The sequence below is a fragment of the Thermobia domestica genome, chromosome 5 (genome assembly GCF_964235325.1).
Source record: "Thermobia domestica chromosome 5, izTheDome1.hap1.1, whole genome shotgun sequence".
NCBI lineage: Eukaryota > Metazoa > Arthropoda > Insecta > Zygentoma > Lepismatidae > Thermobia > Thermobia domestica.
Window position 1 is genome coordinate 112304159 of NC_137458.1, and position 288358 is coordinate 112592516.

Here is a 288358-nt window from a genome sequence, read left to right on the forward strand (position 1 = left end):
AAGTTGTTGGTGCATCAGTCGGAGGAACATTTGGTGCAAATGATACTATAAAACTTGTAGATAACTTCTTACCATTCTTCTTTTCTCAAATTGAGGTTAGAAAGCATGGTGTTGTTATAGATAAGATCGAGCTACCTGGAATAACATCTACAGCTGTCGGAACATTAAAGATTTCCAAGCCAGAAGTTGAATATTTAAAACAAGCAGGATTTGAAACAGATGATAAACTTGGTCTAAGAAAGGACTTTAGTGTTTTGTATCCATTAAGATTAATTCCAGGCTTCTTAAGTGATTATAAAGAGGTTATGTGGAAAGGTGGATTGAGAATAACATTTACAAAAGCTAACAACAATAACGATGTTTTGTACAAATGGGCTGGATCAGGAGCAGCTCCTCATGATGGAAAAATAACAATAAAAAGTATGGAGATAAGAATGCCTATTGTTGAATACGAATCTAATTGTGAAAACAAGTTAAAGTTGAGTATTCTTAAAGAACCAAAAATCATGTTTTCATTCCATACTTATCAATGTGTTCAGAAGACTGTTGTAGGTTCTTTCTTGGAGTTTGATGTTACTACTCAATTAATTCTAGACAATTTGATATGCCTGATTTCGTAGTTGTAATGTTCCAAACTGATAGAAGTGGTAAACAAACAGTAGATGCAAGTAAGTTTGATCATTGTAAGGTAAAGAATATCTATCTTAAGAATGGGAGGTATGAGGTATTTCCAAAAGAATCAAGAAACTTAGATATTGCTAACAAGGATTATTTTATGTACGAAGATTATACTGCATTTAAGAGAATAACATGTGGCAACACCGAAATGTACTATGACCCTAAAGAGTTTATAGATAACAGGCCAATGTATGTGATTAATTGTAGTAAGAGGAAGAATGTATCGGTAAATGAGAGAACAAACATAAAGATTGTTGTAGACTTTGCAGAAGCTGTGGCTGCTGATACTATATGCTATGCGATTTTAATTGGGCGAAAGAACTTTACATATGATCCTAAGAATGAGAAAGTAGTAGAAGAGTTTTAGATAGTTAACAAAATATCAAAAACAATTCAAAAATCTAAGGTCCACCAGCACTGGACCTTTATCAGTTGGTCACCCTCAAACTGTTTTCATCAACGATTGTTTTATGGAAGTTTTTCCATCAAACGAAATTGACAAAAATGATTAAATATTTTTGGGTGAAGATAAAAATTGAAGAGTGTTCATTGATTTTTATATAATAAATACGATGGCAAAACACGTTGATTTTTTAAACAAGCTTGGAAGTCTTAAGCAGAAACAAGTTGTTGGATTAAGAGAATTAGAATTAAATACAGAATATAAGATTTTGAAAATGGAAAAGATTAAAACTAAGTTTGGAAAGAGCATTTTGGTTGAGTGTGAGTTGTTTAAGGTTTTTCTTCCACCTAGATTTACAAAACACTTAACAGATAAAATGATTGATGAGATCGTTAAAGATGGAATAAAAATCAAATACACTGGTCTAAAAGAAAACTACCCAACTGTTGAGTTCTGTATGTAAATCCAAAAAATGAACGAAAATGAACAAAAATATGTTGTCATAAGTAAAAATGGAGTGTTTAGAAATGGATCCTCAAAAAAAGTTCATTCTTACTAATAACTTTAATGTAATTGTGAAAAATGTGCAAACCGAAATTCAAGTAGTTTTTGATATTAACGGCTGTCTATTCAGCTTGAATTATGATCAGTGGACAGAGTTTAAGAAGTCATTGTTTCCTATAGAGAAGGAGGTTAACAGAAGATTCCATTATCAGTATCCGAACTTGTAATTTTAAGTATGTTCTAAGTGTTTTATGGTTATAAAGCCATAAAACTGAGATCTTTAAACATACACAATGCATAAGGAGAAGCAGTACTTTTGAATGTCATTTAAATTTTAAAGATACATGTATAAATAAGAGATTTATTTGAGTTTTGTGTAATTATATCCTTAGAGTTATGCAATTTATAAGACATTAGATAGATAGGAAATTTATTTGTTTATTGATTGCCGTTTGAATTTTGAAAATCGATTAATATTTGACGAAGTTACAGCAAGTTCAAAATTTCGGGAATTTTTTACGGGTTTATTTTTGAGTTTTCGGGAAAATGTTATTCTTTAAAAAAGTCTTAGAATTTTGTGAAGATTATGCTAGTATTTTTTATTTTTCAAATATCTGAATTTTTATTTTTGCAGTGTATACCAACTCATATTTTTTTTAGAAATTTGCCAACTTTTTTATTTGATGAGTTAGCACATTATAACTATGGGGACGTAAGACTACTCTATTAAAAATATTTTGGGTAAACACTATAATATTGGGCAAGTGAGTTGGCAACACTAAAATTTTTTTCTTTTGTTGAACATTGATGTTTTAGCTATATTTGCTAGCTAGGTGGACATTCTAAGAAGTTACTCAGTTACTCAGTAGATAGTGCTGTATATCGTGTAGTTTATCACTTTGCTAATAGATGGCGTTGCTTGTTGAAGTATTTGTTCATATATAAGGACTAATTTTCACTTGATTTCTTTGAGTACATGTTAGCCGAGTGTGCTCGCTCATGGTCTGGCCAGCTATGAGTCGTTATCGGCGTGGCCGTCGCAGGTTCGAGTCGCCTCCAAGTCAGAAGAAGGATTTTCACTCTCTCATCTATAAGCCAAGCAAATCAGATTGAGTTGACGTGAATGGAGACTAGCGCTAGTCGGGAAAAGAAAACGAAGGCACAAGAGAAGCAGCAGCAGAAAGAGAAACGGAGGCACAACAGAAGCAGCAACAGCAGAAGCAGCAGCAGAAAGAGAAACAAACAGAAAAAGGAGCCTGAGAGGCAGCCAAAAGCAAACCAAACAAACAAATAAGAGAAAGGCGTAAGTCCTCTCAGGTCCACCTGTGCACAGGTTTTGCTGCTTTTTACTTTGAAAATTTATTTATGATTTTAAATGTCATAAAAGCCTATGCGACATACTAAACTTTATCTTCTTATAATTCAGCTATTTCTGAACCAATTTCGATCAAACAAAAACTATTTTTTCAATCAAAGACAGACCTATAAGTTATAAGTTTTAGATGTAAGTTTTTATGATTTAAATGTCATAAAAGCATATTCAGTCTCACTTTAACATTGTAATTATGGGAATACTTTGCGCCATGTGACTTTGTTAAAGTACTATGGTCAGTGGCGGCTTCATAATTTTTTGGCAGTTAGGGGGCAGAGGGGGAATTGCGCTCGTAGTGAGCATAACAACCTACTAAAGTTCCACTACGATTCACAAGTTTTCACAGTTCGGAGTGCTCTAGTACAGGGTCCATAATTTCTAAGTCCTCTCCCGGACTCTCTCACTGATCATCAGCCACGGTGGGTCCCTTCTTCCTTGTATATCGGATAAAACAGAGTTTGCAACCGCATATATGACAAATGAAAGAATTTGCTTGGATAAGAACTTACGAACTCATTCCCCTTGTACGATGTACATTTTTATCACATAACAGTGAAAAAAATTGAATTCATGATTTCAACGGATTTATACGTTTCGTGACCCACAGAAGAAATTATTTGTGAATATCTGTCTGTACGTTCGTCCATATGTGTGTATACTCGTCCAAAAATCATACCGAACAAGGTATTTGCCCAACATTTTAAACTTAAGTTTTTTTCCCCTAGAGGAAGATCAATATTTTATTCTCAAAATAATATTTGTATTTTTTCGTAAAATGAATTAACAGTTCAATTCTATTAATCCATGATTGATTATGCAATAGGCAGAGAATAACTTCGATTTGAAGCAATCACTTGTAGCAAGAACATTTGTCATCAACATTTACCCATAAATCGATCAGAAGTTTTCGATTTTTACGTTAAATTTATTGGCTAATTCTTAACATGAATGCATATGTGGCAGTTTGGATAGTTCGAGTGATCTTAAAATCATGTCATTTTTCTTATTTACCGAAAGTACTAATGATAATAATATAAATTTAAACATAATAGTATTGAACAAAACAATAACAATCTAAATTCGGGAACAGGTCGAATGGCGGGTGTAATCTGTGTGCACAGTAAAACGTCGCGACCTGTCCTTTCTCACTGCTGCCTATCATCGTAATTCTTCAGCAGATCATACAGAGTGGAGTTCAATCGTTGTGATTATTTTAAATTATTCCAGGAATTTGACGTGGAATATTAGAATTATTTTCGTTAAGGATGAATGTATAACGCAAACATTTTCGCTATATTGTCGTTAGAGTATGTACTTATTTAAAAGCGGTGCCAAGCAGAAAAGCGCCGATTTCGATCATGGTGATCGCTCCCTTGCCACACCTCTGAAGCTAGTCGTTGAGAAAGTTTACGAATAATTCACAAAATTGCGAGCGAGGGGAAAATTTGGTGTTGGGTTGTCGTCAACCAATCCAAGTTCCGGCTGTGCTCACGCGCAATTCGAAGGACGTGTCTTCATTTTCATTTACCTTTCAACTCATTATAAAAAAATAAAAATAGCATTAGGAACATATCAAAGCTTTTCTTAGTTTCCAAGATTATCAATTCCTTATGACATTTCAAAGCATACGTTTAACAAATCAGCAATCACTTAAGTTTATACATTTAAAAAAAATCATAGATGCAAATTAATACAATAGCGGTCTGGGATGTAAAAAGCCGAGTCAGCGATTAATCATAGTTGATTAAACATTCATAGTTGAATAAACAAGCCTAATTCCCTTTTTGAAATATATTTATTAACATTAAAAACACAATAAAAAATTTAACTCTTCCTTAGGGAACACTTATATTCTATTAGCAATAAATAAATAATATCATGCTTCAACCCTTCTCTCTCCTTACATTCATATATCAAGATAAGTGATAAATCAAAGAAGTTATCAATTATACAATTACATATGGCTTCCAGCACTTCGTTTGTTTTTCTACCTATCAAGATATCTAAAGGTATGCTGCATGGATTTCCGTAATTATTATTACAAAGAATTAAAATTCTGCAATTACTAGCAGGTCACTTGCAGCAGCTGAAAAGCTTCCATGCTCCACGGTCCTTCGCTAACCTCTTCGTCTTCCCGTATGACCTTTCTGTTTTTAAATCATCCATTAATTGTAATCTCCTTCGCCCCGTCCCTCTCTTTTCCGCCACTATACCCTGTGCCGACGTCTTGCAATAATTTAGACGCCGTTGGTGCAGGGTATTAAACCCACACAAATTATTTAAAAAAACTGTCATTATAATGGAATTTGGGTGAGTGCGTTAGAAATACAAAAAGCGTGGTGACGATAGTGATTTCAAACTTTTAATGTATTTTACACAAATATCACTAAATCCATTAGCACACAAATACGTAGAATGAGTATATTCAAAATCTCTCTAGACTATAAATAAATGTAGTAACCCATACAGTAAATTCTCGTTATATAATCCATCGATGAATTACGCCAAATACTGTTAAATGTTCCCTTGAATCACTCGTAGTAATATCTTTTGCCACAGAATAAAAGTTATTTCTGGTAACTCTTTTGGAAATATTAAATAAAAGCTTCACAATCACTGATATAATTATTTAGTCTGTCAAACGTAGCCAGAGAAATTGCAAACTTCATTCCTAGATAATTTTTAACACAAAAATAGCTCATATAAGTATTCAATTTTGGCACCTATTCAACTCCATTTGAATATGTTAGTCACTTTCAAGAAAATATCATAAATACTTATCCAGGCTATATTAAAATATCAGAATTCACTAAATTACAAAACGTAATATGACAGAGTCTCGGAACTTTCCATGATATTGCACCATTTACGATTAGATAACAGGAGCATGTGCTCTCGTCGTTACATTCAATTTCCAATGACCAGAAGGTGGTCAGTTAACTACCTCCAGAAATAGTAGTTCCTATTTTAGCCACTCATTACAAGTGGCGCTAGTTTTAAATGATCTCTTTTTTTTGTTTTTTTTATAATAATCTTACAACATGCTACAACATCCCACCCTCTGGAAAAAAATTGATATAATCAATTTTTTTAATATTAAGAGATATATTAATGTAAACAACACTAAACTTCCACTCGATTCAAACTTACTAAACTTAAAATTAAAAATTAAACGAAAAGAAAAAAATATCCCCCATAATGACATTCATACAACTTTCACGCTAATCACTCTACCATTCAAGTATTGTATACACCATTTAGTATTAAATGCATATATCTCAAAACATCTCAAACCATGCAATTAATTAATTACAGTTATTTCTTAGTTTTTATGTATATTAGAGGTAAAGATCTTATTTTCCTTCTCTTGTAGCATATTATAGATATCTCTTAGTCCATGCGAATTACAGTTATCTCTTTTCCTTTAACAATTACAGGTATTTATTTCCTTTTTTTTTTGCAATTACAGGCCTGTAATTTTTATGAATGACAATTTAAGTATTTCTTTTTTCTCTATACGGTTTGGTTAAACTCACATGAGTTTTTCTAATGTCTTTAGGATCATCAAGATTTTCTACCAATATTGTATTGACTGTTAAGATACGTATTACCCAGAAAGGACCATGCCATACATTTGATAAGCTCTTATTTATCTGACCTGATAAAGATGATTGAATCTGTGACTTAATCAAAATTGTATCACCTACTTGATAATTTGTTTCGGTCCTGTTTTTATCATATTTCTTTTTCCTTTTCAACCATGCACCTTCCATATTCTTTAATGCTGTTACCCATATATCTGTTCTTTTACTTTTAATATCTGTTTCATCTATTCTCCAACAAATATCTAGGGGATCATTAACATTATAGTTAAAAACTAACTCCATAGGTGTAAACCCATGTTCGGAGTGTACAGAAGAGTTTAATGAAAACTCAATTTCATGTATAAATTTATCCCACAAATGTTGTTTATCATTTATATATATTCTCAAAGCCTGCTTAAAGCTTAAAATGTATCGTTCAGCCGCGTTACTTGCACAATGGTAGGGTGAAATACATATATCCTTTATTCCTAAGCTATACAAGAAGTCTTTAAATACAGATGATCTAAATATACTGGCATTATCGTGTGCTATACTTGCCACGAACCCTCTTCGACACATTCATTTGAAAAGTTTATTAACTATGATCTGACTATTCAAATTAATTAACGGTTCCAAAAACACGTATTTAGAAAAAGCATCTACTATTATCAAACAGTATCTACCAGATCTCGAACGTGTAACAGGTCCTATTACATCTACATATATCCTAGAATTAACTCCTCGTATTAATTCTGATACCAATTGACCTATCTTCTTTCTATTATTATTTTTTGCCAGTTGACATTCCCTACAAGATCTCACGTATTCCTTAATCTCAGGTATAACACCCTCCCAGGTGAATCTAGAACACACTTTTCCTATACATTTATTAATCCCACAATGTGCTCCTGGCAAGGCTGGCTTATGATAGTATTCTATAATAGATTTTGTCAAAGCCTTAGGTAAATAAATTTTATAAGGATTGTGAACAGACCGAGTTTTCTTACACAATATTCCATTAACCATTTTATATTCTGGTACATCTTCCTTTTTCTTAATCCTATCAATAATACTTTTCATTTCCTGATCTGCATTTTGAAATTCTTTTATAGATTGTCTCGCAAAAGGCATACTCCAAATATTCACAAATAGCTTATTAATTATTTCTTCATTTAAAGTAGGATCCTCTATGAACTCTTCAAAATCATTTTTATTGTGTAATCTAGAAATAAAATCACTCGGAATATTCAAAACGCTAGGTGTATGTTTCACTGTAAAACTAAATTGAAACAAACGTTACAATAAACTACCATATGGCTTTAATCTTTTCAAATTACGCAACGCATAACTTAACCCCATGTTATCTACTTTTAATTCAAAAGGTGCATGAGAGAGAAAAGTTTTAAATCGTTCCATAGTTTCCACTACAGCCATTAATTCAAGCAGGAATATGGGTTTATTTACGTCATGTTTCCTCAAACGTCGACTATAAAACCCTACAGGAACTTCTTCCCCTTTTTCGTTTAATTGTGAGATCATTCCTCCCACTGAAGTTAATGAGGCATCACTTGACAGGAAAAATTTCTTATTGAGGTCTGGTAATTTAAGTATTACGTGACTTTGAAACATCATTTTAATATTACTCAAGGCAGCTTCCTGCTCATCTCCCCATCTAAATTCGACCTTCGGGCTCCTCAACTTATTCAAAGGGTCCATAAGATCTTGAAAATTAGGAATAAACTTGGCAAAATACTGGAGAAATGAACATAAGCTAATTAGAGCTTTCCTATTCCTCGGAGAAGGTAATTTTTTAATTACTTCTATTCTAGATGGATCCATGTAAATATGGCCATTTTCTATTATATGCCCCAAATAAGAAATCTTTCTTTGAAAAAGGGTGCATATATTGAAAGACAATGTAATGTTATTTTCTTTAAAAATCGTATAAACTTCACTAAGGAGCTTTTTATGACTTTCAATATCTGCTGTGTGAATCACTAAATCATCTGCATACCAGGTAACACCTTTATCCTTAAGATTATACAACAATGTTGTGATTAATTTACTTAAAGCGAACGATCCGCTTGCTATACCGAAAGGGACATACCTATATTCGTATAACCCACGATGACTAAGAAATGCGGTATATTTAATTGAGTCCTCATGTAACTTTATCACGTGATATGCATGATGAATATCTAATTTAGAAAAGTATTTACTATTGGATAGCTCACTCATGATATCCTCCATTCTCGGGGTATACTGAGAATTTAGTAACATTTTTTATTAATTTTTTGATAATTAACAATTAATCTCTTACTGCCATCTTTATTCCCCACCAAGAAACAGGGAGAGGCATATGCACTATCACTTTCTCGAATAATATTCTGTTTCAATAGGTTATCTAATATTTTATCCATTTCCTTTTGTGGAACCCTGCTTAGTGGATAAGCTTTTTCTCTTACTGGCTGGTCATCATTTAATATGATTTGATGACAAAAATTAGGCACCTCCCCTACATGTTCTTCAAATATATCTTTAAATTGATTCACTAACTCATCTACATAATGTTGTAACCCACTATCTAACTCTAGTACTTCGGGGTCAACTAACTTCTGCCTAGTTCTTAACGAATCGCTACCCTTAAGTTTAGATTCCATACTGACATTTAAAATAGAATCAGGGGACAAATGGTCAATTTCGTTTTCATTAAATAACCCTTCATGTGTTTCTCCTCTCTCAACTATTTGTAACCTTAGCCTCTCTTTATGCTTTCCTTTTTTCCCTTTATCCATACCCTTCAAATGGTACTTTTCTCCTACATTCTCATTCCCCTTTTCTTCGGATGGAATGAACAACTTATTATGAAAACAATCAATGGGACCAAAAGACATTAACGCATCTTCTTTTCTAATATCTGAGTTTGCTTGACTCAATTGATCAAATAAACGAATGGTCCTGTTTTCTTCCAAACCTAATACTAACCTATTACTTCCTAAATTAATAGTAACCTTCATTTGTTTTAACTCATTAACCCCTAATATAAACATTGGGTTTAGATGTTCTGCTAAATAAAATTTTATTCTATATACCCTATTCAGCAATTTCAGGGGCAGAGCAACAGATTCTTTCAACGTGACATTTTTATTATCTACACCCTTACCAATAAACAAATCATCATTCACTTTGAATTTATTATTTAATGTGTTATTCCATTCTCTAAAAGCCCCAGCATTTACCAGGCTGATAGTTGAGCAAGTGTCTACACACCCTCTTAATCTTTTTCCCAATACAAAAGCCTCTACGAAGGTAGCAACACTGCCTTCCTTAGTAACCTGTCCATTGCTATGTACTCTTACACTCATGGTGTCATTCACAGTTTTACTTTTTCTATCATTATCTCTAGTATTTCCCCCTTTTCTTGACTATATCTTCCTTTACTCTTACTTCCTCCTCCAACATTCGCATTCCTCTTATCTACTAATTGTAAACTATGCAACTTTCTAGATAAATTCAATGCTCTTTTCAAATTACACTTGCTAGCATAATGTTGTCCTCCACATTCAAAACATGAGTTTTTCAATCCTTTCTTTTTAACATTTTCCTCACTTTCAGAAAATTTATTAATTGCCTTGTAAATACTTATAATCTTTAAATGAGTCACATGTGAAAATAAGTCCCTTTCAATTTCCTGTAAAGTATCTGGAACTCGAACCCCGTAAATATCTCTTACGAGTCGTGGATCTGCGCCGCTCAATATAATTTCTTTCACATGAACCTCATTTAAGTTACCATGCAGTATTATGTAACTATCTTTTACTTTTTCTACAAAATGAATGGGATCTTGACCTACAGATTGTATCTTTTCAACATAATTACGTGATACAACTCTTCTTCCTAAGGAAGAACTTAAATTTTTAAACACTTTGTGAGCAAGCATCAACCAATTATCACATTGCCTCATATATTCTAAGATCTTAGTACGCAAAATGCCTTTACTTTTATTTAAGGCAGCTATTACTATTGATTCATATGGATAAACATTACCCTTATTTAAACCCTGTACTTCCAGTAGAAATTCAAACAACAGCAAGTCATCGCTTCCGTCACAATAATTGATTTCTTGACTTAAATTACAAAAAGAATTATTAGCAACACCTATCGTAATTTTCTCTAAATTAGTACTAAAAGGTCTAAATATATTTCCCACGTTTTGATTATTCGTAACAACTTGTTTATTCAATTTTGGAAGTCTTAAATCCTGAAAGCAGTGTAGTTCATTTCTTTGCGGTAATTCTTTGTATTCGTCAAATAATTCAGCTGGTTCTCTATCGCAATGCAAAGTATTAAACATCTGATTTTCACATTCATTTAAGTCGAGTCTGTTTATATCAATATCAGGAGTAACTGACCTTGCGCACCTGTCCACTTATGGTTCACGTTGTCTCCCTGATAACAAGTTAGGTTCGTTGAAGCAAAGAGCGCCTCTAGGCATAATAAATGAATCACCTACCTCGTTATCCGGCACATGTCCTTGTCTTTCCGAATAGCTGTCCACTGACCTTCTGAAGATTCCTGTGTCTCCATTCGAAAAATTAATTTAATACTAACTGTGGAACACGTTCCATATCTTCTTCACTATAATACATATTCACTTCACTAATTATTATTATTGACCATAAACTTTATATAATCACTTTTCTTTTCTTCCACACAATCCAACCAGGTAATCACAGCCATTCACACACAGCACACTGTCGTAATAGCTCTCCTCTTCTCCCACTCCAAGAGCCAGACAAAACGAACCAATGACCAACTTATCTTCTCTTCCAAGGTGTAGCAAACTCCGACTGAAAGTTTTATGCCTAGTGTTTTTTTGCCTTTTCTTTTCCAACGAAAACACTTGTTCACTATTCTTCAACCAAGCACAGTTTAGACACTCCCAATTAAATTCCATTTATAATTAGGCGAATTTGGAAATTGAACTTTTGTGCCGACGTCTTGCAATAATTTAGACGCCGTTGGTGCAGGGTATTAAACCCACACAAATTATTAAAAAAAACTGTCATTATAATGGAATTTGGGTGAGTGCGTTAGAAATACCAAAAGCGTGGTGACGATAGTGATTTCAAACTTTTAATGTATTTTGCACAAATATCACTAAATCCATTAGCACACAAATACGTAGAATGATTATATTCAAAATCTCTCTAGACTATAAATAAATGTAGTAACCCATACAGTAAATTCTCGTTATATAATCCATCGATGAATTACGCCAAATACTGTTAAATGTTCCCTTGAATCACTCGTAGTAATATCTTTTGCCACAGAATAAAAGTTATTTCTGGTAACTCTTTTGGAAATATTAAATAAAAGCTTCACAATCACTGATATAATTACTTAGTCTGTCAAACGTAGCCAGAGAAATTGCAAACTTCATTCCTAGATAATTTTTAACACAAAAATAGCTCATATAAGTATTCAATTTTGGCACCTATTCAACTCCATTTGAATACGTTAGTCACTTTCAAGAAAATATCATAAATACTTATCCAGGCTATATTAAAATATCAGAATTCACTAAATTACAAAACGTAATATGACAGAGTCTCGGAACTTTCCATGATATTGCACCATTTACGACTAGATAACAGGAGCATGTGCTCTCGTCGTTACATTCAATTTCCAATGACCAGAAGGTGGTCAGTTAACTACCTCCAGAAATAGTAGTTCCTATTTTAGCCACTCATTACAAGTGGCGCTAGTTTTAAATGATCTCTTTTTTTGTTTTTTTATAATAATCTTACAACATGCTACAACCCTCTAGGACATCTTCATGATACAATCTCTTCTTAGGCAATATCCCAACCAGTTTTTCTTGCTCTTGTTAACAGTATCTAAAATTGTTCTTTTCTCCCCCACCATTTCTAACACCCACTCATTTGTTTTCCGCTCGACCCAACTAATTCTTTCCCTTCTTCTCCACATCCACATTGCGAAGGCTTCCAGTCGTTTTTCACTACTTTTACGTAATATCCACGTTTCCGACCCATACAGTACAATACTCCACACAAGGCATTTTATGAGTCTTTTTCTCAACTCTTTATTCAAGGTCCCACAAAACAGACTTTTCTTCCTCCTAAAGGCTTCTTTCTCCATTCCTATCCTTGCTTTTATATCACGTTCGCACTTCATATCATTTCTAAGACTACTACCCAGATATCGAAAACTATTCATTTGTTCTATTTTCTCCCCTCACACTTTTATATTTGACACAGACCTCTTCGTTCCAATCACCACGATTTTGGTTTTTGTCTTTCTAACATTTATTTTCATCCCATGATCTTCAAAGCCTATCCTCAAGGTTTCTGACATTTTATTGATTTCCTTTTTAGATTCTGCAACAAGTGCCATATCGTCTGCAAATCTTATGCATCTAATCATTCTATCTCCTACCGAAATGCCATCATCATCATGTAGGCCCTAAACTCTTTTTCACTATCTCTTCTACATAGACATTAAATAGTGTTGGACATTAAACAGAATTCAGACAATTCCGGAATTGAGAAAAATCCCGGACTTTTTCCGATTTTCTGATTTTCCGAAATCTATTTTTTTTAATTCCGGGTTTTTCCGTATTCCGGAATGTTTCTGAAATACTTAAGTTTCCCTAATTATGGAATTTTTCTGAAATCTGGAATTTTTTCGGTTTTACTTTCCTGATTCCCGAAAGTAAATATTCCGGAATTGGCCACCTTTAATTAATATAAGTGCATGTTTTGCATACTATTACTTACTTCTTAACATATTTCTTGACTTCTCTCGAACTTGTTACTGGATCCTTGCACAAAATAATAGAAGGGTATCTGAACTTCCATTCATGCCGGTTTCTCTGAATAGTTATTACTGTTGGATTGTCTTGATATTTTGCCCAAGACTCTAAGATAATTACCAGTGTTGCTCCTATGCACGATGCTACACAAACTATCCAGAACAACCTGAAAAATTAGGCTGTGTTACAACATTTTTCTTATGTTGAATTATTCCTTATGAAATACCAATGAGAATAGAAAGAAATCTTCAGGATGAGTAAAAAGGTTACACCACCAAATATAAAATGAAAAGGACTTAAGCTTGCCACTAGTTGTTATGATAAGAACTAGTGATGCTGAGACAGAAATTACTTGACGTGGTTTGAGAAGTAAGCCAACGGTAGTATAGTAATGTTTTGAGAGGCATTTTTTCAAAATTGTATGAAACACTTCTAAAAGTTCAAAAATCATTCAATTATTATAACAGTGAAAATAAAAGTACTGAAAAATGAATTTTTTAAAAGATTTTGAAAATTGAAAATCGAACGAACTTCAAGTCTTCTTATATTATATAGTTTGTTTTTGATTAAATAGATAATATCTGTAATTATTAAATTTAAGGCGGTAGATGTTAGCTTATTTTATTTCTTTGCACACACTTTTAATTTTCACATCAGTTCTAAATGAATACTTTTTAGATATAAAGTCAACAGATTCTTTAATACGTTTATTATTACACTTAACTTTTAATAAGTCTACCACTTTTTTTTATTAACTTTTGGGATATATAATAGAAAGTCATCCGGATGGTCACTTGTGTCTAACCACTTTATATTTTCTTTCATATCTTCATAAAAGTCTTCAGTTGCTACATATACGATGAAGGAATAAACGTCAGTTTGCAGTAGTTTTTCTTTATCACCACTTCGTTTTAAGACAACTAAGGTAAGATTTATACATGAGTAATTACATACATGAGTACATACCCTTACTGTCATAAAAAAAAAACAAATCAGCCTCGTCTTGATCTTTGATTTGCTCATTCGACATTTCTTCGGCCAAGGAGATAACGGAGTGTGCCCCTCTTCGCTTTGTCGCTTTGTTTCAGGATCGTACTCAAATATCCAGGATTCATCACCTGTGACCACGCAATTGAAGAATTCTTGGTCGTTGGCCACCCTCTCGTGAAAATCAACGCACACGGTTTTTTGAATGTCCTTCTGTTCAGTTGTGAGGTTTTCGGCACCATTTTGGCACAAATCTTTCGCATGTTCAAATCGTCTGTCAAAATTTGATGTACAGTGAATGTGTTTAAATTTAACTGTTCATTCATCACCCTCATTGTTAAACGACAATCTGATCTCACAAGAGCCCTCACACGTTCATCGTTTTCGTCAGTTTTTGAAGTCGAAGGTCTCCCTAAGCGAGGTTCATCTTCAACGTGTTCTTGGCCTTCCAAATATTATTTGTGTCAGCGGAAATCTTGTGCTCTTGATAAGCAATGCTCCCATTAGGCCTGTTTCAACTTTTCAAAAGTCACACTCACGGATTCACCAGTTTAACACAAAACTTTGTTGCACAACGTTGCTCTAAATTCCGATGCTCCATTTCCGTAAAATACAACAGAAACACAACTTCACTGATGGCGCTGTCAAAAATAATGTGTTAGCTGTACGGAGTTGTAACTCGGACAGTGGAAGTGGAGGGGATAAATAAACCAGTCTAGCACAGGCCAGTAGACAACGTTGCCAGTCTCATTACTTTTCTCACACACCTTGCACAGTCGAATAGAGGTAGCAAATATATTTTATTAGCCTATTGACGCAGTATACCAAATGGGAGGCAATTTGCAAGTTGTAAGAATTCATTATCCTTCACCTCCTCTCCAATAAGTGTTTTTATCTTTGCAACATGCTACGTTTCGATCGTACCACTGTGTTGAGTACTCCCCCCCCCCCCTCCTATAACAAAAAATAAGCGTCTATCTCAAGAAAAGGTTATTTCAAACTTTCTTCAAAATCTGTTCAATTTTGAACTTTTAACGCATATAATTGTCTTTTATTAAACATCAGTACCCTGATACTAGAAATACATTTTGATCATCCCTAAATTTTGGAATTGTTAAAAATAAATAAAATTTAGTAATTATTCTCTGTCTAGTAAATTGGGATGATCTAATTTGTCTTTTCATTGATAAAAAAAAATTGATAAAATTCAAATTTGATTATGTTGACCCAATACATCTTCTTATCACTATGAAGTTTAGGGAAAACTTAGAGATCTAAGATTACTGGTATAAATGTTAAGATCTTGAAACCTAATAGATAATTATTGAAATCAATTGATATGAAAAACTAATACTTTCACACTTTAGTTACAACTCACAGTATAAGGTCATTTCTCGCAGAAAAGAAAAAAGTTACAATAAAAATAGGGAACAATATGTATTAATTATTCTAAAAATGGAGAAGCCTTACTTAAGAAATTTCAAAAGACTTCACTAATAAAACATTATAAACCAAAATTACCTCCTTCATATTTTGGACCCTTTGAAGTAATAAGTAAATCTACTTTAAATATATTCTGATTGAGAAGATGTGATCAACCTAATATTATAATAGAAAGTAACGTTAATCACATGAAACCCTGTATTGAAAATGGTAATTGAAGTTATGCTTAATTGGGAGAAATTGTATGTTATTTCCTTCTTTTGTTGGATTAGAAGTTGGCTGTGTCTTATATTTTTTCTTTGCAGTGGTAAGTGAAGATGTAAAGTGTTATTAAAGATAATCGGAGGTTCTATAAGTAGGATCTTTGTTAGTATGGTCAACAATATATGGCCATTTACTATGGGCTATTACTTGTGTACGGTTTAAAATTTCAAACAGAGAAAATCTTACGTAACATATAAGCCCCAATAAATGGAAGAAGATCGTGTTTCATAATATCAATTTTGAACAAGCTTGATTAATTACATCCGGGAAGAGAGAGAGAGAGAGAGAGAAATCTCATTATGTGTTTTGAGCGGTACTGCCCTTTATTGATAATGGAAGGAATTATGCGCAATGTTGATCGAGCCGTTCCGAATGTAAATTAGTCTGAAGCTTGCACGTAAGAGGTAGGTTAAGAGATATAATTTATCTTATAAGGGCCCTTAATATATATATATATATATATATATATACATACATATATATATATATATATATATATATATATATATATATATATATATATATATATATATATATATATATATATATATATATATATATATATAACTGAATGTCTTAATATTTTGTAAAATTGTAAAGGAATGTTTCCGTTACCACCCGGTACAAAAAAGGGATAATTTCCTTCATAATTTGTTTAATGAAAAGTTTAACCTGGAAAATTTACTTTACCAGGAGGTGCTCTTCGTTTCTAAATAAGACAGCTCAAATATAAATGTTGAAAAATGCTTCAATTTTACTAATATATGGTATCTGTAATACAGAAGAATCAAAAGTATTAACATTAAAATTTATTACCGACTAAAAGGAATCTGTGCTATTTTGCTATAAACTTGTTAGTTGAAAGGAATCTTGTTCAAATATTAAAGAAAAATGTGTCGTATATTTCATGTTTAAATTTGGTGTGTTGTGTTTGTAAAGAAATATATATATCAGTCCAAGGGAACATTTATCATTTTTCATTTTATCATAATTCAAAACGTTTAAGATACCTGTCAATGTACTCCTCCCACATAGACTCCTCTCAAATTTTAAAGGGTTACAATAATGGGGTAAGAACCCCGTATATGAGACCCTAAGAGTTACGATGCTATATACTGGTTAATTAGAGCATAAACAAATACTGTAGTTACTTTAACATATTCTGTGGAGTGTCTAATTTGCGATACAAACTATTGAAATACTTCAAAATATAATACTAAAAGAATATATTGAAAAACGTGACCAAAATTGCTATACTGCCATTTTTATGACGGGTAGACGGGTAACCCCGGGTTTTGTGTAATATTAAAAGAGTTTGTTTATTGTTTCACCATTTAACACTGTCTTAAAGCCAAATCCTGTGATGGTACAAACAATTAAAACGTTATATTTTCAATCTCCCTCATTTTCTTCAATTTTAGAATATACGCACTGTAAAAAAATTACACTTTTTGTACGCATAAACTGCAACAACTCTTGAACACTTCTTTTAATGTGTAAATTTGTACCAAATCAGTAAGAAATGTGTCCAAAATGACAGCACAATCCCAAAATATAATTATTGGCTCTAAGCGCAGGACTGTCACTTCTTGTAGGTAAAGATATAATAGAATGATTTTGTCATATCATTTGCATCAACAGAAAGAAAAAATAACTTCCACCATTGGATTCTAATTAGTAATATGTCTATGCATTTAGTTACGATTTATGAGCAACTAGAAACAATTTTTGAAAATGCATGCGTCCTACAAAATATGAATATTCTCCCAACAACTGAAATTGTTTTTCCTTTTTTGACACATAAAAAGCTCCCCACATTTTTTGTATTTTGTTACATACAACAGAAAGTAATGATAAATGACCTTTTAATGTATACTCATGTCCAAAATGATTGTCGCATATCTATAACTATTTTCTTGTAAGAATATAATTTGATAATGATGTTGCAGGACACTTCTAATACTGATACTATGTGTATAATCGGGAAATGTATATTTGTGTTAAATTTCATAGGAAAAGAATTATAAATACGAAAATTAGAATAAGTAAAACAAAATCTTGCTAAATGGACAAGAAAGTTTTATTTTCGTTTTATTGTTCTTATTTACTGCTCTTTTGACATGAAATTTTCCACATACATGTCTTTGCCGATTATACGCATACTAACATTATAAGAAATGCCGGGCGATTTCGTTATCAAATTATATTCCTAGAACAACATATTTATAGACATGCGACAATAAATTTGGACATGAGTGTTCAACGTAACTGTCACAATAGAGAACCAACAATGAACATCAAAGTCAAATATTAGACAGGGAATACTTGGGGAATATAAAAATGTCAATACAAATGAGCTCCTAATATAAGACCTAATATTACTACACGGGTCATATTATGAGACCGGTCTCATATGATGAACCCGTTAAGGGTCCCATAATAAGACATTCGACAGATCAAAAATGATTAACGCCATCTCAAATGTAATTTTAAGAAAATTGGTAATTTATTACATATTACATTACGCATACTCACTAGTATAAAAGAAAGCAAAGATAGAAGGAATATCAACTTCCCTTCCTCATTTTCAGGGCCTGATGTGTGCACTTTAAGAAAACTTTGTAGAGACACAATTGCTTCCAGCCTCCACTACACTAATAACTCTTCACACAACAAGCTCACGAGACTTCCGGCGCTGTGGTGGGCTACTTCCTTCTGTTTTAGCCTGCTTTCACTAGATTGTAGCTCTTGCTTCACAAGATAGATAGGGGTCTCAGTTTAGAATGAAATGAAATGAAGTTTTACGTCCCACGGTTATGCCGGTTAGGCTAAAGGAGACGGTGATGATGAGAGACGAGTGAAATGGTGGAATGAATAAAGTGGGAGGAAACGGGATAACCCCGAGAGAACCCACGAGCACGGTGTTTGTCCACCACAAAGTCCACACGGCGCGAGCTGGGATCGAACCAGGGACCCCAAGCACCGAAGGTGAATGCTCTACCACTGAGCCACCGCGCCCCCTGGTCTCAGTTTAGATGACTACCCTCATATATGGGGTTCTTACCATATACTCATGTCCATGGACACCACTATACTCATTCATAACTCATTAAAGTTCATTAAAGTACACTTATTAAAGGGGATGATTCATGTTGTCAATATCCTTTCAAATTTATATCTTTGGCAATTTTTAAGCAGAAACGGGTACTTGATGAAACTCAAACTTATGGGGGTACATACTATGGTCCCATACCAGCATATCAAATTTGAAAAATTTAGGAATTTCCAAAATTACAGAAGTGTTCTTATACCCAGCTCCCAAAATTACAAAGGTATTAATGTACTTATGTTGTACAAAAGACAATGGAACCCTATATTCACTCATAACATAATAATTCTTCCTTAAAGAGGTTACATGAGGCCAAAAACCTTACAACTTCTTGACAATTTCATACACATTGAAAGGGAACGAGGTGGATTACTCAAACTTACATACTATAGTCTTATACCACCATACCGAAGTTTTGTGATCCCGTGTAGCGTAGTCCTAGCGCTCTCGTCTTCGGTGTTAGCGGTCCCGGGTTCGATCCCCGGTGGAAGCACTCGGTCGAAAAGTGTAAAACGTCTTTTCAGGTCAGCCACCCTGAATGAGGTTTTTCTGGGTTTTCCTCATTCACACCAGGCAAAGCCGGGTTGGTACCTAACTTATAGTCCCAGGCCGCTTCCTTCCTTCTCCAATCCTTTCCCTTTCCCCGGATAGTGTGCTCGCCGAGGGACATCATCCCCAAAACGTGACAGGCTCAATGGCCTTAGATGCAAAAACCCCAGAAATCTAAATCCTAAATCCCATACCAATGTTTTAAAATTTAAAATCTCCAAAATTTAAGGGCGAGCCTACATATCACCCCTCCAAATTTTAGAGCTTTGCATTAATATATTCCATACCCTGCACCGCTATACCCATCATAAGGTAAATAATTATTAAAGAGGAAGATCCATGAGGTCAATAACTTTCCAAATTTTTATTCGGCAATTTTTACCAATGAAAGTAAGAGTTGGACCACCAAACTTACAGAGTTACCTTTTATTACTATACCAAATTTAAAAATTTGGGAATTTCCGAAATTTAACAATCGGACCGATACACTCCCGGAATTTTAGAGGGATGCGTTAATGTATACCATGTCCTATAGAAGACAATGAAGCACTATTCTCATCTATAACGTAATAAACCGTCATTAAAGAGAATCCTTGAGGTAAAAGCAGTATTTCAAATTTGAATTTTTTAAAAAACATTATACGCATAAAAGGGACAAAGATGAATCACAATATATATACTGTAGGCCTATAATACCACAACAAATTTTCAAATTTGGTAATTCCCAAAAGTTTAGGGTGAGTCCATACATTTTCTCCAAAACTTTTAAAGGAGAAGGCTTTAATGTACATCTGTCGTTGATTCCTATACTCATCAATAACGAAATAAATTAACATTAAAGAGGAGGACCCTTGAGGTCAAAAACTTTCCATTTTGGCAAATGTATACTCATGAAAGGGAACGAGAGGAATCATGAGGTACATACCATTGTCCTATACTACCATATTAAATTTGAAAATATAGCAATTTCTAATTTTAAGAATGTATCTATAAATTCCCCTCCCGTAATTTTAAAGGAAGGGAGTTAATGTACTACTGTTTTGGATCCCTGTACTCAATCATATAACCAGTTAAAATAATTTTTAAAAATTCTCAAAGAGGATATAATAGGCCAAAACTTCCAAAATTTACAGTTTTGGCAATTTTACACTAATAAAAGGTAAAAATATATACTTCCAAACCTCTAGAGGACCTATAAGGCCCTTCTGGGATGGACCAAGGTACCCTATGCTCCTATGGACCATAGCATCTGGCTCAGGGACCCAGGAGAACAGAAGTGAGGGTAAGTTACACCAATACTACTACTGTGGACTAATTCATTTTGGACTATAAAATTAAAAGATGCAAAATAATTTTATTTCACTAACCTCTCCCAAATAGAACGTCCTTTCTTCACTATTTCTGGAACTCCGTGAATTGCAGTTTCATTAAATATCTTTTTGGTAAATACAAACATGATCTTAGGACGGAGATAGAGTTTTATTTAAACAATTAATCCCTCCTTGTATGTATATTCACACTACAAAGAAAGAAAAGTTATAATTAAACATCATTTCGCTCTTTATTTAAGAGTTGATATATTTTAATTACTAATAAGTCTTCTTGTAAAATAAATGAATGAAATTACTATTTTGCAGAAATAGAGCAATGTAAGTCGTGAACAGGTCGTTTACCGTAGAATTCGAATCAAAATTCTCACAAAGAAATTGAAACCAGATTTTGTATGCTAAGAACTAACAGCTCAAGCTCGACGTTTGGGCCGATGTAGTTTTAGAGTGTTCTCTCTTTCCCTTGGTTCTATAGTTACGTCCTATATCGATGCTCTCATTGGTGAGCAGATTTAAACCAGGAGAACTGCAATAAAATTCATTCAGGTATTCCTTTTCTGAGAAATTTGTAGGCATCTTCGTGTAGTATTTCCATGAATGAGGTGTCTGTGTATCGCACATTCTCATTTAAGACTTCCCTATTGCGGGCAATTAGCTATTTATGTTGTGAGGGATAAATCGCCTTGCTTAGTGATTGTCGTATATCACAGAACTAGCAGCGTTCACCCCGCTTCGCTGCGGTCACCCCGGAACGCAATAAACTTTGTTACTTAGATAATTTTTACTTTTTCGCTTTCAAGTGATATGATAAAAACCATAGAAGATTGCAGTAAATGTTAACATTATATCGCCTGTCATTTATGTTAACCCGCCCCGCTTCGCTGCGGTCACCCCCGAACGCAATAAACTTTGTTACTTAGATAATTTTTACTTTTTCGCTTTCAAGTGATATGATAAAAACCATTATAACGCCTGTCATTTATGTTAACCCGCCGAGTGACACGGTCATGCGGGTTGCATATACATACGTTTATTTTTATACCTATGATGAACTAACAAAGGATTTGTACGTAATGGACACCTGAATGGTCAATTATCTCAAGACACTGGTAATTGAAAATTAAAGTGATATGATAAAAACCATCTAGGGTCCAAATCCTAATAACCCCCCAAAAATAAAAGAAATTGGTTCAGCCGTATTAGCGTGATGAGCGGACAAAGGATTTGTACGTTCTCTTTTATATATATAGATAGATAAGCATAATTTTCAGATATCAGATAACGTTTATTCCTTCCTAATGATCTTACTGGAATTTAGGTGGACGTCGCTACTTGAATACTCCTACGCGCGCCGGAACATAAAATGTTCAACATTCTTTGAGTCTTGCGTTTTTTTATGTTGTATCTAACGCTTATTACTCTTTCCCTCTCCATATTTATTATTTATTTTTCGCTCTAACAAGAGGGGTTCAGGGTTCGATTCCCTTTGGGGACATCGGTCAAAATGTATAACAGCTTTTTCAGACCAGAAATCCTGAGTTTTTTCCTTGATTTTCCTCATTCATACCAGGCAAATGCGACTATGATACGAACACACATATCCCAGACCGCTTCCTTCCTTCCCCATTTTTTCTTTCCCCTTTCCCCGAATACTGTGCTCACCGAGGAATATCATTCCTCATACATGACAGGTTTAAGGTCATCAATGTTGCTAACGACAACAGATATGTATAAATAAATAAATAACTATTTCCACCTTGCATGTCACTATAAGATTATATCAGCTATTGTGATTGATTATATTTTTTGTGTTGACGAAAGATTTTAATGTAATTTTTGTAGGAGACTTTAAGACGGGAGAGAGAAATTCAATCTCAGGTAACGTATTAACTAGTAATTATTATACGGAGAAAAAGTAGAAGAAATATTTGAGTTGAGTTGATTATGAGTTTAACGTCCCGTTCAGCAGCGAGGCTATATGAGACGTGGACCTACTGATTAACGTGGAATCCGAACCATATGAGCTCCCGCCTGGAATCGAACCCGGGTCTCCCGAAGAAATATTTGAATTAAGCACTATCTGAACTAAGGAAAATTTTTAATTTAGACAAGGAAAACAGCTCTTATGTCCAAAATAACCAGCGGACAAAGTATTAGATTTTTTACTACTAAATATAGAGAACATTTTAATGCATTTTAACATTCCATCGTTGACCAAAGTTGATAGTGTTCTTCCCCATTTATTTTTGAATGGAATATCATAAACAAAATCAACGTTTACAATTTGAAACTTTCGTGTAGTTTCAAACAGGTGAATTCCTTAGGCATATATTATCAAATGAATGTAATAATTGGTTGCTGTAATAGAGTCAATTCATTGTATTTTGTACCATACAAACGTGTAACTGAAGATGTTAATAAACAAGAAATCTAAATAATTTGTCAAGGCTAAAAGAACAAATAATATTGTGTGGAATCAGAGATATTCAAATTTACGAAAAGTTGTTAGGAAGAAGTATATCGAAGCAATAACGAATTAATAATAACAGCTTATAATTTTTGAAATATTTTTTAAACTGTCGATAAATAAGTCCAACGCCAAATCAACTATCAATACTAGCTAAGGGCACAAATGAAATTATTGAAGTAATTAAGGAAGGGTTTTCTGAAAGTTTTAACTTATATTTTGGTCAACACGTCCTAGTATTGTTAGCAATAAAATACTAATTAAAATTCTCAACATTATCGAATTAGATGTAACCGAAGTCATTAAAACAATTAAGCCCAATACAACCCTAGAGCTAGACAACATTCTATACTACATAATAAAACTTGTACAAATAAACTAGAAGCTAGTTTAGCAAATATACATATAATATCTCAATTTCTACTGGATTAATTCCTTCAATATGGAAGCAGGTCGATACATAAGTGAGGTGGGAAAAACGTATTCTAATATTCCTGGCCAATCACTTTGGTTAATGGATTTTTAAATAAGTTTGAATATATTATATTGCAGCACTTATATTTTAATGCAAGAAGTATTTTAAGTGAGTATTACAGTGGTATCTATAATTGTAAGTCAATTGTAATTATAAAGGTAACCAAGAAAGTTCTGTCGTTTTTCCCCCATCACCTTCGAACATCGATATGTCACCTAAGACGTACCTGGAAGATCAAAAACAGTCTCCAGAAACATCGACAGCTTTCTGCCAACGTTTTGAAAGGCCATGGATTCTATCGCGGTAAAACTTGGGAGGCCGTCAAGCGGAAAAGCTATCAAGTATATTTTGCATCTCTACTAGGAATTTGAACTGACGTCTTCTAAGGTGATTGTCCAAGAAATAGAACAGGTAATAATCGGGTGGTGCTATGTCCGGGAAGTATAAAAGATACAATAGTGTTTTCGATTCAGGGCTTAGAATGGTGTTCGGGGTCATCCTAGCCACGTGCGACTTGGCGTTTTCCTGTAACAGGAGTCCTCCTCTGCGATTCAGAAGTGCTGGCTCCAGAGTTTTGAATTTTTTTTTAACACGGCTCAACTGCTGACAGTACATAGTTTAATTGATGTTCTGACCAGAGTTGCCAGACTCACAGCTCGGAATTATTCCAAAACCTTATCGAAATTGTGCTAGATTTGGTCAAATTATGCTAGATCCTCATAATTACTAATTCAGGAGTTTTAAAAGAAAAAAACGAAGTTGAGTTACGATAACGTAACTTAAAATACGCAGAGCGCAAGAATGCGTGGATAGAACTCAATACTTCACGCACCAAAGCTTTAACTCAACTAAACTAGTGCAGTCATTGCCAGACTCAAAGGCATATATATCGTACAGTAAATGACTGCAAAGTGTTTGTTTACATATTTTGAAAGAAAATTACCTCGCAGCATAAGGTAAGCAGGAGTTAGGAATTGTCTGCTGGGGGGCAGATTTTTGGTCGGTCTCGGACCTTTCATTTCAGGAATAAAGAAGGTCATGAAGTCAGAAATAAATATGGTGAAGTTGTCAAAAAGTTGGGGTGAGAATGGCCCCCATAGCTCCGCCTATGCCTCACAGTTAGAGGATTAGAAAACCCTGAATTGAGCCACAAAAAAAAAAGGACAAAGCCGTTTCTAACTTCGGAAAAGGAGACTGTCTGTATGATTTACCGACTGTATGAATCAATGTGAGGGGATACATTTTTGTCGTTCTTTTTCTTCCCACGACCAACTTCTTTCTCATCTCCAGATTATGTGGCTTTTTGATAAACTTGCTGAAATTATGCTAGATTTGGGCAAGATGCTAGATGCTAAAGACATGCAAATTATGCTAAATCTAGCAGCGTTCACCCCGCTTCGCTGCGGTCACCCCGGAACGCAATAAACTTTGTTACTTAGATAATTTTTACTTTTTCGCTTTCAAGTGATTTATAGCGCCTGTTAGTTATGTTAACCCGCCGAGTCACAGGGTCATGCGGGTTGCATATAAATACGTTTATTTTTATACCTATGATGAACTAATAACAAAGGATTTCTACGTATGGACACCTGAATGGTCAATTATCTCAAGACACTGGTAATTGAAAATTAAAGTGATATGATAAAAACCATCTAGGGTCCACATCCTAACAACCCCCCAAAAATGAAAGAAATCGGTTCAGCCGTATTAGCGTGATGAGCGTACAAAGGATTTTTTGTACGTATTGACACCTGATTGGTCAATTATCTCAAGACACTGGTAATTGAAAATTAAAGTGATATGATAAAAACCATCTAGGGTCCAAATCCTAACAACCCCCCAAAAATGAAAGAAATCGGTTCAGCCGTATTAGCGTGATGAGCGGACAAAGGATTTTGTGCGTTCTCTTTTATATATATAGATAGATCTAGCATCATTATGCTAGATCTGGCAACGCTGGTTCAGACCAGCTGGTAGTAGTTCCCGATTCACGATGCCGCGAGCAGTCCACCAAACACACAGGAGGGCCTTCTTCTGGTGCACTGCTGGTTTCGACTTTTTTGGAACCGGTTCATGGGATGCTGGCCAATGATGACGGCACCGTGGAGCTTCGTACAGGACCCACTTCTCACTACATGTCAACACCCTCTCCAGAAATTGCTCCTTCCTTAGACGATACAGCAAAGAAGCACAAGTGTCTGTTCGCGCTGCCTTCTGGCCGGAGTCAAATCATGTGGGATCCATTGACCCAACTTGCAGTGCCCCAAGTTGATGGAGGTGCTGCCGAATGGTTTCTATACACACACTGAATTTTAGCCTAAGTTTCTCACATGTCTGGCCACTGCCCGCCTCAATTGCTGCCTGAAGATCTTCATTTTGTACATGTGTTGGTCTTCTAGCATGTGATGCGTCTTCGAGTGTTTTGAGACCGTCCTTAAACTTGTTAAACCAGCACTCCACTGTCCCCGTAGTCACGACACCATCACCAAAGGCCTGGCATATCTTCCGTCTCGCTGCAGCGGCGCTTGACCCCAGTTTGAACGCGTACAGCATACACGCTCTTATGACGCTCTGTGGAGCACTCTCTCCTTACGCAAGATCATGGTGTAACAGAACTGCCACAACCAGATAGTATGTTGAATATAACCACACCAATAACTGACCTTTGACTTATCTCCATTCGTATTCAACTCACGATGTGAGTGCCAATTGAATACATACCTCCAAAAAAACGAACCTTCCTCGGTTACAGTAAGAGTACGATTACTTTGCACCAGATTTAAGAAATTGTAAAGAAAATCGTATGTAACTTACAAAAGTAATGATTTACAACACCATATTTTAAACATATAATAACTATATATATATTAGGGTGGTCCTTAATTTTTTATTTCCTAATTTCTTTGGACTCACCCCCTAAAATGGTTCCATATGGGACTAAATTAAGGAAGGAGAAAAATTAACTTCATTGAATAATATTAAATGGTGCCCCAAGCGACCTAAAATTTTGAATCCGATTACAGTACATAATATATGGGAAAAATCTGGAATGAAATCTTGTAATTTAGAAACGGCTTAAGGGAACGCAAAAATACCCTGGATAATGGAACTAGAGGAAGAAACACATCTAATTTTGTATAGTATTGTCACAGCGACCATCTTGGATTCAGATCAAAATTTTCAAATAGGAAGAGGATCACGTGACATATCTTTTTGAGGTGGCGTTTCACCAGAAACACAAATCTGGCACTATTTTAAAGATAGCCTTAGTCGTCTAAGAATTATTACCTGTGAAAATATTTCTCTTTTTCACAAGTAATAACTCTTACAGAACTAACTGTAAAGACATGAGTTTGGCTCGAAAAGAACAAGAGGGATATGCGCGGCTTCATTAGAAAGAGGAACGCAAAAGAAAAATGCACTTCTGAAAATAATTTGTATGAATTTTACACCAAAATACACGGAGGTAAGCATTTCAAGAAATGAAGAGGAAAACCCAGTTGAGTATGTAAGATAAAATGTAAATATGTGCCTGTGTGCGCCTGGACCCTGCAAGAGATGTAAAAGGGGAAAAACTAATTTTAAAACTCCAAGACAGGTTGCTGCTCTTGATCGATACAAGTCCACTGATAGAACGAGAATACATATTCTGACAGCGACGGCAGAAACATTGGGCCATAATGTAAAGGAACTAGTAATAAATATGCATCCATGCTGAGAGAAAATCCGTAGCGAAGTTGCATAAGACCACAAAAACAATTTTGGAGTGCATCAAGTGCGTTAGTTGTGCAATGAGAGGAAAACTACTGCCGAATTTGCCTGGTAGAGAGACTATCGACGGGTTATCAATATTTATTACAGGAGATGCTCATGAGAGGCTAATTGGTGTTCTCAGTTTGTCATCATGAAGAGGAGAACGAACATATTATTTCTACTACAGTTCATTAGCTTGAAGAATGGAACTTGGTAAAGTTCGTGCAGGCAGTTTGTTGTCACACTATTCCCTACAATATGTATCATGTGAACGGTGCTTTCATTCTGCTAGAGTATATGCTTCAAAATGATCTTCTATACCTTCCTTGTAGACACTACATTTATGAATTGGTTTTAAAATGTGTATTTGACAAGTGTTGTGTTTCGTTTGCATCTGGACCGGACGTTCCCCTATTTAAGCATTTTCAGAACGATTGGTCTAAAATAGATTGTACTAACTTTATTCCAGAATTGATGATGATAATGACGTAAGGAACAACATTTCAGATGTAAGAAATGAAGTATTGAATTTTGCTATCAAACTTGTAGAAGCAGGACACCGCGGAGAAGATTACAGTAAATTTTTAGAACTGACATTCTTGGATGGCATTCCTCCTCGAAGAGTTTTCTTTCGTTTGCCTGGAGCAATTCACCATGCAAGGTAGATGGGAAAAGCAATGTACTGTTTAAAAATATTTCTCTTTCGCCAACATTTTCGTTTAACGAAGCAAATAGAAACGGGTCTTCGGAGAGCATGAATTTTTCTGATACGACTATATGTCCAAGCTTGATTTAAATGTGATCAAGTATCCCATTCATCATTACAAGATCTGCAATTTTTGAAAGCTTTGTACAGTTATAGGCAAATAGATAATGAATTATCTGAAGTGGCTCTTTCTAAATTTTCTCGGCATCTCTGGTACTTGAAGGAGGAATACGTAGCATTGGAGTTTTTTGATGATGAAGTTAACATAGTGGAAATACAAAAATTGGTTGAAAGAATTAAAACTGTAAGAAAAAACCGTGAAGCAGCAAAGAGGCTTGACGCAAGGATAATACCATAAAAATTCTTGCGAAAAGAGAAATCAGTGATTTTGATAGAACAAACAATTTCTTCTCGTGAGATTTAAAATACCCAAAGGGTTTCTTGAGTGTGATCCGATTTCATGGTCAGATAACAATGACTATCTTCAAGGAAAGACAATAGTTAAATTCATCTCCGTAATAAACGATGCAGCAGAAAGGGGAGTGAAACTAACACAAGATTACAACATCGTTTTTACGAAAAATGAGTATCAGAAACAGTTTATTTTGCACATAGTGAATTCTCATAAATAATCTTTTCCTAGATGTGACAAAAGTGAACTGTGTAGTATATAAGATTGAAAACCTATTGAAAACTTACCCCAAAGCTACAGTACTACATAAATAAGGGATATTTCAATTTCTTCCATGTTATATTTTTTTCTTTTTCCTCATAATGGTCTATGAATCATCTTGATGGAAAAACTTATTGGTAGTTCATAGGGAAACAAAGATTTAACTTTCTCTAGCAGTTTGTTTCCAGTTTATGTAAAATACTTCCAAAATTCTTACAAATCTGTGGTCTATAACTACAATAAAATAACATTACATCGAAGCATTTCGTTTTTCACACGTAATTACTCTTACAAGATTATTGGTAGCTTGAAAATAAAATACGAGATTTGTGCTTCTGGGAAAACGCCACCTCAAAGTGATATGTAACATGACCCTCTTCCTATTTGAAAATTTTGGCCTGAATTCAAGATGGCGGACTTCAAGATGGCCGCCATAATAATGCTATACAAAATTAGGTAGTTCATTTCCTCTAGTTCCATTATCCAAGATATCTTTCCATTCCCTTAAGCCGTTTGTAAATTACAAAAGTTTATTCCAGCTTTTCCCCATATACTATGTATTGTAAACGCATTCAAAATTTTAGGTCGTTTGGGGCACCATTTAAAATTATTCAATGGATCTAATTTTTCTCCTGGCTTAATTTTGTCCCATATGGAACTATTTTAGGGGGTGAGTCCAAGGAAATTCCTAAATTTATTTTTCCCCATATAAATAAGGACCACCCTAATATATATATAAGAAAAACATTCATGCAAGTGCATTAGTAAACATTCAGTATTTCCATAGTTATTAGAACATAAACTTTGGAGCAAAGTAACCCCATAGGAGGGGATACTTTGCACAACATACAAAAATGTATGTTCAATATACGAACATAATGTTTCTGTCCAATGTTTTCCCTTCAGTATTTATATATTTCACTTCCTATTAAAATTTCATATTTTCTAGAAATATTGATGTTGGAATGATAGTACCGGTATCAGTACTTAGTATGAATTATCTATATGTAAAGAAAATTATGTACTTTCTGGTACCGCCACAGGAATCACATTCTGATATTTTAGCATATGCCTCACAAAAATGCCAACTCAAGAACAGAAAAGCAATTGCCTTCGTTGCTCTTTATGTACAAGAATATCATCTTAAATGTAATCAGTGGACTATTTGGGGCTTTCAGCTTCAAGCCCACCCAAATTGCATGTTTTCTTTTAATCTAATGTTATTCATTCTTATGCGTATAAGCTTCAAGCTCCCCCCCCCCACAAAAGTCTACTGATTTCAAAAAAAGACTAAGCTTTTCTGAGTGAAGCCCCTCTCAACGTACATTGAGAAAAAATCGTACGTGGCTTACGTAAAATCGTATATTACATTTGTAAATCCTGTAGTTTTTGGACTTAACGTATAACTAAAAACGCGTGTTTTATAATATTTTATGTATAAGTGTTCTATCTATACGTACTTTCCGTATGAAACAATATAGGCGGCAAAGATCTCACATGCAAATGAACGTATATATCATATAGCTGACGAAGGTAACATACACTGTTAAAAATGGTTTCTTAAATTCGAGAAAACAATCCTCGTATTTCTGAGCTTGCAAATGCTTTCTCAAATTTAAGATAACATGTATTTTTCTTAAAATTGAGAAAGGAACATATGAGGAAGTAAGACATATAGCCCCAATTTTGAGAAACAAATTTCTCAAAAAATTGAGAAATATCTTTCTCAAAAGCGAGAAACGGTGCACAGGGTTCTCAAATAGGAGAAGGTGACGGGAAATGATATAAACAAAATATAAACATGCAAAAAAAAATCAAAATATTAATAAATACACAATTTATATTAAATAAACATCTACAGTTGTATTGTTTAAAATATAATACAATTAAACCTTCATTTCCACGCAAGAAAACTACATTGTTTAATAACGAAACCTTTGTTTTACAATAACCATAAAAAGAAATCTATCATTTACCTTTACTATATTCCGAGGACGTCCATTATCTGTCGCTGTCAATTGGACTGCCTGAGCCAGTGATGTACGCAAAAGGTAAGGCATCAGAGTTTCAACTTACCCCTTAGGCAAGTTATTACGAACAATAAACTGCATTAGGATATCAGGTGCGGGTCATGAGGCAAGTCACGTCTGAACAAATTAAAGGATAACTGATTCAAACTAACGAATAATGTTACGTAATGTTCTAATTCTAGTATACAACAATTAGAGCATTAGGAAACTTTTCTTGAAACTTTTCTTAAAGCATTAATTTTTACCAGTATGACTTTTCTCACAAGCTGTCTTTAAGATATATAGGGTGATTGAGTAGGAATGTCAAAGTTCTTGAGGTGATTCTACATGTGAAAACAAACCGAAAAAGTACTATGAACGTGTGTGCGATTTTCGACCGTTAAGGAACTGGAGTGGGTTGAGACTACACACATCCTTGAATGATTATGAAGACAAGTGTGAATATTACCGAAATGCTGTGTATTAAAATCTGTAAAATTGCTCTTAAAATTAGATAAAATTTATACAAAAGTAGCGATTTCGTGGAAGGTCTGGAGACCCAGGACTCACACGCAACTTCCACCTCCTTCCACTGCTAAAGACACAATTCTGATAGAAAAGAAGGACACAAGCCCGTATTCATGTAGAGACGTCGGCCCACATTTTCATTACATCGTTATTATCCATCCCTATCACTGTGTCCCTTAGCCTTGCAGCACAATCTTGGGACGTTAAATTAAAAACACATACACAAAAAAAATGAAAACTTTGAGTGGGGTAGGCTAAAGAAGACGATGACGATGAGAATGAATAAGATATTGGAATGAAGAAAGTGGGAAAAAGGGGGAGAACCGCGAGAAAACTCACGCACACTGTGTTTATACACCAGAAATCCCACTTGCTGCGAGCTGGGATCGAATCATGGGTCTCAGGTCTCTCACTGAGCTACAGCGGTCCCTATGTTAAATTAAGAACAAATGTGTGCAACACTATATCCAGTGTGCGAATTGACAGGGGAGGATGTCCGGGATTTCCGTCTCTGAGAAAAATTTATCGTCCCTGGAAAAGAAAATTTTCATCCCTGGCAGTTTAACTTTTCAAATTATCTCTATATATAGTATACGTGTGTGATGACTGGATGCCTATATAGATGAAATTCATCTCTTACACTGGGAAAAAATTCGGTACAGATTGATTATACATATCCACGTATTTGTAAAATTTACAGACGAAAATCGTAATATTTTAATGGACTAGTGTCAAGGTAAAAAGAATGGTATGTTCTTTACCGGTGAGATGCGTGTTTACGTGAAAATATATTAATGAGAGTCAAACCTGGTATGCACGTATTCGACCAAAAGGTAAGTAGTAGTAGATGAATAAGGACAATATGGCTAGCGACGAATATAACGAGCAAATGAGTTAACAAAAAGATATCTTTGTATCGTGAAAGCAGTTGTTTTCCAGAATCCTTGTTTACGAGTATACCCACTATTCTTGAAGCGTCTACTCGCTACGCATGCACCCATGCGCGGCACTCTGCTGAGCTCGTGCCCTGAGTCGGTTAGATAGCATTTGTGCGTTTTAATGGCCACCTAGTAGAGGTGGTTGGTGTTTTGTACAAAATCTCTATCACTGAATTTGCACCGGAAACTGAATCTGTAAGTGCACACCTCAAAAAATAGTTGGTAAAACTACAGAAAGTGAAATCAGAAAGAAATATATATTTCATGAATTTCTGTTTGGACCATATATGATAATCAATCTCTACGAAATATTCAATTCGCACACCGACAATATGCAAATAACCTGGAAACGTATGTCATTAAAACGATTACCGGTGAGCAAAAAAGGCGACGGCAATCTATGCTAAGTATCAGTACAAACTACCTCTGCATTACAGTCACAATGCATCACACTTTTTTCAGCGCTGTTTCTAACTACACAAACGACTTACAGTGAAAGTCATAAGTATTCGTACACCGATTGCAAACTATGAATAAATGCCTGTAGCTCTGATTTCCTTAGAGATAGAGCATTGAAACAAACGGCATTACATTCTGCATTAAGATCTTTAGTATTTACAAAAGAAACATTCCGTGAATGTGCAAACATAGATAAATAATAGCAAAAGAAACAAAGGTGGACATAGTTTTGATGTGTCAAAAGTATTCGTACACATACGAAACGTCCAAAAAGAAAATGATTGTGCATGATTCAATACTTGGGTGGGTACCCTTTGGCCCTAATTACAGTTAGAAGGAGCTTCGGTATCGATTGCGCCAAATGTCGAGAATCTTCCACTGTTATAGAAACTCATTCCTCTTCAAGTGCAGTTTGTAAAGAACGTTTATTCGTAATACTGCGATTGCGGAGTTTCTTTTCGAGTCAGTACCATAACACTCAATCGGATTGAGGTCAGGCGATTGATGAGGAGTGGCCAGTTGCTTTGGCATATTGTATAGTACCCAAAGCCTTGTATTGTGTGCTGTATATTTGGAATCATTATCCTGTTGAAATATAAAGTGGTCGTGCAGGCCCATTTGATCAGCACTAGTACGTAGATTTTTCTTCAAAATATCAGTATACTTATGCTTGTATATAATACCGTCGATAATTGTCAGTTTTCATACTCCCGAAGCACGCATGTGCCCCCAAACTAGCACTTCTCCACCTCAATGCTTGACGATTTGCTGCAGATATTTCGGGTTCATCTCTGTATTTGGCTCCCGCCACATTATTTTTCTACCTTCGGAGCCAAACACACTAAATTTACTATCATCTGAGAATATCACTTTTTCCCAGAAAGCTACATCTTTCTTCACGTAAGCTTTCGCAAACCGGAGCCGCTTCTTCCTATTCATCTCGGAAGCAAAAAATTTCTTTCAAGCAACGCGCCCATTATATCCTTGTTTGTTTCACGCACGACGCACAGTACTTTCCGAAACTAACGTACCTGATTTGGCTGCCTCTGCCAGCATCTGTGGAGCACTGATTCTTGGGTTCTTAATTTCATTCGGCAGTATGCGCTCACATCGTCCAAAGATCTTCCGTGTACGTCCACTTCGCGGCATGTTTTTGACTGTGTTTGTTTCGCAGAAGCTATCTATGATTGACTGCACGGTCGAATGTGGTCGTCCGATAACATCTTATATCTCCCGTAAGAATTTGCAGTCAATGGTAGATTGTTATGAAGCCTCATAACTATTTTACTTTATGCATCTGTTGTCTCCGTCCCTTTTTGACCCATTACGTCTTCCGTCTTGAATAACTCTTTGAATTTGTATGATATTTCGCTTGCCTGTAGTTGTATTTAGCTTTGCAAACCTCCAGAGAGCGTTCTATGTCAACAACAGCTCGAACAGCTGGACGTTTTTGTCTTTAATTTCAGTACGAATACTTTTGACAAATCAAAACCATGTTCATTTTCGTTTCTTCTGCCATTATTTGTCTATGTTTTCGCACTCACGGAACGTTAGTTTTGTAAATAATAAAGAACTTAATGGAGAATGCAGTACCGTTTGTTCTAACGCTCTATCTCCAACAAAGTCGGAGCTACAGGTATTTATTCATAGCTTGCAGCCGGTGTACGAATACTTATGACTTTCACTTTTTTCATACATACACTATTTTGAGCCTTCCAACGACTGTGAAAGGGTGTAAGACATTGACATACCTCCCCATTCCATTTATTGTTACATAACAAAAAGGGTGTTTACAGTAATTGATCCATTTGTTCTTTACCTATGCTCTTACTATAAACTCGGTTGAATTACTACAAGAGTGTTCCAACAATAAACTACATGAACTTACATCACAATATTAATCTTAATACAAAACAGCTGGAACTTCCATGTCTTGTCTCATCAAACCTATGTTTATTTCACATCCTATTGACTTCCTCGACTCTCGTAATGGTATGATGTATCCATACGCCAAATCAGGCTCATCACCAAACTGCGTACTTATACCCATTCTCACTCTGCTACAACTGAAATCTTGTATCTCGTTTCCTGTATAGTGATTAAGCTCTAGCAATATTACACCCTGATAAAACATAGTGTAGTAATATTATTTCGGTAAGATTGTTACCGTTATCGCGGTGGCTCAGTGTAGAGCGTTCACCTCCGGTTCTTGGGGTACCTGGTTCGATCCCAGCTCGCGTCGTGTGGACTTTGTGATGGACAAACATCGTGCTCGTGGGTTTTCTCGGGGTTCTCCCGTTTCCGCCCACTTTCTTCACTCCAACATTTCACTCATCTCTCATTATCGCCGTCTCCTTTAGCCTGACCGGCATAACCGTGGGACGTAAAACTTAAAGATTTCATTTCTTTTCTTTTCTATAATCATGTATTATATTAAAAATCACACACTATTCAATTCTCATTTTTAAGAAATAAGAAAATCTCATAAATGGGAACCTGAAAATTTGTCTTGAGTTCTCAAATGAAAGCACATTTGAAAATAATAAGATATTTTGTCTCAAATATGAGTAAAAATTACTTATTTTATTTTGAACAAGCATTTTTCTCATTTCTGAGCAAGGAATTTTTTAAGGGTGTACATACATGTATGTAATATAAGGAAAACTGTTAGATATCAGACATCCTGTAAATGCATGATATATCACCTAAGGGCAGGCTGAGATAATGATGAGAGCGGTGGACAAGTCTACTAAAAGGGCGCCCATACAAACAGGTATATATATATATATATATATATATATATATATATATATATATATATATAGAGAGAGAGAGAGAGAGAGAGAGAGAGAGAGAGAGAGAGAGAGAGTTTGAAAGGAAGGTCATTTTATATCAAAATCATCATCAAATTTGTTTCAGTATTAACATAAATAGCTAATTTGTGGAAAAATCTAATCGAAATCATGTTTAGTAGAGAAATACTTTTTTAGTTCCTGTAATAACATCTCTGTCAAATAAAGAGAAGCTAAATATATCAACAAATTAATATAGCTGTGTGGCCTATGGACACAGGAGGTTCAGTGCCGGGTTTACAAAAGCTCACCATTAATTTCTGTCTTTAGCCAACTGAACCAAGTTTCTACTTTATATTCCAATCTCTGCGAGAACCATTTTAATATTGTCCTCCCATCTGTGCCTTGGTATTCCTAATGGTCGTTGTCCTATTTAGATTTCCAGTTAGAAATTTGACTGCCCATTTCAGCCTCATAGACTTGATAACCCTAACAATGTTTGGTAAACGTATAAATTATGCACTTCCTCGATATGACGTTGACGCCATTCCACATTCCCGTTCCTTTTGGAGTCCGAATATTGGTCTAAGAATCTTGTTTTCAAATACTTTCAGTCTGCGATTTTCCAACAGAGTTTTCGCAACCATACAGCACAACAGGCTTGATTATCGTTTTATATTTTAAGCTACAAACTCTTCAACAGAATTCGCGACAACAAAAGATTTTTAACTGAATAATAACACGAAATCCCTGCTTTCAGTTGACATCAAATTTCTTACTGATTATAGTTTTCGTCTGTTAATAATGATCCTAGATATTTGAAGGTATTCATTTTCTCGAAAGTAAGTAATCCGGAAATTTTGGATTGACTACTGGCCTGGTTCTTCCCCTTCTGTAGCTAGGTCGAAACAGCCGAGCAGCGCCAGACAGGCTTGCCCTGCCGCGATACTCCGAACCCCCTATCGGCCTATGCTTATGCATCGCAGAATATGGTGTTCTAATACATCATCGCTAGCCATGTGCTTAGTTTTCAGCAATTGGAATGTCGATTATGGGGAAATATTGGTCAAACTCCAGGAAATATTTTAAGATATTAAACGAGAAAATAGACCGAAAAATTTAAAGAAGAAAAAATGGTTCGCGAGAATGTGTGCTCAAAGTTGTGAACCAGGTGACTTTTATTCTCGAGAAAACCGCTGTTTGCATACATCTCTAGCCGATTGTTTGTTTTTTGGTCACATTTCTCACGAAATACGGTAAAATATTGTATGAAGTTTGGCCACTATTTTCAAACAATCGCCATTAAAATCCGTTGAAAATTTTAAAAAATGGCTAGCGATGAAATATTGAAACACCGTCTTTCACAATGGATACAATCATGTCCATGGGTTTACTCGGATTACTCCAGTTTCCTCCCTTCTTCTCATTCCATCAATTCTTCCATCATCATTCACTTGCCTTAATCATCGTCTTCCTTAGCCTAAAGGGTATAATCATCGGATGTTAAACTGAAATATTTCATTTTTTCCACAATGCACAGAGGCCGGCTGGGTTGGGAGTCGCGTTGGAGTTAGTCCCGCGTTTCGGAGACAAATGTCATTATTTAATGTTTAGGTGGCCACACAGAACGTGACATTTGAATGACAATATAGTTGGTTTCAAATAAATTTTATTAGCCTATTTATCCGGTGTGCCAAATAGAATGCAATTTGCAAGTTGTAAGACGCCATTATCCTTCAACCATTCCCCAATAAGTTCCCTTATCTTGCAAAATGCGTACATTTTGACCTCACCATTCCGTCGAGTACCCAAGAAAACACTCCAGTACCAAAAATGAAGCGTGTATCTCAAAAAATGGTTTCTTCCAACTTTTTCAAAATCTGTTCAATTTTGAAATTTTAACGCCCATAATTCGAACAAGCTTACGATCGAGGATTTCTCCGGTTGCCTAATTGTTTCATATGTAAAAAGGAGTCGACTGAGCATAGTATCAATATGAAGTCAGAGTAACACCACACGACCTTCCCTAGTAAGTGGAATTAATTACTATTTTCCACTAACGCGTTTAGGCAACTATTCGTGTATGTATGAAAGCTCAAAAACATATATAGATTATTCTCAAGAAGATATAATATTTTTAACTAAGCAAATTAAGTTTCAGCAAAAATATAGAAAGAAAAAAAGAAAGGAAAGAAGAAAAGAAAGAACACATATTAGGCTACATATTTAACGTTCAAAATGATCGTCAAAATAAACTATCTTTGTATTACGTGGAAACAAACAGTTAAAAATTGAAAAGCGCTTAGCCGTTTTTTCAATTTATTCTCCCTTTCTCTTTGCTTCCTTTGGCTCTTCGATCTTTTACTTAGAGTTGAATTCTTCTTTATATATATATATATGATTCCTTCCGTTTCCCCATTTTCCACTTTTATTAACTATAATAGTTTTATCACAATTCACAGGTTTCGCCTCTGGACTTCAAACGCTAACAAGGAATTGCCCTACTACTGTGACTGCAACAGTACACATGTAAGTTTGGCAACGAAGCACTATGGCGTCCTGCGTAAGCATGAGATTCAGCCGCTAAAACTATTTCCGTAAACATAGAATAATATTTTTATAAAATGTAAAACATACACGAAAAATGGTAATATAATATCCATATTCCGTAATGAGACAACTACTTGTAAAATAATTTATGCTTGTAAGTACAAATTTCATAAACTGAGCACAGGAGTAGTAAAATCTAACAGCAAGCGCCATCTTGCGTACTCATCTTAAAACTGATCAGATTTTCCTCTTACATGTTACTTTTTTAGCTAACAGAATACATAAGCACAGAAAATAGTATCTCATGTTGTAGCTGACGCATAACTCTATTTTATAGTGTAATAATTATAATATGTCCCATTTCTTTATGCGTTGGTTAAGGCAAAGAACTAATGCTTATACTGACTTCCGGGTAGTGATCCACCGTAACGCATCCATACAATACAGTACTATTACGATCTCAACAAACTTCCATGTATTTAGTTTTCTCTGCATTTACTTCTAACCCCATCTCCCTGCAAGCGTTAATTAAGATTTCTGCATTCCTTTCTATTGTTCTATCATCTCCTATTAAATTTACATCATCAGCGTACGCCATAACCTGGTAAATACAATTCAGCTCTAGGACCTGATTGTTGTCTTTGATTTTCCATATAGTGTTCTTTAGAACAAAGTTAAATAATAATGGCGACAACTCATCTCCTTGTTTCAGGCCATTTTCGACGTGAAAGCTCGTGGACATAAATTTTCCTACCCGGACTTTACTTTGGGATTCATTTAAACATATATGAAATAATCTACCTTTTTTCGGTATTCCAAATTCTGTAAGCATGTACAATATTTGCCTCCTATCCGAGTCTAAAGTCAATAATTGATATGCCAGGATATTGCATTCCCATTTCTTTTCAAGTATTAGTCGAATGGTAAATATCTGGCCCATAGTTGATCGATTTTACCTAAATCCGCTCTAATAATCTCTAATAATTTCATCTGTGTATGGAGTCAATCTTGCTCATAGAATGTTTAAGAGGATTTATTGGATGTTGACAAAATAGAAATGTCTCAATAATTAGTACAATCAGTTTTGTTGCTTTTCTTTTCAACTGGGACAATGATTCTTTTCACTCTTGTGGTAATTCCTCCTTGTTTCAGATAAGGAGAATGAGTTAGTGTGTCTTGCTCTATAATTTTTCCTCTCCAGCTAAAATTAATTCAGCCAAAATTTCGCGTACACCCGGAGATGTGTGTTCCTTTAATTTTTAAATAGCGATTTCTGTCTGATTAGAGTCTGGAATATACGGTTATGCTGTGTGCATTTCACTTTCTCCATGAACGTTAGTTATTGGCTATGTGTTAAGTAAACCGTCAAAGAAATCTTTCCATCTATTTAAGATGCTATCCTGATCAGTGAGAACTGTTCCGTTCGCTTTATTTAATGTATAAGAACGATGCTGATAGTCTTTCTTAAGTTCATTGATGCATTTATACATGTCCCAAATGTTTTTTTTGTTTTTACTATTATCTTCAAGTTAATTAATTTTAGCTTTCAAAACTCGCGTTTCTTTGTTCTAAAAGTTTTGGAAGTTTTCCGCCAGACGACAATGAAATTTTTATGTGGTTATTTCGTTCGGATTTTGTAGCCAATGCTGTTTCTTCTGTTTTCTCTTCTATGCTACTTTAGTGCATTCCTGGTTGAACCATGGTTTTGTGTGCCTCAATATTTCTTTTGCTGAAATTTTAATTGTATCTCTAATTTCAACAAAGTATCCTGAACACTAGTGCACTCCGAACCTTCTAAAACCGAGAATCTATTCGACAATTCAATCTGGCTCCACTCTCACCTTACTCTCCTCTAATTTATTTAAATTAATCCGCTCCGTTTTCAGATATGGAATATTTCCTTTATTCAACAATAGTCTCTCTCGTATTTTTGCTGCTACCAGGTGGTAATTAGTATCACAATCAGCTCCTCCGAAAGACCGAATACCAGTTGTGCTAAATTGTTTTCTTCTGTCTACTAAAACGTGATCAGTTTGACTATGTGTTTTTCCATCTGATGAAGTCCAAGTATATTTATGAATGTCGAGATGTGGAAATTTTGTAATCTTCACCATAAGGTTTCTGGATGCTGCAAAGTTCACGAGTCTAACGCCGTTGTCACAACCTTTCTTATGCATACATTTATTCCCTATAATCGGTTTGAGAATACCCTCTCGTGCTAGCTTCACATTGAAATCGCCTAACAGAATTTTCATATGGTATTGCCGGAGATGATCAAATACCCGTTCTATTCTTTCGTAAAAACTGTCTTTTTTAATCGTAATCCTTATTTTCTGTTGGGGTATGTGCATTTAAAACAATAATATTATATCACCGACCCTTAAGAGAAGTAAAAGAAAATCTATCATTAACAAATTCAACCCATGCAATTGCTGATATTATTCGTTTGTGAACGAAAAGCCCAGCTCCTAGTTGGTAACTTTTAATTCGTTCCCCGTAAAAGAACGTAAAATTTCCCGATTTGATTCCTCTATTTCCTTCTCGTCTAACTTCCTGATATCCCACTAGGTCCACCCTCTATTTCTAAACTCATTCGTTACAAATTTTAACCCGCCTGCGCTATAGAGACTTCTTATATTCCATGTTCCAAATCTCATGTCGATTTTACTTCGCTGAGTTCGTGCCAAGTTAGCAGTTCCGAGGATTCTGCGAATATATCTAAACAACCCTCTTTTTGCAGGATGAGGTTGTTAGCCCCACACCAAATCCCCAAGCTGGAAAATCACCCCTTGTCGTCTGTCCGCGACTGCTTATTCAATATATTCGCAGATAAGTTCTAGAGGCCTTCTCCTTGATCCACAACCTGAGGACGCGCCATGCCGTAGTGAGAGAAAGACCACATTTCACGGAAATTAATATAGCTATATTTTAGAAATACAATAGGTACTGATTATCTGAACACTCTTTAAAACACATAGGAACAATCAATATGCTCGGATATATAGATGCATATTAAGACTGTGAAGGCTTCGATGCCGTGAAAATCGTAAATTAGAGACTAGTGTCAATGTAGTATTTCATGAATACATCGTACGTTTGACTATCCGAAATATTCTTGATGTATCACATTGTTTCGTTTTATAACTATATAACTTTATAATATTTTTTTAAGTGATTACACTCTTTACCTGTTCTCTGCCAATAGCAACTGTATGAATTTATAATATAAAACTGAAATACGGAAGAATATTTTTGTAAAAAAAAATATAATGTGATATTTCGCAAGGTATATTATGTAAATGGCGCCTTGTATTCTTCACAGATTCTTTATAACAGTCACTATTTGAATTTATTATTATACAAAGCTGGTATACAGGATAACTAAAACCACTTATCTATAATGTGATATTTCGTAGGGCGCCTTATGTAAAGGGTGCACCTTATCTTAAATAAAATCGTTCATCTTTGATGTGGTTTCGCAAGGGTGCCTAATGTAAAGGGCGCGCTGCACCTTTAACGGGTTCTTTACCAATAAAATTGTAAGAATTTATTACTAAAACTTGTACCTTTATTTACATCGTGATGTTTCGGAGGGCGCACCGGGACGTGTCCCGGTGGGCTAGCACGGGCCTGTCTAAGGGCAATGCATATGTAGCATATTGATTTCTGTAGTAAACAGGAAGAGGATCCCGTATATTTGTACAATATACCTTTGTCCGGAGAACGGATTTTTCTCAGTGTATTTTTCAGATCCGCCACTGTTCGTAATTTATTTTCCAACAAGAAATCATTCCGGCATCTACCTAAATAGGAAATTTACCTAAAATTAGAAGGCAGCAGGTACCAGCACTAGTAATTTTCTATCTAAGGGGTTATTTGGACCGGTGCAAAACAACATCGATTAGAGGCTGTAACCGACTTCTTGCAGTTTTATTTCTTTATGACTTTAAAACTTTTCACACTTCAATTTCAACTGTTGCTTCAAAGCCCCACTCACTATACAGAGTAGTATTCCATGAAACTGACTTAACTTTGACGGAGATTCTTATAGGTGATATCTTTCAAACTTTGTCGGCCTTTACAGTGGCTGCTTTCCATATCTCTACAACAAACTCTCACCAGGGAAGGGTTCGAATGGGGAGCTCGAGTTGCCGAACGACATGTATCAGATATGAAAGAGGGTGTGAAACTATGTACACATGCGAATTTATAGTGGCTGAGGGCAACATGGAAAAGCAGTAGAGTCGGAAGAAATATGGCCGATCGTAGGGCCTAGCAACACAGAAAGCTAAACAATCACTCGTTCTGCGCGTGAATGATCACAGAAATGAAGGTCAAATGTTTAGTAGTAGATGCATGATACGATCTGCTGTATGTAATGAACATCATGACTACCATATTGAATAGCCATCATGAATTCGGATTCACAATGTGAAAGACGAAGTCGGTCATGTGGCATATGAAATAACACTGAAATTTTACCAGAAATTCATTGGTGTTAACCTTTCTGCAGGAACTCTATTGTGAGTCGAAAAGTAACCTGCAAGAAATTCGTGAGGGGATATTTGAACAAACGTCGGAATAACCTGTTGAAATAATGTTGCAACAGGATGCACATCTAAAAAAAAAAAAATACAAAGAATATTTGCATATGCAAAGAGCTGGTAATATTGCAGCAATAAAGATGGATAATTGTTACGTTAAAACACCTGAAACAAAGGAAGGCTGGTGATTACAGGTACAATTATGAAGTAATATCTCAAAGTAAATAACATATATAATCACATAAGTAAGTATACTAATAAAGGTACTCACCAATCTATGAAGAACAGTTGATGTGAATTGTATCTACAAGAGTGTGATGAAAGCACAAGAGCTGTTCAGAGTGTCCACACCTGACGAAACAGGCATTATTCCAATGATGCTGCTGACAATCCGATTATGTTTCATAACAAAAGGATATTTCAGTCTGGAATTTTCCCGGATTCTCTTCAAGATACCCGGCCATATAGAAGACATGTTGAATGAAATTGGTGAAAAGAGGAGCACTAAACTGAAAGTGTAAAACGCTTGGAGACAGATGAAGTTGTCACGATGTCGTACATGAAACCCATCAATATTTAATGCAGCATCCTTGATAAACCTCACGTATTGTTTGAACGTGCGAAAGAATCCGACGTCGAGAGGTTGAATACGTCCAGTTCATTTCGGAGGTATCAGTTCCTTGTGAAACTCAATACTATCCGGAGCAGTGGAATGCATCGGTGTATCATCTTTGTTACAAGACCACGAATCAATCAACAGCAAGATGGGATTGTCGTGCACATGTGGCCAAAATACTTCCTGAAGAAAAAACTTCAAATCATCCTTGCACATACTTGCTGATTTTCTAGCAAATGCCTTGATATTGAAGGGATGTCAGGCATCTTTGCAGGAAATTAACCCATAGGTTCAGCGGATTTAAAAAATAATGGTTTAAACAGTTTCCCATTCTTTGATATAATGCACGTTGTCATATACCAGTGCGAAACTGCTGTCGTTGATCCTATGCTACAATACACTTGTTTGACACTTTTTTTGCCAGTGCCTTGTCTGAATGCATTTCTTTCTGTTAAAAACTTGCCTTAAATTGAGGTTTTCTTTTAAAATCATCGACTTTGTTCCAGCAAGGAACTTTTCTACAGTTTGATGTAACTCTTGCTCTTCTATGGTTATTTTGAACACAGAATAAGTAATTTTGCGTGACACAATATTGTTACATTTTTATTTTTTTTATCCAAGACCAAGATGCTTGTAACTGCAGTGCCAGTTGGATCCATGTCCTCTTTTATATGCATCAAACACATTTTAATTGCCCGATCATACGGCAATTATGAAACTATTCCATTCATGGCCCCTGTTCTTTTAAAACATAGTAATATCTCATCGTTTATTTTTTTCATAGACACTTAGTTTCGGTTTCGTTCAAAGTTACGAAGGGCAGAAACGTGTAGCGTGAAAACACAGATGACACTTTGCTTCATTACCGAAAGATTACTAGTACTAGAGTACCTGAACTATAGATTACTAGTACTATAGTTATTTCCAAGCTATTTTACTTTCAGCATCACTTTCATACCAGCAAGCTGATAACAACAGTAATGCCCTAGGCTAGATATAGAGTGTCACATGTAAACAGTCCCGGTTGGCTGAGGAAAAATAGAGAGAAAGTAATCATGTATAATCACTTCAAAACCCATACAAACCAGAGTTCTCATTTAAAAGTCGTCTTAAGTGAAATAATATGAGACTCCCTAAATACCACAAACTCACACTGTGTAATTTCTATCACATGTTTCAATTTATAGTGGAGCTCCTAAAAACAAAGTCATTAATCATCGAAACCACCCACAACACGACAACCCTCATAACAATTGGTACTAAGCTGCCGGGCACAAACCGGAGGACTGCAGCACTTCTATACATATAACAATATTTTCAAAAGAATACATTAACACACTGCATATATATATTTGAGATTAGACTTGGTGTGGCAATTTATCCGAAATCCAGTTTTTTTAAGCCCTAACTTTTCCGAAATCTGGGAATTATACGGAATCACATTTTTTTTTCTGATTATAGTTTCCGGATTCCGGATATATATATATATATATATATATATATATATATATATATAGATAGATAGATAGATAGATAGATAGATAGATAGATAGATAGATAGATAGATAGATAGATAGATAGATAGATAGATAGATAGATAGATAGATAGATAGATTGATTGAGAGAGAGAGAGAGGAATAGTCATCAGGAGCATAATAATTTTCATTTTGGGAGTGTGGTTTCAGGATGGAATTCAACTCAGAAATCTGATCTGATTATAAGTGTGAATGTTCCTCATTTTAGCGTCTTCGTATATAAATTATGGATATGGTGTATAAGTGGGACGGAGCTTTGAAATATAGTTGGTTTTGTGTTAGAGACAGCTGCAACTACCAAGGATTGATTCCGTGACGACATAACCTTCAACATAATTGTGGTCTGTGAATAACTGCCTCCGAAAATGCATTGGGTAGGCCCGCATAGTTTACTAAAGTAAATACTTAGACGTAACTTATATGAATTTATCTACAGGATACATAGTATCTTCTACCAATCTAATTTAGTCACAATTATTATTATCTCAGAGGTTTTTCGATTAAGATTCTGTGTTCTCTGCATGTAATACCTCCCATACAATCAGCATGTTTATCATTAAGATTCGTTCGAGATTGAGTATACGTTAACAAATTCCATGATATAAATTTCTCGAAAACTTCCATAGAAATGTTATTTTCTAAAGTATAATGAATATGCTTCCGGTGTGTGAGGTCTCGGATTCAATACTCGTAGAATTTTGAAGAAGTTTCCTTTAATTGAAAAAAAGAACATACCTCAATGAGACTCGAACTTCTGGCCTTTGATTCAAAATTTTCAACAGCATTATTAAACCCGCTTGACCATGGAGGCAACTTATGATAGAATACGTTGTAATACTGCTAATAGAATCGCAGTATTTATATTCTTCATATTTAGAGTTTTAAATAACCATTTTCTGTCTTTTTCAGTAATTTCAACTGAAGATATTGATTCATTTTGAATATTGGAACTATGCATTTATTGTGAATTGTATGCTCATCGCAGAAATATTAGTTTTCTCTACTTTAAACTTCACATCTTTAAGTGCCCTAAATTTAATACCTATGCATTGTGTCGAGTCAGTTTCCCCCTAATTTTCCCCGGAATATTCTTTGTGTAATGATTTGACCGACTAGGGTTTCATAAAAATATTTATTTTTGCTTATAACTTTCTAATTTTCATTTATTTTTCCCAAAAATCATACACAATTATTAATTACTACATTGCTGACAACAAAAGAGGGCTTTTCAGATAGAAGAGAGGGAGGGCAGGTTTTGTTAAATAAGACCGTACATCTGTTTGAACTACATGCAACTTGTGCTTACGGGCTGAACTCAGTCCTCTGAAGCCAATCGACAAATGATTATGTATTACAGACATAAAGATAACACTAGGCTTCCAAGTTTTAAAATTATATTGTGTATAAAAACAGATAGCAGGATTAATTCTTTGTCACCTGACACCTAGAGTCTGAAAGAAATTCAGAGGGAGTTCAAGGGGAATTTCTGTACTCATAAATAAAAATTGTGAGTTTATTATGTGTTGAAGCAATGATACTTACGTTTACATTACCTATATGTTTTATCAATACTTTTATTCCACATTTACCAAAAGGCTGGATTACGATAATAATCCTAAAAGAAAGATGCACTATAATCAGATTTTACAAGTCAATCCGGAAAGGCAAGCTATTCAATCCTATACCCTCTAAAAAATAAAGGCAAAATTTCTTCTTTATCTCTTTTTTGTCCAAAAGGTTCACATTCATCGAAAAAATGAAATGAAATTTCTTTAGTTTAACGTCCCATGATTATGCTCTTTATGCTAGAGGAGACAGATGATTAATGAAAGTGAAAGATTGTAAAATTAATTTTTGAGCTTTCACTGGGTTTTCAACCCAGAACCACGTACAACAAAGGCACATGCGATAGCCAATAGACCAAAGGAGAGGACTTCCACAGCTCTCGAATGGAAACGTATCGGTATTATTCCTTGGCTAAAACTCGAGAAAATAATTCATTTGCCAACCGATAAACATATACTTAAAACAAACACGAGTGTCCCGAGTCTCACTTTGATTTAAACTTACAATTACAAGGTATTGCGCAAGTCTCTAAGCTATCAACCTTTAATTAATCTTTTAGTCATTGGCATCGTTATTCCTGCATTTTAGATGTTGATCCTGGTTTATAGTGAAGTCAAAGAAAACGAAATCAATTTTTATACAATCTGCTTAATACATGGTAGAAACTATCTTGTGTTGTTCTTAAATTGTTAATTCCCATGCATATGTAATTATCCACAATATATCTGCATTACTGCAGAAATAACCATTCCTGAATTCAATAACAACTATATAATTTAAGCAAAACAGATTAGGCTACTTATAACATGTAAATTGTAACTTCTAGAAGTCGTTGGATACACTACAGAGTGACGCTCTCCGCTCCCCTGTCCCGTCGTGCTTGCCAAGCAGTGAAGCCATATCTAGCATCTTGGTGCTAGATCTAGCATAATACACAAGCATTTAGCATCTAGCATCTTGACTTTAGCATCCTGGCCAAATCTAGCATAATTTCATTTTACCCTTTGTTAAACAGAAATAGAACGAAAATTTAGATGGTTCAAAGACCGTCGGGAATTATTCTTTTAAGTTGAAGCGATGGCTGGAGCAATGAAACCAGTCAGTATTCCTGCGGTTGTAATTTTTTGTTGAATTCAGAGCAAACGCAAATGTTCAAAAGTAGCAAACGTGACTGCAAAACATATTTACTTACCCATAGTTTTATTACTACCAACTGACACCTGAATGTGTGGTTATCTGGGATGTTTCTGTTCCTTTCAATTTACAACTTGAGAGGGGAGGGATTTGAGCGCCAGGGGACGACTAGTAATACACTAAAAGAAATGTTTCAGGGCTGTGTCGGAACCGGCATGTTGTATATATATTTGTTAAAATGTTATCCATTCATAAAATATGAATTCGACCATCCTCCTCTATAACGTGCCATTTATCATCATTCCTAACAGCGTCATATTAAATTTGTACATGAATACAGTTAATACACTTCATTAAAATAATGAAGGTAAGTAGGGGCGTGTCTTTAAAATTAGTTAGGGAAGAGGGAATTTGAAAATCTGGCATAATTTACAAAAATCTAGCATAATTCAGACCCGTGTTTGGTATAATCGCGAGTCTCGAGTGTGGCAACCCTGTTGCCAAGAAACTGATGTAAACACAACAACAGCGCCCTCCCCGAAAAACCGCACTAATATCCTGGTCAGGTAATACCGTTATCCGAAAAAAAAAAAAAAACCGCATACACTGCTGTAACGTCTACATTTTCATTTATAACTCAATCTTCTTCGCCTATGATTGCTTCGTTTTTGCTTTCCTTAAGACATATGAAATTCAAAGACAAAGGCAATAATCTTTAAAGAGCTGTATTTTTATTTCAAGTCTAATGTAAGTATTAAAATGTGCTAAGCTTGGTTGCAAGAGGTTGGGTAGCTTTTCTATTTAGGTACCTAACATTGGCACTCATCTTCTTTTTCATTAATTGATGTAAGAAGCGACCGCGTGATTTCCGGCCAATTGTTTCATCACCGGCATATCTTTGAGCAATGAGATAACAGTGGAAGATAATCTCCATTCTTCAAACTTGATGATTTGAAAAACTTATACAAATGGTTTTGTTATTTATCTATTCACTCTAATCAGTTTCAGAACTAGCATTAATTTTATAATAACATAATTCCTGAAAATGTACTTTCTATTTCTTTTTTAATACGCACTTTATTTATTTATTGGTATTTCACTGGAATTCAATTCCTTGGAAGAATAATGTACCTTCAATTGTCAGGTACCCAACTTTAAACTTTAATCGTTCTCCTATCGCCCCCAATGTGGCAATGGGTATATTTCTTTTAAATAAAGTTTTCAAAATATGGCAGAAATACTGGATTTTTAAAATTACCAAATCATGCTAAATAATGACAAGTTAGACACCAGAGAAAGTTATCTTTATCTACCATCTCAATCTGTGGCGGATCCAAGTCTCCTTCGGAGGCGGTTAGGAGTGGGGCGGTGAAAGATTTTCAGTTTCTCTCTGACCGGACTTTTGCAGCACATCCGAAAATGATCTCAATGCAAAAGAATTTTGTTACTCAAGACACTGCCCAATCGATTGGAGATCACATGGTCCAACTTGGTCGCAATTTCGAAGATGTCTTCTCTCAAAATTAGACAACAGAACTTCCTTTAAACAATGAAAGCGCTGCTGCCAAAGTGTAACTTTGATTCACAAAGATGAACATCAAGGTTTTGTTAATAGGAGGAGTAGGAATTCCTTACACTCGAATGCTACGAAGTTCTTTATGCAGCATTGAGGTTAGTTTATTCGCAAGTTTTTGCCAAATTAATATGGAGGGTGTATGTACTTTTTTTTTGCAGTCCTTTAAATTTTCTGGAAATAACTAAAACAACTTTTGAAACTGTGTTTGTCTTAACTTAAACGTATCCGTGAAGGGGTTTATTACCAACACGACAAAAAGAACTGTGATAGATTAATTACAAGTAATCCAGTTAGAAACACTGTTGTTTGTATTTTAGTTGCAAAACCGGCCGCACGCACCTGTTCGCTGGTCAGGTCAGGGCTGCAGAGACAGAAATTTTTTTTAAAAAAAAAAGCAACGAAAAACTGTCTTGTAACAAAATAAATAACAACTTTTAAAAGTATGTTAGAAAACAAGCCAACCAAGTGAATGCCATCATGAAAATCATTTGCAGTCCCGGCCAATATTGAATATCTTAATATCTAAATACATACCGTATTTTTGTAGTGCATGGATGTCGTCACTAAGACACAAGGCCAAATACAGTACATTTTGTGTGTTCATAATTAATTAATTGAGGGTAACGGGTCACTTTTCAGCATCGATGCTATGTGAAACAAGATCTTCAAGCTGAAATAGAATTCAAAGCATTACTTGGTTTCATAACTCAGCACATACCCTCATCGAGGATTGAACCCGAGACCTCACACATCGGAAGCATATTCCTTATACTTTAGAAAAGAACATTGCTTTCGATGTTTTCGAGAAATTTATGGTATGGAATTCGTTAACGTATACTCAATCTCGAAGATAGAGAAAGTAACAGAAGTGATGAACATACAGGTTGTATGGGAGGTAAATGCAGAGAACACAGAATCTTAATTGAAAAACCTCTGAGATAATAACAATTGTAACTAAATTAGATTGGTAGAAGATACTATGTATCATGTAGATAAATTCATATAAGTTATGTCTAAGTATTCAAGGCAGTAAACTATGCGAGTCTACCCGATGCATTTTCGGAGAATAGGGTAGGACATATGAAAGATCTCCAGCAGTTATTCACAGATCACAATTATGTTGAAGGTTATGTCGTCACGGAATCAATCCTTGCTGGCTATATCTGCCTCTAACACAAACCCAACTAAAAATTTAAATTCTAGTTGAAGCAGTTGGCAGTGGCGAAGAGTACTATGAGGCTCTGAGGCCGGGCCTACCCTGTTTTCTACAATATATTTTCTATATCTTTGGTTTCTTATAAAATAAAGTCAATACTTGAACATTTCGTTTTCTTTTCAGTAACAAAATAGTAGGTTGGAAACACTTGGAGACACTTTGGTCTGAGCCTCACCAGCTCACTAGACAGGCTTACGGGCTATGAAGCTCACGGAGCGAAGCTATTATCGCTGGTGATTGCACGCATTGTTGAGAAGGTGTGAAGGCTCGCCTCTGGGAGTTTAGTTTTAGCGTTGAAGGCATCTTTCAATGCTAATATGTTATAACATGATTTCCTTAACACAGAGTAAGAAGTTTCTGTCTACAATTAGGGTATATATATTTCTATTAGTGATAGTTTGTTTAATTTATGTATATAGTCTCAGGAGTTATTCAGAGTAGCTGTGTTTTTTCCCTTACGTGGGGCATGGACCATAATAACTTGTAGAATGTAAGTATGATACATTAAACATATGCATAAATTTACCAAACGCTACCGAACAGGATAAAATAATAGGCCTAATATTTCTGTGTAATTTTAGTTTTTTTCCTTTTCATAGAATCAGTGGGGTATTTACGATTTTGTTTCGGGGAACTTTGTTAACTTTATTCCTGGAAATGTGAAAATTCTGCAATATGGTGCCTATATATAAATTTTATATATTATATTATAAAACAATCAAAAGTTGTGATAAAATTTATGTGAGCGCTTAACCCCGGAAGCCAACCCCTTAGATATATCACTGCATAGAATACAATATTTAATATCTTGCGTTGATTCAAATTAAGTTCCTTCTGAGCATTAACATTTCTGGTGAAGACATTATCACGTGATGCATTAATTAAATGCAGGGGCCGCAGTGGCTCAGTGGTACAGCGTTCACCTCTTGTGCTTGGAGTTCCGGGTTCGATCCCAGCCCCCGCCAAGTGAACATTGTGATGGACAAACACCGTCTGCGTGAGTTTCCTCGGGGTTCTTCCGTTTTCTCCCACTCTTTTTCATTCCACCATTTCATTCATTTCTCATAATCACTGTCTTCTTTAGCCTAGCCGGCAATCTGTGGGACGTAAAACTTAAAGAATTAATTTCATTCTTTTTTTGCATTAATGAAATACAGTATTGTATTTATTTAAAGTGGGAGATGCAAGTAACAAACGCTTATGCAAGAAATTTGATAGTTAACCTAAGAATGTACTTACTTTTTCTCTCCCTCCATTTTCAAATATGTAAGAAATGAAAACAGCAAGTAAGGAGGAAATTTCCCTCATCCACCCTGCAAATTCCAGACGGAATAAAGTATGAACTGCACTTCAAAATATTTGTAGTGGAGCTGAATGGAAATATTCCATTAATACACAGTGCATATTTTCCACCATGTAAATATTTGTTTAATAATAATAATAATAATAATAATAATAATAATAATAATAATAATAATAATAATAATAATAATAATAATAATAATAATAATAATAATAATAGACTTCTTTCTGTCTACTTTTGCTTATATAAATATTCTTTCTTTCTTGTTAAACAACAACAACAAAATCACTATGTATACATGCACATAAATTTAACGAAACAGTGTTAGAAATACAGCTAAGAATGTTCTTTAAAATAAATAGATTTGGTAGCTTCTTTTATTTAACTCAATAAGAGAAAAGAATCCTGACTACAGTTTTAAACATTTTATGGTACATGTTATTTGTGTTATTAGTTTATCGGGTCTACCCTATCTATGGGATTACGCTTCGCCACTGGCAGTAGGTGCTCCCTCAATTAACCTCAACACTTAAAAAATACGTTAAATTTCAATGAATATGTCAATCGAAACCAGGCGGAATGTAGTGAAAACATTAATACAGTACAAGGAAAGATGAATGAAACAAATGGTGAAAGATAACACTTTTTATAATCTTTAGAATACCTGTGAATTTCTAACTAAATTTGCTTGCGATAGAGACCTCGTGCACTATTGATCACTACTATATAGCAGAAACCATCATCGCAGCAACACAAATGGTTCTAAGTTGTAACAGTAACACACAAATGTCTAATATGCGGGATGATTTCTACTGCTATTTCCTTTAAAAATATAATTCCAGAGCAGTTTACTCAACAAATATAGACCGCATTATAGTTGGACCTTTTGACGACATATAATCCCTATCAATATCTAGGTACTATAACAAAGGCAAATGCATTAAAGAAACATGAAATATACATTAAAAGTAATCCACTTCCTCTCATGTAATAAAAATTGAAATATTTGACTCGAAATTGGAGCATTTGCATTCAACGTATTTATGATACTAGATGGTAATCGCCACCATTCAACTTTACTGTGCTAATGGACGATAATGGATCGAATAAGTGGAATAAATTTCTTGCTCAGAAATATAAAAGCTATTTCACAATTTATTTCATAATCAAGTATAATCTGCAGCTGTCAATTTACTGAATGACTTGGGTAATACTCGTGGATGAAAAATAAAATAATCTCATACGAATAAATATACTTGATGTTACATACCAGCGCCATTATTTAGTCTTTAAGTTGATAATATTGTTTTCACTTCTTCTGATTTCAGTTGTAATTATAATCTGAAAAAAAATCACTATGTTCGATGCGTCTTCGAGAAGGGTATTAACTACTTTAAAAATAATGTTTGTATATATTTTGTAAAACTTATTTATTTAGTAATAACTTATGTAAGTTATTACAAAATAAATACAATTATTATTTAAAAAGCAGTTAACAAGACGATAACATGGTAAGTCATCAATTACCGTTGAGTTCATTTCTCTAGTCGCTGCCTTAACCTAGATTTTAGGGTAATTCATATTTTGGCCTCACTGTAATTTCTATGGATGACAACACTGGTTATTCTTCCGATTCATGTTTTGGGATCTACAATAAAATTATGTATTATTGTGGTAAGTTATTATACATTTCATTAGCTCTTTCCGCTTACGAAAAACGGAAAACGAAAAACGGAATTTTTTTTGTCCCGGCAAAACTATACCGTATGTTCTCTTATGGAACAAAACCCCCCCTTTTACGGACACTCTCAGATACGGACGCGGATAGGCCTCCCCCCCCAAACATTTCAATAACCTGTTCATAACGGACAGGAATTGAGGACCGTTTTTTCAAAACTCGATAGAGCAAATTTTGAGAAACGGAGGTATGCTTTTCATGCTATCAATCGAGCTGTGGAATCAGAATTGACAAATCTCGAAATGTGTAGAATACTAAATCGTGAACGTTTTGTCAGAACTTGAGAGAGTTTATGTACAATAAGAACAAAACTGCAATTCTTGTTAAAAAAAAAAAAAAAAAAAGTTTTGTGCTCTATCGAGTTTTGAAAAAGCGTTCTTCAATTATTCTGGGTTCTGTGATATATTACAGTAGACAGAAAAGTCTTTTCCCCCCAGAGTGTATCTATCATAAGTCTAGACCGGTGAACCATCAAACAGAACAGCTTCAAGCTGAACTTGAAACTCTTCTTTCTCTTCTGCCCGCAATAAACTGCTTTCTAGTGGAAATCCTAAAAAAAAAAAAAAAAAAAAAAAAAAAAACTCTCAATAAGCAATAACACTTATGCAGGGTCAGTCATTTGGCCAAGAATTCTATGCGAAAGATCTTCCCTTCCCTAACAAATTTAGTCCTTTCTCCTCTGGGCTTTTCATATTTCCCGACAATTTCAAAGATAACAAAACAAACATTTCCCATGCAGGAAAATATCCAAACATCTTTGGCATATTATTCTTCATCAGTTGATGCAGTGTAAAATAGAAAATTCTGTATTATTTAACAGAAATGAGTTTCATTCCTCCCAGTAATTCAAATATGTACAAAATAGAGTATTTTCATATTGAATTTTACGTATTTACGCTCATACGTAATGCATTTACTGTACATTACTGCATACAATTACCGTTGTGAAAAATTAAATTTCTGTAACCTCTCCGTAACGGACACCTCTCAGTAACGGACAAAAATTCATGTCCCATTGGTATCCGTTATTCAGAGGTTTCACTGTATGTATATATTTATATTACGCTCTCCCTGTTGCTCTAATGGTTGTAGCGTGCGGTGTGGTTTACATAGTCTTTACCCAATTTCCGATGGAAGAGCACACAAAATTTAATTTCATAATCACTCCCTTTCATTAATCATTCATCTCCTAAGAACAAAATCCTGAGAAGTCAAATAGAAAAATATATATATTTTCATTTCATTTCAAAAGTTTAATAGAGACTTTGCAGCTCAGAATTGATGGCAATCAAAATGTGCGCTTTAATAGTGCGTGAAAGTGAATAGACTTAACATATATAAGGTACATTTCAATATAAAATTATATATACTGTATGTAAATCTACAACTAGCAATATTAGTATATCATATCTGAGAAAAACATACAGTGAAACCTGTCTTCAGCGGAATCGAGCGGGACTCGCAAAAATTTCCGTTAAAGACAGGTTTCCGCTTAATGGAGATAGACCTTTCCATTTAAAAAAAATATATATGCTTATAACGGACATAATGAGAAAATATATTGATGTACACAACTTGTTCAATTACAGTACTTTTTCCTTCTACGGATTAATACCCAAAAAAAAACTTAAAATAAACACAAAATATGCTGTGCACACTTTCCTTTATTTTTCCCAATAGTCAAGCAGGATTTTTTGCATATATTGCTACTACTTGGCTGCGGTATACTTCAGGACACAGAAAAGCTTTCTCTGGAATTTTGAAAGTCTTCTGAACTCTTTCCTCCTTGTTTTCACGACACGTGATGGAGATATATAACTTCTGCTTTACCTCAATTCCTTTTTTCCAGAACTTTGTTTTGTCAGTTTTCTTCTCATTTTTGTTGGCTGTCGCTAGTTGCTACACAAGCGGAACAGAAGTACGCCTACAAAGAAGACTGACAGCTGACATGCTACGTAGGACTAGCGAAAAATTGTGGAAGCTGAATATGAGTAGTGGTTGACGAAGGTCAACACTGCCCATAAAGATTTAACAAAAGAACGAAGTATTTATCGCAGACAGTATGTTTACCCTCTCACAGGATGTTTAAAAATTTTCTAAACGATGTAGTCTGAAACTCAGAATTTTCCGTTAAGGAGATATTTCCAAAAAAATATAATAAAATAATAAAAATATAAGCAAAAAAAATTATGTTCGGTTTTGTGTATACTGGCAATAATGTTTTCGAGGCTGATGTTAAATTACTGTTCTAGTGTTTCTGTTTGTGTGTTTCTTTTTAGAGTATTGACTCTCTCTCTCTCTCTCTCTCTCTCTCTCTCTCTCTCTCTCTCTCTCTCTCTCTCTCTCTCTCTCTCTCTCTCTTTCTCTCTTTTCTTTTGTTTCATATCCACAAGTGCAACAAATGCAAAGTCTATGTAAGAAATAAAGAATGCTTTCGTTAAACAAATTAAATTTTACAGTTCTATTTGTGAGGAACAGGAATGCTTCCAAAATATGCCATGGATATTAACTATAAGCATACCGAATTATACAGTAGCGTGAGAAACTGATAATAAAATGATTGTAAGCTTTTTTTCCCTAGCGTGACAACACATTAAACATAACAAATTAAATTTTTGGGATTACAAGTTATCACATTACGTGTCGGTGTAGGCCTATTCGTTTTCACATTTGAGCGACGAAAGAAGAAAGTGTGGTGATAGTTATAAAAACCGAATACCATATTTCAATGAATTCAAGTTACATGGCTCCTACATATCGAAAATTTTCGATGTCTGTCCATCTATTCGTCTCTCGGTTCGTCACGCATTTACACCCACTCAAATAGAGGCCATGCTGTTCAACGTATCTGGACCGAATTCTAGACAACGTTTTCATAACATACTATCTTTCGAATTTTACATCCTTCGACTCCTAAAAGTAAGGGTAGTTTATTGAAGGATAAAAATTTAAAATAATTCAATTTTCTAAAAAAAAAAAAAAAAAAAAAAAAAAAAAAAAAAAAACCAGCTGTAACGATTTAATTTATTTTTTATAAATATATGTTTTATTAACAACTCTCCACCATAGTATGAATCATTTTTCTGAAAAAATACATAGGGTGAAATTTATTGTATATGGTTTGCGTTCTTTTTGAACAATTTTCTCAGCCACATTTCATAAATAAATGTATCATTAATAACCTAACAATATGACAACTCGTTCAAAGGAGTAGTTTACTCTTAGGGTGAGCTTTCCCCCGATGGTTTCCCCATTAACGCATCAGGCAATTTTGTTCATATTTCGTAAAGAAATGTTTCATAATAAACTAACATAAAGCATAAATTGTTTATTCCGATAACATATAGAAGAAGTGGTTTTCTCAAGGGTTGAATTTTTTTGGACAATTTTCTCAGTAATGACTAAGACAAATTTGTTCTAATTTCAGTAAAAATATTTTCTGTAGTAATCTTACAAAAGAAAAATCCAAAAGAGATAGTTTACTTTGACAGTGAATTTTTTCCCGACGATTTGCTTAAAAATTACTCGATATACTGTCAAAATTACAGATAGAAGAGTTTATCTTTGGGGGTAAGCTTTTCCCGATTACCTTCCTAAAAACAACTCAGGAGATGTTTGTTGTTCATATTTTATAAATATATGTTACATAAATAACTTAGCTATAATTCTCTCATCCGGAAAATCTAGAAGTAGTATATTACTTTTGACAGTAAGTTTTACCCTGCGATTTTCTCAAGAACGACTCAGGCGATTGTCTTCGTATTTCATAAATAAATATATAATGAAAACACTAGCAATATAGCATAGCTCGTTTGTCCTGAAAAGATCCACAAAGGATAGTTTATTCTTGGGGGTGACTTTTTTACATGATTTTCTCATAAATTACTCAGACGCTTTTGCTTACAGTTCACATACAATTATATCCTTAATAATTCTAATATATGGATCAAGTTATTTCTAACGGAAATATGACCAATGGGTACTTTACTTTTGGGCCTGAAGTTTCTTCTAGCAAAGTTTTCCAAAACATTATTTTATTCGCAATTCCCGAAATAAATGTTTCAATAATAGTTGCAGCCTAACGTAAGTCAGTATAAAAAATTCGAGCGAGAAAGTACAGTGCGTTTCCTCCGTACCCTTTCTTAAATATATTTTAAATGTTACACCTAATCACAATTTTCCGAACAAAATCGAAACTTTTTAAATGTGCTTTGTTGTAATCAAATAGTTCAAGTGCATTGGTTTTGGATTTGATTTCCAGTGAGAGCTAGTGTATTTTCATCCAAGAGATGTGACACGTCGCGTCGGTGCAAAGAAAAAAGTGTTTAAATAATCCTAACCAAGCTAATCAACAAAGAAATAAAACAATGTTACGAAATTATCGTAGAAACGTTGTTAATATTAGGTAGGTGCGACTGAAATGTCCAAACGATGATTGTCAATTCCAAAGGTAAAAAATTGAAAAATGCAATGCCAGGTTAATCAGTGGCCTCTAGATAAAGCTATCCTACTAACATAAGAAGTGATGAGATACCAAAAATGTTGTAATCGCTGGAAGACATGTAAGGAGAATACAGAGGGTGAGAGAGTTTAATACTGCAAATCATGGATAGTCTGCACCTTCGTTTGAGGGCGAATATTGAAGTACGTAGGCCTACATAGGCTTGAATTGAAATGAACATTAGAACACAATATCTGTTTAATATTGATAGGGGCTTGCTGACAGATTTGCAGTGGTGTATCCTCGAAAACTCCTGAGCCTTCCTCACTGTACACTGTAAGTTAAATTCGTGCTTAAGTGAAACTATATTTGTTTAAATTTAAAACTGTTGACCGTTATCACCTGTGCATCACGGACAGCAATCCGCCAGTAACTCTTTGTTTTCATCCGGCGGGAGCTCATGTGGTTCGGATTCCACGTTAATCAGTAGGTCCACGTCTCATATAGCCTCGCTGCTGAAAGGGGCGATAAACTCAAAATCACATCACACATCTTTGTTTTCGCCTTTGTTTTAGCCCACAAATGTTTCTGTTCATGAGCTCATTAGTGGCTAAGCGGTTAGCGTACGCGCCTTTGGCGTGGAAGACCCGGCTTCGATTCCCGGCGAGAGCTCACGTGGTTCGGAGTCCACGTTAATCAGTAGGCCGACGTCTCATATAGTTTCGTTGCTGAACAAGACAAACTCAAACTCAATGTCTTTGTTCATAAATTTCTTTGTGCATGGTTTAGCATATACGTGGCATGGACATTAAATTTTGATTTCTACACCATATGTATCTAATTACATACACTCCTATAGAACGAACACAACAAACTTGGAATATCTACATTGTTAGCGCATGGAAAATCATCACGCTCTGCTGCACAGGAATTCCATACACATGGCAATCAACGAATTAAGAAATGTATAATAATAAGAATTATTATTATTATTATTAATAATAATAATAATAATAATAATAATAATAATAATAATAATAATAAACAGAAAACGATACGATCACTTACATAATTTATAAATATAAGTTAACATTTAATAAGCATATAACTGCAATAAAATTAAGTTATTTCTCTCTCTCCCTGAACGCAACAGCCCTTATTGTGCTAAGGCGTAGAAGAGAACGCGCGCTCACGATTTGGGGCGGTGTGTGGTCAGAACATCGGATTCCTTTGTTGTTAGTCCTAGCTTTCTAGGCGGATGCAGTTATTCTCGGTAGAATATACAAGCAAATAGACTTTTGTATTACTATTAAAGTAAATAATTATACTCATTCCCTCAATGTGATACTTGTGGTTGCTTAACCGTATACAGACAGCTGATCCATGGAAGAATCGTTGATAATAATAATAATAATAATAATAATAATAATAATAATAATAATAATAATAATAATAATAATAATAATAATAATAAATAACCGAAACTCGACAAATATTCTTGCAAATAATAGGAAAAAGTTTGCGTCACACTGTTCACTTTGCTGGACACACCAGTGTGCCGCGTTATACTGATTGTGGCACACTGGAATATAGGGTATGGCTTTTTAATTTTTTCCAACTATTCCAACTACTTCAGTTGAAATGGATCTATAATAATAAGAGAGTGAATTTAGTCTTCTTACCCTTCGATTTAGAAATAAGGTTAAAACAATAATATACTCAGAATTGTATATAGTAGTTTGTTTTATTCGAAATTACATACTTCCTGCAACTGTTTTTTGATTGAAATGATTTGAAATGAAATCTTTAAGTTTTACGTCCCACGTTTATGCCGGCTAGGCTAAAGGAGACAGTGATGATAAGAAATGAATGAAATGGTCGAATGAAGAAATTGCGATAAAACGGGAGAACCCCGAGAAAACCCACGCACACAGTGTTTGTCCAGCACAAGGTTCACTTGGCGCGAGCATAGATCGAACCAAGGACTCCATGCACCATAGGTGAACGCTCTACCACTGAAACACCGTGGCCTCTGAAATTACTTATAATAGAAAGGGGCTACTTTATGAAAACTTGATGACGATACCAGCTTTTCGTGAAATATTGCCTATAGACAGGGACAGATTATGGCTTTTGGGGACCTAGAGCCGACTATTTTTAAGGGGGCCCTATGTTAAGAATAGTTCCAGTGCATAAATTTTCTTTGCTGCCTTCCACAGCCTCATAGGCTTATGGAACTACCGAGAACTATGCTGTAATATTTGAATGTGTTCCAAGTTTACAATAATTAGTTTAGTTAAATTCATTATTAACAATTAAATAATTGCATTTATTATTAACAGTTAAATGCTGCTGATGGAAAGACTTAAATCTAGCGATACCGCGAGCGTAAGAAGCTTATAATATAAGTTGATTACTATATTTTAGTATTAAACAGAGGGATTTTAAAAGGGCCCCCTGAGCTTGGGGCCCAGAAGCCTGGGCTCCATTGGCTCCGCCCTTAATCCGCTAACGCCTATAGATTATAAATTAAAGGGGATGCGCCGGGTCCGTTCTAAAAATTCCGGCCCGTGCAGACCTCTAGCCCCTGTGTATATGCTATCTTTGGAAATACAATAGAGTTTCGCTTATCCGACATAAAACAGGCAGGCAGAACGCCAGATAATATGGATGTGTTAACGAAAGACCTATTAAAAGTCAAACTATGATATAATTTTACATATTACGCATCTAATAATCATGTTTTGCAAGAAGCAAATATAATGCATTGACTCAGGGACGTATCCAGCGTGAGGTCCTGAAAGCCGTCTCTTTCCAAACCTCAAGCACTTTTTAATAAACCTACTTTTCTCCTTTTCAGATTCTTTTATATCAGATTACTTTGAGTAAGTGTCCAAACTGTGGGTAATGCGTTGTTGTTATAATTCTAACAAGTAACACTTCCCAAGTGTAACACTCCGATTTTGATAAAATTTGGCAGGTAGATACTACACATAAAATAAACAAATAAGTGCTTTTTTATTTTTTGCGGAAAAACGGTTTTAGGGGGCAAAAACCCTACCCAAAATTTTGAAAGTTGACGCCCGAAAGGCAAAAACAAGTGGACCAAAGTGAACGAAAATGTGCACAGATATTGTAGACGTAAAATTAGGGAATACGTGTTTTGTATTTTCCTGGAAAAGACGGTTAGGTGGGGCATAGACGCCCCCAAACCTTTGATCATGACATATCAAAAGTGTTAGTAACAACATGTCAGATGTGTGTAAAGGACATGAAGAATTGCAACGACACTTTGTGTATGAACAATACGCATAAAATAAACGAATATGGTTTTTGTTTATTTTCTGCGGAAAAACGGTTCCAGGGGACAAAAGCCCCAACATAAAATTTTGAAAGTTGACACCTGAAAGGCAAGAAAAAGTGAACCGAAGTGAATGAAATTGTGCATAGATATTGTAAACGAAAAATGAGGGGATACGGGTTTCGTATTTTCCTGGGAGAAGCGGTTAGGTGGGGCACGGACTCCTTCAAACCTTTGATCATGAAATATCAAAAGTGCTAATAACAGTATGTCAGAAGTGCCTAAATTTACATGAAGAATTAAAACAAAACTTTGTGTTAGGACAATAAGCAAAAAAATAAAAAATACGGCTTTATTATTTCCTGCGAGAAAACGGTTTTAGGGGCAAAAGGTCCCACCCAGAATTTTGAAATTTGACGCCCGAAAGGCAAGAAGAAATGGACCGAACTGAATGAAATTGTTCACAAATGTTGTAAAGGTAAGATGACGGAATACGTGTTTCGTATTTTCCTGAAAAGAAAAAAAACTGTTGAATGGACCGAGGCGTTGAGTGTCGGAAGGAGTGGAACGAAGCGAATGAAATTGTCTATAGATATTGGATATGAAAAATAAAACCTCTCGTGTTTCACAAGTGTCTCCATCAGATTTCTTCAAATTTGGCAGATCAACAACAAGCATAAACAGTATAGCGTATTTTATAGTATTTCACGAGGCAACTTCAACCCTTACAATGTTTTGCCGTATAAACAAAAACACGTGCCGATTAATTTCCTGTTTGTTGTTGATGTGCCAAAATTGATAGGGACATCTTTAAAACACGAAAGTCCTTATTGTACATACAATCTATACAATATCTACACACAATTCCATTTGCTTCGGTCCACTTCTTCCTGCACTTTTACGGTAATATTTACTATTTTTTCGGAGGGGCTCTAGGCCCCAACACTTTTTCCGTACAAATTAAAACACATTTCATTTATTGTTTTGCAAATTGTCCCTATACGAAGTTTCGTTGCAATTCTCCATACTCTTTAGGAACTTCTGACGTATATTTATTTGCACTTTTGATATTTCGTAATCACCAGCTTAGAAGGTCCGTGCTCCACTCAACCGCTTTTTTTCAGGAAAATACGAAACACAATTACCTCAATTTACGTCTAGAATATCTGTGCACGATTTCATTCAACTCGGTGCACTTATTCTTGCCTTTTTGGCCTCAAATTTCAAAATTTTTAGTGGGGAATTCTGCCTTCCAAAACCAGTTTTTCGCAGAAAATAAACGCGTCTTCGTTTGTTTTTGGCGTATTGTCCCTTCACAATGTGTCGTTCCAATTCTTCATGTCTTTTGGGTGACATTCAGAAGTCCTAAACGGCAGAAGTCCTAAAAATATAGGTAGTAGTCCTAAATTTTAGGACTTCTGGCGTTTAGGACTTCTGCCTTTTACGACTTGTGCCTTTTTCATTCATTTGCTTTAGTTCTGAAATTCGCCACCACCACACGAAATTGGGACGATGCAGCAACTAGTTGGCAAATGTTACGAACGTAGCTAATTCCAACAGTAACAGCTATATTTGTACTACTAAAATTATTATTATCACTATCTGTTCTGCACTTATACACGAGTTACATAATACAACCTATTTCATTCTAAGAATTAATTACATAATTAGTTTCTTTCGAATGGAGATACGAGAATCCCAAGACAAATTCCTAAAACAAAAATAAATAAATAAATAAAATGTTTAAAAAGCATATTTTACCAGACTTCTGAAACCAAGCAAACATTCAGAATTGCAATATATACTATGCGGAGCGTATTTTATTAAGAGTAGGACAAAAATCCACCAAAGTTTACTTAATTAGGACAAAAGCTCACTAGACATTTCACGAGTGAACATTAAATACCAACTGTATACATAAAGAACGCAGTAAATTTAAAATTGAGCAAAGAACATTTATTATGCAATACAGTGGGTGACATTCATAAGTCCTAAATGGCACAAGTCCTAAAAATATAGGCACTAGACCTAAATTTTAGGTTTTGTGCCATTTTTGCAGAAATTACTACATGGTCATTTAGGGGTGTGGCCTGCAAATTTTTCTAGGGGAGCAGGCTTTTTATATATTAAAAGCAAATCAAAAGTTTATTTCCAGATTACGAAAGCTTCAATAAGACAATAAATTTATACACATTACACCTGTACATAAATACATAATATTATTATATTTCCAGTTAGTTCCTTTTTGAAACCTGGACCTTGACAGAGCGTAAATTTAAAACCACAGCTTGCGGGAAATGTATGAATAAGTTAGTTATAAGAAATTGGAAACTGTTCATGGAAGTCCATTTGTTTGACTGTATTTATCTTCTGTACTCTATATAAAAGAGTAAAGATGAGAGATTTTTTGGGCATATTACTACAAGTAGAGTCGTTAAATTTTAATTATAAAATATAATTTTCTTATGAAAGCAGGACATAAGAAAGAATTTTTGGAAATAAGTATCGTAAAAATGGTGGGGAGAGAGAATTTTTAAAGGGTAGTGTATCTCGCAAGTTTCTGAAGCTAGTAAAATGAAACTTGGCATATAAACTTTCCTGTTAAAAAAAAAACTGAAAATTGAACACATAAAAGGGAAAATGCAAAGGGAGTACTTTTTTATGTTCGAATTCCCCATTACTTACTCAGAAAATATGAAAATAAATTAAGGAAAGATTGCTTAAGGTAGATGCGTGAAACTCGGTATTTGAACTTTTAACTAAATGTAATAAAATACTATATGTTTCAGCACATTTGAAAAGCCAGGAGACCAAATATCCCTAAAAATCATTTTTAGTATAAGAAATGTAGGAGAAGTATCCGGTATAATGTAAAAAGCAAAACATCACAATTACGTTGAGTAAAATGATTACACAATTTATTATAGCTAATTACTTCCAAATATCTACAAAGGAAACTTTAGAAGAACAAAATTTGCTCTAGAATAACAAATTAAAATATCGGAAAGGAAATACAGTTTTAACTTCTTAAAGTCACATATATATCTTTTCAATTTGGGAGAGAACAAAACTTCGAAACTTCGAAACTTCGAAACCCACACACAACCTTCATTGTTATAAATGTAAACTGTAAGCTACAGCGTCTACATAGGAAATCAAATCAAATTGACCCGACTCTAATCTACTTTGCAAGAACTTGACTCTGTGCTGAATACGCATATATTTTAGTTTCTGTTCTCTTGGTTTCTTCCCAACTTCTAGAAGCATCATTGATCTTTCATTTTCGTTCTGCTCTTGCTGTAAAATCTGGACAAGGTTAAACATATTCGGATGTTCCTTTGTCAGCCTTGTATTAAACTTCGAACGCCAGCCCTCCACTATATTGGTTGTCCTTTCTTCTCCGTTGTCATAATGGTTCCATAGTTCACTAGAAAACATTTAAGAGAGCATTAGTATTGAAAAACACTAAGCAAACAAATTATAACGTTTACGAATAGATAATGGTCTGAAATATCTGTTGAAGTTTCAACGAAAAGCGCATCAAGTTTCCTGCCAAAATGTATGAAATTTAGTGTGCAGTAAACAGACTGAAGGTTCTAACGCAGGGTAGAAAATCGCAACAGTCAAAATGGAAGGAGACAGAAGTACAAAAAAATCTCTTCACACTGAAATGTATCGACATAGGGAGCTCAGCTATTTGAATATCCGTAATTATTACACTTACACAGCTAACCATTACTTCAGCCATTAATAACATACGCAATGTACTAAATTACATATGAATTACTGTAATTAATTTGCGGGCTTTTGACATTGTGTCAGTGTCACTTTATTCAGTGACAATCAGAGCCATTTTCGGAAACTATATGTCGAAAGAAACACTGGAATTGATCAACATAAGCAAATATTTTTGTCTCTCTTTTTTATTACAATTTTGGACCAATATACTAAACCCAAATCGGTAATGAGGAAAAAATATTGCAATATTAAATTACATGTTTTATATAATTCGTAAGAAAAAGTAAACCTAACTATACAGTACTTACGGTGTGAACTTGGCGTCTGCATCGTCCAAGACGTTTCAACCAAATAATCGTGATAACCGTCTCGATTCGGCGCTTCTGGTGCATCTTCTTGTATATGTAAGTACATATCGCCCATTTTATCAATGGGTACAAGTGGTAAAGCACTAGCTCGTCGTATCTACCTTCTAACTTGCATATCTTAACGGTACAATGAAGATAAATCCAGTGACTGGACTTTTCTCCAGATGCACTGAGTATAGTGGAGGAAACAACCACGAATAGTAGCATTAGGGAAAGATCTAAATAGAGCATTGATAGCAGCCCTTTTAAAGTCCACAACAACTTCGGCAGGATTCAAGGTGAAACCATTATTAACAGCCTTCTCCTTAATTAAGCACAGCATTCTGTAATAATCGTCCTCTTTTTTGCTTGGCAGTAGACAAAATAGAAATGGAAAGACCTGCCCCAAATATTTTCCGTGTAAGGTATAAAGTTGATGAAATAAACGTGGAGCAGCTTTAAATGTACCATCCATAAATAATGTGTCCCCGCTTACAAGCTTCTGTAAATTTTCTGTAAATTCTTCCCTATGTCGATACATTTCAGTGTGAAGAGATTTTTTTGTACTTCTGTCTCCTTCCATTTTGACTGTTGCGATTTTCTACCCTGTGTTAGAACCTTCAGTCTGTTTACTGCACACTGAATTTCATACATTTTGGCAGGAAACTTGATGCGCTTTTCGTTGAAACTTCAACAGATATTTCAGACCATTATCTATTCGTAAACGTTATAATTTGTTTGCTTAGTGTTTTTCAATACTAATGCTCTCTTAAATGTTTTCTAATGAACTGTGGAACCATTATGACAACGGAGAAGAAAGGACAACCAATATAGTGGAGGGCTGGCGTTCGAAGTTTAATACAAGGCTGACAAAGGAACATCCGAATATGTTTAACCTTGTCCAGATTTTACAGCAAGAGCAGAACGAAAATGAAAGATCAATGATGCTTCTAGAAGTTGGGAAGAAACCAAGAGAACAGAAACTAAAATATATGCGTATTCAGCACAGAGTCAAGTTCTTGCAAAGTAGATTAGAGTCGGGTCAATTTGATTTGATTTCCTATGTAGACGCTGTAGCTTACAGTTTACATTTATAACAATGAAGGTTGTGTGTGGGTTTCGAAGTTTCGAAGTTTTGTTCTCTCCCAAATTGAAAAGATATATATGTGACTTTAAGAAGTTAAAACTGTATTTCCTTTCCGATATTTTAATTTGTTATTCTAGAGCAAACTTTGTTCTTCTAAAGTTTCCTTTGTAGATATTTGGAAGTAATTAGCTATAATAAATTGTGTAATCATTTTACTCAACGTAATTGTGATGTTTTGCTTTTTACATTATACCGGATACTTCTCCTACATTTCTTATACTAAAAATGATTTTTAGGGATATTTGGTCACATGAAACAATTCGTTCTACTCGCGTGTTCAATCTAACTAACTAACCCTCACTCGTGCCTTGAAGTTTTATTAAAGAGTTCTTGAATGATATTTGAAAATCAATGGGAAATAGGTACTAATAAATTTCCCTCAAATCTAAATATCCCTTTTCGTGTGAATTAGGCAGAACAGGAGCTAGGCAGAACAGGAATTCCTGTTGTGCCTAAAGATAAGATTAAATCAAAAATGCGTTACAAAATGCTGGAGGGTCTTTAGGCAGAACAGGAAGACACCACATACAACGTATTTCGCTAGCAGGAAAAATAGTTAAAGCAACATCTTTTAATTTTACTTTTTAGTTTTCTGATGTAAATACCTCTCTATTATTATTATATTTTTCGAAGAACTCAAAAAGAGAGAGGATTTTCTTTACATATACACACATACACCGCATAAGTGCGTACATTTGAGCAGCGACAAATATATTAAAGAATTTAACATGTGAAACTTCCGTTCGTTATTCTTAAAGACTAGAATAATAGCCGTTCTTCATACGGGGAGAATAGTTTCATTTTCGGTATAAGGAGCATCAAAACTGTCACCAGTGAACTTAGGGACCCCAAAACTATGAGTTTGACACTACTATCAGTCATTTTCACTTACTATTACATGTCATCCTCTCCCTTTAGGAGTAATAATGGGGGCTGAATTTGGATTTAAACGGCATCGGAAGTGTCACTGTTCATCTCAGCCACCCAGAAAAGTATGGATTCGACACTGATATCGACCATTTTCGACCATTTTTATATACCCACATCTTCTTCCCCCACAAGTTGCGGTGCTGAATTTGGATTGAAATGTAATCGGAAGTGTTACTGTTCATCTCAGGACACCAAAAACCCTGAATTCAACCCTAGTATCGGTCATTTTGGATCATATATATTAACTAACTAACTAACTAACTCTATGGCCTATGGAACCCTGAGGTTCAATGCCGCGTTCACAAAAGCTCTCCACTGACTTCTATCCTTAGCTAACTGCATCCAGTTTCTACTCTGTATTCCAATCTCTGCGAGATCCATCTTAATATTGTCCTCCCATCTGCGCCCAGGTCTTCCTAATGGTCGTTTTCCGATTGGTCTTCCAGTCAAGACTTTGAAAGCGTCTCTACTTTCTTCCATTCTAGCTACATGACCCGCCCATCTAAGCCTCCTAGACTTGACGACCCTAACAATGTTGGGTAAACCATATAAATTATGTAGTTCCTCGTTATGAAGTTTCCGCCATTCCCCATTCCCGTTCCTCTTGGGTCCGAATATTCGTCTCAGGATCTTGTTCTCAAATACTTTCAGTCTATGTTCTTCCCTCAGAGTAAGTGACCATGTTTCGCAGCCATACAGAACTACAAGCATGATTATCGTTTTGTATATTTTAAGTTTCAAATTCCTCGACAGAATTCGCGACGACAAGAGATTTTGAACCGAATAGTAACACGAATTCCCTGCTTTTAGTCGACATTTAATTTCTCCGTGAATATGATTTTCCTCTGTTAATATTGATCCTAGATATTTGAAAGTATCCACTTTATCAAAAGTATTATTTAGTATTTTAACGTATCCATAATTTGCTGTATTCCGGTCCCGACGCACTTCCGTGTATTTAGTATTCTCTGCATTTACTTCTAAACCCATGTCCCTGCAAGCGTTTAATAAGATCTCTGCATTTCTTTCTATTGTTCTCCTATCATCTCCTATTAAATTTACATCATCAGCATATGCCATAACCTGGTGAATACCGTTCAACTGTAAGCCCTGGTTGCTATCTTTGATTTTCCTTATAGCGTATTCCAAAACGAAGTTAAATAATAATGGCGACAACGCATCTCCTTGTTTCAGGCCATTTTCGACGTGAAAGCTCGTGGACAAAAATTTTCCTACCCGGACTTTACTTTGGGATTCATTTAAACATATCTTAATTAATCTAATTAGCTTTCTCGGTATTCCAAGTTCTGCAAGAACGTTGTATAATGTTTCCCTCCTAACCGAGTCGTACGCCTTTCTAAAATCAATAAATAGTTGATGTACCGGGGTATTGTATTCCCACTTTTTTTCGAGTATTTGGCGAATGGTAAATATTTGGTCGATAGTTGATCGATTTCGTCTAAATCCGCACTGATAATCTCCAATAATTTCATCTGCGTATGCGGTCAGCCTTGCTAACGGAATATTTGAAAGGATTTTATAGGATGTTGACAGAAGAGAAATGCCTCGATAATTATTACAGTCAGTTTTGTCGCCTTTCTTGTGGATTGGAACAATGATTGATTCTTTCCACTCTTCTGGCAATTCTTCCTTGTTCCAGATAAGGAGAATGAGTTTGTGTATCTTGTTCCACAATTTTTCGCCTCCAGCTAAAATTAACTCAGCCGGAATTTCATCTACACCCGGAGATTTGTGTTTCTTTAATTTCTTTATAGCGGTTTCTACTTCTATTCGGTTGGGTTCTGGAATATACGGTTCTGCGGTGTGTATCTCCTTTTCTCCACGAACACTAGTTTTTGGTTGCTTGTTAAACAAATCGTCAAAGAAATCTTTCCATCTATTTAAGATGCTATCCGTGTCAGTGAGAACTGTGCCGTCAGATTTCTTTAATATATAAGCACGAGGTTGATAGCCTTTCTTAAATTCGTTGATTCCCTTATACATGTCCCGAATGTTTTTATTTTTACTATTATCTTCAAGTTCCTTAATTTTAGCTTTCAGAAAATCGCGTTTCTTTGTTCTAAAAGTTTTGGAAGTTTCCCGCCTGATATCTGCGAAATTTTGTGTAGTCATTTCATTCGGATTTTGTAGCCAGCGTAATTTTGCCTGTTTTCTCTTCTCTGCTAGTTTTATGCATTCCTGGTCGAACCATGGTTTGTTCCTACGTATTTCCGCGTGTCCCAATTTTTCTTTTGCTGAAATTTTAATGCTATCTCTAATTTCAATCCAGGTATCCTCAACACTAGTGCATTCCGAATCTTCTAAAGCCGAAAATCTATTCGAAACTTCAAACTGGTATTCCTCTCTTGCCTGGCTCTCTTCTAATTTCTTTAAATTGAATTTCTCCGTTTTCGGACAATGAATATTACCCTTATTCAACGATAACCTCTCTCGTATTATCACTGCTACGAGGTAGTGGTCAGTGTCACAATCAGCCCCTCTAAACGACCGGACATCAATTATGCTAGATTGCCTTCTTCTATCTACTAAAACGTGATCAATTTGATTATGTGTTTTCCCGTCTGGTGATGTCCAAGTGTATTTATGAACGTCGCGATGTGGGAATTTTGTACTCTTCACGATTAGGTTTTTGGATGTTGCAAAGTTCACGAGTCTAACACCGTTGTCATTACTTTCCTTATGCAGACTTTCGTTCCCTATAATCGGTTTGAAAATATCCTCTCGTCCTACCTTTGCATTGAAATCCCCTAATAGAATTTTCATATGGTATCGCGGGAGTTGGTCAAATATCCGTTCCACTTCTTCGTAAAAACTGTCTTTTATATCGTCATCCTTATCTTCCGTTGGGGCATGTACATTTAAAACAATAATATCACACCACCGTCCCTTAAGAGTAATAAAAGAAAGTCTGTCAGTAACAAATTCAACCCGTTTAATTGCTGGTAATATACGTTTATGAACGAAAAACCCTGTTCCTAACTGGTGATTTTTATTTCCTTCCCCATAAAAGAACGTAAAATTTCCGGAATTCTCAGATCCATTTCCTTCCCACCTAACTTCCTGAACTCCTACTACGTCCGTCCTGTATTTCTCTAACTCCCTCGTTACGGATTTTAACGTGCCTGCCCTATAAAGACTCCTAATATTCCATGTTCCAAATCTCATGTCCATTTTCTTTTGCTGAGGTCGTGCCAAGTTATCAGTCCTTGTCCGAGGCTTTTGTGAATATTTCTGAACAAGTGCTTTTTTTTTACAGCCCTACCCAAACCCGCAAGCTGGAGAACCACTCCTAGTCGTCTGTCCGCGACTGCTTATTCAGTATATTCGCAGCTAACCTCTATATCTAGAGGCCTTCTCCTCGATCCGCAACCTGAGGACGCGCCATGCCGTGGTGATAGGAACCCACGTTACACGGGGATCATATATATATATATATATATATATATATATATATATATATATATATATATATATATATATATATATATATATCCGCCTCCAAGTTGCGGAGATGAATTTGGATTTAAACTGCATCAGAAATGTCACTGCTCATCTCAGCGACCCCGAAAACTATTGATTTGACACTAATATCGGCCATTTCCAGCCATTTTTATATATCTCTTCCTACCCAAGTTGCGGGCCTGAATTTGGATGTAAACGGTATCGGAAGTGTTACTGTTCATCAAAGCAACCCCAAAAACGATGTATTCGACTATAGTGTCGGTCATATATACTCCCTAAAGTTTCGGCGTTGAATTTGGATTTAAACTGCATCGGAAATGTTACTGTTCATCTCAGTGGCCCTGAAAACTATGGATTCGCTCTGATATCGATTATTTTGCATCATTTTAATATACCTCCCCTCCTTCAATTTGCGGGGATAAATTTAATTTTTTAAAACGGCATCGAAAGTGTCACTGTTCACATTAGCGACCTCGAAAACTATGGATCCACACTAATATCGATTATTTTTCATCATTTTTATATACCTTCCTCAATTTGCGGGAGTAAATTTGAATTTAAACGGCATCGAAAGTGTCACTGTTCACGTCGGCGACCCCAAAAACTATGGATTCACACTAATATCAATTATTTTGCCCACTAGCGTCTTTGGCATGTAAAATTGGGGGGGGGGGCATCAAAGAAAGTGATTTAAATGGTAGTACCAAGCCCAACCTGTTTATTAACTTCGATTCTATTTGTTACCTTTCTGCTTACCTTCACGGACCCCCTAAGGTATATCAAGAACTCAATTCCAATCGTTTCACAGCCTTAATATTATATTGCAAATAAATATAATAATTATTATTTATATGATATTCTGTCGTTAGTAAATAAATTAAATTAGAATAAAATATTGAATATCTTGTACTTCAAAATATTGGAGGGTACGCGTCCCCCTCGTCTCCCCCACCAGAGACGCCCGTGATTTTGCATCATTTTTATGTACCTTCCTAAATTTGCGGGATTAAATTTGAATTTAAACGGCATCGAAAGTTTAACTGTTCACCTCAGCGACCGCAAAAACTATGGATTCGACACTTATAGCGGTCATTTTCGATCATTTTATACATCTTCCTCTCCTTCCCCCAAGTTGCAGTGCTGAATTAGAATTGAAGCTTCATCGGAAATGTCAGTGTTCATCTCAGCAACTCCGAAAACTATGGGTTCGACACTGACATCGATAATTTTTAATATATATCCGCACTTCTTTCCTTCAAGTTGCACCTTCAAAGTGAAATGATAAAGCCATTTCAGGCCCGAACCTCATTTATGTTGAAAGTTTTTGTCGAGATCAGTCTGGCGGTTTAAGTGTTGTTAAGTTACAAATATAGTTACTTTCTTTCATTTCTAGTCTAGTTAGTTACATTCTAGCAATGGCGTATTTACAATTTTGTTTCGGGGGGGGGCTTTGCCTGGAAATGTGAAAATTCTGCAAGATATTGCATTTACTTTACTATACTAAGTAAGATTTCGGGGGGGGGGCTTAAGCCCGGAAGCCACCCCCCAAATACGCCACTGCATTCTAGTATACTTTCATTTTTATATATTTATAAAAAACTCAGCTATTGGTTCTGTATTATTTCAATGGTTAGTTCTTTAATACATCCCTTCCTCAACAATGGTTGCGGAATTGATTAAACGTAATGTTCTTGTATTAAATAAATTTATTTTAAATATATCTTTCTCATTAATTTCAATTAAGTTGCTTTTCAAAGATCCTCTAAAATTTCAATGACGCACTATGGGCTATAAGCCATTAACTTCTATGGCCACCCTGCTACAAACTACAGACTTAAATATTCGACAAAGCATTTCAGTAGTAAGTAGTTGCACAATACCAATATGAACGTATTTAATTCCAACGGTAACAACTATGTTAGTAACACTAAAATTATTATTAATAATGATAACGAGTAAGAGTAGTTAATCACGAGTATGACAAATATTTGCTACAGAAAGACTTCTGTACAAGAAATATATACTCGTATGTAAAAATAATTTACTTCAAAACAACACAAGGAAAACAAAATTTATGACGTGCATAACTAATACACAATATTATGTTACTAATATGACGTCAATGGAGTGGAAATAGAGAAAAACAGACATTATGAAAGATCTGGGAATCACATTTGGTAGGAAGTTAAAATTTTGTCAACATAGAAATATATCATGGAAAGAGCAAAAAAGGACAATAGGCTTCATTTATTTACTTATTTATTATTTCAGAACGATAGAATATGTATTTATACAAATAACTTGTAAGAACTAAGGTTCTGTAATTTGTAACAGTATATCTAAAACTTTGACTAACAGATTGACAGTATTCTTCTTACGGACGCGATGGTAGCGCCACAAGAGATTTTAAGGACTTCTGCCTTTTAGGACTTCTGCCGTTTAGGACTTGTGCCGCGAAATGATTTTTAGGACTTCTGCCTTTTAGGACTTGTGCCGCGAAATAATTTTTAGGACTTGTGCATTTTAGGTCTAATGCCGTTTAGGTCTTGTGCCTTTTAGGACTTCTGCCGCGTCCACTGTCCTTTAAGCACTTCTGACATACTGTTATTAGCACTTTTGATATTTCACGATCAAAGTTTTGGAGGAGTCTGTGTCCCACCCAAACTTTTTTTTTTTTTTAAGGAAAATACGAAACCCGTATTTCATTTTTCGTCTACAATATCTGTACACAATTTCATTCATTTCGGTTCACTTCTTCTTGCCTTTCGGGCGTCAACTTTCAAAATTTTGGATGGGGGCTTTTGCCCCCTGAAACCATTTTTCCGCAGAAAAACAAAAACCGTATTCGTTTTTTTTTTTGTTTTTTTTTTTTTGCGTATTGTTCGTACACAAAGTGTCGTTGCAATTCTTCGTCCTTCACACACATCTGACATATTGTTACTAGCACTTTTGATATTTCATGATCAAAGGCTTGGAGGGGCTGTGCCCCACCTAACCGTTTTTTCCAGGAAAATACAAAACATGTATTCCTTCATTTTACGTCTGCCATATCTGTGCACAATTTCGTTCACTTTGGTCCACTTGTTTTTGCCTTTCGGGCGTCAACTTTCAAAATTTTGGGTGGGGGCATTTGCCCCCTAAAACCGTTTTTCCGCAGAAAATAAAAAATACATTTATTCGTTTATTTTATGTGTAGTATCTGCCTTTCAAATTTTATCAAAATCGGAGTGTTACACTTGGGAAGTGTTACTTGTAAGAATATACCGTAATGCCATTGATACCAGGTGGAATTAAAGAACACTTTTAAATGGGATTACAATTTCGTTTCCGTTCTGTTTATAACATTACTGTATCAGAACGATGCACTCATTACCATTTGCTATTATTGATATGTGATATACGTAGCAGTTTTCCTTACATGTCTCTAGAAAATATTTTTTGATTTCGTTTGTGTTACAATGTAGTTTGACCGGTTCATAAATTAAAAGTAAGAAACGTTTAAGAGAAATAAAGAACTGTTGCATTGTTGTTATTATTATTACTATTATTATTATTACTATTATTATTATTATTATTATTATTATTATTATTATTATTATTATTATTATTATTATTATTATTATTATTATTATTATTTAGTGATATTTTTGAAACATTAGAATTACGTGCTTACGAGGATTCGTGTTGGGCCTCCTCCGAAAAAAAAAAAGCTGGATACGTGCCTGCACTGAATGATAGACGTGAGTCAAGGTACAGACGGGCGTGCTAGGCGATCGAGTCCGGAGCATCAAAAACAGACTAAGACCACAACTTGCAGTTCTTCTTGCCGATTGATGCTGCTTTTTACCTGCTATGATATATCAGATAATAATGTGGAATAAACGAAGGTCGAGACCATGGCGTATTAGTGTTTCATGCACCTAAACCAGTAAAATATTTGTGCAGAAAACATCTTTCACTCACTAGCTAAATTTGTGGGTATGATCGCACATCTTGCCTTATAAAGTATAGTCTTATAAAGATAGCATGCTAAAACCCTAAAGACCAAATTCAATAATTTTTTATAGTTTTCTTTTTTAATAACGGGAAACTTGTTTATTTCATCACGATAAATCACGTTTGATACTAAGATGTCTATTTCTGTCTGTATATATTTTTCATACTTTATTGGAGACAATTTTTTTTTTTTTTTTTTTTAAGAAAAGAGAATGAGAAAAGAAGCTATACAACAGCATAAACTGAAAGCAATCGCTATTAATAATAGTACACTAATTCTAAATAAATACGTCATCAGAGGAAACAAAAAGTTATTTCCTTATTATATTGTTTCAGTTCTTATTAACATTAAAATTATACAATTCTATAATGTTTTGTAAAAAATGAACGGAATCTCATCCGATCTGGTGTCAAAACAGCATAAGGATTACTAGTCCAGCACTCTACCCACTTGACCACCCAGATTATCTTTTGTTGTCTGTCTTTTTCTTAACCCTATATTGCGCAATTTATTTATTTTTTCAAGAAAAAAATATTTAGATGTTTTTCTTAGTGGATTCGCGTATCTAAAACGAACTAATAACAAATTTTGACTCACACATTTACCATATGACGTCAGGAGGATTGTGCATTTGAATTCACATTGCGCAGTTATGAACCTTATTTGTTTAATTTTTCATTGATATACAATACAGAATTTCTTTTAGACTTAGAAACTTTCTTAACACATATAGTATTGTGCAGATTTTCATAACATGATTTAGTAAACAATATGTATTTTAAGGCATGCTGAAACACAGTACATTTAATCTGAAATTACTAACATATCTCTCATAGATACAGTGTATTGAATGACATTGTGTATGGAATGACAGGAAACAATTTTTCCTTGAAGTGAAACACAATGCCGTAAGACATGTTATCACCAATTTGGGGAGTTCTACAGGAAGAACTTCAATACAATATTGTTCTTGGTATACTAATAATGGACATGAACGTTAAGGTTCCTATAAATATTTCTTACTTAGTTAGTTCCAAAGGTTTATTGGAGTCCTTCTGGTTAACATATGCACTGCTTTGACGAACAATTAACTCCAGAGTATCAGCACTAGAAACATTAGAAAATATTCAATTGGAGATTTGACTTCATTTGGAGAAGACAAACGCGATTTCCATTGAGGTGCTTGAAGAGGTGGACCATCTCTAGTTATTCTTTTCTATCGAGGCTGACGACTGGCAGCAGTTATAGCCTGACTGGAATTGGTAATTACTGTCTCATCTGTAAAAAAAAAAAAAAAAAAAAAAAAAAAAAAAAAAAAAGCAAACAATTCAATCAAGTCACTAATCTGAAAGTATCGATTTCAATGAAATAAAGCAAAATACTCTAGTACAATAGTTTTGAACATATATTCTGATCCACTTGAAGTTTCAGAATTAGGACGCAATTCTTCGTTATCTGAATCTAGAACTTCTGAATCACATCGCTTGCCTGGAGCTGCTCATCCTCACTGTCATCAGATATTGGGTATGGCTGAACGGGTCGCTTTTCCGAAAATATGTTCTTGCTCATCTGTAAAAGTAATATAAAGTTTTTACAGCCTTCAAGAATCTTTATCAGGCAATAAATTAGTAAATAATACAAAAGAGTAACAGAAAGGAAAGAGGGAGAAAGACTGAGAGAGGTTTCCAAAATAACACAAAGTCGAAATCAGTAGAGAATGATGTCGAAAATAACGTCGTTACGTGTAGTAAATTTTTTCGTGTTCAACTTCGGATTACTTTCATTCATAAGTTGGCAAGCTTGAAAGTACACTACACGCAACAATGCTTTCCATGAGCCAACAATGAATTTTCAGATTTAAGATAACAAAATTGAAAGAAGGTAAGAAACAAACATTTCAAACTTTCCATTAGACGTCCGTCAAGCTGGCCCGCACAAATTTCATATTCAAACTAAAACAGTACCAAAAATTTGTACCCAATATGTACCAATTTGTACCACTAAAATTAGAATTTGTACCCCCACCAATTTCGAAAAAATTGAACTTTTAATGGCGGGCCAGCTTGACGTCAAGCTGGCCCGCACAATTTATTTTTCTTTCCAATTCGAACAAAAACGGTACCAAAAATTAGTACCCAATATGTACCAATTTGTACCACTAAAATTAGAATTTGTACCCCCACCAATTTCGAAAAAATTGAAATTTTGATGGCGGGCCAGCTTGACGTCAAGCTGGCCCGCACAATTTATTTTTCTTTCCAATTCGAACAAAAACGGTACCAAAAATTAGTACCCAATATGTACCAATTTGTACCACTAAAATTAGAATTTGTACCCCCACCAATTTCGAAAAAATTGAATTTTTAATGGCTAGTTCCAATTGTTGATGCCATGCAAGATTTTTCATGATTGGGGTAACTTTAGCCCAGTTGTCAAAATGACTAATTAATACATGAAAGTATTATTGTAGCACTGTATTTAAGAAGCAGAAGAGAAGAACCGGGTATTATATACGCATTTGTGAAATTATCAATGTTTTTACTCAATTTCAATAGAACGAGAAATATAATCTGATGAAAATATTTGTATTCTAGTTGGGTGAATACGAAACATCTATAAAAGAGCGCTACAAATTTCTGAATACTTAACTTAAAATACCGATATTACAAACATAGGATGAAATCACTTTGTTCAGTTTAGAGGAAAACAAAAAATATCGTTCAATGAAAATCTCTCTAAGTGGATGAATACTTAACGTCCGAAAATAAGAGCACCATATTCTTCATTGCGGTAGAGTACTTTATTGGTACCATATTGCACAGTTTTAGGAAGAATATTCTTGCAGTTCAGGCACTGTATAATATCCTCTTTTAGAAGCTAGTGGGTGGTTAATCTTAATTATTAGGCCTACATTGCACCATTTGTACACCATTTCATCTTTAATATTGGGCCATTACCAACACAGAAAATATGGGCCAATGTTACCCCCACGCAATTAAACGCTTAATAGTTTGTGTGTGATTGAACAAACGTTTAAGGATTTAACTTAACATTCGCTAATGAACATGTTTTTATATTCTACTTACTTGTGCATTTAGTATTTGTCACTTTAATGCAATGAACAAAAGTTGTGGAACTTGAAATATGATAAATGTTTACTTGCTAACAATTGCTAGCATTTTGCTTCCCACGTTCTGGAAACAAATCCCTAGCGCGAATATTCATGTGTTCGCAATGTCGTAATACTTCGATCCACAATTTTTCTTACTGATAGAAACCATAATAACCATGTAGAAAGAAATCATATCTTTCTCTTCCTTTGAGCCAAAGTTGCCTTTAAAGGGCCAAAGTATACCACAGTACTAGCATCACTAGCAAGTTCAAGATGTATGGCTGTAGTATTCAAACAGATAGAGAGTATAACATAACATTTATAAGCTCTCTGGCCTCTAAGCTTAACAGATTTAACTAACATGAGTAATAGGTAAAAAAAAAAAAAAAAAAGTAACTCTAGCCAACGGTAAATTACCTATCAACTGTGTAGTCGTGTTCTTTTCAAATCGATGACATTTTACACAACCTTTTATTATACGTCTTACAACATCTCTGCCTCGTAGGACTAAAAATCTTTGGCGTAAATTGGTTAATACCTGCTCTGCACTCCATGCAATGTTTGTAAATGTTCAAATTGTGCTAACAACTCAGTGAAATGATGGCTACTGGAAGCACTATTGGAAATTTCTGATCTTCCGAAATTTGAGCATACGTAGTCTACCTCCTACACGCAGAATTCCCTCCTCATCTTTTAAAAAATATATTCAAATTCAACAATCTGCTTTCATTGCTGGGTTCTTCTTTTGTTCCCTAAATTGATAATTTATGTTTGAAAACTTGAGAGTTGCACTACTTTTACTAATTCAATCAAGGCCTAACTTAATTCATTACTGCTCAAAGTTCCCTTCAACTTACTTGCCTACAGTTGCGAATAAGCTTTAGACACCAAGCTATTGTTCTTAGTACCCTAGAAAATGATGAAAATCTTTCTATGATTTCCGTACGTTTTACCGAATGCTTAACTACTACCTATCTTTTCTGTTCACTGACATCAGGATGAAACACATGTCTTGCAGATTGGCAACACTGTTTGTTTCAGGAATTTCGGACTATGCTACCAAAATTCATTAATGTGAATTTCAATACGACCTGCTGCAAACTCCCTACGCTACTTGCGGATGTTACTCATATCCAAACGGCTGGCCATGCGCTTCCGTCAATTGGCGATGAATTTCAAACAATTTAATGCCTTTTGCGTTCATAAAACTAATAACTGCGTGAACTTCGCACTTGACGGTACCAGCAAGAGAGAGCTCCATTACAAACGGCTGTCAAACCAAGGATGAGCGTCCGAGTAATGTGGGCGCAGGTTTATTTAAAAGTGGAGGAAACAACAAATATAATAGCGTTGCCAACAGTTGCACGAAGTTTCCCTGCGTCCCCAGCGCTTCGGGATTACCCTCGTAGATCTATCTTATCTGCACGATATTTAATGACCTGAATCCAAAACCTCTGCTTGATCTTCATTCTGCAGTCAGTGTTTACAGCGAGTAAGTGTTCACTGACTTGGGAATATAGATCAAACGAAAGGACAATAGTCTCCTGCATGAGTTGATGGTTAAAACAATAATAAACAGAACTTTTTGTCAGATGTGCATTTTGACTTGTCTCATCTTCTGCTGATAGTGGCATTCTCAGACAAAGAAAGTACTTGAAGAAAACCAAAAGCTTGTGGTCGAAAATATTGATATAGTAGAACTGAAGCATTATGTATGGAAAAAATTGGCGTTGTATTTTTTTGTGAAGTATAAATGAATACAAGAAGAGGAAAAACGGAGAATGCAAGCCCTCGACATGTGATGCTATAGAAGAATGTTAAAAAGTCAGGTGGGTGGATAAGGTATCAAATGAAAGTGTTGGAAATGGTAAAATAAATAAATAAATAAGTATACTGAAACTATTTGAAAAAAGAAGAGACCATGCGAGATACATAAATAAAGAAATAAACTTTCAGAGAAGACCAAGCTTGAAATACAGGATCAACTCATACATGTGCGAAAGAAAACTATAAAGAAACGGAAACTGGTTTTAGAATAGAAAACTGCATCGAACTAATCGAGAGATTGGTGATCCAAGAAGGAAGTATTAAATAATTACAATTTACAGAATAACAAGAATTTTAGGAATGATCAAAAAATGGACTAAAAGATTGCAATCTTGGCCAAGAATTTTAGGAATGACTAAAAAATGCATCAAAAGATTGCGATCTTGGCCAATAATTAATTTTTGGATCAAGGGCCAGAAAATTTTTGAATGGCCCCTAAATTGAGTTTTCGTATTTTTTTACGGAATAAGGACATCATACTGAGTTAAGTGATAGTTTGGGTCTGGCTACACTATATGTAGTTCTCCAGATATAAGGGCTACAAGAAAATTTTTGACTGAAATATATTGGATCAGAAGGCCACAAAATGTTTAAATGGCACCTAAATCGAGTTTTCATTTTTATTATTATTATTATTATTAAATAAAGACATTATACTGAGTTGAGTGATATTCTGGGTTGGCTACACTACATGTAGTTCTCCAGATATATATAAGGCCTACAAGAAATTTTTTGCCTGAAATACAATGGATCTTCTGATCCAAAAATAAATACAATAGTCAGAAACTATGAACATTTAGGCAGAAAATTTGATAGAACAATGCTTATCTGGATTATAACAATTTTTTGCTTTTAGTTTTTTTTTTTTTTCTAATCTTATTTTCTGAACATGCCTGAAATATTTAAGGAATTACATCTGCTCATACACAGAGAGTACAGTGAAATAATACTACACAATGTTTGAAGGGTGAATGATACTGCGGGTATTTAAATTAAATTATATTTTTTTCTTTCTGATTATTGAATTGATGATTCCAGGACTACATAAATCACTCACTTCCATATTTTGAATGTTAAAATGTATATTGGTTGGGGCCTTTTGTTGCACAAAGGTGCATATAACCGTCGAAGCCTGTTTAATCTTTGATTTCTAAAAATGTTACTCACATTTTTCTAATCATCGATTTACTTGTGAATAAAACTGTATGCGTTTCACCATACAGGAATCTTTCTTTGTGGTTTTGCATACAACTAAAATCTTCTCTTTTATAGGCAAAAATGTTTACTTCACGTTAGCAAAAGTCAATTTATGTGAAAATACATTTAAAAAGGGTATTAATACAAGCATTACCATGATATTCGTAGATATTTCTTCGTGTTATAAGAGAACACAGAATTTCCTTCGTATTGTAGAGTAATATTAAACACTACTAAACAATTTTTTGGACACAATTACCATGCATATGATACAAACGTGATGCCTATATCTAACAGTTTTTCTGCTTCGCAGTTTTATAAATGCGTGTACATTGCATTATAAACCTCCAAATTTATTAGAAGCTAAAATTATCAGCTTAGCCATAATGTACACCTTAAGCAACAAACTGTTAGGTATTCAATACACTGCATGATTCGCACTCAACAGCAAAATTGCTCTTGAACCACCACTGCACAGTGATGAAAATTACAATTACTTGAACGAAAATTTAAAGTAAGAAAATCATCTTAGAAATAATAATATATACAGTACCCTAATATCCCAAACATTTTTGTAAATTAACATACAAGAAAGTTACGAAGAAAAAAAATTCTGTCTTTGCTGCCCCCTTTTAGAGAAAACTATTGCAGCATATTACGTATTCCAAGCTAAAACACAATACCAATTTACATAAACAAAATATTCTATCTTCTAGCATTTAAAAAATATTTTCATCTTCGAGGTGTAATTTATTTCTCTCCTTTTCTTAAAATATAAAAATTCCTCCTTCCCTAGTTTTCAGAAGAGGTTTTAACATATAGAGGGAAACTTTATTGTAATACAATTTGAGGTAGTTAATTATGTAGACTAAGCAAATAATAATAATAATAATAATAATAATAATAATAATAATAATAATAATAATAATAATAATAATAATAATAAAATTTACAAAAACCTTTACACCAAACAAAAGCTATTTGAACAATGGATATACACTGTTCCATGCCCAGTTGTGAGAGGTAAAAGTGAAATTGAACACGCTTCTTTTTGAAATTAAGGAATGGGAAATACACAAGAACGAAACTTTCAGGTGCGCATTGAGCAGAGAAAGAAGGCCACACAATCTAAAATGTTGTTGGCCAATCCTCTGCTCACTTGAATCTCTCGAAGATTATAAGCAACGAAATAAAGGAAGCCAGACGGATCAAATTGGTGAGGACACGGTACCCTATATATTCACACAGACTGGGGAAGGAATCAAGGAAATCACGTGTAGATTAGTTATGAGAAAGGCCTAGAAAAACTTCTAAGAGGGCTTTGGAAGATATTTCCAAGAGAAAGAGTGAAGACTGACACAGTGTAGGAGCAAGTGACGAACTCTCTGAAACACCTCGACACCCATGTGGTTAAAAAGGGATTGGAATACCTAAGTTTTGATACATTTAAACCATGAATACATCTATGTATTTATATATGCTACTTGAATTAGTTATCATCAGCAAATTATGTTTTGTTTCTGAGGATTATGTCACAGAAGCTTTCAATAGATAGATAAAACATAACGTACTTCCAGCATCATTTAATTCCGTTGGATTCCACAAACGTGTTCTATACAATCGTTATGTTTCGCGTTTGTTCTATAAATATGATAATGAAATACAGAACTCCAATTTTTACTTAAATTTATGAAAGAAAGAACTGTAAACAATAAATTGATCAAAAACAAGAAGAGCAAGGAAACATATCTTCTTGAAAACAAAGTGAAAGACACGCTAGTTTGTGCTAGTTTGTGCTTTCTTTGTCTACATGACATACTATTTGGAACCAAAAATGTGGCCTTTAGCGCTCTTTTACTTTGGTTGAGAGCGGAAGTGACAGAATTACTTGACTCATGTACGACGTGGGCGTACGATACTAAGAGGTTCTGGAGATCGATCCTTTTCCTCCCCTTGCCCAGAAATACTTGAGGACTTTTCCTTAAAAAAGGAATTAATATTTTAATACAATAAACCACGTTAACTACTTGCTTTTCATGTTAACGACATGTTTATTATTCATCATCATATATTTCAACAAAATATACACAACGTATTTACATATGTATATTTTTGTATTCAATTACAAAACAGCACACAGCTTATTATTGTATGAAGTTCAAATTTCGTATTTTGGAATTATAGACATTACATTTATGAAATTTTTGATTGTGTATAATTGCATTAATGTACTACAGAAATAATTACTTCTGAAAATTCAGAACATATTTCACAAAAGATTTAAACTATGAACCTCAATATCAATTAGTTGACACGGAGAGAAATCTCGTTCGCTGTGCTTTTGATACGGAAAATTCAGCAAACAATTAATAAATTTCAACTTTTGCCATCTTACTCACTAAATTTATTATTATTTTAGGCGTTTTTAGATTAATGGGTGACAAATGATTAGCGTTCTTCAATATTTTAGCCATTATTTTTTCATTCTTTCTTATTTAATATTTTAATCTTCATCATAGTCTTCTTTTATCCATCACCATGAGGAACATCAGTAATACTATTCTAAATCTATGAATTTATAAGCTTAGGTATTCCATTACAATACGACAATCAGGAGTTGCACTGGACCACGTCAAATAAAGCCAACAACGAATTCATACTTTTTTACGAACATGAAAGGCGTTAAAATAAGAAAATTATATTTTCATTGAAGTCATCTCTAATCAGTAAATTAATTCATAAATTACTCTAACTCATTGTAGGTATCGTAAACCAGTCATGTACATAATTCATTCGGTCCAGTAATTGTACTGTTTTACACATCATACCAGAAAGCAATTACATAAGTCATGAAATATCTTAGGCATCCTTTTATTTGGCCTTATGTAATATTTCTGAAATTATTGAGAAAAGCTGGCAAACGTTTTCTTACATCTGTACTTTTTTCTTTTTGTGTACATTTTTAAACTAAAAATTATTTACATTTACAACAACTTGCAGGTATATAGTCTCACTGAAATGATATATTTACTTATTTTCAATAATTATATTTTAACTATTTACAGTTAAGTCGTTATGTCCATATACTCAATAAAAATCACGCGCACTGGACGCAAAAATAACGCCAGATAATTATACAGACATTAAAATAATCAAAAATATTCCAATATATCTTCTACACGTTAATTATATCAGGTCTTTTCACATTAAATAATGACATAACACATATACATATGTAACCAAGATCAACAACAATTATAAAGTGGTCTCCATATTTCGCGATCCTTTGGTTGCCTACAGGAACTTCTTGAGCTCTAAAATGCCTTAAACATTGTAGAAAACTGACGCCAATGGATATCGTATCATAAATGCAATCACACTGCAGGATATCTGAAAAGAAGAAAGCACTAATGTCACAAACACTGAATCGTTTCTCGTTTTATATATAAATATGGGAAAAGGCGAAACTGATTACATAATAAAGTACGGAAAATCTCTGGCTTAAAAGGTAAAATAGACTACCACACATTTTAGCCTTGGAACTTCCTGTATACAATAAAAGACAAATTCTGACCACAGCATATATTAACTAATAAATAATAACGTTGCAGTTTCGGCAAATTATCTTTGCCTTCGTCAGACACAATCTCTAAGACTACAGCTTATATTCTTCTTAAAATGACAGGAGGTCATATCTATGAACCAATACGATTCGTCCTTTCATTTTTAACATTTTTTAATTAATTACACATTTTGCAACTTATATGTAATTAATATGTAATGTGTAATTAATAGGTAATTAAAAATGCTAAAAATGAAAGAACGAATCTCACTGATTCATAGATACGACCTCCTCTCATTTTAAGAAATATATAAACTGTAATCTTAGAAATTGTATTTCATAATGTGTTTGATGAAGACAAAGATAATTTGCCGAAACTGTAACGCTATTATTTATTAGTTAATATACGCTTTAGTCAGAATTTGTCTTTTATTATACATAAAATAAACAGTGGCTTTAAATGATTACGGTTCACGCTTTCGAAAGCATGTAAGATGTTACGAGATATAGGACTACTTTGGAATTACAAAGTTCTCTTTTTCAAGTAATCGTAAACTTAATATATTTCTTAGGCTAAGGAATTTATGGTTTCTATTTTAATATGACTTTCTAGTGTACAAGCAATAGATTTTCACCAAGAAACACTGTACTTATAGTGATTATCTTATTGTGCGCAGAAAGTAAGTTTATAAAGAAGTGACGCAAATGTAAATCGCCAAGTACAAATTAGTTTCATATATTCAGACTGCGGGAGAAACAGTGTAAGTCAGAAATTGGCCAAAATGAGATAAGTCAAAATTGGAAATCTATGTGTCATGCTCCACCTGATATAAGTCAATTCTAAACGTGAGTTGAATAATCGCGTCTTGGTACTGTTAGTATACGTGGTTCATAATTATGCTTGGTAAAATACAAAATCGCCTTTAAAAAAAAAAAAAAAAAAACTTATACTGTTTCTCCCATGCAGTCTAGATATATGATCGTTCGAAGTAACTAATTTCAACTGAAACATTACACAATTTTTGTATGCTTAAATTGAACCTACACCAAATATTTATTCGATTAACATTAACTACCAGCCTCGAAATAGTCGGTAACCTATTAGTATCCGCTTGCAGAATGCATGCACGGAAATCCATATCCAAAGTGATCACATGCCTGTCTTATCCGCTACCAACACCGTGAACGGTCACCTTTCACCTAACCCTTGTCTAAAAACAAAGGAGAACTTGCTAATAAAATACATGTACATAAATTTTAAACTGTATTCTAAATGTGAGGTTACCTGAGAATACCTAAGATGTGCATGAATGAACACACTATAAATCGCAACATAGTTCATCAAACTATCTTTACTACATTGTGAAAGAGATACTATATAAGATTAGTATAGTTTGTTTTGCAGCAGCGAAACTATATGAGACGTAAAACTACAGTTTCACTTTGGATCAGAACCACATAAACTTTAACCGAGAAGCAAACTTGGGTCTCCTGTAGCGAAGGCGGCGTACGAGATGGAATTAGTGTGCCAAATTTCAGATATATTAGTCGCAGCAAATCAGGTCTAACGTCATTTGAAAGCTGGCAGTCCAAATTAGTAGGTGCCCAAAATCTGTTGGAATTCTTATAATCAAACGTTAAGGTATTGGGCTGAAAAGATGAGTCAATTTTGCGTAAAACTGTATTACATTTCATTATTTAGTTTCGATAAAGGTACAAATGCTGCGCGAGCTCGTGAAGAAATTAATGCTGTTTATGGGCAAGGTACGTTATCAAAAGCAAGAGCTAAAAAATGGTTCAGTTACTTTTGTTCTGGGAATTTCGATGTCGAAGATGCTCTTCGTAGTGGGCGACCAATCATAGCAAAAGTTGAGCAAGACCGGCATGTAAGCAGTCATGACATCGCCATCACCATCAGTATTAAACCATTTGAAGAATACTGGCTACAAAAAGAAGCTCGACGTTTCGGTACCACATGATCTGACTCAGAAACACTCCATCCAAATTAAAAATGGACAACCTACGACAATATGCGAAAATATCGTGATCGAAGCGAGTAAAAGCTTCACAGTTTGTCCCAAAGTCCACACTGACGCCCAGGAAGGTTATGTTATGCGTTTGATGGCCTTGCAAGGGCATCGTGCATCACCAGCTGCTCCCGCCGGGCAGAACGACAGATTCGAACTTCTACTGTGGACAATTAGCAAAGAAACGGTAAAGAACAGGTCAACAAAAAGGGTATCGTATACCACACTGACACCAGACAGCCACACATCTCTAATGACCCGTCAGAAATTGAGAGAGGTTCTAATGCATTAACCGTGTAACCCGGACAAGGCATCATCTGGCTACATTTACGTTTCAGTTTCTGCAGAACTCTCTGAATGGTATTAAATTAATGTAAAAAAAAGCCTGTGAAAACGACGTGTCCCAATTTTTTCATTAGAAACTACGGTAGTTCTATAGTGACTGGATCATGGTGTTGCCAAAAATAACTGAAAGTCTTCAAAAACTTACGCAAACGTGTGGTTTCATAATCTTATTTTCTAATTGCAATAAATGTATTCTCAATTTTTCAATAAATAATGTATAACATAATAAATTACAACAAATGTACTCTAAAGGCTTAACACTTTTTACACAGCCTGATATTTATATCACAAAGGCAATATGAGAAACAAGGAAATCAACCTTACACCATATCTTCTAACCTGTACGCTTAAAATATAAGATGATGCGACGACCCTTATAAAAATGAAAAGTAAAACTCTGTAAGTATGGTCGCTGTCTTAAGTCAATTTGGAATGACACAGTACTTCTACTGTCTTTTTGCGGATTAATAAAAAGGGATCGCGAACGATTTTAAAAAACTAGTAGCTCAGTGGGAAATTTTACCTTTAGGAAACGTTTCCTAATAGATAAGTTAGCAAAGGGTCACTCGAACTTCAAGTACATCAAGTAGTGAGTACGATACTAACGCTATTCTCTTCTGATTAGCAGGTCATTGAAGAAAAAAAGTACAAAATGTAATGCTACACCTTTCGTCATTTGTTTAAAGAGGTATCAAAAATAGCACAAAATTAACGTTAAATTTGCTTTAAAAATTGTATAGCTGTTTAAGCTCTAAAAGAATGCATAGGCACTGTGTTGATCAAGCAGGCCCTGTACATAAATGAAAACCAAGATACAATAAAGCACACATTACTATCATTTTCGTCACTATTGTCGATTTAAAACAGATTGTCAATATGAACACTCTGACCTAACACCATTAAGAAGATGGCAACCACTGACTTCGATTCACTGTGCAGTAGTGTTTGGCTAGTCTGTAGAATCGAAAGTTCGGTTTATCGATTTGAAGCTGGCAAAACATTCCTAGAAGATGGTTCCCGTAACGGACGCCCAACCATAGCTCTAAACGACGTTAACGTCGTTGTTGTGGAGACCTTCTTACAAGAAAACGAATAACTATTCACGCAGTTAGTATGAACTTAGTTATATATGACAGGCGAATATAGCTATATATGGCAGGTTAATGACCTTCTGCATAATCAGTTGGCAGTCAGCAAGGTACAGCTCCGTAAGTATTCCGACTGCTGAAACCGAAGCAGAAACTATACGGCTCAGATACTTCCTATCAACCCAAGCCAATTACCTCATTCTTATTCTGACAACGAAATTAACAGCTAATGATATATGGATTCCATTTACCCAAAAAAGTAAGTATTACGGGTGGAAGAATTGAAAAGCTGAATTACCTATAACGGGGTCTGTTTCTTCTGTTGAAAGGTGATTACTTTATTCTGAGAGTATAATGACATAGCTCTGGTCAATTACCTATCAAAAAGAATGACTATTAATAAAGGATATTATAACAACCTTTTATCTGGTTCACTGCAGTAAGCACTTTTCAAACGCGCACCATGAAAGCTGCTCCAAAATTGCAAGACTACCTATTTCTCGTCCAATGCCAGAATTATTCCCACATTCACCTTATTCGTCAGGTCTAACTCGCAACGACTACCTACGAAATCTCTAAATACAATTTCAGAGCATACAAAAGACATAAAATGTGTTGTATTCCTGTAGATAAAGAAACACCAAAAACATTGAGGATAAGCTGCAAAGTTTAGTTAGAACTGGAAGAAGAGATTACTGCTAAATGGAAGATATATATTGTAAAGTTACATTAATACAGATGAATCTTAATAGAGTAAGAATTTAAAACGACGTCCCTCGAAATTTGCAAACATACATCGTATGAATTCAGTTCTGTTGAAATATACAATACTAAGCTTTCCATCTGGTCCAGTAATAGGTACCTTTCAGGAATAAGAAAAGAATAATAATTAGAAAGAAATTAAATTTGAAAGAAAAGAACTTGTCCAATACAGCGCATCGAATAAACATTCCTTATCACCTTCCCCCTCCTGAAATGTTGTATGAAGTAGGACTGTAAGTTACCAGGGCTTGAAAAATCGAAAGTACGTTCATGCACATATTTCTTTCTAGAAATTCAGTTACGAAGTCGTTTAAAGCTTGGCACACGTGCATACTCATTCTATAATACAAATAATGTTTCTTTTTACATATTACCCCCATGGACAAGGAGAAATATTTTCATGTAATATACTGAGACCGCTCTGAATCAGATTTTTTTTTTTTTTTTTTTTTTTTAAGTGCTGCACAAAACTGAAGAAAAGCACGAAGAACCGGTATCCGAACAAGGGTCTTCGGCTTAGGTTTCAACCATTACGTTACCCAGTCCGCTTCCTAAAGTACCACTAATTTCCATATTCTTGACGTCGGTGCCTAGCCATTCAGATCACATGAACTATACAATATCTGTTGTCTTGGTCCACCCATAACTTGGTGAGAAACAAAACCGGTTATTCCATCGACTTATTAGTACAATATATATTCAATCGCCGGAGGTGTTTTGTAATGTAAACATTGAGTTTTCCAAGCACAGTAGGAGTTGTGGTACAGTCTATGTGGTCTCAGCGACTAAGAACCGATATTATGTATGGGAGAATGTATTGCTGTTTAGAACAGAATAGAGTAGCATAGTGGTTAACGCATTGGCACAGTAATCCAGACCCGAATTCGCATCTCAGTTCAGTCGTCCGTTTGTTTCGCTCTTTATATATCATTAAATTCGTACTTATAGAGGAATTGGCGTATCATAAAATTGTATATTTCTTTAGTTTATTAAATATAATAGAAACTGCTGTTACTTTGTTATTTTAAAAGAAATAAAAAGACTAGTAAACAATTCACATGAAGAAAATATAACTTATACTAAGTATTTAGCGTATTTGAAAGAAATAAATTACCTGAACACCTATCAATATAGATGTTAAAGTCTCTTCATGTGTAGGACCTTTGCATTTTAAAATGAAGTTAATTAATGTCAAATTATTGCACTCAATATACTCTCCATTTTCTCCTACGTTTTCCTTTAAATCAATCAAACGAAAGGTATTAAACACTACAAGGAACAATCTACCAAGGAGATTTACATCTGATTGCTTGAACTTTGTTGTACTCATTTCCAACAATCCTGTTTCTTTATTATATCTGAAATGGAAGAAAATAACGAACTTATTAGTATTACATATAGGTACATAAAATGTTATTTTTAAGCATGATTTTATTCTTTTTATCTTTATACAGTATTAAAAATAACTGAAGCATACTACATAGCTTCAAATCGTTATTATTGGTTATTTGAACTGGTAACTCAGGTATTTTGACCAATAGCTCTTACGATCTTTCCATCTTTATCTACAAAATTGCAATACTTTACGTTCTTAAAAATCTTACATCGATTACATTAAAATTCACTCTTTTGATTCAACGTAACCACAAACTAAGCAGATGCCTTGAAGTTATTAAGTGATAAAAGTAACAACTGTTTCCCTTTTAGGCGATTACTCACAGGGCAGTTTGACGAAGCCCTTGATGTACTTATACGCAAAATTATTGCGTTATAGATTTTTCAGTACTACATGTAACTATTGTTTCCTTCTAAAGCTTATGCCTCCCATGAAAAATCTGGAACATATTAATTTTCCGTCAGTCTAAGAATCAAGAAGTTAATCATTTTCGTCTGTACATAATGTATCAAGGATTCAATTATTTTATTTGTATATGCTATTCAATTACCTCTTAATCAGCTTTAGACTTAAATTTGCATTGAGGAAATCGAAGGTTCTTCGACGAAACCGTTTATAGCCTTCTACAATGTTCAAGATGGCCATGAGTCAAATTTTGCATTTAATATTAAAACTACGTTCAGTTACTTAATTCAAAATACAATACGAAGTATTCGAAACAGAACACACGAAAACGCAGTACGAAAACTTACAATTAGTTTTGAGAATTGGCTATGGAAACAATTAAATCTCTTTTGAGAACTCTCTTTAGAGATATAATACCATTCTCCTAGTATTACTTAGAGAAACAATGAGGTATCTCACTCGCTCCTCAACCTAAGCAGAAATCGAAAACAATACACATACCAATCATAAAACTGGGAAGAAGCGAGATAGTGTCACAAATATTCATGGAAGATCCAAACTCACTCACATCTCTCGTAAAACTCCTTTTGTAAATATTATTATAATGAATGTCCGTTGCAGTACCCTATTTCAAGATTTAAAGAAAATTTCTTTTCCTTTCGTTCATGCAGATAACAGGAAAGACACATAACCCACATTTCAATACATGCAGTTTATTTGTTGACTATTTGAAGCGTCTCTTTGTCTACATAGTATGTGTTCCACGTTTTCCGCCGAGTTAACAACCCTACAACTTGCTCTGAAGCATGCAGTAAATATTTCGTTGTGCCATGCACTTCTGTGCGTTCAGTTGCAAAGCGTCTATCTAAGCACTTCTGTGAATTGTGTTTTAACTAATGCCCTGATGTAAGATATCCTAGTAGATGCCATTACGATTGCCTTGTTGTTGAATGCCAATTGCCCGGTCATGTCGGTATTCAAAGAAACGAACGTACCAACATAGTAATCTTACATATTTTTAGCAAGCTTGTTACCGATCTCCGAGCTTTCTTGCAATTTCCTCATTAGTAAGCGAATTGGAACCAGTTGGACGACAACGAGATTTTGTGTAGCAAGTTCTGGGTAACTGGCAGATGTCATTCCAACGTAGCTGTAGAAATGAGGTACTAGCGCCATTGTGCATTGGCCACTTTCATCTGATAAATTTCGTTCTTACTGCGTGGAGGTGACTATTCATCTATGGCGAATGTATTATTCCTCCAAGTACTCGGCATAGGTAATGTATCCAAATACTTAGATACTAGACACTTTTTGAAATGCAAAACAATTTCAGTCAGATCTTAAAGACTCGTTGCCGCTCATCTTCATTACCACTATCCTATCTTTTCCCTTTTGAACGTTCTCGGGTTTTCTAGATTTATTATTATTTGTAATATTTGATTATTTGTTTTAATATTTCTTAATTTAATCTTACGAATTCTACTTCGTTTTGTTTCATCGCTATTTATTTAATTCATCTTTTATCTATACATTTATTTTTTATCTCTTTTTTTCTTTTCCACTTTATCAAAGTATTTCTCCTCTTTCTTTTTGTCTTGTTATTTAACTTCATGCCTTGCCAGTCCATCTTGTGTCATTGTTCTGGCCACTGACCTATATCATGACGGATGCATGTAGCCTCGCTGCTGATACTCTACTAAACCTCAATCAATAAAAAAATTGACAATTCGGTGTGATAAATCAAAACTGTCTAAAACACATACAAATCTCTGGTTCGTAATTTGGAATCTCACTGACGTGAACTCAAATTCGAGCTACCTCGTGGCTAAGTGGTTAGCGTACATGCCTTTGGTGTGGGAGACCTCGGTTCGATTCCCGGCGGGAACTCATGTGATTCGGACTTCACATTAAGCTGTAGGTCCACGTCTTATATATCCTTGCTGATGAAATGAACGCTATACTCGAAATCAAATGTGTTTGAACTCAAATTCATTGAATTTCTGGACATCCCTTGTGCCAACACACAGAACATAGGGTATAATATATATATATATATATATATATATATATATATATATACAGTATAGCGCTAAATTCGTTGTACAAAAGCAGAAGAGTGATCCCTGGGAGTAAAACAAAAAAAAGTTCCAATAAATATAGGGCGAAAACCCCATGGTTTACGTGTTATAGGCTGCCGAAATCATGAAAAAATGAATTTTAAAGGTTTATAGCTCCAAAACTATGGGACCTACTGTAGTCGGGTAAAGACTTCACTTAGGAACTACTAGTGTCCTATCCAAAAATGCGTGCTTCAGAATCCTGAGATGCTTCCACAACGATTTTTATAGAGGGAGTTTGACTACGGGCCTATGATATAAAGTACTCTCCAACTTCCTCCATAAAAATTGTTGCGTGAGTACCTTAGGATATATATATAGTGTCTAACAAAAAGGTCGGGGACAGTGGAATATCTCGAGAAATACACTTGAGATTCAAAAACCGCGAAACCTGACGGGGGGAGGGGGCAACTTGAAAATTTCAAATAGAAACCCCCTATTTTTTGCAGATTCGGATTCTGCGACCAAAAATAAGCAACTTTTGCTGGAAGTACTTTTTAGTTATCTTTCTAGATGGCGCTGTAATCGCAAAAAAATGAATATCATCGTATAGTCCAGTAAAAATAGGTAACAAGCTGAAAATTGGTATGGAAGTAGGGGAACGTGTCAGGAATAGCATACTAAAAGTCCCCTAAAATCCCACGGTAGCTTTTCCCGAATTTTTAAAAAAATGTCCGCCATCTTTAGACGACGACTGGGAATTTATGGAAATCGTCACCCTTTATGTTTATTCCTCTAGCCACCCTTCTAATTATCACAAAACCATGAATCATATATGGTTGTAAAGCTTGAAAGACAGAAAATCTAAGTAAATAACATATATGCCTATCGTGCTAAATTTCTAGAAAAAGAGGAAGAATAAAACAGCTTTTTTTTATTTAAAAACTATGTATTTTCAGAAATCATGAGAAATTTGCAACACTGACAGTTATTTCACATCAACGAAACAACACCAACAGATGTCCTTGATATTTATCTCAATCATAGCCAACAATGACACAAATCGGTGCAATACAAGCCGAGAAAAAATATAACTAATGCAACTTTCTGACTTCTTTGTACAAAAGTGCATAGGATGACATTCACTTTTACGTTTCTAGTCACCTTCTTTTATCACATAGGACCAAGAGTTATATATCATTGGAAATCATAAGAAACGTAAATTCGAACGAGGTAACACTTATACTAATCAAGCCCAATCTATGGAAGAAGCGCAAAACCCAAAATTTCGGGACAAAACGTGATTTTCGCATAAATTCTTTAAACCTTGCAACACTGCCAATTATCGTATGTTAACAAAACTGAGCCACCGTTATCATTATCATCATTATTAATTTACTTTTAAAATGGCGTACGTTTTTCCCAATAGAGTATGCTTTTATGACACATAGTTTTACATCACTTAAATATAGCACAAAAATTATTTATTGGCAACATTAGAAAGTAGCAGAAATTGGTGATCTCCTTTTCATGGGAAAATCGTAATTCATACACTTAAAATCACTCTCAACTACAACAGCCATTTGAATGTAATTTTTTTTAAAATGTCTTGTTTATAACTAGAATGCAATTTTCCTGCTAGTATTATTCAAATCAACTTAATACTTACATTAGACGTTAGTATGCACTTTAAGAACATTTTTGTAACTTGTCATTTCGGACTTATTTTATTAGAAATCAATGAGGTTATCATTATCTCGTTTATCTCCATGGTCTTCATCATTTGGTTTTGCATTCATACATCCAATTCCTCGACACTGACATAAATTAGAGCACACAATTCCTGCTTTCCGACAACCGTACATACGTTCACAGCCCTTTTTGCAATCAGGATATTACACGGAGTATGTTCCTTGGTCATTCTTGCTGGTACGAAAATACCTCCTAATGTTGTCCATTCGTTATTCAGTCGCTTGCATATCATTGAGCAATACCTGGGCTCAAAGAACATAAACTGTCAAAGAATGAATGGAATATACCACTTTTAACGTACACACGCAAAGGTAATGCAAACTTAAATCCGCCTTCTGTACGATGTAACATGGATAATTCTCAAGTGGTTGAAGACACCAACTTGCCCGAATTGGAATAAATTTATGCAGCTGGTGACAAGCAACAACCATAAGTACCAAATATATCAAGTAGTAATTCTACATTTCATCAATCTTCAGCCAATAAGCATGGATGCTATATACTCGGCGCTTATGTTTGCCAGCAAAGAATGTGCAGGAAATAAGCAAACAAGTGTGCTTAGTCACGTTGGATCAACCTTTCTACTCCAAAGCATGTAACATTGTAACAGCATGTAGAAATTCTGGTGAATTACCGTCAGTGATTGTTAGACTTGGGGGTTTCCACACTATAATGCCATTTATGGAAACAGTTGCATATATAATGAAAGATAGTGGCATTGAAGAAGTTTGGTCTTGTGTGTATGCTAGTAACTCCATGCCACAGATGAAGAAAGGCCATTCCTATTGCTCGTGCTTTGCGAGCACATTTTTTAAATGTTTTTTTAAACACAGTTAGCAATTGCAATATATATATATTTAATGAATTAGACGCCACTGAGGAGTTTGTGCGTCAATTGCGAGATGTTTGTATTCCTCTGATGACTGAAGAAGATATCAATACTGATGTAGTTGTTCAACATTCAAACATAATCAATCAAGATTGCAAATGACCTGAAGTTATTCATGGACGCTGCTGCAGAAACAAGCCGTATCTCTAAGTTATTCATTCGCTCTGTACTTTCAGCTTGTAGAAATTATGCGTCTTTTAATTCGAAAGAACTGGAGACTTGAATCTTCATCTTCACTGCATGTGAGAAATGTTACCATACTTCTATGCAGCTGGGCATCTTTTGTATGCCAAATAGGCACTGCGGTTGTGGAATGAAATGGATCCTCATGAGTTCCAGCCAGCTATTTACAGGAGACGGTTACTTCACTATTCGCAGAAAAGATATATTTTTTTGTGATACATGGTCTGATATGACGATTGAGGAGGTTTTAGTGAGAGCAATGAAGAGCAGCGGTGGACTGACCTATGGGAGAGACATGACTGAAAAGATGATATCTAGGTGTGTGTCAAGTATGCCAGCAGCGTGCCACTTACGAGAATGTCTTGAAAAATTATTAAACAAAGATAGGCATGAACTTCACACTGGTCGGCATGTGGACCTTGTAGCAAAGCAGTCAATCGAGTGATATATAGCATCTAAAGAAATTCTTGCGTTGGTTTTGCCAGCATTCTCCATTCCCTTCATATCTGGAGCTCGCGTCCCTAAGCACTAACATGGTAGGTAATGAAATGGTCAACTGATAAATCTAAGAAAATCGGATTGGCTGCTATGGAAGGAATGTTTGGACAGACTTTTGGGATTATGAAACTTAAACAAAAAGATAAAGTCATCCCGTACTGCGAAATGTAGTGCGTATCCGTGATGAGCTACTGGCTATAAATAATATACTTCAACTGAATCATATGCGTAGTGAAGTCCGAAAAAGAACTCCAGCAGTGTTTTGCTTACGAGCTTGCACCCTATTCACTTTCTCTCTTCACAGAAACGTCCATGAGAAAAACGAAAAAGTCCGCTTTGTACGACATGTTTGAATATCGGACAGATTTTAAAACTCAAATTGAAAACACTGTTTACTTTATAGATGGAGGCTGGCTTCTACATCATGTTGTTTGGTCACAACATGAAACATACCTTGACGTGCACAACTCGTATGTGTCCTATGTACTCACAAACTTAGGAACGAAAGCAACAGTTAATTTTACGAGTATTGCACTGAAAACTGTACAAAAGCCGCTGAGCGGGAGCAACGTGAGTCAAAGGTTCGATCAGTTTTGGTGTTATTCACAAATGAAACCGTATTATCAACAAAAACAGATAAATTTTTAGGTAATTTCAAAAATAAGAATTGTTTCGCCCGTGAGTTGATGGTTCATTTGACACAAGCTGGAATTCAAAGCCAGCAGGCAAGAAGTGATGCTGACGCACTTATAGATAAAACTGCTGTAGCAAAGTCTTTAAATCCTTGTAGGCACGTCGTAATAATTGGCGAGGATGTTGACATTTTAATCATTTTGCTTGAACAAGGTAATAATCAGTACGACATCACATTTCGAAAGTTTGGACGTGGACAAGACTTGAGTAAAGAATTTAGTACTAAGAAGTTGTAAGATATACAGACAAATATGCTAACCGTTTTGCTCAGTTACCATGCTTTAACTGGATGCAACACATCATGTGGTTTGTATCTACAGGGAAAGAAAAAGCCATTACGATTATTTCAAAAATGGGAAGATTTATGCCGATTACTTGAAGTTTTGGACCATGATAATGCTAGTGTACAATCTATGAAGCTGGCACATTATTTCTACGAACACACTACGATTCTCCAGCAACAGTAACCTTACTGGATGAATTCCAGTATCATTCATAAATCCATGCAGTACGTCACTCCCCATCCAGAACGAAATACAATTGGCAAAATTGCCACCCACCAGTGATGCTGCGAAACAACATATAATCAGGTTCAATTGTACCGTGGAAATGATTTGCGAACGACTGAATATGGATGGACAACATTAGGAGGCATTCTCGTACCAGCAAGAATGACCAAGGAACCTACTCTGTGTAATATTCTGACTGTAAAAAGGGCATTGATCTTATGTACGGTTGTCGAAAAGCAGGAATTGTGTGCTCTAATTTATGTCAGTGTCGAGGAATTGGATGTATGAATGCAAAACCAAATGATGAAGACCATGGAGATGAATGAGATAATGATAACCTCATTGATTTCTAATAAAATAAGTCCAAAATGACAAGTTACAAAAATGTTCTTAAAGTGCATACTAACGTCTAATGTAAATATTAAGTTGATTTGAATAATACTAGCAGGAAAATTGCATTCTAGTTATAAACAAGACATTTTAAAAAAAAATTACATTCAAATGGCTGTTGTAGTTGAGAGTGATTTTAAGTGTGTGAATTACGAATTTTCCCATGAAAAGGAGATCGCCAATTTCTGCTACTTTCTAATGTTGCCAATAAATAATTTTTGTGCTATATTTAAGTGATGTAAAACTATGTGTCATAAAAGCATACTCTATTGGGAAAAACGTACGCCATTTTAAAAGTAAATTAATAATGATGATAATGAAAACGGTGGCTCAGTTTTGTTAACATACGATAATTGGCAGTGTTGCAAAGTTTAAAGAATTTATGCAAAAATCACGTTTTGTCCCGAAATTTTGGGTTTTGCGCTTCTTCCATAGATTGGGCTTGATTAGTATAAGTGTTACCTCGTTCGAATTTACGTTTCTTATGATTTCCAATGATATATAACTCTTGGTCCTACGTGATAAAAGAAGGTGACTAGAACCGTAAAAGTGAATGTCATCCTATGCACTTTTGTACAAAGAGGTCAGAAAGTAACATTAGTTATATTTTTTCTCGGCTTGTATTGCACCGATTTGTGTCATTGTTGGCTATGATTGAGATAAATATCAAGGACATCTGATCTGTTGGTGTTGTTTTGTTGATGTGAAATAACTCTCAGTGTCGCAAACTTCTCATAATTTCTGAAAATACATAGTTTTTAAATAAAAAAGCTGATTTATTCTTCCTCTTCTTCTAGAAATTTAGCACGATAGGCATATATGTTATTTACTTAGATTTTCTGTCTTTCAAGCTTTACAACCATATATGATTCATGGTTTTGTGATAATTAGAAGGGTGGCTAGAGGAATAAACGTAAAGGGTGACAATGTCCATAAATTCCCAGTCGTTGTCTAAAGTTGGCGACATTTTTCAAAATTGCGGGAAAAGCTACAGTGGGATTTTAGGGGACCTTTAGTATGTTATTCCTGACACATTCCCTTACTTCCATACCAATTTTCAGCTTGTTACTAATTTGTTCCTTTCTTGGCAGAAAAATGGGCTATCTTTACTGGACTAGTACCTACGTCCCCTCACTTTGCAATCTGAAATATTTCTGAAATGACAAAAAAATGTCTCAAATCTGGTTACGCAAGAAGGTACCCATGTCAGGGGCTTATAAAATTCTCTGGACAGCAAGTGCCCCGGGGGTCCTATCATAAGGCTCCAGGGGCCAATTTAATAATTTCAAATGGAAACCCACTATTTTTATTGCAGAATCTGATTCTGGGTCTAATACTAAGCAACTTTTACTTGAAGCACATTTTCATTATTCTACTAGATGGCGATGAAATCACAAAAAAAGAGTATCATCGTACCGACGCGACGTCTCCTAACTTTGAGACCTAAAACATTTCCGAAATGACAAAAATTTAACAAATCTAGTGACGCAAGAATGTACCCATGTCAGAAGCCTATAAAATTCTGTGAACAATTGTCCCCAGCGGTCCCATCATAGGGCTCAGGGGTCAACTTGTAAATTGCAGATGGAAACCCGCTATTTGTATTGAAGATTTTGATTTTGCGACCGAAAATACGCAAATTTTATTCAAAGTACTTTTCGTTATCTACCTAGGTGGAATTGTAATCACAAAAAAGAAATATTATCTACTTTACCTGGGATTGATGATAACCTAAATATTTCTAGAAATTCACGTGCAATTAAAAAGCACGGAATACGTTATCAATATTTTAAAAAGGCTTAGCATAAAACAAAATTGCTTTTATTCACATTTCAATGCGGCCGTTGTAAACCATTACGATATAGAAAGGACAATGTTTATGCTTTACAACAAGACACATCTTCCCTTGAATTGTAAAAATCAAGTAGACCAATATGTTCGTTAAATATCACCTGACATGGACAGAATAAATAAAATCATTTCTTTCACACTAGTACGAAAAAGTACAAAAATGACGGAGATTTCACAGCAGAACAAATTTACAAAACGTTGATAAAGCACAAAGAAAATTAATTGATATACAGGGGTATGTCAGAATCAGTAGATCCACCTGCTTTTTACAGTAAATGCGTTCTCAAAGTTCAGTTAAATTCTTAGGGAGGTGTGACTGATACACTTGGATTTAACATAACCCTAACTTCGTTGAACACTAACTACATTCCGTTTCACATGAAATTCGAAAGTAGAGAACGTTGTCCTGTCTTCGTTTCCTGCTATCTTAATTTACTGTTAGGTTAGCTGCGGAATGCGTAACTATACATCAGCTTTACCAGCCACGTACTGTCTTCCGAAGAACTTGATTATCTCGAAGAACTTGATTATCGTGAGTCCCCTTGCCTCTCACGACTTGGTTGTATAAAATTTGCAGATGAACAAAATGTAACTGATATTTCACAGCAGTGCTCAAATTGCGCACCTTTCTTGGTCTGACAGTGAGCAATTCGATGGTAAAAGATAAATATTGCATTCCTGATAACGTCCAGTTCAATAAGTGCAACTTCATGAATAACCCTTTGACGAAGATTATCCACACTGGTTGGCATTGTTTGGTATCTCGGACTTTTAGAAAACCCCAGAAAAAGTGTTCTAGTGACGATAAATCAGGGTAACAGAACGAGCGGGTCACTCGACCTCGCCTCTTCTGCCAATGTTATTTAGGAAATTCAGTGTTAAGAAATTGCCGCATATTTATAATGTAGTTGGGTCTTGCACCATCTTGCTGGAACCATCTGTGGACAAAACTGAGAGTGTCTCTCATTGATGGAACTACTTGATTTCGAAGCATCTCCTCACACAGTTCAAAAATCAAATTGACATTGCTAAAAAGGAGGACAGTTATTGTATTATTTAGCACTGCTTCTCAGATATTCAAATTTTCAGGATTTAGAGTGAGTTTGCAAAGGACCAATGAGATTGCTGTCAAATCGAAACCTGCAATTATATCTGTTAATGTAACCAGTTAAGTGGAACGTGGCTTCATCAGAAAATACAATTGTGGTGGTGGATCATCATTGATTTGTTTCATCATATTTTCAGAAAATTCTACACGATGATCACAGACATCTTCATTCACCTGATATATCAGATGAATTTTGTATGGGCGGAACTTTATTTTCTTCAACATTCTTTTCGCAGACATGTGACTAATCTCATGTTGTTCAGCAGCTATATGAATGCTAATAAATGAGAGCTGTTTATCGCCCATTTCGGTCGATTAGGAATGTTACACTCTTTTATAGTTACCGTTTTCCCGACGCGTCTTACGATGCATTCGACAGTAGATCTCGAAATGGGATTGTTTGGAACGCGAATTTTTTTTCGTTAACTATTACCCTTACTTCTCCACATGACCTTTCGCGATTGCCCCATCCTCGCATCATCGAGAGCGTTACAACTTCACTTTGAGAGTTCTAATACAAACCAGTTGAAATACAGTTGAAATACATCTTGAATGTTCAGAGATTTTCTGTAACAATGATTACTGCTACCAATATTTAATAGCTTCTATGTTACTGGACCGTAATTTACGACCAACGATAAGTATTTACAGAACATGCCATAGGAATGACACATGCGTATGTCTTGTGATCAAATGTTATTTGTTACACTAATTTTATAAAAGCACATTTGCTCTCTTTTCTAATGACTATTTGATCCATAGATTAACTTTACATGTTCACATTTACTTTCACTTCTCAGATGGAATTGCATGTAGTTTCAAATCAAATCATAACTATGCACATCTACATAACCATAACAACAAACTGATGATTTCATTTTAAACTTTAATAGATTCACCGATCAACATTACGTGTTCACTTTCACTTTTACCTCTCAGGTAAAATCACATGGTTTATATTCAAATCAAATCATTATAATATCTACATAAACATTACGAAAATGAATAACTTAATTGTTTTTTGACACTATGTCCGATTATTAATTGAAACTTCATGTCCCAACGGAGAGCTGGCGTTAATCAACTTTCATAGTGTCCACAATCTTACAGAAAAATCTGTTCTTGAAGAATATTATTACAAACATGTTCATAACTATTTGTTTGCAAGTCTTAGCAACAACACACTGCATGTCCACTTCTTGAACCAGCTTTTCATTTATCAGCCTCAGGTGACGTACAACAACGATATTATTAAATTATTATTATTATTATTATTATTATTATTATTATTATTATTATTATTATTATTATTTTTAATCGATTTATGTACTATCTAGGAGGATAACGAAAAATTCTTAAAGTAAAAGTAGCATATTTTTGGTCGCAGAATCCGAATCAGCCTTAAGGTAGAGGGTTTATATTTGAAATTTTGGGGAGATAAAGGCAACTTTATTTTATGATAGTTGAATATATATTTAAAAATATTGGACAAGTGTTAAAATTGCAAAGTATTTCTCGAGGTATCACCAGCCTCAGGTGACGTATGTGCGTACGATGATATTCAATTTTTGCGATTGCAGAGCCATCTAGCAGAATAACGAAAAATTGCTTCAAGTAAAAGTTGCTTATTTTCTATCGCAGAATTACACTGTAAAAAATCGTTGTGTTATTTCAATGACATGGCTACGTGTTAAGACAATTGTGTTAAAATATAACACAAACAGGTGGTTAGAACAACTCACTCTCCATTTGGAGTTGGTGTGTCAAACGCCAGTAGTTGAAATGACACACAGCCTGTGTGTTAAATTAACCCAAGTGTAGAATCTTCGGTGTTGTTTCCTGTGTGATTGCCAAATATGTTGGGCATCTAATTATAAAGGCTTATGAATTGAAACTACAAACAAACACAGAAACACAGTAGAAATACTTAAAGAAATCCAGGTATTAACAAAATTCCAACATGCAAACCACGCGACGATGCGTTTTCAATTGTTTTACATAATGTTTCTGAAGAAACATGTCAACAGCGAGAAACAACATCGTATTACTGTGTCACTTCTACACTGCACTCATCAGTCAACACCGGGGACTTTGCTTCAAAAATGGCGGAAAACAAGTAGAATCACGATTAAGAGGCAAACAAACTATTATAAGGATATAGGTAAGAGTTTCCTATCATATTTGAACAAGATGTTGGTGAAGGTTGTGTTTCGCACCATCAAGAAATACTTCACACTAATCTTGGGGAGGACGACAAAAATTCTTATGAAGGTTTTTCATATGAAGTGTTCTGTAGTTTACTATTCTTATTTTAAAATTAGAATCTTCGGTAAGTGTTAGCATGCACACCGCATGGTTTTCTAACAGAAAAATGGTTACATCAACACCACACGCGGAGTTATTTCAACACCGAAATAGGTGTCGTAGTAACACAGAAGTGGAGTCGAACTAACATAAAAAATGGTGTTAATCTGGTGGTCTGAACCTTGAATTTTAACACAGGGAGTGTTGAATTAACACCAAAACGATGTTATTTACACGGCTTTGACTTTGAATTATGACAGATAGTGTGTTGAAAAACGATGTTGAAGTAACACAGAGACTGTGTTATATTGATACTTGACATGGTGTAATATTAACACAAAATAATTAACACACTACACACTGTGTTACTTTCTTCGTGTTGGTGCAACACCACCACAAATAACACTCAACACTATTCTCCACACTACCGACCCTGACATGTCGAATCAACACCGAAAATACTAACACAGATCCGAATTTAACACCGCTCAACACCGGTTGTGTTAAAGTCCTAACACACCCCATGTGTTAAACATCAACACCGCGGGGGCTGTGTTGAACTAACACCGCATAGTAGTACTCACGCTGGAACCACTGCACTGTGTTAAAATTGAGTTGAATTAACACAACCATTTTTTACTGTGTAGAATCTCCAATTAAAAAACGCGGTTTCCATTTGAAATTTTCAAGCTGGGCCCTGAAGCTCTATGATGAGACCCCTAGAGCACTTGTTCACACAATTTTATAGCCCCCTGATATGAGTACTTTCTTGCATAACTACATTTGTCACACTTTTTGTCATTTCGGTAATATTACAGGTCGCAAAGTAAGGGGACGTCGGTATGATGATGTCCATTTTTTGCGATTACAGCGCCATCTAGAAAGATAACGAAAAAGTACTTCCAGGAAAAGTTGCTTATTTTGATCGCAGAATCCGAATCTGCAATAAAAATAGGGAGTTTCTACTTGAAATTTTCAAGTTGCCCTCCTCCCCCCGTTAGGGAGGGGGAGGGGGACTTCATTTCATGTTAGTTAAATAGATCTTTTTAAAATATTGGATACGTGATTTTTGAATCTCAAGTGCATTTCTCGAGATATTCCACTTTCCCGACCTTTTTGAACACACTGTATATATATATATATATATATATATATATATATATATATATATATATATATGTATAGGGGGTAGACAAAAAAATCTAAAGACACTTCATACAGAACACTAACTTTGGCCCTCCACTGTACAACACGTGTTGCGGTTGCCGATCATTTTGTTTGTTTGTTTGTTTTCAATGTGTCATGTCGACCTTCCTCTACCGTCAGCAGTAACCAGTTTACCTGTGAGTGTTGTGGTGTGAAAGTGGTGCGGTAAAATGGGCGATCTGACAGACTTCCAAAGAGGCATGATCGTTAGTGCCCGTTTGGTTGAGCTTCAGTGGCAGCAGTGGCGAACATTGTGCGGGTATCGAAAGGCACGGTGTCCAATGTCACGAGGACATACACAATTCATGGGCAAACGACGTCTACAAAGCACAACAGTGGTCGTAAGACAATCTTCTCAGATAGGGACCGGAGGGCATTAAAACGAATTGTAGCAGCTAAAAAGAAGACCACTGCAATAAAAATTACGTCTGAACTCAATTCCGGCCTACAGAACCCGGTTTCTTCGAAGACAGTGCGACGGGAACTTCATAAAATGAAAATTCATGGCATGGCCGCTATCGCCAAACCCCTGGTCACAGCATTAAATGCGAAGTGGCGTATCCAGTGGTGCAAGGACCACAAGGTGTGGACTCGTGAGCAGTGGAAAATAATAGCATGTAATGTGGTCCGATGAATCGACCTTCACCTTGTTTCCAACAAACGGTCGTGTTTACATATGGAGAACACCGTCGCAGGCCTATGATACAGACTGTCTGCCCCCAACTGTAAAGCATGGGAGTGGTTCTGTTAGTATGGGCAGTGATATCGTGGTTTTCTGCAGGTCCCATCATAGCTCTGCATGGAATGATGAATGCTAAGGTGTATGAGGCCATTTTGGGGAACCAGGTTCTACCCATGGTCCAAATATTGTTCCCTGATGATGATGGCATATACCAAGATGATTTGGCACCCTGTCACGCTACAAAAACGGTGAAATCATGGTTTGAGGAGCATGACCAGGAGCTATCACACCACCCCTGGGTCCCACAATACAAGATCTGAACATCATTAAGCCATTGTGGTCTGAGTTAGAAAGGTGTGTTCGGTCTCATCTGATTTCCCTCCACCAGCATCCCTTAAGGAACTGGGGCATGTTTTGGAGGAACAATGGTACAAAATTCCACACACCACGATTCAGGAGGTGTATGCGTCCATTCCACGTCGGATCCAAGCTGTTTTGGACGCAAAAGGAGGCCCCACACCATACTAGGTATGATTTTCACACTTTCGCAAACGTTTTAGTAGATTTTTTTTTGTCCAACCTCTGTATATAGTATTTTTGAAATATTCTTTCATTGAAACTTCTGCATGTATTTTTCGCATTCACTCCATTTATAAAAATAATTAGGTAACAGGAAAAATTAAACAGAAAGAAAATATCATTCAAATTCATTAGAAGAACATTAAAATACGAACGGATTATGGTGGTTCGAATTCCATTTTAAATTGTCGGTCCACGCCTCATATAGTTTCGGTGCTGAAAAGCATTAACGTGCAAGAAATAACAAAAATGTAAAAAAAACAGTTACCTAGCTCCTTTTAACATAAGTTATGCATTTGAATTAATTAATTCTCTTTTCGGCTTCTTGGTTGAAGAGTTATCACTGGTAATAAATTATTCCACTAATGAAATCGGTGAACCTATTTTCTGTGTATGTGTACGTACGAAAACATAACTATGGACAAGGCAGCCTGTACATCAATTACCAATCTAGTATGAACGAAAAATGTATCAAACTTTTAATTTGAAGTGTATAAAACTGCTAACAATTTTTGGATGTCACAAATAACAACTAGAATTAAATACTCTATTTTTAAAAAGTAAAGTTTCGACCATATTTCAAAATATAGCTTCTACGTACCTTGGAATACGATGCCGTGGACATGGCACAAAATGAAACAACTGAGGCACCGAATAGAGGAAATTAATTACTTGAGGAATGAAGAAGAGAAGCATGGTTTTACTAAAATGTCCCAGGATTCCAACAACTGCAAATGTCATCCCTGAGAAATAACAGAAAGTATCTCCTACGAACACTCTCGATGGAAACCTATAAAAGAAACAATGCATAAATTACTTGAAAGAAATACATCTATTTCATCATTGCATTTAGATAGCAGATATATATTTGTGACCAGCAGTGGCGTATTTACGATTTTCTTTCGGGGGGGGGGGCTTTGCTAACTTTCGGGGAGGGCTTTGCCTGAAAATGTGAAAATTCTACAAGATATTTCATATACTTTACTATAGTAAGTAAGATTTCGGGGGGGCTTAAGCCCGGAAGCCCCCCCCTAAATACGCCACTGGTGACCAGTAAAAAGTATACAAAGCACGATTTATACGAAAATTATTATTCATGATACTCTTTTTAAGTGTATAGGATTGTTGCAAAGTAGTGAATAAAAAGCAAATATTTAGTTTAAGGTCATTTGATTAGGCCCTTTAAACAAAACGAGGATAAGACATAAAATGCATAAGAATTGGTGGAATGAGAAAGTAGTGGGTCAGAACAACACCGAGAAAATTCACAAACGCGAAGCTGTACACAGACACAGACTTGAATCAAACCAAAGATCCCGCTCACTAGGAGTAGAATTCTACCACTAGGCTATCGTGTTTTTCAGGGATTGTTACAGAATAGGCTAATGTCTACATTTTATACTAGGGTTGACAACGCGACGAGAATTGATGCTTTCTCGTCAATAAAAGCCATCGTGAAAGTAACATCACGTCTCGGATAGTGTATCTGTTTATCGTCTCGTATCTCGTCTCGTCTAGTGCGTAGCTCTATTGGTATCTAAATAAGAATATAATCAATTACTAAATTAAAATAGTACTTGTAAAAAATGTTCAAGTTCTAAGGTCTATTTCTTTTTCAGGTTCTGTGAGCCGATGGAATGATGTAGTTTATCGTAAAATACGCTGAAGCTCAATGTGAATTTGTGATATAGAAGACCATGCAGCGCTCGACGTTCCTGCAGCCACCGTTAAGAGCGAGAGGCGTTTTGCAACTACAAACAGCAATACTCAACATACAAGAACAGTACGTGATCATAGGCACAAACTTCCTGAGCACCCCCTCCCAATAACGTTGCTGAAGGGACTGAGCCAGTGATGAAAATTTTCTGATTCATAAAAACATACTCCACTTATTCCTACATCGTTGTATAGCCGTGATGTGAGGTGGAAATTTTTCTTCTATATTTTTCCGGAAAATTTTCCGTTCTTAACAAATATTAGTGATCAAGTAACAATTCCTCAGCATTCATAAAATTGATTGAATTTATGTATAGAAATGTTAAAAATTGAAAGATCGTTTAAAGAATCTGAAAATTATCATGGCTCAGACAATTTTCAGTACTATGTAGGAACATGTGAAACAATTTTTCATGAATCGAAGAATTGTCTGTCCTGCACAGCGATGAAAATTTTCCGGAAAATTTTGAAACGGAAAATTTTCCGATTCATAAAAACATACTCCACGTATTCCTATATCGTTGTTTAGCCGTGATGTGAGGTGGAAAATTTTCTTCTATATTTTTCCGGAAAATTTTCCGTTCTTAACAAATATCAGTGATCAAGTAACAGTTCCTCAGTATTCATCAAATTGATTGAAAACATGCATAAAAATGTTAAAAAGTGAAAGATCGTTTAAAGAATCTGAAAATTTTAATGGCTCACAATTTTCAGTACTATGTAGGAAAAAGTGAAACAATGTTTCATAAATCGAAATATTTTGTGTCTTGTATGGAAAAATTGAAGAACTTTTTTATGAGTCGGAAATTTTTTATCATTTTGAAGCAAAAACAAAAAGTAAAACAACTTTTTGTGAATCGGAAAGTTTTATTGCTCTGTAGAAACAAATGTAAGGAATTTTCATGAATCGGAAAATTTTCATCACGATGTAGAAACAAGTGAAAACACTTTTCATAATCCGGACAGTTTTGGATATTATGTATAGTGATATTAGGTGGAAAATTGTCCACTATATTTAACTGCACATTGAGATAGAGGAAAATTAGACAGCAACAAATTATAATTTTCCAATTAGATTTCGGGAACCAGAAAATTTTCTAATATTTCAAGTTGGGAAGTAAAAATTTACATAGTGTTTCTCTCTCTCTCTCTCTCTCTCTCTCTCTCTCTATTATATCTAGGGGAGACCGGGTATGGTTGTAACACTTTTTACATTTTTATCCATAACTAGACTCCAATTGAAGAAAAATACGAATTTTTGCACGTGATCGGAAGTTTGGACATCCTTATCTCAAAATACCTAGCAAATATCAGATAATGTAAAGTATTTGCTGAGATATAGTGAAAAAACCAAGACTATCCAAATGTTACAACCAACCCCGACGTTGAGGTTGGTTGTAACAGTGATTGGGGTTCGTTGTAACGCATTGTATCTTTGGTAAGTGGATACATTGCTATTACATATATTACAATATTAACACAATATTAGATTATAAGATCGATATTTAATATGTTCCTCTGTTACAGGTTCAGAGAGTGACATAGAATACGTTAGAGAACTGTATGACTAATGAAAGTACTGTGCTTTTTTACATGTATATATATAACTCTCTCTCTTCACATTGGAAATATATCTTAGCAGCAAATGGATAGCTAGGTCTACAGTTTACAATATACATACAATAATATAACTAATACTTTGATGAATAAACAGAATTGTATGATATATTTAGGTTTATTTTGTCTTTTACATATCAGGTTTACCTAAAGAAATGTAACCAGAACTAACCTTGACATATTTCTTTTAACTTAAAAATGTCAAGAGATCATTTGTTAGAAAGTAGATGATCATTTGTTAGAAACATAGTACTAGACCCTATGCACATTTCGACATCTAATGCACTTCGACACTCAAATTTACACTTTCAGCTACCTAGTCTACTTTTACTTTTACCTACATTGAATCATTTGAATCACAGTTGTGACATTTGTATTCACACCGTCACCATGGTGCAGACAACATGAGCCCATCCATGACAAAAATTACATTGAATCCATTTTTCTCTTGGCGCACTTTTGGAAAATAATTCACAACAAACTAGGCAAATAGCGTCATCACTGTCTTCGTCAGATGACAAGATAAATCATACATTTCACTATTACAGATTAAAATTACATCTGCTTCAATAGAAAGGTAAAACCAGTATCCTTTATAGCAGCGGATACCTAGCAAACATTACGCTGTTGTGTGTCGTTAAGTACCTACATAACTTTTATAAGAGAATTGAAATACTTTTCAAAGAACGAGAGAGAGAGAGTGGGGGGGAAACAATGTTCATGTAACAGAATCACTATTTAAGTAAACAATTTTCAAGTAAATAATACAAATTTAATTACATATGCATTGTTTTACTCTGTGGGGGCTGGTTGTAACAGCGTTACAACCAGACCCATTTTTTTTGTTACAACCAACCTCATACTGCGGTAGCCATCTTTGCCAGAGTACTTGCAAAATTGTGTTGATTCTGTATTTGGTTTCAGTACGTAAACAAATACTCATTAGTATCCTTTTTAATATTTTACTCAAATTATCTAAATGTTTCGCACACATATTGTAATATTACATATTTTCAGGGATATAGAAAATTTACTTAAGTGCCCAAAAAACACCAAAACCGCGATAACTTCAAGACGAACACGCGTTACCTCACACAAAAACAGTGACTGAACGTGCATGAAGGGCTTGTGTTTTGACCGGAACATGAACCACATCTAGTGACTAGAGTAGAAACTACTCGCTTTGTTACAACCAAAACGTGTTACAACCATACCCGGTCTCCCCTACTTATTTATAAATGTTGCAGAATGTAAATCTATAAAAGTAGTAAAGCTATGAGAAAACCGTCTTATGCGTATTAAACTGACGAAATCTAATATTGTAAGTTCAAAGATCGCATGGTGGGAAGAGATTATGCAGCCCTGAAGAAGCTGTAGTGGCTTACGGGAATGAACTTTCAACACGAAGAAAAAGACTGGCAACACTGCTTCCAAAAGTGGTTTTCGAATATGCAAAAGTGTGTACAGTGTAATGGTGAATACTTTGAGAAAATGTAAGTGTTAAATTGATTTTAAGTAAGTTATTTCACATCTCAAAACTTTCGTAGTGACCCTCGTATGTAGGAACACAATCTGTTCTTCCATGTTTTTTTTTTTTTTCTGTTTTTCCCTCTTCCAACTTCAAATGCTTACTAGTGAATAATGTCGATTTATTAATACCTAAATTATAACAGTTTGGTTGTCTCTCGCTCCGAATAACTATCTTCAAGATTTCTTGTCGTTCCGGCGTTTTGGATATAAATTAAATAGCCTTGCAAGAAGAGTGTTATTGTGATAAATCTGTTGCTGCTTCGATTTCTGCAAGAGGATTAAAGATCTTATTTTTAGTTATCCTGATAACGAAAAAAAAAGGCGAGTGAATTTTTGTCATTGTTGCAACCCCATCACGACAATCTGTCAATGTTTATTGTTAAACACGCAAGACGAAGGAACGGAAACATACAAACACCGGGGAGAACGAGTGGAAGAACAGTTAAGGAATGGAGAAATAAGCAGAGCAAAGTAGGGGATTATTGTTTCCAGGAGAGGTGGGCTCAAGTTAAAAATTTTCTAAGGCAGCAAGACGTCTAAATCCATCGGTAATTACGATTAGTTGGTTTTCAATTAGCCTACCGGGCATGTAATAATTCTCGTATTTCGATTTACAAGAACTAATATTCATAGACTTGAAGGTGTGGCTTTGTTAGCTGCAAATTAATTAAATAATAGAACTAGCATGAGTAATTAATTCACTTAACTCGAATCAGAAATAATCTTCGGAATTCAATAGTGGAATAAATCAATCGTGTATCATTTCAATTCAAACATTTATTTATTATTCGTTACTACACGAGCCTCTTTGCTCAAAGTTTTCATACAGAACGTGAATCTTAGAGATCAGCAGATTTAAATAGGTAACTTTCCTAGTTACAACCACTGAATCGCGCAATTACAAAAACACTGTGGCAGATTTTCATTTCCTCAACACTCTCCCTAGCCGTGGCGTATTTTGTCGGCTACCGGGCCTACCGGCGGTAGCCCTAGGATATTACAAAATAAAGTTATTATAATATAATATATACAGTAAAACCTGTCTTCAACGGACCCTTTATTAAACGGAAAACTGTATTAAACGGAAATATTTCACGGTCCCATGAATTTTGGAGAACAAAACGTGTAAAACTCCCTTCATTAAGCGGAAACTGTGTTACGCGGACAACGGAAAGAAAAATAAACATTAAACGGAAAATTCTGAGTTCCGGACTACAGCGCTTAGAAGAAGTTTAGACATTCTGTGAGACATACACATTACACTGTCTGCGATAAAATGTTCGTTCTTTTGTTAAATATTTCTGGACAGTGTTGACCTTCCCCAACCACTACTCATATTCACCCCCACAAATCGTCCTTAATCCCCGCAACTTAATCAAGTATCATACGAAATGTCGGAAAGAAGAAAACGAGATAGAGGAAGAAGAGGAATACGATACCGAGTTCCAAGAACAGTGTAGAATAAATATATATCAAGATTCTCAGAAGTTTAAAGGAACTGCAAAAATCTGCCTTACGAAAAAATGATTCTGATTCACTTAGTATAATTTCTCAGGCTGAAGTGTATGCGGAAAGTCAAGCAGCAATGTACACAGAAAACCCTGCTTGGCTATTAGAAAAATAAAGAAAACGTGTGCATAGCATATTTTGTATTCATTTTAATTTTTTGTGTATTTATTCGTAGAAGAAAGAAGTACTGTAATCGAACAATGTACGTACAGCAATATATTTTCTCAGTATGCCCCTTTATAAGCATGCATTTTTTTAAAGAAAGGAAAAGTCTACCTCCACTAAGCGGAAACCTGACTTTAACGGAAATTTTTGCAAGTCCCGCTCGATTCCGCTAAAGACACGTTTCACTGTATAAAGTTATTATAATTATATTGATAATTTTACACTTCTGTATCTTCTTTCAATGATACAAGTTTCTAAAAACTATGTGTGTTTAGAAAGATCCACTAACATCTTTCCTCGCAGCTGTCTCGTTATCTTAAGAGGTCTTCGATATGACAACGCAGCAGGAAACCGATCTCTAGCTATTTACTATAACACAAATTATATCAGCGCATTCCCCTTCGCTCCTCCACCGACCACATCGTACGAACGGGCTGCCAAGTAACAGTTGCCTCTAGAGAAATCGGTTTCTTGAATGTGAACGAGAAGTAAAATTATACGAGTAATAATAAGGCATTTTGGGCAGATTGTCTTGGACAGATTGAGCCTCGTTCCGTAGCAGTTTGCGTGCGTCAATGCAAAGAAAATTTTATGTTATAGTATTTTGCGATAGTTGGCATAGCTGTTATAAATACTTGTTTCATTATTTGCGTTTCGTTGCCAAGGCTCTTACATAGACATAGTGCATCTAATAAAGGATATGACAATATGTAGGGTATATATGTGCAAAGTTATAGCGGCAAAGCGCCATAAGAAATAGAGAGGGAGGGGGTCAAAGTTAGTAGAAGGACTATGCTATGATATTGAAATACATCAAATAAACTGTTGGGTCATGGAAAGACAATACAAATGGTGGTAGTTTCACATATTGATAAAAGAGGAACGGGCGGAGTAGATCACGAACCTCCGCCGCCATCTTGAAATCCACCATTTTGAAATATGTTATATTTTTTTAACAGAAAGGTAGTCGTGTGATATATCAATTAGGGTCAGCATGTTCTCAAAAAGTCCGTTATGAACTTCAGTGATCGCTATATGTACTTCTTTGGAAGATTTAGAATCATCTTTACACTTATTTACGAAAATCTAGCACACTGATACTCATATGCTGAAGGTTTGGACTATCATGAAAACGCATTCGACTGCAGTAGTCCACTTTTCATCCAGATATCATTTTATGCTCATTCCAAACTGCTATTGCTTACGAAGGTGGATAAAGAAAGTCGAGTGAAAAATATAGCAAGTGGTGAAAAAAAATAGTGGTCTATTCACAGTACGTAATAATTGCATTCCAATCCATTAGATTTTATTGTGTTGTGATCTATATTTGTGAGTATGTCATTCAACGAAACGTAACTATAAAAACTTCACATTGTTTTCGACCAAAAGTGAAAAAAAGAGGAAACGATTCTTCCAGACCGGAAATGTTCTCTTCGGCACTATATGAAGCAAACGGGAAGTAATATCAAAAATAATAATGTACTGTAACCAGCCAATTATAAACTTTTTATTTGTGTTATACTTTAATTTCAAATTTAATTCTTAAAAATAAAAAAAAATCCTTTACATAAATTTAAATCAAAAATCTATAATAAAATATTAAAAATTATTATATTACTTGTCTGCAAATTCGTTTTATATACTAAAAACAGTTTAACTTACATAATAAACTTCCTCATTATGTAAATCTTACATTAACAAATTTCATCATCTAAACCACATTCCAACTTATACATAAACCCAATTTTCTAAATCATAACGTGGTTCTACATTACTTTAAATAACAACCTCAACAACAACAAAATAATATATAATCTCACAATATTTCCGAAATAAAAAATGTATAACCCAACATTATATTATTAACAGTCTCAATATAACTAAAATATTAAAAACATATTTTATCTTCAAACTCCAAACATCACAATCTTCATCAAATAAAATTTTAAAATATTACTGTTTTTATCAATACCAGCCAAATTAAAAACTTATGCTAAAATTAAACCTCAAATGATCATAAAACAATATCTTCAACCAAAAAAAACCTCAAGTATATGCTTAAAACTCTGTCAACTGCCAAAAATATCTCTACACATAAACCAATTCACAAGCACCACATAACTAATCTAAAACATTAAAATCAGTCACAGATTTAAAACTTATATCTTTTATTCACACTTAAAATGACCTACTTAACACATTTTATATTATATCTATATATATATTCTATCAAAAATATAAAAAAAATAATTATATTTAAAATACAAAACCTCTCACAATATACACCAATTAAAATAAACCTTAAACATAACCACAGTACTAATATACAACTTGAATATCAAATTTTCACCATTAGTTTTCTTGGCTTGTAGATATGTTTAACTTATATTTCTTTTCATGATAATCCAAACTTTCAACATACTAACATCAGTCTCCTAGATTTTCGTAAATAACTATAAAGATGATTCTAAATCGTACAAATAAGTACAGATAATGATCACTAAAGTTCATAATTGACCTTTTGAGAACATGCTGACCCTAATTGATATATCACATGAAAATGTCACATATTTCAAAATGGGGGATTTCAAGATGTCGGTGGAGGTTCGTGATCTACTCTGCTCCTTGTTTTACCAATATGTGAAACTACCACCATTCACATTGTCTTTCACTATTTTTACGATTCTACAGTTTATTTGGTTTATTTCTATAACATAGCATAGCCTTTCTCCCACCAATTTTGATCCACCTCCGTTTCTTATGGCGCTCAGCCGCTATAATTTTGCACACACATATTTTCACATTCTTTCTATCAGGCGCACTATGTCTCATTCCGCAACTCTATTCATTCATTTGGACCCTTTACTTGTGAGGCTCCTTGGTTGGGTAATCACCTATTTCAGTGTTTTTTATTACTTGGATAGCTTTCATTTACTCTGTTGAGTAGGGTTACCACCTATCCAAAGCAAAATGTAGGGATACTTCATGGAGAAAATGAAGATAGACATGTACGATCGTTTTTCCGTAATACTAATAGGAAAAGTCTTGCTAGTGAAGAGAAAATCTTTATCTACTTGATAAAAGGACAGTGTGTTGTTAGGTTTTTATTATTTTGAAGACTGTATAATAACGTGGAAACTAAACTCCAATAATAATAATAATAATAATAATAATAATAATAATAATAATAATAATAATAATAATAATAATAATAATAATAATATGTTATAAAGGTTAGAGGTAGCCCAAGCCATCAAACCAGTACACGCCGCTGCTCCTCAGTCTGTTAATATGAAGAAAAGTCATTTCTTCTTCTTCTTCTAAACAAACTTCTTCAACAACTTATAACGCTCCATTAGTATAGTAATGCCTGTACTTCCTGTCAGTGATGAAAATTTTCCGGAAAATTTTCCAGAAAATTTTCAGTGATCAAATAACAATTCCTCAGTATTCATAAATTGATTAAATTCATGTACAGAAATGTTAAAAGTTGAAAGATTGTTTAAAGAATCGGAAAATTTTCATTGCTTAGAAAATTTTCAGTACTATGTAGGAACATGTGAAACAATTTTTCATGAATCGAAGAATTGTCTGTCCTGTACAGCGATGAAAATTTTCCGGAAAATTTTGAAACGGAAAATCTTCCGATTCATAAAAACATACTCCACGTATTCCTATATCGTTGTTTAGCCGTGATGTGAGGTGGAAAATTTTCTATATTTTTCCGGAAAATTTTCCGTTCTTAACAAATATCAGTGATTAAGTAACAGTTCCTCAGTATTCATAAAATTGATTTAAAATGTTAAAAAGTGAGAAATCGTTTAAAGAATCTGAAAATTTTCATGGCTCACACAATTTTCAGTACTATGTAGGAACAAGTGAAACAATGTTTCATAAATCGAAATATTTTGTGTCTTGTATGGAAAAATTGAAGAACTTTTTATGAGTCGGAAAATTTTCATCATTTTCAAGCAAAAAGTAAAAGAACTTTTGTGAATCGGAAAATTTTCATCATTTTCAAGCAAAAAGTAAAAGAACTTTTGTGAATCGGAAAGTTTTATTGCTCTGTAGAAACAAGTGAAAGGAATTTTCATAGATCGGAAAATTTTCATCACGATGTAGAAACAAGTAAAAACACTTTTCATAATCCGGACAGTTTTGGATATTATGTATAGTGATATTAGGTGGAAAATTTTCCACTATATTTAACTGCACATTGAGATAGAGGAAAATTAGACAGCAACAAATTATTATTTTCCAATTAGATTTCGGGAACCAGAAAATTTTCTAACATTTCAAGCTGGGAAGTAAATATTTACATAGTGTTTGTTTGTTTCTCTCTCTCTCTCTCTCTCTCTCTCTCTCTCTACTTATTTATAAATGTTGCAGAATGTAAATCTATAAAAGTAGTAAAGCTATGAGAAAACCGTCTTATGCGTATTAAACTGAAGAAATCTAATATTGTAAGTTCAAAGGTAGATTCTGAGTGAAGAACGCATTGAAGTTTTTGAAACATACTTGAAATGAAGAATCATTAGATTTTCACTTCATGAAACTTTTTAAGACAATATTTATTACCAATAAATTTTATGGCTAAACAACGATGTAGGAATAAGTGGAGTATGTTTTTATGAATCGGAAAACATTCATGACTTTTAATAAATTGAAATTTTAAATAATAGAATCGGATATTTGTACTCTACGAACTTATGTTTTCTGCACTTTGCAAACAAACAAACAAACACACACACACACACATATATATATATATATATATATATATATATATATATACAGAGAGAGAGAGAGAGAAAGAGAGAGAGGAGAGCTGAATTGAGTTGATTTTGAAATGAAAAATGAAATGAAATCTTTGAGTTTTACGTCCCACGGTTATGCCGGTTAGGCTAAAGGAGACGGTGATGATGAGTAATGAATGAAATGGTGGAATGAAGAAACTAGGAGGAAACGGGAGAACCCCGAGAAAACCCACGCACACGGTGTTTGTCCACCACAAAGTTCACTTGGCGGGGGGCGGGGATCGAACCCGGAACCCCAAGCTCCAGAGGTGAACGCTCTACCACTGAGCCACCGCGGCCCCCTGAGTTGATTTTGAGTTTAACGTCCCTTTCAGCAGCGAGACTATATAAGACGGGACCAATTGATTAACGTGAAATCCGAACTACATGAGCTCACGCTGGGAATCGAAGCCAGGTCTTCGAAGCCAAAGGCGCGTATGCTAACCGCTTAGTAACGAAGGAGCTCGTAGATGAAGAGAGAGAAAGAAACTGTGTAAAATTTACTTCCCAACTTGAAATATTAGAAAATTTTCCGGTTCCCGAAAGCTAATTGGAAAATTATAATTTGTTGGTAACTAACTTTCCTCTACAGAAATTCAATTTTGTAGCTGAATGTGCAGTTAAATATAGTGGAAAATTTTCCACCTAACATCACTATACATAATATCCAAAATTGTCCGGCTTATGAAAAGTTTCTTCCACTTGTTTCTACATCGTGATGAAAATTTTCCGATCTATGAAAATTCCTTTCACTTGTTTCTACAGAGCAATAAAACTTTCCGATTCACAAAAAGTTGTTTTACTTTTTGCTTGAAAATGATGAAAATTTTCCGACTCATAAAAAGTTCTTCAATTTTTCCATATAAGACAGAAAATATTTCGATTCATGGGAAATTGTTTAACTTGTTCCTACATAAGTTTTACTACTGAAAATTGTCTCAGCCATGAAAATTTTCAGATTCTTTAAACGATCTTTCACTTTTTTACATTTCTGTACATGAATTCAACCAATTTTATGATTGCTGAGGAATTGTTACTTGATTACTGATATTTTTTTAGAACGGAAAATTTTCCACCTCACATCAGTACTTCCTGTAGCAACTGCTTCGTTGTTTCATCCCTCTATTGTTTCTACGCGCCTTTGGCGTGGGAGACCCTGTTCGATTCGAGGCGGTAGCTCACGTGGTTCGGATTCCACGTTAATCAGTTAATATAGCCTCGCTGCTAAACGGGACGTTAAAATCAACTCACCTTTATTGTTTCTGCTGCTTTCTACCTCGTTTCACACTCCTTCATCCATTTCCGTCTCCTGTTTTTATTTTCCGATTCCCCCTGTCATTTTTCCCCTCATACTCCTTGCCCTCCTATTACTTCTATGTTCCCTCTCTTCTTCTTTTACTGCTGGCTAATTCTTTTCTTCCTTCTTCTTTACTGTTATTAGAAACCATCTACAACTTGTAGTCCTTCTACTCTTCTTTTCAGCTTTGTCAATGTCCAGTGCCTTCAATTTGTTGATATCCGCACCCCGTAACCCTTCTTACTGTACTATCGTACCATTCTCTGCGTGACTAATGTCAGGTTATGACCTGTTTGAACATCCCTGAAGATACACATGGAGTACTTCATACATGTGACGTATTTAATACTCATCCTTCTCCGATATGAATTCAATCGAAATTAATTTTATTAAGTTAAACGTATCTTGGACTTCTTGAATTCTCATGGCGTTCTTTGCAGATTCCCTACCTAACTCCGTCACTGTCTATATGTTTGATGTTCCTATGATTTTGTTACGCTCTTAAGCAAAATGGTTTTATGCTGAATAGCAGAAGCACCGCTTGCCTCAGGTTCGACACTTAAACTTCGACATGGAACTTTTCTCTTACATGTCCAAGTGGGTAGTGTCAGTTGTAACTGGAGGGGTCAACATGAGAGGCAAGCTGTTCTGGGTGCAAAAACAATTAAAAATTGCCACAGAAAATTAATGACTACCTGAAGTGTCATAGACATTAAGAGATTATGTAGGCCCTCAACTTCGGTATCAGAAGAAAAGGTGGCCCTAATGAGGGAGATGTTCGAGTGATGCCCTTCAAAATCAACAAGCCAGGCTGCAAGAGAAAGTGGCATTATACGCTATTCTGTGCGTGCAATTCTCCACAAAGAGTTACATTATAGGCCGTGGAAGCTTCATTATGCCCAAAAGTTGTAGTCAGATGATTGCAATAGGCGTCTTGAACTTTGTGAAATGATCTCGCATGACATGAAGATCATCCACACCTATTTGAAAAAGTTCTGGAGTGATTAAGCACTGTTTCATATAGGTGTGTGTATGGTGTGGATTAACTTCTTCCCGTGTTATTGCACCCTATAAACGATTAAGAATGCCTGGAAATGTTAGAAAATTTTCAATGGTCTACAATTTCTGAATGGGACGATTCACATGAACTGTTATTTATACAAGATGGAGCTTCCCTCATTACGCCTTGCCTGTAAGACAATGACTTGAACGCTTCGCACAACGCTGGATAGATCGACAGGACCCACAGAATGGCCAGCGCGTAGTCCAAATCTCACCGCATGCGATTTATTTTTATCGGGGTGGGCTAAGGAAGAAAAGTATCGCAGGTAACCACAAACTCTTGGCGAACTTGAGAGTAAGATCTGCGAGATCATAAATGGTGTTCCTGCTGAGGTCTTGAGGAAGGTCGTAGCAAACGTACCTGTTCGTTTAAGATAGTGTCTAGAAAATACTGGAGCACACATTGAGTTGTAACTTTTGGAAAGATAATGGCATATAATAAATCACACGTGCAAAATACTGGACCTTCTGCAGAGTTGTTTTGATGTATGATTAGCGACATACTAAAGGCCTGACTACTGCAGGAAACTATTATTAGTCGAAGTCTTTAGAATGGCACTAATCACGCGTCAGAAAGATTCTGCATAAGGCCTACTGAGTTTACACCTACAATATTTTAGGAGGGAAAATTTAAAAATAGGGAGCTATTTTCCGCTCACCCTGTAGTTTCTTAGTGTATAAATGCTATTATCGAATACGATTTTCGTTAATGAGTCACGCAGAAACAAAAGCATTGGACAATTAGCACTGTGTCATAACAGCTCCAGAAAACTGGAAATTGATTACAAAATGAATCCATAATTCTTTCAAGTTAATATAACATCTGCCTGTAGAAGACAAAATTATTTGGAACTTTCGTTGCTTTTGACAGAACACCTGAATTTTTGAAAACAACAAATTATTAAATTAAATCCATTCCCTTTTACCGTTGCAAGAAATCGTTGTCGGCACTGAAGTAAGTGCAGGAGGCTGCCGCTGCCACAAGTTTTCAACCTAGTACCGAAGAAGTGCTCGCTAGCCACTAGACCAGCGAGGAGGTCTAATGCATATTAATTTATCAAATAAAGGATCTGACTCTCTATGCCAAATATGATATTTAATCAAATATTTCTAGTTCTTAAAATTATGAGCATAATTAGTCTCTCACCTAACACTACTCTGGAAGCATGAACGTTATCAGGGGCGGCTTTAGGGTTTCAATTTTGGGTAGACCCGCTCCATCGCTTACGGATACATATACACATTTGATTGATTAATGCCAGTAGGAAATTACTTTTACAGTTATGGTTGATACTTTTGTTAACTAATTATCTAGCATTAATATAAATAGGGGAAATATATTTCCTCTTTATTTTATCTTCTAGCGTTTATATATTTTTCAAAATTTTGGGGAAGGTCCGTGCCTACCCACTAAAGCCGCCATTGAACGTTATGAGAGAAATATGAGGTTTAATCTATATTTGATTTGATTTTGAGTGTAATGTCCCTTTCAGTGGCGAGGCTATTTAAGACGGGATCTACTGATTTACGTGGAATTCGAACCCGTGAGCCCTCCGAAAATCGAACCCGGGTCTCCCACGCCAAAGGCGCGTACGCTAACCGCTTAGCCACGAAGGAGTTCTTAAGCCTATACTTACAGCCTATAAAATTCGATATTTGCTTTACTATACAAATACACAAAATCGTAGAAACTCGGTTAACTGAAACTCTACAAATGGATTTTATTATTATTATTATTATTATTATTATTATTATTATTATTATTATTATTATTATTATATTAAGCAAAATCGTAGTCCTATGTGTTAAATCTTAGTTGTGTGTTTCGCCGTGTCTGAAAGTTTCAAAGACTATATATATTTTTTATTATTATTAGTAGTAGTAGTAGTAGTACGGAGGAATTGCCCTTAAATATGTTGTTCCTTTGTCGTTTACGGGCTATATAGGCTTAGGCCTGTAAATTTGCTTCTGTCTGAGGCATTCACCAATCTGTGTTGAGAAATAATTGTAAATATATTTGGAAGTAAACAAAATTATTGCATCCGATTAATCAAAATTAAAACATAAAAGCAATACTGCAAACATTAAAGCTTTTTTTTCGCGTTAATTAATGATTTGATCTACGTGAGCATTTGCAAAATTGTTGCAAAATATTTGACATTGAAACCAACAAAAAAAAAAGTTTTGTTTACACTGTTTGCAGCAGCTGATCGATCACAGATTCACAAAGCCGGAAAGAGGAACGTTTCTCACCACGCCCTGCTCTTCCAGACGAAACTAGTTTTGCGTGCGCAATATCCTCAGCATTGCCAACTGGGTTACACAGAATTCCACTGGAAGCGATTGGAAGCAACAAGAGATACGGATTGGAGACCCATTCTTCGCAATGAAAGAAAATGTTGAAAGATGTCTTCTATCTACGGACAAAGCCACATCAGCTCAGTAATATTTATTTCAAATGATCTCATATACTACTAGTTATGATGTCAAAGCAACTTCACTTGAGCTGCCCTTCTAGGATTACTCTTGTTTTTCACTCAATTTCATCGTTAACTTTTCTTTAGTAGAAAGAACATCACGAGCATACGTACACGGAGCTTCGAATCCAAAATGGTGAGAGTGAAGTTTACAACTTTTGCTTGTATAATAGACTGAATGAGGGGGAAAAAAAGTTATGCCTTGGTTTGACATGATGTCTCAAGAATTAAAAAAAAAAAAAAAAAAAAAAAAAAGACAAATGGATGAATTTGCCATATCATGAACGCACTCAACAGACTACTCTCTGTCTGCCTCAATGAAATACCTATATCCTATCACTTTTTTTATTTTTTCTTAAAACTAGAAATTTCCTAAAAACCCATGCGAAGAAACCTAATCGTCTTAAATCTAATTCTTCAACATATATTTGCTACCAGAAAAAAAAATACTACAGCGACTTATTTCTGCGGCGCTGAATCTTCGAATTTCTTCGGAGAGTTACTGTTAGTTGAACGTCCTATGTTTTATGCCTTGTTGGCTAAAGGAGATAGATAGTTAATAGAAATTAATGAATATGAAAGAATGGTGGACTGAGGATGTGGGAGAAAATATAAAAACGCACGAAAAGCCACAGTCACGATGTTGTCCACCACAAACTCGCGTTCCTTCGTGGCTAAGCGGTTAGCGTACGCGCCTTTGGCGTGGGATTCCCGACTTAGATTCCCGGCAGGAGCTCATGTGGTTCGGATTCCACATTAATCAGTATGTCCACGTCTCATATAGCGTTGCTGCTGAAAAGGACATTAAACTCACTCAAAATCAGCCAGCAAGCTCGCACCATAGGTGAGCGTTCAAGCATTGATTCATTCTGTTCCTTTGGGGAACTATTGTTTTTAAAATATCATTAATTTCGTAAATTACTCAAACTTTTTGATATGATGACAAAGATCTACAAAAAAGTTTCTCTTACAGCAGGAACGCTATTGCCAGACGGAGATACCCTTGGATTTTAATGTTGTCAAAAGTATTATAGGTTCTTGCGCGTAACAATAAGTAATAGCCTAATACCTTATTGTTCTTTTTAGTTTAGGTTTAGCGTCCCTTTTCAGCTCCGAGGCTATATGAGACGCGAACATACACGTATAGTTTAAGGAGGAATGAACCACCTAATACATTCAAATTTCAAGGTCCCCACCTGGAATTGAACTCAGGATCCTGTGTATTAAAGTTGCACGTGCTACTCATTACACCAACAGGAAGGATTACTAATATCTTTTTGTCGCCATGGCATTAGCACTTACAACTTACATATAGTTACAATTTTATTATGCATTTACTACTAAAAACAAGAATCAGTGTTATTAATGATTTGAACTAATGGCTGGCGCAATAAAAGACTCAAATCAGATACAGAAGAAAACCACTATACTTGATGCAATTATTGGATACTGGACGTAATTTAATCGCAACATAACTAATAATGAGAAACATAATAAATGTTGCCATTCTTTTCTCAAAAACCTTCTTGAATCTATGAAAGTGTAAATTGCGTGACTCACTTATCATATCTCTGAATGACAATCATACTTGATGGCAGTGGCGGCGATTGGACGTTAAAAGTGGGGGGAAGACATGATCTCAATATATCAATGTTAGTTTTTGTGGTTGTTTCTCGACGAATGGTTGTATAACTAATAGGATAATATTTTTTCAGTAGTAATACCGTATATCGTATTTTATTGACAAGAGTAACGCAAGTAGGTTCTAGCCTTTTGTACTCTTAAATAACTAACGAGATTTGATTCCTTGTTCATGAAAAATTCTGTCTGGAAAATGGTATGATCAGATTATTTAATAACAAATTTGGAAAACTAATAAAAAGGATAATATTAATCATAGTAATGAATTAAGAGGCTCGTTTTGTAGAAGTTATGTTGAAACTGGGGACTAATGAACAACTTATATTTTTAATTCCACACATGCCATTAAATGTATATTATTACTCTTAGAAAATGAAAGATAGTAAATACCATAAGCATATTCTACGACATTTAAAGAAATGCGAAACTGCAATATTAATCGCTTTGAATTGCACTTAAAACGCAATTCCTGTAGCTTTCTTAAATCCACGGGAAGACAAAAACCAATACGTACTCACACAACCGTATTATATAAGGCACCATCTTTTTCTATGGACCAGTAATACCAGTAGTACAAAAACTACATTTTCAAATGAAACTATATACATTAAGAGGTCACTTCAGAAAATTGGGGGGCAACTGTCCCCTCTTGCCTTCTAATCGCCGCCCCTGATTTATGGATATGATGGGCAAAACCAAAAAGAGACCCCTAAGGGGTGTACAACGAGAGTTTAAATTTTTGTAGCTGTTATGATGAAAGAAGAAGTCTGTTTTGTCGATCTTTCAACAAAAATAAAGAGTTAAGAAAAATTCAAACTGTTTCGTATCGACTATCATTGTAGCTTCTCTGTGAAACATGAATACTATACAAAAGCAACGAAAAAACACTAAAGGTTTTCGAAATATGGGTGCGGAGAAAAATGAAATGAAATCTTTCAGTTTTACGTCCCACGATTGTGCCCGCTAAGCTAAAGGAGACGGTGATGATGAGAAATGAATGGAATTGTGGAATGAATAAAGTTGGAGGAAACGGGAGAATCCTGAGAACTTCGCTTCACTTGGTGCGAGCTGGGATCGAACCAAGGACCCCATCTACAGAGGTGAATTCTCTACCACTGAGCCACCGCGGCCCAGGGTTCAGAGAAGAATGGAGAGAATTAGAGTGTCCAACAGAAAACGAATGAGGAAATGTTAGGAATATTAGAGGAGAAAACAATTTTAGATGTAAATAAAAAAGAAAAATACAAACTGAGCACTGACTAACAAAGCTCTGCACGCTGAAGGATGACAAAAGCTAAGGTGGAAGGAAAAAAACCAGGGAGCGAAAGAAGTCACAACTTACTGACGACGTTAACCTTTGGACGATCGCGTTTAATGACGTTATATCAGTACCACTTTCACCGCCGTTAGGTTTTTAGCAATTATTGCAACTGAATATTCAGTATCACAATAACGATGGAACAAGTGTTGTATTAACAATTAATTAGAGAAAACTTTACTGTCCTCCCAAACCAATCCAGTGTATTGGGATCAGGCGTGTATTTTTCGGAGAATGGGGTGAGAAATCCGCCCACGCGAGCGCCCTTAGGTTAAAACAGAAAATCCATACATGAAAGCAAGGTAGTCAGCTGAAGACCACGGTGTACGGAAGTTTGCGCCAAGTAACCTGCCAATAGCAGCATAATGCCCCGATTTATTTTGTTTCTACACTCCTTTAAAGCCTAGATAATCCGTAACACAGGGTTTTGAGAAACTTAACTATTACCCAACCGAACTTAATCATTAAAAAGCCCCCTTTAAGCTCCTTCGTGGCTAAGCGGTTAGTGTACGTGCCTTTGGCGTGGGAGACCTGGGTTCGATTCCTGGGGAAGCTCATGTGGTTCTAATTCCATGTTAATCAGTGAGTCCACGTCTCATATAGCCTCGCTGCTGAAAGGGACGTTAAACACAAAATCAACAAAACAAAAAGCCCTCCCCGCTGATCTAGTGACAAGCTTTGGTGCACGGGATCAGAGTTTCGATTCCTATTACGAGAGCCTTGAAATTTGAATGCATAGTAGTGATTTGGATTCTATCTTAAACTGTAGGTGTATGTGTCATATAATGTTGGTATTGAAAAAAATTGCAAAACTTTTTTTTTTTTTTTTAATATCGTGTGTTGACGATCGTTGTTCGCATGCAGATAGAGATTCGGCTTTAGCGTAAAAGGACGGAGTTGGCAACACTTAATGTCGTACGAATTCGTCTACACCCGATGTCTGCAAACACTCGAGCAAATGATACATCGCGCTCGTCTTCCATCGAGTCTAAAGAGCAGAAAGCAAACGTCGGTTGAGTCCTTCATTAGTGTATTGTATAGTTCTTACATATAGGTGAGTAAAAGCAACAAAATATATTGAGGGGCTTTCTATTTTCTCTATTTCACACATGAAATGAGTCAGTTATTATGTAATATATTAGGTATTTCTTTGCTCTTTTGGAATAGCTCTACAAGCTTCAGCTTTTGATTCATACATATGACATGAAGTAAACATCCGTGCACATACACATAAAAGGTAAACAACGCAGTGTGTATATATATTTATGTGATTCAATTGCCTCACATGACGACGTATGAGAGTTTCCAACTGTGTATTTATTTTGAACCATAAGTGATCTACACATGTTATCGGAAAAGGCTATCACATTTGTGTAGGTGTGCTCGAGTCTTATTTTAAGTAACAGTAACATCATGGCACTTTCGGTAGGTCATTTGTGACTAACATGAGGCGATTAACAACAAATGCGAACGAATTCTTCTGACACATGGACGTGTTCCTCAGTCTGAAATAATAGGTTCCCTTTATTCGACACCCTACATACCGCTACACTTTGATGCAGATATTTCAATATCCTCCTAAGAATTACAACAAATGAAATTCTAGGCTATTTGCTTTTTTATTATTATTATTTTTACAAAAACTACTTTTTAGTCTGTTACTTCGATTCAGATGAATTGATTTTTTTCATTCAAATAATGCTATTTCGTCTAATTTTCTTTCTCTTTTTTCCATTATATTAATTTCTCAAAATCTTAAACGTAATGCGTCAACTAGAATTCGAACTCTGGCCTTTCTGGTGTGTGACTACTGTATCAATTTTACTCAAACAATTTACGTGAGATATCAGGGCTGGAATTGGGTTCTATTTTTCATAGTGTGTCACAATTATAAGCATATTTCACATTAATTAAGGAGCGTATTGGTGACAAAAAAGAAATAATTCCAAATTTTGTAACATTAAAGGATTTGATTCACAAATTACTAGCTGTTTAACTTAATCGTGTATTTCCATATTCCTTTCAAAGAGTGCCATTTCTGACATGAAAATTTTCTTTAACATTCCCCAGCTTTGCTCTGTATCTTAATAGCTACTATCCATTAATAATATGATCGTCTAATAAAAATCGAACCGAAAATCTTTCTCAACGAAGATATACATGCCTTTTTTTTTTCGCTTGTTACTTGTTTTTCGCTTGTTCTCGTTGCAAATTAAGTCTTCCAACCTTTGAAGCGGAAGATTGCCTATAGAAGCTCATATTTGAAATCCATGTTTCATATACGGTTTCAATTATGAATAGGGATGTTAAACCCAGAACAAGCCAACGAAAACAATGCACAGAAGTCACGACAAGCTGAATGGCTAATAAGCCTGACTAACGTGTGGATGGTTCGAAGTTCGATCCCCAGTAGAATTACATGTGAACTGGATCCCACGAGTACTTACTTATGTGCCGTGAACTTCATACAGCGTTGAAATAATTGCATTGCATAAAGAATTTCACATTTAATCTATGGATTTTTTGGGATTTTTACTTAAACGGGCATTGGATTTATATATGAGACGATTATAAGCATTGTATAATAGCACCTAATTCGTAAATATCACATTTACCAACGACTGTATATATGTCCCCGCCATGCATTCTAAATCTTTCACGTGACTTGAGAAGACAACTCCCACTGCTACAATGAATACGAATGGGTGTGGCAGATCAATAATGTGTTCTTGCATTCCGTACTAATGAACACACACGACTCAATTGATTTCTACCGATACACTTAATACTTTTTTTTCTTTCTTTCCTCTTTGCTTAGTAACAACGATAAAAGTATTGCTCCTTGCTATGTTCATTTTCGTGTTTTCCAGTATTCGAAGTAAACAAACAAACAAACAAAAACTAGCCAAACGAAATGCAGAGGTCAATGATTGGAGAGAAAACAGCTGATCGAACTTCGAGCGGCGGCACCAAGTGATAGGAGGCGCGTGCCCGCTATCTGCAGCTGGAATCTCTACAAACGTTAAATGTTGAACTAATCTCTGAGCAAATCAAGTTTTATTATAAGTAGTATTAATATATGAGTAGTATTATTTGTAAGTTTTATTATAAAATTAATATCTTGTGACAGTTTTGCCAACTAAATACTTGGCTATATCAGGCACTATGACTTACATGAGAATTAACAGCAGACAACTTACATAAGAATTAGGACTTTTTACGTCGCACGATATGCCGGCTAGGCTAAAGAAGACGGTGATGAGAAATAAATGAAATGGTGGAGTGTAGAAAGTGGGAGGAAACGGAATAAACCCGAGAAAATCCACGCACAAGCTGTTTGTCCACCACAAAGTTCACTTGGCGAAAGCTGGGATCGAACCAGGTACTCCATGCACCATAGGCGAACGCTCTACCATTAAGCCACCGCGGCTCCTAATTGAGAATTAATTGGAATGAGGTAAAAATGCTAGGAAACACTAGGATTATCAGGAGATAGAAAGGGCCCAGATTCATTAACATCGAAAATGATAATGTGATGACCAATGGAATAAGTTATTAAGAAGCCTTCAGAGATAAACAATTATTTGTTAGTTTTTTTTTTCTTTAATTCAATACGGTATAGTCGATGATTAAAAAAAAAAATAAATAGTGGGTAGCCTCAGCAGGCGGGAAAGGAATTTAGCAGGTTTTGTACCCGTTTTGGTGCTGTAGGGTGATTGGCTGTCAGCTACCAATCAGACTACAGGAAGGCTTTAGTTGATTCGTATTGATAGTATTTAATCTGCTCTTAATTCTTATGTAAGTTATAGCGTCTGATGAAACCAAATGTTTAGTTAGCGAAACTATCACAAGATATTAAAAATGAAATGAATTGAAATCTTTTTAAGTTTTACGTCCGACGGGTATGCCGATTAGACTAAAGGAGGCGGCGATGATGAGAAATGAATGAATTAGTGGAATGAAAAAAATGGGAGTAAACGGAATAAACCCGAGAAAACCCATGCACACGGTGTTTGTCCATCAGAAAGTTCACTTGGCGCGAGCTGGGATCGAACCAGGGACCCGAAGAAGCAGCAAAGGTGAACGCTCAACTACTGAGCCACCGCGACCCTCACAAGATGTTTTATATTTTATATAGGATGGACCATTTATCTTGATATGCCCTTGTAACTCAAATTAATAAATACAGAACGCTGAAAATTCGTATCATGCACACATTGACAGGGGCACATTGTCTGACATACGCTGATACCATCAGATTAACAGTGTTGCTAACCCAACATAGTTATTTTTTAATAGCACTACCTCAGGTTATTATATATTTCAAATCTACATGTAGAACGATTAACTTACAATTTCACACTTACGGTACTATGCATTGTTGCAAACTAAGATCACTATAGTATCACAAAACTTCAAAAAAAACTACCAATTTTGGAGAGTTCTACACCAGTAATTGCGCTTGTGACATGAACGACATAATGCAAACTCAAAGAACCTTAATGTCGAATACTACGGTCATCATTTCGAATAAGTAGAAACGAATTTACAAGAAATTGAAAATTTGACTTTTTCTAAGGACTTCATAGAAGTCCTTAGATAAATATGATATCCAATTACGAAGATAGTTTTCAATAGACACAAGCAGCATAGTGTCGTTTACAGAAATTTGATATCTCAAACCGTTCCGGAGATAAGAAAATTATTAAATTTGATATATTGCTTGATCCTATTTGCGGAAACTCTTTAAAACACTTTTTAATTGACTTCGCTTCTATAGCACTACTACAATACCTTTTGGTAGGTGTAATTAGACCCTACAACAAGCTCTCGGAATTGCATAATTTTAAGCAGTGTTGCAAGCTTTACCAGCGCTTACCATATCTCCAGAATGATTTGAGATATAAAATTGCCGTAAATGGCATTATGATCTTCACACGTATTGAAAGCCATCTATGCAATTGTATTAGGTACTTTTTTAAGCAATCTTTCGAAATGAAGACTTTTGGAAAGAGTCAAATGTTCAATCCCTTGTATCATTGTTCCTATTCATTTGAAATTCGTCAACAACCATAGTATTAAACACTGAGGTTCTTTGGATGTGCGTTGTCGCGTCTACCTCACTTCCGTTGTTACTACTATAGAGGCATCAAAATTTGGATGTTTGTGACTCTGTAGCATCTGTAGTTGGCAACACTGAATAACAAATCTCATATTGTAAGTTTTCGTTTTGAAACAAGCAAAACTCTGACGGAATGCTATTTGAAAAAGATAACTTTATACTGGGTTGGCAACATTGTTTACTTAATTTTATCAAAGAGTATGTCAAACAATGTTCCTCCCCCTCCCTTTGATATTTGTACGGAACAAACTTTCAGCGTTTTGTACAAGTTACAATGGCATATCAAGATAAACGATCCACCTATATATATAAGGGTTTATCCTAAAACGCCATTATACCTGTAACATTTAAATATCGATAGGAAGAAAATAACCTAGACTGCAATACCGCCGGATTAACAGCGTTGCCAACCTAACAAAGTTGTATTTTTTTAAATAGCACTACGTTAGATTCTTACATTTCAAATGTACGAAAATTACACCACATTTATTTTTCAGTGATACAAACTATGGATGCTATAGAGTCACAAATATCCAAATATTGAAACAATAAAGCTGTTCTGTTGTTGCATGATTAAAGAGGTGGATGCTTTCGAGTTTCATATTTTGATACTTCTGGATGCAATTCTCGTGGAAATCTTTGATTTGCATTCCTCTAAATTGTCTGTCTTTCTTATTCACATAAAGCGAACAATATTACCCGAAGTTAGTTAACTGACCATTAGTTATTCAACAGGAATGTATGTTGTTTCCTTTTCACTATGCCCAGAACACATACATACACAGAGACAATCAACTTTTAGCAGCTTCCACTGCATTTACCAGACTACGTTCTTCGGTCGTAAATAAATAGCTACGGTTCTCGCTTTAAAAGTGGAAGACTCAACTTGAACTCAAGGCTTGGGGGCACAATGGTTCAGTGCTAGAACGCTTACCTCTGATACGTGAGGTCCTGGTTCGATCCTCGACCAAGCATGTTTGTGGTGGACAACGTCGTGTTCGTGGGTTTTCTCGGGTACTTCCGTTTCTCCCACATTTTCCTTCCACCAATTCTGCCATCACCATTAACTTGCTTTAATCATGTCTCCCTTAGGTTTAGAAGTAGTGTTGCCACGAGACGAGACGAGACTTCACAGCCTCGTCTCGTGCAAAGCATGTCTGTCTCATCTCGCTTACGAAACGAGACGAGACACGGGAAATGTCTCGTCTTGTGGCAACACTAGAGCGGCTGAGGCCCACAGAAAAAGAGCTGTTATATCAAGTGGTAAACAAAGTTTGGTTTGGTTAATAGAGCACAACACACAACACGACTACAATCTTCCAACAACGACTGCTTAGTTTCGACTGAACCACTAATGAATTACCACGACAGGAATATTTCTCAATACGGTCAGTACAGTCGAAAGGCAAGCCTTCCCCAGTTATTCTGAAATACATTTTTCAGAACCTCTGGCGCTACTTCAACAAATAGAGAGGCCTATGTGACTTTCTGATTTCAAAAATGGCTTAGGTTCGAAAACTAAATTTTACTGTCGAAGTAGTATCCTTTCAAAACTCCAGTACCGAAAAGGTTAATACGGTCTTTGTTCAGAACGAGAATGACCATGAAACAATGTTTAGTTATTGATAAAGCCGCCATTAAGAGAAATTGTACTTCTATAACAGGATGCGTCCCATGCACGTTCAATCGGGTTTAAGTCAGGAGATTGCGCTGGACACTCTCAATACGTTGGGTGTGTTCCGTCTTTAGATATTCTTCCACCAGTTTGGCTCGATGGGGGCGGGCATTGTCATCCATGAGCAGAAACTGTGGGCCAAGTGCGCCCCTAAAAAGCCGCTCATGGACATGCAGAACTTCGTCTCTGTACCTCTGGCCGTTGATGGGTCCAGCCTCGAAGATGTACAGTTCAGTACGACCACTCATCATAATGCCTGCCCAGACCATTACATCACTACCACCATACCGATGCCCTTCCACGATGTTCCTGGGATGTAAGAGAGTTCCCTGTTCTTGCCACATCAGAGCGCGATGGGAATCGCTCTGGGAACTGAATCGGCACACACTCATGAACAGTACGCGGCCCTATTCGATGGGGGCCCACTGTTGATGTTTTCGACATTACTGAAAAGGGCTCTTTTGTGTGTCTGGAACGCATGTAGCTCGTAGTTGGTCATACAGACTACTGGCACTCAGTCTCCAGTACACAGTATGGCGTGACACTCTCAACCCTGAGGCGGCTGCAAGCTCCGCTGACAGTTGTCTTGCAGGCATGGTCCGTTCCGACGCGCAGTTACGGATAAGTATTGGTCCTGTTGAGTTGTCACTCGTGGATGTCTTCCACTGGGCCTACGGCTGATATCTCCAGTGTCGATAAACTGTTTCCACAACCCAAACAGACACTTTGTGGCACATTGATGGCTCGTATTACGCTGTCTGTGTCACCTTTTTCCAAGCACCCGATAATCTGGGTTTTTGTAAACGCATCCAAATGACGTCTTTATGTCATATTCCATAAATCTATTACCCGATTTAACTCAGCAGTACCCTCCGCTCACTGCACACACGGAATGCCTCTATTTCGAATCCAAGCACTAATGGATTCCCATACGATGTAGGGCATGGTTAACAAAATCACAAATCACCTTCACTTCTTCAGGGTTATATGAACCGTATCTCACACGTGGCAAGCAGCAACGGGCTGTCACTCTTGATGAAACGTGAGTCTACTTCGACGATACCAATAACCCGAGAACTATTTGTTAAGGCTAGGGATGCATTCGAGTCGAGTCGAGTCGAGATTTAAGCCTCTCTCGACTCGTCTCGAGAAAATGTTGTCTCGACTCGTGTCTCGACTCGAAAATATGTTTCTGTCTCGACTCGTGTCTCGACTCGACAGTCTCTGTCTCGACTCGACTCGAATTCGAGTCGAGACGTCTCGAAATTCGAGTCGAGACAAAATGTACGAGTTAAAATATACGCACACATCAGCCAGACCATCATGACTACCTACCTAATTGTCAGTATGTCGACTTTTAGCATGGATAAAAACGGCGACACGTCTTGGCATACACGCAATGCTCCTTGATAGGTCGCTGGAGAGAGCTGGCACCACATGTGCTCACTCAGGTCACCTAATTCCCGTAAATTCGGGGAAGGGGGGCGATGTGTTCTGACGTCACGTTCAATCACATCCCACAAGGGACATCACTCAAATGTTCGGCTACAATTTCAATGAAACTTTTTTTGCTGATAGAAGGCATGTATGCATCATTACTTGTGATGACAAATTTTTGCCATGGTGCATGTTTTCTATTTTTTTAAAATAACTTTTAAGAGTTGTGATGTGGTTATTAGAGATTACTACAGAAGTCCCTTACTACCCTTTGTAAACGGAGCGTTAATGAAGAAAAGAGAAGAAAACACGCATGTGGATACATATAAGTCCTGGGGGGAAGTCGTATGGTAGATATGACCTTGATGGCAGCCATCTTGAAATCCGCCATTTTGAATTAAGGTCAAGTTTTCAAAATGGGAATAGGGTAATATGATACATAATTTCGGGCTAGAATTTAATTAGAAAAATAATGGTAAGGTTAGTTTTAAGATACACCCATTTGGGGGAAAGTTACAGGCATATTAATTGTTTTTATTTACTGTGTGCGTAAGTCCCTTCTTACTTTCGTCTCAAGACCTGTAAATCGATCGCAACGGCAGAGCCCGGTTTCGCACTAGTGTTTAGTAATCTTTAAACTCACTTGAGGCAATATTTGTGAATTATTGTATTGTATTTTGCCTTTAATTAAATTTGAACCCACTTCATGATCTTGTGTAAAGTATCACTAAAAGAGAATTTCTGTTCTTATGGAGAACGTAAGCATGGCAATTATAAAAGGTGAGTAAGGTGCGTATGTATTTATAAGAAAGTTTATTTTACGAGTCTTTTGTGGTTCCGCCAACCTATTCTTTAGTTGTTTTGTTTTTCAAAATACTCATATCTCATAAATAAAAGAGCTATTATAAAATCTCTTACCACTATTCTTTAATACTTATAAAATTTTATTTATTGTAAAAGCACTGGCGAGATATTTCTTATCGCCCACTAAAATTATGGTGGAGCTCCTTCGTGGCTAAGGGTTAGCATACTTGCCTTTGGCGTGGGAAACCTGGGCTTGATTCCCGGTGGGAGTTCATGTGGTTCGGATTCCACGTTAATCAGTAGGTCCACGTCTCACATAGCCTCGTTGCTGAACGGGACGTTAAACTCAGAATCAAATTATGGTTATGACTTGATTATGATGTCATTAGTTTAAACGCCCAACTGTCCAGTAATTATAAACATTGACTACATTATAAAATTGTAATTTGTGACGACTAAAATATCAGAAATTAAAGATTATTCTTTGGGTTTTGGAACATTTTGAAAAACGTGAAAAACTGGTACTGCACCGATACAACACACCTTTTGGATTTGTCATAACATGTCTTACATAGCTTTGGTTCGATTCTCAACACGGACTGCAACTTCCCGTTAAATTGTGCATCCGAAAGGCACTCTTTGTTAAACCTCGCTTATCACCGTCATCTTAATAATATATATAACTTCACCGCGAAGCAAATGTTGCATTTCTCTCTTTCATCCTAACACAAAACAAAACTAACCACAGCTGTGACACGAAGGAGCTATTTCGAAAAGAAACAAGCTGTGCTTCATAGAGATGTGTACCAAATGATAGAAGTATAAAGTATTGTTTTCTTTCCTGTTTATTGATATCAGTTGGTGTTCTTAATGAGTTTACTCATTAGTTTAGAAAGAGTATATATGGAATTTGGACATATGTTGTACGTATTCTCCTGAGAAATTGATGAGACCAGAAAAGTTATAAGGACAGATGGAATAGGTTTAAGCGCATCTACGTGACTTTATCAAATATTTATTCTCCATAATGGTACCACGCGGAAAACTTGGTATAGGCCTACTTTTATCTTTGCCTCCCTCTGTTAGCTGTTTCGTATCATATATATCGGATGCTTTTGATATTTCTTCTGATCATTAAAACAACAATTGTACCTGAGTGCGTGCAGAAATGCAAACGCACAAGGTAACTTCCTATTTGTTTTGGAAACAACAAACCCATTTCACGTGTGTACTTTGGGTAAATAGGCACATTCTAGTGATTTTTTTGCATTTTTTTTCTGATGCAGACAAATGAGAAGGAAATGGTTCTTAAAATAAAAGGAAGAAGTATATTGCAGTTCAAAACAAATGTAGAAACCTTAAATTATTTTTTCTTTTCCCTCTGACTGAATGAAACCCCTGCTGTGTAACGACCTTAGGTAAACAACGGCTATCTTTGGTCCGCTACCTCCTTTTGTTAGCCGACATGAGATGGGTTACTTTTTTTTTCTGGAAGAAGATGAAGAAATAATTATCCAGTACATTTACGTTTTGTCAGGCACACAGGCGCAGTCTGTACTTGTTTCCTAACGAATTTTAGCAACATAACATAAATGAAACATATGTACCAGAAAATAGAGGCAGTACAAATGGAAATTTTCATCTGTGATACATTTGATGAGAAATATAGTTAGATGTCACGTGCAAGCACTCTAAACATGTCCTATCCTGTAATTCTATTCGTATGTTTATGTAGGTGAGACTGAGAAATCAAGAAACAATAATAACTGGTTTTCTTCCAGGGGAAAACTCTAAATGTGAAGGGGAGTTACACTGGGACTTTAATTGCGTCCTTTGTACAAGATTAACAAGTAAAAGCAATTTTTTAATTTATTTTAGTTCTTGGGGAGAGGAAGATGGAAGCGAACCCTCGTAAGGACCTCTGCAAGGAAACATGAATACTATCCGCCACTGTTTGTTACATTACACAAAATAGTTTTATATATATATATTGAGTTTTAGTCAGGGTTTTCATTCTGCAGGAGAGGGGGGGATAGTAATACCTGACGAACATTTTCTATTCTCAGAGTGTTGCAATGATAGCATTTCCTCCATTATAACTTGGCCAAGCTAGTTGCATTATATGTAAGGATTAAGTTAGCCTAAAAAGCTTAAATTTCTATGGCTGTTTTACTCTGTACCCATGTTTCTCATTTTCGGTCTACGGGACTCTGTGTCCGGAAATTTTCGATGGCTTCCAAGTCAAAAAATAAGTGTATCAAAGGCATATATATTATATCTATGGTTATATGAGGCATGGATCTACAGTTTAAAGTGGGATACCGGTAACAACTTCATGAGCTTCCACCGTAAATCGAACCAGAGTCTCCCGCGATCAAGGCGTGTGTGTTAACCATACAGCCACGAGGAAATTCACATAAGCACAGCACACATATATATTGTTGAGTTGATTTTGACTTTACCGTCTCTTTCAGCAGCGAGGATATATGAAATGTAGACCTACTGATTAACGTGGAATCCGAACTACATGAGCTCGCGCCGGGAATTGAACCCGAGTCTTCCACGGCAAAGACGCGTACACTAGCCGCAGAGTTCACACACACACACAGAATCAGAGTCCTCACACACCAAGGGTGAGAGCTGTGCCACTGAGTCACAGCGGTCACGGGGCTAGGTCGAGTCCACTTTACGTTCATAGTTTCTTAGTACATAAATGTTACGATTATGAAATAGATTTTCCTTAATGAGCTGCATAAAAACAAAAGCTTTCGAAATGCATTAAACAATTAGCTCGATTTGAGTGTGAACTTAAAGTTTTATCAGAGTGTAAATACGGATACGCACCAAAGCTCGAAAACTTAATACACTATTTCTCCTATATAGTCAGCATGTATCAAGCAATCGTTCAGCTTTCATTTGAGAGGATGGAAATCGAAGGCCCCTGAACAACTATGTTACTAATGTGCGGAATGTATTTATCTTACAGTGAACTGCTTTGATGCCAAGTGGCCTAACTCCAAAATTGAAATTTTCCAGGAGTGAAAGTTGAAGTTCAATATCTCATCAACAATCCATATTTCTTTTATGTTGGGAACCAAAACCATAACTACTGTATGTAGTTCATTGTTTTATAACTTAGTGTTTACAAAAATCCTTTTAAAAAAAAATACCTATTCATAGAAGTGAATGGTACTTATCTGTACTAGTTCTTGGCATCCAAGCAGTCCATTTATTGTAATACTAGCTTAATATACCCATTCTTCGCATGGGGGCTGTATTTGGAAGTCAACACCTGTGGAAGTATCACCATTCATTTCAGTGACCGCGAAAACTATGGATTTGACACTAGTATCAATCAATATGGGCTATTTATACATGTCTCGGTATTCCTCACCCGCTGACACCCGGCCCGCATACAGTAGTAGCTGAATTTGCAAGTCATCGCTGATGGAAGTGTCACCATTGATCTCAGCGACCGTGAAAACTATGGATTTGACACTAATGTCGATCAATTTGGATTACTTTTACTACATGTCTCGCTAAACGCCACTCTGAGACCCCCTGGTTCCAATTTTGACAAAAACGCTTCGCCTTAGACTGGGACCTGGACCAAGGTATCCGTGACCAAAATTTGGTAACTCTCGGTCAACTTGTCTGGTTCCCAGGTCGGTCCCAGTAAACGTCCCCCCCGAGACCCCCTGGTTCAAAATTAAAAGAAAAACGCTTCGTCTTGATCTGGGGCCTGGACTAAGGTACCCGTGACCAAATTTTGGCAACTCTCGGTCCACTCGTCTGATCCCCAGGTCGCACACAGACAGACAGAAAAACACACAAACAAACTCTTTATTTTATTTATATTAGATAAGATATACTATGTAAAATAGTCTCGTATCATAATATGTGATGTACAACAAATGTTACATTATATATTATCCGTAGCTCGTGATATGCTGCAGCATAGTAAAGCCTCAGAATAGTTGGGCAAGCGAATAATCCAGAAGTTACGTAACCCTATTGCGTTCATGGGAACGAAAACACAATAATTATAACTATGCTAAATTACTATAGACTACCAACTGCTCATTCAGAGAATTTATGAAGTTCACTTTATCGCAATAGTTTTATACAAACTAGATTTAGACTACGGATAATAGTTTTATACAAACTAGATAATCAATTATTATTATTATTATTATCATTATATTTGCAGTACAACCAAATACAACGACATTAACTATTAGTTCTATTAACTGAATTGAGCTGAAAATTAAATCTTGATCTTTAAAGATTGTGACAAGATGGATTGGCTTGGATTTTTAAACCAACCCTCGTATTATTCCAACATCAATTCTCGGAAATGAACTGCGACTAATCAACAGTTGGAGGAGAACAATGCTTAAGAATTTCTCACCCAAAAGGTACCTCACTCTTCCAGACAGTCTCGCTTCCTCTCGTCAGTCCATATATGGTTGAGGTATTTAGCTACCCTCGAAAGAAACGCCCACGCAGTGAACTCTCATGATGATGATAGAATTTTACGTGACAATGTAGGAATTACCAAAAATCATTAATTCCATAACTAATTGGAACTATCAGTGTTTTCAATGTGATTTCTGTTATCCTATGAACCATTCATTATATATTATTAACGTTATAATAATGCAAAAACTTAATGTTCTCTACGAACTATATTTTAGTTTGTCAGTGTATTCTAGCGCCGCTGACTGGCAACTATGCGTGATAGGATAGGAACTGCAAGAGAAAACTCTCATTCTCTTTTCCTCGATATGTAAAGCCGCAAGTGTATATACTCTCAAAAGAGAGAGTATAATTTTTCAATATGTAAAGTTGGAATATTTTATAATGTTACGATAGTGCAACATACTATAAGTTATACTTTCAAATATTAAGCTGTATCGAGTAGAAGTGCAACCAACAGGAAGAATGCAATAAATTCACACTACGTAAATCCTGATGGTCAAATGTTCAAACGGTAGTTTTCACGCCGCCTAATGAAAACAAACATGTTTTGTGAACTTTCTACAGCGATCGAAGTGAAGTTTCTGTAGTGGACTGCACAGCTACTAACCAATTCATTATCCTCGTCCGGTTGAAAACTTCGCGTATTATCCCGGTATCGTTCGGTCGGTATACCACAGTGATTGGGCCACCATTCTTTTGTTTAAGTAAAATATTATCCATAATTTGTGCATATTCTTATTGTTGAATCATATGTAATTCGTACAGTGAAAGTGATAATATAGTGCTAAGGTGAAATTCTTGTTATCATTTCTATAAATGACGATAGTGTTAACCAAAGGTGTTTAATAAGTCACATTTTCTTTTAGCACTTCAATGTGTATAAGTTAAAGTGTATGCGGCATAAAGTGTTTATCAGAAGGTAAGGTACCCATCAACAGAGAAGTTCAAACATTACTTTCGCCTCTCACTATCCATCTGGCGTAGATCATGCATTGCTGTCCCACTTTGTATTCTCTTACAGGCAGCGAGCAGCATATCTTGGAGCTGACGCAACAGCGATGGTGGGTAAACGGCTTATGCCTCTGATGTTTAACGCTCGAATCCTAGGACCGTAGGAGTGAGAATATTTGTTTACTTACCAGTTCCTTATTGGATCTATCAGTCTTTGACAAATGAATGATGTTAACGAAGACTTCAAGAGAGATCCAAGGTTCGAATCCCAATATTATTATATCTGGCTTTTGTTACGTAAACAAACTCCTTTCATAAATGGCTTTCCCGAACAGGAACAGGTAATGAACGAACCCCAATACTTTCATAAATGTCGCCCTATATCACAGGGACAATACTAGGAGTCGAACCTAGGAACGGCAATACCTTCATAAGATTAACTATTAATTTTATGCGTTCTGTACCTTTCTGAAGGAATAAAAGCTGGAATTGGTTTCAAGGCTGTTTCTGAGTGAATACTTTCTTCAAAATAATATTAAAAATTATAGAAAGATTTTCGAGACATTCGAGTCGAGTCGAGATTTTTAAGAGCCGTCTCGTCTCGACTCGAAAATTCGAGTCGAGAAATACGTTTGTCTCGACTCGTCTCGATTTTTACAAAGTGTATCTCGACTCGAATTCGAGTCGAGTCGAGTCGAGATTCGAGACATGTCTCGACTCGAGCGCATCCCTAGTTAAGGCACTGCTGATGCAAAGATCCGCTCCAACTCGAAGGTGATTTTATTTGGGAATGTTGAGAAAATTTCTCAAATGTTTCATGATGCTGAGAGGTTTTCGTGACCGTTTCCATTAGTCCATTCTAAGTTCAAAGTAAATCCAGGCTATTTTCAGATGGAAATCATACTACCTTTATACGCCACTCACATCCCGCAAGTGTATGTCAATGATACTCAACAAAAATGAATCCATCCGAAGTTCAGTGGCATTCTTTTGACGAATGACGACTGATACTGGTGTTTCTGTTATCATTGTTTTTCCATCCATGTAAAGTCCTCAGATGCCTCCTCAATTGACTTCTGTGTCTTTAGTTTGCTGAAATAAGGACTCACACGAAAACGTCCTACCACACTAGCGAGTCTCTGAAAAGTGTCGTTTGGGAAGGCCACAAGCAAATTAAGCCATGAGATTAGTATATGAACTCCTGGAATGGAGTATACTTGAATGGAATAGCATACCAGTTCCATCTGTGATATGTTGGTATAAGACAGCAAAGTTTTTGCCGTATGACTTGATGTTTTGTTCTGGTGAGTCGCACACGATGGGTGTCGTCGCATATAATGCTATTTCATGTGTAAACTGGGCAACAAAGAGAAATTTTTCGAAACTTGAGCTTCTCACTGTGGCGAAAGCAAGTAAAAATTATACAACCTTTCGAAAAATACTACCTTGATCAAAAAAAATCCCGGAATCACCACCGTGTAGCGCTCTCAGTCACCTGATTTGACTTTTTCTTTCTCTGTGGGTTGACACACCTATCAGCGATATTCCCTCCCAATTTCAACATTCTAGTTTGCCATTTGTGAAAGTGACGTAGTGTTGAATACATCTGTTTGGGTGCATGTTTTGATTTTTGCAATGAAGCTAATTTTGCAACAACGAGTGTGTATTAAATTTTGCGTTAAAAACGGATTCAATGGTACAAAGACCTTGGAAATGTTGGAAAAGTGTTTCGGCAATGATGCTCTGCCAAGACAAAAAAAAAAAAAAAAAAAAAAAAAAACTTCGTTTTCAGTCGAAAAAGAAAGTGATGCTCACGGTTTTCATGGATTACAACAGTGTTGTACACTCATGTCCAAAATGATTGTCGCATATCTATAACTGTCTTCTTGTAAGAATATAATTTGATAATGATTTTGCAGGGCACTTTTAGTACTGAGTTCAAAAACCCATTGGTCAATTCATTTACCAATTATTACTCCTCCAAACTATGCTATGCACAAGTGTCAGAAGCCTTAGAGAATAGTTATGTCCGTCTGTCTCTCAACAGGTATCAGAGTAAATACGGTAAGAGATATCGGAAAGTAGCATTTCAGAATCTATTCAGTGTCCCAAGAACAGGTTTCATCTTCTCCACTAACCATCTATTGAAACCGGAAGTGATAGAAATCAATCGTTTTCGCCTTCAACGCCATACAACAAAACGGTAAGAAACAGCGACAAGGGTTTTTCTGAAATCAAGAAAATATACCATCTACAGCCGTATTACTCTACTAAAATCGATGGGGGCCGCGGTGGCTCAGTGGTAGAGCGTTCACCTCTGGTACATGGGATCCTTGGTTCGATCCCAGCTCGTCCAAATGAGCTTTGTGGTGGACAAACAACGTGTGCGTAGGTTTTCTCGGGGTTCTCCCACTTCCTTCATTTCACCATTTCATTAATTGCTCATCATCTCCATCTCCTTTAGCCTAGCCGGCACAACCATAGGACGTAAAACAAACGATTTCATTTCATTTCATTTTTTCTACTAAAATCGGAAATTAATAAAACTTTACTTGTACTTCCGGTATCAATATTGATCTCTACTGAGCATAAAATGTAATAGTTGTACAGAAACCGTTTCTTCGAATAGATTCAGCGTTCAACGAATAGGTTTCTTCTCCGTTAACCCTTTATTCAAACAGAAAGTGGCAGGAATCAGCCATTTCTGGTTTCAACCTTTATCGCCATATAAACAAAAACGGCAACTGATAGCGACACAGTGTTTTCTGCAATTGATTCAGCGTCTTAAGAAATGACTTCCATCTTATCTCTCTGCTAAGACCGAAAGTCCTAAAAATAAAATAATATAAATACTGCTAAAGGAGTTTCTTCTCTTACTATCCCTCTATTACAGTCGAAAGTTATAGATCTGTTGCAATATTGAATTCATATAGTTTGGAAGTCTACCGTAGTTTCGCAACTGTGAAACGAAACTCATTTGCATTTAGAATAAACTAGTTGTTGCACCAAAGCCTTCAGCCAAGGTACACTCTAGGTTCAAATAGTGCTTAATTAAGGTTCAACCTGCAACTAAATCATTTAAATCGGCGAATTTCTTGCACTCTAGCGACATCTATTGGTGTCAAGCAAGCAGCCTGCCACTATTTACTATATTAGCGTGACGCACTAGTATATTTGTCTTTTATAAATACTCATTACAAGAATGTCGTGTAATCATTTTCCTGTAGTCACAATATTCTCGTTGCGTTTTGCGGACGCCATTCAGAGTGCACATTTGGAATTCACCAAACACAACTTGGTTACGTGCATACAGCGATTGTTTTTACCTTACTCCGGAAGCCTCGCCATTCTGTCCGAGAGTTCTAGATTCAATAAAGAAACATCTAAGACACACAGCAGAAAGAAGCGTATCAATAGAGATGCAATGTAGAAACGGCAGATTTCAGTTCTGTAATATAGTTTCTCCCACAATTTTGTTTTTGTACTATCTGTTGGTCAATGGTAGCCACTGCAGCAATATCTTTTGTCAAATCTCTCTTGTATTCACTAACAGTAGGTATATCAAATTTTGTCTATAGCTGTTCTTGTTTCACTTTACTTTGTTGCATAAACTAACACGGTTATAAACTGACTTCTGACAAATTCAGACACTCAAAATGCCATTTCTTTACCTATGCACGCTATAATAACCAAAAACTACTCTTAGCGTATTATCTCTTTGCTTCATGCAGATCCTTGTTAAAGTATTGAACAGACTAAATGTGAATATTCTGAGTACAAAAGAATAGTGTGTCCACTTAAGTAAGATCAAATTACATGACGAAAAGTATTGTGTTTCGGAACATATTTATCATTCTTTACCTTCTCTAATTAACTATATGTATATATATTTAATTAGAATGGTAAATGATGGAACAAGGTGTGAATTGCTCTATTACGTACATACTACATACATAGCATTGTCAAATTAATACATAATTTAAAATACACATTTAACACGTTAATATTATATTTATAGAAGATTTCTTTCTTTCCAGATGTTTAGTGGAAGCACAACGCATTCAATGATACTTCCTACCAGGTAGGTTCAAAACTTACTTTATTTTACAACCAAGTCACGGTACATAAATTATTTCCTACTAATAGTACCTGTAATCAAATTTATTGTCAGAAAGTCCCTGCTTTGATAGTACCTCAAACTACTAACCATGAAATTCGAACGGAAGTCCTGGACTACTATATTGATAACAACATACCTTGCTGCTATTTTTTCAAGTCCTTTCATAACTGCATTTACTAGTGAATTTCGGAGAAAAATTAAGTATAGCTTCTGCATGTATTATGTACTTCAATCACTTATCACTATTGTGTACTAGTACTTCTGTTTCATTCTACGGGATGTTTTGTCATCCATGTGTGTAAATGATTGCAGTTCCTAGGTTTGTATATCAGAGTTAAATCACTTTTTGAACTTTTCAATTCACACCCACGGCAGACTTCGGGGCAAAAATTTTGTCTTGTTGGTGAAATATCTTTCCGACTGAATTCAAATGTTTTTTTTATAGAATAAATATTTTCCTATCATTAATGGATTGCTATATTACCTATGACAGACAGTTAAAAATGTTGACATTATTTAAAATGTTGAAGAAATGTCAGGAATTTTACAGATGATTGCACCATAAAACATTTACACATTTACAGACTACTATAGACGGGAATATAAGGTTTCGCAATATAACAGCTAATTTTTAAACATATTTGCGCTGCAACACATTTACAAATATATGATTCAAATTTATAAATGCAAATAATAATAAAATACTAACACAAGTGCCCGTTCTGTGCATGAGAAGAATAAGGTTTAACAAATAAAAATCTGAATATTGTGGAAATTGCCCCCAACAATTATTGATGTGCTATCTTACAAACTGAACCTAAAAATTACTTCATCAAGTTTAGTAAACAATCTAGGTAGGCACAATATAGAATATCTTGATTTTATTATAAAACTGAATATTTGTACAGATCACCCAATATACCATACAGTATATTACCAGTTATTGAAGATAATTGCGTTTCGGCAGACACATTCTATATAATTGGAGACTTTAATTGTGACCACAGAGAAACCTGAAACTGCCTAATTGAGATCAATAACAAATGCTCTAAATCTTATCCAGTTAATAAATGAACCCACAAATACCCGAATTAAGCGAATCATTACTGAATCTCATTATTGCTGACAGCGTAGAAACGGTATCTTTATACAGAATTAGTGCTCCCATTGGACCTTCTGACCATAATGTCACGTATGTAATATTTAATATCAATGACCCTCCAATCTCTCTAGTTGATTAGTTATCAGGACTATAGTTCTCTCAATGAAGACAATTTTTACTCCTATGCGAAACTCATTAATTGGGTAGAGATTGAATAGTTTGAAACGATATATAACAAAGTTGATTTAATTTACAACTCACCACTATTTTATATTTAATATTCATGCCCCTACTAAAAAAGTTACGATTACAAGATCTGAATGCCTTTCATTTCAAAACACAGAGTTATTAATGAAAGTAAGTGATCGAGCATGCAGAAAATTTAAATGAACCCGTTCTCAACAAGACTGAGAAGAATATAAAAGACTACGAAATTTTCCAACAACAGTAATTCATCAACAAAAATTCTCCCTTAGCCTAGCCGGAATAACTGTGGGACATAATTCATCAAGAAAAAAATTGCATACTTCTCTCACCCAGCAAAATAATTAGAAATTACCACCGGAATTTCACATTGTTAACAGAAAAACACTTTTAAAAATTCCTCCCCAACTGAATGACCCATAAAAAATCATTTTGTCAATGTATCGGGACTACTCTTGACAAATTCAGAAAAAGTTAACCACCAAGTTACTCGATTTACATCTAAAATACACACAAATGCAAATAAACCTTTCCAATCGCATCCAGTAAGCGAAGCAGACATAAGGAAAGCACTATACAGTATGAAGTCTAGTGCAGCAGGACTTGATGAAACAATTACAAAAATGCCCACTGCCATTTTTATTACCTCCTTAACTCATATTATACATTTTCCTTAGTAAGTGTCTGCTTTCTCAGCGCTTAGATAACGTGAAAAGTACTATCCTGCCTAAGGAGTTTCAAATAAAAGCTGCAAATGATTTTCGTCCAGAAAGTAATTTACCGGTATAGTGTTTCAGCAACTGTCGGAATATGTTAGTAATATAATTCCTATTGTTCAGACTGAATTTCATAAACATCACAGCACTGCTAGTGCATTGGTTGAAGTTACCGAGAGATATCCCATGCTTTGATAGTTCTCAGTAACAATTTTGGTCTTGTTATACCTAACTAAGGCTTTTGATGTAAATCATAAGTTGTTGGTTCAGTTATAATGGTCTCAGATATTATAACTTACCTGATACTACTGTTAAATGGTTTCAATCTTATTTATCGTGTAGACAGCAACAACTGTATTTAAGAACATTGCAGTGTTCTATATCTGAGCCCCTTAGTGCTAACAAGAGAGTACCTCAGAGATCTATTTTAGGTCCATGACCTTATAACTGCAATTAAATACTGCTCTACCCATTGCTATTCGATGAAACACAGTTTTTATTGCTTCATCGCCATACAACATTACGCAAATAGTTGAGCTTCTAAACAGAGACATAGTATCTATATATCAATGGTATAATGATAACGATCTAATTATTAACCCCTGCACATGTTCATATAATACCCTAGGAACTCCAAAACAATTGAATACAATCAATGTACCAGGTATAAGGATAAATATACTGGATTCGTGCATTTCCCGTTCTACTCATGTGAATTAAATTGGAATAAGCACATTTCTAATCAGTGTAATAAAGCAAGCTTGCAGTGTATATTTATGCCTGTATTGCTGTATTGCAATCTTTACAAAGTAAACCATTACCTAATCCTTTCTGTAAATCTGTACCTAACAAAAGTACGTATTCTATCTTTGTTAGGATGTTAGGACGCAGTATATGGATAATCTCTTTTGGCTTACAAATCTAGAACTACACAAAAAAATTCGTAACTCGTACATTCGATTTGGTTTTAATATAAAAAGAAAAGACCACATTTTACCCATGCTGAATACTAATAATCTGACAATATCAAGACGAAGGTACCTGCATTATGGCTTGTTTCATTCACAAAATCTTGACAATAAAATGACCTCAATACCTACACTGTAAGCTTATACATCGGTCAGATATTCATTCTTATCATATATGACTTGTAATAGTAAAATATTTGACATGTCAAGGCACAGATAAAACAGAGGGATGTTCCTCTATATTAGGGATTTTAAAACACTTCAAAAGAATACTTATTCAATAAGTAGCGATTATCCTCTAGCACTTACGATGTGCATAATTTAGTGAGACTTTACACAGCGTTTTTTTTTTTTTTTTTTTTTTTTTTTATATCCTTGTAATGAATTTCGTATTTCACATACTTGAAATCTATCGTAGATTTAGGATACTTTTATTTATTTTATTTATTTATTTTATTTTTTGAACTTGTATTTACTTTGAAATCCTTTTTTATCTATCTTATTTTTAATGTGACTTTTTTCTTGATGACAAAAGTTAGGTGTTAGAGCAATCTTGGCTGAATCTCGCCCTCTTTAATAAAGGCATTTGAATACCAAATTTCACATCGTACAACTTAAGGGAATCCACACGTTGGGCACTTTGTGAATAAACAAAATTGCCTCCTCTTTCCTTCCTTAAAAACGAAATCTCAAAATCACTGAAACATGTTTTCAGATATTTTTAATGAGGAGTTTATACACGAATTTCATCTCTTTACTGTAGGGATTCGTATAAAAAGAATTAAAAAAAAAAATTAGTCCCTTTTAGGACACATATTTCATAAAATCCTTTCATATGCCTTACTTTCGTGACAAAGGGAGTGTTCTATCCAAAAGTCACGTTTCTAATTATAGTGCTGTAGTTTGACGTAAGTGTTAATAAATGCGTCACTTCTACTTTTTTATACAACAATATACATTATGATAGTCAGGAACATAATGTTTTCCATATAGCCAACAAAACTGCATGTCAAGAGATCGTAAGAACAAGATACACAGTATTCAAAGTTCATTTTTATAGATCACTAATAAGTTAGACCCATTATCATTCAATATCTATTTAAAGGAAGTAGTACGAAAGGGAAGGCTGTATTTCGCCAGATAGTACGAGAATTAAGAGTTTTCGGTTTGCATATGATGTAGCTTTTATAGCAGATTCTCTAACGAAATTTAACTGAATGTTAGAAACTTCGAAGAAAAAGCTGTGAAGAATATGGGAGACGAGAAAAATCGAAAAAAATAATGGTGGAAATTGAAGGAGAAAAAGTAGAACACGTAACTATTTCAGGTAATTTAATAGCATTATTAGTAAATATCTGAAATACGAAGTAAAAAGTAGGATAAAAAATTTCTAGGAAGCCGTCTCACTGCGGCGTATAAAGCTGAACATCTTCAATGACTTCAAGAACTCCGATACTGAACTGTACGAAGCTACATTTTAACTACAGCATGTGCGTATGGAGGGTATGATTCTGCGACGATGAGAGGGCGTTTTTCGTCGTGAATTGGGCCCAGCCATATAGGTGAATGTGAAAATAAACCATTATGTTTATTTTACCATCCTTAGTGACCGAGCGTTGGCACTCTCCAACATCATAATGAATATGAAATGGACAATTATGACAAGTGTCGACTTGGGGTCAAAGGGCTCAAAGTGTTTGTACATGGTGTGAGAAACACTCAGGCATTCTGTCGTACCTGGTCTAGTCTCAAAGTCGCCAGATTTAAATCTAACTGAAAATCTGTGAGACTATTTCAAACTGTGGGTAAAACGTAAGAACCCACAATGAATGCTTTAGTGTGCAACATCCCCACAATGAATGTTAAATTTCGTCTTGTTAGTTATTTTATTAATTTCTTGCACGTTATTACATCTATCCTGTTTATATATTAGTTGTTTAATTATTCATTATTTCACGTTTTGTGTCGACATATTTGTAGCATTATTAACATATTTATTTTGTTTCTGCAATCAATAATTTATGAGTTCTACAGAAATCATGTCATCTTGTAGAGATATTACGGCTCAGAGGTGATTCGTTGTACGAAAAAAATAACACTAGTTTAATCTACAAATTAATGAACGTCAGAAGCAACACTATCCGAAAATAACAATTTGTGTAACATTTAGAATTTTTATAGATCCAATAGTTTATTTAAAACGTTGCGTTTGCTGAATTAATTGAAGTGTGGCATGGAAAGGCAATCGGGTTACATAATATGGCGATCGAATTCATTAAGGATATGGGAGATAAGGCCAAGAAAGAATTGTTCCGACTCCGCAATGAAATGTATGAAATAGGAGAGTAGCCAAACTATTTCCGGAAAATAGTTATGGTACCGATGGCTAGGAATCGAACCCAGAAAGATGCTTCGAATACTGAACAAAAGGTTGAATAGAAGAAGAAATGAAAAGTTGATGAGGAACAGCTAGAGTTCAGGAGTGATAAGAGCACAAAAGATGCCATTGGATTATTAAGAGTAATCAGTGAAAGGTTTATAGAAAAAGAAAATGAGGTGTATGTTGCATTTATTGATCTAAAAAAGGCTTTGACAGCTTGAATTGGGAAGTGTTGGGAGTTCTAAAGAAGGTTGGGTTGAAATGGAAAGATCAAAGACTCATACGAAAATTATATATAAAACAAGTATATGTTCTAGTAGAGGAGAAAATGACAGAGGAGTGTGCAATTTGAAGGGAAGTTAGACAGGAATGCTGTCTCTCTCCAACATCATTACTTATAATTATCCAGAAGAGATAGTGAAAACGAGCCTACATAATGAAGACTGTATTGAAATGATTAGATGTATACCGTTTGCAGACGTATGGAGCTTGCCGTGAAAGCTGAAAAGAAAATCAGTAAGATGTTAGAAAATTTGAGGAAGGGTTATGAAGAATATAGGATAAAAATAAATGTTAAAAAGACAAAAGCAATGGTGACTGGAACGAACTGGTTGGCGTCAAATATAGAGGTAGGGAGATAAAATAGAACAAGTTACTAGTTTTCGATACCTGGGTAGCAGTATTATTAGTGATGAATATGAAGTGCGAACGTGAAACAAAAGCAAGAATAGGAAAGGAGGAAGACACCTTTAGGACGAAAAAAAGTATTTTGTGGATCCTTGAATAGAGTTGAGAACGAAATTCAAAAAATTCTTCGTGTGGAGTATTGTACTGTGTGAGGCAGAAACAAGTACATTACACAGAAGTGATTAAAACCAACTGGAAGTTTTGGAAATGCAGCTATGGAGAAGAATGAGGAAAGTAAGTTGGGTCGAGCGAGAAACGAATGATAGAAGGGTTAGAAATGATGGGAAAAAGAAGAACAATTTTAGTTATTGAAAAACGGAAGAGAAACTGGTTGGAACATTGGGTGAGAAGAAACTGTATTATGAGGGACGTGGTAGAGACTATGGTAGCAGGAAAAAGGAAGGGGCGAAATAGGCTACAATTGATGAATGGTATCAAAAAAGAAAGATCGTACGTAAAGACGATCGCGTACGAAGTTCGCTGAAGACCGTGGAGCATGGAAGTTTCCAATTGCAAAAAGTGACCTGCTAATAATGCCAGAATACCTCTTATTATAATGATGATTATCAACAAATTGTCTATTGAATAATGATTAAAATTTCGTTTGTTTAATATGTTGTTTATGTTGGTTGCCACGTGGTTTTCAAAGCTTAACATCCCAAACGAATCATTCCCTTTTCTCTCTAATTCTAGCTATAATGTATTTCCCCTCACCGTAATTAAAGATGGAATGCGAAATTACTACGGATTTTACTCAAATTTTAAATTTATCATATATAGTTGGCGTACGTTATAGTCACACCTAAGTTCTAGTACTGCTCTTATAAGACTGTGATAAGATTATAAATATAACACTAATGAATGTAATTGACTATTAATTAAAATAATATACGAAGTTTCGAATGAAATAAGCGACGACAAATAATAATGATAAAAAGAAAATATTATACAATTATTAATGTACTGAGATAAATTTTTAATGTACACTATATGATATAATGATTTCGTTTATATAATTCCTTATCTCTTTTATATCACATCACGTGAAGAGTTGTTCAAGTCATGAAGAATTTTAAATAGACTGCCTTAATACGTTATTTTCTCATCGTATTTGATTATATTTCTACTCGCCAACTTTGCGAAGATCTACTTGAATGTTGTTTTAATTTGTCATACTGCGTGTGCTAAACATATAATATACTTGCTGCTACCTGATGAACATTGAAAGTAGTATGGATACGGTAACTGAAAGACCACTAAATCACCTATTCCATAATATGAATTATTGCTTCTCTTTGCATTTTATGTCATGTACTGCTTAAACGTTCACTGTTAATGGTTGTCTTACTCTCTCAGGACCTGAATTTCTGCCAGTCCACTTAAGTGTATCCGTTTGCGAAATTAGTTATTACGGTGTTCTCTGGGCTAAATTAATTTATTAACTGAACAGAAGATAATAATCGGTTGACGAGTACCTTTCATAATACAAAACACGATAGGAATACGATGACGTCACAACTGGAACTACGGGATCTACTGATGAATGAGCAAATTTATGTCAATGTACCCTGCACATCTCGTGGAGTTACTTCCAAATAGAATCTAGCGCGTTTTTCATGCCAAAGGCAATATTAATCCAGCATTAGATTAAGTTCTACGTCTTTCTTTTCTTCTTTCAGTGTGCTTATCTGCCTATATGCATACAAGTATCGAAAGTGTCAGAAGTACCAAATATTTATTCCTACTTTTGCTCTTTCGAAGCCTCAAATGAGTAAAGTTTCTACAGTTGTATTTTACGTAACCAAACTACAGTTTCTATGAGAAACACGTAAAAAGAAAAAAAGATCTATTAAAGACACCACCACCGCATGCTTAGAATCCAGAGTATATCTTGTCTTCCTCAAGTCTTCTCCCCGAAGGCAGACTCTAACCTACATACCTAAAGAAGTTGGTCACCACCATTACGAGAACACAACAGGGGTGAAGTGTAAAGTTTCTTTCAATTGTACTTTACAAAAATGTTGAATTAATTCAAATTTGAAATTTAAGGATCTAGGGTAAAGGGATGGTTAAAAATTACGATTAGAGATACTACATACACAAAAATTGAATAACTATGGCCTGTTACAGATATTCGTTTTCACCCATAAGTTAACTTTTTTCGATTTAAGATATTTTTGATTTTTAATAGTGTCAAGAAGCCAGATCATTGCAGGGATAAATATTAAAAGATATTGCTTTTTTTTACTTTTTTATTTATCTTTTTTATCTTCCCCTTTTTTTCTACCAAACGCACTCATCTATATTCATGGATATCCATTGAACAAACATAACATGCTATTAAATACATTGTATTTTTATAGTTTACTTTCGCCATATGTTGTAATTAATATCAGTTCTATCATCCGTTTAATAAATGCATTTCAGGACACACACGGGACTAATCTAATGCTTTGCTGGTTCCGCTTATAGCAACACCTTACTTAGATATGTAAGGATGGAGAAGATCTATAATAGTTTCAAAATTTATTTTCTAATTTAATTTAATGTTCAAATTATGACCATGCTGCTGAAGTACAGTAGCGTCACTGTCAAAAGAAAAACATAACCAAATTTCCTGGTAGGGTAAAAATCCTCATATGAAACATTACGTATTAGGATGGGTCGAAAAAAAAAACGATTTCTTTCAAATCGAATTCTAATAGTGCGGAAAAGTTGGACCATCTATCGAAAGTTTTTTTTTTAATTGCGCAATATTTTCAGTTCGCGCATCCAGGTTAAAGTTTTACCAAATTTTCAAAATCGTCCTTTTTTTGGAACACCCTGTATAGAACAGGTTGCTTCTGATAGTTGTAATAGAGCGCTAATTCTCAAGTAGGCATGTAACAATACACAGAAGATAAGAAAATCAATATCGGATAATATCTTCAGTTTTTGCTCTGTCAAAATCTCATGAAATCGTAAAAAAAAAAATATGAACACAAATATGCGATTTACAGAAACACCATAAACAGCGTAACACAAATTAATGTACAGAAACACGCACACATGTGAAGACAAAAAAGTAATACCACCCCCAATCAGATTGCTTGTGAAATCGTCGTTTTTTAAAGGTCAAACTTTGTTTGGAGTTTGTCCTTTTGTAGGTGGCTGCCGGAAGATCTCTAAACATCCAGCAGTAGTCTACCATCATCGTAACACTCCAGTTCCCCAGATACCGTCGTTCCATTTCTTTAATATCTTGATGGAAATGCTCCCCCTGCTTTTTACTCACTGCTCCCACATTGTCAGGAAAGTAGTCAAAGTGAGAGTTGAGAAAATTGACTTTTAAGCTAATGGAGCAACCAAGCTTTCGGAACGCGTGCAACATTTTTTCGTTTTATGAACAGATTTATTGTTTTTCGTTTTTCTTTGTAATCTTGTACTCTCATTCATAACACATTACGATATGTGTCAGTGGTCCCCATCCGGACCAATATACATGTATTTTCATGTTTTGGAGCACAAACACATTTAATCTTCCATGTTCATTTTTATTTTCGTGCGATGCATTTGCATCCAGCTACCTGTTTGACCACGTTACGTTTCGATTGTGCAAAAGTTTGACGTCCCAGGAAGAAACGGGGGTCATTTTCGACTTCGGTGCGACCAGAAGCGTAAAAATCAGCTAAACTTATGCAAACAGCTTTTTGGTTGCAGACCTGTGTTATTATTTGAAACTTTTTGTACAATATGTTCTTCCGAATCAATGAAAATTTTGAAAAAGTAAATAGGAAACAAATCTAAACTATGTGAAGTTCAAGTAAGCAAAATGCAGCCTCAGTACAAAATTTATAATAAAGTGACAAGCCCATATCCGAAAATTCCGCTCACTGTACTCAAAACTAGCGTTAATAATCTTAACTACACAGAGAATCGAATAATGAGGCCACAAAATATGCAATACAGTCCAGAGCGTAGCTAGGATTTCTTAAAGCAGGAGCCGTCGTTTGACAAAAATAGCTTGAGTCCAAAACACACAAATAAATAATATATATATATATATATTAATTTTTTAAAATTACTTTAAACTTTTAACATAAAGACACTCTACCTTTCCAAACTTGTTTTATGGTTTAAAGAACTCAGTTAAGTTTAATTCTTATGAATTACCTAGTTTTTTTTATTCGCGCAACGTTTTAGAAAAGGCTGAAATTTTACAATTTTTGGGAATTACCACTGTCCAACTCTTCGCTCGTTTTTCTAAAACAAAACGACCTAGAACTTACCACGTGGAAATGGCTGTACGTCGAATTCCACCCACACCCTACCAAACCAATCATCCAATTGTTGGGTATGCTATTTAGATTATATTTACAACTATTTACATTTTACAATATTTACAATGTAAAAATATTTTTCATACAGTAGAAGTTTTGACTTACTGTATATTTACTCTTTTTTTTATATCTACACACACTGAAAGTCTGAGAGAAATGAGGCATGACTGATCTAGACTTTAGTGTTGCTAGGATATAGCCATCTCTAGCTGAATGTAAACATACTTTATTCGAGGCCTCTCTCATATGTTTGGCACACCTTTCCACAGCTTGGGTGTGACATGGAAACTTTTGTATATCGCTGATGGGTATAGTGTCAGATTTGAATGATTTTGTATCCTCTTTAATTAGGTTGCGCAGAATTGGAAGCGGCTTTGGTGGTACAAAATTTCGAACAGTCATCTTTTTCGGGGCAGTTTGTTTTGCTTTTAAGATCCTTCTATAACCAAGCTTCCGAATATGTTCTCTGTGATCAACTAGCATTTCCAACAAAATATTCTCTAGGTGTACAAAGAACGCATTTCGTTTTACTACTGGGTCGATAATTTGAAGTAATTCGTCAGAGAAATATCATGTTGTCTGGATTACTTCAAAGACATGTTTCGGGCCGTCAGTAAAATATGGGTTCTTTTTTCATGGCAAACCAGACAGGCAAGTATGATTTCAAAATAAACCTAACTATTTCTTGCAAGTTTTCAGATGGATTTGGCGAGCTTACATATAATCTAAAGACTCGGCTTGCTGTAGTTAGCCATCTGGAATGGGGCAAATGAGCAGGGTCCCGTTTTGTCAAGTCTTCTGGACAATATCCCAAGTAATTACTTTTGAAATGTTCAACAGATTTTGTTGGTCTTTGCTCAACAAATTCCTGTCTATATCAGGAATCGAACAAGCTATGGGTTCATAATTGACCACAGGGAGTTTTTCACAGCAAGAGAGGTGCTGTCCTATTGGCCCAGTAGAAGATTTAGGCCCTGTAGTTTGACCATCAATATATAGAAAAATGCGGCGAAAACGAAGCTCATTAAAATACAGGAGGCATATGCTCCACTGTAGCGGGTCCTACATGATTTTCTAGTTGGTGGATGACACCGTTCTTCCATTCAGTGTTAGTTACAGTACCATCACACCCTCCTACTTCTAGTTTTTCAATTGATATTGTTAGTTCAAGCAAGCAAAAAATTATGCTTTGAGTTGTATCATTTGACGAACTCGAGAAAGGAGATACATGTCTAATATAAGTTGATCCAGGTTCCTGAATAAGAGAATTGTGTTCTTCTTGCACAATTTTATGAAACTGCTTAGCATTTAATTTTTCAATGACCAAAGTATTATCTTTTCGTCCATCAAAGAAGAGACCCAACTTTCCTCGAGAGGTCTAAATTCACTTTTCAAATTAATTCTAATACGACTCTTTTCTCTTCTTATTTTATACTTATCAAATACATAGGAATAATTTGTATCACTTATCATCCCAATATCTTATAGAAAATTTGACGCTATGACACCTGTTGCCCGATCAGAGACTCAAAACCGATTACTGTTTAGTGCTGTTGCACTAAGTTGAATTCTCATCTGCTATTGGGGCTTTCCAGTCGATGTCTTTGGTTTGTGTTCACCTTCCTCACACTCCGAGACCTCAGAGGTAGAACTATGTCTGTATTCATCAATTTTTGAGGAACCGCCCATTTAGGAACCTCTTCTCCACTCAGTGCTAGCTGAAATTTGCGAGCTTTCCGCTGGGCCTTCAAATTTATCTTCTTTGTAACTGTTTTGTCAATAGATTAAATCCACGTATGACGCTATCCAGTTCAAATCAGCTCTATCAATGTCAAGCGAATTCAAAGGAATTTATAATTTTTCCAGTATGTGGATCAAAATTCCAGTTTATTTTCAGTATTTGCAGTATCAACATTAAATTCCAGTATTTCAAGTTATTTCCAGTATCACACGTACTTTATACAATTTACAAGATTTTGATTCACTCCTGTATTTCTAAATGATTAGTTAATTCGGTGGGTGAGTTTTAATCAATCACCTACTAGTTAATCACACTATAACTAGAATTTACATACCGAGCAATTAAGTGTATCACTATCCTATTTTGGGAAATAATCTTAAAATAGGAAGCACAATATTTAACTCAAAATCAAGGAACTCTAGATTTGACTACTAGAGCCAACAGCTGTCATCAAAAAGATTTACAAGAAAACACTTCCACTGAACATTTAAGTTGCTTCTTTCTTCACATTATATCTTTTAGATTTTACGTGTTTTATTCAATGTCAAGTTAGCGCATAGAAATCTTCAGTATAACTAATTTTTCAATAACTTCTTCTTTTTTTTTTCCTCATTATTTTAAAGTTGACCTGCCATATGCTTACAGGAAATTTTATCATAATTCAATGCCCATTTGTAAAGTTTCTTACAATTGTCATTTGTAGCTCTCTCCGTTGGTCTAGTGGATAGCGTGGATAGCGCATCTGATGGACGGGTCCTGGGTTCGATTCCCGGTGGGAAAGCATTCAAATCTGAATTCATCATGGAGGTTCCGATTCCACCTTAAATTGTAAGTCTACACCTCATATAAACTTGGTGCTGAAAAGGGTTGCTAAACCTCAACAAAGAACAACACCTGCCATTTGTAAAGGTTGTTATAAATAAATATTCTTATGTTCATAAATTAATGAACAGAGAAACATATATTAACACAAAATGTGGTACAAATTACAAAGCAAAGATGCTCCAAAGCAGCCATTTTCTAGCTTACCTTGAATATTAACGAATGTTCATGAGAGTCGTAATATACTTAACAATTAAATCATCCTTCCTTAAATCTTAAAAAGAAAGTAAGCCATCTAAGGTTACAATTATAGTTTGTATCCACTCTCTCATCTCAAAATTGATAGGTTTTATGTTAATCCTATTCAGCAGAAAGGCTATAAGGATAGAATCTCCTACTTACAGTGAGTTTGATATACTACGCTGAATATATACCGGGAATGAAACTAACACCACACTTCGCTTAATAGCTACTTGGGCTTTGGAAGCTCCGACCGAGCACTCTGTACTATTTAAATGAATGTGTAAAAAAAAAAAAAAAAAAAGTTATCACATTCAGATGAGGAAATTCGTTAACTTCATTCCCATTTCTTCCCAAAACTAGAATAAGCAATAGTAATATAAACGATACTCTACTTATGAAGTGCACTCAAACAGTATTTTCGAGATATTATTAAAGTAAAGGAGTAAAGTATAAGGACAATTTTCCCCCAAAAAGCAATACCTAATCAATAATCTAGTAATTCGTAAGTATTCAACGTTATAAATCCAAAAGATTGCTATGTTCTTAGTTTTCTTCACTCACTTTAAATACTTTTATTAAAATAACAACCTTTTAATCAGCTTGATCTACCATCCCACAGGTCGAATAAAAGTTTGATTACAAAATCAAGATAACTAATACATGTGTATACTGTGTAGTATGGGAAGTAATAACTGATTTTCACCTATCTTTATATCCCTTATATAATTTTTTTCTTTCTTTTCTTCACAGATGGCTACTACTGGAGAAAAGTGGAAACTTACATCTACAACCATTACTACATACGTTCCTTTATCAAGAATCAGCACAAATGTGAGCCTATATTTGAATTTGCTACAGCGCACACATTCATAGCAAGCTAAACGTCACCAAACAACTAATATACGTAATTTGAGAACATCTGCTCATCTCATGACAAATAAAACAGACTTCAAGTTATTTATATTATGGTTATTACTGTTAGTGCAACTGGGTTTTGTGATATTCTACTTATTAATAACGACGCCTTCTTTCTATGAACCTACTACTGCACCAAAGCCTTCTAACCCGACCAAATTCGCACCTGTTACTTTTGTTATACCCCACGATAAATTTAACGACAAATTGTATCAAAATCTAAAAACTGGAGGGACCAAAGATTTACAACGTATCACCATTAATCAGGAGGCGAAATCGGATCATTTCATTTCAATTAATGGGACAGTTTGTTATGTAGAAGGAACAGATGTTTATTTCATGAAAAAATTTTACTATACACATACTAAAAAATGTCAATGCAAGAAAGACTGGCATGGAATAGATTGCGGTCAACCAGAAGTAATATGGCGCGCTTTCGTTACATCTCGTCAAAAGATTTTACCTTCAAAAAGAGATGTGCCACGTAAAATAATCCACGGATTCCCGATTTTTATGGAAACCGATCTAACTGAAGCAATAATATATGAACTGTCTGCTGCGGTTGATTTATTTGTGGTTTGTGAATCAAACTATACAGAAAATGGAAAACAAAAGCCATTGTATTTCTATGAGAAATTAAGAAAAGGGTATCTTAAAAGCATGGAACACAAAATTTTGTACTTATTTCTAGATCAATATCAAAATAGTAGTGACAAGAAATTTAGAGACTACATGCGAACATTTCTCTGGCAACAAAGCAAAGAACTAATTGTTAATTTAAATTACGATGATCTTTTCGTAATTCTTGACGCTGATGAAATTCCAAATGCAAAAGCGCTAATGTTTTTCAAATTTTATGATGGGTGGCCTCAGCCAATAGCGTTCAGACTCCGCTGGTCAGTATTTGGTTTCTACTGGCAACATCCTGACAAAACAACAGTTATATTAGGTGCTAGCACGGTCCAGTTTTTAAATACTCATTATCACAACGATGCTGCTGAGCTCCGAAATGACATACCGGGTTACGCAAATTCAAACAAATACAGCGATTCAGCGAATTATCTTGTGGTAGGGGACTTGAACCATTATGGTGGATGGTACTGTAGTTGGTGTCTAGATCCCCATGGCATAGTCAAAAAACTACAATTACTGCAGCCCTTTATACCTTCCGACTGGAAAATAGATCAGAATGATATTGATATAATTGATATTGAACAGCTAGTTAGTACTGGAGTATGGTTTGACAAGAAAACTAATTTTATTCACAAAAGTCAATCACATGATCCTTATTTTGCACCACAGTATCTAATTAACAATTCATGGAACTACTACCACCTTATTGTAAATTCATACAACACAGATTCCTTATAAATTGGTCATTAGGTAAATATGATTTGGAGCTTCCTAACTGTGATATAAAGCAATCTGTGATAAAGATATTTTGTTTGTAATCACACATATTATACCAAATTTTATTTTAAAAAACTATCTAAAATTATAATGACTTCTCACATACGATAAAAGAAAAGAGTATTGGTAATTTTGTGAAATAAAGTTCATTTGTAGCATATTCTTACTATTACGTCCCTAAAATTGAATGAATAACACTAAGTTATTTTTAAGCCATTCCAAATTTACGGTATATATACACATATATGTAGAAACATATATAGAAACTTGGAAGTATTTAAAATATCAGCCTTGAGATAAAAAGTAGTTTGTCGTCCATTTTACAGGAGCAAAATCAGGATACTATGAACATACGATACAACAAAATATACCAATCTAACGTTGTAAAGAGACAAGTACTAACAAGACAATACCATCGCCAACTAAATAATACGTTTGGTAGATAGTTCACACAAACACAACGAATTCTAACACAAAATAGTCAGAACTCAAGCCACTTAATGGAAGTTGAATAATATGTATTTCTTACATATTTTCCAATCTCAATTCGTGTGTAAGTATTTACTCGAATCTTAAAATTTACGATTTTAAAACACACATACTTTAACCCTAACTGTCGACGACACTAATTTGGTTCAATAATATTCAAGTAACTTCATATCAATACAATATTAAAACAAACAAACAAACAAAAATACATTTAGGTGGAAGCATTTCTAACGGTCTTCCGATATTATAAATTTGTTAAATATTAGTTACCATACTACTCTGGTACAGATACCAATTATTATACCCCATTGTACAGTCATCTATATGTAATAAGACATAAATTATATTAATGTCAATGCTAAATTATTATACAATAAGGAGTTGACAATCGAAATCTCAACATCCTAAAGCTCGGTATTGCTTGACTGCAGAATCCTCCTACATACTATGTAATAACTCTTACAAAGATGAGAAGCATTGTGACATCCATTTCACAACACAGATAGAAATTCAAAAACGGAAAGAAGAATAATTAACTTATCATGAAACAGCACATAAAGCCCAATTATAGATGTTTCATGTTGGGAAGATCATTCAATCCTCAAAACTCAGTAACAAATCATGGGTAATACACATTCGCCAAACTGTGAGAGTCTAGACTTGAAGATCTACTCTATAACGCACATTTTCCACCGTTTAAAGCCTTGATTCCTATCTATTGGGCTGTTTTCAGCTTAACATAAAGCCAATATTACATACACCAGGTTTGACACGCCAGAACAAGTATGAATAACGTACATGTAACATACAACACCGTGTGCTTTAAGTTCGATTGCCTGTCATACATTATGGTTCTTACGGAGAACTTTTATTCCTTAGCACACTACGCGGCTTCCACCAGAAGAAAATAAACTTTTAATTAGAAATAAAATCTGAATACCCTGACACATATATTAATGAAAAAAGGAAACAATCAAATTTTTTTACACACCAGATCCTCTGTAGGTGCGATTCAATAACACACAAAGAGTGAAAAAGGGAATGACTGGATCAAACTCGAACCCGGAATCTTCCGCATACCGTGCCGATGCGTTAACCACTACGCTACCAGTCTGCTCTCCAGACTAGCCACACACTCTCTCACTTCTGAAGTCGATGCTCTCCACTCCTACCTTAAAGCCTTGACCATGTGGTCTGAATGGATAGCACAGACTTCAGCAGTGTGTGGCTGGTCTGAGAAGCAGACTGGGTAGCGTAGTGGTTAATGCATCGGCAGGGCATGTCGAAGATCCCGGGTTCGAGTTCCGGTCCAATCATTCTCTTTTTCACTCTGTGTCTGTTACGCTCACACATACTTAACCTTTCATATAAATATACAAGGTCAGTCCAAAATATATTGTTCTCAGTTATACTCTAAGCGTTGATTGCCTTGTCAAACTAACAGGGATAAACAAGACTATCTTCAGTAAAATTAAATCAATCTTTCTACACTCATGTACTTTATGTAGATAATTTAAATTTTGTATATATTGATAGAACCGTCTAAGCTGCTAGTGTAACTTCGTTGTTATTTCTGATGATAGTAAAAGTACGTATTTTTAAAGAGAAAGTTGCTCACAATTCGAAAGAACCCGTCTCACGCTAATCACATGTTTACGTGAAGAGTATTATTTATACATGAGCATTTGACATTCGTTTTACCCACTACCAAGAGCACCTATATTTCAACTCCATGGGAGAAAGACCAGAGACCAAAATTTGTTTCATAATCGGTAGTTATACAATTTTCTCATATTTACAAGGGGGCAGGATGTATTCTAGGTTGTCGCTTGATAACAGGAAAGATTGATTAATTCTCTTAATATTTATATTATGCTCTGTTCAGAACATTTTAGGGTGCCATTTGAGGTCTCAAGGAGAGGGTGGATAATTGCCCCCTCTCCTCGAGTTTTCAGACTTCACTCTACTTCACTTTATGAAACCATACGCCTTCTATTGTACTTGGTACACTGAAACTTTTGCCTCTCCCTTACTGTTACTTTTGCTGTGAAACTTATCTTTAAACGAAGTAGTCACGTGATTTTTAGAATTTGTCACGAAATCACACTTTTAACAAGGTTTCCCAGTATTGCTTAATTCTTCAAATCGCAAGTTGTATGTCATGTAATTTCTCTGAATTTTTCGTTCTTCATTTTCTTACTTAGCTTGTTTGAATAACGTACATAAATAAAATGTACGAGAAAAATAGGACTATGGTAGGCTTATGTGGTTCCCCAACGAAATTTAGGCAAGATGTTTTTTTTTTTTTTTTTTTTTTTAATGCAATGCAGAGAACAGACTTTTGTTTCTAATGGCGGAAAGAAGTACTTATGGTGATTTTTTTAATCTACAGGTCAAGACTGAATTCTATTCTTTAAATTAGAAATTACACGGACACAGAACTTTCTATCGTCAGTAACCACTTTTCAATGCTCTTTACTGGTCAATCAATTTAATACTGTTGAGTTACATCACGTGAATTAATTAGTTGTTTAATTTATATTATTTTGTCCCAAAACCAATGCTTATATACACATTTTCTATCTCAAAATAAGTACATCAAATGCAGCAGCATATCAAAGTACTGACTTTCAGAACTACAGAAATGCAGTTATTTTTAGGTATATCAAAACTGGCGGATTACATAAATTTTTACATATTATATGTATAGGCAAATGATGTCCTTACGCAAAAATTTATATATTTCATCAGTTTTGATACTAAATACTCATCACAAATATGATTGCTAGTATTAAACAATGTCTACTATCAAAAACTGTTATTATGCTTTTTACTTAAATACCTTCGCAACACAAAACGCTTCCATAAACCGAGCCTGTTGTACATTTTTTTTCCTGAATGTATTTTAGCTGAACGTGCCTATTGAACAGATAAATACATATCTTGCTATGATACTGAAACTTAATGTCATATCATACGAGTCATCTACCAACACTGCTACAGACACTAACTTGAAAAAGAATTACAGTTTTTCCCCCTCTGCTAGTCACTATGTTTGATATAACAAATAGTTTTACGTTAAAAGCCATATTTTTATTTCTAGTCTTTGCTTTTTAGCAAACTACTGTAAATACATCCGTTAAGAATGAAATGCTAGCATAAATTTTTAATTAAATATATTTACATCTATTTTAAAGGTAAATCTCAAGTTGGTTTCTTACCGGATGAACAATGTAACAATAATGCACAAGGTAATAATGAACAATGTGCAAAAAAAAAAAAAAAAGTTATACAATTTTCTTCTATTACGATGTTGGTGCAATGTATTTAATATATTTTCTATTGTTTCTTCTATTGAGATGTAATATGTACATGATTTTCATGGAATAAACTTCATATGATTTATTGAGTAGATATTTTTTATTTCTTTTAATCTATTTTTTAAGCTTTTTTATTTTTTAAACAAAGCATTGTACTATTGTTGGTATTTAATCCTAGCTACTCCGCAAACGCTACTTTATGCTGGTCAATCAAAAATATTTTTGTCTCCGTATTAAAAGAAATTATCTTACTAAGAATGTACCCTTGATGGACGATATTAGAGAATAAATTATTTCATCAGAAAAGAGTCTAGTAAGGACTGTAAAGCATGGAAGCTTTCCAAAAATGAAAATTAAATGAAATCGTTGTTTTACGTCCCACGGTTATGCCGGTTAGGCTAAAGGAGACGGTGATGATGAGAGATGAGTGAAATGGCGGAATGAAGAAAGTGGGAGGAAACGGGAGAACCCCGAGAAAACCCACGAACACGGTGTTTGTCCACCACAAAGTTCATACGGTGCGAGCTGGGATCGAACCAGGGACCCCAAGCACTGGAGGTGAACGCTCTACCACTGAGCCACCGCGCTCGAACCAAGTTTTCTGTATCCTTCTGCTTTATTTCTATAAAGCCAAGGAATGAATCTCTAACGGGTAATTCTTTTCTCAAAATCGAGTACATACTTTAATTCTTGTGGCACAATCTGCTTTTGATGTGCCCGATCAGGAGTAGAGTCAAATATTAAGCCACAGTATTTACATTTACGGATGCTTTCTATTAACCTCTGCCGAACAGTAGATGCCATTAGGAGGATTACCACGCTCTGAACAGTGTTCTTTCAAAACAGGATCAAAAACGGAAAGCAGTTTCAGTAGCCACGAGTTAGCCACGTTAGAGTACTCATTAGTCTGAAATATTTCCCTGTGTCTTGCGTGTTTAATATACGCGTATTTTTTCTTTATCATTTAAAATCTAGTTTGTTTGAACTTCTACATCAACAACTCCTCTGTTTTCAACTACACTCATGCTTAAAAATTAAGGATAATTGCAGATTGTGGTACTACACAACGTGGCACTACACAAAACTGGCGCTAATAGCATAGGCACATAGTGAACACAACATACGAACAAACTAAACATATCGCTGCCACGGTATTGGTGATATCTACGGTATCCACGGTATTGGTGATAAGTTGAGAAACACATGTGCTACACATCGCCACTGTTTCCTGCGCATGTACCCCGACATCAATATGGGATATGATCACCATGCACACGTACACAGGCCGCACAACGGGTTGACATACTCTGGATCAGGTGGTCGAGCAGCTGCTGGGGTATAGCCTCATCAGGAGGAAGGTGGGACCCACTGCACCCCTGAAAAGGCGAACATACTGATGCAAAATGACGTCCCGATACACCTGACCTGTTACAGTTCCTCTGTCAAAGACATGCAGGGGTGTACATGAACCAATCATAATCCCACCCCACACCACCAAACCACTACCTCCATACAGGTCCCTTTCAAGGACATTATGGGGTTGGTATCTGATTCCTGGTTCACGCCAGATGATAACCCGGCGAGAATCACTGTTCAGACTATACCTGGACTCGTCCGTGAACATAACTTGTGACCACTGTTCCACTGACCATGTACTGTGTTCTTGACACCAGGCTTTACGGGCTCTCCTGTGAACAGGGGTCAGTGGAATGCACCTTGCAGGTATCCGGGCGAATAAACCATGTCTGTGCAGTCGTCTGTAGACTGTGTGTCAGGAGACAACTGTTCCAGTGGCTGTGGCAAGGTCTCGAGCAAGGCTACCTGCTGTACTCCGTGGCCGTCTGCGGGCACTGATGGTGAGATATCGGTCTTCTTGTGGTGTTGTACACTGTGAACGTTCCGTACTGTAGCGCCTGGACACGTTTCCTGTCTGCTGGAATAGTTGCCATAATCTTGAGATCACACTTTGTGGTACACGGAGGGCCCGTGCGACGACCTGCTGTGTATGACCAGCCTCCAGTCGCCCTATTATTCTACCCCTCATAACATCATCAATATGTGTTCTTTGAGCCATTTTCAACACACAGTCACCATTAGCACGTCTGACATCATCTGCACACTTACACGCTGCACCATACTCTCACATGCACCAACACACCTCTGCGTATTTGGACTGCTTCTAGCGCCACCGTGCGACGACCGCACCGCATGCACCGCACCGAATGGTCAAATGCACCGCATGGTCATACCCCGAGGTGATTTCCAACCGAAAACCGCCCACCAGAGCGTTTCACCATGTATTCACATTATCCTTAATTTATGAGCACGAGTGTATATTTCCTTTTATTGGTTGAAGAAAGCAGTTTCATGAACGCTCATCCTTCCAGGTGCTTTCCAGTGACTAAATCTTTTTCATGTTCTAATACAGCCTGATAGATTAATGGCAAAGGGAAGAGAAAAAAGTAAAAGCAAAATATCAATTTTTCAAAAGAACAGACCATCCATAGGCGAATGACTGTCTCGCCACGATCATCGCCTAATTTCCTTTCAAACCAATTTTGGTTAACTGAGCGATTATTTGAAAGTGCTAAAGTCCCTCTCTATTTCGGAAATATTTTGTACTCAGGTGTATTATTTCTGTTCACAATGAGTCAGACAACAATGGTCATCATGTGTTTTTATCGAATTTCGAAAGTTTAATGTCATATTGTTCAATCATTTATGCTATCATAGCTCTAACACCAATGTCAGTAGCTTCGTGGGATACCACTATACCCGACATCATTACTTCCATAAATAATTGGTTCGCCTGTAGAGACCTTCATCAGATCACATTCAATTCACCCATCCTCCTCCTATGACACATTTGAAGTTAATCCATCTTTGTAATACAAAGTGGTAGGCTGAGACGCATCGAGCATGTCGAGTTTCTTGAAGTACTTGCTTCAGATTCCTTAAAAAGCTTCGAAAGAGCTTGCTGGGTTTTTTAGCTTTATCTGCCGTCCCTTCCTGCAAGCCCACTTTTCTTTCTAGAACAGCTAAGTTGCACTGTCTTACTACTCAAGATTTTGCATTTAAAATCGATTTTTTAATTTCGAAAACTTCACTTCTCAACGATTTATAAATGATGATGATCTGAAAATATGACACAATACATTTTTTTTCCTATCCATTCTAAATCATTTCACTGGACAGAAGTTGCTCTTCTTTAGTGTTAATAAAAAGCTAACCTGCTGAACTCTAATGGCGAACGAAAAGAAAGTGCTCCTCTTTGTTGCACATATCACATCGATTTAATACGAATAGCGTAGCTGCAACGTTTTAAATAAAAGTAAAAGAAATAGTAAGAAGTAAGAAGACTGGAAACGAGAAAAAGACAAGTAATAATAAAGGTAAAAATGGTGATTTTGAATGTTTGTCATCAATACAGTGAATACAAGACCAGACAGACTGCTACGTCATCGTCGCTCATGACGTTTCTGTGTAATATCGGAACGCTATTATAGACGACAGGAGGACAATGAAAGTCACCGAGTTCAAATGCTCCCCATGAAGATGTAGCTGAATCGAGTATAATCAGGAAAAGGACTCTACAGAACCAGATAGTTGTGCAAGTGGTGACAGCAAGTACACTGACTTTCTTTAGGCACAGCATGGCATTTTGCGCCCTTCTGGGACTGGCGCCCAAGACACGTATCCTACTTCCTCCTCTGATTTGAAGTGATAATACGTAATAAAATAGACATTTGAGTTGTCCACTGATTACAATATAAAATTCTACTTTCTTTAGAAAGTCTTGGGAGGGGATCATTCTCTTGCAGCTTACAGTAAGTAGGCAAGAAAGTTGTAGTACATCTACGGAACAAATAACTGTGTCGTTCGTAAAAGCTTCCACCCTTACCACGAATTTTGTAGGGAAGGAATCTTCTGTTTATCCCAAGTCATTCGTGAAACACGCATTGCTCTACTACATAATTCCTAGAAAACTCTCCGATCTTATCTACAAGCAACTGGATTGTAAAAATAATAATAAGATAACAAACAAAAATAAATAAATAAAATAAAATAAGGTTAAATTTTTCCATTTCAGAAAAATATACATTCAGTATCTTCTCACACAATGGCATTCAAAATTCCATTTTTTAAATTAACTCATTAATCTCATTTTTCTAATACATACCTCATAGCGCCAACGATTTTTTTATAAGCAAGTATTTCTTTTTCCTTAGTACAGAACTATTTTTCCTTATATTTTCTATATTTCTGGTTCAATTTCTTCTTAGTTTCTCAAACTACAGCAGAAGACAGTAGGAAAGCTGTCGAAATATTTCTAGTAATATAAAAGTCAGCTAGTAACATAAACATCAATGAGAATCATAGTGAAGTAACGTACACAGCACTGGCACCTATTTAAGTTGGCCATTCTCTTCCATCCCATCTTTGGTTCTACAGGAAATACTCAGCCTATACCAGTATCCAACTTGCGGAGTAACAACAGCACATAGCTGTAGACAGTGATTTCAAACGGTGGCCCACGGGAAATTTCCTCCAAGGACATATCTCCTATCATGCTCAATGCGGATTCCTAGTATTTTTGCAGTACTACTTTTCACCACCAATGTATTCAAATTTTCTCTCGGAAGAAATCTGATATCATCCAATAAATCCATCTCGTCATGTTACATCTGTTACGCTAATCTAATTCGCTACGCTAATCTCATTAAAATCATCCCTCAACAATTCCTTAATGTGCATAGCGACTACTAAAACTACAAAAGTTTTCTAGGATTCCCACCAGAAAGCAATTTACTGTGGATAGAGAAAAAGAGTTATTTCGAGATCAGCTTGCAACTGTTCTCCGTGCTGGTTCACTAGGTAACTGACTCATAATCAAGACATTTTGAAGGGAAGGAATTTTCTGTTTATTTTTAAATTGCATAAAGTATTTGCTAAATACGTATACATATTAGATCTTTTCAATTAAATAAATCTGTAGTACATATCAAATTTTAAATAAATTTTAAATGTCTGTTCCACCTTCACAGCGTCCTAGCGTAGCAGAACTATGAAATCTGTAGACGATCTCATAGTAATTTCTATATGGCTGAATGAAAGAAGTTCATTGTGTTTCGAGTAACCCATGTGGCTCTCGAACTTAGAAACATGGTTGCAGTTTCTCAGCCATTGTACGTGTGAGATATAACGTTCAGGAAGTAAAATGTGTATTTCAGACATTTTCTTCATGTACTGTTTCAGAAACTCAAAGACTCAGTCTCCTTCCCTCGTAACCACAGAACAGTATCCAAATGATGCCAACAACCAACCCTCCCGGCACCATAACCTTTCAATATGTCCTTTGACGTAGTTGAATGTTCAAAACTTCCCAATGTAATCATTGGTAGGTGATGTATACTTTACTGAAAGTAAGAAATTCGTTGTTCCATTGAACGTGGTACCGAAAAGAAGTGATGTGAAGTCGAACAGGGGTTCAATCTAGGAGCAATCCGCACATTTTAATGGGGTGCAGGCAACTGACGTGGTTCGCGTTGCTTTCCCGAAAATCCACCACCACTTTTCCCGCCACAAATAGCCGCACTCCAGCTGTTCATGTCGGCGGAAACACATCACTCTACTTAATTTCGGGACAAATCCTGTATTTAATCAGCTGCTGGGAAATCCAGCAGATAAACGTTTAGATACTACATTGCAACAAGAGATTAAAAACAAAAGTCACTCGTAAAATCTATTGTTCTAAGATTTTCTTTTCAATTATTTTGCATTAGCAACACTAACAGTATAAATTTAGATATTACAAAACAAAAAGTGACGGAAGCAGGTATCAAGAAAATGGAATTTACTTACCAATTATACCTCAGCAAAGCTAAAGTCGTTGCAATGTAGGGCAGCATGAAGTATAATGAGAACTGGTGAGTCTTCCACAAATCTCCATACATTTCATATGAATTAAAAACAGCTATGGACAATGCAATTACAAGAGACTGGCCTGCTTCTAATCCATTAATGCCAGCTAGGATATTAATGGCATTTGTACAGAATACTGCTAACATTCCCATATAAATGTAGTACAAAATCCCTGCAAAGAAAAAAAAACGTTAAAGATCAAAAACAAAAAATAAAAACTTTATATATAAAAGCTTTTCCTAGGAAATTTCATAAATACAAATCAAATATTATTTTAAAAGCTTTATCATTCGCCTTAAAAGCAAGTTGAGGTTCACATCCTGGTTATTTATTACCTTCCTGAATATGAACAAAAACTATCATTGAATATAATGAAATTAAACGAGTTACCACACTACCATATTAGTACGTTAACAACTACACTACTTTGTCCGTTTCCGATTCAACCACGCGCTTTTGTTGTTGCAGTCGGTGTCCAATCAAATTAGATCTGTTACAGCTGGACGAACTATAGACCAGATATGGAACACCGGTTTCTGTCTGACTGTACTGATCTGACTGTGCTACCTATTCCTTCAACTACATGTTTTTCACACTTGAAGTTGGTATTCAGTCAACTCAAATTATGAGCGTCTCCGCCAGGAAGAAAGTGCGCCTCCGAATATCTTGGGTATTATACTCGTATGAAATATATCAAGCTGTAAGTGCTTACATAAAAGGAATAACAAATGTAATATCTGTAGTTAAGCAATACAAGTATATGTAGCTGTATGAAAGTTGATATGTTTTAAAGATATTATAATAAGAATAAAAGAATTACGTTATTTCCTTAATCTCACAACCCTATTCCATTTTTCTTTCTTTAAAAAGATGATATGATCCTTTTATCCTTATTATCATTATTCCTAAAACATTTAACTTGTATGTGGCTATCAATGCAACGTATATTACAACTAATCAATTGACACAAGATTCACTTATTGTTCCTATCTATTAACTAATTCTATGTAAGCACTTGATCTTGATCTTCGGTCTATTTCATCTCCTACACCTTGCAACTAATAATTTACTTAATTGTAGAGGATGAAAATTAAGACAAAATAGAAAACGAAAATCATAGATAGAAAGGAAATAAACACGTTCGTAATTTTAATGGGCAATACTTTTGTGGAAATAGAACAGGAAAGTTCAAAAACAAAATCAAATTTTATATATATATATATAAAAGATATTGCATATTGTTGGTAAATTTCGCTGACTACTTTTCTATTTTTTATTAATTACGAATGAATTTCAGGTATTCCACGGAACGAAATTGACGCCACCGTCAATCCATTTGGCCTGTATTTCCAAGCGAATGATAATTTTAATTGAAAGAGCTAATGTATTGTCAGAGTCTAAATTGTTATTTAACATATTAAAGATTGTTTACCTAAATTCAGTGCTGTGACCTGAAGCCAGGACGAAAACAGAGAAAGTCCTCCCTGCTGATCTAGGGGTTAGATCGCGTGCCTTCGCTGCACGTCGTTCACGCTTTGATTTTCGGTGGAAGAGCATTGAACACATCACAGTGGTTCGCATCCCACCTTAACCGGTCGTGAACGTCCCATTATAGCCCTATGCATCCTTTTTAAACATGTAACTTGCAGTACAATTTTAAGTCTTCGAAGTTCACCCTTCACACAATAATTTGAATCAATAAATTAAGTTTTTTTTCTTTTTTACACATACACACACACACACACACACACACACACATATATATATATATATATATATATATATATATATATATATATATATATTAAAACTAAACCTTTATGAAGGAAGATCATATCGATACCCATAAACTGTTTTCTGAATTATGCCTTTCTCCTTTCTTTTACTTTAAGGAAGTACTTGAGATTCTGTAAACATAAATTTTGCCTGGCCACAGATTGTTGATGGGTTGATTGATGAGGTGAGAAATGCTTCAAATAAGAGACAGTCCATTCAAGAACATGATTTAGATGTTGTATTACATTTTGCGAAATTTTTGTTACGTGTGGTAGGTCGATCGGTATCAGTGGATATCTGGTTTATCGAATTACTATGGAGACAGTTGCATAGATTGAGTTGTAGTCTAATTAAAGTGTGTCCTTAATATAACACTCATAATATGTGTTTTTACAGAATCATACGGAAGATGCTTCAGCAATAAACGAGTTTTGTAGCCACTGTTTACCTTAGTAACCACATGTTAATCTTACATATATGATAGATACGACATCGCTCATCGCTTAATTTATCCGACGACTTTATTATATAACTAAGTATAAATAACGACTTTCTTTTAATTAAACGTAACTAAACAGGTGAAGTAAAAATGACTGTCACTGACAAACAGTTTTATTTCTTTATTTCTATTTTTATTATTTTAAAGGAGAATCAGTCAGCAGTTTTCTTTCTTTTCTTTCTCAAATGGCCATGCAACCAATATATTCACATACGATTAAGACGGAAGTATCCAAATACAAAGAAATCCCTCATATACATACTTAGAAACTAGTCAGTTTCACTCATACATAACTCGAAAAGAATATACAATTACAAAGAACAAGTGAACCTTTAGCTTTGGAGCATATGGTTTTACCTTGTAGCATGGTGGCTGGTTTAAACCAAAGTGGCTTATACCAGCTATTAAAAAAAAAAAAAAAAAAAAGTTTAAACCAAAAGACGAAAAATGTTTGTAAAAATGTAAGGGTTCGTAAAATCTTGATGAACACACATTTGTGGGTTATCACGTTTCACCTCCCGCATATTATTCGTATTATATTCAGACTTAAATTTCCCATTCATTACTCAAAGTAATTATACTACAAAAGCACCTTTTTTTTTATAAGTTTATGAATGTTTCTTTTATGATGTTTTTATAGTTAGTTAATATTGTTATGCAATTGCAATCAAATAAAAATTCTAAATATTGTTTCGTTTAATGTTTACTGTTGATAAAAATACATCGAAATGTCGTACTTTTTCTGGAGGGACGGGGTCATACAAACTCCACAAGAAGGATTTATTGAAATCAGAAGTATCTTTCGTATCTATTTATGTATAAATTGTCAGAGCCAAAGTGGACTCAAATAATTCGTATCTTTATTCACTTTTCTTACTCATATGCAAATTAAGTCGTCGTATTTCTTGAACTTGGACTAATAAAAGTTGTAGTGAACTAACTTGGACTAAATTAGTTCTTCTGTACTCTGCAGTACTTTGAAATTGTCCATATGTAATTCTGTATAATAGTTTCACTTGTGCAGTTGTTTATTTTTTAACATTTACAGTGCACTACCTCCTCCTCAAATGACTCTTGACAATTATATTAACAAGTATGCAAAGATCAGTACAACGTATTTTTATCAGGAGTCCTTCGTGAGTAAGTCGGCAGACGTATCGCGTTTGTGGCCAATTAGTCCCGGTTTTGAGTTCAAATGGAGGATTATTTCTCTCGGATGTAGGCCGAGAAACGGTTTGGATTCCGCTTTAAGCTTATGTAACCCCTTCCAGCATAACCCGATTGTTTCATACCTCCGTGGCTAAGCGGTTAGCGTACGCGCCTTTGGCGTGGGAGGCCCGGGTTCGATTCCCGGCGGGAGCTCATGTGGTTCGGATTCCACGTTAATCAGTAGGTCCACGTCTCATATAGCCTTGCTGCTGAACGGGACGTTAAAATCAACTCAACTCAACCGATTGTTTCATAATAACACCAAGGCGAAACAAACTTATTTCTGTCCATATGTGATATAAATACATAGAGCTAATTATTTAAACCAAAAAAAAAACTGGTTTAAACAAAAAACTTTTTTTTCAATAAAAAACATGGTTTTTGCCAACCTGCCTTGTAGGTTAATGGTAGTGACGGAGTTACAAGTAATTATGAGAGAACATCATTCGGTTTGATTGATTGATTTTGAGTTTTACGTCCCGTTCAGCAGCGAGGCTATATGAGACGTGGACCTACTAATTAACGTGGAATCCGAACCACATGAGCTCCCGCCGGGAGAACATCATTCGGATGGCAATGTGGAAGAAAATAAAAATATACCAAAATATGGCATACGTATGAGATTGGTATATAACCAAGTTTTGGGACAGAACCTTCACTTATTTTACTTTTATTCAATTTACTATTAAGGTATTATTTATACTTCTTAAATCAAAAATTCAACCACAGAAAAAAAAATAGCTAGCTGTTTGTGCATCTTTGCGTCTGAAAACTGCAACACCAAAGCATATGTACGTGTGAGTGTAATGAAATTTATAACACAGATTAGTCACACGGCTATACCGAAATTACTAAACCTTTAAAAGTGAACAAAACCTCTAACTCTGAAAATTCAATACCATATGTAATGAGAGTCTCTACACGCCGTGTTATTGAATTAAACGGGTGTTAATTATGTTCTTGAGGAATCACCTGCCATGCAGCTTGTATGCGAGTCCGCAATATATCAACAAGTGACGAATAAAGCGCCGACTAACCATATCCCACATATGCTTAATGTTCATCATACCAGGCAACCGTTCAGTCCAAGGAGGCAGGCCGGATCTGAACGTCGGTACAAGATGCGTTACGACCATTTGGACATCTGTCATCTCGTGGCATGGTTACATTCCGCGTGTAACTGCCCATAATTCCTCAAACGTTTGCACATCCCGACATACACGTGGCCTCGCATTGTCCTATTGAAATACGGCGTGCGGAACTGTCTGACAGAAGAATATGACTTCAGGCGCCAAATTTCCTGATGCAGCAGTCATTGTTGAAGCTGCTCTCAACGTGTAGCTGTCGAAAGTACGTATTGTACCCAATGGCATGCCATACAATTACCCGTGTTCGGCCGTTATCACGCTGAACAATGCACTCATCACGACAGAGCCTAGCGTCTTACTAGCCATCACCTACGAACAGAATAAATAGAGATCGTCCAAAAACACTACGATATTCCACACCGTATGCTAGTGACGGTGTTCACGCGCATATGGTAGAAAGAGGTATTTGTCATTCTGAACCGACGGAAAGGCATGCATACGGCCAGTACAGCGTTCAGCAGACGCTATCGAACCGTCGACACAGGTAAGTCCACACTTGTTATCGTACTCCAGCGTTGAGCTAACACTCATTACAAAGAACAAGAACTGCAAAATCTTGAACGACGGTGCAAGGCCCGTTACGACCATTTGAACATCTGTCATCCAATGGTATGGTTAGATTCCGCGTTTCACTACTTAATCGTTACTGCATAAGGTTCTTTTCTGTCCATTGTTTCCACATATGTGTCGCTGTCATGGTAGAATGCCTTGTATGCACACCAACTTTGCGTTTACAGAAATTTTCCCGTAGACCTAAAATACAGCCCCGCTCAAATCCAATCATCTGTTTGTATTACTCTATGAGATCAGCCAAGCATAGTGACGGTTTCTCACACGCTTCCAGGTCGCTTGTTTACGATTCACAACCTGAGTGCTGCGTAAACCACTCTCTTGCGGTACTACTTACAGCACCGAACCAACGACGATGCTGGGATCACTCATGCGCCATCCTATTGAAATTCTAATTGTTCTAACGCCATATCCTCCTGTACAAATCATGTGAGTTTGGACACATTCTCGTTATTCATTCTTGATGTTGCACTTTTCACTAACAGCAGTGTACTGTGTGTTCACAGACTATAACCATGAAATCCCATTGAAACCTTACCTAAATCAACAGCAAATCCGCACCACGGCCTTAAAGGTTTAGGCACTATAACTGTTGTCGAATTAAAATTGACGTAATACACCATCAACAGAGGTAAAGATGCTATAGTAGGAAGTAACAGTTTATGTCGCCACCTAAGATCCAAAACATCATCGGCAAACCCTAGCAGCAGCATACAGCAAATGGATAACATTGATGCAATCATTTCCACAAACTGAAAAATACATTACATAAAACACTTAAGACTATTTTTAAAAATTAATAATCTAGTTTACATTTTATTTATTTATTTATTATGATTATTTTACGTGTACAAGCAAATAATGATATTATTAATACATTCTAAATTAGCATCTTTTCCACGCCATCGCGTTGGCGGCGGTAACCAAAGCTTTTTAAATTGTAACCTGACCGCGGATGTTGGGGTTATGCAATTCTCGTCGAATTATGATTGTAGAAACAGATTATCTCAGATAATCAACTATACCAGGGAACGAAGGGAAACCGCACTCCCAATCAACTAACACATGCCATTGAGTCTGATAATGTACGTGATACCTCTACATTGTAAAACGAGAGGAAGTCCATCGAGAATCCCCACTGGAAGAGAGCGATGGTCACGGCTCTTCTCTACATGGCGACTTCCACGTACCATAGGGTCTGGAAGGAGATGTCAGATTTTTCAACGTGCCGGTGATACCTCAACACGTAAAAGAGAGAGAGAAAGACCCGTATTGCATGGACGAGCCTGCTACGAGTGCCGACCTCTCTCAAATGACCATATCTTTAAAGCTATGCAGCCTACATCAGTCACTGGCTCTGGTAATGTACGGTGTAACTCTACCGTAAATAGAGGATATTCCGAATTGCTTGACGATCCGACCAGGAGGTTTAATTTACTGCTTAAAGAGAGACCGAATGGCGACAGGTGCCGATTCCAGGGATCTGGGTAAATGTTTCTGATCCCAGAGGAAGGGAGAAATCTTTCTAGGATAACGGATAGCATCAAACCCAAATGGTGACTTTACACATACCATTTGAACCGGGATGAGAAATGGGAGTATTTCGAAGTACTCTTACACAGAAAGTTGTCGCTATAGTACGATAGAGTTACGCAGGGCCGGGCTCGCCTGGGGTTCTCACATTAGGTTGGACTCTGGCGGGCTGTGATCAAATCATGGGATACGGTAGCTGGTACTTGTACTGGCGGGAGATAAGCCAGCGTTAAAACACTCCGACAACATGCCTGCACACCATGGTAGACCTTCACTCGCTAGCAAGGTTGCCTCGACCAGTAGGTTAACTGTTCTTCGGTCTGGCCGCGTGTAGGCGTATCCCACTCCCGCTAGCAATAGGAAATTACAAGCTTAAGAGGTCGAGGGGCAACCTTCGAAGGTGCACTTCAGCACGAGGACTAGAGCAGTCCAATGACGGGAGAATCACGGGCTGAGTGGTAACCAGAACCAGCCTATTAAATTAGGCCGACAGGCTGCAGCATGTCATTTGAGTTGTGAAATACGTAGCGGTAGAACACTCCATCTTTAATGTCCCAGATGATAACTGTGTTCTGCAGCCAGCTGTGTTGCATTAGCTCTACGTTTTGTAGGTGTCAGAGTATCATGTTGTTAGTGAAACACAGTTGAGAGTGAACCACTACTGGAATGGAAAAGTACATCATGGCTCTTTTCAATGCACGATCTTCGTACAACCGAATAATGAAGCAGTGTCCGAAAAATACTCTAACCATCGGAGTTACCACAGAAAAAATGTGACCAGGCAAACATAAATGGAACTCAGGTAGAAACATTTGACAACCAAAGAAAACCGTTTAAAGTTACAAATAAAGTTGTCGCCTGAGGTTCTTTGTGGAATTCGTCGACTGGCAAGACAGGAAAATCTAACAGATTACATGGTGGTGGTAGTCCAGAGATTACATCTGGCGCACATCGTGTCACCCATTTATTTAATTCCTGGCGTAGCCTACGGTTTGTAACTAGGAGCTGGTTCACAACCTCCTCACGTGCCGCAATGCTGAACTTTAGATGAACTGCCCCAAACTGTAAAAAAACACTTGTCGGGGTCAAAATAGAAAATTGTCCTCACATTGGATGAGACAAACATTAGCTAAGTGTAATGATGACATCTGGCAATTACGTACCCTGAAATCTCTTGCAAGGCACATACCGAGTTCTATCGCCAATGCAGAGAAAGTCTCCTGCAAGGTATCATCATTATCGTCGCCAGATACGGTTACGGGGAGATGTTGAACATACGTAAAGTGGCAACTCTATCCATTACGACTTTGGAACTCACTAAAGAAATAATAAACACTTCTGACCAGAGTATATGCCCTTGTTTATTAAAAACTAAATTACAGTGTAATGGCTTCGACAACTTAATGTTGTCTTCATCAGACACTAACTGAAAGAGATATCTTAGAGCATAGATATTTATACTAAAAGTATAAACTATTAAATATAACAATATATAAAGCTCTATATAAGTATAATTATATACAATATTAAACTATATATAATATTAAATATATGAATATAAAAAACATATAAATATGTTCAATCTTGTTCCTTTACTTCAATTTGTTCCAATAATTTGTTAATACATGAGCTATGGGATAAATAATTGGCTTATTATTATTACCAGCTTTTCTCATTCTGAGTGATTGAACATGTCTGTCTCTCATGTCATATTATATATCTACGTGCAATTTCGTGAGTTAATGACATGCAATTTCATTTTTAAAAATGTGGCAATCACCGGCCCGCATTTGACTCACTTATACTAGAGTTCGTCACACTTGGCAACCGCTATTCATCCCTTGTTTATCAATTTTCTACTCTTTGTATATAGCCTAATTAAAATAAGTTTTGTTTGCTGATCATTTTGGTAAATATATCTGAAAAATTAACTGAGTGGAACTAGTAGTTGTCACGGTAATGAACACTGTCAACAGAACTTTTGCTTTGTTTATTAATACCGTACTGTAAATCTCGCTCTCTCGTTAGCTACACTCTGGTGTGGTGAATCATAAGTTATCAAAAATATTTTGTTAATAAATATACAAAAACGTGTAAATATATATATATATATATATATATATATATATATATATATATATATATATATAAAATTTAAGCTTCCTTACCAAGCACAAATTTTAAAATATAAATACCCTATGATCTTATCGTACCATTGGCATAAACAATCACATAACATTTATCGAGCAGTCATGGGGTTATTTCATTTGCGGTTTTTCTTTTTATCATAATATTATAATCCTTGGCTAACTTTTGTTTAATGCTGTATTTTAGACTGCTTCATTTTAAAATGATATCGAAACTAGGAAAGACCTCAAATTATTATTCTTAGCAGATACAGTACTTTGTATTACAAGAAAATCTTTATAATACGCAGTGAAAATAGGTTTCTTCAATACTGATGCAGAAAATGGAATGCATCTTATACGTCCATAAAGACAGTAATTTCCACTAAAATTCTTCAATTTATGTTACAAAAAAAAAAAAAAAAAAAGTTACTTGTTCGCCATATGAACGAGTTTCGTTTGAATGAAGTGATATCCCCTCACTTGATACTCAAACCTTCTGGTATTAGTAAGGAGATTTAGAGCAGACATGGAATATAATTTTGCGATACTTAATTGATTGCAGAAAAACGCCTCTTACTATCTTATCTACCATATTACCATTTCTACTGTCTCAGCAATCAACGTTAAAACTGGGAGTGGTTGATTTCTGCCTCTTCAAGAAAGAGAAAAGATGGTACTTATTCTTAGGTCGGTAAATCGAATAACAAAAATAAATAAATAAAACGCTTTTCGCTCTCCCATCATATTTGTTATAAGTAGATAAACAATGAAATCGGAAGTTGTACTGGATTTCTACCACTTCTGGTCTTACAAGGGAAGTTCGGGAGAAAGTACTCGCCTGCAGAGAAACTAAACATGTCACTTGAAGGACTAATTCCTGCTCATTACAAGAAGCTAATAAAATTCTTGTACGGTTTAGAACTGTTCGAGAGATTCAACTTGGAAGTTTATATGAAAAAAATTGCGCATTTAAACGCGTTAAGTACATCATTATTAGCAACGAATATTGACAAACAAATTGAAATATATCGGAGGTTTAAAAAAAAATGTTTCGCAATAACTAACGGGCTTTTTAGTTAAAATCAGTCATTATACTGTTCACAATAAGGATAGGTTAGAGATAGTGCGACCATACGTCCAGTTTTGATCGGGACAATCCAGGCCGTTCTGTCAATAGATGAAAAAAATAGTATTTGTCCCGTTTTATGCAAGTGAAAGAAGTAAATAACAAATCCAATATCTTTATTCAATGTGTCTTTCCTTTTCCAGAAGTATCGAATTACTTGACCCCACCCTGTAACAGAGAAAGAGGAGGGGGAGCTTTGATATAAGGGCGCTGATAATAACAAAGGTAAACCTAAGTCCAGGGTTCCTAATTCTACACCAGTAGCAATCAAAGCCATATTCTTTTCCCTTTTTGCCATTTAATATCTAATTTTCATATTCATTCTTACATCTTTAAAGTAAATTGTATGTAGGGAGAAGAAATTTAAACGCGGAATTTATTAACACCAAATTTCTTACGGACATGGCGAGAAATACTGGCGGCTTGGCACCTGGCGGGCGAGGGTGTTGGGAACACTGCAAGATTATATTTTATAGCTTATATACAGTATAAATGTATTAGGTATTGCTAAGGTAAACAGGAACTAATTTACGCATTGACCTGTTTCTCATTTCTCATGACTTTTAAAAAGCCAGAACTTTCCCGCTTTCAGCTGAAAATTTTATGGTCACTCTAGTTAGAGATAAAAATTGATCACTGTTGTTCTTCTGTCCTATGATGAAATGGCGCAGGCAAAAGACTTTCTTGCACTATAAACATTTTATATGGGCGATTCCGTTGCATCGGTCAAGGGAACAGTTTACATAACCAAAGCGAAAAGCAAATTCGATAAGTGATTCAAAAAGTATACAATTTGTAAGGCAACCTGTCCTGTGGAACACGAACTGAAACAATTCAATGTATCACGGTGATCAGAACTGATTCACTAGCATGGGCACGAACATTATTTGATCGTTTCGTTGGTACATCATAACGTCCGGATGAAGAAGTTTCATACTATGTACAAATCTCCTGCCATAATCTTTGATTGGTCGCAATCCAAACGTACATCAAATGGTTGTACAATCGTGTGCAGCTCTTTGGTATATTCTCAACCATTACGTCTTTGTTATCCGTCATCCAACCTGCAATGGACAATTTGTTTGTGAATGGATCCCAGTGATCAAGCAGTAGCTAGTTCAAAGCATCAGGTTTCGCTATGAAAGAGAAAACTGGAAAATAACGGTAGGTCGCTAGGAGGCGCAATCGTGTATTTAACGTTGAATCTCGCGAAAAGTTCTCAACCGTACAGGATATGTATTAACTTGTTGTAATCACATGAATTGGTCTTTCAAATGGCATGCTTAGTTAACCTGCAGGCAAGTACTTTCTCCCAAACTTCCCTTGTTAGTAGAGAGTTCAAGCTGGAAATGAAATATATTCTTGGGATGCTGAATAGATTGTAGGAAACCGCTTCTCGCTAACTATTACCGTTTGTCATCTACGCTGACCAATATTAGAACAGAAAATGGTTGATTTCTTCCGCTCCCGGTTTGAATATCACCTGGATCAACAAACTCGAATACTAACTTCTGACCCTCTACACACCTTAGCCAAAACTGACGGTGATTTATCCAAGTAGAAGGCCCGTATGTATATATTGTGCGCCCCTGTGCTCTAAATAATTTGCCACCCCCTCGAAAACGACCAATATTAGAAATGAAAAATGAAATGAAATGTTTAAGTTTAACGTCCCACGGTTATGCCGGTTAGGCTAAAGGAGACGGTGATGATGAGAGATGAGTGAAATGAAGAAAGTGGGAGGAAACTGGAGAACCCCGAGAAAACCAACGAGCACTGTGTTTGTCCACCACAAAGTCCACACGACCAATATTAGAGTTGAATCCATAGTTTTTGGGGGCGCTGAGATGAATAGTAACAGTTTTAATCCAATTCAACTTCAAGGTCATACTCTAATACCCAAGAGGGGGGGGGGGATTTTAAAAGAATCAAAAACGACATATATTAGTGTTGAATTCATAGTTTTCGTGTTCGCTGATTTTAATGGTATCAGTTTCCATGATGTTCAAGTCCATCCTCACCCTCTTTGGGTGGGGGTGGAAGGGGATGACTTTTTTTAAGAATCAGATAAGCTAGCTAATTAGCAACTATTGTAATTAGAGCGAATTAAACACATTATCATATATTTTCGCGCTTGCGCTGGACTCTGCGAGCTGCTAGTTTTAAATATTACTTTATTGTGAATCCTGAGGACCGCGGGAGCTCAATGGTAGAGCGTTCACCTCTAGTGCCTGGGGTCCCGAGTTCGATCCCAGCCCCCGCCAAGTGAACTTTGTGGTGGACAAACACCGTATTCGTAGGTTTTCTCGGAGTTCTCCCGTTTCTTCCCACTTTCTTCATTCCACCAATTCATTCATCCTCATTATCACCGTCTCTTATCTCGCCGCCATAAGCGGGACGTAAAACTTAACGATTTCATTTCATTTAAAAAATCCAAAATTTTGCCGCCCCCTAAAATCTGTCGCCCTGTGCTCGAGCATAGAATAGCACTTACCTAAATACGGGTCTACCAGTAGATCTTGAGATTCTTCGTTCCTTGGACGGACGGACATAAACAGATAGGGTAAATATATACATGACTTTTGATTGGTAAACCAAACTGCTTAAACTTATGTTACACCCTCAACAAATAGCTATTTTTAAGAAGTGACAGAATTATTTAAAAAAAAAAAAACTATACCGGAATAACTATACCGAATAAAGCCTAGTCCCTAAATTATGAATCGAGGCTAAGGGAAGCTATCATGATACGGAGGAAAGAATAGAGATGCAAGGGCTCGGAAAAAAAAACGGCTTTTTTAAAAAAAAAACTCGTTTTTTTCTGCTTCGCTTTTTTGCTTGGGAAATTTTGGGCTTTTTTCAAAATTCTGCTTTAAATTGATAAAGCAGATTTTGTTTCGCTTCTCTATAACACAAAAAGTCATTTAATTAGTGGTTGATACCGATAATAATATAAAACCTCGAAAATAAACCATGAATTTTGAAAAGATATTTCAAACAATTTTACTTCTCAACATATTTACATTATGAATTTCAAAGGATTAACCAATGTATATAACAAGATTTGTTAACCTCCTATATACAAAAATAAGCAGGGTTGCCAAAACCATGGCTGTTTTTGAAAATGCCAAAAACCCGTTTTTTTTGGGGGGGGGGGTTAAATCAGTTTTTTAGGGTTTAGATATTTTGCTTTATGTATTTATATTACATATTGACAAATAAGTTTGTTTCGCCTTGGCAACAACGGGGTTATGCTGGAAGAGGTCACATAAGCTTTAAAGAAGTCCAGTCAGCAAATTTCTGAAATTGGGTAACTCCCGCCCTAGCCATCGGGAAAGTCCCGTCATTACTTTAAACGTAAAACAATAACGGAAAAATCCTGTTATTGTTTTGTATGTAAAATTTAAGGATCAACGTATCATAATCAGTACACTAAAACTGAGGTATTAAATTACACATTTAGTACGTACATATCATTGAAAGTCCAATCCAAGCCAATGTTGGAAGCTACGTAGGCAATCGATAAATTTTACCAATTTCTATCAATATATTTAAGCAACCTTGGCTTCTTTATAAAACAACAGGCATTCAGGTATGCAGAAATATACAATTTGGTTTCGTTTCGTATGTTCAGGCTTAACATTCTTACGTAATACCGAGGTTATCAAGGAGAAGACTTTCGCTTAAAGTGACATCCGAACCGCTACTTTGTTTACGCATGAAAGAAGGGTTGTGGTTCGAACGAGAATTGAACATGGGACACCTTGATTAAAAGGTGAAAAGGAAATAAAACTAATGCAAATGGTTTGATGTGTGGAAACGTCACCATGAAGTTCACACGATTCGCATTTTTCGTTCTTTTTATTTTTTGGTTTAAACCAGTTGTTTATTTTTTTAAAAAAGAAAGAAAATTATAGCTGGTGTAAACCAGCGAACCCTAAAAGTAAATACTTCTTTACAGAAATAGACAAATAACTAGCAAAATTCTATGTAGTATTTTTACTTCAAAATATTCCATACCCTCTTTTTGGAACAAAATAAAATTAAAATAAAATATAAGAGAAATACTTAGATTTATATGATACACTTAAAAGCTGCACATTTAGAGCTTTTGGTTCTGTATATTCTTGAAACTCTACAGTTTTATATAACCACCATCATGGTTTAGTCTGTCCTCAAGTTTTCTGAATTTTTAACAAGAGGGATTCAACATATGAAGGGTGTAAGGCAAGAACATGGTAACCCACAATTTTACTATTTTTTAGAAAATAGAGATTTTCTGCTGCACAATCCATTTTGAAAGTCGGAAAGCTGATTTTTTTCACATAAGACTACACATGAAGGATTAAACGAAGCGGTATGCGTTGCTGTCTATCTGGTGCTGCATAACTCAGCAATTGAAAATTTGTTGGTTACCATGTTCTTGGCTCACACCCTTCATATCATTATGAAACTCTCTCCCTTCCACCCCCACCACCAAACAAAAAAAGGACTACGGAATATATTTAAGATAAATACGACTGCACAACAAACATGACTGAGTGGAGCTTTTGCGCTTCTATCGAGAAGTCCGGGATTCAACCTAGCATTCGATCATTCTGACAAAGCTTTTCTTCATTCCATGTGTGAAGTAGAAATAGTGCGTGTACTGTGAGTTGGCTGACTTCCTTTCTTATTGTTTTTAAATCATTATTACTAATTACCAGCAGTGACGGTTTTGCGAAAGTAGGGGGCGGTCTTTCAGACTGAAGCCTGTTCCCCAAAATTACGGAATGTCTAAAACAAACGAAATATCTTTTAGTTATGCCTTTACTCATAAACTTTAAGCTCCCGTCAAATAAAATTATGAATGTTTAGAAAAACTAAACATTAGTAAGAAAAACCCCTCCCAAAATACTTTTCTAAATCCGCCACTGATTCTCAGTATAAAACGATCTTCAAGGTTGTATCCAGAAGATTATCGCTAAATATATAAACGAAACGAAATATTAGTTATGCCTGTACTCATAAACTTCAAGCTCCTCCCAAATAAAATTAGGACATTTTAGAAAACGAAACAATCAGAGAAACCCCTCCCAAAGTACTTTTCTAAATGCGCTACTGATTATTTGTATAAATCAGCATTCAAGGTTATATCTGGAAAATTATTGCTAAATCGTTGCACAGCTACAGTATAACAGAAATGTGGAAGTACAGTTTGACAGATATATTGAAAAACGTACGCTTGACGGATATATAGGAAAAGATAAGTTTAATTTTTGCGCTAGAAGCTAGAGTACTAAGCTGTTAGAAATGAAACACGGATGACAAACTAAAATGATCTAGAGAAGAAAAAATGTCGATAACTCAAAAGTTAAAATAAAGTTAAATAGCCTCTAAAATTGCCCTCAAATACTACATTCTTCATGTTAGCTTTAATTCGTAAAACATATGCTCCATCCATCTTGATGATGAATTTCAGAGCGAAATATGGCATTTACGTCATGGGATTCTTATCTAAGTATAGAATATACTATAACAAAGCTATTTAGGTAGAAAAATTATGAAAATGAAAAAAGCCAAAATTTCCAAAATTCTAGTTTTTTTTTTTATTTTTTCAAAAAGCCGGCTTTTTTTGCATCTCTAGGAACGAAATGGTATAATCAACAAAATATAAAGGAAAGAAGAAGGCCCGAGAAAACCCATACATATTGTCTTCGTCTATTACAAAACCCGCTTAACTCGATTTGTCATCGAACGAGGGATCCCATGCACCACAGGTGAGCGATCTACCACAGCCACCGCGGCCTCAAGTTCTCATTCTTATTCTGAATAGAACATGTATACCTGTATCTACAACTCATATTTCTTTAACATTGCGTCTTTAAAATGATTCTGCCTAAAGGGAAACTAAACATCAGATAACAGTTTGAAATTTAACAATCCTTTTTAGCACCATGGCTAAATGACATGAGTCTATAAGCTCAACCAGATCTAAAATACATACAATTAAATAGAGTCTTCCACACCAAACGCAAAAGTACTAAACCATCTCGTTACTGATAGCTCAAATACCAACTACTAAAACAGAATACTTACCTCATCATGAGGAAAATCTTTATTCTTCATTATGTACTGGCCAAATGGTACTGGTATAAATAAAAACAACATTATTAAGAATATGCATCCTGTGATTACCCCTGTTGCCTCAGGTCTGAAAAAAAAAGAAAGGTATCGGTGATGATCATAATCATAATCCATCCAAAGCCATAAATATAACTACATGAATTGACGTACAGGAAGAATTTCATAAACTTCTATTGTTGTTCTTTGTCTCTCAATATAATAAAGAGATTAACACAAGCGCTTTGAGTTCATTTTATTTGTGTTAGGTGCAAATGCTCGTAAATAGCTTGTTTAATATGTACTGGTGAGTTCGCTTTTCAAAAGCATTTACGTTTCAAGACTGAAGTCTTGTAAAAACAGTTAAGAAAAAAATAAAACCAATTTTGTATAATGTGCTGAAATGCAATGACGAATTAACTTGTGGTCAGGTCGTGGTTTGGGTAGATAATAACAGAAAATAAACGCTACAGGAAAGGAAAACACAATCTAAACTTAACTAAAAATTCGCTAATGCCTAAACTCTGTCTCACGTCTTCAAATTTTTACCATCTGAAAGCTGTTACTGTGACAAATATAATGAAGTACTTTATGTCTTTGCAAAATTAGAACCATAAAAATAAGAGAGAAAAAAATGACATCCGCTGTTTTGTAAAATGGTGGTCTTAATGAACATTCTTCATCAGGTTATATTCAATGGATTATTACGAAATTTACATGATTTATTGTGAAGTTGCAACCACCGGTAAACACCCTTCCGACCGACGGTTACTCCTTCCAACCCATTACTTTCGGCGGGTTATAAAGTTTATTCATTGTCAGATGTGAAAATTGTACGTCGAAATGTCAAATGTCATTGAAATTATACACCTTCATACTAGCTGAACCTGCGCTCTCTACACAGCGCATCATTCGCATATGAGCACAAATATCCTTCTCATTCCTTACAACATCTGTACATGTCCCTTTACAGACACAAGTGAAAGACGTATAGATTAATAAAAAGCCAAGGGGTATCATAAAGGTGAGACGTTTTTCGATTATTTTTCTGAATATCTCGCACCGTTTGCAAGATTTGAGCCTGCTTCCGGTTAGAGTTTCTAATTCATGTATGACCAGTGTTTTCTTTCTTCTTGCATGCAGTATGTAATAAGCAAATACATTACACACACAATTAATTATAATGTCAGTTATATATGGTGTTCGTTGGGCAAAACACTCCCCCCCCCCCAAAAAAAAGGTTCATCTTAGACTGAAGAAATGGTTATCCTTCCTTTTCCATTATTATTTGGGCATGAAACACGCCTGAGACATATACAACCCCTATATACAACAGTGTGATGTTGGAATGTATAATGCTTAGGATGTGATGCTTTAGTTTTTTTTTTCAACACTTTTAATGTACCCGCAAAAATGTAATTAAGAAATAGTGTCCATAATTTTTAAATATTTAATTAGAACTGAACAATCTACATGAAATTTGCAATCGATCAGTGAAAACGTCATCTTCCTAGAGCCTGTAGTTTCAGAGATCTATTTGTCGAAAGGATTGGCCACAAACATATAAATGTAGTTTAAAAGAGCTCCAAAGATGGCAGCACAAGTCATTTGCATTTATTGCGGAGAAGGCTTATTAAAGGCAAAGGCCTTCGAACAATAATTTAAAAGTATAAAAATTTTCTGAAAGATATTTCTTTAGGTAATTTATTTAAAGTACACTCTTTCAAAAATATTTGTCTTTGTTATAAACGTGAAATCACAAATAACCGTAAATCAAAGGTCTGAAAGCTAAGGTTATAGGTTAGAGCTCGGTCGCTCTTAATTCGTACTGTAGCATTTTAATAGATAGATAGAGTATTATGTTATATATCTACAGTACAGTTATTGTATATGAATAGTGTTATACTGAATAATAGTTAATGAGAAATAATTACCGTATATCTAAAGACTAAAGTTACACATCGATGAAGGACGCCTTTGTCCCTGCACATTGAAACTTCTGAAGTTCTTCTACGTCCTTGGTGCTACATAATGAGGCACTGGACGGATTTTTTTTTCTTTTTTTTTTTTTTTTTTTTTTTTTAAACGAACCATGACGTTGCACGGACCAGAGCAGGGTTCAAGAATTTATTTCTATCAGGACTGCCATCGACGGTAGGTAAAGTTGATAGCGTCCGTCCAGCGTCAATGCAGTCTAGAGATTAAGTCGAAAAGAAAGTTTTGGAGAATGCAGAGTACAGACTTGAGGATCAATCGAAATTGGAACGGAAGCCGTTCGAAAGTTCGATTATGGTAATGTATGTTTTGTTTAATGCCACGAGACATTGTTGATCTTTATAGAAAATGTGTGTGGTAGTAATTTTCGATGGTATTTATTCCGGATAAATAACCCTTAAATTATCGCGAACACACTAGCAAACTGCGTCAGTTTTATTAAACTTAGTTGTGTCTTTCAGTGAAATATGTGTTTTCTAACGTGTTTTCCCACTTAGTATGTAGGGCATACCCACGCACATGTTGTGTGCATATTATCGTTTAGAAGGAGATTAATTTCGAACAATGCACAATACGTTCAACAGCTGTAATATATTTTGCAATATGTAGCACTGCTTTGATTAACATATACCAGGTTTAATTTTCGTAATTTCGTTAAGTAGTTAGAGAAACAAAAATTTGAATCAGCACGCTTAAAAAATTTTCCTTCGCAGTATTAATTATTTCTTAGTCGATTCATCAGTTCACTGTATTCGCGTCATATCATTAATTTTACTTATAAAATTAAACCCTTGTATCCAGCAATTGTTACTTTCCAAATCCAAGTTTCTACTGCCTAATTTCCTTGCAGGGAATCCTTTGCAATGCGAAGGTGCTAAATGCACGAATTCTTTTCAAATTAATTAACTTTAGATAAGTAGGTAGGGTTAGGCTAGGTTAATATTTGTACGTGTATGCCTTTAATTCCTTAAATATGGAATCTCTGTATGTCAATGCCATAAGAAAGTGGTGTTGAAGTAAATGTGATAATGAAAACTAAGTAAACGTTGATACTGTCCCTGCGGAAGCAAAGAAAAAAAAAACTCTAAGAAATAGCATACTGGAATTTCAATTCTAGTTACACCTGGCACAAGCAGAAGAAATGCAAAGCCAAAAACATCGGTTCAATGTCGTGTAAATGCAGTAATACAACTATGTACGAAGAAATACGTGGGTATGATCATATTATATAACCGACACGGGTACAATTTCCAGTTGACATTGATTTATAATTTTCGTATTCAAGAAATTTACTGTTTCTACCTAAGAAACTTGATTTCACTGATATTCTGAACATTTTAAAGTTACAAAATCGGTAAATATACCTCAAATATTGTTTCAAATTACTTTATATACAGTACAATACCAATATTGCGTCCTAATTCATTATTTTGTTTTCCAGAAATACAATCTCATGTAAGATTTGCTATAAAAAATTAGCTTTCTACGGGTAAAACGTTAAATTTAATTTAATATTTAATTTATTAGCAGAATATAATTTGCCCATACTATGAGGCTCATATAAAGTACGAATATGTATCTTTGACAATGTACAACAGGTTGATGCACGTGTCTTACACATTTGTCTTCCTTTATGAGCATCCCTACTAACGCTAGCTTATGCCCTCTTAAAGTCAGCCCATACTGAAAAATGCAACGTTACTTATGAAACATGATTATTAGATACTAAGAGTCGATTTTGTTAAAACAAAAGCAGTTTATATATATTAGGGCTACTGTTTAACTTTAGGAGGTCAGGTTTTTAACAGACCTTTTTGCGATATTCTATTCACATTCGATTAGGTTAGATTAACATCATTTGGCGAATAAAGGCGAGTTAGAGCCCCGCAATGCACGGTGTCTTTTGTCTTCATTAGTGTTGGCCCCCCATTACTAAACATTTACCTATATCAGTAGTATCTGGTTGGTTTACTATTCCCAATTTGCATCGCTCTTGCTGTATTAACGACTCCATATTTTACTAAGTTCCCTTGTAAGAGGAGATTTGGGATGGCATCGAGCACCTCCCCCAATTCGTTTCGTGCCTCCAGAATTGAGTACCTTTTCTTTGTCTGAATTGTGATAAAAGTGGGGGGAGGAGGAAACGGGCCCTGCGGGGCTTCTAGCCCCCTTCGCTCGCTCAGCTATATTCTGTGAAGTAACTAACTCTGGAGATCTTACACGTGCAAGATCGGAAGAAATACTAAATATCAGCCGCAGATTTGTTTTGTACCCCAATGAGAAGTATGGGGGATAAAGAAACGAAAACAGGCCGGTAGAACACAAGAACAGGGTGCCGAAGGAGTAAGAGCTCAGCCTCATTTAATGAGGAGCAAGTTACATGTGGATAACTGAGTAAGGTACCTGTGTACACTAGAGCAGTGTTTCTCTTATGGGAGAATTCATAATACTGACACAACAATGTTACTTCCATCTTATTATGCCAATTGGATGCGTCGCCTAATTAAAGTCCGTAGAACTTGTGTTTGTCAAGTAACAATTTTTCCAATAGTTTCCAAGTTTTAGATTCCATATTCTCGATCTACCCCATCACGTTTCTATATTTAAACGGGTTAAGTTCAAAAGTTGGTCGTCCGTTTCTAGCAAAATTTTGGAAATTTATCGGAAAGAAATTAATAATTTGCTTGTTTGTGTGCTTGATAATGTATAAGGAGAGTGAAAGTTGTGTTTTTTTATTTTCTTTCTTATATAAGCGGTTCTAAACATGGAACTATTTGGTAAGCGGAGGGAACTACTTGGCGCAAGGTTACTTCATAAGCATTTGTTTTGTAAACATGGCTGGTGATAATCAGAAAAATCTATTAAAAGTAAGTAAAAGTCATGGCTTAATAAATCTAAAAATGGATTGTAGAAAATGCAGTAAGCAAACAACTGTAAAGAAACGAGAAGAAAGTTATACTTGTCAATGTAACGATAATATAACCAACATGGCGGCAAGGTCCTAGAACACAGATTCCCCTTCTCATTTAAAGTGATTTCAAAACTAGAAACAAACTGACAGCTCAAAACCACGTGCAGATGTGTTTCGAAGAAGGGAATTTACGTCACATAGTTATTGCGGTCACTCAGTGAGGGTCGAATCATGCATTATTTTAGCAACGGTGGGTGGAGGGTTTCCTTGGCAACAGACCGGGAAGGTTCTAGATTACTGGTCCCCCATGTAGGTTAGTAGCTGGGTTGGTTTCCTTCTGTACTAAAGTTTATACATTTAATTTAACTGTATTGCCAAGCGAGCGTCAGCGAGTGAAGGCGGGTTAGAGCCCCGCAGGGCACGTTGTTTTCTGTCTTTATTACTGCTGAATGAGAAGGGGAAGTAATCTAGAACCTTGCCCTCACAGGACAGTTCCAGCTGAATGAATCACGACGCGCACGAAGTGGCAACAGTGTACCACGTGCTTCTCCAAACGTCAATTTGTTTCTAGTTTTGAAAACACTTCAGTTGTTTTGAAAACACTTCAGTTTTCAAGACAAAAAAAAAAAACGTGCCCTGTGAGGCTTTAACCCGCCTTCACTCGCTAAAGCTTGCTCGGCAATACTATTCGAATTAAATATTAAACTTTGGTATACAAAGGAACCAATTATTACGCTTTTAACCAAAAACTAGGAGGACGACCAACTTTGGAATAAATGCCTTAATAACAGTGAACTCATCGAAATAACATTTGTAAGCTGTTGTGATTTCAATTAACACTTTTTGGTTTAAAAAAAAAATGTTACTTACATTTTAACTCCACTATTTTTGTTTAAGTCCACACCATAAAGATTAGCCTTTATAAACATCTCTCTCAACTTTGGTATCATTCTTACAGTCAAATAATATGCTGCAATGGACATTGCAATATTTACACAAATCGGTAAGCTCATCTTTGCAATGACTTCACACAAACAAACCATTTAAAAAGTTTTATATCTCATGAAAACTATGAATTATACACAAATCGACTAAAACATTTCACAAACTCATAACATAGTGCAAAATTATCTTCTGTCACATGTGCTAATTGCCGCTTCTCCATAAACAAACGTATACCAATGAATTGCATCAGCGCCCACATCAAATACAGCTGTGGACCCGGCACGACGACTATATGTATTCGTAATTATTTCCTGTTGCGCAAATGAACCTTCAGCTGTTTCTATCAACATCACTTTCTCTCTTGTTTTATGTTACAATGTTGCCAACGAGTCAAGATACGAAGTTTGTATGCTTACTTGAAATTGTATTTTCCCCAACTTGATACTGTGCGGGAAAATAGTCTTTCAAGAAAGGGGAAAAAAAATAACAACTGTAAAAATATCGTTCAGTAGGGAGCAGAATTCTGAAAATAAGAGAATATTATAAATCACTAAGGTTCCCATTATGTCCATCGAAGCCATATTTAGATCTTGGTGCTAAATCTAGCGTAGTTCACACGCATTTACCATCTTGGCGAAATAGAGCATAATTTCATCCTTTCTTCTGGAGATGGGGGGGACTAAAATGTTGATAGTTAAACCATCGTCAACAACTATCCTTCTTGGATGATAATGATGGTTGGAGTAATATAACGAATCCGTATTTCCACTGTGTTGTGATGTTGAATTCACATAAGTGTTTAAAACTAACTTCAAGAAGTAAATATGACCCTACCTCTTTACTAACTCTCTAGTTTTAATATTGTATAAGGCTGATAGCCTGTACATAAATTCGTTGATACCCTTATATATGTTCCAAATGTTTTTATTTTTTTTATTATCTTCAAGTTCATGAATTTTAGCTTTCGAAAAATCGCGTTTATTCAGTGGCGTTACGTGGCCCTTTGAGGATTGTTACCGGTTGTTGATACTACGAATAACTCTAGTTTCAGTAATAACTCTAGTTCTAGTAATAACTCAGTAGTAACTAATAACTCTAGTTCTAGTTTCAATATCAGAAAAATTAGTGTTCACTTTTTTTCTTTCAGCGTACCAACGATTTCGAAATATAGACATTAGGAAATTAAAATTAAAACTTTGAAGGTTTTAATTATATTCTGCTACACAAACTCTGGTTTCAGAATCCTATTCGTCTGTGCTTTCCATTATGGATTTAAAGAGTTGAAAAGTCAATTCTTGTTTTCCCGAATGTAGCCAAGGAACACGTAGATACAATGTATTATTTGGAATTTTCATAACTTCACATGACTAATGTTTTCTATGAGAACGCCATGAGAACGCCATATATTCTTGTCCTTACAAAAGTAAAAAGTCATGACAGAGTAAATTAGCTTTACACACGAGCACAGCCATCGGTATTCGGCATGCCATTGTATGTTAAAATGTTCATAACTCCCAGTCGTTTTTAATTTTAAATTGTATATATGTGGTGTTGGTCTTTCTCCGCATATTATTTTACTTTTAACCGCAAACGAACGCACACCAAAATAACGTTTCGTGATGCTTTCTATAGGACAGTCAATGTCACCGAGGATAGTTCGTTTTTTTTCTGAATTATTGCCATACTTACTACTACTACTAACACTATGACACCCACAAAGCACTGAAGACAATTGGACAGTCCTTTTTCAATACATCAAAGTGCAGATTTAACAAATAGTCTAGCAGCTACACTTGGACATTTTTGAATCGAAAGTATCCTATACTAAATTAAAAACAAAATATATTCAACTTAATTAGCATAAATCCTAAAATAATAATAGGTACTCGAATTGGAAAGAGCGCGGAAAACATCTCTACTTCTCTTTAATTATCGTTACTATTCCCCATTGCCCTTGGAATAGTTCCCTACAGCACAATGTATTACATCGATAGGTACTTCTGCACATTTCATGATACTCTTTAGAGGCTGACAATGTCTTTCATTTAAGCAGCAATAAACTCTTAATTTTTAAAAATCTCATACGCTCGAATTAGCAGTCAATGAGAAACTTCATTTTGAATCTAAGTAAACCTGTATTAAATTTGTTAAAATATCCTATGGAATAAATTCTTATTTTCTGTTGCTGATTTATTTATATTCAAAGATAACGTATTAACATATCATAAAGTCGGGCGGAAGATATATATATACAGTATATGTTAACATATAAGTAACGCATTTCGGAACATACGGTCTTGCAGTAGCAGGTATTTAATGCTATTACTATGAAATACCTGCTACTTACGGTATATTTGTCTTAGATTGTATAACATTCTCGCAATAACAGGTAGTTAATGCTATTACTATGAAATACTTGCTGTTTTTATTTGTTGAAAATTGTATACTGTAAGCACAATGAAATAACCGCATGAATACAGGAATTACAGCTGTTTCCACCATTGGAATGGGGAAGCAAACGAAAGAGTATAACAGAATGAACACGCTGATGAAATTCTCGATTCACCTTGTTTTGTCAGGGATCGTTCCTATTTTTTCTTGATCCATTCAGCTGAGCGGTAACATGAAGGGCCATTCCGAAAGTGCAAATACGAGAGCGCAGGATGCTTCTAGCTGGCACACTGAAGGGAGCTTCTGGAGTGAATGACCGCTATCGGGATTCGCGTTACCTGTGAAATCTATGGTATTAACAAACAATATGTTCCTATTTGGCGTTGGCACATTGCGCTCGTTTATATTGAAAATGCGGCATATGCTGTCCAAACTTTAAACAGAAGAAAAGAAAAAGAGAAAATGTAAACATTTTCCCATGTTGATAATGAAATTTAGAGATTGTAATTATTTTACCGTTACCGCCGGTAACAGCGGTAATATGCACTCGCCCCTGCGTTTATTAGTTTAAAAAGCTTTAAAAGTTTCCCACCTGATGTTAATAAAATTTTGTGTAGGTTTAGTTATATCGTTCAGATTTTTTAGCCAATGCAATTTTGCCTGTTTCCTCTACTCAGCTAGCTAAATGCATTCCTGGACATGGGTACAATGATACTTCCTTTCGAAGTTTGGGAGAGGTACACTCATGTCCAAAATGATTGTCGCATATCTATAGCTGTCTTCTTGTAAAAATATACGAAGATGGCGCCTAATAAAGAAGTCACGTCCTTAAGAGCTCCTAAAAAGAATCGAGTGATTTGTGATTTGTACAAAGTGTGGTAAAACAGTGAGAAATGGAATACTGTGTGATTTATGTGGTAAGTGGAATCATTTTAAATGTGTTAAAATAATGGAAAATAACCTTCCAGATGAAAATACGGAATAGTGGTGTCCCATTTGTATCAGTAATGATGTCAATAGGGTGAAGGATAAAGTCTATCAAGATGAAACAAATGACTGTAAACATTCCGATAGGAAATTCCTGCTGGAGATTATAACACTTTTACAATAGGACTTGCAAAAATTGCAAGTTGAAAGCGACAAACTTAAAGAACATAGTAGAACAAGGCCTACTGATAATTATACATATGAATGGATATTCGGACACAAATAATGGCCATAGAATGTGAGAGACTGCCTCTAAAAAGAACACATGCAAAACCCAGCAATATAATTACATTTCTCCTTTCTCGATTTAAAATAGGTTTAATTTACTACAAGAAGCCGTAGACGTGCATGATATAGTTACAGTTCCGAAACCAAACGAGGTTAGCAGGGAGCAGGATGGACTTAGTAGAAACATAATTTATAATTATGAAATGTGTGGAGGTGTAGTAAGTAATAACTGTCAAAAGAAACCTAAAATACAACTGTTCGCTGATAGCCAAGGCAGAAATATTGTCACGGAATTGTTAAGAGGATTTAATGCTACTGGTGTTTTAAACCGGGCGCAAAATTTATGGCGGTAACTGCAAATTGCAAGAGAATGTGTTCAAATATGGGTGCAAATGATGTCGTGGTCTTGATGGCAGGAACAAATCATGTGGCAAAAAACGAAACGAATGAACCGAGGTTGTCTCTTAAGCGTAGATTGATAGAACTTCAGAATACAAGTGTGGTGGTTCTTTCTGTTCCACATCGTTATGATTTACCAAGTTAGTTATGTGTTAATAATGAGGTTGACAGTGCGAATCAAGAACTCTCCATCCTTTGCACAACACTATACTAATGTGAAGTTTGTAGATATAAGTAAAATTGGTAGTCATTTTCATACAACTCATGGTCTGCATTTAAATAGTTTGTGTAAATCCTATGTATGTAATAAAATAGTAGAAATAATCCTAAACCAAGATTTTTGCAAAAGTACATTAGGTAGGGTTACACCGGTACTCCCAAAAAACGGGTAGTAGTAACAGAGGTCGATCGGGCAAAAATGGTACACCCTATTGTGAATAGTAAATCTAATGTGCCCAGGAGTATATTAGGTTTAAGAGATAACTACAATTATAGTATAGGATATATTAATATACAAGGTCTTGATATGAAAACTTTGGTCCTCATTTAGGCCAATGAGAATAATATCGATGTTATCTGTTTGTCTGAACTTTGGTGTCACGAAGATAATATTAAATTTAACAGACTGGATAATTTTCACTTTGTAAATAGTTACTGTAGAAAGCGTTACATACGAGGAGGCGTAGCTATATATTTAAGTACCGAGATTAGAAGAAATTGTATTTCGTTAAATCTTGAGCACCTTTGTTATGAACTTTGAATTTTCAGGAATCGTCATTGGTGATATAAAACTAATTATAGTATCTTAGTATAGGTCCCCTAATAGGGACCCCTTTAAATATTTAGACAAACTTGAAAATTTATTGAATTATCTTAGCAAGCCTAATTTTAATAACTATAAGATTATTATTGGAGGAGACCTTAATGCAGAGTTTGATGTAACAGCTAATAAACAGACAGTCACTGAATTCAAAAATCTTTTAAGACAATTTAACTTTTATTGCATAAATAGTAAGCCCACGAGGGGTACTGCATGCTTAGATAACATGATAACAAATAGTAATAGAGCTTATGCTACTAGTACAGTTATAGGCTTTGCCTTTTCCGATCATAATTTGGTTTTACTTAAGATAGATAAGAAGAATTTCGAAACTCACAATATTACGGACGTAAGTTGTGTTACCTCTAGGCCATTAACTGAAGATAAACTGTTAAATTTTAAAACTCCCTTATCTTATGTAAATTGGGTCGATTACCTGGGCGGCTCAAGCAATGTTTATGGAAACACACTATCAGCCAATGAGGTATTCAAACGTTTTCTTGATGTATTCGTTCATATTTTTAACTCAAATTCCAAAAATGAAATGTAAAGTTATTACTAAAAACAATAGAAAGGGAAACAGAAAAAACAAAATGGAATGGTATACTCCAAAATTGGCTAATATGAAATGTACACTAATGATACTATATAATCGATATAATAATGTAAAGTCTAAAACAAAAAATGATGCATATATAAGTGCTAAGAAGGAATACAAACTTGCTATAATTACAGCTAAGAAAACACACATCATGAACAACATTGAGGCATCAAGTAATAAATGTAAAGCCGCATGGAAGGTAATAAATTCTGTTGCAAACGAGAATAAGAAAAAACAATTCCTATAACATCCAATGAATTAAATATTTTTATTGAATCTGTTGTCAGAATACGTAGCAATGTAGCATGCTCAACTACACCAGGGTCAAATACCACTATACCAAACCGTGTACAGCATACCAATTATATATTTAATTTTGTAAGTGTAACTCCTAATGAAATACACGATATAGTCAACAAAATGAAGTATTCTGAAAGTATTGACATATATGATTTATCAAGTAATATAATTAAAAAAGTAATAGATCATATATTATTTCCCCTCACTTTTTGTATCAATAAATGCTTAATTGAGGGATGTTTTCCAAGTGTGCTCAAAGTAAGTAAAGTAGTTTCAACCTATAAAAAAGGAGATAAGAGTGATCCAAGTAGTTACCGACCAATTTCTCTAGTCCCTATTTTCTCAAAAATAATACAGGCAGCTATGTATTCTCAGGTAAGTAAATTTTTAATGAGTATAACTTAATAAGTAAATCTCAATTTGGTTTTAGGGCAGTCCTATTAACAGTTAACACTCTTGACGTGCTGATGAGAGAGGTTACGCAAGTTTTTGGAAATAAGTTCTTTGCTCATGCTACATTTTGTGATCTGAGCAAAGCTTTTGACTGCGTAGACCACAGTCTACTGTTGAATAAATTAACTAGTTATGGCATAAATGGCACTGGACTGACCTTAATTAAAACATATTTGGAAGACCGAAAGCAAGTTGTCTTTACAAACGGTATACAGTCTCAAATGAAAAGTCTAAAGTGTGACGTTCCTCAAGGGTCGGTGCTTGGTCCACTGTTGTTTATCATAATGATCAATGATCTACCAAGTTGTGTACAAACTCAATCAATATCGTATGCTGATGACTCCACTTTTGTGAACATAAACCATGATGTAGATAACCTTGTACACTTCCCAAATAGCGTTTTAACTGAAGCAAGTAAGTGGTTTGAAGCTAATTGTGTTCATCTCACTAGAAGTAAAAGACAACACATGTTATTCGGCTTGAGAGAAGTTCCAAATATTAACATCACAAATAGTGTAAAATTCCTGGGTATTTATGTCGATAGTAGATTATCATGGGAACCACATATTCAGTATATGGCTAGTAAATTATCTAGAGTTGTCTACCTTCTGAAAAGACTGAAACATTATGTATCGGATGGTTACGTAAGAACTGCATATTTTGCATTCTTTCAAAGTATTCTCTCATACGGTATACTCTTTTGGGGAAATGCTCTACAATGATATCCTATTAATAAAGAAAAAAGTAATTAGAATTATGACAAATTCGCATCAAACAGTGCATTATAAACCTTTATTTAGAAATTTGAGAATATTAACTGTGATAACTTTATATATATATTGTTTGTGAAAAACAGACTACCTGAATTACAGTACAGATACAACTTGCATTCGTACAATACAAGGTACAATAACCTCATAGATGTACCATATAAGAGACTCAATAAGTCGAAGAATAACTATGATGTACTAGGCATAAAATTGTATAATGGGTTACCAAGTGAATTATCTTCAAGTCTCATGAATGTGTTTAAACATAAATTATACAATTGGCTATTAGAAAGGCCATTTTATTCATTAGATGAATACTTTACGCAAATTAAATGTGAAAGTTAACATATTGTAATTTTGATGTATATTTTGACGTTGTCTATTGAAATAATTGGTTCAAGGACAATAAAATTATTATTATTATTATTATTATTATTATTATTATTATTATTATTATTATTATTATTATTATTATTATTATTATTATTATTATTATTATTATTATTATTATTATTATATTTGTCACCAGACAAATACCGGACGAATTCGTTATCAAATTATATTCCTACAACATATTTAGACAGGCGCGACAATAATTTTGGACATGAGTGTACATAGGACCACCCATTAAATTTGGGAATATATATATATATATATATATATATATATATATATATATATATATATATATATATATATATATATATATAGAGAGAGAGAGAGAGAGAGAGAGAGAGAGAGAGAGAGAGAGAGAGAGAGAGAGAGAGAGAGAGAGAGAGAGAGAGAGAGAGAGAGAGAGAGAGAGATAAATATATAGACTGTAACAAAAAGGTACGGCAAATTTCAGGGGTGGATTCGTTATGGGTAGACAAGCAAAAAAGTTCATATGACCATATGTCGGGAAATGCATCGTTACAGAGTTACGCGCATTGAGTCGCCTGATGGTGTGAAATAGTCGCATTCTGGTCGCCCCTTAATGTGACAATTTAAACCTCAATATATCAAACTCTAATTAAGATAGGAAGATAATTTTGGTAGCAATGTATTTCTGAAGGATGAAGCTTTCCGCTGACATGCATTTAATGAGTGTACTCCCAAGGGGAAGGAATGCCAACCCCAAAATCCTGATAAAAAAACACGTAATTACCTTTCCCCGTTCACCATGGTACCCTTCACATACATAAAATACATATCGGCGGAAATCGTCGTCCTTCAATAATACATAGATGCCAAATTATATTCCTAGCTTAATTACGGGTTGAGTTATTATGGTTTAAATTGAGTCATATTAAGGAGCGACCACAATGTGACTATTTCACACCATAAGGCTGCTCAATGGCCGTAACTCTGTAACGATGCGTTTCCCAACATATGGTCACATGAACTTTTTGCTTGTCTACCCGTATGAAATCCGACCCTGAAATTTTAATGTACCTTTTTGTTACACTGGATGGTCCTGTTTATCCCTTATGGGTAAAAAATACCTACTATTCGTATACCAATTTATTTTCTTAGATGACGTTTTATAACTACATTCTCTTTTCATAGGACATAAATGTATTTCTCTTAAATTTTGATGTACATTTGTTCATCCTTTAAATCTGGTAATTGTGAAGAAACAATATTTGAGATATTCTCTATAATTTTGGCTTCTAACTTTTGTAAATTTGAATAATTCACGCTAATCCCTTGCACAAGTACAATATTACCAAAATTTAAATTTGGAGATTTTGACCTTATCAAAGATAAGAGACTTTATTACATCATATGATGATATGAATAAGGTGTACTGTGTAGTGTGATATAACAGGACATAGTGTGAGGTCATTGTTGGAAAGTTATCTTTATTAAATTCTGATTGTTTGATCCTTATCTCCAACTTCAAATTTTGGACTTGAAATCTGATATGTAATTATTGTAACCAATTGATGGACATCAACAATTTGACTCTTTGAATCTTAGGATTGTAGTTACGGCTCATAGTCTTGGGTCATTGGTGGAAAAGTTAGCGAATTTTCTCATTTCTTTTTAGTTAGATAGGTTGGTTTGTTGGGCGCTTTGCGTCCCGTTCAGGAGCGAGGCTATATGAAAGATGATCTTACAGCTTAACGTAGGATCTGAACTACATGAATTCCCACCAGAAATCGAGCTCGGGTCTCCCGTACGGAAAACACATACCTTAACCAATTGGTTAGGATTTGGTTAGGAAAATATTTTCTTTTGATTCCATGTTACAACATCATTGCCACTTTCGCTATAATAAATTTGCTAAATAAAATGCTATATTTATCATCAAGAAATAATTTCTTTATTCAAACAGTAAAACAAGGTAGAGTAGATACTAGTAACGAAGTCGTAATAAAGGTATGAATTTCCACTAAATACATTCACAAAGTGCATGACAATACATTAAATTACGATATCTACGTTGGTTGAAAAGTACTAAAACGATACTTTTGTTGCACTTTCCTTAGTGCATACTATTATATTCAATAAAAGTTGTTCATTTTACTTATTTATGCATTGATATGTATCACTTCTCTCGATCAATGGCAATGTTAGAGGGGACAATAAAGCGTGCGCCACCACACTGATGACATTGTCTGCCACACGATTGTCTCAGAAATGTTGCATTGTAGTGCAGATCAAATAATATAAAACTATTATTTTCGGAATACAACTTTATGAATTTAAACACCTTATGACTGGAAGGCTGCAGGCAAATAATTATTTCTGTTTCTATGATCATACAAAATTAGCTTTTCATTATCAAAATTATATTCAGAGACAACAGCGTTTCCACTTTTATCTTAGAGTAAAATATTAAAACTTTTAGTCTATGAAGACACAATTCGAACTACAGTACTTCAGATTCATAGTCGGCTATCTTAACCATTAGATCACAATTACTTTGTCTTAAATATGTTGTCATTGATGTCTTTACTGCAATAGAATTCTGTATCCTCACTACGAATCTTCTATGATATTTTTCTTTGTTTCAAAGATTTTTTGCATTTCTCTTACTTTTTTGTGTTTTTCTACACTAAATGCATTATTTGTATTTACAGTTTATTCCTTTTCAGATAATGTATTCCAGTCTTTCATTGTCCCTCCGCACAAAATTATAACTTTGTCTAATTTAATTCTCATATTCTCCACACTAGTCGGTGTAGGAATGCCAGACTTGTCTGTTTGACGTGTGTTTGTTTGGCAGATAGTACCATCCCGATATTTATCTGGTGTGTATGAGGAAAATCCAGAAAAAATCTCATTCAGGATGGCTACCATGAAAATGGTTATACACTGTTCAACAGAGTTGCACCACCGGGAATAGAGCCCGGGGCCACTCGCACTGAATATATTAAATATTGCACTGATTTCGTACTACGGTACTTTTCTTTTCTTTTTTAGTCAATAATACAAAGTGGAAGTCCAAAAGTAGCCACACACTTAGTGGATGTTTGTTCAATACTGTTCATTTATTTGTTTAACACTTCACTTGCCTTTCTAAAACTCGATTTAATCATGTAAGTGCTAACATTCACCTCCTTCGAAATTTCAAACTATTATAACCTTTCCGTACCTCTATGACACACAGTGCGACACAAAGCCGTGTGTATCAATTTTAAAAATGCTTCTAAAATTTACTCTTTTAATTAATTCACAGTGTTGGGATTTCTCTCGTAAGCCTCTAATACATCAACACCAAAGAAAAGAAATCAATTCATGTAGTCAGGTGAACCTGGTGACCATTCGATGCTGCTCTTTCTTCCGAACCAACGCTGTGGAGAGGTTTGGTTAAGAGAGTTCCTTACTGTCAAGTATAATGCAGAGATACATCATCTTGCTGAAAGAATAGTTTGGCAAAGTAAGTTCTGGTGCTGAGTTGAGATGCTAACATGTTACGAAACACTTCTAGGTAATTATCCCCATTAGCAATTCCATCAAAGAAAGTTGCTCCGACAAAATTTTCACTGGACAACCCTAACACTGCGATGCCAGGCTAGTTCAGTTGAGAAAATAATTGTGGCATGAGGGTTGTTATCAGCCTAGCACACGCAGTTATACCTATTCACGTGAATTCACAGTTTGAAGCAAATCTCATCTAGAAGATCTGGCTCCAGATCAATTTGGTCTTGTGTCAGTTCGCAGAACTACAATCGGCCATCAGGAGCGTCCTCCAAACGACCATGTACAAATCGTGAACAGTATGATTTTAATTTAAGCTTACGCATTAGGCGTAGTAAAAACGTTCTTGTTATGGATAGTTCGATAGAAGCACGTCGTGTAAAGTTCTTTGGACTGTTCACAAATGTTCACTTTGATTTGATTATCTTCAGTCGTAGAAGTGTTAAGACGACCAAATTTTATGTAAATTAAATACCAAACTTGTGCTTTCAAATGTATTTCTTGGGTGAAAAAAATGCCTGGCGTGAAGCTAGGAGACCGTTAAAAACATCTTGTCATGCTGTGCGTACGTGTTCCGTATTTTCATACTTTCAATACTGCTTTAGTATCCACTTTCTTTACTCTTGATTTTAATTGTTTGCCATTGCTAATAATTGTCTGTAAAAAATAAGTAAATAAATAAAATTACAGTAAAAATCAAAACAGACATATGAGGAAATAGCTTAATAACATTTCTAGAACGTACATAAATTATATAGAATACTAGTTTGGAATTAGTGTTTGAAAAAAAAAAATAGATCTAAAATGTAAAACCATTAATGTAAAGTTATTTTTGGCCCACTCGGTATTATATTATTATACAATTAGTATCCTGACTACATCTCGACTTGTAAGGTAACATAGCTTACATTCTGAAGTAAGCAGTCAGTAACATCTTTTTGCCGTACAACTGGAAAATTAGTGTTCAATTTGCAACTCCAAAGTAATGAACGTGGTTTGACGGATATTACGAACCTAAAGTAAGATTCTTTCTCCTCAGCTTGTAATCAGGAACGTCATTTGGGGAGAGCATCGGAGCCAATTGCTCCCCTTGAGTTTGAGAAACACATGCTTTTTAACAAATTGTACAGTAATGTACTAACTAAAAACGTGAAATCCTTATGTCGGTAGACAATATTGCCCCCCCCCGAAAAAACTTGAAATGACCCTACTGCTTGTAATAATTATTGAATTATTGCAAACATATTTACATGAGAAGATATATGATTTACAACTATATTCTTTCTTTTTTTTTTTAAAAAAAAAACGTAATTTGAGTAAAATCTATTAAGTGTAGCGATAGAAATGTTACTGTTTTGAGGAAACTCCTGGGAAGAAACACAAAGAAATAAGAAGAAAATAAATTGATTAACCCGGGAACACTAATATGTCGTAAAATTTACGACGACGACCTAATATTTGGTGATTTCAACCAGTTCTACGCATGCGTTGAAGTTGGCGTCTCGGCTAATCTCATTTGGTGAGTAACTGTTGCTATAGGCAGATTGCGTTTGCCAGTGCTCTCGTGTAAGTGTGACAGGCAATTCGTAGATTTTACGAGGTATTAGTGATAACGTTACAATTTTGAAAGTAACTTCCATTGTTGTGTATTTTTTTCTGAAATAGGAATTTGAAAGCCAGTTACTATTGAAGTGACTCTAAATAACTTCATAAGTGTTCCCGGGTTAATAACATGTTTAGTTTTCTTGGTAGTAAGACTGGTTTGATTACTATCATGCATACGATCAATTCATTAGCAGTAGCCACACACATTGTTTCTTTCAGGGGGTGACCGGAGATTTTACCTCCTCAGAAGATTTTTACATCCTAGGATTAAAGTGTATATATACTTTCCAAAATAAGAGTCAATCATTTGCATCTAAATACTGAAATCTGTGAGTAGTAGGCCTATATATTACACATTTGTCTTCTGATCCACTGTAATTATTCTTTTTACTCATTTCATTGTATAGTTAGCATACACGTCTTTGACGAGAAAGGCGCGGGTTCGATTTCTGGTTGGAGTTCAAGTGGTTCGGATCCCACGTTAAACTGTAGATCCACATCTCATATTGGCTCGCTGCTGAAAGGGACGCTAAACTCTAACCAAGCAAGCAACTTACTTCATTGGCAACACTTCTCTACCACATTCGTTTCGAGGAGAAGAAAAAATACTTTAATTCCATTTACGTGGACAACGGTAAGTAGGTTGGTTTTGAATTTTGCGTCCCGTTTAGCAATAAGGCTGTGCCTGACGTGGTCATACAGCTTTCCATGGGATCCGAACCACATATGCTCTCCCGTCGGAAATCGAACCCATGTATCCCGCACGAAAGACATATTCGCTAACTAGATAGCCACGAGGGAGCTCATGGATAAAGGAAGAAGCTCATTTATTGCACTATGTTGTTTATATGTGTAGGCTTCGACGATATAATTTTCCTATTACCCTTTGTCACTCAATTTTGTGAGTGTTGACTATCATTTAATAATTCTGATAATTCAGTAGAAATAAACGCATAACTATGAATATCTGTAAATTTTCATAAGGGGTTCCGGTATTTTAGTCTAAAAGTCTGGGATCCCTACCAAAGAGGGAATCTTCCGCTTTAATGGCTCATAAATCTACAAATATTGTCAACAAATATGAACATACCATGTAACTATTATATTAATAATGGCGTGTGCAACAGTTGGTCCTCGGACTGGTTACAGCCTACTGGTTCCTTTCATCCAGCCCACCTGACCTATAATTGAACGTGTAATTTTTATGTAATATCTTAAACTGAATTGATTTTTTCTGGTTATCTGATATCCACCTTGAAAATATCTTCCGCATTAAAACATCCAGTGTATCACCGAACATTTAGAGATTAGTTCAGAATATGGAGAGTCAAGTTTCCCACTGAAATTTAACTAAATAGATATTCCTGCTTTTCTTTAATAAGTAAATGTTTTTGGTTATCGTTATAGCAGTTATTTTCTGTTCCTGTGGTGTTAGTGTACAATGAACGAGTTTCAACATTGAATATGGCTTTTCAATTCTTGTGAAAATGTGTGGTCCTCGATACCAGTAAGTCCTATATGATTGGCCCATCCATTGTTCCAACTTGCACATGCCTGATAATGTATAACTGATAATGGGAAAATTCGTGAACGAATTTTGAGCGTAAGTACATTCGCAAACACAACTGCAAAAAAGAATCCACCCGAAAATTCAATTAAAATGAAGTAAACGAGGTTTGTCCTCGGACAATCTTTTTGTTTGTGGTTTTCATCTAGATGCCAATGTCTCAGGTAATATCTCAGTGGCAACAGTAAAATTTTGAATAAATCAGGAAGAACTATCCCACATACATCCACTACAAAGCTCAAGTTTTATTGCTTGTACATGTACACACAAATGCAAGGAACCAATTCATTTAAACACAAAGATTTATTTTAAGTAAAAACTGATTCTACAATGTCCAAAGTGAGAAAGTGCTTCGCATAATATTCAAAAAGTTCTAAATTGGAAATTCTGGAATCGAAAAATATACGATGGAGTCATTGTGGCACATTTCTCTCATTAAGAAACGTTATAGTCAATATGACTTGAGAGCATTTACATCAGGATGGCGTAGACATAGTTTTATTTGCTTGCGGAGTTCTTGAAATGCAAGTCTTCTGAGTCTTTTAACTTTTTTGTCTAATGGTGGAGATACTCGAATCTGTGTCTAATTTAAGCAAATATTTCCAAAAGGATTTGTAGTTAGCAGTACTTACTAAATTTAACAACACAGGAATACTTGAAATGAACAGAAAATTTAACAGAGACTCAGTAGATTTAATATCCTTATGATCCTTGTTTCAACTTTTGATCGTATTCAGCAGAAAAAAAAATCATATGTCGGAAATGTTTGTCAGTTTGCTCATGACAAGAACTATAATTTATAAGCATATGTAAAATTCTCCAAATTCTTGGCAAAAGTGTTGTGAAAGGCAGAGTGTCACCATTAAAATATATTCTGAGTTCAAACCTAGGTTATGATGCAATAGAAAGCTCATTATGTGAAAATATTAACTGCACCTGTGCCAACAGCGACGGTTGAAAGGTCTTTCAGCACAGTCAATCGAATAAGAATAATATTAAGAAATCGACTCCCAGAGTAATCATGAGACTACTGCATGAGGATTTCTATTGAAGGAGATGTTTCATGTCAAAAATGTTTAACTTAGGTGTGTCATCCAAACGATAAAGAAGGATCCATTCGGTTAGAATAAAGAATACTTTTGTAGCAATTATAACTACCTGAATTAAAACGTATTACAAGCAAAATTATAATAATTTCTTGTTACATTTAATTCTCTGGTATATAGTACGATACCATTAGATTTGAAATAAAATTTAGATAACTATATGAGGTCTATATGTAGTAAGTTGCAAATAATTTTGTGACTGATTTTTAAATCGAAATACTGTAAGGAAACACTACTTTGAAAAATCTTTGCGTGTTACGCTTCGCTCAAACTTTTTTTTTTTTTTTTTTTTTTGTCTGCTGTATTCATTTACAGAAATCCGGAGTGAATAAATGAAAAAAATAAATAAATAAAAATCCAGTTCTAAACTCATGATAAATACAAGCATTGATTAGATGTGTTTGCATTATAATAAAATTTATTATTTACTAGTTACAAATTTTTTAATAAATCGCTTAATGTCTTTGTTCTTTTCTTGAAAATATTCTTGAGAATATTCTTTGTTCTTTTTTAAATAAGGAAAAACAAAGCAATTTATTTTCGTGTAATTATTTTATTAAGTATCCGTAGAATTAAATTCACCTGCAAGCTTCATTATTATCAGATAGCAACACCAGTGACGTTAGGATTTTGTTTCGGAGATGGGGCTATATTCAAAATAACTATAAAACATATTTTATTATAACTTTATGTAGATATTACGTATCGAACGGAGAAACGTTTGGCTTAAGTGGTTTTGAACAGCTGAGATCTCAAGTAGTGCTGTCGAAATCGGTTTTTGAAAAAGTGAAATTTCATAAAAACCGAAATGTCGGTTTTCAAAAACCGCTTTTGCTGTTTCGGTTTTGAAAACAGCTTTTGCGGTTTTTGGTTCTTAGAAACCGGTTCCCTCAAAAACCGAAAACCGCAAATGTCAAAAATTCGGCAGCACAAGCTCACAGTTGCCAAATGGAGGGAAATTTCCCTCGGCATAGGGAAAAAATGCTCAAAATTTGTAAGTTGCAATTTCTCACAGAGAGGCACGGCTATCGTTATTGGGAAGTAAAAAAATACAGAATAAAAAATGAACGAAGTTTCCTTCACGTATAAATATTGCAGGTCTCTGGAACTTGCGATAAGAAACCAGTAAACACATGTAAAACCTCAACATTCACATTTATCGGAGTGGCAACAAATCAACCATCGCCGGCTACGAATCAATAATAACATTGTGTATTGCGATCTAGATTTTCTTTCTTTCTTTTTTTTTTAAAAAAAGAAAGGAAGGTGGTGCTTTTTTGTTAACAAAAGAAAGTGTGTCAATACTATTTTAAAAAATAAAACAAGGGAAAAGAGTATTATTATTATTATTTAAAAAGGAACCTATTGATTACAAACATCAAAGACTCGATTGCGTCAGTGTTAAGACTACTTAATGCCTGTTGATTCTATTGTAGAAGTGTAGTACCTTTTTTTTTTTTAAAAAAAAAAAGAGAGATCATATTTTTAAGGACAACGTTATTTGAAACTTTACTTACAATTGTACAAGTAGTTATTGAAATAATAATAATAATAATAATAATAATAATAATAATAATAATAATAATAATAATAATAATAATAATAATAATAATATATTTAGGCGTAGGGAATTCTTCTGTGAAAAGAGATAATTTCTGATCCTAGAATAGGAAAAATTTAATGCGGTTAATCTGGCAACACTGTTTCGGCTTTGTTATGGGGCGTTTACACTTAGTCGATTTGCGTTCGATTCAGTTGAATTGACGCCACTTTCAACTTAATCGACCGTGTAAACGGGATTTCAACTTAATCGCAGGTTGATAGAATGGGACTAATCGACTGGCAACTGAATTGAAAAACGTTCTATTTTCTGTGGTTGAAATAATTGAACACATCCATCGATCTGATTCGGCCTAGTTGCTTCGATTTAGTGGCAAATGCAGCGAGTCGATTTAGTCGTGCGACTAAATCGACCAAGTGTAAACGCCCCATTACTGTTCAAAACGTAACACTCAACCATTAACACAGCCTTACCCCTCATCTCCCAGTAACAGGATATTGTCCTTTGTGAGTGAAAAACTTGCATCATATTTTATCAGCAGAAAGCTTTGCAGTGCAATCGACAGTCAGGGGCGTTATTTAGGGAGGGCAGGGAGGGGCAATTGTCCCCCTGATTTTGAGATTTATATAGATTTTATCAATAAAATAGTAGTAAATCAGTGAAATACTCGAAATTTTACTTATATCAAGAAACGTCATTTTAGATTTTGCTTGGGGGGCGCAAGCCCCTACCAAGCAAAAACTGAAATGACGTTCCTTAGACAGTCTGCTGCTTCTAGGGATGCGCACGAGTCGAGACATGTCTCGAATCTCGACTCAACTCAACTCGAATTTGAGTTAAGACACTTTGTAAAATTCAAGACGAGTCGAGGCAAACGTATTTCTCAATTCGAATTTTCGAGTAGGGACACGTGTCGAGTCGAGACTGCTCGTAAAAATCTCGACTCTACTCTAATGTCTCGAAAATCTTTCTATAATTTTTAATATTATTTTGATGAAAGTATTCACTCAGAAACAGCCTTGAAAACAATTCCAGCGTTTATTACTTTAAAAAGGTACAGAACGCATTACTCATAAACCTAATAGTTAATCTTTCGAGGTAAAGATTTAATTTTCAGCTCAATTCAGTTAATTAAAACTAATAAATTAATGTCGTGATATTTGATTGTACTTCAAATGTAATAATAATAATAATATTAAATAATAATAATAATAATAATAATAATAATAATAATAATAATAATAATAATAATAATAATATCTGATTATTAATTTGTATAAAACTATTATCCGTAGCCTATATCTAGATTGAGTTGAGTTTATTTTGAGTTTAACGTCCCGATCAGCAGCGAGTCTATATGAGAACTGAACCTACTGATTAACGTGGAATCCGAACCACAAGAGTTCCCACCGGGAATCAAGCCCGGGTCTCCCACTCCATAGGCCCGTACGCTAACCCCTTATCCACGAAGGAGCTCTATATCTAGTTTGTATAAAACTATTGCGATAAAGTGAATTTCATAAATACTCTGGATAAGCAATTGGCAGTCTATAGTAATTTAGCATAATTATAATTATTGTGTTTTCGTTCCCATGATCGCAATAGGAATACATAACTTCCCCACCACCACCACCACCATCTCATTACAGATGTCGGACGTTGTAAGCTGGGCAGACTGGTAAAACAGGGCAGGCAGTGAATTGTGGCGGAACTAACACCAGACTTTAATGCTGGGCACAAGTGTATCCGAACACAATGCACCGAACACTCCTAACGATGACCCGACGACCCATCCATGTGCGAATGTTAGCACCACGACATCGGCAACTACGACTGAAATGAACACGTGACCATCGCCACTGGACCTTGGCGTAGTGGCAGAGCGTTGCATTGTCTGTGATAAATCCCGATACCTTCTTCATCATAACGATGGGAGGGTGCGAGCGAATTCGTCGTGTTCCAAGGGAACAGCTCCTTGACACCTGTACTGCGGGACAGACACAAGCTGGCAGCGGTTTAATTATGCTCTGGGGAACATTCACGTGAGCATCCCTTTGTCTAGTAAACCTCGAGGAAGACATCATGACGCCAGAGGCGTATCGCATACTGCTTGCAGACTACGTATAACCCTTCATGACGACCATGTTTCCCAATGGTAGTGGCATTTTTCGACAAGATAATGCACTATGGCACAAAACCATGATTGTGATGGAATTGCTCGAGGAACACAGGGGCGAGTTCCAAGTGATGTGCTTGTCCCCCAACTCGCCGGATCTGAACCCAATCGAACACATCTGGGATGTGATTGAACGTGACGTCAGAGTGCATCTCCCGCCTCCCGGAATTTACGGGAATTAGATGACCTGTGTGTCACATGTCCGAACTGTCTCCAGCGACCTACCAAGGATCATTGCGTCCATGCCAAGACGCGTCGCCGTTTTTATCCGTCCCTAAGATGGACATACTGACAATTAGGTAGGTAGTCATAATGCTCTAGCTGATGTGTGCGTATATCTTCTCATATTTTTTGCCTCGACTCGATTTTCGAGATGTCTCGAATTCGAGTCGAGTCGAGACAGAAGCTGTCGAGTCGAGACAAAACATATTTTCGAGTCGAGACAACATTTTTTCGAGACGAATCGAGATTGAAGCCTGTCTCGACTCGTCTCGAGAAAATGTTGTCTCGACTCAGCTGCTTCTGTACACAATCCAATATATATTTTATTTCTACTGAGCAAATGAAGGGTTAATTTTACATTCAGAATAAAAGTAGAACATAGAACAAGGACGAAGTCTACGTTGTATTTTCTTGAATTAAACATTAAGTTTCATTTTAACACAAACGTTTCACAAAGGCTAATGAACCAAACTATAAATTTATGAACAAGGCTAGAAAGCCAGGCATGCGATGGAACGTGTATTGTATATTAACAGATTTGTCGAATTTTCAGACTGCAGCCCACGCGCACTGCCACCGTCGTAAACTAGATTTATTACGGGAGCCTTATTCTGTTCAGTGACTCACATGGACATCTGATATTGGTATTACCGTCAATTTAGGCATTTGGTATCATTTCTTCGTTGAGATGCCAACAACAAGTTTATAAGACAATGATTCGTATAGGTAGCGACACAAATATAAAAGATCTTAGTTTAAGTGGATGAGATTTCAAATTGAATTTCATGAGTTGCATGTGTAATGATCTTAAATAGGGATATACCTTATTTTCTATTTAGCTGTGACTTGTACAACCAACGATCTATCCCTTTCGCACAGTGCTGCACATATTTCCATAATAGCCTTGGAGCAAATAAAAAAAAGTTAAAACACACATACAAATCAATACAATTGTCTCGATTGATAGATGCTTTCACAATTGTTAATGGGTGTAATTAAAAACAGCAAACCTTGTTTCTGCTGTGAAAAGGACAAACATGGTTTCGCTTATAAAACCGCAAACACGGTCTCGGGCGGCTTTCGCTTTCGAAAAGAGGTTTTGCAGTTTCCGTTTGAAAACCACTTTTGTGGTTTCGGTTTTGAAAACCGCATTTGTGGTTTCGGTTTGAAATCCGCATTTGCGGTTTTCGGTTTCCAGAAAACCGATTTTCTCAAAAACCGAAAACCGTAAATGTCACAAAAATTCGACAGCAGTAATCTCAAGCCTTATAGACCACATCTCATATAGCCTCGCTGCTAAAAGACACATTAAACTTCTAATAAACTAACCAATCAAATAAAAAATTCAATCAATAAAATTAATGCTAGTTTATTTCGCATATTTTCAACAGGCTTGTAGTCAGAAACTTCATTTGGGAGATTTTCGTGAGATGTGAAAATTGTAACTTTCCTGGTGTTGACTCCATGGACCCACTTGGCTACCTCCCTGCAATTAAGAAGACAATAGATATAACCTCTGACCCGAAAAAGTACTTTCTTTGCGAGAAATGTGAAAATCAATGATACCTATCCTATGGTGGGATATTCAAATGATAGCCCTCATCCAAAGATTAATACGTGAAAAGCAACTTAAGCTATTCATACCCCCCGCTAGTCTCGTAGATGGCGCGCGCATTTCTTTCGTGCACGTGATCCTGGATTCGATTCCCGGTAGGAAAGCACAAAAAAATGATTTCACGATCATTCACTTTTATTAGTAATTCATCTCCTTTAGCCTAAATGACATACTCATTGGACGTTAAAATTTTAAAAAATGTTGTTTTTTATTTTTTAGATCAACTACTTTCGAGTGAGATAGGATATAGGAAAGTATGGCAATTGCGAAAATATTTAATTCGAGATTTCAGCGGATTTACACAGTTCATGGCCTCTACAAGCCGAAAAACATTTTTTTTTATGTCTGTCTATCTGCTCGTCCTTACGATTCGATGTAAAGATGTTCACTCACTTAAAGGCTGTGTCGTTCAACGTATCGAGACCAGATTTAAAATTTAAACCAGGTTTTATAAGAATTCATAGGGCGTTTTTTTTTTAATTTTTTCTCTACCCCAAAAATAAGAGAAGTTTACTGAAGGATGAAAATCAAAATTTACAATTTTCTCGAACAGTTCTAACGGTCTCGTCTAAAATTTCGTAAATCAATATTCCATTAACAGGTATACAATATCCGTATGATGTAAGGCGTTTTTCTAAGTATAATTCGCAAGAGATTTGCAGGAGATGTTTTTTTCTCAGTCGGTTTTCTCAAAAACGACTTTGTTGATAATTCTTAAATAATTATTTCATTGTTAACCTGACAATGTAGCATAACCCATTTGTCTTGAAAAAATTCACAAGGGGTAGTTTATTAATGAGTGAATTCTTTTCGAACGATTTTCTCAAAAATGTTTCAGGAGATTTTGTTCACATTTCACCAATGAATACTTCATTAATAATTTGACAATTTGACATAACTTATTTGTCCTAAATGAATTCAGAAGGGATAATTTATTTTGGGGGGTTAGATCTTTTCGGACGATTTTCTCGAAAACGACTCAGATGGTTTTGTTCATATTTCATAAATAAATATTTCATTCATAATTTGACGATACAACATAACTCATTTGTTCTGAAAGACTTCACATAGGGTAGATTATTCTTGGGGGTAAGCTTGTTTTTCAAACGATTTTCTCAAAAATGACAGGCGTTTTTCATATTTCGAAAATAGATATTTCATATATAACCCAAATATATAGTAGTCATTTGTCTTAAGAAGTCCACAAACGATAGTTTACTCAGGGAGGGAGGAGGGGTCTTTTCTTTAAACGAAGTTTTCTGAAAACAATTTTGTGTTTCTCACATCAATGGGCTGCAGCACGTTGGTTCGTACGTTTTATTTTGTTCAATAAAAATAATATTTTAGATCTTAGCTTTCATTCCAATAATCATGTGTTCAGAATTCATTACTTATTTTATTTTCCAAAATGAGAATTTAAAAAATCCCTCCAAAGTATTTTCCCTATTGTAAATTTAGGGTAAACAGATTAAGTTGTCCACACTGGGTAATATAAATCATGTATGCAAATAAGAAGATAGTCCTGATTGGTTAAATTCCAATTCTTGTCTCCTGATTGGTTACATTAACTTTTTGACAATCTTTTCCCGCTAAAATTTTGAGAGCGCGAGTCCAATCTGTAGCCAAGCAACAAAGCAAGTGAAGCTAACAGTGAGCTGTTTCAAAATTGTGCAGAAAAAAAGTTGAAAGTAAACCATATCAAACATGTCTGGACGAGGAAAAGGTGGTAAGTTAATGTAAATTCTTTATTCAGCCCTGTGTTGCGTGTAAATCGTTATAATTTATAAATCAAATATGGAGTTTGCCGTCTCACATGTTCACGTAAGCGAATTCTGGTTGACCGTCACAGAAAATCTTTCTATTTCTTTATGCACAATAAGGTGCTACAACGAAACAATGTCGTAACTTAGTTTAATTTTTTGGCAATTGTGTTGCTTTCTGCAATGGAAAGTTTTATATGTCTGATGAGTTTTACATCTAAATTTACTTCTGGAAGATTGTATGGAAATACAGGAAAGAACACCTTTTTCAGCAGTTCTTCATTTTCTGTCTTCAAGAACCGGTGTAAAATTTAAGTTCGTTTTTGCCACATTAGTTCATATTTTATTACGGAGTATGTTTAGTACAAGGGGTCCAGAAGCACGTAAAACACACATAAACTAACTTAAGCTAACCTTTACCAATCCTGAACTTACCTAATATTAGTAGAAATAAGCGAAACTTTTTTTTGGAAAATTATGCGGGACCCCTACACTAATATAACATAAACTAAACTAACGTAAGCTAGCCTAAACTAACCTAACGTACTCTAAACTAACCGAATGTGAACAGAAATTACCAAAATTGTTACATTTATTAGAGAAAAGAGCTGGACCCCTTCTGCTAAACATAGGCCGTTATTACTGTCATTTATTGTTTGGTCATAATTTTGGACTTGGGGAACAGAATTTTGTGGTTAAACTTCGTACAATCTCGCTATAATTTCTGTATTTGTTCAGGTTAGGTTAATTTAGTACTTTCTCTGTTTGTTGAGATCGGCTTTCTACCTACATGTTCTGTTTTTTATTTATTTATTTATTTATTTTTTTTGTGCATGTTAGGTTAACTTAGTATTTACCCTCACTTAGTAATTAGGCCTACATTTCCGTAATCATTTCCCCTGTAAACGTTTATCTATTTATTTTTTTAGCTGATTTTGGCCCCCCAAATCCAAAACTATTCCTTGTTTTGTGTATTTTTGTAATCATATGAATTAGGCTGAGCGTTACTTACTATACTATAAGGATTAGGGCGAACTTTACAATGAATGCTTCAGTTCGTATCTTTACGCAAACAGGAGAAATTGCACTCGATTAATTTTAACCAAATGAGTCGAAGCTTCCCAAAGCCTACTGTACTCTCCTATGCACTTTTTAAGCAGTTGTAATCGATGCGCAGCGAGAGCGTGTATTGTAAAGTTAACGCAGGGATTATTGTAATGTGTTCTTACTACGGTACTTTCAGGCTTTTTTTGTGGATGGAATTCTACATATTCACTTCAGGAGAGCTTACCACTTATAGGTGCTAAATACAGCGTTCGGCATTAGTGCTGTATAGCCGGACCAATTTCAGAATCGGACAAAGTATGAAAATCTACTGCATTCGGTTATATTTGGTTGGATTACATTAAGTTATGTTAGGTTACGTTATATTAGGTGTGCAGTTTTATTACACGGATCCATAGTATGAGTATGAGTAGGAACAGGTTAGGAGCCCCGCAGGGGTTGGTTGGGTTCTGTCCTCGATATGAAATGCGCAAATTAGACTTGCCCAAATTTTTGTGTACATTTTACAATCTGTCACAGGGTTTGGAAAAAACTTTTTTTTTTTGGAAAAAACCAATCCACCTGGGCCCATATGGGTTTTTTCGAAATATTTCAATGTCTTTAGGGTTAAAATGTAATTTTTATTTCAAGAATTTTATTGTCACAACTTGCATCAATTTACTATTCACTGATGTTTTGAAATTTTACGTTGGATCGCCGTCAAAATATATACAGCTAATTTAGTGTGTCTCGTGCTTCTACTCTGAAAATTTCAACTGAAAAGGCCGAAATTTGTGCTTTGTAGCATGGATGCTCGCTATTTTGAAAAAAAAAAAAAAAAAAATTGCCGCCATTTTGAAATTTTACGTTAGTATGGTATGCCGCCAAAATCTATGCAGGAAATTTAGTCCGTCTTGATTGTACCCTGAAAATATAAAAGACCGAAGGTGGTACGCTGTATTATGTGTGGTGCAGGCAGACGAACGAACGAATATAGATCGAATCATTTCAGGAGCCTCAGTGGAGTTTGCCAAATATGAAAACCGAACATATTAATTTGGAACATAGATAAAGTTCATGTTTTATACAATAGTTTTATTATTGAAGTTCACTTCCGATACGTTGTGCGTGCAACTGCGGTAATTTCCCGAGCACTTGTTCCAAGACGGTTCTTTCCAGAAAATAAGTTTAAAACAATTAACAAAGATATAATTCCTATTTTATAAAGTAAATTTTTCAATATGTGTTACATGAAATTAAATATCTTCCAGCGTAAAATAAGTACTTTTATTGTTGAAGTATTCAGTTCCGATGCTTTGCGCGTTCAATTGCAGGAATTTCCCGCGGACTTCTTTCACAACTCTTTTCGAAAATGTAGCTCTCCTTACTATATTTCGAAACTTCCAATAGTACGAAAGTTTAAATTCGGCATTTGAAATAGTAAGCGTTACGTTGTCTTCGAAACTCCGAGCATTAAGCTTCTTAAATTTGACAATAATTTTTACGCTATTACTGGTGTTGATTCTACAGGATGCTTATTTGAAGAGTAGCAACAAATAACTGAACTAAACTAAACTTTTTGTAAGAAAACAAAATTTTTCAATACTTGTCACTAGAGAGGCAAGTGCTCGGAAAAAAACCGGATTTTTTAGAAAAAAACTCTGTTTCTTCTGCTTCGCTTTTTTGCTTGGGAAATTTTGGGCTTTTTTGAAAATTCTGCTTTAAATTGATAAACCAGATTTTGTTTCGCTTCTCTACAACACAAAAAGTCATTTAATTAGTGGTTGATGCCGATAATAATATAAAACCTTGAAAATAAACCATGAATTTCGAAAAGACATTTCAAACAGTTTTACTTCTCAACATATTTACATTATGAATTCCAAAGGATTAACCAATGCATATAATAAGATTTTTTTTTTTAACCTCCTACATACAAAAGTAAGCAGGGTTGGCAAGAGCCATGGTTGTTTTTGAAAATGCCAAAAACCCGTTTTTTCGGGGGAGTTTAAACTAGGCTTTTTTGGTTTAAACCAGGTTTTTTTGGGTTTAGATATTTTGCTTTATATATTTATATTACATATTGACAGAAATAAGTTTGTTTCGCCTTGGTGTTATTATACAACAACGGGGTTATGCTGGAAGAGGTCACATAAGCTTAAAGAAGTCCGGTCAGTAAATTTCTTAAATTGAGAAACTCCCGCCATAGCCATCGGGAAAATCCCGTCATTACTCTAAATGTAAAACAATAACGGAAAAAATCCTGTTATTGCTTTGCAAGTAAAATTTAAAGGTCAACGTATCATAATCAGTACGCTAAAACTGAGGTATTAAATTACAAATTTAGTGCGTACATATCATTGATAGTACAATCCAAGCTAATGTTGGAAGCTACGTAGGCAATCGATAAATTTTGTCAATTTATATCAGTATATTTAAGCAACCTTGGCTTCTTTATAAAACAACAGGCATTCAGGCATGCAGAAATATACAATTTAGTTTCGTTTCGTATGTTCAGGCTTAACATCCTTACGTAATACCGAGGTTATCAAGGAGAAGACTTTCGCTTAAAGTGACGTCCGAACCGCTACTTTGTTTACGCATGAAAGAAGGGTTGTGGTTCGACCGAGAATTGAACATGGGACACCTTGATTAAAAGGTGAAAAGGAAATAAAACTAATGCAGATGGTTTGATGTATGGAAACGTCACCATGAAGTTCACACGATTCGCATTTTTCGTACCTTTTATTTTTTTTCGGTTTAAACCAGTTGTTTATTTTAAAAAAAGAAGAAAAACAGTTGGTGTAAACCAGCCAACCCTAAAAGTAAATACTTCTTTTAAAAAAATACTCAAATAAGTAGCAAAATTCTATGTAGTATTTTTACTTCAAAATATTCCATACCCTCTTTTTGGAACAAAATAAAATTAAAATAAAACATAAGAAAAATACTTAGATTTATATGATACACTTAAAGGCTACACAACTAGAGCTTTTGGTTTTGTGTATTCTTGAAATTCTACAGTTTTATATAAGCACCATTACGGTTTATTCAGTCCTCAAGTTTTCTGTATTTTTAACAAGAGGGATTGAACATAAAGGGTGTGAGATAAGAACATGGTAACCCATAAGGTAAGTCTTTACTTTGACTCCAACTGTGACTTTAATCGGTTCTTATAGGTTCAGTTACTTCCTGGAACTGTTTGTGCGTGAGTCACTTGGTAGAACTGTTCGTGCCTTTGGTGTGACGTCTTAGTTCATATTTTTCCCACTAGGTGTCTGTATTCATATGGTAGTTGGTTAGTAGTCACATGTTCTGTGTGCATGTATGTGTGTGCTGTTGTTTGTGGCATGCGGGAAGCGCGTAATTGAATTGGTTGAATTGAGTTAGAGAAAACCTGTCATAGTTGTGGTCTAAACTGAAGATATTTTCGACGTATTCTAAAAGTGGACGTTTATTGGTTTCTTGTTTGTAATAATAGCAAGTGTGCTCGGTTTAATAAAACGACGTGTGTACGGAAAGGAACATTTTTCAGTAATGTTGAGTATTGTGCATGTGTTCTTGGTATCTTATTTTTTCGTGTGTGGAATCAGCAGTTATGAGTTCATTATTCATGAGTGTTCTCCTATGGCGAAATGGTGAGTGTTTTCTTTTTATAATTCATATTATTTTTATTCTTGATTTGTTTTGCATTTGAGTATTAGGCAAAGTATTTGGTTTGCTGCTGCTTGTCCTATTGTCTTGTTGAGATGTAATTTTTTTTCTTTGTCATGCACTGATTTATGATTAGAGACGAGTGTTTTTTTTTTTTTTTAATTTTTCCCTTCTTATCTTAGCTTTATAGTAGTGGTGTGATTACTTATTATTATTTTGGATGTTTTTATGGTACTTGAGCGGGGGGGTTGGGGGGCGGTAGCCCCCCATTTAGATCTCAAAATTCATAGTCACAGCTTCACCTGAATTGATGTTTAGTAACATTGTGGCCCTTGTACTTATAGTATAATTCTTAACTTCGTATAGTAACATTGTGGCCCTTGTACTTATAGTATAATTCTTAACATCGTACATTACTTTCACTGTGTTAGTAATTGTAATCGATTCATGTGATCCGGTTCCGGGAGCAGTTTAGGAATGATTCCTAAACTGCTCCGGGAACCGGATCACATGAATCGGTTGAAGTCACAGTTGGAGTCAAAGTAAAAATTTGCCACCCATAATTTTACTATTTTAAGAAATTAGAAATTTTCTGCTGCACAATCCATTTTGAAAGTCAGAAAGCTGATTTTTCACATAAGTTTATACATGAGGGATTAAACGAAGCGGTATGCGTTGCTGCCTATCTGATGCTGCGTAACTCAGCAATTGAAAATTTGTTAGTTACCATGTTCTTGGCTCACACCCTTCATATCATTATGGAACTCTCCCCACCCCACCAACACACACACACAAAAGGACTACGGAATATATTTAAGTTAAGATAAATACAACTGCACAACAAACATGATTGACTGGAGCTTTTGCGCTTCTATCGAGAAGTCCGGAATTCAACTCAGCATTCGACCATTCTGACAAAACTTTTCTTCATTCCATCTATGAAGTAGAAATAGTGCGTGTACTGTGAGTTGGCTGACTTCATTTCTTATTGTTTTTAAATCGTTATTATTACTAATTACCAGCAGTGACGGTTTTGCGAGGGTTATGGGTGCGGTCTTTCGGACTGAAGCCTGTTCCCCAAAATTACGGAATGTCTAAAACAAACGAAATATCTATTAGTTATGCCTTTACTCATAAACTTTAAGATGCCGTCAAATAAAAATTACGAATGTTTAGAAAAACTAAACATTAGTAAGAAAAGAACCCTCTCAAAATACTTTTCTAAATCCGCCATTGATTCTCAGTATAAAATTATCTTCAAGGTTGTATCCGGAAGATTATCGCTAAATATATAAACGAAACGAAATACAGTATTAGTTATGCCTGTAGTCATAAACTTCAAGCTCCTCCCAAATAAAGTTAGGAGATTTTAGAAAATGAAACAATCAGAGAAACCCGTCCCAAAGTACGTTTCTAAATCCGCTACTGATTATTTGTATAAATTAGTATTCAAGGTTGTATCCGGAAAATTATTGCTAAATCGTTGCACAGCTACAGTATAACAGAAATGTGGAAGTACGGTTAGACGGATATATTGAGAAACGTACGCTTTGACGGATATATAGAAAAACGTAAGTTTAACTTCTGCGTTAGAAGCTAGAGTACTAAGCTCTTAGAAATGAAACAGACGACAAACTGAAATGATATCGAGGAGAAAAAATATCGATAACTCAAAAGTTAAATAGCCTCTAAAATTGCCCTCAAATACTACATTTTTCATGTTAGCTTTAATTCGTAAAACATGTGCTCCATCCATCTTGATGGTGAATTTTAGAGCGAAATATGGCATTTAGGTCATGGAATTCTTATCTAAGTATAGAATATACTATAAGAAAGCTATTTAGATAGAACAATCATGAAAATGAAAAAAGCCAAAATTTCCAACATTCTCGTTTTTTTCCAAAAAAAGCCGGCTTTTTATGTGAAAAAAACCATCGATTCAAAACAGCCGGCTTTTTTGCATCTCTACTTGTCACCACGAAGGGTAATAAAAAATAATACCAATAGTTTTTTTAATGCACTACATATTTACTGGTAGTACTGGCACTTATGGCCTTAAACCACTCAAATGTATGAGGAGTAACGTCCCATGGGGTCGCCTAGTTGGCGAACATACTATTCAGTAAAGTATTTTCTAAAATGTAAAATTGCATATTTTTTCTTCAAATAGGCTATAAGCATAATCCATACATTAATTTGTTATATAATTGTCTAAAGCTAAGGTTTATATATATATATATCGGGTGTTGCAAAATAAGTGTTACAACTCTTGGGAGGTGAATCCTGCCACTGAGACAAGAAAAAAAGTTCTCTTGAACTTTCGGCTATCGGACATAGTTTCAGATCTACAAGGTGCCGAAAGCGTGGGAAAATGACTTTCGGACGCCAATAGTTCGGAAACTATCCAACGTAAAGAGGGCGGGTAAAAAATTCACTGAAGAAATCATACCTGCTGTATTGAATTTTGCATGTTTCACAATCCTACCATGCACGCGCAAGGGATTCCCCAAAGAACGTAGGGAGTCCCGGATAATCTGCTAAATGAAAGTTGGTCTAAATGGATATGAATTGATGGGGTTTCTACCAGGTAACAATAATTCGTTTGTATTAAGTCGATATCTGAAACAAATACAAAATGGCGGACACTTTCATGCTCGTTGTGTGTAGTTGCATAATCGCCAGGTACGGATGTTGGCCAACAGTGAAGTTCTGAGTATTAAGTGTAGCGAATTTGTACTCAAATGTTCTAGAAAGACATCTGTAGTGTCGGTAGAGCACAACAGATGAAGCAGGGTGATTCACATGTGTGGAAACACGTATCGAAAAATGCCCAGAAATGCACTCGTACTCAGTAAACGTGAGTTCAAAGCGTCGGAAATGTGAGGATTAGCATCAAGAACATGAAAGTCAATTCACCAATAATATTCCCTCAAACCGACGCAATATGATGTGCACGGTTGCATACCAATAAGGATGCAACAACTGAGGCCAATGCAAGGGGACTCACTAAGAAACTGGGTAAACTAAATGAATGTCTCTAATGGGATAACATAATCGATATTGAAATGCGGACAATTTGTGTTGATATCGATAGTGGAGAAATGTCAACATGTGCCACTACTGCTGAGACACCGTCCCACGTGGGAAAAATAGGAAAATAACTACTCGGGTCTTGAATCTGAGGCCGTGGGCTCCCAGTAGGATTGGAAACTGCGACCACGCGAGCGAAAGGGAGCGCTTTAGCCCTGAGGCTCGAGGGAGCCTGACTTTTTCTGTATACATTTCTTTGAGGAGTACCCACTTTGTTTGGCAAGCGCTCTTGTACAGCCTCCCGACATGCTTGTGTTACATTTTGTTACTCCTACTGCACAGTTGTAAACAATCAGAGCTTTAAAACGTTTCTTCCTATTTCTCATGTTTTATTTTCCATATGTATGGTCTTCCAGCTGTAGTGTTACATGTGCCAAATTGGTTCATTTTCGTCTTTGTCTTGGCATGTGTACTGTGTGTAAGATACATATTTCTGGAGGTATTTTGATATCGAGTACGTCATATGTCCCAGAAGACGTGAGACATGATACAAGTGTTTTTATTTTCATGCTTTATCACAATTTGAACCATGGATTAAGATATTTCTTTTTATATGTGTCGACTGTGGCACAATGTCCCAAACAAAGTGGGACATTGATACAATCTTATTCTAGTTACGTTCTACCAAAAAGTGCACCAGATGTAATAGCAGAATGTACAACGTTATCTTCCTAGTTTTCGCATGTGAGACGGTGTCCCAGCAGCAGTGGGACATGTTGACATTTGTCCATTAGCTACATGTCGATATCAACACACACATTGGCCACATTTCAATATCGATCATGCGATCCCACTAGACATTCATTTAGTTTACCTAGTTTCGTAGTGAGTCCCTTTGCACAATTTCAACTTGGTCTCAGTTGTTGCATCCTTATTGGTATGCAACCGTGCACATCATATTGCGTCGGTTTGAGGGAATATTATTGGTGAATTGGTTTTCATGTTCTTGACGCTAATCCTTACATTTCCGACGCTTTGAACTCACGTTTACTGAGTATGAGTGCATTTCTGGGCATTTTTCGATACGTGTTTCCACACATGTGAATCACCCTGCTTCATCTGTTGTGCTCTACCGACACTACAGATGTCTTTCTAAAGCATCTGAGTACAAATTCGCTACACTTAATACTCAGAACTTCACTGTTGGCCAGCATGCGTACCTGGCGATTATGCAACTACACACAACGAGCATGAAAGTGTCCGCCATTTTGTATTTGTTCCAGATATCGACTTAATACAAACGAATTATTGTTACCTGGTAGAAACCCCATCAATTCATATCCATTTAGACCAACTTTCATTTAGCAGATTATCCGGGACTCCCTACGTTCTTTGGGGAATCCCTTGCGCGTGCATGGTAGGATTGTGAAACATGCAAAATTCAATACAGCAGGTATGATTTCTTCAGTGAATTTTTTACCCGCCCTCTTTACGTTGGATAGTTTCCGAACTATTGGCGTCCGAAAGTCATTTTCCCACGCTTTCGGCACCTTGTAGATCTGAAACTATGTCCGATAGCCGAAAGTTCAAGAGAACTTTTTTTCTTGTCTCAGTGGCAGGATTCACCTCCCAAGAGTTGTAACACTTATTTTGCAACACCCGATATATACATTCAGAGCTTTATAGAGGTCTTATGTTGAATGATGTATACCTTAACGTGAAAGCATCTAATTCGCCCAAGTCCAAAATCTGATAAAAGTCATTTTCAATGTAATCACCTTGGTTGTACCAATAATATATTAACAAAAAGCTCAAAAACGCAAGTGGGTTTTAAGGTTTTTTCGGGCTCGGCCCACTTCGCTAAACCTTTCGAGTGATTTATGTTTTGCATTGGCAGTTTTCTAAGAAAAATGTAAAAATAAATGGAAAAAAGCAGAAACTTGTTGCTGATTACTCTCCTGAAAGCTTCAGTACTTGCTGCCACATGTGAAACAGTCAGCTTTATTCTCACTTCAGCTTTTATTCTTTCTAAAGCACAGTTATTGTTGGTGGATGCTTATGCTCTCAAAGGGAGGTTGAGAACCCTTCTGTGTCTATTCTTTCTTCTATCATAATAGTCTTGTTTTTTACTCGTAATAGGTTAGATAACGCTCCGCTCAACGTTGTTTGTGTGGTTCATCATGTTCGTCTTGTGTTATGCTTCTTGTGTGCTCTTCTTAAGAGTAGGTGATGAATTTGAATATTTCATAGCATTGAGAACCCTCAATGCTAAGTTAAATGTAATGTCTGGTATGAAGAAATTCAGAAATAGGCCCGAGCTGGTTCCACTTACTCAGAAGCTTCTTACATCTGCTAAGTCTGCTTACCGTAACTAGAAAGCATACTTAGAAAACCTAAGAAAGGAGGAAGCTCAAAAAGAAGTAGTAAAGAAGAAAAGATGAAACAAAACAACAGAGGTGATGGAGAAATTGACAAGGGGCGCGATGAGAGTTTGGTCACTTTTTCGTGTGATTTTGGTCACTTTTCAACTATTTACAAGAGACCAGATCAGTGTGAGCCCTGCAAAATAGGATACTGCCTCTACTTTGAAATGGTCATGGGAATTCTCTTACTCTGTGATATTTCATATACTCTTGAATATGGCATTTGGGAATAAGCACAAGCACTCTTGCCAGCCTTTTAACACAAAGTGAGGGAAAAAAAAAAACCTGAGCGGAAGGTGCGGAGAGAGAGAAAGGAGAAGGAATTCAAACTTTCCATTGTTACGCGCAAAGAGAATTGGCAGTTGATTTCCATTGTTTGCGGCATTGATAATAGCCTTTGTTGATCTTTTTTTCTTTCTTTGGCACAAAATATACTAACAATTGTTCTTTATTATACACACACAACGTTCTAGAATAAAAAAGCATTAAGCATTATGCTTTGTACTTTATTTCTGTAAATTATGCTTATAAGATTAGCAAATTTAGATATGTAAAGTGGTCAAAATCACAAATGTGATACCAACCATAAGTGAAAAAATTCCATTATGCCTTTACTGCTGTTTATGCTTTGTGGTTGCCCTACTAATCATGTAGAATAGTTCGAACTGTCTTATTTCATAAAACAGTGTTATCAGTGGTTCCGAGTGTTATCAGAAAATTTTCTTTATCTAGGAAAGGCTAAGAGCAAACCTAAGTCTCGCTCAAACAGAGCTGGACTTCAGTTCCCAGTTGGCAGAATTCACCGATTGCTACGCAAGGGAAATTACGCAGAACGTGTTGGAGCTGGAGCACCTGTGTATTTGGCAGCTGTCATGGAATACCTTGCTGCTGAAGTATTGGAGCTTGCTGGAAATGCTGCCAGGGATAATAAAAAAACAAGGTAATAATTGTACTAAGAGTTTGCTATGTGTAAGTTCATGTTCTTTGTAAATACCATCCCTATTTAACCCTGCCTCTATTCTCGACTAATGAAATACATTGTAATTAAGTCCAGCAGGACAGAATTTATGAAGCTATTTTTATTCAAATAGATCAGGGTTGGACGAAATTTTGATGTGATTTCAGAATTTAAAGACCTTGCTACCAACTATTAATCTGGTAATTGTGAATTCAAACATGGCAATAATTGAAGAAATTAATAAAAGCAAAAGACTGCGGATGAATTTAGTGGAATTGTCCTACACATTGAACTGATCCATGTATTTTTTCCTTCTAAGATTGATATTTTTGAAGTCCCTTTTCTCATTTATACACTCAAAAAGTTGAAGACTAATGCCATATAAGGTTTGAAACATTTGTAAGTAAACACAGCGATAGGCATTCAATATCGAAATACGACTCATACGCAATATAGCAACAATAGATATTTTACAAATTCTTTCTCCGTAATGACGCCCCCCCCCCCCAAAAAAAAAAGAAAAATAGGATTAAGATCTAGAGAAGTTACTGACATTCAATTGACCCTTGTTGATTTATATAGTGTTAGAAAGTTCAAGATGCGCACAGCTCAGGCATACTATCCTGTTCAGGCCACAGCACCTTATAATCGAGTTGTAATCTTAATTGTGTACAGTGTGTCCCGAGAAATTGGCGTTCCAGTAGGATTGAGTATCACAAAACAATGTCGGTAATTTTATTTGTGGTATTGGTAACACTGTTTTCATGGTCTCACACAACACTGGCTAGTATTCCTGCGTTCAAGATCACGTGGAGCATTTCAGTTGTGAATGCCTGGTTGATTCAAATGGTTGCAGTTAATCGAGTTAGTGCCGTGTGAGAGAGTACACGAACGACCACACACAGGGAAAACAATGACACATGTAATGACTGCGTTTGGAGACCGTTTCTTGCAAGGACCCACCTCGTAAAGTAAATCTGCTTGATTGGGAGAAACATGTGTTTATTTCAGGATGTCAAAGATAGGCCGTGTACTGAACGTAAGAAAATGTGCTGGCGTAGTATTTTGAACTAAATCTTTGCAAAAGAGCATCAGGCTGAATACACAGCATTCATCAATGTATGACTACATTAAAAAGTATTTTCGTACGAAACCGTAATACCCCATTACAATATATAAAATTTTTGTATGTGGCAATGTAGAAATTAGCTCGTATCAAAAGCATGGTGGATTGATTTAAATCAAATTCCGAAACAAAATAATTTAAAGTGAAAATAAGTAAAATCCTGTTTCTGTTCTGTTATTTCGGTTACGGAAGTTAATAATCATAATAAAATGAGACCCAAATGTACAGCATAGTATGAAAACAAATGTCATGCAGTGGATTATTAGGGAAAATCCCGTTTTGAACGGGTAACGGAGCAATCCTGCTTTCTTCTTTTCGTAACGATGGGTTTGGGTCTTTAAATCGTTAACTATTCCATCATCGACATTTAAGACGAAAATTCTTTCGTGTGCGCGTCTGCTTGTTTGTTCCCATATAATAGGGCGTATTTAGAGGGGTCCTATCCCCTCCGATTTTTTTTTTTTTTTAAATTGTAACTTCAGGCGAAATTTATGTATTTCGTGCCTCAAGCTAGTTCCAATTATTTTAAAAATATGCCCTTACCAAATATCAGTAATTTTGTGAAGAAAAGTGTCATTTTGATAAACGTTGCTATACTTTTTCCTTAATGCTTAACCTTTTAAATTATATTACCTATTTTTATTCTATTAAAAATCAAATCTTCATTATTCGATTAAATAGTATCAATAAACTTTTTTATTTATTTATTTTTTAAAGACTGGAGGCATTCTAGAACATGTTACATATGCTTTCACGCCTTTCTGCGTCGAGACATAGTATGTGATGACATCATAAATTTAAAAAGATATTTTTTGTTATGTCTATTATTCTTATTTTTAGGCGGGCTTACATTTTGCATTCAAAAGACTGAAATTTTGCACACTTGTTCAGTGTACCCCTTAGTATTTTTCAGATGTTTTCAGGTCTCTGCGTAAAAACAGGGGGTACAGAGGGGAAAATGTAAAAAAAAAAAAAAAAGATATTTTTAACAAAATAGCTTTTTTCGAGATTCAGATAGAGACATGAATTATACCGTTTCAAAGGCTGTTCTATTCTGAAGAAAATGATGTACGAACAATGATCCTAGGATAAATAGGGATGTTACCTGATATCCTGTTTTATACGGTAATCTGGGGTATTTGGGGGATATTATTTTTCGCGGGCTTACTTTTGCACCTAGAAGATTGAATTCATTCATTTATTCAATACATTTATTCAATGCACCCCTTAGTATTTTTCACTGTTTCAGATCTCTACCTTAAAACAGGGGGTTGGTCCAGAGGGGTAAAAAGTAAAAAGGATATTTTTAACAGAAAATCCCCTTTTCCGTGATTTTTTCGCCCCCAGATACACGATGGAGATTTGAATGGTACGATTGAAAATCTTTCTTATATGAAGATAATAATGTACAAATCACGACCCTAGGATAAATAGTGATGTCTGAGGAAATGTTTACATTACATGCGGGTTATCTGGGGCATTGTGGGAGTGTTCTTAGCTCATTGTTAAACATTTTCCCAGCCCTTACTATTCAAGACAGCTTGAAATTTTATACACACATTTAGTACATCCCTTAGTATTTCCCAGTTGATTTTGAAATATGTGCTTTAACACAAGGGAGTCCAAAAGGAATCAAAATTTGAAAAAAAAAAAAATCAGAAAAATCCCATTTTCTCTCAATATTGCTCGCTTCAGGGACATCATAGGAAAATGGGAATGTTACCGTTTTAAAGGCTGTTCTATTCTGAAGAAAATGAGGTATGAACCACGATCCTAGGATAAATAGGGATGATATTATTGCTGCTTGACTGAAAGTCTGTAATTTATCTTTAAAAAAAGCCATAATTTAAAAGGGTTAAAAAACATTATTTTGGGATTGATATAGGTTAACAATTGGGGATTAATTCAAAATTCAACCCTAATACTTTCACTTAAATGGCATGATTAGCATTTAATACTAATTCCTAATGCTTTTTCTTCAGTTCTCGACTTGTAATTTACGAGGGGAAAGATTTGATTTAAATAAAAAAAATCGATTTAAATAAAAAAAATCAACAAAAATGATTTTTTTAAAAAAAATCATTTTTTTCCACCCTGATCAAAAGATACAATTCTTAATTAAAATGTTTTCGAATGGATTTAATAAACAAACAAGATACATTAATCTATAAAATCTGACTGATTCAAGAATTTGTAATTGAAGAGTGTCTAAATGATATATATAGCCAAAAAATATTGGACAAGTGCTATAAAAGGAAGTAAATATATCAGATAACCTAGCAAATAAAGAAAATTTTATTTTTGTAGGAAAGAAGTACCTAAATCAAAATGCACCACTAATATAAAATAGATGATAGAACACAACATTTTAAAGTTAAATAATCTTCCAAATTCTTGTGTCTATAGGTTACATTATTTGGATCCTATTAATCCAAATTTTAAACCATGCGTTCATACTGACGTAATACAAGGTTTCAATCAAGAACTATTATTAACCTTCGAGGGGGAGGGGGGCTCGGAGGCCCACAAATTATTTTTGTTACATTTAGCAACATTTCTAATTTCATAAAAAAATTGATATTGTCGAGCTTGACCCCATTCATCATAAAACGTACTTGCTTAGTTTTAGCGTTTTATTTTTTCTGTTTATAATTAAAGTGCTGTGGGCCTCAGAGGCTGCCCCTCTTGGTAGTACTAAGGGGCTATTCACCGTATACGCTGGTCTATTCCAGTGTTTTGGCTATGTATTTTATTTTCATTTCAAACAAATTTGGTATTACAACATGCAGGGACACACTGAGCTATTCTTTGCAGTGTTGCCAACCGCATAGTATAAAAATTTAGTATATACATTTTTCTTTTTTTTTCTTTTTTTTTTTTTTTTTTTTGCATCTAAATATTTTACTTTCTATTAGTTTATTTCTTCAAACCTGCTAACATCTAAATGTCACTTTATATCACACACACACACACACATATATATATATATATATATATATATATATATATATATATATATCAGGGTGGAAAAAAATCATGATTTTTTTTTAAAAAATCATTTTTGTTGATTTTTTTGATTTAAATCGATTTTTTTGATTTAAATCAAATCTTTCTCCTCGTATAATACAAGTTACGATGTGAAGAAAAAGCATTAGGAATTAGTATTGAATGCTAATTATGCCATTTAAGTGAAAGTATTGGGGTTGAATTTTAAATTATCCCCAATCGTTAACATATATGAATCCCAAACAATGTTTCTTAACCCTTTTAAATTATGGCTCTTTTTAAAGGTAAATTATAGACTTTCAGTCAACCAGCTACAGCACCATTCCTATTTATCCTACGATCATGGTACATACATCACTCTCTTTAGAATAGAACAGCTTTTGAAACGGTGACATTCACATTTCCTTATCATGATCCTGAAGCGGGTAATTTTGAGAGTAATTGGCAATTTTTTCACTCTTTTTTTTTTTTTTTTTTTTTAATTTTGATCCCCTCTGGATTTCCCTGTGTTGCCACACAGATCTCAAAATCAACTGGGAAATACTAAGGGGTGTACTAAATGTGTGTACAAAATTTCAAGCTTCCATCTTGAGTAGTAAGGGTGAGGAACATTCCACAATGACCCAGATGACTCGGATGTTATATAAAAACTTCCTCAGACATCCCTATTTATCCTAGGATCATGATTTGTACATTATTCTCTTCAGAATAAACAAATTCAAACGGTACCCTTCAAATGTCTCCATCATGTATCTGGGGCGGGTAAATCACGGAAAAAAAAAGGAATTTTCTGTTAAAAATATCTTTTTTTTTAAATTTTTACCTCTGTGGGCCCCTCCTCCTGTTTTAAGGCAGAGATCTGAAACAAATCTGAAAAATACTGAGGAGTGCACTGAGTAAATGTGCAAAATTTCAATCTTGTACGTGCAAAAGTAAGCCCGCGAAAAATATTCCCCAAATACCCCAGATTCCCGTATAAAACAGGATCTTAGGTAACAGTTTCCTGAGACATTCCTATTTATCCTCGGAGCATAGTACGTGCATCATTTTCTTCAGAATAGAACAGCCTTTCAAACGGTACCATTCATATGTCTCCATCTGAGGCGGGAAAATCACGAAAAACTACTTTTTGTTAAAAATATCCTTTTTTTTTTTTTTTTTTTTTTTTTTACACATTTTTCCACGCAGATATCTGAAAACATCCGAAAATTATTAAGGGGTGCACTGAACGAGTGTGCAAAATTTCAGTCTTCTGAATGCAAAATGTAACCCGCCAAAAATAATAATAATAATAATACGCATGACAAAAAATATCTTTTTAAATTTATGACGTCATCACACACTATGCCTCAACGCAGAAAGACGTGAAAGCATATGTAACGTGTTCTAAAATGCCTCCAGTCTTGAAGAAAACGAAGTAAAAAGCCTTATTGGTACTTTTTTAATTGAATAATGAAGATTCTACCCTATCTCCTAAAAATAGGTGATATAATTTAAAAGGTTAAGCATTAAGGAAAAAGTACAGCAACGTTTATCAAAATAACACTTTTTTTCTCAAAAGTTACTGATATTTAGCAGGGGCCTATTTTTAAAAACTCAGAACTTAGCTTGCGGCATGAAATACATAAATTTAGCCTAAAGTTATAAAATTAACAAAAAGAAGAAAATAGAGAGGAGATAGGACCCCTCTAAATACGCCCTATTATCTGGGAGCAAACAAACAGACACGCACAAAAAAGAATTTTCGTCTTAAATGTCGATGGTGATTTCCCCGTTGGAATAGTTAACGATTTAAAAACCCAAACCCAATGTTACGAAAAGAAGAAAGCAGGATTGCTCCGTTGCCTGTTCAAAACGGGATTTCCCCTAATCGTCCTCTGCATGACACTTGTTTCCATATTATACTGTACATTTGAGTCTCATTGTATTATGATTATTAACTTTCATAATCGAAATAACATAACAGAAACTGGATTTTACTTATTTTCACTTTAAATTAATTTATTTTGGAATTCGATTTAAATCAACGATTTTTATTAAAAAAATCAAGTGATTTAAATCTTGATTTAAATCGTGATTTAAATCAGACTGATTTAAATCAATCCACCCTGATATATATATATATATATATGAAGATAGAGAGAATCAAGTTTCAATAATGATTGGCATGAACTATGCTGCTGCACCTCTGGTGTTGTCAAGTATCTTTAATCATAGAATTTATAAGCAGCAGCCTGCAACACTGACTTAAGATGCATATTTCATAGGAAATTTTCAGTTCGTTATTCTGCGACTGATCGTGTATGGGAATGTGCAGCAGCATTGGAACAATGGCAAATCGTGCTCTTCGCCAAAGTTCAATTGAGAAATCGTGCCTTCGCCAAGAAAACTTTCAAATGAATAACCCTGTCAGATTTTGATGCAAAAGAAAGTGATTTGAACGTTTTATTTGATAATGCAAATGGAAGCAGTGGTACGTTTCTTGCAATGAATCCGTAGTAATATTCCTAATGTAGTGGTGTTAGTTTTCAAAACGGCAAACAAGTCGTAGCTTGTTTGGTTACGTTTTACATATTTATTCCATAGGTGCAAAAGCCTGACGCTGTGCTACTAAAAATGGTGTTGGCAACACTGCTTCTCTAGTGACATCCCCTGTAGTGTCCAGTAAACGTCCCTCACACTATCTATCTTTTCGTGGAAACAAAATTTGAAAGAATTTCGCCATTCCAAGGATAACTGGGATGGAATTATAAAAGCTTAATCCTGAATTCATTGGAATACTGAAGTATACCCCACTTTTCCCCACTCTATCCCACTTTACTGCACCATTACCAAATGCTTTTACAAGCCGTTTTTGTACACATACTACACTACTAAGTTGCTATTGATCTGTGTGATAGTTTTTCTACACAACCAAATAAAATAAATAGGTCATAGTTACTAACATAAAAACGTAGTTGGCAACACTGTACCTAGAAACCGAGTAACAATAGAGAATAAAAGTATTCCAAATTCATATCAGGCAAGATAAATTATTTTTCATGAGGAATAATGACCTTTATGCTGTGGGCCTCCGTACCCCCTCCCCCGTTGATGTTCCATGTAACCCAAAAATACATTGGTGTTCCTAGGGTTAATTTTAATAAATTCATCAATCTGTCGAAAGTTAATTATGCTATTGTAATATTATAAAAGGGTACAAAGTAGTAAGAAAATGATAAAATACGGTTATAATAAGATGAATAAGTGATATATATATATATACGGGGTAAGAATATAAATTAAGGGTAAGGGGAAAAAACAAGGAATTTCCATGTATGTGCTTTATCGGGTGCTTTGTCCTATCTGTTGGTGACTCTTGGCACTATTTGACTGTATATGCCATGCATGCGTAGATGTAGAAATGTCCATGTAAAAAGGGGCAAAAGATTTAACTAACCCTATTCTTTTTACGCGGTTTTCAATATTAAAACGCAGTTTTCTTAAATGTAGTTTTGTGACATTCCTTCTTTTTTCCCCTTGCCCTTCAAATATGATGAATATTTACGACGAAAGGAAAATATATTGGTTAATTTGCAGGAATACTGGTTAATGTGTTTATTTTCCCCTTCCCTACAAGGAATAAGTAAAAGATACCGTGTCGCTATTCGTTCAATGGGAAAGTGAAAATCGTGAAGAATTTTCAGTCAAGATTTCTCGTTGCATAGTTCTTTGAACTTCCGGTTGTGATGTGATTTTTAGTACCAGGAAATGTAGTTTTACTATTATAGTTATTTTTAATATGCTTTGTTTCGGATCGATTTCCGATCAAGCGCACATAGCTTCCACAGTTTTTAACCTACATCTTTAGAGAATTGAAAATTTACTTGCGTTAAGAAACAACAATACTAGGCTTAAAGCAATGTTCTGACCACACATCACACAACTTGTCCTTGTTAGTCCTTGGTGATTTGTAAATTTATTATTTTTATTACCGCCAATCATAAAATTACTTATTAAGCGGCTGAAGAACCGGCGTTCACGGGAAGACTAGATTTATGTAGAATATTTGAAATGTGTATCATATTTGAACCATCTTTTCGCATTTAGAACAGGTATTTGAATCGAAATTAAATGTTAAAAACTTAGGTGACCCAGTGCTATTTTCAAAACTTGATTTTAAAGGGTTTAGCAACATTTGATATATTCTATTTTTAAACCCTTTTCCCTAGGATATACCTTTAATAAAAGTGACATGAAAGAAATAGACTCGAGTCAACGGCTACCTACATTGCAAAATCCATTTGAAAGAGCCATGATGATGGGATAAATAACATGAATTTGAGTGTGGAGAAAAATACCTCTTCTTAGGGTACTCATTATAATGAAAGGGACATGAAAAATCCAGCTGGAGCCAACTGCTGTTTCAAAATTCTTTTCAAAAGGTTCAGCAGTTTTCTAGTGATTATGAGAAGAGAGTCTCGATTGTCTTCTTTCCAAAATTTTATTTTTACTTCAAACAACGATAGGAGAGAAGAAAGTATAGCAATAATGGAAAAATCGATGTTTTTTTTTAATGTAAGTTGAATCGCCTCTACATGCCTCAAAACGGGAGTTCTGGACGTCTGTTCGTCCCTATGAAAATATGTTTGGTCGCCTAGAAGGCATAACTACGGTTCAATGTATCGAGACGTAATTTTAAATGTAAGGTTTTTATAAGATTCTCTAGTGATTTTTTTTTTTTTTTCGAATTTTCTTACTACTTCCAAAACTACTAGTAGTTTGCTGAACATGAAAATCAAAATTTGTGATTTTCTCGGAAACGCCTTTAACGATTTTTTCATGTTTCATAAATACATGATTCATAACAATCTGATAATATGGGATAACTCGTTTATCCTGAAAAATCGGCAAGGAGTAGTTCACTTTTGGAGTGAGCTTTTTCGGACGACTTTTTTTTCAAATACGAAACAGACGATATATAGTAATTTGATTAATAACCCTATAATAGGGTGAAGTAATTTCTTCCGAATAAATCCGCAAGGGGTAGTTTCTTAATAGGAGTGAGTTTATTATTGGATGATATTCTCAAGAGCAATTCAATCTATTTTGTTTAGATATCATTAATAATTCTGTAATGTTGCGCAAATCATTTTGTTGACACCTCACAAATAAATATTCAATTAATAACCCTGATATACGAGGGTGCCATTTGTCACTTATAAAAAAGTTCATGTAGGTAATTTTCCTCGAATGAAATTTCCTCAAAACATAATGTCGCTCGTATTTCATGTTTAAGCAGTAACTGCAGCATAATATGATATACTTTAAGAAATTGGAGTGAGAAAATTTAGTGGAATGGCCTGTATCTTTTATTACATATTGAGAAAATAATTATAGAATTTCTCCTCTTAAAGCGGAATTTCACAAAATGCTGGAGCAAGTGTTCACTTACTTTTAATAATGAGTTTATATACTGTTTCATCTCCCTAACATGTCGCGAAATATCCTATTCTTGACACACATTTTAAACCCTATTCCTCCACTTTAGCATATACATTCTGATGACATGACAAGTGAGTATAGTTTCACTGTAATTAAATCTTCCAACCTATGCGAATTCAAGGAGATTGAAACGTATTCTTGGGACACTAAATCGATTGCAAAAAGCCGTTTCTTGTTTTACTCATTTAAAAGCAAATATTTTACTCATTGTTGGTGTTTTAAAAATAAAAGTCGTGCACAAGTAAATGCTTGTTTCTTTTAAGGATTCTGTTAAACCGGAGATTCGGTTAGACAGAACGGTAGTACAGATTATTTAAATAATATTCTTAATTTTATCGAAACAAAGTTGAAATAAGCAAAATAAATAAATAACAAAATTCATTCTTCTTAATAGTTAGTGTATATATTGTATTATAAAACATACTTTTAAGAATAAATTATGACATTTGCATTAAATAGTGAATATTACATATGATTTCTTGCTATAGATAAATCACACAATAAAGATATGGTGTACTCTGAAATATTAAAATATTGATGTGGTAGTGTACTTGAAACTTTTTTTTTTTTTAAGCTAGCATTAACACAAAATAGAACATATACCTTTCGTTGGCGAGGGAGAAAAGAGCAAAGTGGAATCCCAAATCCACGGGAGCTACTAAATGTTTTTCAAAAGCTAACAATTTTTCTTTTGCCAGTTTTTCGTAAGTGATAAGAGATAATGAAATATAAGTTACCATAATAATAGATAATGTTATTCTACACCCGAAAATACGAATCGAAAGAATTTTCAATGTTACCATCCATAGAAATTACAGTGTGAGTAATTTACATAAGTTATTACAAAATAAATACAAATATTATTTAAAAAGTAGTTAGCAAGGAACATAGACAATATTATAAGTCATCAATTACCGTTGAGTTTATTTTTCTAGTCTCTGCCTTAACCTAGATTTTTGGGTAATTCAAATTCTGGTCACACTGTAATTTCTATGGATGGCAACACTGAAAATTCTTTCGATTCGTATTTTCGGGTATAGAATAACAATATCTATTATTGTGGTAAGTTACATTTCATTATCTCTTTTCACTTACGAAAAGCCGACAAGAGACAAATTGTTAGCTTTTGAAAAATATTTAGTAGTCTACCCCCCCTTAAGACCTATAGGTAAAAGAATCTTCATAAGTAACTACATAAGGTGACTAGCTTCATCGCCCAATTTTCTGCGATTAGAGACAGCAGTTACATTTTAAAGAAGCGGATATTATATCCATATGCATAACTGGTAAATAACTATATCTTGACAAAAAAAGCTGTAAAACTAGCTACACTACTATTGAAGTATTACGTACTTCAGATTTGGTATCTTCTAAAACTAAGACAGTTTATTTAAAAGAAAAGACCTAAAAGTGATGTAAAATGTAATGTTGCAAAAAAATGTTCAGAGCGGTTTCAGAACAATTTAAAAATCTCATGTGAAGTATTGTTAAGTTTCGACTTAAATCAAGTTGCCTAAATAATTTTTTATAGTAAAAGCCAAACTTTGTTCTTTTTTTAATGAACACTTACCAGGAGCTAAATCCGGAACAACGGTAATCAAAGCATGAAATTGTTAATGTAGTGATTAGTAATAAGATGAAAGGTATGTATGCCATTGTACTAAATTTTTTCGTTAAAAATTAGTAGACACGGTTCAGTATTTTCAATAATTCTGCTTCTATAAAGGGTAAAAGGTATTTTTTCCTATATTTCAGATTCCGATTTTGTTTTCGTAAATTTATTTATATTTTACGTAACGATTTGTCTGAATTAAGTGAATCAATATGAAATTAATTTTTAAACTTACCAATCGACTTAGACTGGATTTTTATCGTTTCACTTTCATTAACATTAGGGATGAAAAATCTTTCGGAGCGAAGGGGGAGGCGGAAATTCTGGTTTTTATGTCTTTGTTATTTTCTTCAACTCTCACTATTTTTATTGTAGTAGATTCTACAATTAAGTGTGTTTACAACATTAAATATTAGAGATTCTTATGTTTAGTCCATGGTTGGCTGTCTTAGTTCTCAAATTGGCACACTGCAATCAAGTGCAACTCTTCGCAATACAGGTGTATCTTGTTGTTGCCCAATCATCTTACGTATGCCTAAAAGTTAAACGTGTTGTAATGTGCTTTACTGGATGCTTAAAATCTAACTAGAAGGCAATTGAAAGTACTTATACATGAGGAAATAGATACTAAACCTTGTTTCTTTGTTTTTGGTATGTTTTCTTTCGGAAATTTCACTTGCATCTCGTTCTTATTTCGAGAAACATTTCATTCTGACCTTCAGATATTCTGGAAGAACCTATGAGTTCAGTTTACAGAATTAAAGCTGTAAACGGCTATTTCGTATATGCTAGTTAACAGTAGGAAAAATTCATTATGCACAGAATTCGTACTTTTCCCAAAAAGATGCAATACTTAATAATTTGATGTACTGGGACCATATTGTCAACAGATAATTTCAGATGATGTGGGAACCTCTTTTTATTCAGTGTGTTTTGAGGAAATGACCAACGTAGAAGATAAAAACAGAAGTACGGATATCAGTGTGATATTGGTTGAAAGGGAGGGGTGAAGTAGTTTCTAGACATTTGCAGACGTTCTTCATTGGCAGAGCTGATGCACGAACTCCTCATGAAAAAAATCATTCTGCCATTAGTAAAGCGAACGTATCTGTTCACAAGCTTCTGATGATTGGCTCAGATGGGCCCAATGTGAACGAAAAAGGCCACAAACTATTCAATGAAGAATTAATTGGAATGAGATCTCACGGATTAGTTGACATTGAGTCCTATCCTCTTAATGTTCACAATGCATATCTTAAAGCCTTGCAGACCTTTGGCGAAGATTCATCTGAATTAGCTTTAGCTGTTTACCATTATTTAGATGGATGGCCAGCCAGAGTGGAGGAATATATGAAGATTCAACATGATCTGAAGTTACCTCAAAAGAATTCTTAAGCATTCTCCGTCTAGGTGGCTGACTTTTACTTTCTTAAATTCGTTCCATCTGTACAGAATCAGACTATTCTGCAGTCTGGTTCATACAAACAGATCACCAGTCTTTTACGTTGTTCAACAATCAAGGCGAAATTGTACTTCATTAAATCTTCTGCAGAACTTTTTACAAGCTTCACGGAGAAATTTCATAAAGATGAACCTCTAATTCATATCCTGTACTCTCAGGTGCAATAACTGTTTAGGAAGCTGGGAAGACGGGTTTGTAAATCTATTTCTGAAGATAACTATAATGTTTAAATCCTTCTTTTGTGAAAAACCGAAAAAGTTATCGAGATATAGTTTCAGTTGCCAGAGAACTACCTATTGATATAAAAGATGATGTGCTTATTGATGAATGGAAGATGTTGCAGATGAAGACAATACCAGACTTTAAAGGAAGAATTGATAGTTACTAGGATAAGATTTTAAAGAAAACTAATGAAGTAGGGCAACAAAACTATAGAGAAATTGCAAAAGTTATCCAGACTGCTTTGTTACTTTCAAACGTGAATGCAGACATTCAAAGGCGTTTTTCTGTATCCAGGTGAACTTTGGCTTATAACGAACGGACATTAAATGCAATTTTGGTGATTAAAGATACATTGAAAGCGTTTGGGAACAAACCAGAACTGTTTCCCATGACATCTAAACTTATTGCTATGAGACAAAGCGTATATAAACATTATACAATGTATCTAGAAGAGCAAAAGAGATTGTAAGAGGAGAACGAAAAGAAGAAAGAACTATGTTTAGCTAAAAAGTGACAGAAGAAAAGTTAAAACAAGCTACAGAGTCTAGGAGGAAAATTGCAGATATGGAAAATAAGGTTACTCAAACAGGGAGGGATTGTCAAGTAACTTCTGAAGCATCTGACCGTCTCTTTAAAAAAGCTAACGAACGATTGAAGGCAATACAGAGGGAGAATTTTTAGAAAGTTACTCTTGCACAGGGTATGTTGTAGGGCGTTCAAACCGTGCGCCAAAGTGAATAACAGAAGCTGCAAAAAAATTAACTCTTCAATGAACTGTAGAAAAAAAGATAATAGTTTAATCACTACTTTCTTTGTCAAGAAACCTAAGAATGCTTGATGTATTTTTAATATCAACCATTACAATTTTTGTAACATCTAGTTAAAAGTTTTAATGTAATTTTAACTTTTACATAATACAAGACCAAGACCAGAAACAAATGATTGAGGGTAAGGTTGTATTGGTCATTGTTTTGTATAGTAGTTGCATTGAGTAAACTTGTTAACTACGCTCTTTTCATTTATTTATTTTTTCTGGCCTCAACCGGCATTCTTTGGTATTATATCGCTTTTATAAAGAGAGATACATAGATAATTTTTGGTGCAAAACCATGTATTAAGCATAAGGATGTATTGAGCATTTCGTGACTTGATCTCTTTTTCGGTCATTATAGTCTCTTTTCTCTCTCTTAGGAGTGATTTACCTGGATTTTTCTTAATTATAATGAAGATTTTAATTGATTGCTGTTTTTGTTTGCTATTCCTGTTTCTGTGCCTAATAATAATTTGTCATGATCCTGCATGTGTGGTTGGTTGGTGGGCTTTCTTTCTTTCAACAGGCTGGGAGAACTGCTTCTTTCATCCACTAGTCGGTCAACCCATTCTTGGATGTTGTCTTCACTAGTACTATCCTCCAGAAACTATGCTTTGTACCAGTATCAATTCTCGATCATTTGCTGTATAACATTTCCCATAAATATTTTACTTCAATCAAGATCACTAAAGAAATGCTGCATCGTTCCTTCCATGCAAGGTAGCGCTATATGGCATTGCTGGAGAAAGTAAGAACTGTACAAGAGAAGGTCAAGTGCAGAGCAAGAGAAAAGAGATAAGTAAAAATGTACAACAGCTGCAGAGAAAGAAAAGGAAATTGATGGAAACAAGTGAAGGTTTGGAGACTGAAGCAAACCAGCTTGCAGATGAAGCAGAGCAGAAATCTTGCTTTGCTTTATTGACGAAGTCAAATGCTATCCGTAGAGCAGCATCGCTAACGAAATTGTCTATAGATGAGGAAATCACACGGTTGAAAAATACTCCTTACTCAGTTGAAAAATTTGTAATATAATTACTTTTCCCCCTAATTATATGTCACGCAATTAAGATGCCATGTACGAAAACTATTTTTGTTGTTTGTAAATTTGTTTGCTGCACAATTGAAATATGTAGAAAGATTAAAAATACATGTGTTGGATGTGGGTGGATCGGGTGGTTATAAGGGGAGTTGGGAGGCCACCAAAAGAAGGGGGGAAAAACCAATACATTACGCTTATTTCATTGTTGTATATTTACTGTACTTACATTAATATTGTTAGGTAGTCAAAAATTGAACTGTGCCAATGAAAATTAAATGCATTTATGAAGTATTAGGCATATAGCAACCAGTACTTGATTCACCATGTATATTTATCTAAAATATAGACTAATGTAGAGTCGAAACATAATATATATAAAACCTCACGTATTTTTGTTACAATATAATTATTGTATTTTAAAAGTAAAAACCATATAGAAATATAAACGAATACATATAAATTATGACATTTACTTTACGAATAAGACCTGCTCGTTGTAGCCCCAAATAAAACCACAGCGTGCTGTTCTGCTTTTTCTTCTAATCTTTACCAGCATAGACAATACCTTTACTTATGAAACATTTTTGATCAACCATCTATTTATTGCATTTCATCCTAACAAATATGTTGCATAAGCTACTGCATTTTTCATTTCACTATTGATAGTTGTAATTCTGTTATACCCTCCTGTGTCGAAGTCCTGGGAAATTGGTGATTTGTCCTGGGAACGTCCTGGAAATTTTTTTCGGGACAAGAGAGTGGGAATCCTGTTTTAATGCATGTAAATTTCGTATAGTGACGTAACAATTGAAATCATTTTTCTGTCCCTCCTCGTCTCCGTATCCGTTGGATTAGATTTGATAAGTGTATGGAAGAAAACATCCACTGTAGTAGTCTATTATAATACTTTTGTCTTAAATATTTTTTTTCTTTCTTTCTATCGTTCATAGGATAATCCCTCGACATCTGCAGCTTGCTATAAGAAATGACGAAGAATTGAACAAATTGCTGTCAGGTGTTACTATTGCTCAGGGAGGTGTATTGCCGAATATTCAGGCTGTCTTGCTTCCGAAAAAATCTGCTTCGCAAACAACAAGTAGCGGAAAACCTGGAAAAGGAAAAGCTCAGTCCCAGGAATATTAACTTTTGTTTTTAAGTGAAGTTTGAAATTGTGAGTAACGATCATCACCTGTTATAATCGTTGAACATTTTTTTAATATTATTTGGATACGTAAGGTCTTTTTAAGCTTCTGTATAAAACAAGTACAAAGTTTCGGAAATCAATAAATGTTTTCTTACGTTTACTAGTGTATTTCTCTGCGACATTATTCCCTATCTTGTTCTTGTCAATAGAAGTAGAAATTAGTTTTTCAGATTGAGTCCGTAGACATTTTTTGTGGGGACCACGAGGATGTTAATGATATTTGCTTGATATTTTATATCTAATGTAATTACTGGAGCTTTTAGATTTTATACAAACATCACCTTTGCATTGCCTTTTTCAGTAAGAACTACCGCCCGCTTATGCCAATGGAAAAGATGCCCAAACTTGGATAAATTTTTAATTGCTTTTTTCTTTCTATTTTTCCTGTTTTTTGATGGCAGTAGAAAATAATGGGAAGGAAGTCTTAGAAAGAATATATTGAGGACTTTCATGAGAGTAGGAACAGAGCATATGGCCTAGATGTTGAAATAGAAAAAAAACGTAGGCTAGGATGATAAAGGGTTTAGTATTTTCCCAAGGGATGAGCTTGGAAACACTGTATCGGAGATTAGGAATGGAAAGGAAACCGGGATAGGTAATATATCAATCGAATTTATTAAGAATATAGGAGACAAGGGCAAGAAAGAATTGTTCCGACTCTGCAATGAAATTTATGAAACAGGAATGGCCAAAAGACTTCCTGAAGTCGATCATAATATCGATGGCTAAGTAATCCAACTCAGAGATGTGAGGATTGGTCTTATATCTCACGCAACAAAAAATTTGCTTCTAATTCTGAAGATAAGGTTGTATGAAAGAACAAATAAAGAAGTTGACAGGGAACAGTTCGGGTTCAGGAGAGGTAAGGCCACGAGAGATAGTTGGATCATTAGGGGTGATCGGTGAAAGGTTTATAGAAAAAGGGGATGTATGCGGTATTTTGATATAGGAAAGTCTTTTGACCGCGTGAATTGGGAAAAGTTGGAAGGTCTAAAGGCTGAGTTGGAATAGAAAGATCGAAGACTCATATGAACCACCAAGTAAGTGTTAGAAGTTGAGAGTCCAATTGGAAGGGGAGTTCGACAGGGATGCTATTTCTCGCCTACATTATTTACTATCTATCTGGAAGAGATAGTGAAAGAGCCTAAAAATTGAAGACAGCGTTTCAGTAGGAGGTAGAATAAGGTGTATACGGATTGTAGATGATATGGTGCTTATTTCAGAATTTGAGGAGAAAATCAATGTTAGAAACCTTAAAGGGCTGTGAAGAATATGGGATGAAAATAAATGTTAGAAAGACAAAAGCCATGGTGACTGGAACGAAGGGGTGACTAGTTTTCGATGCCTGGGTAGTATTGTTAGTTATATGAAGTGTGAATGTTTAATAAAAGCAAGGATGGGAATGATGGTGAAAGAATCCTGTAGGAGGAAGAAAGTACTGTTTTGTGGGACCGTGAATAGAGGGTTGAGAAACTCATACACTGCTTCGTGTGGAGTATCGTACTGTATGGGTCAGAAACATAGACATTACGCAAAATTGATGAAAAACGGACTTGAAGCACTCGAAGTGTGGGTATGAAGAAGAATGGAAGGAATTAGGTGGGTCGAACGGAAATGAATGTTAGAAATGGGGGGGGAACAATTTTAGACAACCCATGTGGGGCCGCTGTTCCATTATTGGAACATTGTTTTGGAACAATATATCAAAGTGAGTTATTTGTGCTGGCGCGGTTGGGCTGTATGAGACGAGTGATCTGGCTACACTCAATCATCCATTGTGGGAGTTCAGTAGTGAAAGAACCGTTTCGTGGTTTTAGTATGTCTTAAATGTTTAATTTTTCTTCATTAATGGCCTGAAGAAAACCATAAGTATATAATGATAGTTACCTATATTATCTAAGCAACCATAACATTGTAGTATGCGAAAGGTATGTAAAGCATGAGTAAAATAGCACTTTGTTCTGTGTTTAATTGTGAAAGCTACGCCGGTGCAATCATTAATGTTCCATTATTGGAACAGCGGTCTCAAGAGGCCCTCGGGGTCTCTACAATGGACTAAATGCACCCAGTTCTATTATTTGTCAACTGAGCGTTTATGAAATTGCAAGCATTCTTGAAGAGGATAGGTCTATCATAGATGCTGATGTATGCATTGCTCCACCAGATGATAGTTACAGATGAGATGATGATGAGTGCAATTTGAACCATTTATCAGGTAATCAATTAGCAAGTGATGCAGAAGCAGTTGTAAAGAGACTGGAAAACGGAATCATCATTGAGCAAGTTCACCTGATAAGGTAGATAAGTGCGACAAAATTCATTGAAGGTGGGTGATCAAGGACGTTCATGCTCTAGAACCTGAAGAATGGGGACTTAGTCTTTCGATTTGAAATTGTGAAATAAATAAATAAATAAATATATATATATATATATATATATATATATATATATATATATATATATATATATATATATATATATATATATATATATATATCAGTGGAAATCTTTGAACTATTTTATGGCAGTAAAATAATTTCTATTATTCGTGACTACACAAACTTATGAATTTCAGAAAGGTCAACCCAACTTGACACTTAACAAATCACTGGTATTATGTCTCCTTAGTAATTACTAAGTACACATCTCATCGACTAATTACTTCTGATATTCAACCCAACTCATCCTCCTCCTCCACCTCTTCTTGTCTAAAGCGGTGTGTCGTAATACACTCTTTCCATTCAGACGGAAAAACAGGCACTATTACAAGGTTTATCACTCTAAAACCGCCTCTTTCATTTGTTTATTCTGAAATACCTTTCTAGAGCCTGAATAAAACAAAACGTCACAAAATGTTCCCATAGCTTCATAAACACCCTTATTTGCATTCTTTCCCTTCTTCAAAGGCTGCATATCACATCAAACTAGGAAGATGCTTCTTGTGAATTCTATGAAAATTGTTAATCATAACAGTAGGTTTTGTGCTTCCCAAAGTCTGTAATGCGGGCGCAGAGCTCTAAAAACTACTGACAGAAATGAGTGTTATTTATTTCTTGTCAGTAATTGCAAGCAAATGTTCCAGTTGGCGTCATTTGGGCAGGACAGAAGGGTGTAATTGCCCCCTCCCTTGAGCTTGAGAAATAACATTGTTTGATCAAGTGTGCAGTATTATATATATATATATATATAAAGTTCGATCCCAGCTCGCACGAAGTAAACTTGGGTGGACAAACACCGTGAGCATGGGTTCTCCCGTTTCCTGCCACTCTTTCATTCCACCATTTCCTTCATTGCTTATCGTCACCGTCTCCTTTATCCTACCTGCATAATCGTGGGACGGAAAACATTTCATTTGTTTACTAATACAAAAATGAAACTATTATGTCGTCGGAGAATCTCCACCTCCTCCCCCCGGACCCGGGCAAAATCTAAAATGACGCTGCTTTTAAAAACAAACCTATGTGCTTACGATAGCACATTGCTAGAGCGCTTACATTTGGTTTCAAGTGTCGATGGTTTTACCATAACCCATAACAGTTAATGGACGACATTGAGAGAGAGAGATTCAAATATGGAGACAGAAAGGAATGATTTACGCATACAAGTTTAGAATTGGAGAAGAAAATGATCGGACAGCATCCGTATTATGATGAAAATTGTGACTTTGAGAAACAGAAGAAGGAAAGGTTCCGAACTGTGAGGATTACATTAGGCAGTTGTTGAATTAAGGTGGAGAATTCTTTTTAAAACATCAGATGATTACGAAGGGAGAAAAAGACTGCCGTGTCGTGACAAAACGCTGTAACTTTGGCGTAGAAGTTTTGCGAAAATGAGCCTTAAAGTTTTCATCCGAAAATGTGATCTGTATCGTGTAGAACCAGTGTAACTAGGCAATAATGGTCAACCAATCAATTTTCACCAAATTTAATCACACAACATGCATTTACGTAACATTACATGTAACCACGTGTTTCCAAAGTCAAGATACACTATTTCTACACGATACAGATCACATTTTCGGATGAAAACTTTAAGGCTCATTTTCGCAAAACTTCTTCGCCAAAGTTACAGCGTTTTGTCACGACACGGCAGAAGATCTGTAGAATTAAGAATTTAAAAAATCTTCTGAGCCGGGTTTCGAACCACGAATCTTTTAGTTATCGATCCATGACTGTCCACTCAGCCACGGAGAACACTACGTAGCCTGTCACATACTTTACCTACTAGAATGGGATATTCCAAACGTTGACTCGGTGGATACATCGTTCAGATGGGACGCAGATCTCTTGTAGCTTAGTTATAGGGTGTATAATGAACTTCCTCTTGTACAGGAACACTTTTTAAGGTAGTAAAATTTATTCTTATTATTGTGTTCATTAAGTCATATTTGATAGAACTATATGATAAAATAGTGCCAAATACTTTGCGTCGTTGTCTGTTACATGAATGTATAATGTAAAGGATTCCTACTTGGATCTTAGGTTCGAATCCCGACCATTCTTATTGACCTTTTCTTCTAGCCACGCTCATACTGTGCAATCAAGAAACTCAATTTTAAAGTAAATGTAGTCACAGCTACTTTAAGACGAAATTATATTAAAATATATTTGTTATTACATGTTTTTCTTTAACTTACGATGTTTCAATGTTGATATTAAATCCTATTACCTTTATGTAATTCATTTTCGTCAGATTATGCTGAATGTTTGCATAAGGACGACAGTCGGGCGGTAAAAAAAAAAAAATCCATTACTGTATGTATATATATATATATATATATATATATATATATATATAGGATGTGTGACTCAGAAAAAAGTACAGTAAACCGTGGATGCAACGTGGACTCTTCGAGGAAATTCAAACGAATTTAGTGTATGTGTAAATCACTATCTAAACATTTTATTATGGAGTGTAAGACACTGAAACCATCCCTAGGAGGGGAAGAGATGACATGTAAACAAGTAATAGCATACGAAAGATATTGATGTCGAATTCATAGTTTTCTTGTTCGAACAGATGAATAGTGGCATTTCAGATGAGCGCTCCTCACTTGATTTTAGCCCTGCTTAAGTGGAAAATGGCTTTATAAATATATTTTCCCTTTCAAGTGGGTTTTTTTTTTTTAACTTGTCCAACTTTATTTTCTGCCTCTTACACGTTAGTTATAATTACATATATTTTCTATTTATATTTTATTCTATTTTAAATTTCTTATATACATATGGTATGTCTTATAAGTTTGAAGAGAAGCTTATGACGACTCAGAGCAGCAGGAACATACACATAATGTAGTCCCTGGCGGTCCAGAGCCCCCTGCCCCCCGATATCACTACTTATCTGTAAATTTTATCTATTTTTAGATATGATGTTGGACATTTTAGTATAGTATGTCCTCATATTGAATTTGGACCCCTCAAAAAGCTTTCTATTCGTGAAATAAATTTCTGCATATGCCCCTGCAAAGCAGTGACGATTTTAGCTAGTGATCAGGGGATAATGCAAGGACAATTCTCCAGAAATCATACCTCGGATAGGTCCGGATGTGACACCAGTATCTGTGAATTACCACTTTTCACTCCGTGTATTGAAACTAATACCAAAGGAACTGTTCGGAAATCTTCATTGGTTCTCCCCTCTGACCCTCATGCCAATGGGTCCGACTTTGAACGTATACTACATCTGGAATGGCACTATTTATGTCAGTGATCCTGAAAACTATGCATTCGACACAAGTATAGGACATTTTCGATTCTTTTTGCCTGTCACCCTCCCACTCTGATCTCCATGCCAACTAAGGCTTAACTCCAGGGAGTAATCTACACCCCTCCAAATTTCTTTATACACACCCCTGGATGGAAAAGGAATACTCCCCCAAATCCAATTGTATCAATCAGTATCATACAGGTTATTTATTACATCGAGTTAAAAAAAGGTTTAGCGTTTAGGAAAGAAGACAATATTCTTATTTATTTATTTCACTTCAAAATACGAAGCGACCTCGTTCTGATGTACGGTTTCGAGAACCACATGAAATCATTGTTTCGGACGGTATTTCGATTGAAACAATTGATAAAACAGATCGCGGATACCTACCCTCCTGGGCACCGCGGTCATTTCCGAGAAAAGAGCTTGATGGACAGATGCAGATTACTGAAATTGGCAACGTCTTGAGCGGTCATTCACCTACCTCCTCCTCAATAAGGAAAAATGTGACAATATAGTAATAAGCCTATACCAGATTCAGTTGGTAAGTGCTACTCTGCATCAGGCTCGCAACCAGAGGGGGGCTAAGGAGGGACTGCCCCCCTAAATTTTTCATGTCCCCTGCAGACCTCAATACAAAGTGTACAATTTAGATATTTGTAAGACAATTTTTAATGACTTGGCCCCTTCTAACATATTCATGGACCCCAAAGCTCTGTGGCTGGTTTCGAGCCTGCTCTGCAAGTGGTGTATCAACGGACGGACGTTAGAAGGGTGTAGTCAAAACGTTTTTAGAAATGAAGAGATCGATCGAAGTAAGAATTATATATATTTTTAGACTGAGTCTAGTGTTATGCAGGAACGCATTTGGCGCTAGCTTAATTTTTGTAAAATATATTTTTATTTACATAAATTCATTGAGCGGAACAGAGCTCATAGCGAGTCACTTTTTTAAACTAAGTTGGTCACTAAAAGTTACTTTTTTTTAAATTTGTCACTAAAAGTTACTTTTTTGAGAGGTAAAGTGACTTTTTCGTCTGATTTATGTTTCGCATTGGCAGTTTTCTAAGAAAAACAAAAACAAATGGAAAAAGGCAGAAATTTGTTACTCATTATTCTTCTGAAAGCCTCAGTACTTGCTGCCACATGTGAAACAGTCAGCTTTATTCTCACTTCAGCTTCTATTCTTTCTAAAGCACAGTGGACGGTTGGTGGATGCTTAAGCTCTCAAGGTGGGGTTCAGAATCCTTGTGTCTATTCTTTCGTCTATCATAATAATCTTTTAGTTTTCTTTCGTAATAGTTAATGCCCCGTTCAACGTTATGTATGTGTGTTTGTATGGTTCATCATGTTCGTCTTGTGTTATGCTTCTTGTATGTTCTTCTTAAGAGTAGGTGATGAATTCGGATATTTCACGTCTTTGAGAACTCTTAATGCAAAGTTAAATATAATGTCTGGGATGAACGAATTCGGAAATAGGCCAGAACTGGTTTCACTTACTCAGAAGCTTTTTACTGCTAAGTGTGCTTACCATAACTACAAAGCATACTTTGAAAACCTAACAGAGGAGGAAGCTCAAAAAGAAGTAAAGAAACAACAAAGAAACAGGTGATGGAGAAATTGACAAAGGTAAAAAGAGGCATGATGAGATTTTGGTCACGTTTTCGTGTGCTTTTGGCCATTTTTGGTCACTTTTCAACTATTTACAAGAGATCAGACCACTATGAGCCGTGGGATTATTAAAATTAGGGTATAATAAAGAAGACAAAACAGAAAGATACAACATTTGTAAATTGAAAAACTGAATTTCTGGAAAACAACTAAATCAATGAATAATTTTCTTATGAAAGATATTCAGAGCCAATAACGTAGCTAGGAAGGGGGAGGAACGGAGATTAGGAGATCAAATAATATTACAACAATTAACGTTAATAACAGGGTTAGAATATTAAAATAATGAAATTGGAACTATGTACAGTATTAGTTACTAAACGAATGTGATTTCAGCATGGGACGAGGGATTTTTTTCCCAATTAATATTTTGAAAAAAAAAATCACCCACTAAAACTTGCTGGGGCGAATAAATTGAAATAGCTGAATTTTGGAAAATAATTACAATAATTCGTATGTAATCAATTGACAAGTAACTACTGGGTAAAACAGTGGAGGTTAATTCCTAATATAGTGAAACCTCTCTTAACGGGCATCTCTCAATAGTGGACATCTTCGTAAGAGGACAAACTTTCTTATTCTTCCATGCCATAAATATGTGTGGTGTGGTGTTATAAGAGGGAACCCTTCCTTTTAGGGACACCTCTCATTTACGGATAAATAATTGGTTCCATCGATGTCCGTTTTGAGAGGTTTCACTGCATTACTTAGTTTAATAATAATAACAAGTGCTCAAATGTGTGAACTTACTTTATTGAACCTACCACTGCGAAGAGCTGATATTATTATTAGTAGTAGTAGTATTGCAATAGTTGCGTAACAAAATATACGGTTTTCTCGTTTGAGTTTAAAAATTACATCACTATTCTGAGAGCACACCCCCCTTTTATTTTGAACACCCCCCCCAAGTAAAAATTTCTGGCGTACTTACTGCTTAACTCGTCCTTAAGCATAATCAACAGTGTCACTATTCATCTTTGTGACCCCGAAAACTATGAATTCGACATTAATATCGTTCGTATTTGACTACTTTTACATGTCACTTTCGTCTTATGTATATAACAAATGTAAAACCGAATAAAATATAAATAGAAAATAAATTAATTATAACTAAGAGGTAGAAAATAATTACAAACTATAGTTGAAGGACAAGTTTTAAAAAAAAAGAAAGAAACGAAAGGAAAAATATATTTATAAAGCCATTTTCCACTTATGCAGGGCTAAAATCAAGTGAGGAGCGCTCATCTGAAATGCCACTATTCATCTGTTCGAACAAGAAAACTATGAATTCGACACCAATATCTTTCGTATGCTATTACTTGTTTAAATGTCGTCTCTTCCCCTCCTAGGGATGGTTTCAGTGTCTTACACCCCACAATAAATTGTTCAGATGGTAATTTACATATATTTTAAATTCGTTTGAATTTCATCCAGGAGTCCATGTTGCATCGTACGGTTTACTGTACTTTTTTTCTGAGTCAAACCTCATATATGTATATATAATATTACAATAAACAATGGATTTTTTTTACCGCCCGACTGTTGTCGTTATGCAAACATTCAGCATGATATGACGAGGACAATGAATTACATAAAGGTAATAGGATTTAATATCAACATTGAAACATCGTAAGTTAAGAAAAACATGTAATAACAAATATCATATAATATAATGAATATAATTTCGTCTTAAACTAGCTGTGACTACATTTACTTTAAAATTGAGTTTCTCGATTGCACAGTATGAGCGTGGCTAGAAGAAAATGTTAACAAGAATGATCGGGATTCGAACCTAAGACCATCCAAGTAGGAATCCTTTACATTATACATTCATGTAACAGACAACGACGCAAAGTATTTGGCACTATTTTATCATGTTGTAAGGATCATCACATCACGACAGACGCACGTGTCAAAACACGTGCTATTGATTATAAACAACCTAGCAAGACAACAAGCCGACACGAAAGAGACCGAGTAACACCGAGAGAAGACTCACGGAAGGACCCGAAGAGGACAAATAAAAGGAGGACCACCGAGGGACCCAGCATCAATCGTCCAACTGATCAAATCACCTACACCGCCTTGAGGTCGCATTGGACTAAGGGTCCTTTCTACAACCAAGCCTCGCGAAGCTGTCTTGAGCTGAGGGGGCTATCCTTCAAGACTTACCGGAACCGGCATGTGCCTTAGAGACTGCCTTGAAAGAAGGGGCACCGTATAAAACATCTATTCTCCTCTTTTTTGGACATTATCAAGATAGACACTATTTTGCTTTTTGTAAATCAAAGACGTTTTGTATTTATCAAATTTAATAATTGATGAAGGGGATAAAATCTCGGTCCATTATTGACTACCATTACAATATGGTTCTGTCAAATATGACTTAATGAACACAATAAGAATAAATTTTACTGCCTTAAAGCGGGCGGATCCACTACGTAGTTTGTATCAGTGTCAAGAGAGGTCACCTGCGTAGGTCGCTTCTAGCGCGTGTAGTAAACTCAGTTGGTTCTAGCTTCTCAAAGTGTTTCCATCTCAACATACCAAATGGTTTCGTTTCGTTTCGTTTCGTAGGCCAGTTTTTTTTTCACTTTGTAGATTTTTTCAGATTTATTAACATCGGCGTTATCTACTTTTTCCCCTTCTTTCGTCGATGACATTTCCAAGTGGCGTCTGTTTATTTTTTTTAATTTATAGTAAAAAATTCGCTTTTAAGTGAAAGGCTTTCATGATATTGAAGTTTTCTGATCGATTCTAGGCAATAGGTTAAGGAATATGTTTTCAGTGTTTTCGCGTTATTTATTGTTCTAATGGAAATGTTGCAAAGATTTTATGTTGATCGCTTCGTTAAGTCCTAAAGAATGTGCACTTATGTCATATTGTTAAAAATTGTACATTCGTCGCATGCTTACAACGGTGCCAGGAACGTAGCTAGGAGAGGACATGGGGGCCCACGGACCCCCTAAAAGTTGGCTTAGCCCTTCAAATATTTATTTAAAGTTATTTATATGGAGCCCATTTGCTAATATGGCTTCCCAAAATCAGAACTCTAACTACGTTCCTGAACGGTATCAAAAATTAGAATTTCTAATGTACACTCATGTCCAAAATTATTGTCGCATGTCTATAAATATGTTGTTCTAGGAATAAAATTTGATAACAAATCCGCCCAGTATTTCTTACAATGTTAGTATGTGTATATGTGGCAAATTTCAAATGACATGTGGCAAATTTCATGTCAAAAGAGCAGTAAATAGGAACAGTAAAACTAAAATAAAATTGCCTTGTCCATTTAGCAAAATTTTATTTTTCTCATTATAATTCTCATATTTATAATTCTTTTCCTATGAAATTTACCACAAACATACATTTCCCGATTATACACATAGTATCAATATTTAAAACAACCTGCAAAATCATTATCAAATTATATTCTTACAAGAAGACAATTATAGATATGCGACAATAATTTTGGACATGAGCGTACATAGACAACTTTGCTTGGCACAAGGATATAAAGCAGTTCTAGAGATGTTAATTTGATACTATTCAAGGTAACAGTCTACTAGAGATTAATTTGATTTTAAGGTCTTCTACTTGGTCTAGTATCTAGCACACTTGCCTTCGGAGCTCGCTTTCCAGGGTTCAATTCCGGTAAGAGATAGGGTACAGTAGAACAAAAAAATGTTCAGATACCATTAAAGGCAGTAGATCTCCTGCAGCCGCCATGGAATAAGAGTAAAGCGTTAAAATAAAAATAAAAAAATACTGATTTTCTTGATTTTTAATTTTAAAAAGATTATCCCAACTGATCACTAACTGCCTTGTAGAATCTTATGCCTTAGCCACTAAGCTTATTTTTGAGCACAAGCGCACCCACGGGTTACTCCGCTTACACCAGACCCTCAAAAACAATAACTCAAAAGATTCCGTACACTTCCGTAATAAAACCACACTTCCTTAGCAGATAAACTGTTGGTGTATTCTCATAATTTGATTTTACATTTCATCTGTACTATAAATCCTATTTTTTTTTTTTTAATAATCTAATTCTATCATAGGGAAGTTTGATAAAATTTTAAATATGTATAGTTTTTTCAAGTGCAGAATCGTTTCAATATTACATACAAGCACTGTCTTGTAGTACTGAACACCTCTCAATACAAAAAATTCTGGCTGCGCGTCTGTGTCCGAGTAAGTCTGAAGGTAAATATTTTTTAGATGTATAAAGTACTATTTATAAATGAATTCAGGGAAAGGGTTTTTCTCCTCCCCCCCTTTCCTACCACACAACAGTGTACCTAAGTAGCAATTTGTACTAACTACAGATCACCAGTGGAATATTTTACCGCCACAAACCCGACTGTTCCCCTCGCCACTCCCGTTTAAGTCCGTCCTGGATCCACCCCTGGCCCTATTTTACAGGATGTTTTAAAACAATACCGACAACGTTTCAGAGGCGACCAAAATAAAAATTATATACCAACCTACGGTCAAAAGTGCACAGTTTTGGAGTTATAAGCTGCCGAAAACGTGAAATAAAAATAAATTTAAAGGTCAATCTCAATCCCTCCACTGCTATGGGACCGATTGGAGTCGGGCCAAAACATCACTTAGAAACTAGCACGTGTTCTATCCAAATATCCATGTTTCAGAATCTCCCGGAATTTGCACAAGAATTTTTGGAGAAGCAGCTGAACAGTACTCAAAAGGTTTGAAATACTTTCCAACTGCCTCTGTAAAAATTGTTGCGCAAGTACCGGGGAATTCTGAAACATAGATATTTAGATAGAACGCATATTAATTCCTAAATGATGTATTGACCCAACTCCGATCAGTCTCATAGCAGTGTAGCAATGGACCTTTTAAGTTAATTTTATCACGTTTCCAGCAGCCTGTAACTCCCAAACTATGCACTTTTGACCATAGGCTGGTCAATACTTTTTGTCTTATTTTGGTGTTAGGAATCACCTCTCAAACGTTGTCGGTCTTGTTCTAAAACACCCTGTATAACAAATTTACTCCTTACCAAAACATTTGGTAAAATCTGAAAATTGGTTTATTTCTTCATCATCTTTCGCAAAAATTTTAGAGTGGGAGAAATATCCATTTCATTCCGCACACAAATTTGTACATTGGTAGGACTAACATAAGTTAAATATAAAGTGCAAATAATTTGGCTTAAAAGTGCAAAATGACTATTTGGTAAGTACCAACAACTAGTCATTTTCGGGTTCTCACTAAAAGATAAATAAATAAATACTTTCTGATTTTACTATGTCTAAATAGAATTCCTTTCAGGAAAAATTTATTTGTTCATGAAATAAGGAAACTCACAAAATTTAGTGATACAATGTGTGAAATACATGATTTTTTAAAACTTCCTCCGGGCCCATAACTGGGTAGTTTACCCTAGCCATTTAAATACAGTGCGTCTCAAAACTTCCTTGACATAGCGTAACTCTGTTATTATCAACAAAATGTACAACAAAATGTAAGAGGGGAACCGGTCTCCAAATATGTTTTCAATCTAAAGTGAAGGAATATTTTAAATCGGACTAGCCGTTTGGGCTGTAGTCTTTATGTGCATAATGTTAAATGAAAATGCAACGTTTCCATTAATAGAGGGAGGGAAGGGCGGGTCAGGAAGTGAATAAAGTTTGTAACAGTATGGTGAATGAGAGCTGTGTTTTCAGTGGAGGCTGACCATCGATACGTTAGCGTAAAAGACAGTAACTTCATTCACTTATGTTGTTGATCCAGATAAATGGCAACGTTAAATTTTCATTATTGGACGCATAAAGAGTGTACAGCCCAAATAGTAGTCCGATTTAAAAATTCCTTCACTTTTGGATTGAAAACATCATATTTGGTGACGGTTTCCCCTCTTCTTTTTACATTTTGTTGTAAAACCGATAATATTTACCCTATGTTAGGGGACTTATGGAACACCCTGTATATATACAATAATATATATAATATACAGTGTGTGTGTGTGTGTTGGATTATATATAATTTTCTAAGGTAAAAATAGATACACACTTAGTGCGTTTGCACACGCCACCGACATTATCGGCCGATCCTCTGACACGCAGATGCTGTCGACCAAACCCCCGATATTGTCGGCGATATCGCAGACACCGATTTTCTCGGGGGCAATGTTTTCTTATGATTGGATGCACATGCGGCCGATAATGTCGGCCGGCCAGCGGGTTAGATGAAGAGAGTGAGTGACAAGGCGTTGTGTATTTTTGTTTCGTTTCTTGTTTTTGTCATTTTGTTGTTTCCATTTTTTCTATTACAATTGTATAATATTATTATTATTACCTTGTCCTATAAACAACTTCGGAACAGCTTATTATTTTTTTACAGTCTCTGTTTTGGAGTAGCTAATTCCCTTTATTAAATAAGTATAAAATGTGGGAAGTCTGAAGACTACTGGTTTCCCTCTAAATAGCTATTACCAAATAAAATATAGGAAATTTAGATAACCAATTTCTTTATTATTTTCCACTTCTTTTTTTATTTTTGTTCTTTCTCTCTCACACACACACACACTCTTTGATGGTATATATTTTTTTTAAATCTATTAATGCCTTTAAATTTTAATACATTCTGGAAATTAACTTAAGCGTAATTTTCAAAGTTTGATACACTGTGAACATAAGCATATGAAAAAAAAAACTATTATTATTACTTCCTTTTATTTTCATCAATATTGTGTGTAGATCAATTTTTCCGGTCCCACTCAATAAGCAATGATTGAATAGAATATTTGTTGACAAGTCAAAGTAGAATTATTATTATTTTGAAACGAAACCAGACAAACACTCTTTGCAAAGCTCCAATGACAAGTGACTCATTTGACATTTTCTTGATTGTGATCTCAACAACAGGGATGTGACTTCATGCTTCACTTGCTGCAGATTTTTTCTCTCACTTCCAAAACTATCCCAAATCCCTCATTTTTTAAAAGAATTTGTGGACTGGCAATTGAAAATAAAGACCAAAGCTATGTATCCAAGTTTTCCCTCTTCCCTTTGTACCGGGCTCGACCCCCTGATAGAGTTCTGCTCAGTGACTGGATGAAAAGGTTGTGCATTATTGCATTCTTACCTTTCTAGTTTTGCTTAGAATTTTAGAGATGGCAAAAAAAATTTCCATTCGATATTTTAACCCTTATTGAACTTGTGGAATGTAGACCTTGCATATGGGATAAGATAACAGACTCTTTCAAGAACAGAATTGAAAAGCAAAAAGCATGGCGAGAAGTTTATGTAAGCCTTGCCCAGGATTTTGAGTTCATGAACAAAAAGAAACGAGAAACGACAGGTATGCATGCAACAGCGCAAATCTGCAATATATATATATATAGCAATGTTCAACATATTTCTGTGGTTGAGAAACAATGCTGTGGAGGATCAGGCGAGCAGAGTTGTCTTCAACATTGGGAGGCGGGCAGATTTGAGGTTTATTCTGAGTGGACATTAATTTCGTCTCACTTTCCTTTCTGGCGACCGGACACAAATAATCAAATTTCTCCCCCCAAAACACATTTCAAATGGGATTATTGGGGACAATCCCCCCAGTTCCAAGATAGGAGGGGACATGTCCCCTTCACCCCCCCGGGATTTGCGCCAGTGTACGTATGGAGCAATGTAAACCAAAATTACTAATTCGAATCTTATCATTTAATCTACTATGACATTAGTGTTAATTGCATGGAAAACAAAATAATATACCTACATACAATATGTAACAGTTTTCAACAAAAATTAAAACTAATATAGTTTGCAATGTACCGCAGCATCAATTCTCATCGAAACGAAAATAATATGTTTACGACATCTATTTAAAACGGCACTGATCTAAACATGTTTAGGCATAGGCCTATTTTTTCTAAATTTTGTACCGTCCTCCACACCTCCGTCCTGCTAGGAGTAAGATTGTAATTCCTGGAATAAACTAGACGATGGAACATGACAGGTATTGTCACGGTCGAGATGTAAGAATATAAAAATAGTTCGTGCCGGCAGGGTCAGAAACAAGAGAATGTCATTTTTTCCCCCACCTGTTGGGAAGGAGACCGAGGTGTTTGGAATCTTGGCTAAGATAATTGCCGCTAGTCTAAATTGTGAATCGGTTAGTACAGAAAATGTACTGGAAAAGGAAAAGGTATTCTGGTTATAAAATTTCATCCCTTCACTTCAGCTGTTGCTTTTGGCAATGAGATAATATCGAGTTCGCAGAAGGAAGTCTGCAAATGGGAACAGCTCTTCAATCTTCTCTTCCGTGGTCAATAAACCCCCACCCCCATTTGCAGTGACCTTCACAAAAGACTATTTCTGCTTCAGAAGAAAAATAATATTGGTTGCTTTGTCCATTCATTTGTGAAAGCTTCCAGGAATGTTTCGGAGCTCATTTGGGTGTTTCATATGAACATATTTCGCGAAAAATTCACACAGCCAGGAGTGGAAGCAGAAACTATTGAAAGCCCTGTTGTTGGCGGGAGGATTTCCCTATCTCCACAGAATGTATACTAACAAAAATTATATTACTTGTGCTCATAAAAGAATGCCAAGTTGAACTTTTGATTTTATGTTTAGCGTCCCTTTGAGCAGCGAGGCTACATGAGACGTAGATATACAACTCCTGAAATCCGAAGATTATCGTTCAATGCACTCCCACCGGGAATCGAACACGGGATCCCGTTCACGTCGCGCATAATAGCCATTAGACCAGCAGGGAGGGTCACCCCAAATAGAACATGGATAGCAAACAAAACGATTCATTTCCCATCTTCACAATCATTAGTAGGGTGAAATAACAACTTACAAACATTATTTTAAAAAGAATGTGGTTAGTTGAATATATAGATAAAATATTCGTCGGCTTCACCCCTAGATCTCCCAGTTTGCTCGGTTTATGGCCTCTCAGTTCATGAACCTAGAACCATATTTAATTTCATTTGGAGCTTTCCTTTGGGGCTTCGTCCTCAGCCTCCCTTATCCCTTTTGATCGGCCAACGGCCTTGCATCCGATAAACTTGCAAGCACACCGAATTTCAATTCAGATCCGGAAATTCGCTCCGTGTACGGCCTCGCATCTCATTAGGCGTTTACTCGACCTCATAATCCTGCAAGCATATTGAATTTCAGTTGTAGTTGCCAAAGGATTAGCTCCAACCCAGGTTTTGCAGGTTGAGTACGTGGGGGCTTCGCCCTCAGATCCAGGGGCGTAAATAAGTGCCCCGTAGACCCTGCATTGCGGGCGGTCTCAAGCCATCAGGGGCCCCCAAATCGCGAAGTGGGAAGTAGGGAAGGGCCCACTCCACCCTGTCTGCGGGAGGGCCCCCAAGCCTTTAGTTACGCCACTGCTCAGATCCCCTTCCCATACCACTGCCCATAACTTCTTTTGCTCCACCCTCCGTCCACGTATACAGTTATCCATGGTATACCATCTGGATCTACATGGCCCTTTTCAATCGCTAATCTTCTTTCTTCCTCTCCAGCTTCTTTCATCTGACTCCAAAGAGAATATGTCCACACCTACAAAAGATATACATTGTTTTAGAAAACATGACATATCGTTATTTTGTTCTAATTTTGATTCATTACAAATCTCATTACCCATTTACTTTTTACTTTGAGTGATGTCAATAACGAACAAGATAAATTTCCCTAGTCATCGAGAATGTGACTCAGTTTCTCTACGATTGTGCAGAAACTATACGGATAAATAGTTATTTTTTGTCTCTGTATGCTTTGTCTGGTATGTATTGTAAAGACTAGCAACGTTCAGAAAATTTCAGTTTGAATTTTACTTTGTATAAAATGTAGATAGCGATTGAGGCTTCACCTCTTGACTCCCACATATGCTCACTCTACGATCTCGCATCTAATAAACATAAAATCATCAATGTTTGGTTAGCCTACGGCCCCGCACCTTATGTCCCTGCAAGAGTGCTGAATTGCAGTCGAAATACCGGGTGGCCAAATAGCGTTCTCGCTTGCTGTGTGGGAGATTCGGGTAATATTTCGTGAAAGATCAATGTTTTAGATTTCACGTTAATTTAGATTAAAGTCTCGTATGGCTCCGGTGCGCAACCATCTCATCATACACACCATAGTATTCTTGACAACATCAATATGAAAATTCCACTAGAGCAGCAAAACGAGTGTGATCCACAATTCGTTATATGGCGGTTTACGTAGGTTGAGGATCATAACGAGACTATGCTATGGTCGCAGGGTGGTGCAAACTCCGAAAACGTAATCAAAAACTCCTAAATCGAAGTTTCAACTTTGATACTTCTCCAAATAGAAAGTGTTCCTGAACAAGGGGAAGTTCATTATACACCCTATAACTAAGCTACAAGAGGTTGCGTTCCATCTGATTTGATTTGATTTATTGACATATAACACAACAGGCACAGGCCTAATTACAGTGTTACATAGTATATCGTTATACAGATTACACTAAAAAATTTCGCCTTAAATTTACTGACCGATTACCGTCAACTCTCGCTGCCATCCGATTACCCTAAATTTTACGGACCACCGTTTCTTCATAAAAACGGCCGACTGTATATTTAGAAGCAAAATAATATTGACCGTATTTAGAAACAAATTTGGTACCGTATATTTAACGGTAATTTACCGTAATATTTAGGGTCGTTTTTTTTTTTTTTTTTAAAAAAAAAGCACAGGTGTGTTATTACCGTACAAGATTTACGGTAATAACACACCTGTGCTCTCTTGCTAGATCCAGTAAGAATTCTTGCTGGTCAATATATATTGACCCAATTTTCATCGAATTGCTGGAAACTGTATCAGTACACACACTGGCTAGCAATAATTTTTGCTGGATGGATGCAACTAGAGTGCAAACTGGTCCACTGCTGTTAAAGACTACTTAACTAAAGAAAACAAAAGTGAACGAAAGTGCACCTACGACGTGCATAATATCCATAAGAATAAAAGTTGAAATTAATTCTTAGTTTGTAATATCGAACCCTTGTTCTGATATCATCTTGAACATACATTGCTTTTTCTTTTCAAAATTACTAATTTTGTCATGTATTGAACAAAACACCAGAAGAGGATTCGATATTACATACAAAAAAAAAAAAAATCTTGAATTTTATAGCTGAGTTTTCGCACGCTTTGAAGATGTAGTTGGAACAAACATCCATGCCCTTTTAAGATATTCATAAATCGATATTCTGTTACAGTGTTAAGACTAGCTTTATTGCATGTATTTTCGCTATGAGTACCAGTAGACTAATAGACCTCAAATATTCTAATCAGCGATTCATTCGATTAGTCGCATTATTACGTTTCAGTTAACCAAGCAGGCACTCGACAACATAGCTTAGAATGACCAGAAGTACGACTAAACTTGTGTAAAACCATATGACTTCTCACAACACTGCCTACAGTATCCAGTATCCGCTATCTCAAATTAATAAATACGTGTTTGCATAATTATGTAACAGTGGCATCAATGCTTAAAAAAAAAAAAAAAAAAGTCACCAAACTTCCACAGTATCGAACTTTTGCATATTTAGACTATTAAACGCTCAAATGTATTAACAAGACACCAGAACAGATTATAGGTACTCAGAACAAAATTAAAGATAAAAACATTTACAGAAATATTTTTTCAAATCTAACAATTTATTTATCCAGAAAAAATAATGACAGCATGGGCGCCCGATGAAAATTTCTAGGGGACTCAACTCCCTGGTTACTATATACCCTGATATTTTTTATTTGTATTAAGAAATTTAATACGTTTTCACTAGCTAGGGGAGCGACCCCCTGTCCTTCCTTCGGACACACATGAGTGACAGTATACTTTTGTTTCTGTAACATGAAAAATTCCAGTTGATGCAACACAATTTATGTAATGCTGTTACGGTAAACTACGAAGCACTTTTCCTTTTTTTTTTTTTTTTTTTAAGAATTTCAACATTGTGATTCTAATTCTAGCTTCACAAACCACTCGTAGTTGGCTACATTATCATAAGACTTTATACATCCAGCAGCTTCTTGGTTTCGAATCGTTGCACTTTGGAGCGATTTGCTTGCCACGATAGCCAACTAAGTTTTCTTTTGTCACCGAACAAAGTTCAAATATTAACATGGTGCTTTCCCATACATTACCTTGCTTAATGTTGAATTTCCAGGATATCTTCAACAGTGGTAGGCCTATTGTATATATCACACCAGTAAACCACACACTAAACAAACAAACAAAAGAAAGAAACAAAACAAAACAAAGCACAACACATCCGAACCTACGCGCCATCAATCCTCGCTTCGAACATGTGCTTTTTTTCTCCAATGCGCATGCCCGACACAAGCATCTGACAGGAAAACGGTCTCCTACCATTATTTTAGAAAAACGGTAAACCGTATATTTTTTACGGTAGGAGGCACTTATTTTCACGGTTATTGGTTACAGTGTATATAGGTTAACAAAGCTATTGGTAATAATTACATTTTTCTTACAAAATTAATAGACTTCTTAAAACTACTTACATCCATTGCCAGTACATCCAGATTGAAATTTTCTTTAACTAACCTGTTGTAGGTTGCACTAACTCTCCATATAGGAGATCTGCTTAAAACGTTTGTTTTCGCTGTCATACAAAAAAATGTATTTTTCGAAGCAATGCGCAATTTAATGGATGGTACTTGGATACATATTTTTTCGTTAAGATCAGGACAGTCTATTTTGCCGTGAAAGAGTTTGTGTAAAAACTAAGGATGGCCAAAATTATCCGGATTCCGGAATTCAGAAAAAATCCGGAATTCGGAAAAATTCCGGAATTCGGTAAAAATCCGGAATTCGGAAAAATTCCGGAATTCAGAAAAAATCCGGAATTTAGAAAAAATCCGGAATTCAGAAAAATTCCGACATTCGGAAAAAATCCGGAATTTAGAAAAAAATCGGAATTTTTCCGAAATCCGAAATTTTTCTGATTTTACTTTCCGGAAAGTAAAAATTCTGGAATTGGCCATCCCTAGCTAGTAGCTGTTAAAAGAGAAACACAATAATGAATATATATACTGTATTAGTTTCTTGTAGTTGGATATGTCTTTATCACTTACGTAGACAATTGCTACTGCAGTTATTTACTGCTTTATGAGAAAGGTCTTATTTTCACACACAAAAAAGTCGCCGGTATGTCTCAAACATTATCGCGTTCCCACCTGCAGCTGCTCCAAACCACTGCAAACTACTTTTTAACCAGGCGAAAGGCAGTGAAGGAAAAGAAATCTCAACAAATATTCTAATAACATTCGCTTATTGTCAACATACCTACAGTGAGCGCAGAAAGTGTTCGTACACCGTGCATACTTTATATTGAAAACAGCTAGCAGAGAACGGGAGGTGGAAAATATATATATAATCAGAATTAAGACTACACATTCATACATTTTATTTCTATATACAAGAGAAAGGCCAAACAAACACAATCACTGTTTTGTTCAGAAGAAAAGAGAGAATTCCTTTTTTGTAAACGCAAAAAGTCACCGTACACTTATGCTTGAATTAATGCTTATAAAGTATATTACATTATTTAATATTTTGTGGGATTACCCTGTGCGTTAATGATTGTCTGTAGTCTTCGCGGCATTGATTTCACCAGTAGTAATTCGTACTTCTGTAGCTTCGGGACTGATTATGTCCCATTCTTCTTGAATAGCTCTTCTCAGGCCTTCTTTAGTAGAGAAGCTGTGCATGGAACAGGTGATAATCGGACGGTGTAATACCCGGGGAATATAGTGGTTGCAATATTGTTTCCCATCCAAGGCGGAGAATGGTGTCCTGAGTCATCCTAGCCACGTGGGACTTAGCGTTGTCCCGTAAACGAGGATCCATTTGCAATTCGGAAGTGATGGCTCCAAAGTTTTGAGTTTTTGTTGAGCACAGCTCAACTGCTGATACTACACAGTTGCATTGATACTCTGACCAGCGGGTAGCAGTTCCCGATGCACGATGCACCAAACACAGAGAAGGACCTTCTTCTGGTTCAGTGCTGGTTTCGGCTGTTTTGAAACCGGTTTATGGGATCCTAACCAATGATGACGGCGCCGTGGAGCTTCGTATAGGACTCACTTTTTATCACATGTCAACGCCCTGTCCAGAAATGGCTCCGAAACAGTAAATAAACACAGGCGACTGTCGCGTTGCCTTCTGGCCCGGAGTCAAAACATGTGAGACCCATCGACCCAACTTGAAGTGCTTCCCAAGTTGATGGATGTGCTGCCGAATGGTTTCCCCACACACTGAATTGTAGTCCCAGTTCCTCTTTGTACCAGAGCCCTGCAAACCCAGGCCCGAAGACGGCCCGGCTCGGCCCGAACACCGTGAAAGACGGATCGGAAACTAATGTTGGCAGCCTGTGTTAATCGTAATGTGTTTGGGAAATTAACTCTTCATTCAAGACTGTATAGTACTGTACTTTTACTACTCTTATTATTACTACTAGTGCTACTGCTATTATTATTATTATTATTATTATTATTATTATTATTATTATTATTATTATTATTATTATTATTATTATTATTATTACTTCTACTACTACAACTGCTACGACTTCGCGTCAGAGTTGACATGTCTGGTGGTACATACTTTACAATCTAAGTACAGAAAGGGGGGCCGCGGTGGCTCAGTGGTAGAGCGTTCACCTCTGGTGCTTGGGGTCCCGGGTTCGATTCCAGTCCCCGTCAAGTGAACTTTGTGGTGGACAAACACCGTGTGCGTGGGTTTTCTCGGGGTTCTCCCGTTTGCTCCCACTTTCTTCATTCCACCATTTCATTCGTTACTCATCATCACCATCTCCTTTAGCGTATGTGGCATAATCGTGGGACGTAAAACTGAAAGATTTCATTTCATTTTTTTTCTAAGTACAGAAAAAATCGAAGAAATACTAGTTATTATGGCCAGTCTGCGTAGAATGCTAACAGTTGCTTGACGAGGGGCAATGGTGGCTCAGTAGGTAAAGCATTCACATCTGGTGCTAGAGGTCGTCGGATCGATTCCTCCTCGTCGTCGGATAGTTGATATTAAGAAAATGAAAATATAAGGTTTCCTAAGAAACCAATAGTGCAAAATGAACATCGCTTTACTGTATGTCCTTGTACGCATCAAATAGCACGGAAACAGAGTCAACAGTCAGGCCTTAGAGCAGCCCTGGCCACGGCGAGCAGATAGTGGAAACTCTCCTCGTGAGCGCTCACGAGCATTCTACGTGCAAATATCGTTGTTCGTGCTTCGTGAATCTTCGGGTTTTGTCCTTAGAGGAGCGGAAGTGTTGTCAACCTTGGCGGTAATCACTAGCTTACCAAATTAAAAAAAAAAGTATGTATGGTAATTGATTGCCATTTAGTGTATAGTGTTTTTTACAATGTGGTAACCGTTAACTATAGACAACACAAACTTGTAACAGCAATCAAATGATAAACTATGTACGTTCCTTTTCTTCTTTTTTCTTTTCTTTTGTTAAAGAAGGATGTGGTGGAACCAAACCATCGCTTACATTTATAAAAATTTGCTAGTTTGCCCAATGGAAAACCAGTTTTCAATATATATATTATTAAGTTCTTAATCCGAGTGTGGCTTTGTTATATTATGTTTTTTCGCTTTTTAGGAAAAGAGATAATCTGTTGATACGAAAAAAAAAAAATACTGTAGCACTTGTTTGTAATTATCTAAGTATTATCTCCAGAAAATTAGCTTATGCATGTATGTGTGTACGAATAGGCATAGAAAGGGGTTGGTTGTGGAGATTAGAAGCCACTATTACACTATCAATAGGAAGAATAGTATTTCTTACTCCACTTTTAAAGTTACTTTGATCGCAAAGAATCAAACAAAATATTAAGAGAGCCAAAGAGATTTTCCATTTTTAAGAGTGACCATTAGTGACTACCATTAGTGTTTTTTTTTTTTTTTTTTTTTTAACAAGGAGTGTTTTTTAATAAGGAAAAATATATTGTCTTTGGCTGGTTGCTTGCCGGTGGCTTGTTAAAAGTGAAAAAGAATGTTAAATCATATCAACGACTGAAGCTACACGCTTGTCTTTCTTCGATAGTTACTAAATGATTTTGAAAGTCACAATGTTGTAGGCCTACTGTAACAGCGTAAACTCGGAAAGAATCGTTCCAACTGAATGATACGAACAATTATTCCCAATGTCTTGAACATGAAACGTGGGTTACTGCACTGGAATTTCCTTCCGGCAAATTAGTGTTTGGTCGGAACTCAGTTCTTCTGTGTAATTCTCTCTCAACAACATTTGAACATTTCTTTTAGATAATAATAACTAACTAACTCTATGGCCTATGGAACCCGAAGGTTCAATGCCGCGTTTACAAAATATTTCCACTAATTTCTGTCCTTAGCCAACTGGATTTAGTTTCTACTCTGTACTCTTATTTCTGCAAGATCCATCTTAATATTGTCTTCTCATCTACGCCTAGGTCTTCCTAGTGGTCTTCTTCCAATTGGGTTTTCAGTTAAAATTATGAAAGCGTTTCTAATTTCTTAAATTCTGGCTACATAGCCTGCCCACCTGAGCCTTCTACACTTAATGACCCTAACAATGTTAGGTGAGCGGTATAAATTATGCAATTCCTCGTTATGAATTTCCTCCAATCCCCATTTTCATCCCTCTTTGGTCCGAATAATACTAATACTACTACTACTACTAATAATAATAATAATACCATTATTATTATTATTATTATTATTATTATTATTATTATTATTATTATTATTATTATTATTTTCAACCTCCCGTCGTTCTGCTATCAATCTAGCAACAAAAGGCGTTTACAACTTAGCAAACGTGAAGCGAATGACAAGTTACAGACCGAGTGCTAATGTAATACAACGTCACGAATTGTGTAAGCAAGCTAAAGAGGTCTGAAACAATTCGTTTCCGATTTTTGCAGTCGTTTTTACGTCTGTAAGCTGACATGTTTAATATTAGTTTCTTTCTTTCTTTCTTTCTTGTTCATTTGTTAGTTACTTCAACGCTAACTGTAACCTCTATCATGCGTCTTCCTCGACCAAAAAACGTACCAATTTTATTTCCTGCACTGTTTTCGCGTCACTGCTTTTTAAATGGGGAGGGGGAGAGCACACTTGCACATTTCACGCTTGCGTCTGCTCAATGCTTCAACATCGTGCAAATTTCTGACCAGGATCAAATTCAGCAGAGACTGAATGTCTATCTTCCCAATCCATTAGTTTATTCTTCTTGGTAGGTGGTTCCAAGTTATGCCAACTAGCCTAAAGGAGACGATGGTGATGAGAAATAAATGAAATAGGGAATAAATAAAGTGGAAGGAAACAGGAGAACGCCGCGAACCCCTCACACGGTGTTTGTCCACCACAAAGTTCACTTGGCGAGAGCTCGGATCAAACCAGGGACCCCATACACCAGAGGTGAACGCTCAACCACTGAGCCACCGTTCCAGGAACACCTAATCGACCCTGGCGATTTGGTGATTTATTTGATCATTATATTTTGTTATATTTGTAGCATCATACTATAAACAATACATGAACATGTAACACCATTCAATATTTGCCTTGCTAATTGAACATTACTACAAATTGCACTGATCTTATGAGCACGCCAGTTCATGGTTTTGCCCTCCGTGGTCCAATGATAGCGTACCAAATTCTACTTACTAGGTCAAGTACTTGACTTTATCATACGTTCTTTAGGTAACTACGGCTCAGGCTGTATGGATGATGATGGGATGAATCGGTGGAAAGAAAACAGTGGGAGGAAGCGGGACCACCCCAGAAACTCCCACGCACACGATGTTTGTCCACAACAAAGCTCACATAGCATGAGCAGGGATTGATCCGACGACCTCTAGCACCAGATATGAGTGTTTTTTCTACTGAGCCACTGTTCTCCCTCGTAGATCAACCATCGGTTCACATTCTGCGCAGACTGGCCATAATAACTAGCATTTCTCAATTTTATTCTGTACTTAGAAAGTAAATTCGGTACCACCAGACATGTCAACTCTGACGCGAAGTCGTAGCACTTGTAGTAGTATTAGCAGTGGTCGTAGTAGTAATAGTAGAAGTAGTAATAGATGTAGTAGAAGTAGTAATAGTAATAGTATTACCAGTACATCGCAGTCTTAAATAAAGAGTCAGTTTCCCAAACACATTACGATTAACATAGGCTGACAGTAAGACCGTACAAACACGGCAAAAATAGAGGTAATGGAGGACATTAAAAAAACAAATAGGCTGACAACATTAGTTTCCGAACCGTTTTTCAGAGTATCCGGGCCGGCCCGATATGTGCTCGGCCAGAAATGTGCCCGGCCCGGTTAGGGCCCGGTCCAGTTTGATATTACTTGAAACGGGTCGGGCCGGGCACCGGGCGCGCCCGGCCCGTGCAGGGCTCTGCTTTGTACATGTGTTGGTCTTCTGGCACGTAGTGTTTTCGGGTGTTTCGTCATCGTCCTTAAACTTGTTAAACCATCGCTGCACTGTCCGCGTCGTCACGACACCCTCACCAAAGACCTGGCATAGCTTCTGTCCCGCTACAGCGGCGTTTGACCTCCATTTGAACTCGTTCAGCATACATGCTCTTATGACGCTCTGTGGATGTCCCATGTTCCCTGTCTTTACGCGAGTTCACGCTGTGTATCTGAATTGCCACAATCAGGTAGTATGTTGGATATACCCACACCAACAACTGACGTTCGCCTTATCTCCACTCGCATTCAACTCACGGTGTGAGGTCCAATTGAACACAGACCTGCACGAAAAGGACAGAACTTTCTTGGTTAGCTTTATAGTTATGCACAAAAGTATAGCGTGTGGTCCAGGGCAGTAGTTCTTGATTAAGCATAATAAAAACTATCTTGAATATAATTTATGGATAATAATAATAATAATAAGCTAAAATAGTGTTTTTAGTTTTCCAGAAGGAAACCAAAATTTTCCTTTCTTTCAGGTCTCAAAAACACTACCAGCAACACATTTTTTGGCTTTGTACTATGTAGCTGCCCCCCCTCAAAAACGACGGGCCCCCCTACACAAACCTGCTGGCACACCCCTGTCTCTCTCAATGTCGTCCATGAACTGTTATGGCTTAGTATCAAACCTTAGACTCTTGAAACCAAATGTAAGCGCTCTAGCAATGTGCTGTCGTAAGCACATAGGTTTGTTGTTAAAAGCAGCGTTATTTTAGATTTTGCCCGGGTCCGGGGGGAGGGGGCGGAGATTCTCCGACGACATAATAGTGTCATTAGTAAAAAAATGAAATAAGTTCTCCGTCCCACGATTATGCAGGTAGGATAAAGGAGACGGTGACGATAAGCAATGAAGGAAATGGTGGAAGGAAAGAGGGGCAGGAAACGGGAGAACCCATGCTCACGGTATTTGTCCACCACAAAGTTTACTTCGCGCGAGCTGGGATCGATCTTTTATTATATTACTGCACATTTGATCGAACAATATGTTATTTCTCAAGCTCAAGGGAGGGGGCAATTTCACCCTTCTATCCTGCCCAAATGACACCAACTGGAACATTTGCTTGCAGTTACTGACAAGAAATAAATAACACTCATTTCTGTCAGTAGTTTTTAGAGCTCTGCGCCCGCATTACAGACTTTGGGAAGCACAAAACCTACTGTTATGATTAACAATTTCCATAGAATTCACAAGAAGCATCTTCCTAGGTTGATGTGATATGTAGCCTTTGAAGAAGGGAAAGAATGCAAATGAGGGTGTTTATGAAGCTATGGGAACATTTTGTGACGTTTTGTTTTATTCAGGCTCTAGAAAGGCATTTCAGAACAAATGAATGAAAGGCGGTTTTAGAGCGATAAACCTTGTAAACGTTCCTGTTTTTCCGTCTAAATGGAAAGAGTATATTACGTCACACACCGCTTTAGACAAGGAGAGGTGGAGGAGGAGGGTGAGTTGGGTTGAATACTGGATTGACGGAAGGTTGGAGTCAGGCCTTCCTGATAGAATGAGGGTAGGACTGAGCTGTGAGGAGATGACTGATCAGTGAAGTCTGAATAGAGACTGATAGGATGTTTTTTTTTTTTTTTTTTTTTTTTTTGCTTGAGTTTCAAACTTAAGATACAAGGCTCCGAGGCTATAGAGCCCTGAAAGATTTTTTCTCTATTTGGAGAATTCTTTTTTAAAAATATATTCTGATTAAGTTACTGAATAAAGATTGATCTTTACCCTGAATCTGGTTACAAGTTTTATTGAGAGATATTCACCTGAGTGGGTTGAATTTTTTAAAATTATTATTTATGTTAGTGTTACTAATTGTTAATATCTCCTAGAGGAGCCTGAAGAGACGTTAGAAAGAGACCAGCGATAGTAGTTAAAACGTAAAGGCTGGAAGGTAACACTACATAAATTGGGGGCCCGTGGCGGGATTTTTAGATATTTGAGAGAACGGCCCACCTCATAATAGCAGAATTTTGTTATTAAGATCAGGCAGAGTGAAGAAAGTAACTATGTCAAGTACAATAAACTTAGAAGAGCTTAAGAGCGCTTTGGGGTTAGAAGAAAATGAGAAGGCTAATGTGGCCAATATACTTGAGGAGATTAGGAAATTAAGAATTTCTAGAAGTAGCGAGGGAACAAATGAAACAATTTGTAATTATACAAAGCCAGAGGAAGTGATAGATATTAAACTTTCAACACCAACCTTTACCGGTAAGAGGAATCAATGTCCTTTTGAATTTCTCGATTTTCTCGAAGAATGGGCGAAACAGAAGAACGTGCCGGAGAAAGATATTTTGGACTTAGTACTTCCTAAAGTGTTACTGAAAGAACCAGGGCGCTGGTTTAAGTTCAGAAGGCCATTTGAAAACTATGCCGAATTCAAACAGTTTTCTACAGGAACACTTCAGTTTCGATTATAATTCGGAGATTGAAAGTATGATATCAAATAAGCTTCAAAATCCGGATTAATCGTTAGCTAGGTTCATTAGCAGCATGGCAACCCTGTTTTTGAGACTAAAAGACCCACCGACAGAAAAGGAAAAGATCTCAAAAATAATAGCGAAGTCCCACCCAAAATTTAGGCGATTTTTACATGGGAAGAATTTTGAATCGTTGAAAGAACTTGAACAGGAATCATTAAGGATCCAGTCCTATCTTCTAGGAGAGTATAACTATATGCTGCAGGCGAGTTTCAAAAGCTCAGATTATGCTCATGCTATTGCAGCCATCAATACTAGAGAAAGAATAGAAAAGTCAGACGCGGCCCAGATAGCAATTTCTGCTTTAGACCCGGCTAAAGTAAATGGGTCGGGTAATGAGAGAAATACACGTCAAATTAGTCATAAAGAGGAAAAAAAGAGAGTTCAATGCTTCGCTTCCAAGAAATATGATCACAAAAGCTATGAGTGTCCGGATAGGAAAAGAAAGACAGGAAAAAGCGAAAACGTATCAGCCTCGGTTTTAGATAAAAATAAAATAAATAGGGAAAAAGTTGAGCCCTATTTATTTGGGTTTTTCTACAGGAGGAAACATTATATGTATTTAGACAGCGGTTCTTGCATTAGTTTATGTAATACTAAGATAGCAAACCAATGGAAAGAAAGCGGTGCTCATTATGAAGAGAAAGAATTTGAAATTTCTCTTCATAATGAGCACCGCTTTCTTTCCATTGGTCATACAAAAAGTGTTGCTGTTATAACTCCAGTTTTTTGTATAAAGTCTAGAAAGATTAAGCATAAATTCTACGTTTTGGGAGATTTAAATATTCCGCTCATCTGTGGAGCAGATCTGATGCAAAAGATTGGCATATCTTTACACTTGAAAGATGGTGGGTGGAAATTCTCAGTTGACAATTACATAACTTCTTTTGCCAGACCAGATAGGACAGAGGATGAAAACAGGCCAACATACAGTTACCAACGTAAGCGATTTAGAAGCCGTAAAAACACTTCACGGGCATGTTTACAATTAAACGAGCGTCATGAGGGGAGAGAGAATTTTCAAAAAAAGAAAAGAAGAGAAAGTGGGAGAAAAAATTCCGAAGCGAAAATTGTCACTTCACTAGGTCAGGCTAGCGGAAAGAAAAGAAAAAAAAACAAAAAAACATATGGTTCTACGCCGAGGGCAAACGACCATAGAAAGGTGGTTGGTGCTCAGGTCAGTAACCCTGAAGAAGGAGGGGTGAGATCGGCGGACAACAATCCTATAGTAGAAAAACGAGGTACGCAGGAGAAAATTCACAATGGAAATACCGTTGCAAAAAACTTAAATATTTCTCGTCTTCAGCAAGGAAGACGAAAAAAGCAAGAAAAATGTTTCTAAGGGAACCTCTAGTTAAATGTACGGTATTATCAATAAATGACGTAATGCACCGAGACATTGGTAGCTCTATATCTTGCATAAGCCAGGAAACTGCAGAAAAATGGGTCGAAGCGGGCGGAAAATTAAAAAAGGGTTCTATAGAAATTCTTTTAGCGTCAGGAACGGCAAGAACGAATGGCTCTATAACTGTTAATGTTAATTTTTATGGTCATACCGTTCGTCAAACCTTCCACGTGATTTCCGGGCTTATTAAGTCAGTTTTGGTTGGAAGATATTTTATTAAGCAAGCCGGAATATCGATTCATTTAAAATCGGGTGGATGGTCTATAGATGATAATGAAACCCTAGTTTGTTTATTTGATAGAAGAGAAGCAATTCTTGAGAAGAATGATAATGAATTGAATCTCGTGAATGAGGAAACTAATGAGATAGATCGCATGATTAGTGAAGTGAAATTAGACCCCCCCTCTCATGGATCAGTTTATAGAAATAATTAACGAATACAGAGTTTCTCAGAAAAGCCAGGTTTGACTGACGTCACAGAGCACACGATAAAATTGAAGGATAAATCCCCTTTCACTTCGCGTTTCAGACCTATGTCAGAGAAAAAAGAAAAATTATGTCTGAACTTCTCGATGATATGGAGGCACAAGGGATTATAGAGAAAACTACATCTGATTATATAAGTTGCTCTATTTTGCATAAAAAACGCAACGGTTCGTTCAAACTCGTGCTCGATAGCAGAAAGTTAAATTTAACCACAGAGAAAGAACGAACATGTATACCGGGAATTTTTAAAGCTCTGAGTTATCTGGGGAACAAGAAATATTACCTCAAATTAGATCTCGCTTATGCATACACAAACTTGAGAATTGCGAAGGAGTGTCAAAAAATACACTGCTTTTATTACACATAAAGGAGTGCACATGTTCAAACGAGGGGCATACGGCCTTTACGGTCTTCCAAACACTCTAAATAGACTAATGCAGTTGGTTTTAGGGGAGTTATATTACATGAAAGTAATCGTTTACTATGATGATTTAGTGATATCCACTGAAACGAGAGAAGAAATGCTCGAACTTTTGAGAGAGGTCTTAAAAAGATTTAAAAAGGCCAATTTGACAGTCAGTCCTTCGAAGGCGTTATTCCTCGCAGAAGAAATGGAATTTTTGGGATTCCAAATAAAGCAAGGAATGGTGTCTTGCACAGAGGAAAAGAAGAGAGTGTCGCAGCAAATTCAGAGACCAGGGACGAGAAAGCAATTGCAGTCGTTACTCGGTTATTTTTCATATTTTAGGCAGAATATACCAAAATATGGCTAAGATAACTGCTTGAGAGATCTCCTCAGGAAGGCGGTGAAATTTAAATGGGAGGAGATTCATGAAAATGCTCTGCAGAAATTAGAGGAAGCTTTAATTGCAGACAAAAAGCTCTTACTGCCAAGGCAGGGGAAAGATTTTTTCTTGTTCGTAGATTCTTCAAATATAAGCATGGGCTACGTCTTATCACAGAAGAATAAACAAGATGTGTGTCGTAGCATACAGTTCGAAAAAACTGACGGACGGACAAAGACAGTATAGCACGAGAATGAAAGAATTACTAGGAATCTTATTAGCGATAGAAAGATTCGAAGTCTATTTAATACATGCCCCGGTTGTGTATGTATACACAGACCATGAAGCTCTTCTTACCATGTTGAATCCTATAAGCTTTCGACAATGCTAACTAGATGGACGGCTAGACTAGCTCGTTTTCCAATAGTGCTTAAGTATAGGAAGGGAACTAAGCACTACGTAGATTATCTATCGAGAATAGAGTGGTTATACAGAGCCAATAGATTTTGAAGGCTCTGAATTAGCTAATGAATATTTTCCCTTGGAATCGGAAAATGATTCAGGATATTTTAAACTAGAAGAAAAGGATGGAACTCTGGTAAACTGTGGCGATTTTCGAGGTGAAGAAAATTTATTGATAGATATTGAATTTAGTAAACGGATGAAAGAATTCAAGGAGCTTAAAAACAAGAAAAGGAAGAAAGAAACATAGTGGGGAAAATGTAATCTATATATATAAAAGAGAACGTACAAATCCTTTGTTAGCTCATCACGCTAATACGGCTGAACCAATTTCTTTCATTTTTGGGGGGTTATTAAGATTTGGACCCTAAATGGTTTTTATCATATCACTTTAATTTTCAATTACCAGTGTCTTGAGATAATTGACCATTCAAGTGTCCATAACGTACAAATCCTTTGTTAGCTCATCATAGCTAAAACTAACCGTATTTATATGCAACCCACATGACCGTGTCACTCGGCGGGTTAACATAAATGACAGGCGATATAATGTTAACATTTACTCCAATCTTCTATGGTTTTTATCATATCACTTGAAAGCGAAAAAGTAAAAATTATCTAAGTAACAAAGTTTATTGCGTTCCAGGGTGACCCCAGCGAAGCGGGGTGAACGCTGCTAGTTAGAGATAAAGAGAAAGCTGAGATGCTACGTGAGTTATCTTTCTGCTTAGTCGTAGAAGATAATAGGAAGGAAAAAGAGGGAAAGCAAGAAGGGAAAAACGAGATTTTTACAGACAAGACCCTGGTGAATATGAAGGAGGTACAGAGATTGCAAGAGGAAGATGTTTTTATCTCCAATAATCCGATACCTAAAAAACGATATAACTGGGCTTAGTAAAAGTAAGATCAAAAAGTTGAAACTGAGTACGAAAAGGGCCTCGATTGCGAGAAATGGAGTACTATTAGGGGATCAGAGCGAGATGTGATTTGGCTACCGAATTCCTTAAGGGCAGCTGTGTGTGATGTAACACATAATAAGAAGTATTCGGGACACCCTAGTTTTAAGGACACAAGTACTTTTGGTCTACGATGTACAAGGATGTAAAACAATTTTCGCAAGCATGTGTAGCTTGTGCTATTTTTAAGGACTCTGGGAAAGTGAAACGCAGATCAAATGAAAGTATATAGGAAACCCCCGGAGTTTAGTAAACATCTTTTAAAGCAGAAAGAAGACTGTTCTGAAAACTCCTGAAATGGTGGGGAGGGGGAAACATGGCACCAAAATTAAGCTACCGTTCAGTGAGAAGAGAAAGTAGCTTGGAAAAAAAGAAAAAAAGAGGGGTAAAATTTTTTGTGGGATGCTCTTGTTTATATTCCTTTAGATCATTTAGAGAATTTAGTTTAAAATTTGATACCACTGCGAACAGAAGTTTAATAATTTTCCAGAGACATGGCTAGTAAGTTTAAGAAGCCATTCCCAAAGAAGTCAATTCCCAAGAAGAGAAATGTATTCACTTCTTGCAGACCGAGTTCAAAAGACCCTTTTGAACTCGAATTACTTTTTCGACTCGACGAAAGACGGAAAGATACCATCCTAAAGAGGAACTTGGGATAAAACAAGTTAATAAAGATCCGAGGTTCTGTACGTTAGCAGAAGTAAGAGCTCTTAAAAAGGCGAGATTGGACAACAAGGTGGACGAATCAAACCCTGGACCATCTAGTTCCTCAGGTCATGTGCATCTTGAGGGTGACAGTGACAAAGATGTACTTTCTCTTTTTGCTGAGGACATAGAATTTCCATATATTCCTCCAACGCCCGGTAAATTTCTGGAGGTGATGGAAAAGAATATAACGAAGGATTCAGTGATCCGGATATTATCATTCTGATAATAATAATAAGGCTCATGGTGGAGTTGTGACAGGACAATAACTTCTTCGCAGAGCAGACAGTACAGCTTAGTGAAACAGTGATCAAGTGTAGTGGTAAAAAAAAACTGTTAGAGACATTGAATTAGGCTCATAGAAGCCATTCTTAGTTTTTTGTGTTGTGAAATCTGTGGTTACTTTAATAGTGTATTAAGAGAAAGAAAATTTTTTTGAAGATTCCCAGTGAAAAGACAGTGAGAGACAAAAGAACTGAAGGGGAATCAATTTTTTCTTTATTTTTTTTAGATTTTGTTGAGTGCTATGTAAGGACGAGTCTTCGCCCTTACTGTATATTGTCAAGGAACGCTAAATTCGGATATAAATTTCTATGTTAATTTCATTTATTTGGCTAAAAGATGAAAATTAAATTATATTTTAAAATTGGCTTACATTCAGAAATGAGAAATCATGCAGACAGACTAGTTAACAAATAAGATTACATTATGCTTATGGTTGTTTGTTTTGAATGAAGTAACGATACAGACACGAGTCTGCACGTGTCATCACAATGTAAACAAACATTGAGGCAAGATGAAATTGTAAAACTGTAAATTTCTGTTAACACCAACACATTCTGAAAGTTGGGTAAAATTGTGGAAATCGCAAACGTAGACTGTTTGGAGATTTGGTCACTGAGAGACAAGGTAGAAACTACAGTTTCAGCAAAGAGATGTAATGACATCAAAATTTGGTAAGGAAAGAAACCCCAAGATCATCGTCTAGTGAATGACATAAAAAGGTAATGTCAAAGGGAATCAGGATCAGTTCTGGGTGATTTGTAGTAGGATCAGTTCCTAGGATCAGTCTCAGAGGATCAACATCACGGTCTCAGTGGAAACCCTTCCACTCTGGTTCACCGCTGACATCTAACTCAGAGTCCATGAGTTCGATTCCATCAACGTCAGGTATGTGTTATTACATCTCAAGTTGCTCTCAGATGAGTGAATAACCAACCGTCTATCTGATGTGATCAAACAATTAACTAACGATTCATAAACATACACAATACACTTAAATCATCTTTAATTCTTGACAATAAATGACCAATTTAACAGTAAGTGTGTAGCTCATAATTTATAATCTAACCTCTCGCATGATTGTTATGTAATTCCTGTCTATTACGGATAATAGACAGAAGCAACTAATATCGTGTCAAAGAGCATTCTACATCCCATATAGGCACGACACGATAGTGTTGTTAATACATATTAATATTAAATTACTAGTGAAGTATAATTATGCTGTTTAAATGTATATAAAGGTAAGTCTGGCCAGACATATATTCTATAGTATAATTAATAATTATATTCATATATATATGTATATGTTGATAGGATAAAATATTTTAATGCTTATTCCTGTAAGTGCATATATGCTGCTTTGTGCTTATTGTTTTTTCTAGTTGCTTAAAGTTATTCGTTTAAGTTTTTTATATAGTTTTTCTAGTATGCAATGGAAAATTCCAGAGGGTAAAGACGGTTGGAAAAGATTTTTAAACGATTTTTTGCTGATTCTTTCTAGTGAAAATAAGAAACAGCATAAAAAAGGGATATGTTCGCTCGAGGATATATAAGCGAAGGGGGCCATTGCATTGTGCGGGAGTTGGGAATGAGACTTGGCTGTTAGAAGCCTCCCGTCGATGTCTTGAAATTGCCTCGCCTGGAATTTTTTTAAACCCCTATCTGTTAGGGATCGGTTTGAGTGATAACCGAATGACGGAGAATTAGTTCTCTGGGGCCTGAGTGATGGCTGTAGATTTTTCTTATTTTTTTAAATAGGCATTCTTGAGGGACTAGCCTAAATGATAGTTAGAGCAAGTGAGAAATTCCTTGGGTCAGAGTGATGACCGTAGCTGTATGAAAATATAGTTTCAGATAGAAATAAGCTTGAGTGATAGCTTATCGGAATGAATGATTCCCGTAATCTAGCTAAGAAAAGTAGGATTTTGGGAAATTAAAGATACCTCTAAGGCAAACTTCATTAAGGCACTTTTTAGATTTTTTTTGCTAGGCCAGAGAAACCTAAATGATGGTTTTCTCTTTGATATGAATAACCGTCTTTGGACCGAGTGATGTCCTTTGACACTTCTGGTTATTCTTGATAACTTTTTTTTATTGACGGAAGGTTGGAGTCAGACCTTCCTGATAGAATTAGGGTAGGACTGAGCTGTGAGGAGATGACTGATCAGTGAAGTCTGAATAGAGACTGATAGGATGTTTTTTTTTTGCTTAAGCTTCAAACTTAAGAGACAGGGCTCCGAGGCTATAGAGCCCTGAAAGATTTTTTCCCTATTTGGAGAATTCTTTTTTTAAAATATATTCTGATTAAATTACTGAATAAAGATTGATCTTTACCCTGAATCTGGTTACAAGTTTTATTGAGAGATATTCACCTGAGTGGGTCGGATTTTTTTAAAATTATTATTTATGTTAGTGTTACTAATTGTTAATATCTCCTAGAGGAGCCTGAAGAGACGTTAGAAAGAGACCAGCGATAGAAGTTAAAACGTAAAGGCTGGAAGGTAACACTACAAGGAAACTCCCATTGCAGCTACTTGGGTTCAAATCCCGTCGTGGTAAATATTAATTTTTCTGAATGGGAAGATAATGTTTATGTATTTGGTATTGTAATTAAGTTATTCCTTTATTATTATTATTATTATTATTAATTATTATTATTATTATTATTATTATTATTATTATTACCACAGAAGGAAAGAGAAAGTAACATAGTCGAAGGTATTCATAGGAACAGGAAAGATATAGACTATGTCAGATGTTTGTCAGGTTTATTCATGAACGCAATAATATTATTACGTTTATGGATTTTCAGTAGAATTAACATTTTATGACAAGAAATGGAATATAAAGATTTGTTAGCTGATGACAGTCATGCATTTGTTTCGCTCTTCTTCTAAGTAGAAAGGTGAGTTGACTTCTTAAATAGGATCTTTCCCGTGACTAGCGTTGTAAGTTCGATCACAATTTGCAGTTTGTGCACAGCTACGAACAATTCCTTGGAACTCAGTTTTGGCCCATACTACAGCAGTAAGGACGTGTTTAGCCCTTATGTGTTCATCAATTATTGTCCAAACACATTACTTGCCTGACAGTTACGAGGTTGATACAGATGACATAATTTTGTGTTATTGGCGTTACACCTATAAAGGAAGTTGGCTCAACTCTTAGATGCAGAGAAATTGAATATTTTTCATGTTAGTATACATCAGAAGTGTCAGTTTTGTAGATTGTTAAAATTTACTGAATTGCCACAACCAGAATCGATCTCGCGCCCCCAACATTACCAAACTAACGCTGAAGCCACTACTCTAAGACAACACTGTTCTGGAAGAAGGAAAAAATGGAGCTGTAGCGAATTCAGTAATTGCAAACTTTTACGATTCCAGTGTAATAATGCTGAAATTTTCTGATTTCAGTCGTGATAAAATAGTAAAGTATTATGCAGAAGGAATAGTCCAGAGAAGTCAACTTTAAATTGACAACTCATGTGTACGGAGGCGCTGCCATATGCTCTCGCCTCGGGCCCGGATTTTTCACGGCACGGCATTGGACAAATACTTATATTGATTGGAATCTGGTGTTTCAGGGCAGTGGATTATTTTTTAAAGTTAATTCATTTAACCAACCTCTCTGCTCACTGCATTATAGACAGCATCTTCTGACGCGACAAAACGCCAATGAACCAGAAAATTACTCCCCAAAAATATGTTAAATCGCCTATATGTGTGATTTGATTACATTAAGGTGTCTAAAAACACTAAAAAATTACCAGAAAATTACCCCGAAGGAGGTTCGAACCACAAACTTTATGATTACTGGGCGGGTGTTTTTCCGACTTCTCCATGGAAACGATGAAGGGTACATCACTTGTAAAGGGGTAAATCGTTTTAATCTTGTGAATCAGTGCTCTTTTAACCGTATATATGAGATGATAACTGTTTGGGATAAGATAAAATGCGTTCGCCATGTAATTTTATAACAAAATAAGGCGTGTCTATTTACTTTATTTCATAGTTCTCCCATACTCACTTTCTAATGATCGAAAACAGTTGTCATCTAAATTCATACAATTATCGCACTCAAGATTTTTCACTTCATAATGTTGAGGCAGTGGTTATTCTTGACCCCCGGAGCTCACTTTAGGAACAATTTGCCAGGAAGAAATAATATATAATGTAGTTATAAAGGGATAATATTAAACAGTAAAGTAAATAAATAAATGTGATGTGTATTGAAATTAGCTTATTCTAGGTCGCCACTTCGTTTTGTAGCGGTAAAATCTGGAACTACCGAACTACTTCGAAGATATGTTGGAAAATAAAATTCCTTGTATTTAGCTTTATTAGTATTTACGCAATCTGACACTGTAATAAAACCAAAATAATACCAGATTCTTCCAAATCCCTACTGATGAATTTTATGGCCATTAAATACTATTTCTTATATACAAGCAATAGAATTAATTTCAACACCTAAAGAATTTGCTTTTCAACTTTTATTTTATAATTTCCATATTAGCAAAAACAGTGATTATGTTTCATAAAATAGTTCTAAATCTGCTGATAGATGTCCCTTTTTAATCAGCATAATAGGATGTTTAATACATTTAGTTCCGGTTAATAATATTAAACAATCAACATGCATGTGTCCACCAATACAAATTTACAGATCTCAATTTCCAAATAAGAGAATAAAATTTCATGCTGTTAGTATTCTATCAATTCATACATTATACAAATGTGTTACTAATTGTATTACCTATATTCTAGTAGGTATTTCCTACACTTCATTATTAGTACAGGTACTTGTACAGCGGGGGACACTTCTAAATGGTACACCTTAGCCGTAAATCTCCATATGGCTGTACCATTTAGAAGTGTCCACCGCTGTACATGCAATGGCAAAGAAAAACTACACAAATCTTCAGATTCTTGTACATGCATTTATTGAAGAAATACTACTAGGACAAGACCTGGAAGATAATCTAATCTATCCTGTGATCAGAATTTCTACATTTTTCTGTACTATATTGCACAAAAATGAACGATCGCACTGTAATTTCAAAGTAACATGAGATCAATATGCAATTCATTTACCACTTAATTAAAGAAGAATTAGAATAGATTTAGTACAGAGCAGGGTTTAAGTTTAGAGTTGCCCTTCCAGTCTGAAGTTGCCCTTGGACTTTGCAACATACAAAAAAAGTGCTTAAAGTATTAAACATTGTTACATTTCAATTAATTTCAGTACTCCGTGTGTTTCACAAAAATTTAAAAGGTTTTCTTCATTATTTTTGCGCATCCGTTACACCTGTTCGCCATATTCGCCATATTTTACAACTACCATGCTGCTGAAATCTTCCGCAATGCTTCCGCATCCGGTAAATAGTACTAACTTCCACATATCTTTTCTCGTATTAAACATAACTCTCCTGCCGAACTTACATTCCTAAACATCAAATAAAAACTTCAAATTATCATTTCTTACCTCATTTCTCCTGTAAATTTTCCTGACTTTTATAAAAAGCGGAGGGGTAACTCTAAACTTAACCCCAGAGCAGGTTCAGATTTACTATATTTCAATTCAGAAAATAATTTTGATTATTACATGATATTCTACAATGGTCAAGACTTGTTTATTTACGTAAATTAATTTTTGTACGTTAGTCAACATTTCTGAACTTTTTAAATTTTGTTGTAGCTAAGACATTTGTGTAGTGAATCTAGGTATCAGCCATCCCCTATCGAGGGAGGCGAGCTGAAGTTTCTTAAGTACTGATCATGTTGAAGGCTATGTCACTTGTAAAATATATTCCACTGAACACGAATTAAATATCACTTGAATGAGCTAATTATAGAGCTAAATCTAGTTTACCTTATTCACAGCTACTACACCAAGATCCAAATTTCCTTTGATCAATCCGCAGCCAATATATTTGTGTACAATTTACTATTTTCAGACAAATTTTCATTTAAATCCAATCCAGTTTAAACTAAAATCACTTTATTTAATCCTTTAAATAATTATTGATTTCGAAGGCAGCTTAAAACTTGAAAAAATTACGTAATTTGCTGCTGACTAAATTATTTTGGATCGACCTTTATAAAATTACCATTTTCTACAAACTGTCGAACCCAACTAACCTCACTTTTGCTTTACTATATATCGGAGTTTGGGGGTTACACAGCAGTATCCATGGAAACGTGTATATTAAATATTATGATTTTGTAATCAAGGTCGAGTCTAGTTAATTTATTTAAATAATCGTAGGCTTCTGCTGATTGAAATAAAAGTTAGAAATCGACTGAATTATCTGACTTTAGAAATATTTCTATAAATATTAAAATTTACAAGGATAACTAACTTTGTCTCCATATTCATACGCTCAAATATGCACTACTTAATGACGTATGACGAAAACTAGTCATATAGAATCATTGAGAAAAAGATTTAAACTAACAACATATAACAATCTAATAAATAACATATAACAAAACGAAATAAACTACAAAAATAACGAAAATATATTTTGGTGAATACATTCAAAATTTGATTCGCCACAATAATAATAACAGCATGCTCATGACTGGCGATAGTACATGTTGGTCCCTTCGCGATGCTCCGCGACGAATCGAAGGAGCGCGGACCAAAATGAAGTCCGCTGCGACGCGGTGGGAACTTCAACACCCCGACGCGAGATATCTGTTTCGACTCGACGAAACCCTGCTGGCAGTGGGACATCGTCTCGTCTCTATATTGACGATCGACGTTTACCCACAAGTGGGCCACTAGGTGTTGGCGACGTTTACGGCATGGGGTAGGTCTATTTTCACATAGCCTCTCTACTGAAAGGGACGTTAAACTCAAAATCAACTCAAAAAAAAAAACAGTGCTTCGCATCATATATCCATATATGCTTACCATGCGCTTTATAATAATTGCTAAAAGCTTGTTTATTATATGGAGCGCTTAGAGCACAGGGCAATGAACCCATTAAGTTGTGAGGAAAATAGACATAAAATTTGTAATGTAAGCTTCTGTATGTTGGTCTACGTACCTTGATTTGGGAGTTTCAAATTTCATCCGCTTTCAAACTGAGAAGTATCGATAATTCAACAAGGAAATAATTAGACCATGACAATTTAATTCAAATTCATCGTAAGTTTGCCCATGACAAACACTTTACCATTTTATATCGTAAAGGTCAGATCCATCATTATTGTAACAGAGCGGTGCTTCAGAGATTGACCGTAGAAATTCAAACTCCGATTAGTTAGAATTTGACAACCTGGTTTTATTACAAGTATAAACTCTTCAGTCGGTAGAAAAGAGGACGTGGATCATGTGTCAGAGTTGATGACGATGTGTTTTGGTGGGTCACTGGTTATTGTGGGTGGTAGGTCGGAGTGGGTCAGAGAGGCCCAAGTTGGGTGGTGTATCATGGGCCAGAGTGGGTCGCGGTGGGTCAAGTTTTTATTGACCCACGCCATCTCTGATCAAATCTTTAAAACCAAAGCAAACAAAGAGCAATACTACTACACAAAACGCTCAACATCTTAGCTATTCCTGACAAACTATTGCATGATCCGAATAACTCTAGTATATCCACAAACCATCATTTGTCATATTTTACCGAAATACGTCATGAATTTTCTGACAACCTGATATTTGAAGTGTTGTTACTACGCAAAGTTCATTGATCTCTTCACTTATTCACTTACTCTCTTATGATAATCAAAACTTTTAGGACACTTCCCATAGATATAGAAAGGTGAAATGTAGTATCCAGGCTTGGTGTAGTGTGCAAGTAAACCAATGAAAAGCAACAGGATAATATTTCCCTTCTCCAAACTCCCTGAAGTGGAATGTGTTGATTATTCAACAAAAAGATTTGAAATCCAAACAGAAAATTCATAAGACATAAATATGTAGCCAAGTCTCGACTTTGCAATAATAATAATAATAATAATAATAATAATAATAATAATAATAATAATAATAATAATAATAATAATAATAATAATAATAATAATAATAATAATAAAGAAATAACAGAAGTAGAAAATCAATTACGTAAACAATACCTTCCAATTAAGAAAAAATGATTGCCATGACGACGGGCTGTAACTTGTGGGGGCCACTGCCCCCCACTTCCAGGGAAGCTCCCCGCAGTTCAAGGGGTTCCCATTTTAAGACAAAATTGTCTTACTCCGTATACGATACGAAAATGAAATTATAAGTGAAGCATCAAACAGGTTCACTACATTACATAAACAGAACAGCACACTAAAGGTAAATAAAACAATAATGAGTCGTGGGCCCATTTCCGTAAAAAAATGTCTACTATTAGGGGCACTAGAAATAATATATATTCGTATATTATTGTCAGATTTGTCAATATTGTCCCCTTAATGAATTTGTCGTGTATGGAACGGGCCCAGAGGCGTAGCTAACGACCCCACATACCTTAGTGTCTGGGAGATTCCAAGAATTTCATATATCCTCTGATCTTATTGGCCGATATAAAAATAGGACATCAAGAGTCATGACCTACATATAGCAGAAATTAAGGCAAAGTGTTGTCGGCCCTCGTGGCCGAGTGTTCTAGGGCAACGTTCTAGTAATGAAAATACTTTTTGGCATGGGTTGAAACCTTATCCAAGGATTTTTTAAATTTTCATAACACTTTTTTCATTAAAATAAGCTTGCAGTTTTACTATACGGATCCTTAGTAAAAGTAATAACAGGGAGCTTTAAATTACAAGTGGTGCACCTTCCATAAGACCCCGTAGTTAGACTCAAATATTTCCAAATTACAACACCATGCGGCGCGCCGTTCGTTTGGTGAAAACAGAGGGAAAACAAAGTATATATATATCTACGTGTAATTTTAGTGCCGGTGAGGTTCTTGTGAGAGTTTTAAAATCATTTGAAATAAGTCTTTTTTATCATGCCAGGTTGTTTTGTGCCAGGTCATACTAAAGGTAAGTCAGGACATACTAAAGGCGATGGTAGGCATTTTTTTTAGACCTCCAAAAGATTATTTAGACAAGTGGAACAGAAAAATTCCTAGAAGTGACCGTGCGTTAACCCTGAATGATCGTGTCTGTGATATACATTTCAGTGATGGCATGTTAGTGAAAGTAGAATCTTTTACAGTAGAAGCAAAACTAGTTGGAATAAAGCGTGACAAATGGAAACTAACCCCAAATGCTGTGCGCATAATTTTCCCGGGATTCCAAGCTATTTAAGTTTCAACCCGCGTAAACGAAAAATCCCCTCTAAACGTCGGCGCCCCCTTCAACCCGGAAGAAAAAGAAATCGGAAGTAATTTCGAACCCAAAACCAGGTAGTGCGACACCAGTAGTTTATAGTGCTGAAGATAGCTCAAGTGCAAGTAATTCAAATAACCTTGCAAATGAAGTAATGCGTCTTCGTAGAGAAGTGAAACGATTAAAACACATGCTTACTCGAAACCAGAAGAAGCGACGTGATCACATCAAAGAAACTGAAAAATTACGAACTATTATAAGACAGTACAAAACGGAAAGACTACCGGACAAACAAAAACTAGTCGTTCGTACCATGACAAAGAAGAATGAATCAAAGAAATGCGGAATGCGCTATGAATCAGAATTCATTTTGGAAAGTTTGCTTTTTTTTAATAAAATCAAGGAAAGGATATGAACATTGTGCGAATCATCAATTGTTACCGTTGCCTTCCGTTTCTTTACTACGTAAATTATTGCGCGGTCTCAAGTGTAATTATGGCATAAATCCTCATGCTCTCTCAGCTATAGCTAAGGACATGGAAGAAAATGATGAAAATGGTCGTAATTGTGTTCTGATTTTTGATGAAGTAAAATTACGTGAGGATATTAGGTACAATTCCAGCAAGTGTAGTTTCGATGGTTTTGTGAACATAGGTGAATTCACGAAAGAAGAAGATAAGAATGTTTTAGGCGACCATGCTTTAGTATTTTTCTCGCTCCTCTTATGAAATCGTGGGTGCAACCCATTGCAATTTACTTAAGCAAGAATGCCATGATGGTTTTACACTTGCAAAAATCATCTTATAAGTGATTATCCAATTAGAAAATAATAATGTCAGGGTAGTGGCTTTCAGATGTGATGGTAGTCAACCAAACAAAAAGACTTGGAAAAATTTAGGAATATCAGGAAATTTAGGCAATATAAGGAATTTCATTTCTAATCCGTGCGATGCCAATAGACAAATTTTTACAATGAGAGACATTTGTCATATCATCAAATGTATTAGGAATAATTTTCAAAAATTTGGAAGTGCAATTTACAATGGTCGTTCTGTGCGGTTTGATTACTACAGAAAACTATAATTCCGAGACCAAATCACACACTAGTAAGAGAATAGTTCCGAAATTAACTTCTTCTCACATAAACCCTAAGGCATTTCAGAAGATGAGTGTAAAATTAGCTCCACAGCTTTTCAGTAGAACAGTTGCAACACGTGTGAAATTTTGCCGAGTACTTGGAGTGCCCGGCTTTGAAAGCAGCGAAGATACAGAGTTATTCACGCAAGACGTAAATCAAGTTTTTGACGCATTGAATTCCAAACGCCCAATAGAAGGACTTTGGAAAGGAGACAAACTTCACAATGTATTGATACGTTTCTTCGAAATTCTTCAGCGTTCAGACAACACCTTTGCATCCAAACAAACTTTAGAATCTCTTTGAGTGACAGTTAAAAGCACTATTGAATTGTGTGAATTGCTTTGGCCCTCAGGCTACAAATATGTTTTAACAGCTAAATTTAACCAAGATCCTGCTGAAAGACATTTTGGTCTTATACGTGGTTTGATTAGTGATGATCATCCGACATCAATTGATTTCTTCCACCTTCACCTGCTTCAGTCCATATACGTACCCGTGAAAGGAGCACTTTCTTCAAAAGCCAACTGTGAAGTTCCCGTTGATGGAAAGTTAACATCCTTTACGCATCAGAAAAGATCTATGGCTCAAATGGAGATAAACAAAAGCAAGGAAATAAAGGAAGGCATTCAAGGCCACATAAAGAAATCCAATTACACTAACTGACATGGAACCAGAATTAGACCCTTTTAATTTATCCGCTAGTGATCAGAGCACAACCGTAAGGGGGAATAATGTAATTTATTATTTGTGTGGCTACTTGCTTCACAGTGCAAGTAAACAACTTGTTTCGTGAAAAATTGCTTGGCATCTTTGCAAACTGACTCTGAATCTTCAAGCGATACAAATGCCGTTCATATTCTTACTCGGTTAAAAGACTTTGGGGGCAACGATTATAATTACCTCAAATACCCCTCTATAGCATTTTATGATGTAATAAGACACGTCGACAAGGTGTTGGAACAGAAACTACAAAAAGAAGATGCACTTTGGGGTGACGTATTTTCTGATTATGTGGAAATGTACGAAATACCAGTGTTCCGAAATTTATGTTGTTCAGAGGATCACCTGTTCATGTATTTACCAAAGTTAGTATTCCACTACATTAAGTGTCGTTTCATTTTTAGCGCGAAAGAAATGTCAAGGTAAAGAAGATCTGCAGCAGTTGCAAAATCGGCGAGAAAATTGACAAAACTTTCCTCCAGCTAGGGTAAGTAGAATTTCTTAAAACATTTGCCTTTTTATATTTAAATTTAAAATTTCTTTTTCAACATATTGAGCTTCAGTTTGTTATTTTGAAAAGTGTAAATGAATTTTTATGGTTACTATTTGCTTTTTTTCATCTAGTGTGTGCTTAAGGCAAACATATTTACGTGTTTTTCTTGCGCTAAGCAATGCATTTTTTGGCATTTTCTCAGTTTCTCTTTCACCAAACAGCTCTAGCACCACCAAGCGGCAGAAACATTGTACTTCCCCAGTTCCACCACTTATAAGTTAAAGCGCCCTGGCAATAATAATAATAATAATAATAAGAAGAAGAAGAAGAAGAAGAAATACTAGTGGTAGTAGTAGTAGCATCATTGATAATAATTATATTGTTTATGTAGAATACTTGAAGAAAGTACTTGAAACTACACACATTTGGCTCAATTTTCTTCGTTTTAACTCGACTCGAATCGAAATTCGAGTCAGGTTGGAGGAAATTTTTGGAGTTCTCGAGTCGAGCTCTAAGATGACTTTCAGTGAAAACTCGCTCGAACTCGCTCGTGGCCATCCCTACAATTCTTCTTTACCTTCTAGTTTCCAAAGAAGAAAAGACGATAGAAATTATTTTCACATTCTTTGAATTATATCAACACGTCTAGAAATAGTGTGTGCTATGATTATTTAACATAACGATTACTTTATTTTCTTGTCTTTGAGGAATTGATGGCAAAGTATGAGAGCAGAGTAGTACCATTACAGTCACCCGGGTTCGAATCCCGGTGTGGCAATTATTATTTTTTCTTGATTTGAAGGTATTGTTTACGTAATCGATATTGTAATTCTGTTATTCATTTATTATTATTATTATTATATTATTATTATTATTGCAAAATCGAGACTTGGCTACATATTTTCTATTTTATGAATTTTCTGATTGGATATCATAAGTTTTTGTTGAATAAACAACACACTACATTGAAGGTGACTTGGCGGAGGGAAATATCAACCTGTTGCCTTTTATTTGTTTATTTGCATGCTACACGAAGCTTGGATAATACATTTCACCGTTCTATATCTACGGGAAGCACCCAAAAGGTTTTGGTGATCATAAAAGAATAAGGTTTGTTAAATTAATTAACTTAAAAAAATAATCCACTGCCCTGAAACACCAAATTCCATTCAACATAAGTATCTGTCCAATGCCGTGCCGTGAAAAATCAGGGCGCGAGGCGAGAGCATATGGCAGCGCCTCCGTACATATGGGTTGTCAATTTAAAGTTGACTTCTCCGGACTATTCTTTCTGCTTAATACTTCACTATTTTATCATGTCTGAAATCAGCAAATTTCAGCATTATTACACTGGAATCGTAAAAGTGTGTAATTACTGAATTCACTACAGCTCCGTTTTTCCTTCTTCCAGAACAGTGTTGTCTTAGAGTAGTGGCTTAAACGTTAGTTTCATAATGTTGGCGACGCGAGTTCGATTCGGGTGTGACTGTTGAGTAAATCTTTGCAATCTACAAAACATACTTCTGACGTATAGTAACATGAAAAATATTCAATTTCTCTGGGTCTAAGAGTTGAGACTTCCTTCACAGGTGAAATGCCAGCAACACCAAATTACGTCATTCGTATCAACTTCATTCGTAACCGTCTGGGAAGTAACGTGTTTGGACAAGAATTGATGAATACATAAGGGCTAAACACGTCCTTACTGCTGTAGTATCGGCCAAACTGAAAAAATGAAATGAAATGTTTGAGTTTTACGTCCCACGGTTATGCCCGTTAGGCTAAAGGAGACGGTGATTATGAGAAATGAATGAAATGGTGGAATGAAGAAAGTGGGAGGAAACGGGAGAACCCCGAGAAAATCCACGCATACGGTGTTTGTCCACCACAAAGTTCACTTGGCGGTAGCAGGGTTTGAACCCGGAACCCCAAGCACCAGAGGTGAACGCTCTACCACTGAGCCACCACGGCCCCGTGACAAAACTGAGTTCCAAGTAATTTTTCGTAGCTGTGCACAAACTGCAAATTGTGATCGAACTTACAACACTTAACACGGGAATGATCCTATTTAAGAAGTCAACTGACCTTTCTACTTAGAAGAAGGGCGAAACAAAATGCATTACTGTTATCAGGTAATAAATCTTTATATTCCATTTCTTTTTGTCATAAAATGATAATTCTATCTGTAAATCCATAAACGTAATAATATTATTGCGTTCATGTATAAACCTAAGAAACATCTGACATACTCTATGTCTTTTCTGTTCCTATGAATACCTTCGACTGTTACTTTTTCCTTCTGTGGTAATAATAATAATAATAATAATAATAATAATAATAATAATAATAATAATAATAATAATAATAATAATAATAATAAAGAAATAACAATTACAACAGCAATTACATAAGCATTATCTTCCCATTCAGAAAAATGAATAACTGCTACGACAGGATTTGAACCCAGGTAGCTGCAATGAGAGTTTCCTGTTTTCACATTTTTTTAAAACAAACCGCCCCAACCGGAGTATTGTTCGCCACTGGTACCTTATCTTCTATCGATGTATTCCAAACACTACAGGAACACGAACACAGAAATGCTGAGGACAAATAAAATTCCGTCCTTGCTCTTCAGAGGAATACGAACCACTAGTGGATTGCGCCTGATGATCAGCAGCCTCATGATCATGTGGCCTCAATTTGCCACAAATTCCTCATATGAACATAAGAAAATAAACTAGTAGTTATGGAACATAAACATAGAACTGTCTATTTCTACACGTGTTAATACAATTTAAAGAATGTGAAAATAATTTTGTCGTCTTTTCTTCTTTGGAAATTAGAAGTTGTGGTAAAGACGAAATGTAAATAAATCGGGACAATCCTTGCAACCAAGGTCCAGCGACGTAACTTAGATTTTTTCTGGGGTTGCAAGCATTAATAAGCTTATTTGGGCCCCCCTAGGAAAAGTTGTTCTTCTAATTCTTGGGCCCCCTCTTTCCAATTTTCTCTTAATCTTTATGGGGGCCCCAGAGCCTATGGGCCCTCCCGCTCGGGAAGGTCTGCGGTTCCCTTAGTTACTACCTGGGCCCATTCCGTACATGACAAAATTATTAAGGAGACAATATTGATAAATCTCAAAGCCATACGAATAAATATTATTTCTAGAGCCGCTAATACTAGGCATTTTTACTGAAATGGGTCTACGACTCATTTTTGTTCTACTTACTTTTTGTGTGCTGTTTTGTTTATGTAATGTGGCGACCCTATTTGATACTTCATTTCTAATTTCATGTTCCTAACGTATATGGAGTATTGCTTTTACACCTATCTTACCGTTTCAGATTCATACGATTGGCCATCGACTTTGCAATGAAG

General features: G+C 35.5%; 3 protein-coding genes across 4 annotated transcripts; 2 read left to right on the forward strand and 1 right to left on the reverse strand.

The window, feature by feature from the left end:
* Positions 1-80697: 80697 nt before the first annotated feature.
* Positions 80698-190675, reverse strand: Alg7 (Alg7 dolichyl-phosphate N-acetylglucosaminephosphotransferase). Its single transcript, XM_081758879.1, has 7 exons — positions 190266-190675; positions 184466-184580; positions 174138-174351; positions 168338-168569; positions 106042-106230; positions 90053-90296; positions 80698-84544 (listed from the first exon to the last, which is right to left on the reverse strand). The coding sequence occupies exons 1-7, from the start codon at positions 190436-190438 to the stop codon at positions 84479-84481; spliced, it is 1233 nt and encodes a 410-aa protein (XP_081615005.1). The 5' UTR covers positions 190439-190675; the 3' UTR covers positions 80698-84478.
* Mgat3 (beta-1,4-mannosyl-glycoprotein 4-beta-N-acetylglucosaminyltransferase) lies at positions 125468-161460 on the forward strand. Of its 2 annotated transcripts, none has more exons than XM_081758877.1 (3): positions 125468-125622; positions 143077-143120; positions 157092-161460. In XM_081758877.1, exon 3 carries the CDS (start codon positions 157272-157274, stop codon positions 158625-158627), a length of 1356 nt encoding a protein of 451 aa, XP_081615003.1. In that variant the 5' UTR covers positions 125468-125622; positions 143077-143120; positions 157092-157271; the 3' UTR covers positions 158628-161460. The 2 variants fall into 2 exon arrangements, with proteins under 2 accessions (XP_081615003.1, XP_081615004.1); XM_081758878.1 differs by lacking the exon at positions 125468-125622 and adding an exon at positions 138359-139007.
* A 21943-nt stretch (positions 190676-212618) lies between the features above and the next one.
* LOC145686030 (histone H2A) lies at positions 212619-239985 on the forward strand. The gene is made up of 3 exons (XM_081758880.1): positions 212619-212776; positions 223694-223901; positions 239632-239985. Exons 1-3 carry the CDS (start codon positions 212755-212757, stop codon positions 239822-239824), a joined length of 423 nt encoding a protein of 140 aa, XP_081615006.1. The 5' UTR covers positions 212619-212754; the 3' UTR covers positions 239825-239985.
* Positions 239986-288358: the final 48373 nt, after the last annotated feature.

What these genes read in the sequence shown, in the direction of transcription:
- Mgat3 (XM_081758877.1), top strand. Translation starts at nt 157,272, where the DNA reads ATGACAAATAAAACAGACTTCAAGTTATTTATATTATGGTTATTACTG.
- Alg7 (XM_081758879.1), bottom strand. Translation starts at nt 190,438, where the DNA reads ATGGTTTGTTTGTGTGAAGTCATTGCAAAGATGAGCTTACCGATTTGT. An exon ending in AAGATTTTCCTCATGATGAG is followed by an intron (nt 174,352 to 184,465) that starts GTAAGTATTCTG and finishes TGTATTTTTCAG; the next exon opens with TTTGTGGAAATGATTGCATC. An exon ending in CCACGGCATCGTATTCCAAG is followed by an intron (nt 90,297 to 106,041) that starts GTACGTAGAAGC and finishes CTTCCATTTCAG; the next exon opens with ATATAATAAAGAAACAGGAT.
- LOC145686030 (XM_081758880.1), top strand. Translation starts at nt 212,755, where the DNA reads ATGTCTGGACGAGGAAAAGGTG. An exon ending in GTCTGGACGAGGAAAAGGTG is followed by an intron (nt 212,777 to 223,693) that starts GTAAGTTAATGT and finishes TTCTTTATCTAG; the next exon opens with GAAAGGCTAAGAGCAAACCT. An exon ending in AGGGATAATAAAAAAACAAG is followed by an intron (nt 223,902 to 239,631) that starts GTAATAATTGTA and finishes TATCGTTCATAG; the next exon opens with GATAATCCCTCGACATCTGC.